Raw genomic sequence first — 222,181 nt, 5'->3', positions numbered from 1 at the left:
GCGACCACCGCACCCTCGCGAGTGTTGTCCGTTCATCCATGGGTTCGTACGTCCGATTCTGTCTCCGCGCTACGCGCGAGTCAGTTCTTTCCGTCAGCTTTGCGGTCAGCGGAGCAGCGCTCCAGAGGCGCGACCAGGCTACCCGAAATGAAGCTCCTCTCTAGCAGAAATCCGCCAAAGAAGGAGGACAAATAGACAGATCGGCAAACGTATCACTCGTACTCCGCCATTAGTGTCGATAATGGCAGACAAACGGCCTCTGCGCATTGCAAACCACACCGCGTCGTTCTTTCGAGAGGACCGAACACGGGCGTAACGAGCAGACGACAAGTGTCGCTACCAGCAGCTCCGTCACTGAATAGGAGATAACAACGTGAGTGGCTCCAGGCGTAAGGCGACAACGTACTACTGCTGAAATAAACATCAGCAACGATTGTAGCCGCAGCAACATCACCATTAGCGTCAACTTATTCAGCTGCCACTGGTCACCACCGTATTTGTTGCTACGGCCGCCGCTGTCTGTTGCCTACTCGCTCAATCAAGCGCCCAGTGACTCTGCGCATCGACCGTTTTCCAAGAGAGTATTCGTATCATAGCAGTAGAAATAGAATCACAGTCATATTGTTGAGTGTCCATCATCCTGCCGCAATAGCAGAAGCAGTTTATTTTCACTTGCGGGCGGACGGCCGACCGTCGTTGCAGCTCTTACCGTTACGTAACGATATACGCTAGTACTGCCACAGCAACCACGCAGGACACCTCACGCTGCCACCACGCCCAATATTATTACGGTTACATCGTCACTACAAAAAGCACCATTCACTGCTGCCATCGCAGCGCCAGCCATTGGCAAACAAGTGACACCTAAAGAACCTGCAGCAACTTGGCCTGTAGCTGTGGCTAGGGCCATACCGGGTCACAAAATAAAAGACAACCTACGGAGACAAAGCCCACACCAAAGGAGCATGGACGTAACGTGCACGGTATTGTCGTTTTTTTAACTACACTATGTACTCTGAATTTATGCTTTGAGTGCTTGTCTTTTTGGCCCTGCGCCCTCAATCCGATGTAACACTGGAACAGCGAAACGTGAAAATTAGTGTGGATCGACCTGTCATCGATTCGAATCTACGAAAACATCGTTCCCCGTAGAACGTGGACTTAGTTATTATTATACATGGAGTTTACATAAATTATAAGTCCGATCTCATTGGCTAGCTCAAATGACCGTATCCGTTCTAACGTGTCCTTCAGCGTCAATATCCCAGTGTTTAACCAAAGTGTCGACTAGTACGGGTCCGTTCAAAGAGCACCACGGCTAATCGGTTTACCATATTCCCGCTACCAGCAGCGACAATGGCGTCCTATTGTTGCTCGCCAGCTCCGTCTATTTCGTTGGTCCCAGAAAAAAACTATAGCTTTGCTTAGGCCGAAACGTGCTTCGTCAAGAGCAGCGACATTGGGAATCGTAAGAGCCAAAACAACAACAGTAACTACTGATCTTACGAAGTACTATTACAGGCCCAGAGACTCTCACTAACGTTCTACTGCTAATTATCTTACCGGCGGATGTTCGAACCTGCGAGGGCCGACTGCTGCATAACCCCTCAGCATGAACTAGATTCAACCAGACCTCACCAGGGGTAGACTGCAGTGCGCGCGATTGTTTTCAATGCATTATACGTGTGTTCATATCAGGCAAGGGATACGACGCGCCAATTACTGCCAGAATAACGATTGCTTCTTCTGCTGCGGCCGCCGCCGCCACCGCCACCGCAACAACAACGCTGCCTTAACATGGAGCACTTCAGGACCGAGGAATATACTATGGTATAAGTACGTTGTAAATACTGCAAACATGTAAGATCCCTTAGCGAGTCACACCCTCCGCTTCTGATCTTGCAGAACAAGTAACGTACTTGGCACTGGGTAGCGTAGATGAGATCTGCCACACTGCTTTGCGGCGCTGTGACACGTTTAGCAAAAAATGACAGAGGCCTTGTTTGGTATGCAAATCTTTGTCTGTATAATGGTGTTTAAAAGGTCCGTCCCGTAAAGTTCCGTATAGATGCTAAATCCGTCTCGAGCTAGGAAATGTTAGTTAACCATAACAGAGGACGTCATTCCGAAAACAGAACACGCAATTCAGATCATTAGAGAACGGTATACAGGTAGAAATGTTTTATACGGTGGCCATTCCCATGTGTCTAGTAACGTATTATAAGTACCGGTCAACAGTCGACTAATTGCAAAGTCAATTTATATCGATAAGCTCATTAGTTGTCTCTCTCGTGTAATCTCTTACCGTGCGTTTGTTTGTGCTGATTCGCAGGTGACAGGCAATGTATACGAGTGAGATAAGCCTATCCTAAATGACAGCCTGCAGCTTCACTGCCTGACGATAAGAACGAAGCCCTTACCTACTCAAAGAAATATGGCGACTCTTGGAAAAGGTGAGTTGGTATTAGCTAACTTTTTCTTAATCACCAGGCCGTTTTTCTGTTTGTTCACAATTTCCGTATTTGCATAGGTTGTTATACCTGATATACAAACATAAAAATGCTCAGCCTATGATGTGGTGTTTAAGTCTGTTCCAAGCTAAAACAATTCATAGAATAGAAATCGGTGCTCAAGTGACTATCTGTCACTCTGGTTGCAAAAAAAAAGCCCGATTCTCTTCCTTAAGTCCTGCCTTTGCAGTAAAGACCGATGGAACTGAAGGTATTATTATCGTGACGACATTTGCTTGAAATTCTCGCCGTTACACGCTTGCCCAATTTCCATCAAACCGATAATAGATTTTTTAATACGTGATACCGATCACACATGCTGAGAAAATACCGTCGAACCAACGTGTACTCTGCGATCAATCGTGGTCGATCGCCACTTGTGATGATCGTCAAGTGCCCCCGCGAAATTTTAGCGTAGGCTAGCCAACGGTGGCATTTCGCCTGCGTAACGAAAACAAATACACATAGACACAGAGACGCTACCAACAATCCTAGAATATTGTAGAATAGATTCAGCTTCTTCTTGCAGCGCGTCATTTCATCGCAGTGGAACCCCTCAGTGCGTCCCGCTGTAAACCGTACCGTACCCTTCGTCATGCCACTGCTGTCGCCGTTGGCGCAGCCGCGAACTAGAAGCTGGCATTGGTGGACAGGGTTGATCAGACAGCTCGTTCTCGACCTAAAATAAGACCTCTAGAATCAGTTCAGTCGTTGGATTAGTCATCGCCGTCAGCCATCGGCAATTACTGGTACAAACGCCGGGAAACGTGTAGTTGGCTGCGTCGTCGCACACCCCATCGTGAAACGTATGATGCTGGTGATGCTGATGCTGATATTTCGCACTGCCGTGTAGCTCCGTAATCGACGCTATCTGCAGCAACTGGGCTAGAAGCGATTGGTACTATCGATATTGTGGTTCTTGTTCGGTATAGCTATTTCAGATGGCGATCACGTTTCTGCTGGCAATGCTATCGGCGTTACTGACGACGATAGAAACTTAGGTCATAAATACATACACGCTAATATATTGCTGACACATACAAAGATAACCAGAATAGAAACTGCCACCGTCGGATCACCGAGCCGGCGAAGTCCCAGTCCCTCAACGCTAGTTGTAAGCTAAGACCGACCCCCTATAGATGGTGACGAAGAACGAAGCTAGCGGAGAAGGCGATACATTTCATTTCCACAAGCCAAACCAATTGTTTCTTCATTGCGAAGTATTGAGGGTATCCAGCCATCAATTTGTTCATCATAATGAGTATTTGATGAATATTAATCCGGCACCTTCTGTTGTCCGTAGTGAATAACTTTCGAAGCTGAAAGCTGGACTTCGTCCCCCTGATCCTTGAGTCTGAAGCTGTATCAGTTTTTTTTTCGCTTTAATCTAAACACTGCACAAAATTAAGTTACAGGCGTCTCATAGAGGCTGATAAAGCGGTTTGCTATAATTCAGCTACTAGGGATTCAATCTTGTACATTTTGACTCTACACACGATACCATCGCCCTTGCCACAGTTACACCTAAGTAAATTGCAAACCTAAAGTGTTGCCATAATAACTAATCACATGTACATAATTACACGCAGAAACGTCTAAGACGTTATTTTAGATAGCTTCTAACGGGATTACTGCACGCTACAATCCCACTAGGCAAATGGCTTTCGAGGAAAACTCCCGCAATGCGGAAACTAAATGATCCCTCAACAGTTCCTGCTGTTCGTTTGTTGACCTAATATTTGCATTCGTAGCTAGAAAATACTTTTCGTAAGTTCGTAGTTTCAATGCTTCATCCGAGTAAGTTAATTTCCTATGCAATTATTAGATAGATATATTTATGAGCAAATTATCTAACAACTAACATTGGTGCTGTTCGATTTCAAAATTGCGCGGTACGCCATTCTACCGGCTGATGATGCAACAATGCGACCGCACTCTTCGATGGGATGATATGGGTCCTAACTTGAAACAGACATTGACAAGAAAAACATTGAATCATACCTCACGTCGCCTCGCCGCCGTTCCGTCGTCATTGATGATGAGCGTTGCGTCGAGATTCCGATTCAGATGAATCCACAACTCGACGCTTCGAAACTGCGGTCTGTCGCAGGTCGTCCACCTACGCCTATACCGAGCGACGAAGAAAATGATGATGATGATGAACAACAACAACAACAACAACAACAAAACGGTGCTGGAAACTCTTCGTTACTTGATGCCACCACTGAGGGTAGAAAACATTTTGTTTCTACTATTGATAGAGCTGCCCTAGTGATAGTTATATGTTGTATATAGGGGAGATATTCTAGCTAATTAATCACTTGTTTTTGTGGTAACACGATGGCGCATGCCGAGAAATCCATTTGGCGGAGCAGCCATAGTTCGAGAAGACAAACTAATAGAAGAGAAATGTGCAGAAACACTTAACAAACAAATGTAATGTGATATAAATATGTGTTTTTTTAGAATTTTGTTTTTACCATACCGAAGTATGGGCTGGTTATAGCTGTATACGTGTAGATTACGGCAAGTATTGTGACAGTAAAGTGTATCTATATGACTTTTCGTAGTGAGCCGCGTCTGCAAAAGCGAGAAGGGATGCACCTAAAGAAAGTTGCCCATCGAGTCATGGGAGGGACTGACCAAAAAGGTTGACATATCCTTTTCTGTCCGACAGCCTTTCGTAGTTTTTCTTCCATAGATAAACACCTATCGTTAATCATTTACGTTTGATTTTCTCTGAGTGTATCGGTTGGTGGAGCGGCAGCCTGTTCACCACCACATTGATGCGGTCCACCTTAAGGTTCGCCCCGCAAAAGGCTGTACTCTATTTAATCAGCTTGAGAGCGCTACGTGTTGGGTCACGTAGCGCTCTCAAGCTGATTCCACAGATGTTTAGTAAACGTTTGAAATTTAATCACGAATCTTGTTTTTATCGCTAGTACGAACGACCTAATTCACTGCGAGCCTGGGGTCCACACGAATGGAAGCGCGGGCTAAAAGAACGTTCCATTTCTTATGTTTTTTTTTTGGCGGATACTCGACAACGGTACAGCTTTTTCCTTCGTTTCAGTAGCATCTTCCCTTTACTCTTTTCGTTTCATTCTACATGCACAAAACAACCTGAATCGGTCTGTATCGCAACCGTATTAATAGTTTAGGTTACGAACGTTAGGACAATTGCGCGTGACATTCGAAAGCGATCTTATCCTGCAGTCTGGTAAACCTATGTCACGGTGCAGACGCAGATAGCATGCTCTTATTCCCATTCGTAACTCGTCACACCCAAATAGAACTAGCGTGTGAAACGCATCGCGGACGCGCGCTTAACAGCAGTCAACAGACCGTTAAAAACTGTATCTCCTCCTGTCATGCCGACATTTCCATGCTTTCCAAATTCAGAAAAAAACAAAAACAATTCAGTCGTAACCCACGCGCGGCCTCTCGCCGGAGTTGCACTAATCTCAAAATTAGCTACCACTGAAGGCCAGGCCTGTTCGGTGGCGAGGAAATACAAACAATAGAAAAAGCTCAAGGGTAAGAAAAAGCCTATCGCGATATTCCGCGAGCGGTCCACGTTTGCCGTTCTGATTTCACGGATGATGACGACGACAACGGCGGCGCAGGCGGCAATGACGAATCCAGCCAGCCAGCCAGTAACGTCGTCTGCACTACCGTACAATCATTGCGCCGCTGGGTTAAAACGAATGAGTAAGCATTCTTTTCATCGACCATTTAGCCAGTGATTGGTGTGCACCCGTGTGTTTCCGCGTTTGATCGTCTCAGCTCCGTACAATAATACAAGCACAGTAGAAAATGAACTCTCTATGAACAATAGAGCTCACGGTCCGACGAGCGGCACCGGATGCAGCCACGTGTATATTTATATACCTCTTCTCGATTTTAGCCATGCCCCAATCGGCCAGCTGCTACGTTCAACAACGGTACCGTCGTACGAGTTGTCCGCTTACAGTATGATAAACAGGTAACTGTGGCGGTTGATACGTATCACGCCTAACGTTGGCCCACTGACGTGCGTAGCGCACGATACACGCAGCGATGACTCTTTCTAATTGTGCATGTATTTGTCCTGAACAAACAAATAGATGCGTCTAAATACTAGCTAGCCACTGGCCCTCTCTACCTGCCAAGCACGGGTACACCTTAAAACCTGCATGACAGGGATCGGGCCATGTAAGCTGACTCCAGGCTTTGCCAAGGGAGCTACGAGCTATTAAAACGAGGTCGCAACAAAGAGGACAAAGAGAATTTCATGCCTATGAGTCATAGACGACTTGAGTCGCATTAGCGGCCTGTTTGGGTTAGCGGAGTACGAATCTAAGGACGATCGTAGCAATCAGCCATCGTCCTGTTCGGTATGAAGCAACTTGGTTTCCTTTCACGTTACATTTGCACGTTCATTTCTTTCTGTTTCTTAGATATTCGTTTATTGATTTTTAAGAAAGCTCTTTTGCCTATTGATGTGCACCTATGAAATAAAACTATATATATATATATATATATATATAATTATTATACCGAATAATAATAATCGGGAAAAGTATATCTTGTTTTGCAAAGAGCAGTAGCAGCATGACACCTAATGGAATCAAGCGCTGCCAATATCGACCATAAACATAAGCGTGCATGTGTTCTTTGCATTGATAGTTCCCCTTCAAATAAAGAGACTTGCCTTTCTTTACGTAGAAGTTTCAAGCAACGCAAATGTACATAATCAATCTCGATAAACTAAGCTATTCCAAGATTCTGGCTGCACGCAGCTGACATAGCAACAGGTCTCATCATACATTTCGTCATTGTAGAAATGGGACGACTTCTGAGAATCCTTACTTGTGTGCCTCAAAGATGGAGGCCATCAAGAAGCACTGCTTCAAAGCAGTGGAGTTATCAATTGCTTATTCTTTACATAAATGACACACGTATAGGGCTGCTTACAGCGAGTTGATTTATCCCAATTGATTACAGGTAAACTGGGCTCGGGCGAGCACGTATCGTACGAGGACAAGCCCGAAACCAAGCACAGCGAAAAAGAACTTCAGGGAATCGGTAAAGAGACAATAGCTGCGATCGAAGCGCAAGCGCCACCAGCTAAAGGATCTCGCCACTAGATAACAGACAAATAGATTATGATTATTAGATATATGCATCGATATCGCAACCACAAAAATAATAATGGGTAGCTACGTAGCTAGGCTAACAGAAGACGCACGCGTCCAGAGTCGGGGAGAAAAGCCCATACGGATCAACATGTAAATACACCTCAACACAAATACTGTGAAGCTAAGAACATCACCGTAGAAATCTTAATGACCTGTTCCTTCTCCCACTTTGCCTCATGTTACCGTACGCGCCAACTAAAAGCTCCCATACAGGGCCTCTACAGGGGCCGACTTCTTCGGCCTTGAAAAACGTTCCAATGGTTGGAAAAATGATGGAAGAGTTGAAAGGAAGGGTTCATGTGCACCAGAATGCATCTGCCATTTAGTCTTCTCCCACTCTGGAAAACGATGCAAACGATGCGATGAGTACAGTCGCTGTCGGTATTCTATTTTGTGCAATTGATTTTTTCCACCTTTGTGGTGATATGCCCACGATTCTATTTTGGTCTGTTCGAGGATACACTATCAACGCAACAAAGATGAATGAATCAACAGATATGATAGCGATACGCAGATAAAGCACTGGGTATAGTCACGGTGAAAACGCGCCGATCTCAAGTCTTCTTGGTGCATTCGTTGTTTCGAGTAGCCATAAATATTTGTATAAATGATGATGGTGAAACGTTGCGTGAAGTTGTTGAAGAACACATAATGATAAAGACAATTATTTAACAACAGATAACTACGCGGGTGTGCGAATTGAAGAAGCGAGCGGAAGAGAAAATTATTAGGGGTCGCCCATCAATTGCCCAAGTACTGATGGTAATGATGGAAAATGGTATGATAATGTCAATGTGCTTATGATGATTCTACATACAAAAGAATAAACACAAGATAAGCTTTGTAGAAAAAACAGGTGTCGTAATTACATGCGGGTGTATTTCTAGCATCAACAAAATTACCTCAAAACATCATTAGCGTATAGGGGCAAACGTGCGAGTAATAAATCCATTAATATGAGAAAGCAGAGTTGCGGTCAGCTGGAAGCTTCGGTTACTGTATAGCAGATTTATTCAGGCCGATCTGTTGTCCCCTGCGCGAATTTCACGAACTCGGCTGTTGGGAGAAGCTGCCGTTGAAACGCGCATTCAGCAGATATAACGTTGACTGACGTTGGTCTGGTGAAAAGCACGTTTCAATATGTATTGTCCAAAATGTATTATTGATCGCAGCTAGCCCGTAGGGATACTGTGTTTTCTCGTGTTTTTTTCTGTTTCACCGTAGCATGGGATTGACGCGCTCATCTTCGAAACGCGGACTGCTTCATAAAAGTTCTAACGTATGTATAATAGATGCGTACTGTGAAGCTTTACCGTTTTGCGATTTGACAAGCTCTTCAGTTGTCACCCCGTGACAGACACCTTAACAACACGAATCGTTGTGGTTTCTGTTGTTTCCTGCCCGACATTGTGCAGCGATAAAAAAAATTATGATAACTGAATGGAAAGAGAAGCTCATTCAAGCTCATCAAGACCGAAAAGCGTATGATTGCGAAGACCTCTTCTGTAGTCAATGTTTTCCCATGCGATAGAGACTAGAAGAACTAGCATGTGAATTTAGCGCGAAATAATCTAAATTTCGAGACTTTTTTGCCGGACGCTAAACGTTGCTAGTTGTGTATATAGTATGGTATACAGATGAAAGCAGGAGGACAAAAAAAAAAGTAACAAATTCATAACAGAAGCCGGTTAAGCAATTAACAAGACAGAAAGTGCAGATAATGGAATTTATACGCCCGATAAACAACAACACTGACAATACATCTCGTAAACTATACAAGTCCAAAGTTACATCATCATCGAACGAATGCGATGTGTAGCATAAGGACACATTAATTATCCACGAAAATGCCTATGTCACGGGCACTGCAAATGCCTTAGCTCAGTTGAAAAAAAGCTCTGACGAGCTCCATGTAGAATAGGACAATTAGAACAAAAATAGATTGCATATTGCTAATTTGATTAAGCCTGCGCAAAAATCAACGAAAATTGAACGCTATGACTAAATCATCAAAAAAAAAAAGCAGCAGGAAGAATGATAATTGGCACAAATGTCATCAAGATAATCAATGACACCTTTTAGGTAAAAATAATTTTTGCCTCTTCCCACACTCGACTTCGAAGGGATCTCCACCTTACCAGCTATGCTAATGATGTCTGTACACATTTGTGTCCGATCGGGGCAGAGGCCATCCTATGGTTGCAGTGGCGAAAAATTCATTCATGAGAATCAATGTCAGCCTTACACTCCGCTACGGGTAACGTATCCGCGCATTTCAACACACACGCTGACGTGTTTATGGGTGTACGTACGACTCTCTACCGTCTGTTGTCAGAATACTCTGTTCGTGTATATCCTTCTCTCTGTTACCGGTATATACTGTGAATAAGACCCCCCATCTACGACTTTAGGGCCTCAAAGCGGCCGAGTTATATCAACATGCTGTGCTCTAAAGTTGATTGCAGCAGACAAGCTAGGACATTACTGTATTAAGCTTTTTTGATTTGTATCGTCTAGTCTGCCGCAAATGTAGTGCAGGCGAACTAGGACGTGCTCCAGTTTACCGTCGTCGATCAAAACTTCTAGTGATATTACTATATTATAGATCTGTAGTTGTTAGTAGAGTAGTCTAGTGGTATTGGACTAGTCCTTTTCGAAGAAAGCCAAACACGTACTTGTTTGCGCGTCTTATTCGTATAATAATATATATGCCTGTGCATGTTTTTACCATATACTTGCACAATATAGGCTCAGCATATACGCCTGTGGGATCTCTGCTGTCTTCCTAACTACGAAGTCGCTTAGTTCGTAGCGTTCAGAGGCGAAAGGACAGCAAAAAGACGGGCGAAAGTAGGCTGCCGGCAAGACTCAATCTTCTATCTGTTTTCACGAGGTGTTATAGGACGGAGCTGAAAGAAATGCTTTTGTCCGTAGCGCCGTTGTTTGCCGTATCAGTGCTGGTTCTGCCTTTAGGTTAGCCTAATCTGTAAAACACAATGCGCTTGCTCTCTTGTGGTTGCTCAATGTCGTCACCGAAGCATGTGTGGTAGCCGCCGCTCGCCTTACATAGTCTTTCCCTGGTGGCAGGGGGGTAAGAAGTGCGGAACGTCGCCACGACTGCAGTCGCGAGCGGCAGAACTATTACGTCTTTGGAGGAACAAGCAATAGAACAAAACGACGTCGTTCACTGTCGCAGTAGGACCAACATCGATAGCGTCAGCCGCGCCAGTGGGATCGGTGCGCCAACTCCGTTGAGTCGGTGAAGTTGAGCTTTACTGACCACTTCAACAATATCGTAGTTTTCATTGTTATTACTGTTACGACACTTGTTTACTTCAAATGACAGCTGACTGCTGCTTCACGTACCGACAATATCTCCTTTAATGGCGCCACTACCTTTTCGCAGGGGCATTATTCTATTAGTACCGTCGGATGCACCTTTTTCTCGGCAACATCTCTTTGATGGCTGCTGTTGTTATGATATTCTTCGGCAGCCAAGTGAACTACAGGTAGAGGAACCGGAAAGGGAAGAACCAGGCTGCAAAGCCATATTGCGATGCTAATTTAGTTACGTAAAATATAAACGCGTACGTGGCGTATTCCTTCTGTCGAGGTGTTCTGACGACAACGGCCGGGGTGAAAGTGACGTGCAACATGCGTCAGCAAAACAGAGGGGTAACGGATTGAAGCTGAAAGAAAGTGAATAAACTTACACGGTTGTGTTGCAAATTCAACTGGGTTTGATGTTACTCTTCGTCGCATGAACCTAAATCACTGATATTCCAGAGGATATGAAGCTATGTAGTAGATAGATAAAGTCAAGCAAGTAAGTGGTCCGTCCGTACATTCATTGTCCGCTAAACCCTTGCAATAAATTATATCTGTGTACATATGTACATGTGTCTGTACATGGCTAGGTCGTTTTTGGCTTGTTCTTATTTCTGGGGCAATGTGAGATTCTGGGGCGAAGATGAGTGCCCAAGCCGGACAATTTGTTTGACACGGCCTTCAAAGCATAACGCGTTGCGTATGACATAGAATTATGATGTTACCATCGTAATGATCATAAAAATGATAACCTTACCTCGCTAGCTACCGTAAATAATTTACATGTGTAGTATTGGTGCGTGATAAAGGATAGACTATTTTTTTAAACTAAAAAGAAAAAAATTTCAAATAATCTAATTTGAATAGAATTTCGGCTTCGTCTGTAATAAAGAAGGTTTCCTTCAAAACCAGCTTGTGTAGCTACCGCCAGATTTGGCATCGTAGCGTGATGACACGTTTCCGATCGTGACAGAATGCTGATGAGCGCGTTGCAATGTCGTTAAATAAAACGGCCCTAAATATGGTCAATGGCCACAGTAAAAATTGCTTGCACGTGTAAAAAATAGGCCAAAGTATATTTAACGCAACTAGCAGTAGCAATGGGTGTCTTTCCAGACTTTCTTTCAGCCTAGCATGTGGGGACAGATGTGAGCAGAAGCACCTCTAATTTCATTACACGTTTCTGGCGTTCGGAAAGTTATCGTTTGCAGAGGGCCGACATCATCTATATATATATATATATATATACTCTGTCATGTATATTTTTACTAACTATGTGTTCGCAGCTGCTGCAGACTCACGCAATGACCTTTCCCACCACAGTTATACATTGAGATCAATCGGCTAATTTAATAATAATGACGGTATTCTTCATGCAAGGGATTCAACAGCGATGCGATTTATCTACTTTTCTGAGATTGGCCTAGCACCAAGTTGATATAGATGTATATGACTCATCGATACTTATATATATTTTTCATTCTTTAGTAGATTTACCTATCTCACTGCAAACAGTCTCATTAGTTATAGCCTGTTTCCTTCTGTGTTAATGTATGTTGTGTCTGTTGATTGCACGACCAGCTTTTGCGATATACCTCGAATATGGGTTTGTATGTCTATATCTAATTGTGTCATATAGCTTCAAGTACAAGTGCCGTTAGCCAGCATTTGGGTCGGGACTGGGTAAATGGCTCGAGCAGAACGTTCGTATTTTTGTCTTTCTCTTTTCTGAACGTTCTTGCTCATATGTGGGTGCCCCTCGTACGCAACGTTATAGTATGCTCCCGTGGATGTATCACAGTACAAACATTTGCATGTAGGAGCTCAAAGATAAATTGCCGCCGATTTAGATGCCGCCGCAGCATGCCTGCTACGTTTTGGCTAGCATACGTGCGCTTACGCATGCAAGTCGTCAAATGAAACAGGAAGATTCTGCCAGGCAGCCATAGAAGCTGCAGCAGTAAGGGTAGCCTGACATCCTCGCTCAAAGCTTCTCGTCCATCCTTCAAAGCGGAACAAGGATCCGGTGAAAGATCAGCCAAAATCAGTTCTATTATTTAAATTGCTTACTTTATACAACCGGCGAAGATTTAGTAATGTAAAGCTACGCATGCACATTTCAGTCCGCGTCGAAATCTGTTTTCGGTCTTCTGTTTTTTTCCGAAACATAAAAACGTTGTATGTTTGTTAAGTATTGTCGAATTGGCCGACAGTTCAATATCTGAATCACTCTGCAAAACCTTCCACTGCAACAACTATAAATGTGTCTTCTGAGGTCTTCAATGATGTAGGCATTTTGTTACAATATTGAATTCTGCGTGTTTTTTTGCAATAAATTCATTTAAATAAGGAGTAATGCTAAATAACCCGAGTACGTTCTATTTTTGGCCCAATGTAACATCTAGTTTTTAGTAAAATGGCAGGAACGCAGCGATAAATATCGACGAGCATTTTCTAAAGTTCTAGTATAAATCACGCAAGTCAAATAAACTTAGCCAGTAACATAAATCAGTTCGGTAGAAATGGGTTATGGTCGTACTCGAGCGCGGAGTTAGGCTAAGGAGCGAATAATATAGAAAAAATAACTATATTTCCTTTACCTTATTTTCTCCTTTTTTTATTTATATATTTATATATTTACCTTTTCTTTAGATACCTGAGTTTCTCACTTTATCGATTAAACACAGTGCATTGTCTTATTAATTTGCGGTATTAGAGCGGACTATCTAAGGCCAGCTACTCTCCAACCTAGCTTCCTTGGCCCAAAAATTCGAATGCAGAATTATTCGAGAGACTTCTACCTAACCTTTGGTCTGAAATTTTACTGCGGCGACGTGAAGGCCATTGTCTTCATGTTTACCGTGACGAAGCATTCTTAAAATTTGCCGCTTAAATAATTAAAAAAAAAACGACTTCTTCACTTTGCATGACGCATAAAACCATTGGGATCAACGCGTTCAGAGAGCGAGTCAGGGGCCAAGCCTCAACTGATTCTTTGGCAAAGCCTGCAAAACTGGTTTCCTTACTTCATTCTGCGAATATACTGAGGTAGCGAAGTACGTCGACAGTATGTCCGGAAATATGCCGAGCCAGTAACTTCATGGGATGGCAAATGCACAAAACACAGCGAGAGAGAGAGAACAAAGTGACATATGTGTTTATAGAGACACGTATGCCGCTTCAACCTGTTGGTTGAAGAATAAACTGAAGGTACGCATTTTCGTCGTAATCGACAACGACCCTTGTGCTTATGAGCCTTTGTTTCTCCTAAAGATATTTCAAGAAAACGTTCTGGCAATAACGTTGATCAACAAAATTTAAGGTACTGGTGGAACTAGAACGAGGAAGCAAGCAGAAGACCTGCTGGGTCGAACTATCTACAACCGACGGTAGATCGGTGGTCATTTTTTCGGAATAAGTATTTCTCTTGCTCCGTAACGATACTTCTTTGGCAATACTAGCGGTAAACACGATAGCTATACGCTTAACATTGGTGCCTTCTGAAGGAGAAGCGGTCGGCCAAAAATTCTGTCCGTGTTCTGCAGGTGACTTTTGCCCCTCCTCTTTGTTTACGTCTGGTAAAGTTAGAATACGAGAGAGTCAATTTCCGCCCCTTTCGTCATCCGGCTTGCAACGTCTGTGTACTACTGCTGTCTTTATATACGCGGTGTTCAAAATGAAACAATTGATACTACAGGGCGAGCAAGACCAAAGATGTCGAAAGGTCCCAATCAATAGAGGCCTGAATTACGTATGATGAAAGTTGTGGGTGGGTCGGCGGCTGGTTATTGACATCGGAGCCCTTGAAGCCCGTCGATCGAATGTCACAAAATACGAGACATGAATATTCTCTCTTACCGACAACACCAGCGTCAATTGTGCTTTGAACAAACTTTCATCTTGCCCCTCTGTGTATGGAATCTTCAATTTCGATGACGCCACAGTGAAACGACGATAATATTGAAATCGTACAACGTTCCTCTCCAGTGCAGAGTACGGCCCTCGCCTAATGAATTTGGGGCGGAAAACTTAGGAAATAGATGGGGGATGGGTGCCTCGTCCAGACGCAATGTCAGACGAGAAGAAACGTATAAAGAGGCAGTAAGTGAACAGGAAAGAGGTGGGCTAATGCTGCATTGAAGGAATTATGTCCTCTGCTTCATACGACAGTGACACAGATGCGTATTTTTGAATTCCTTATCTCCCTCGATTGCTCTAAGTAGAACGATCGTGCCACGTAGTTTATTATAAACTATTTCATGGAATATTTTCGTACTATAGTGTTCTTAGCTTATGAATGGGTTATCTGTCTGCTTTTTTCACATGGAAAGAAATTTATTAAAGCAGCGAGAACTTGGTAGCTGTGAGGTCAGCAGAAGTCTACAAGGCTGCAAGGTAAAAGAAGCACCAAAGCCGAGATGTGCTTGTCTTCAACTAAGCAATAGAAATCGGTCGCTGTAGTACATAACCTGTATGTATCATACGAGATAAGTACTACTATAGCATACCGGAAGCTAACCGCTCAGTAACGGTGGCTAAAATGGCCGCCGTGGATTCGTGCATCACTTAGGTAGTTAATCCTTTGTAATCACTGCTTTTGTACGGTCTGCGTCAGGCACAAACCATTCATATTAGGGAAGCAGCGCGTCGGTCGATTCTGCAAGTACGCCATTGGATCAAAATACGAATCGGATTAGCGGCTCTCTGTAGTAAACTAATGGTTTCCCATGGTATATTATAAACTTTAGAGTCTACGAGTGTTCCATAAGAATAATGGCGCAGGGTGGAAACCTACGATAAGAAATAAGTTGGCTCGCTCAAGCGTCTTCTTTAATGTAGAATTATGATTAGAAACACGCGCACATATTTATGTATTATTATATATAGCATCCTCAAAAGCGGTAGTTTGAATCAAATATCTCTTATTGTGTGTGACATTATTAGGTATGATGCCTCTTCCCGGAACCTAGTCTTCTTATCGATACTGTCCGTATTTTCTCATCGTTAAGGTATTGCCCTCGTCACCGGTGCGAGCTTTCTTCCTTCCTAACAATATCGCATATTCGGTCATGACGACAGCAAAGAACGTCAGGTATTAAACAGCTCCATCCTTTGATGAGGAACTCAGTGATCTTCTCAGATTGTAATCAGTATCAATATATATATATATATATATAATGTCTATAATATAACAACCTTATATATAATGTCTTATTTATTTAAACAAAGTGTATATGAAAATAGGTATTAAATACGAAATAAATAGTACTTTAAGAGCTAGGACAGTCAAACATAAAGTAGATCCTGCAACGTTGTGCGAGTGTATTATCACTAGAAGAGATATTTGAATGCCAATCGAGGTACCGCTGCCGACATCTTCTCGAAGCATGATGGTATTGCCTGGGAACAAATAGCAAGTTCTTGCGATGTGCGATAGTCGATGTGCCCTAAACAGAAGGGATTGCATCAATTACTGTATAATTGATATCTTCATAATTGCATTTGTGCCTATAGTAAAGCTAAAAAGCAAATAGATGTGGCTAATAATGTATTGTTGGCAACGTAGTTTTCCTAAAATAAGGCAAACCTAAAATATATCTGCTTTCAGATTTGCATATAATAAGTGGTTAGGTCCAAGCATCGCCCCAGGCTTTAAGGTCTAAGCGTTTCCAACTGTGTCAGCGATAGCATTAAAGTAAAGCGTGTCCGAGTTCCATGAATCTGGTCACGGATGAAATGTTAGGAAACCAGGAACCAATAAAGCCAATACGCACCTTTTCGGTTTCTGTCTGCTATTCACCAAACGCGCTACCAATAGCGTCTATTACTTGGGCGCACTTTAAAACGAACCAGCAATGAGAAAGAGGATGACGTAAACAACAAAGACGATACGCAGAAAAATTAGTATGGGTCAAGGAGGCCCTAACAATAGTGCAATTTCTACGCTTGAAGTGTTCCACGGTTCAGTGCGAATTTGTTCGCGCTTAAAGGACTGGGCTGGGTTTAGCTTTATTTTTTTGCTGAATTTCTGTGGTTTATCTGTGTATTACAGTCTGAACGAAACAACTATACAAGCTAGTGAAGAACAGCCTACGAGAATACACCAAATTATCATAGCATACGTATCGTATGAGAGAATCAGCCCACCAAACTTTCTTACTTTCTCCCAGTTCGCTAGGCAATTACATTGTTGCAACGCTGTCGTAACCCAGTGAGAAATGTCAACTCTCCTCGCCTACTAGAATACATGGAACTTTACGGTAAATTCAGACCGAACGTATGCACACATAACGGCTGTATCTTGGACGGTCCCAGCTGGCGACTGCATGCTTGAGTACGGCACAACGCAAACGCGTGTGTCTGACTTTGAAACGTTCATATCAGTTTGAGAGAGCCAAATAATCAAAAAAACAACTCGATCCTCTTTAGTCATTAATGCTAATTGATGCATAGGTAGCGTCAGCACGATGTAGTGACTATTATAATAGAGATATTATCATTACTGACAAATCGAAGCCCTATCTTTTCCAGCTGTTTCGCGCACTTCGACTATCATGGAGCAACGGGTACACGACAAATGGCGAACGCGTTTATTCACGCGGATCACTGCTCAAAGTCACACAAGATGAGGTTTCAATGGAAAAAAAATCGATGTTACCAGCAAGCATTTAGCGACTGGTATTTGTCAAAAATTTGTTTCTTTCTGTATACTTCAATGCGACCCAAGGCAATTGCCGGGTCTTCAGGATCAGGTCGTTTCCTTAGAGGATATGAAGGAAATCTGCGTCCAGGAACCCTTAATGAGTTTGGTTGGGTTGTTAAGACCATAGCTGACGCAAACCGGTGAATTTACGACGTGATGCGTCAAGACTATCGGTACACACAAGCCATTCCTCCATAGTACGAGATCGACGATCCTGATCTGTTCACTGCCCTGATCGATTTTCACTGTTCGACAAATACAATTAAGAGACTCTGATCATCCCATCTGTAACCTTGAAGATTCACACACACGATAAAATCAATAATAGCAATGATAGTAATATTAATCCTAATTGTAGATAAGACTTGTTCTTGGTCGGAAACTTGGAGCAGTGAGCTGCTTTCGCTCTCTGATTAACAGTATTTCTTTTTTGTCAAAGGGCAATTGGTTTACGTCCGGTTTCTTCTATCCTGTTTCAATAACAATCTTTCAAGCAGAAAAAAAGCGTTAGTAATTCAGTCAACCTTAGACAACTCATATGATTAAGCTTTTAATATAGTTTGGCTTTGCGGCATCATGTGCACCTAAAACTTATCGAGTCTCAATGAGAACTCGCTTGTCAGTTCGCTGGCGGTAATCAATATATATCTCTTTGAATTCTGGGTGCACCGATACTTGAATTTAGCTAAGCAAAGAAAAAGTTTCCGAAAGGAAAGGAGCTACCAAGAAAAGTTCCTCCTTCGGTCACAGAAGCTACAGGCGGGCAGATTTTTACGCACCCAGCCAATGCGCTTCGGCAAAAACCGCCGTACAATGAAATTCGGAATAAAAGGGGTGCTGTTTCTTATAAAGGCAACTGTGAGCTTCATGGTCGAAATCCATTGTGATCATTCCTGACCCTGTCCGTTGGCCCCGACATTGCGTCCCCTCTTGAGTTTATGAATATCACAATTAATTATTTGATTCGTGTTGGGTTTTTGGGTGTTGAGATTTTCGTAAAGCACTGGCCTATATCGTTATTTGGTTATCAATACGTGCTCAGTTGTATTGTCCTGGTATCGACACGATTATCAAATGCGCACATATAAACTAAGGAAAGGACCATGCAGTTACCAGGACGCAAAAACTAGGAAGACGAAACAAACATTTTTCCAAGAACGAAAACGCTTGTAATTGAATCAACGTAGGCAACGCGCTTCAAAATACGAATCTTGCCGTTGGCGTAATCTCTGGAATGTCAGTAGATAGAGATTCTATGAGAATGCAGCTGGTCACGCAGCACGGTCGATGCTGCGTGACCAGCTGCATTTTTTTTTTTGTTTTTTTTCTAGGCACTAGTGGCTTTGAACGTAGGCCACTAGTGCCCATCAAAATGAGCGAGAAAAAGTAGATAAACGAAGAGACAAAACGGAATCTACCATTGATGGATATGTGCTCGGTAAATTCGTGTCAAAAAGTAAGCGCCTATATATATATGTGGCAACGATCGTTTTCGTAACCTCGTGTTTTTCGTGCTTACGAGGCGGGTTCGAAATCGTACCCGAATATCCACTGGTGGAAGTGTCAATACATAAGATCAATGACATTAATGAAACATTTATTTCAGAATGAAACAGCAAGGATTGTATTAGTCAGGCTTGATGGATAGCACGGATGGATAATATTACAATGGCAATCTGTTTTTTAGTAACCTATGAGTGACAATGATGACAATATACCATCATTTGACGTATTATAAAAATATCGGCCTGTTTAGCGTTAGAAACTTCGTCAGCAGTACATTTAATTTTCTACACACGATCCATATAGCGTTTGAATTCAGTTTCCTCTGTGGTTTGCCCTTGTTCGAGCCCTTTATTCCACGTACCTATAAATAACGAAGGCGAACGGACGATTGCCTGAGTCGGCGTGGTTCGACCACTGGCCATTAGACGCCATAAGACAACGGACAGATGATAAGAGCCACAATCACAGCAAACAAAAGAATTATTGCTGGAAGTTGTTGACTCTATAATCTTCTGTAGCTTTTGCCCACTTTCTCAGCCTCTCTTTTTGTTTCTCCCTAAGCATAACTTTCAGTTACCGTTCTCCATGAACCATTAATCGTTTACCGACAGAGAGGCGCGAAATAGGAGCCTGAGTTACTATACGAAGACCGCATAGCGATAATAATAGCAATTATATTACAAGCTTGCACACCACAGCTGTGAACGTTAATTCAAGCAAAGTGTGAACGCTCTTACAAGTAAAACTTTTTGCAGTATATACCCTAGTGCCGGCCAGTTTTCGATGTGTGTCTAGTGTAGCGCAACCTGCGTGCACATCTGCTTAACTCTGCACAGGCGCTGACAACTGGATCGTAACGACAAAAAGAAACATCAAACCGGTTAAATACCATAGTCAATAAAGTAATCAGCAATTTGTACTAATCTAAAGATATGTGTGCGGTCTGTTAGAAATGTCCTCTATGTAGGCAGAAATAAACACAGAGCGTGGGGTCACGATGAACTAGCTATTGACGATATCTTCTACTTCTCGACGTTCCAAAACAGATACGCCGATGTTACCTAGCTTCGGTTTAACAATATTACTGGGTTGCTACCGCAGTGTAACATGTTGAAACGGCCCAGTTGTACGTAAGTCGATTTATTGGTCCAAGTCGCGCTCGACACAGGAAAAAAAAGGTTAGGATGAACCAATCGTTGGGACACCGCAGTACTATCAAAAGCAAAAAGGGACTCCAGACGAATGAAAACTATAAGACTCAGAGTCATAGTATTTTTGAAAAAAGCAGTATCATCACCACAGCCGGCATCAGTGTGCTCTTTCCGGTGTTCCGGCGATTTTGAATGCTGCGCTCTGAATAGGTGAAGGATCGTCTCATCAGTGTTATTGTGAAAATGCCCGAGTGTTTTCCTTCTATAGCGCATTACTCCGGTATTTACCATTATGTTATTATTAGTGTTGCTTATTATTCGATATATTTTCTGTCATTATCAACAACATTACCGAGCGAGTTCATCGCTCTTGTCAGGGATCGTTGTGTTTCCTGTGCTTGTCGGTGGCAACATCGTTGTAGGAATATGCTGTTCGCGCACTCGTCCATTGTTAGTCGTTCAAGCAGCTCGATTCTTACCGTGCCGTATTGCTTGCCACCGACATTTCGTCTAGGTCCCTGAGGCCACTGACTGAATCCCTGACTGTCTGATGATACCTGCTATTCGGCCATGGACCCGCGTTTACAGCTATCCCGTTTCTAGGATGCCGTATGCATAGATTCGCATGGAATCTGGGGGGCTGGCGGGCACAAAGGAACGTGTTTGATTGGAGAAGTGGCTTGCTCTGCATTTCGCAGAAAGCTAGATACGACTTGTGGACAGTCGCACCTGATCCTCCAGACACATTTGCGTGGCCATAGCGTGCGTGTCTATGTAATAACAACAGTATATAGGCACGTGGTATATGCGTGTTTATTCGATATTAAATAGCTGTGTGTAAATTAAATGTGGTAAATATCTTTCAATTGATCGTGTCAATAACAAGATCTTCAATGCGGCAGCAGGGGTAGCGCCAGCAATAGTAATAGCAGCGCTGATTACCACACCGATGGCTACAAACCGTGTCAGCTCGACAAGGTGCGACGTGCATAAATCTTCAGCAGTAACGGTAACGCATAAATCTTCAGGCTTGCGGTACAATGTTGCTGAGATTAGACAGTAGCATTATGCGGCCAATGCCGAGGACGCTAGAAAGTCGAACTCGTTACAATCGGCAAAATTCATTTTTCAAGTAGGAAAAAGGGAACGGCCGAAACTATTATTCTACCTACCCTGATGAAAAAGAAGTTATCGAGACAAATGCATTGAATTGAGTGCGAAGGAAAGCTGGCCCGAGGCTGAGGTAGAAAGGATACCGGCTTATTCTGATTCTTCTCTTTGTTCCTATGTTAAGGGCCCTATTTGCATTGTAGCCGTCAGCTACTCACGACTCATCTAGTTTTCATCGTTGCATAGATCCATATTGTTGTGCTCATGCACTGCTTCGGCCAGCAGTACGAAAAACGTGCTTCTATACATCGTACTGCTGCTAACGTTGCCGCTCATGTTATTCTAGTGACCGCGTCAATAGACCAAAGAATACAGTTTGTATCATATCAAGCTAGAGGCTGATTGACGATCAGGCAACTGGACGCGGTCCGGTAGCGGTCAACGTTCCCTCATCTGATTGCAATCTTTGTTTGTCGCACGAGAACCATTACACTTGTTATAGACCTGTGTGGCAGTAGTTTGAAATAATTCTCTTAGATGCATCTTTATAATAAACAAGCGAAAAAACGCAAGTTTTTATGAGTATGAGTCATAGAGGAGGTACAAGCCGGCGAACATCAATTGATTCAACTCTCCGCTGGTGAACACCATATTCTGTATTATACAAAAAGCATTGTTTGGACCGTGACGACAATTTTCTATACTTTATGAAATCAAATAGATTTTTAAAATAAAATTCATTGTACTCACAGTTGGGTTTTTTTCAGCTCCCGTCATGCTTTGGTCGTTTTTGCATGACCTTAACGGCAATAGCAGAAACTCAATTCAAAGCTCTGATCGTTACGATTGAGCATGGATTCAGTGTGAATAGTTCATCATAAACAGTTAATGCCGTACTTAAAGAAACTGTGTAAATTTAAGCATGTGCTGATTTTTCTCCAGTCATGTTATAACATGAATGTTTAACATCTCCTAATCGTGTATGAGCGAAACTATTTGATAGACTTTTTTATTGTCATATAGCAGTTTATCAACTTACAATATGAAGATATCTATATAGATGTGATTATTTCTGATACAACTTGCTAAAAGCACCGTTGTCATGCGCCTCCTTCCTGGGTGCGTCCTGCGCACCTTTTGAGCTCAGCTATATGCTACAGCCTTACAGTCCGTTACCCATTGCGGGAAAATGATATCATTAATATATTATGCTTAATATAATGGTCCTTATCTAGAAACTACATCTTCAATCCTTAAAGAATGACTTCTGTTCCGCGAAAGAGATCGTTCACATGTAATTCGCCGGCCTATTTATCGTGAGATGGGGGGCAATAGCAGATAAAGGTTGCTTCTAACACGTTTTATATACTTTCGGTTTAGCACCTTTTAGGCCGATTCAGCGGCCGTACGGCTAGCGTTCTCATGACGTATTTATGCATAGTCTATACTGCGTTACATCAACAAATATTTGCAGACATTTTGTGCAGGGGACCGCAAAATCTTTGATGGCAGCTAAAATATTATTACTATTTATACTATGATTAGCGCTGCCCGAATGAGAAAATAAACATCTACAGCACCAACTAAAAGTCAATGAACATTACTGGCCTTTACTTCAAGGGTAATTGCCTTAGAAGTACATTTATAGAAGTGAACTAGAATGCTCTTTCGATTGCATTCTTTGCAGCCGCTTCTTTGTCAGAACGAATTTCTATAAAAATACTGTTTCAGTTACTCTTAATTTAGATAATAGCATAATTATATAACAACTTTCTGTATTCCTCTGTTATATATACACGGCAATAGGCCACGTTACGTTACGTTGTTAGATAAGGACATCCAGTATGTAAGCGCACAAAACTATTTCGTGGTTCCTTTGCCACATATGAATGTATCTCGTCAATATCATTTTCTGATATAATGTTGCCCACAATCACTTGAATCGAGTTATTGTAAATAACAACCTGTTTGCTATTGCTTTATCGGATTTTGAACCTCAGTTGAGTTAGTCACCTTCCCAGAACACGTCTTATCACCAGGAATAACTTCGAAATATAGGAACAATAAAATTGAGTGCATAACTCGAATGTCGTTTAATTGGTGGAAGCTTCAAAGGATGATTCAGAACGCTTACGAAATGAGAAACGGACGAGAAAAGACTGCAGACAGACATAAAATCTCTGTCGAGCTATCTTCGGCTTATTTTTCCTGCTAATACGGTCCTAGCGATTTGACTACCGACAAGTCGGTCGCGTTATACAAGCAGAGAATTATTTTAGCAAGAAATTGTCTTTCCTTAGCCTCCTGTGCATCTCAAGGGGCCTAACAACGGCCTGTATTTGCTTAGCGTTGAAACAATTAAACGACTTCAACATCCACATGTATAAACCCTTATTGCCTGCAGTGGTAGTAGTAGCGGCGATTCGACGATGCACATTTTTTTACTTCGACGACTTTGTTAAGACCAGATTCCGCTTACAAAAACCTCCGCTAATTATATACATCACTGGATATAGCGATAGCTAACATCGTCTCGATTTCTTTCAGTTGCGTCCAACGTTCATGAGATCTAAGACACTTATGTAACAGCGCATAGCTGGAAGGATAGTTATTACAAGAAGTGTGGGAAAAGAGGACCTGTGTTGCAAGAGCCATACCTTGTTCACTATAAGCGTTTCGTACTGCCTAAGTGGCCGCATTGCTTCGGTACATGGACTTATCTGGTTTGTTTTCGGCCCAATTTGTTGACACCCTTTGCTATCCTATCTTGCTGTAATTATCGTTGCCAACGATGTATGTACAGCCAGCGTTTCATTCAACGCTGTTCAACGGCTGGGAATAGATTGCAGATGCGTTGAGCGTTAGCGGCAGACCTTCCGAAGGCCAGAATATATCGTTCAGTATATGGACAACAACTTGAGTATGGTCGTAGGGGCAATGTGTATAGGGCAATTTGCAACATAAGCCGTGTTAAGTTTGATGCGATCTCGATTCATGCGAATAATTTTCGTGGTATTTCTCACGATCAAACTGGTTCTCTACAACTCTGATCGACGTCTTTCTTATTACGTTTAAAAAAGCCTTGCGATTACTTGGAGAAAAGAAATTATTATTGCATGAGCTCTGTAGGCAATCGTTAGGCAAATTAGAGACGCGGCTATTGTACTTAATACTCGTTAATCCTTCTTTCGCTTTTATGGATCATCAACGAGTGCTAACTTATAGAAGACAGTGAGGTGATCGGTTAATAAAAAGATCGCCGTTATCATCTACTGCAGGTAGCAACTGACAACTGCTACGTGGATATCCGCTGCTGATAAAAGTATTATCAACTAAACCATTCGAACCCTTTCCCGGTTGAATTGCGAGCTTTGTTCCGAATTTGAATAAAGTCGGATGGATTCAAAATTATGGTTCTCTATGTTAGTATAGCGGAGACTCGTTGCTATTTCAGGTAAATGCTTGGATCTCATTAAAACACATTCCGATTTGCAATGGGGCCACAAATAAAACGTGAAAAAAATAAGTTTACATTTACAAAAGCAGAAATGCGTTTCTAAAAAGGTATCCGTAGAACAAAGCAATCTGCGTAAAGGTTTTTACTGAAGTATAAATCTACAAAGTTCTCTTTCTCCTCTCTCCGGCACCTAATTTCCCGCTGTTCTGTCTTACCCACATACATTTACATGTATGTATCAGTGCAGCACGCCCTCGCATAAGAAATATTCGAATAGCCGGAAAAACAACAAGTACGAGCTATACGTAGCCGTAGTGCACCGCAAAGCATCAAACGACCTTAGTATCGGCGCCGCCATCCATCGAAATGTATGGAACTGTTGCCAGTGACGTGTTCTCCATCCGTGTGGCAGCCACCGCAGGCGTCGCCATCAACACTGCGGGTTAACTCATTAAAGACGACGGAATCAACGACGACAAGGGCATGACCGCGAACAAAGCTTCACCTCGCCAACCGTTAACGTGCGTTTCTCTTGATCCTCCGTTTGCCTCAAAAAAGAACTTTGAGAAGTGAGACAGGCATCTTAACACGAACCAGAAGATTGCTTCACTTACGTGTTAGATGGCACAGAGTGTAGAACGTGCCTATTCTAATGGTTGTAGCAGCAGGCATTTGTGAAGTCCTTACGAGCTACGACATTGCGCGACGGCTAGCTCGATGGGCGCTGGTAACGCTGCGACTTGCCCCGAATCATCGGGCATTTCGGGACCACCTCGTTGAATCGGCGCGGCGTCATAGGTAAAATGTATATAATGCAGCAATGCAGCAAGAAATCTCAGCTCGAGCCACGCCGGCAGGAACGACAGAAGTTGAACAAGATGGGAGCACTGACCCGCGGCTCCACTCTGGCATTATAAGCCTCTTTTATTCGTTTCACGGGATCGATTCTGTGCAGCGCACGTTTCACAGGTAGGAAATGGAAACGGCCTGGTGGTAAAAGTTAGCGCTGCGATGATGGCGGCGGCAGTGATGGCGACAGCCCTCGTGGGCATAGGGATGGTGTGGGCGGAAGAACACCGTGATAACAACAGTAGATAAACTACAAGTTGTGTTTCTCTTTTCTGATATAGGGTCGTCTATTTAAATAAGTCTAAAATAAGAGAATAGAACGGAAAATAGGGGCAGTCTTAAGCAGGATTCAAGTGTTAGTAACGGCCATCGTTGTATCGCAGTGATCCTTTCTGACTCATATAAGGGTCGACAACTCCTTACAGGTGAGATCGCACAACTGCTCACTGCGGTAAGGGATGAGGATTTTGGTGGCTCGGCATGGTTGTTTTGTTTTTTAAGTCAAGTTAAAATTTCAGAATTTGAACATAGGACGCCAGCGCAAAACAAGGAAGATGTGAATTAGTAAACTACGTTCACAGAATGAGTCTTTTCGAAAATGAACAGAGAAGCTAATTGTATGTTTGAATTTTTCGGTTTCAGTAGAACCATGTTGTTGGTCTACCATTCTATAGGGGGGTATAGAGAATACAAACAGTAAACTAGAGAAACCTTAGGTCAGTACAGCGCTTCGTATTCGTTTTCGTTCGGGGACCGTATATATAAACCAGTTTGTTTTTAACGAGCACATTATATACAGCTATTATAGTGTGTGTAGTTACTAGTGTGCAACTCACAGAGGTTGAATACATATATGATTATTATTATTATGTAAATCCATGTTCGTAACATGTGCGTCACACGGATCATATTCTTATCACATTGAAACTAACCGAAATTCAACCTCTGCACTTTTTGCCATTTTCCTTCAATTGTTTATCTACTGGAATAACTTTCCCCTATTTTCTCCGCTAGCAACAATAGTGGCAATCCTCAGCAATGTTGGCAAATCTTTTCTGTCGATTCTGAGAACATCCCGCGCTGATTGACCAAATCGGTTTCTTTAGCTGTGTAAAAGTTGCTAGATATAGATCAGCGCAGTGATCGTATTGATGGTACCTTTGGTTTTATACAAATTAATAATAAAATAAATAACAATAAAATAAATAAAATAAGTATTAATTACATACTAATACTTCTTATGGTAATATCCTTTTCGTCTTTTAAGTGAAAAAAATAAAGAATCCTGAACACTCCCCGTTTCCGTTCCACTTTGTTTATAGACTCAATTATGTGGATAATGCATATGCTACCCAGGTCCCTATATGACTAAAATAAATAGAGGACAATGCTAAGACTGCAACTGAAGCGGGGAAGAAAATTAGCCAAAAAAGTAAACTTTTTAGTTTGGCGTTAACACAGCCATCATTTACTGATATGACGTTGGTTTGGAGGTTTACTTTTTGTAAGAACGATGCGAAGCCACCATGAAATAGACCCACTTTTCTTCTCTCTTCTTCATTATTGGATTCACTGTTTCTCTATGTAGAAGAATTGAACTTCGTTATGGCCGAAAGGAAATCCACTAAGTGAACATTTTCTTTTTTGACTGGAGTGAAGGTCATGAGAACGACGCGAGAAAAAGACTATCTTAGAGTTGCAAATTCGACAGTCTGCAGCGCCTCTAGCCTGGCGTTTTTTCCTTTGCTTCTGCTGAAGGCCATCGAGGAGGCAGAATAGGATGTGCACATCCTGATAGCCCAGCCAATGGAAAAGCTTTTCTTCTCCAATGCATTTCTACGAGATGCTGCTCGTCAGTTGCTTTGCCGGCGGAGAAGTCCGGCAAAGCACTGACGAGGTTGAGGGGGTCATCCTCAGCTTCGTTTTTCGGCTGTATATTTGTCCTGCCAACGAAGGGGGCTATTTTTTTCATATGCCTATTGCGTTTTCTTCCGCCTAATTTATTTTGCTGGCACTGCAGCAAGGATCAATCAATTCGTTTATAGAAGAAGGTCGACAAAAGGATACAGGTTTAGTCACAGGAAACCCGCCGGAGTCGTTCAGTCTATTCACGATACACAGTAAATCGCCCTCGTTTCTTCAACTGTCACTATAACGATGGGGGAATGAGGGAAGCAGCCAATGAACGTAGATACATGGTGGTAGGACAGGTACGCTGTTACAACCGCCTAAGCGAGTCTTCTTATTCTTCGAAAACCCGCTGCAGAATTACCGCGTCTACGTAAATAGCTACGGTGGTGTGATTTCGTTCCGTACGCTACAGCAGACTCGTTAGAATTTGCGATTTACAATGCCAGCCTTTAGTGGTTACATCGTTTCACTATACGATTCGATCCGAGAAAGCTTTTCAGTCACCTCTGGAAGGTCAAGATTGTTGATGTGTTGAAACTAAAAAATCGTTTTGTTGATTTCCGAAATGTGGCGCTGCTGTGCATTTTCGGGCGTTATAAGGGAGAGGGAGAGAGAGGAGAGAGAGAAAACTGGTAATCGTCTGATACTTTAGCTTTTCTGTAGGTTTGACCTTTGAGCTTTTTGTCGTTACGAGAAGACAGCACTTGGCCACTTGTCATGCTATTTACACAAACTGGAGGGACAGTTTAATCCGAGCATGGACGTTGGTGAACGTCTATTGCCTTGACTGTCTGTGTGATCGCTTACCCAACGCTTTGACGTCACCGCGTCGATACCAGCATCTCTTTTTTTACCTTTGTCGACAGCTAGGGTAGTCAACGCATGCCTTTGACGTCTTTAGCTCCTTCTGACTTGCAATTAATGATAAATTTTAGAAGAAAGAGCAAGCGCCACGTAACACCCTGTCATTTCCACTTATTGAAAAGACAGATCGGTCACATCAAATTTTCAGGTCCGATAGCATGACGCAACCTAACGCTAGACTTCAACCGACGCTGCCTCACATTGTTACGTTCAAAACGAAACGGGGCAAATCGCGTACGAACTGCTATTACAGTTACCGACCTCATTTTTATTTTTATCGCCGTCATCGTACATCGAAGCCGATCTAGCGTAATGTGGGGGTCACGCTTACAAGCAGGGGCATATATACACACATATGAAAACAAGAACTTCATACCACCACCAATGCTTTCTGTATCTACATATGAATTGTAAGTTCTTGTACGGTACATGAATGATCCTTGATAGTCTATTTGTCAGCCCTGATACCATACGACGCACGACACCATCAACAGGAAACACTGGACAAAGCGTCATCCAGGGTAAGGTCGTCATCAGAGATCTTGCGCCCATATCTGTACAAACGACGCTCATAAAAAATCGCATCTTCGAAGGACATTTTCGCTCGAATAAAAGAAAGTTGCGACTCCCATTATTCCCTGCAGAAAGCGGCAGACACTATCGTTACTATAGCGTTCTGTACATTGAAAAACATGCGTACCATGAGACACAGGAGCGGCCACCTGTTATTTTGCCACCCTGGCATTTTGTCTTCTTCAGTTCGTAGACGCGGCGATGGACTTCGTCGGCATTAATTTTGTGTATTTGTGTGTGTGTCGTTAGGTTTGCGTTTCCGTCTCTGGCCAGTTCTAAAAGCGAACGGAAATAGGCCTCTCGCCCAGCGGCCGACATCAACTGCGATCTTCGTTATTCAACGAGCCAATGAAATAGCTAATACAGGACAAGCGCTCGAAACTGTGCCTCTCTATCACTGCTCTCATTAGGAGAACAAAAATCGTCGTATGTAAAACTGGTGTTTGTGTTCTATCGGGCCATTAAGTGTAACTTAATATTTCGAAAATAGCGATAGCATAGTAGTATATAATTTGTTCTAGATTTAAAGCAAGCAGAATATTGATGAATTAAATTAGGTTGATTAAAAAGATTCAATAATCGATCGATGCTGCAGTAGACATTTCCTTTTCCCAGCACCTATAGAAACAAGTATTACTTGTTATTATTTATTGTGGGTGTAACCAAATGGAATATGCCTAACCGTATTTCACTGCAACGGTAGACGATATCTTTTTTAAACAGTTGGCTTTCACTACGAAACGAGAATGAGTCTATGCTGGGTTCGAAACCTGGACAAGTTGAAATTTAATGAACCAATCATCTGCTGTACCATCATAGAAGACAGAATCCAATTCCTAGCCCTACCAGCAACGGTCATTAACTTAAGCTTACTTAAGGTAACGGTCTTAAGACTAACATAACGGGTCACAAACACTTGTAGTAGACACTAATAACACGATCCTATCTTCTGGCTCTGACATTTATGAAAAACGGGTTTGGCCATGACGAACTTAAAATCAGCGGTCCCTATGGCGAAGCGTACGTCAATTGAAAGTCATTGGTGGACGTTTCCAAACCCAGATTTACTTAAAAAATTCAGAAGAGAAAATAGAATATCGACGAAAGTAGGTTAATAGGTGCTCGTATCTTGGGATGGCGTTATAGACAATGAAAACGATCGTTTCTTGGCTATCCTTAACTGACACCTGGTCAGTTTGCCGAACTTCGAAAAAACCCTATTTATTCCTAATTTAAGGTGATTTCCTGATTTAGCTGGATTCGAATACCGGTCATAAATATATGCTCTTGAAAATCTCGAGATGTTAACACGTTGAGACTGCGTTAGAGATGATTTGGGCACAACATGAAGTGATGGTTTGCTTTACTTCGAAACTGAGCGTAGAGGTAAAAATTTTACTTTATGATTATTTTTTATTAGCGAATATGGACAGCAGTACTGTTGGGCCTCCTTAGTGAACAAAGCGTTACAGCAAAAGTAGCTGAGAGGCTTCATTTGAATGAGCAGTTCGCCCCCCAACGTCGTCTACTGGGGCATGCTTCCCTTTCCGTAACTTCAGCGAAAGCTGCCTCGCTCTCTGTTTACAAAGCAGCGGTACGAGCGACCGTCTGCCTTCACCTCTTTTTATGCTGCAACTTGTCATAGACAAACAACTGACTTCGACGCAGGCTAACGCAATTGAGAAATTCGGCTATGTTATTATATCGTGTGTGTCATTATGCTGGATCGTGTCGAGGTCGATAGGTAAGAGTAACTTGACTATGTCGATGAATTTAATTCGAATAAATATAATTGTATACAAGTTAAATATAGCTATTATGAGTATAATTTCAGGTACGTTGTTTATAGTGAGGCTTGTCTCGTAGAAGCCTTGTGGGGAGTGCCTTAGGATCGTAGCACTCACGGAACCTTAATATAACACAAAAGCAATCTTTTATGGTCAATATGGCAAATGCACGCTCATTGCGTGGAGTCAATACAAAAAACGATCGCTTGTAACACAATGCAAGAACAGACCAAGCAACGCCAACTGTAAAAAAATTATTGTGGGTATTGGCTGATATTAATCATTGCGCTAACCAAGGCTTTGGCGGCGGCTAAACCTCCCCTTTTAGCTATTTACCCGATCGGAAAGTATCTGCACGCAGTAACAATCGGTACCATGCAAACAGAACGATTTAGCATCGCATTTAAATTTGTAGATTTCGAACTTGCTAGCTCTGAATCTGATCTAAAGCAAACGGCAAGCAGAAAGCAGAAGCAGTGGCCGTCGACGGCGCTAGCGACGCTCCGCTGAAATTTTGCTTTCTTATTATTTTCTTGAATAGTTACAAAGCTAAAAACAGCCTAGCTTAGACACGGACTCACAGAATAGCTCAAGGCTCTCTGTATGTCCATGTAAATAGTATTATGATAAAAGAAAGATCCTCGGGAACCTGCGCGTGTTGCTGAAGGCCGCTGTCACTGCAAAGCTCTCCCCCTTTTTCAGCAGAATGATGAAGTCAATAATGAAGTTATAATATCAAAATCTACAAAATGGTCCCTTTTGCAGAGAACGACATTAAAAATACATGGCCTATTTTTAAATCATTGTACTTCTTCTATCAGTAAGGATCGTTGGTCCGAGCCATGCTTAAAGAGAAAATGACGCCTATCTAAACTGATATCGGCAGGAGAATCATTCCCGTACTCGATTGACGTTGCTGGTAGACGATTTCATAGATATTAGATCTGCAAACGCACCCACAGAAGGACTTCTCCTTTCAGTAGGATAGTGGTATAGCATAGTAATATTTTGATTCTAAGGCCATACGAAGAATTCTAACTTATTTTTTTTCCTCACCTAGGCCTAACTCAATAAAGAAGTTAACCCGAATGTAACTCAACATTTGACCCTTTCCACAGAAGACGTTCTGAATGCAGCTGCGGCGATTGCTGCTTTTAACAACGAGATACCACATAAATACTACCGAATAATAGCCCACTTTAAGAAAGTAATTTATTTTTTTTTTCGCCCAGATTTTCCGTCTCTCTGGAAATAGAAAGAATCCATTATTTAAGTGCAGCACCACATGCGAGCACCTTCGGCGAAATAAGTGGGGGTGCATGTACAAGAACAGCTCCGAATGCAATTTACTGCTTCTGCATAGCCCTCTTCTGCATTTTTTCGTTGTTAAGACGTTCTCTTACTCGAATGCGACAGGGCAGGAGAGCCAGACTCACGCTCATTGATGGACTGTGGTGACTATAAAGTGTATTTTGATATTCGCCTACCCAGTCACCATCTCCCTCTATAAGATTCTTCTGCCGGGAAGGAAACGCATAAAAGCATGAAAGGTAAAAAAGCAGTAACTCAGCGGTAGCTCAATAGAAACAGGAATTTCTGCTTATTCTGTTGGCAGTGCTGCCTAAAACGAACAATTTTAATAATAATCTCTGGCCATGTCTGAGCACGGCGTTAAAATCCAGGCCTTCGGAAGGCTGCATTTGAGCTACCTATGCCAGATGGTTGTCATGTTGCTTTATGCTACTGTTTTACTCCTCAGGTTTAAGGCTAAGGTGCTGTTTATGCCTTTTGGCATCTGTCTCGTTATGATCATTTTGTTTCTCATAGATGCATGATGTCCTTATGATCGTTAGGCGTCGAGTCAAGAAATTATTCAAATGACACTCTTATTATTAGTGTGCCAGTGCAATGTAAGGGACAGCTTTTTATTATTCCATATCGACTCCGACGACAGTTCCTTATCGTACTGAGACGGAAGACTGCATCTGAACGAGCACATGTCTTCAGCAGGGCTTCAGTCGTCGCAGTAAAGTTTTATAGTAAGTTTAGATTCAGACATGCTATAGATGCTTGCGTCTTTGACTAGTAAAAGTGTTTCAACTTCTACGTCTTTGGTCTTTAGTCAGTAACGACAATGAGCAGAAAGACATGCTCACCCCATTACGTTCGTATGTTTATTGCGCAACGCCGACTTTCTCCTTAAAAACAACTCAATCCGCTTCTACCTATAACATAGCAAGAGTAAATTAGCGAGCAGGCAGGCAGGCAGGCAAAATAGAAAATTAGGAAAAAGAGAGTAAAAAAGCAATTAATTGCAAAGTCAAAACTCTGTTTTCTTTGTTTACTTCTTCGCGACCTTCAAAGCCACATAGTGGGCCAAGTGATTTTCGTGAGTATGGTAATGTTTGGCGGACGAGTGGTAGCTACTATACTTAGTCTGGTCTTGCCAAATTTGTGATAATAACAATGCTATTTTGGACCAGTGTTGTTTTGCTATAATTATTATAGAACAAATGCTACACGTAAATTCTCATACAGCTACGACGCCATCTGCCATTTTTCCAATGTAAATAATGGTTAGCAGTTTGCAGAACTATCAATGCGATCGATTCCTCATATTCATAAGAAGATCGTTTGCCTAAGGTTCAGACAGGTAAATCCTTGCTGACGAAGTGAGCTGGCCATTTGTGTCCACCCTACCGACGCTTATCGAGAGCCAGGGCTGAATCTATGCAGCTTGGCACTACTTGCTGTTCATTGTTAGGTAGTCTTCATATGTTTGCCAATTTCTGTAGTCTAAATCCTTCTTCCATAGGCTCCTCCCCCTTGCCTCCTGAGTGACGGATGTCTGTCTATCCAACTGGGGTTGCTACAAGGTTAACAGTGGCACTGATTGGAATAAGATCCGCTAATAAAGCCTTCTACAGCTCGTGCACAATGATTGGTTTGTGCTTTGGGTACTTTGGAAGCAAGCTAAATTGTGTTCGTCTATGAAGATAGAGATACTCAATGTAATTGTCTCTAGAGTAGCCGAATATATGCCTAGATGGGTATAGCCTATATATACTATGCACTACGATAAGGCTAACTGGAGCTGAGAGGGTTAAAGTAAGGCTGTATTTACTGCTGGAAATAGAGACAGTCGTCTTTGTAATCGTCCACTGCTTATCTAGCTTCTCTACACAATTGAGGAAATGACAAAGGAACGTCTGCACTGCACCTATAAAAGAACCACGGCCCACTAATCTAGATGCAGTATAACCCTCTATCAGTGTACCTTTAATACCTTCTTTCGTCTATGCCATAGGAGGGGCCGACGACGGCCAGAAAGTTAGGCCTGCGGTAACCGGAGTTGCGCATTGGCCACAATATTCTCAAACAGATTTAACCTTTTTTGGCCGGATGCCAGCAGCTCAGATGATCAGCCAGTCAATTGACTAAACAGTCGAGGTTTTTCCCATTCGGCCTGCGCTTCGTCCAGTGTTAATAGTTCCTTCGTGTGTGCATTTACACAACGTATGAATTGAAACGTCAGATAAAGGCGTAACATACGTATCAACGATAATGATCTTGGAGGAATATATAATGAGGTCGGAAAGAGGCCCGGTACGTGTAAGGGCATTTTGCTCTATTCATTTCTATATAATCCTCAAACGCTTAGGTACCCTTTTACAACACTGAATCAAGTTGTTCTCGAAGACACTACCTCGTTCTAGCCAATGATCGTCTTAAAAATACAAGAGCGTAGAAATCCAACAGGAAGTTCCGTCATTCTCCGTCAAATTCTCAAGCTGCACGAGCACCTAGATATGTAGATACAGTTGGATGAGTCTGCGGCTGCGCAAGTTACCGACTGGTAAGTTGAGAAGCGACAATTGTTTGATATATGGCTGTGTATTCAGTCTGGCTTAGTTCACTTCTCTTGTAACTAGAGATCACTTACCATTAAAGAACGCATCGGGTTCGATTAAGCATTTATATTAAGAAACAGTGAGAGTAAAAAGTTATTATAAACAAAAGTAGCACTGATAGCTGCGCCGATGCAAATAATGATGCTGGTCAAACGACAATATGGACGCACTAATAGCTTCGAATTAAGTTGAAAGTCAACATACTACTACTACGGAAAGAAAGTCACAATTGACTGCCGAAAGCAGTTATAGAGTTCTCGTAAAGTCAGACGGCCAAGTAGTTCATCATATTTTCTTATTTAACCAGCAAAACGAGCTCTGTAGTTAACCTAGGCACCGCCCGATAGCGACATCAGCACGTTATATTTTATGTGATACGTATATACCAGCGTTAAGGTAGCCGGGGGAGGAGATAGAGGGCAACGGGGGTCGTTAGAGTTACTTAAATAACATTAGCTTAAATAGCAGACGATGCTATACACAACAGTTAGCCAGCGTTTTGTCGCATCAGAGTGCATCGACGTACGACTAGAGGAACCTGTTTAATCACTGTTATTGACAATATACGATCACCTTACTGCTATTGTATTCTTCGCGGTATCTTAAAAGTTGGCACCATCATATTATTTATGCCCATTGAAGAAAATGGTCTGTCCAGTGGCCTCTCTCCAGCCGCCTCTGGGTTGTTAGTAAATTTCTGAATCTGTCGAGCATTTAATACATTATCAAGGTCTCGTCTAGCCAACACGAGCTTCCCTTACATTATTGTCATTATTATTATTACAAACATTGTTGCTATTTTAATTATAACAATGATAATTATAACTCGAATTCCATATCTGGGTTATCCAAATACATTGATTTACAATAAAACCTTGTTTACATGCAATGTCTGGACTATTTGTAACCTTCTTTTACTACTCGTTATGGCGATTGTAAATTTCATTGCCGTCGTGTTACACACAAAGACGCACAAATGGAGACAACAACGATTGCCCCTTCTTCTTGTCGAGGAGAAACTTGTGTTAGTGTGATAGCGCAATGGGTTTTATTAGCCTAAGACGCCGTTCGCTTAATAATCGGTAAGGATTTGTGGTAACACAATGACGGTCGTGGCAGCGATGTCGGCGCGCTCTAGGCGGACCGCCGCGGTGATTACCGACGCAGCAGTGCACGTTACTATAACACAGCATCGCATTGGGGAACCAGAAAAATAATTATGAATACTATTATAGTATTTCAGTTTGCCACCAGGTCTTCCAAGCGTCGGTTACCGTTCGCCTGCCCGACGCAAGATAAATTTGTCTGGCAAAAATGGCAAAAGCTAAGAGTTGCATATGGCAGAAAATGCACGAATTTCTGACCAGGCGCAGCCATAACGCAGTAGTAAATCATTATGATTTCCTTTTCTGCTTCTGTTTACTGCAACTCTTTCGAGCAGCGAAACATCGGGAAAATAAAAACCCAGAACCGAGCTAAAACTAGATGGGCATCTTTCGTCTTTATTGTTCTGCAATATTTGATTCGTTCTTGTTTGGCATTAAACGGTTCAGCTACCGCTGCTGTTGATACAGATACTGCTGCCCACCCGGAGACTATCGGATACATGTCCTACTTGGTCGTTACATTATTGCCCGCTTGCTATTACTTGGCGATTGTCCTGGTAACACTGCAGCTGCTATTGCGATCCTTGCTGTTATTGTCGGCATCGGTGCTGCTGTGGCAGTGCCACTGGTTTTTTTTCTTTTCGTCGTCTTCGTCTGTACTTCAGCGATTTGCAGCCGTACAAGCGAGTGGCAGTTAGCTGGCTGATATGGCTGCGGCAGGGGATTTTAAGAGAAGTGTTTCCCCATAAATAATCGTACCTAGACCGTTTGCCAACGTCATGATGCTCGTTGCCGTTACAACACGGCTTCATTACAGTATTGCACGGAAATCTTCCCCTGCAAGAGTGCCAAATAAGACCGATGCGCTGACAGTACCAATGATTAACTTTCTAAAAAATGATGGTTTTGCATCGTAAGATATTGGTTCCCTATTGCTTGACACAAGGTACGCTGACAGTATTACAAACCAACTACGTGCTATCCGACCCTGGGTTGTTTTCTGCCTTCAAGAAACAGAAAAGAGCTAGTAAGGGCTCAACTGGAACGGATACATTTATTGCAGACCAACTCTCTCGGCTGCGGTTAAGAGTAAAGATATAAAAAAAAAGAACGTGTGATACGACAAAACGACAGCGGCACTTAATGGACGCAGTAGTAACCTAAGAGGGGCACAATTATGCGGCGAAAACGCAACTGAGTTATTCAGAAATTAGGTGTTAATATATGTAACTATGTGTCGTTAATAAGTGCTTTGAGTTTTATGTCCGATACTACCGTTAAGCATTACTTCAGACAGGGAACACGTGTTCCTGATGCTGATGAATTCGCCTGAGAAGCCTGAGCGGCGCAGCTGTTTGGACAGCGGAAAGAAATAAAACAAAAAAGAAAAAGGAAAACGAAGCATAATTTCTAGCACTCATTGCCATCCGTAAGATCCAGTTGGGTTTAGACACAATGAACGCGTTAGCGTGGAAAAATAATAACGAAAGTAAAGGTGATTGATCATGTTGGTTCTTAGAGCCTAAAAACCTTTTAATAATTGCATTAATTACTGGTCCTGGCGGAAAACGTTTGGTTCAACGTTTGAAGTGGTCAAGGGGAGAACTAGAAATGCTGCAGTCGAAGGCTGATTGGTACTCGCTCAGCCAAGCTCAAAGGCGTTACAACATAACCATTCAACGTTACGAGAACATACGGGTCTTCAGGTGTATTTAGTGGGAGATGAGCTCGTTCGTGACATCTTTTTCAGCAGAAATTCACAGCAGAGATTAAAAATGTTGTCTGTTACCAGCTGTTTCTCCATAGAAAGTCACATCCGTTCCTTGAATTCGCGTTTACGCCCTATAAGTCTCGAGCCCGATAGTTAATTCCCCTATAAAAATCCGGTTCCAGTCGACCCTGTGACAAGATATTTAGCAAGAGAAAACTAAAGATTTTTCATATTCAGTCACAAGTGCTCTCAGTTGAAGCTGTTCATGTGTTATTACAGCAATAGGAAGTAAGTTCTGCCTAAAAACAAAACAATTAATTTAAAGTCAATCGCGACGCCAGTGGCAGGAATTCATATTTTTGCCCCTAGCTATCCTCGAAGTGTCGTTTTTGTATGGGTCGAACTCAATAATCGCATTACACGCTTCGAAAATTCTTGGCGTATTAATTCATTTAATTACATTACAGACAACTTTAACTGCTACTGCTAGATAACATTACCTTCAAGTATATTGTGTGCGACCAATTCTTTTTTCAATCTGTTTTTTATCACTTTATTTTCCATGCTAATGTAAACCACTTGTGTAATCCTTACGATAGGCCCTCACTCTCCACCTCGAGCGATTCTCGAATCAGGTTTGTCATTTAGTCATACCTGAAAATCATATCAAAAGAGCCGTATTAACGATCTATGTACAGGACAAAAACAAACTATTCTATACAGCCGTATTTTATTAGTGTAAATATTTTAAGTCTGCCATAGATTTTGTCGACTTTGTCGACTGATGCCGTCATCGCTCTGATACCTTTGCCCACCTTTGAGAAAGGACCCGAACGACACTTGCTGTTCTTTTTGGACGCAACCCGGTTCTTCCTCTCTGAATGCACCCCATCGTTGCACTCCTTAGAATATACATATCTATCCAGACTGTCGATAGAGGCTCGGGAGTTTTGCTAGCAGCCTAAGTCTTAACGAGACCTTTTTTAGGCAGCACAGTTGTCCGACAGTTTTTCTGTCTCTCACTTCTGTTCTACATACCCAGATGCGTGCCGTGAGACTCTGGAGAAAAGTAACACAAAGATATGTCACGTAACAACGCAAGGGAACATCGGCGCCCCTAAGCCCATTCGTGGCGTAGGATGTTTCCGCCTACGCCTGTTGAACGCTATGTTTTACTAGACTAAACGACAAAAAAAAATCGAAACATATCATGAGGGGATAGAGAGAACATGAGGAAAGAGAGTTTTGTGTACGCGTTTATGTAACCGGAACGACTCGAACACGAAATGGCTAGGCATCTAGTTTTCGAGCCGTCTTCGCGGGAGGCATCTGCAAAAGGATTTGAAAGCACGGGAGGGCGTAGTTGGAAATGCGATCGACGACAAAGGCGGCCGAGACCGACAAAGATCCGGCACGACGACGGTGACACGAAAACAAAAAAAAAACACTTCGGAACTTAACAGTTCTCTTTCATTCTACCACAGTTTACTAGTAAGTTGACGTAATTACCTACCTTGCTGTCGCAAAAGACATTTCAACCGAGAGAAATCTGTTAAGTCGGCGCTAAAACGTGTCCAATAGATCCGTGTTCTGTAGAAGCGCGCTGTATTCCGGCGACTATTTAACAATCTCAAAGATTGAAGCAGAAAAAAAAGCGCCTAATAGTGGTCTTCCATGAGAGATATCGGTTATGTCTTTTCTTGGCATATAACGTTATTTTACGTTGGCTCTAGGATGCTCAATTGCGGCATGATGGAAAAAGAGGGAACGAACAGCCGAAACGGATGCAAACTTCCTCACTGTCCTGGTACAAATAAGCAGCCTTAAAATTTGTTACCAATTGCCTCAACATGTGGGAAGCAAATTTGTTGGAGAGCTTTGCATGTTTTATCTAGCTTGCTGCATGGATCACACATTCATAAAATGAATATATTAGTCTGCATTAACGGAATGGCGACGAAAACAAGCATTGTCTGCAGAGTAAAAATATCTAAAAATACATAACGCCATGACGAACTCGATCGGGCGTGGTCAGAATCAACTAATAATTATCTTCGGAACACTAACGTTTGTCAAGGAACAACAGCCATGATTCTTCTATCTGCATGTTTTTGCGGTTAGATCAATAAAATAACAATACACGATATCACACCGACCATTTAATATCACTAACGTAAACTACAATGTAAAGGTTATGTGCTTTACGGGTCAGCCTCCTGTCCAACCACTGATTCCTATATTTAGTACCATTACTTATAGGAAAATTTCAGCGAGCTATACTCAGAATGATACTCAAGTGCATATATAGAAGTATATGTCTATTTACAAAGGTTAAACACTAAAGCTTAAAGCAAACGTGTTTGTGCTATACACTCTTGTGTAGTATATGTGTGTGAAATATGTACAGCAGACTTTGATAGCAATCTCAATACTAAGGGGGGAGAGAGCGTAGATCAGAAAGATTCAGAAACTTTTTCGTTCGAATTTGTTAATATATCACAACGCTGTACTATTACATATTTAACACCACACTGAGACGCTACAATGCTGACGTACCCTACGGACAAAATAGGCGTAATTCAATCAGTTGTCCATAGACTCGCCGCAGTATCGTTCGCCATCTGTCCAGTCGACGCTTATCCAAAACAACGGTACGGTCGATCTAATGTCTGTTATTCTTTCGTGGATACAAGGGCAGAAGCATATGACAAATACAGGGAAGGGGAGCGTCTCCATTTACTTGCCATCCGCCGCCAATGTTGATCGAGTGGAACGAACAGATATCGAGGGAATATAAAAACTCCGAGCTAGTAACGCGAACAGGTACTGCTGATACGCGACTCTCGCTTACGTTCAAACATCGTTTCTTAGCGTTTCATAATGACCACTTGAAAAACGTCTGCCGATGATTGAAGATGAGCAATAAGCCACGCCCAAGAACATCAACAGTGACAAACATGGACAACAACAAAAATAACAACAATCTCTTGTATTGCAGATTTATGGTGCCGCAGAGTTGTTATTACGTTACGTGTTCTGATGATACTGATCGTGGTATACCAATGATTGATCGAAGCTCGCACAGCGATATTGCGCGAACTATGTACGTACTTTAGAGCTTACCCTAGATAAAACTTATATTATTTAGTAGTTCGTACGCACAAATTTCAGCATATGTAAATGTGTAGTTTGATTCTACATGTACTACATAAACTTGGTTTATAAAATTAGATACCATTTTGAATGATCTGATGCGTACCCACAGAGAAGAGCAAGAGCGAGAGGGGATCGCTGGTCTTTATCGTTATGAGCATCACCGATAGCAGAAATCAGATTGATGGAGTACGCGCCAATAAAAGCTAAATGGTTCTTCCTAGTTTAGCTAAGCGTTGCTGGTCCTCATTTATTATGTCAGACTAATGGCCCTCGTTCAATTAACCATCGTAACGGCACGTGATACGTATTTATTTACATAAACATGCATCTATGACGTTAATAACGAACTGTGAGTAGTATGTGTTCCAACAATATGGAAAAAATGGGCTTGATAGCGAAGGACAGAACACGGGCTGCCTCTACAGATCAGTACACTATGAGTTCCCTTGCTTCTCTTTTTATATATATATATATTAAATGATATAATTTATTGTACCTATTGTATATGTATATACCATTTACTTATATTTATCATTTTATTTAAAACCATTTATTTAATGTGCACACACATCTATGAGGTATGGATAGCGTAACAGTAGGTACAGCATACACCTGAAAGTTGTAGTCAGAGTTAGGTGAAAGAATAAAGAACAAACGGGCAACAATAGACCGCAATCTGCATAACTGGGAAGTTCATCACAATTGGACTGCCATCATGTTGGAATTATAATTTTTCGTTGCAGTTGGCGGGCAGCAGACACCAGATAGGCAAGCAAGCAATAAACTAGCGAAACGCGGACAATGAAAATCGATTTCAGGGGTAAAGGATAACCTATAATATTGTCGACTCAGCCGTAAACATTTTGTCCGAACCAATCGTCATTGTTGGTAAATGGGCTAGCTACAGCGAACGAGCCTAAATGCGGGTGCTGCAGTGTTAATCGTCGTTTAAGTCGTACGTTCTTTCTCTTAAGCGTACCTGCGGAGGAAGCAAGCGGTCGATTGCCCAGGCGCGGGATTTCGTGATTTCGGCGGTGGCGGGATCTGGCGAATCACTGGCATGCCAGCAGACGATGGTGGCAGCGGCGATGTTTGTTGTGTTGCATTGCAAGCGAGTGTTCCATCATGGCGTCCAAAGGCGTCTACACAATGTGCGTACACTCAGATCAGCCAATCATGGTTCGTATGCGCGCTAGGCAGACAGGCTTGTAAGAACTGTCATGTTGTCTTTTTGCTGTTCTATGCGTTTATGCGTATGACCACTCATTCGGCTGATCGTTTTCGTTTTATTAGAGCGACACTAAAAGGGCAGAAAACCATTTACTGAAGCTGCGGACATCCGCCACCAAGACCAGGGCGGTCAGAGTTGCATCAAATTGCGACCCTCGAACCGTCACAAAGAAAAAAAGAAAAATACAATGAAGAAAAGAGCCTTTTCCCGAATTTCGAGCATTGCCAAGGCGAAGCGAAACTGGACAGAGATGAGAGAATTTCTGGTAATAGAAAAAAGAGCGTTCCTGGTTATTCATTTACTAGTATAAAATATACGCTAAGGTAAGGTACTTGTAATGTCTTGTAAGCAGCTTTTCTAGAAGATTTGCAAGTAGCTCAGTGAATCCAGTGGAATGCTCACGTTCCTGCAGGAACCAGTAATTGAAAATAACGCTTTATGGTAAATTTCTGTCACCTGCAAGTCCGCGCTGCGTAAAGACAAGTGTATCTTTATTCTCTCGAACGAGCGAGTCCTGCCCGGCCTTGCTTAACGAGCCAAGGCGTTCCGGGAAGATACTGGTCCTGAAGCATAGCGAGGCCCTATGAAAGCTATTACTTGAACGCGGAATATTCGAAATGCTCGCTAGCTTCTCAGTGTTAGGTCTGCAACGAACTTGCAAAGTTCATAAATCGCCGTACAGCTTAAAACTTCGATGGACTGCGCTAGCGAGTACGTTCACAGACGTAACTTACATCCGCGCACAAAAATTAATTGTGCTACATTGTCTTCAGGCCTTCGAGGCCGTGTCGAGCGAGAGCGATACGATTCAGACACAAGTCTTTAAACATACTCTGACTTTGCGCGTTATGTATGCCTTTACATAATATTACTACTAACCGCTCGTGACTGAAGTATACCTTCAGTTTCTTGGCAGATTTCAGATATGAGAAGAATTAGCCAATTGTCTTCGACCGCCTCCCAAATTAAGGATAGCAAAATAGGACGCTTCTTGCGGCATCGCGCACCATTGATGCAACATACACAGCAATAACAATAGCATTCAGCGGTATGATTTCGAGTAGAACAGGATATAAATTACGGGGTTAAATGGAATACAATGTCTGAATATCAAATAGTTGAAGATAAAGAGCTGCGACATAAAGAAGATGCTTCACCTTTGCCATATGCCATCGTAAAACGGTGCTTATGTCCATTAGCTTGGTCTCAACAAACTTTCCAGCAGCTTGTGTAAATCTGTCCTCAATTATTTGCTCACTGTCAAGCTTTTAGTAGTATTTAGCTATTTCAGCGTAGATCTGTGCTTTGTTAAATAATCGCCTATCATGATACCACGCTCGTTTGTCCCTTGGAACAGTTTAGTGACATACACTATACAATGACATGTATTATATACACTATATATCAAGCAAGTACACATAGGAATTAGAAAGAAAAACAATCTATATACCTCTGTTGTGTGCTAACAGTGTTAGCGGCAATACAATCGATCATCACCGTTTACCTGTTATGATGATGCTGAGCACAAAATAGCATATTGCAACATTTATAGAGGCGGGAATACGGTACCTGATTAGCCGCAAGCCATACTGGATCACAATGGCAAGGGATGCTTTAGAATATAGACTGTTTCTGTGCGGACTTCTTAGCTGTTTGTAGTTATTGGCTCGACCAGGAAGGACACGATCTGCCGACTGCTATTGATTGATTGCTGAGTGTGGAACTGTGCACGGCGTCTTGATCATACCCACGCAACCTAATGTTGATCTGAACACTCGGAACTAGTCGTGAACTAAACAAGTTTCTGTTGTATTCAGGCAGAATGGTACATGTTGACAGATGCTCAGAAATCGTGTGTCGTTCATTTAGTTTAGATACCCTTTTAAACATGCTATTCGTAATTCATTGAACACCCTTAAAGGGTATCCGCATATACTGCTGTGGTAGGCTTTCGATACGTATCTGTACGCAATATTTCTAATATATTTATTGATTGTTGTTAATTTTGCCGTGGATCTGGCGTACACGGACTGCTAATCATTTACATATTATTCTCTCTGTTTGTCCTTTTCGATCTTTCTAGGTAAAACTATTTGATTACGACGTGCAACGGCAGGACAACTGACCCTTTACGTTTATCAGAGCTCGTTGATACAAAGGCATTCTCGCTACCAAGGGAGCGCCGCAGCATATGAACAATTTTGACTAATGTAGGAATAGCTGAATGTTGCGCGTCTATATTTATAACTTTTTTTTTAACGAATTCGGCTGTATCTACGACGTGAACAGCTGCTCGAAATCATTTCTTCGGTATAACATCAAGAACTTGTACCCACGATAAGGCCTGACCCGGGTGGACTTACTCAACTTGTTATTTTTGGTTCCTTCAACGGGAAACAGCATAGCCACGAAAACCTCATAAATCTGTCACGATTAAACTTTCAGCGTTGCCCACATGTCTATGACAACGATGGCAATGCGCTCAGAGAAATGCAGATTAGTCGCTCAGATCATCCTACCCCCTAACTTAATGCTGGCACCTATACCATATGCGTACTCGTTTATGCCCACGAGCCTTCAATTATTTTAGTCTCGTCGAATAGTGGCGGCATCGACGTTGAGTCTCAACTCGAAACACCGTTTAAGACTTCCTAAAGTCGCTTCCGCATGTCGTAGAATACCAGCAATCCTTTTCAAGAAGTACGCTTCCGCAGAACTCTGTCACATCAATCAAGACGTACTCGGCACACGTAGTGTAATTTTGCAGACGCGTCAGGCAGCGAGCTTGATTCTTATCAGCAATAATTTTCCATATCAATAATAGCCTCATTTTTCCCGGACGAAAGGCACGTTCCTTCGTTCAGTGTAACTGTAAAATACTACGACAGACGGTGCTTAGAAGTGAAAACAAAATAGAGTACTAATCTGCGAGCTTTTGGTTTAGCAAACAGGTAAGCATTGTCAGGCAAATGCCACATAGGGCCAGCAGTTTAAAATAACGCGAAGCAACAAACCATAGCGACGAACGAGGCGTTCAGCTTTTCAGGCACGAGAAAACCACGCAAAGCTTCCTGTAAAAGAAAATACGAAATATCGTGCCAACAGCAGCAAAACCAATAGAGTTCGTTCGCCATCCCGTCCTTCAGCTGCTTCCAGCATTGCAGGTGCAGCGTGCTGCATGGGGATATTTGAAGGCCTGGAAGTACATGCGAGCATCCATTTACTTTGCCTGCCGTGTGCCGACTGAAGTCTGTCGACGGCGGAAAACATACTTTTCGTCACGTCTTCTTCGTGGGCGAAAGGAAGCTACAAAAGCGCGAGTGCTAGTACAGCTGCTACTATTTCTAGATTCTCCTGGAAATTCAAGGGCACAGCGTAAGTTTGTAGCAGCGGTCAATGCATTCTTACAGTTTCTTCCGTTCCCCCTTGCGAGGGCTTCGCCAGAAACAGCAGGACCTCTTTCATAGTTATAAAGGACCGCGGTCATTGATGCTGGCCGTATGAAGGTCTTTTCTGCGATTTGCAAACTTTGTTCAGTTGACAGTTCAGGACTATCGGAGGTTACGGAGCACTTACATTTTGTGGCACGAAAGTCCCGGTGAATAGGTGAAAACTACTTCAATGACCTACTTTTTGGCTTGTGCCTGTTTGCCTAAGAAACGAGGAGCAAGGTATTATTTGGCAAGTCAGATATCGGTTTATATAATTAAATTGGGATTTTCAATATCCGGATTCTATACATTTTATATGGACCAGCATAAATCGATTCACGAACTAATTCTATGTTAGTTCAACGTAGCTTGATCACGATTCCAGTACCTCGTACTTTAATGATAAATCGGAACCACAACGAAAAGTGGTAGTTTTAAAAAAAAGACAGCATTTCGTATGCATTGAAAAAAACTTTATTGTGTGAGGGCAAATATCTGCGAAGGCAAAGTATCCTAAAAGCTGAATGGGTCCTGCTGCTTTCTGCCTCGCGGCTTAAACAGAGGACTATTACAGCAAAACCAAGCACGGATGTGCCCAATTACGTTCAGTATTAGACAGAATGAAACGAATCTAAGAACGCTCAAGGTTTTTGCGGGGGCAAAGTTTGTATGTTTGTATGTGCTTGCGACTGGAAACATAAATGGCACAGATATTTTTGCTGGGGTGACTTTGTACGTTTGAGATGAATCTAGATCCACTTTTGTTTGCCAAAATTACATACAACCGCTTGTGATATTAACGGAAGAATGTGGCTTAGTCGACCCCGTAATTATCTTATACATGCGGATACATCATCTCCTGCTACTGTGATTTATAGACTGTGTACTTTGAAATTAGGAACCAGCTAAAAATCTGATAAACCGATTTCTAATACAATGTTTATACTGTTTATACAGAATCGAATACAGGAGTTAAAAACAATTCTCTAGTAAAACGTCATTCTCAGCAAAATGATGGGAACAAGTACGATAATGGATGACGCGTGCATAACAGCACCTTTCATATAGAGAGGTACGCTATCCGTAAACGAACATATTTTTATAGCAAGTTCTCTTTTTGTATGCCGTGCTCTGGCTCGTGGTGACCTGTTCATAAGTGACAAACGCACTTAGTATCAATTTACGATCTTATTTTTTTTTATTATGTTATGGTAGATTTCTGGACGTATCGCGGGATGGCTGATTACATCCAAACAGGAGGTATCGTTGACCCCTTGGCAAATAAAGCAGTTTACTTTTGCCAATGTTACCACTGCCGTCATTAACATAAGACACTCTCCCCGCACGCACATATACATTCACTCACATCGAGGTACACTGCCTGAAGGAAAGCCGTCCCGTGATTATTGGACCAGCACCATCAATGGCATGTGTATAATTAATCGGACACTCGATGGCATGGACAATAAAAGTAACTGGATTATATATTTGAGTGTCTTGCCAACTTCTTCCTCGACAATATCGCTATGGATCACCGCAGCGATTGCTGTTGCAACGCTGCAAGGAGGAGGCTTAGGAAAATTTCCTAAGGTTAATGTTGACCGTTATTATAGCTGAGAGCACGCCACCAGACCTCTTGTGACGCCTGCTTAACGATCGCCCGTCGTTGCCCTTGCTAGCAGTAGCATTAACCGCAACAACAAAAACAACAGCTCGATGGACAGAAGTGAAGTACGATGCACCAAAACAGTTTCCGCTTCCGGTTTCCTCGCTGGGCATTGCCTCCGATATCGAACTCTATTTCATGCCTGCTGCCTAAATCGAACCTTAACCTTAACGCAACAATTGGCGTCACCCGCCTGGCCCTGCCCCGTTTGTGCGTCGTGTGCCTTTTGCTCGTCGACTAAGACGAAATGACCGTCCTTATACGCTGTTTCTTTCTTATATGTCGAAACACAAATGGCTTTAATTCATTCAAAGAAACGCTCTTCCTGTGCTTTACGATTTTTTCGGCTAGTTCGTTGTATCTCTACCGATGGTAATAGTATTCTTGGTCCAACGGGAAATATTAGTTGCGTAAATTTGATCGGCAGGGGGTCACCAAACCATCTCACGTAAGTACCGTTCATGTCCATCCTGTCGTTAGATATTCATGAGCTGTATAGAGGGGCACAATTTCTGCCCTGCTGTGAGCAGTTAAGCCCTGCAACCAAAGATTTTAGTATTGTGCATCTTTAGTAGCTCTACAGCGCTTTTAGGTTATCTCCAGCGTTCAGCCTTCAGCATTACTAGAGGCACGGGCGCGGTCGAAAGAAGAGTAAATGGCGTTTTCTTCGATTTCTTCATCTTAATTTCGCTTACAGTTGAGGACCGTGAAGACTCCGCAGGAGAAAATACAACCTTTTCTGAGAGAATCGATGATTATAGCCACTACAACAATCCTTCGTCTCTTGTTTTTTTATTCTACCATACTTTCTTTCAGTCGACATTAAAACACAACTGACTTGGCCCTTGGCTTCGGTGTAAACTAATAGGCAATTTATAGAAGTGAACTTTCTTTTCTGACCTAAAGGCTGAAAGTCGGGCAGCAAATCAAAGTACGATTACCGACTGCGACAACCACGACAAATCTTCTCTCAGTATGGTTAGATTTTTATCTCCAGTTATAAGGGCTATCGTGTCCTGGGTGCAGGACCTGTAGTCACGCATGTGAGCCAAGGTTCCGTTCTAACTAATCGGAAAGGCGGCTCTGATTGACACGGATCCTTAGCCTTGGCATTTATCAGTAAATTTTCAGAAAGCCGACCGACAAAGACGCGAAGAACCATTGACTGGCATCAGAATACGAACATCGATCAGCCGAAGATATAGAATACAATTGTGAATTGCAAGGAACACACAGATGTTTATCCATAATCTTCACAGTAAACTTCAATAATCGTCATCATCACTAATTTTTGCTATTCAAAATAATTTTGTTAACCGTTTGTGATTGATTCCTCTATTTTTTTTAGCTTCGCTTCGATTTTCTCTAATTACACCGTTTACGATTTCCGTTGTTTTTACAACAAGGAGAGCCGCTCCTACAACCGTCCCCTCTAAACATCGTTTTCTCCAGTCCTACGTTTTCTCTTTTTAAGCTATTTGCTTGCATTGTTGTCATTTTATATAACCGTTTCGTACCTCACATTTCCCTCCGTAGCTCAGCCTTCTTCTCGCATGTGTTTTTGCTGCTTTAATCTATGTAATCGTCCTGGAAAACTACCACAAACCCAGCCGATTAGTCGGCCCATTCGATCCATGTAAGAGCAATCGTTCAACCTCGTTGGAAGGTTAACGTTAAAGAAAACGAGACAAAACAGTGAACGTAATGGGAGCGAACGGGTCTACGGGGGTTTTTTGTTTCGCTACTTCTATCGGCGCCGCTTCTGTTTTGAGTGTTTTCGCTGCTGATATAGAAGTTCGCCGAGTTCTCCAGGGAAACAGGGACAGGCTCGAGTGGCTCGTCGCTCCTCATCTCTCGTAACACTGCCCTTCTCTTACGTTCCTTGTTCATACACAGAGAATTTTAGCCACCGCATTCTGAAGTCTATGACCTAGTCAATCTTTCGATTGAAGACTGAAAAGTTTTATGGGGAACGCATACCCAAATTTCAAAGCAGTGTATTAATCTATATAAATAGACTTAAGCTGCTTTCCTGCATCGACTGTACGACCAGCGTATTCCTGCGACAGCCGCAATGACTAGACAGATAGCCTAGGGTAGAATGTTTGTTGAGTGCTGGTTAAGTGCTTACCTTTGACAAGATAGAAAACGTAAAGACAAATAATCAAATTAGTTAGTGCTAAAATAATGCGTCCACACAAATCTCTTGATAGGGAGAGTATCAAGTGGTGCCAGGAAGCAACTTCGGTTGCAGGCCAAACGAAAAACGCCGAAATGATAACTATTACTGCTGTAGGAGACGCCACTACGTTTAACTTAACTATATGTACGCCTACATACTACTTGCACGACAACGTCAGCGGGAACAGCTGTCATTTTATTGTTCCACTCACATGTGTCATTCAGTATCTGTTGTTTTATTGTCTTTCGGTGGTTGTGGGCCTCTTGTTGTACCGGGGTTTTGTACCCGTGCCTTTGCACGCCACCAGCTTTGGATAGCTATGGCAATAATCGTCCCAGTTATAACGACCACAATGCAAATCAGTGATATTCAGACCCGACAGACCGTGGAAGCGCAGCCCAAATGATACGAGGACTTTGTGCTCAGCTTAGTTCCACATTAGACCGAGTTGAATACCGCGTTTAGGACTCTACTGAACTCGGAAAGGTCTAGCGGTCTGAGAAACTGTTTTTTCGGTCTCGACTTCTACGTCCAGTGTCGTCATTAGGCATTGCATTAGACGGTTGGCTGGCTTCCAGAACCGTGTGTCTATACCCGGATTCGAACCTAGACCACGATGTGTCCCTAGGTAAGTACGCTAACAATCAAGCTATCAGATTCCAAAACATTGCTTTCAAGTGGCTTTCGCTTGTTTTATTGGTGAATATCGTGGCTTTTTAATTTAATTTTTTATTAAATTAGATTTCAGCTTAGTTCGGCCGTTTCTTGCTATCTCATGTTTAACCTGCACGCCGAAAAAGGCCTATTGGTAATCGAATGCAGGATGCATCAAAGAATAGAATTGGGTTTAATAGTACATAGGATTATCGCCAGCCACAGCTACGCACATAGCAACTATTGCAAATCGGATTGATTATACTACTGGTAATCATTTGTTTTTCTAATTAGGAAAAACAATATTTATGTCCTTGCCCGTCATCATAACCATAGACGCTACTAATGAGATGATAATATCTGCATCATTTCCTTGACCTATCCGTATTTCCTGCTGCCGTCGCTCTCGTTCCACCTACCAACAACGCTAAGCTATAGCGGCAATCAGAAAATGGTCCGATCAGACGACTAATGCATAGTAAGATGAATGCGATCTAACTCTATAGTGTTCTTCTGGTTGAAAAAATATAATTGTTCATATGGCAGCTCTCGTGAGACTTCCGTGTTCTCGTCGACAATTCAATAGCAGACAAACGTTCGACTTGGCAGCAAAGCACTGGCGTAAACTATAACGAATCCTAAATTCTTCAACTCTAGCTGCTTGCAGGCCTATCCGTGCATTATTCGATTGGGTCTTCTCTATCCTCGTCGTTCTTCCTAGTCGCGCGGTGCTATCCACTCCCGTCATGGCACCAAGTGCTTCTTTTACGATCTTCATCTTCATTTTGTTTGACTAGCTCATTGTCTTCTTGGTCCCACGGGTTCGTCGCCTGGTTTCGTCGTGCAGTACCTTTCGAAGCGCCTTCCAGACGACGCTTTGTAGGCAGCCAGTCAGTTAGCCAGCACATTGCCCAACACTAGTATTACAGCAGCTTTAAGGATGTTGATGTCGTCCTATAGACGTGATCTTAATAGTCTGGTGGCGCCGTTTTCAATGGTCCGTTTTTTTTTTTATTTATGACACAGTCGCCAAGCAGTACCCGTAACTTTCTTGGGGTGTCCGGGCTCCTGGACTTCACATCGGCGGCAGACACTGCCGCCGATGAAATCGCAACATCTTATGCCTAGCATCTGCAGGCGCACGCGATCCCGCAAAGCGGCAGCTTTCACCGTGCACCGAATTCGAAAGCATTATTGTCAATGGATCACGCATGAAGCGGACGAAGACATAACGGCATCAAGCAGTCATAAGACATGAAAGAGAGCAAAAAAATAACCACTGTAGACAAAACGAATTAACGAGAAAGCACCAAACAACTGGTAAAATGCGCGTATCTGTCTGAATGTAAAACACCTACGTACATGGTATATACAGAGGTGTCGGTCGGGCGGGCGGCGCGCATTATTCTCGGCGTTGTTTTCAATGACAAAGTTGTCAAGCATGGTTAACCAGTGCGCTTCTCTAAGTCGCCGTTTGACAGTCCAAGATCAACGACAATAATAAAAACAACAAAAACACGTAAATTTCTATTGCAGCTAATTTAAAGGACGTGAAACAAGCATTCTTTTGAGAGGCGCGTCAAACAGTCACAGCCAAAGAAACCGTATAACACTGACAACAAATGACATAATGATTCTATAACGCTGTTGTTGTTTGCTATAGAAAGGTATATCGATCATAATTGTATGTGCTGCCGCTGTAATCGTTAAAAGCAGATGAGGGAAAGACGTTTGTTGTCCGTCTCCCATCGCAGCAGCAGCAGTACAGAAGTGTTGCCTCGGCTGCCATCAATTTCTACAGACTCCAAAGACTAGATCTGAACAAAGGAAGCGTCGTTCAGTACTATTTTTGTGCGTTTTCGATGCCATCTTTCTGCGCGCCCCTATCTAGATAATGACATCTTGGAAACATCGACAATATTTTCAACTAAAGGAGCATTGTTAAGACGGAGCCAACCGAAAGGCCGCTAAAAAAAAGCCACGCTGATCGCGCTTACTTTGAGTCCATCTATTGCACTGTGCGAAATTAAAGCTTATCTAGTAAAAGCCGTGTACATAAAAACGAGCACCATACATACATACATACATACATACATACATACACTCTTCCTCAATTCGTTTATCCTACACGAACCGATGCTGTGTGCAGACAATGTTCTGCTGAAGACAACGATCAAAATTGTCACAATGGTAACTATAAGGAACGATAGGTCTTATACCTATCTTTCACGTTCTATACAATGTATATAACGAGCGTTTACTAAATATTATATAGTTCATCTCTCTTATTCAGATCACGTAGTCAACTTAATGCCGAGTTGAGTAATTCGGCATCAAAAGCCTATAGGTCTCTCCTCGACTTAGCCTAAACTTGTTAGAGTCGCCATCACTCCCGCAGGTTTTGCTTCACCTTCACGTCATCTTGAGAACGACACAGCGTTGGCGGGTCAACTAAGACGATCACGGCAACAGCAGCAGCGGCGACGGTGGGGGGGGGGGGGGGGGGGTGTTACCAGATAAATGCAACATATTTGAAACGTCAGAACAGCATTTTGGTCACCTTGTTGTTACTTGAACTTTGACAAATGTTCAACTTTAGCTGCGAAATCAAGCACGATTCACACGTAAGGCATATAAACAGGTTAGACTTCCTGTGAATTTTTAGTGAGAATGGTACGCCCTTCTTTTTTGATGATTATTAGTTGTTAAGCTTATCATTATAACTGGCCGTCGAGTACTCTTGCGGCCAAGCAGAAACCTGCTGAAATAACCGTATATGTTGTCTGCATCGAAATGTTATCGTTATAAAGGCTTCACACTGGATAGATTGCTCAGACCTTGTCAAGGCTAGAGTCAAGCATCGAAAGACAGCTCATTCATTGCTGACCAATAGACGAATTTGGACAACACTGTTCTAATATGTACATATATAAATGTTCGAATGACAATTTAAACGTGAAATTGTTGAATGACAGAAAAATCGATTGAAAAATGCTGTTATTTTTTGCCAAATAATAAGTGTTTTTAAATCTGTTAAAGGCCTTTGCTTACGTAAATATGCTGGGGTCTTTCAAAAACAAAAATTAATTCCACACAGAGTTATAACGAATCACAAAGCTAGCAACAGCAATACAAGGTTAGGTACTATTGCAACTAAGCAGTCTCTTTCCACGGTTCTATCGAAATCAAAAACCAAAGTGAGACCTGGTCGAAGAGCCAGTCGTTTGTTTATGAGGCGAACTCGCAAACATCCGATACGCATCGAACTCAGGTACATACGTCCTACATATGAGGCAGGCTCCTCTAGTAACATCCGACGGTAGCTTGATTGAGACACCGTGATGCAGCTCTTAGAGACGACCATTAAGAAACGGACCTTCCATCCATCACAGGAAAATCTATCCTACTGCTGGCCGTCTAGACACCCGCGACCTGTATTACCTATATCGCATTCCGTTTATCCATTGTGAGGTATATTCAAGGGGTTTTACCTCTTTTGCGACAGCAATAGGCAGTATGCGTTTAGCTTTGATATTGTAATTGAATCGCGTACCGAGGCACCCAAGCACCAAAATCCATCGCGGAGGGAAGGATAATTACAAAGTTAAATCTTGCACTACGTCGGCTGTGTTTCATTATCACCGGTTTATCGGCGTATTATATAATACATAACCACTTGCTAAATGGGCTGCCCTTCGAATTTGAATTTCTAGACGACTCGAGATAGCTATTGGCATGGCAATTACCGTAATTGCCAAAACGTTCGTATATGCCCCAGCAAATCCCTTTTGCCGACTGATTTGAGGATAACCCATACCGTATTACCCAACTGCCCCAAAAGCCTTAGGCACTATCATCAGGATCATAGTACCAGCAAATGAACTTTAGCATCTTCCTGATCCCTGAACTGAATGCGCATTATCACCAGGCTCATATCAGTATTAATTTGGTCGCCCATCGTAGCCGTCATCACCGTCTTAAGCAATGGCTTTCATTTGCCTGAAACTTTATCTGGCGCTTTTTTGTCTACTATCCTGCAATTAGTTATTGGTGGCATGACACAATGCCCATCTTCATCTGGCCATAGTCTCGTCAACATCTGTTTTACGTTGTTGTCCATACGCTTCTGGCCTTCGTCATTAGACCACTCGCTATGTGTCGCGTCACTACACCTAACAATTAGTTAATAGCTTGGTTAGCGAAATTTTTCGTTTTCTCGTCGTGTCTACGTCAACTATAATACTTTCACTTCAGACCGCATCAACAAACACGACGTACGTACGTACGTCTAGCTGACAGCTCGTAAAATCTACCGTGACACATACGAACGTTAATGGCGCGGCCGATAAGCCGCTGCTACACCGCTTACACCATCACTATTACCAGGAGCAAATCTATCACCAGTTAGTTAGTCGTTTTTTGGAAGCTCCGTCGTCATCGGCAAACGACAATGACGATGACCTTGCTTCAAATCTGTCGCGTCGTCGATTCATATTTCTGTCCGTATCTGGGATTCTCGTGCTGAATAGGTGTGCGGGTGAGTCTTAGCGGATCATTTAATAACAACGGGCCTAATACGTGCTTAGCTGACTCCGTGAAAGTGTCGCTCCCTGTCTCGCAGCAGTCCCGTTAGCTGACTGACTTCGAAACACCTGACTCCGTGACCTGACCCGTTGTCATCGTAGCTCCGTTCCCGTTGGCATTGTCAAGTGACTAGTAGCTGGGGGCTGCTGGCAACCCTGTCAGCACGAGCAGAAACTGCACCGTCGCCAGTAGCAACCTAAGCGTAACGATGGCAATCGCTGCGCCAATAAACAACAACAGACCTTGTGCGCTCGTGGTGTGTCTAACAAACAGACAAACGGTCACAAATGCAGGTCACCTTAAATCATCAGAGTCGTGAAATTCCGCTGTACGAGCCCTGTATAGCAGTGAAGGCGCTGTGGCCGTGGGGATGATGGTGTTCAGGCCGATGTGACCGTAGCGTGGGTCAGCCAGCAAGAAAGCATTGACGTGGGATCCACAACGAGGATGAACGAACAGGCCTGCAAATGATCTTAGCACATGGGAAGCATCTAGCCCGCGGAAGGTAAATTGGCAGTGCGATTGTAAGCTATCCTGGTTCTAGATAATAATGACGGTGATGCTGATTATGTTGCAGAATACTAAATATATCGCCGAAAATTCTGCATTCCTAGCTTCTTCTAAACGGGTTGCTGATAGGCACTGGGTGCACCAAAAGTAAAAGCGACTCGCGCATGAGATTCCACTTTGTTTCGAGTTTTTTCATATAGATTTTTTTTCTATGTCCTCGTCTATTGATTTGAATAAATGGCCAGTCAAGCTGGAGGAAAACGGTTAAAACGGTGCATTCTTGAACCAGTCCTCTTTTAAATTGCTTCTGTATCAAATGTGAGGTACTATCCGAGCTCTATCGATGCCAGATAATGACTTGTAGGCGGGTATACGCATCTCTACACCGTCTATAGGTCTGGCCCATGTCAGGATAGCGCAATTTTCTCCAATTACTACGGTTTTTCTGAAACGGTCACCTACTATATGTACATCACAGGCATTCAATAGGAAATCTTGCTTAAACACCTAAAAATTATCCCCACAGCTCCTGATCCCATTCGTCTCCTCGGGTTGAGATCTGTACCCCTTCACTGGCTCATCCAGGTACTCACAGTTTGACTGATACCGTTCAATGTGGCCTAATTACATTCTAAGCGCCGATAGCCGTGCGTCCTTGAATAACAGTAGGCAGATTATAGAAAGAGACTCAGACAAAAGCGGGACTTGTGTAGTCACGTATATCTCCGGTGCGGTTACATAGAATCACACAATGAAGCAAATGGCGCCTACCGCTATTTAATATACTGTCTGTCATATATACGCCGTATATAATATACGCCGGTGTTCCCAGTGCATCAGAGCAAGCAATGAGACCAAAGTGACAACGAAAAAGGAAAGCAAAGCCGATAGCTTACTATTCACAGACGAGACAATATTTAGATATTTCCAGATAATTTTACGCTGGTAGTTGTTGTTCGAGTCGATTATGAAAAGCTCGGCTATTGATTACATACACTCGCCATTTTTTTCGAACACAGTCATCGTATGGCCTATAGTAAAGTAGCAGTTTTATGCTGATAAAACGCTACCAATTGGTGTTTAACAGCAGATTTTACCTGTACATGTACCGTTTCATTATAAATCTATATCTGACCACATACGAGTAGCACTTTCATTGCAAACGGGGTCATAACGATATGCTTAAATGAACAATAGGGTTTATACGTGTTTTCATTGCTTTGGCAAATATGAATCAACATATTCTTGTTCGATAGCTGCTTTTATTTAATTCGTCGTTGTATAGCTGCGCCGCACAGAATGTTTCAGTAGGTACAACTTCGCCGGAAATATAGGCCGGCATAAAGTAAAATCCCAAGCGATATCCGCGGTAAGGACAAGTGTCCAAAGACTTTCTGGGGAAGTCCGCTGGTTACCTATACATGCTTCCGCAGACGTACATACGCCCTGCTGAGAGCCACTCCACCACACGAACACCGCACAAACCATATCTTCCTAATACACACGAAGCTTGACGGCTAGATAGCTGTTTGCTGGACTAGAACTACGGCCTAAGTCGACCCATCAACCAGGCCGGCGTACGGGTCGTCCGAAAAGTGGCTCGAAAATGTAGCTGGCAAGGAAATCACGCAAGGATAGGCCACAACAACGATAGCATCACTAGCGACAATAACACTAATAGCGGTAACAGTAACTGTAGCTACACCACGTCGCATACAGATGTACAACGGGGGCAAAGATGGCGCGCATCGCTGAAACGAGTGCCACGAACGGTCAGCCGCATACATAATAGCGCGTATAAAGAATATTTAGAAGACGGACAACCAAACGCGCATAAAGACCAACATAATAATCTTGCCTCGCGAGCAGTGATCTAGAGCTGGCAGGTGGCTAGACGGCGAGGTGTCTAGTGGAACAACTTCGCTTTCGCGCTGTCTCCAAGGGCAGCAACGGCAACAGCAAGTAGCGTATCAGAAGCGCAGATATGATAGAAGTGACAAAGAAATCACTACTGTTGATATTACAGCCGCTGCCACCGGCGGCACCACAGCCTGTCACATAAAGAGGAGCCAGCGACTCCAAGTGTCACCATGCTTGTCTTCTTTCGTGTGGCTTGCACCATATGGTTAACCATACGTCTGCTTGAGCCCACGGTGCTACTTGCCGCTACGACCACAATCAGCCAATCACAATGGATCAATTGTGATAGGCGCCAGGAAAATAATCGGACGAACCGACCAACGTAAGCGCCATATATAACAGTACAAATAGAACGTACGTATGTTTTAAATTAGCCAAAAAGAAGAAAGCTAACGGCGGCAGTCCCCTGATCACTGCAAAATAGTTCGAGCTAAATACTAACAAAAGTAAACTCAGAATTGCGCACGATCATCGTAGCAGCAACTGCAGTTTTATAAGCCCCGGCCGTAGGGGGCAACTATTATGAGACGACATTGGTTTCGAGGGTGGGAAGCTGTGCTATGCGACGGTGGTTCAGACACTGTCTGCGGTAAACAATACGATATGATATGACAATTATCTTATAACGATCGTGACGGTGGTGCCGGACATTAGCGGATAACAGAAGGAGAAAGTACTTTGCCATGACATGATTACCGCAACAAAGGCAGAAAACGCTACGCTTACCCATTTTCTAATCTGTTACTCATAGCGGTATTACCGCCACGTTCTAGATAACTTTCCATAACATCTTGGCTGATGGTAGTGGTTGCAGTATTCAATAGAGTTTACCCTCACCACGACTGACATCAGCTGTATCATTCACGGACACGGTAATTATCGTAGTTGTGATTCCGTATTGAACGATCTTCAGCAGTAATGTACAGTGAACATATCCTGATAGATAGATAGATAAATAAATCCAGATAGCGAGGATCAATGTATTCAAACAAGTAAATAGCTTGGTCAACGTGGGTCAACTAGAAGGGTTTCGTTTGTAGGTACGAAAGTCTCTGCCTTTTGCCAGGCAGCAATATTATATTAAGTTTTACCTTTAAAGTGAAATAGGGCCCACATTGAGGACAACAGGCAGTGCGACACCGTGTTCAAGCCTCGTACCTCATCTTTCACTATCTGAAAAGGCAACTAGGCCTTGAAGTTTAACTCTAAATTTTTCATACCCTTCTGAGGCAATATATCCGGGTTAGTTTGCCAATAGCATCCGCCCTAATGTCGCCCGGTTTTTTCCCTGGACCTATTTGTGTACAGTATATATCCTTAGAAATGTTGGCTAGAAGGAATGGTTCGTGTGTTGAGACTACAAAGAGATCCTGGACGTAAAACTTGAAACATAGACAAAAGTCTTTTCGAAGCCTGCAACCATAGCTGATTCAAAGTGGCTTATCAGACATATGTCGACTGTAATGAAGGGAACAAAGCCGCCTAAGCTCAACTTGAAATGGTCAATATTTATACTTACCATATATGTATGTATATACATTTTTTTATAAAATTATTTCTTGTCATATCGAATAAATGTCTTTTCTAGCTCCGTCATAGACAAAACGTTCAGTTATTATGCCCGACAGATAAACTTCATCTCCTGCCTATTTGTTATTTTATCTTAGGCTTACATCAATTATATGTGATATACATACATTCGATCTTGATAAAAGAGCAGAACTCAACAGGCGGCATGTGGAAAGGAAAGAACACACTATACCTTACCATCATCTAATCATATAATAGTAACACAGTCTGCCCTCGTGAGTATTAGCAGGAGACGTGCCCGAATTCATAGCACCTACCTTGTGTCTCGTAAAGACGAAAATCCAATTTCATTTTGTCTATGCTTTTTGGTCCGACCTTGTTTCTCTCCTACTTGTTCTTCCGGGCCACCTAAAAGCACAGATCACAGGCTCATACAGCCCTTTGTGCTAGATGTGATCAAAGTAAAACACACTTCTTGATTCAACAGTGAAGCCCTCGGCCTTTCAAACATTACTTCTTATATACTCAACAACTGAGATATATATATATATAGGAGCTCAAAGGACTTGTATGTATCTAGCTGTGTACGTTGTGCTTACGATACTGGTTAAACCTCTAATGTAAGCCTCCGCAGTAAGTTAACTTTATCACTAATTAGCGGTGTTTTGGGCCCAGGATCACCTTAAAAAGGTCCACCCGTCACGTCTAGTTATTATATCCTATAGACCGCGCGTGTATGGCCCTATGAGACGGAATCTCGTTGGTCAACATTAAGTGGATGACGGCTCTCTTAATTAGGAGATCTCGAAGAAAACTGTTTTTTCATATAATGGTGAATTGCAATGTCCGTATTATTATATACTCGCTTATTTTAAATCATAATAGAAAGCGTCTCATCGGCTGTTTTTTCTTTGTTTCTCCTATGAAAAGAAGCTTTTCTCGCAAGTAATTCAATAATTAGTATTTTGGAAAAACGCCTTTCTTTTTTTGGACCTAGTAAAAGTAGACCATTAATAATAAATAGCCAATTCAGCATTGTATGTTGTAGAATTTCCCATGTGTAGGAAAAGTTCCCACGATTTGCTCAACCCATTTGTACTCGACGCACTTGGCCCATAATTTCAACTTTTACATTGCACCGATAAAGCAAGCAGTGAATATTCCTAGACTATGTATTCCTTCGAGCCGAAAAATCGGATTTCCTCCTTGAGATATCTTTACGTATAAGCCGATATAAAATGGATAGGTTTGCGCCGTAATGACCATAGACTGGCTCTGGTTTCATCAAGTTAGGATCTTCGCACAAAAGTACGCATCAGAAACAGATGCATAGTTGATGCAGTTACATTTTGTCCGTAGAGCCTCTGTGTAGATCAAGTGAGGGGCAAAATGATCTCGACAGCAGGCATCCGGTACTTTAAGCGAGTCGTCATCGACCAACCTTGAACGTTACGTTTCAAGAATACCGACGTCATTGTCGGCTTGCCTTTTTGATTTCATCAATTTGCCCTTCGCGTTTATTTAGTACATGGTAAGGTTATATACAACGGGCCATATTGGAAATAAGACGGCTCGATACACCCTATCTGCAAGGTAACGTATAGCGTGTACATGATAGAAGGATCTGCACGTTTTATGTTGCTTAGCAAAGTCGCCGATTTCTTAGCCTAACATAGATTGATAGTTGCATTGTAGCCTATTTATGACCTCCTTAAATTTTGTTTTTCATCCCGCTCATTTTCGTTGTCTCTTTGATTCTTTCCTTCTTTTGTTCCCACGGTTTGCCTAACACATTTTACAGATTAAATAGCTCCATAACCTTAAAGCCTAGGAAATTTGAACGCATTGTCGTGTGTAGTCATCGCCTAAAGAATCACACATTTATGTAACTTGAACAGAGCGACTTGGAAGACCAAAATATCTCAAATGTATGCCGGTGCCTGTTGCCCATGTATCCCGCTCTTAAGTTGAACAAAAAGTAACTCATTTCATCAGCAGGGCAAATTTATTTTCTCTTATTTTTCCTACGTGTACGTTCTCTTTTGCCACACATTCGTTTAATGCCGTTGATTAATTGGCAAGCTCAATTCAGGCGGCAAACATTTATTCTATAGACTCAGAATTATCTTGGGCGGCGATATGGTATTCTGACAAGACAAAAATCGATATAAAGACATTATCTGATATAATTGCATCAGTGTAAATAAAAAAAATATGTAATCAAAATTATTAGAACCACATAATCTTACCTATTCACTGAAAGACATTATCTTATTTCTCTTACAACTTAAACTACATTATTTCTTCTAAGTGACTAGGCCAGCTAAAAAAATTGGCCGGTTCGTTATGTTTAATGTTGCGTCGTATCCAACAGATTGTTCAGGCTCTAGCTAATCCTATTCCAATTCGAGTTACTGTATTTGTGTTCACTATTGTGGTCAGACCATAGCAGCGTCCAGGGCAGTCGTGTCAGGCTAAAATGTATCTTTACCAGTTGTCCTTATATCAACGTTGGTACTTTCTGTCCCTTCCCGACAATGGATAGGTTGCCACTAGTTATTATACTAACATGAAGAAACTACAACGAACGTTGGGAGTGGTTTTTACCCAAGGCTAAACAAGAGGATTAGCCGACGTAAGTTTTTCATAAACAACCGAGTATCGGTTAGTAAGCTCTTTGGTGTATCTATATACCACCATCCCCAGCTAACGAGCGTCACTTACTATCACAGCGCGCTGATTCTAACATTTTTAAGCAATCAATCTTTGCGATCAATCATTTATATTGATACCAGAGCGGCAGAAACCTACATGAAGAACAAGCCCCTGTATGGGGATGTTGATGTATATAGCTAGCCCTGAGATGTACACAATAGCCAATCTCGAGAACATGTGATGAGATAGAACATTGGCAGATGAGAACGAATCTTCCGAGAGTTGTTTCTCTATGGAAAGACATGTACCAGATGCGATTGTCTAATGGCGTAATCGTCTGCGATCTGCCCAAAGCTGTACCACATTTTCTTTCGTCTATGACCTCGCTTATGAACGGAAGACAGTTGTAAAACAGAAGAGATTCATTGTTTTCGTTTCTCGTCTGGTTGATGGGGCAAAGATAAGGCTATTTGTTTCCAATCGACTTTATTCGATCGAAATTACAATCGAAATTAACAGAGTGAAGCAAATCGAGGTGGTGGGCCAACCAGTGCTCAAGTGGAAGGCTTCAATGAAGACTGAACTGAATGAATGAGAGAAATGATCACCTCAAAAGGCGAAGTTCGGCGTCCCTTCCTCTTGCAGCTTACCAAGTAGAGAAGAAAATCTGAGTGCACTTTTTTCTGTATTCGATAATAGATTGATCGTTTCCTCTTTTCAGGTTCAAGTAATGCTTTATACACGTGAACTATAAACCCGCCTTAGCAGAAGTCGTCGAACATGTGGAGCCGGCATTCATCATGTGACCTAACCTAATAATCATGATAGGTAGGCGGTGTCCTACTTATTTACATTTTGATAGTGGTAGTATTTAAGCTGTACAAAACAATTAACCCACACGTGGTACCAATTCAACCCAAAAACCTGTAGAAGTCTGTCTAAGTGATTTAACCGTCACAGGTATCATCTGCGTATAACTAGACAAATACGTCCCACGTGTCCCGAGCACGCTATTTAATTAAGTTTACCTACTACTCTAGTTGAGGTACTGGGCAGCATTTTGTTATGCAATGGCACCTGATAAGCAATCGTTACTTAAAAATCTTCTAGTGACCGAAATACACTTTGGATACGCATACAGATTTGTCTTTCTTTGCCAGCATGCTGGTTCACTAGTGCCACGATTTGTTAAAGGTACGAGTGTAATTACGTGGACGCCAAACGGTATATACATATATATTTGTGCGTATATTTTACTTAAAAGCAACTACCGCTACAACAGCTGGCCACCTTTGACTGGGTCGCCACCATAAATGTCTGTTCGTCACCAGCTTAACGGTGGAGTCGGTGAAGCTTATGTCCACGGTCAAACCGCTTCCAGCAGTAGAATAGTACAACGACGATGAACAGACGTTTAACTACGAAGAACTTTTTAGCATGACAGAGACATCTTGGCAAGACGTATACCTGCCGGCGCATCGGGCGGTCCCGCGATCCGCAGCCAAATGCGAAGAAGCGACACTAAACTGTACGCGGCACCTTCAACGACTGATGTCTCTAACACCGAATCGCGTTTTGCCTATTGCTGGACAGTGCATGCGCAGGGCGACCTTGGTTCTTTCGTAATGGCAACAGCGACAACAAAGTGATGTTCTTCAAAGTGATCCCACGCATGAGACCATTGCACTGCGTCCATAATGTTGCGCCCATTAGTGACTTTCTAAGATGACAACTATTTTTTGTCTTTCATGGTGGCGCAAGAGTCGACCGTAATTTAGCGCGAATAACGAACGCTTAAATATTTTGAATTATTCGTCTGCTACCTGGGCCATTCGAGCGTCCATTAGACGGTTTGTTCCAAGCGTGAAACGAGGTGTTTCTACATTCGGATTCGAGCTCAGACCGCCACGAAGGACGAATGTTTAACGGTAGCCAAGCGGACATTTACTCCAAATATACGATAGCATGTAATTGTTGTCACGGACCACGGTGACATGATATAGCAATGTCCATAAACGATGCTGGATACACCTGCCAACTAACTGGTTTTATCTTGAAGTAGGTTTTACCCAGAATACGATAAGTGCCCAAATACCCCATGGTGCAACGTCTACTGTTAATCTATTGGCCGAAGAAAAAAATACCCGAAGGAAGAAAGTAACTAGTCGCCATGTACATTTCTTGTTGAACCAAACAATTTATTGTAATGCTCGAAACTAGCGCAAGAAAATGTCAAATTCGGACATTCTATAATAACAACCACGTAAAACAGTCTTGCTACCTTAGCAATAAAAACACCATTATAGCGACGGTAGAATGACAAATAAGCATTAACACTTATCGATGCACTTGTGACTGAAGAGTTCTCTCAAAGAAAAATTCTAGTAAAAACAAATAATTGTGTGTATGACAAACATCTATTTATCGTCACTGATTTTCATAAATATTTAATTATACCTTACCAAATAATAGGTTGCGGCTCGGAGCCACTGGGCGATTGCGTTCAACAATTTACACTGTTTTTTTTTTTTGATTGACTGATTGTTGATTTATCTGTTTTTGATACAAATTAGAAAAGTACGTTACGTGTCGAAACCTCTACAAACGAGTACAGTTTAGTAATAGCGGCCTTGTGGGCCTTCAGAGTGGAACAAGTAAAACCAGTTTATCCACTTCTGTCTTTTCAGGACCAGTCAATTAGGTCGTCCGTCGATAGCCACCGTGCCGAAATACGGTCCTGTATTGGCAAATACACAGTACCAGCTTGCCAATAACAGAATCTTCAAGAAAGTTGGTCTTTACTAAGCCATTATACAGCAATGATACAAGGGTATTTATGTATGTCTTTTCGCTAACCCAGTTGTGGGCTGGATTAGCGAAAAGATCATCATCATGTTGCAAGTCGTTAGATGATTCCAGAGCATTAACTAACACTAGAACGCTCACAATTTCCAAGCTTTGATTTAAGGCAATTGTAGGTATGTCTAGGTAATATGCTACTATATCAGTATAGTTCGTAAAATAAGCTAGAAAACCCAATTGACAAGGATAATTAGATGAAGTGCATCTACACTACGATTTTTCCTCTAAAACAGTCTCAATATAAAAATCACTATATGTTATAATTGAAAGTAAGATATTAGTTAAAGAGATAAATAGTTAGCGGATGCAAACGAATTAGGTGGTTTTTCCAGCGTAATTTTAGTAGAAGTAAGGGGCCGAATTAGAGCTGCTAGTGCTCCTTCGACAGTTAATTAATTTTTTCTCCAGTAGCAGAATTATAATGAAAACTAACGGACGAGCCAGTAAGGAAGCGGGAGCAACGATGATGGTTTGAAAGTACTGACAGGATCGATTATATTAGAGCTGACGCAAACGTTCGCATTTAGTCTTCTTTTGCAAAAAAAAAAAGAATATGTTTTTCTACTCTAGAAAAGGTAACGCTAGCTGCACAAAGGGGGCAACATCCTCGACCCAGCTAGCATTGCGCTCTATCAGAGTGTGAAAGCTGCAAGTTTATTTGTGCTATTTACGCTTTTGATCGATTGGAGCACAAGAATAGAAACAATCAATCTATCTACCTATATAATAATAATTATAATGGTTTAAGCTCGGGCAAGCTAATGCACGTAAAGATCTACAGGTTCGCAGAACTGCTCAAGTGCCCTGACTAAGCCAGACAGCGAATGCTTAACGACATGAAACGTCAAGTGTTAGGGCATTGGTAGGCCATCATATAGCGCTGTCCTATAGAGAACACAGATGTTATCAGACAGATGACAATGTTTGATAGTACGATATCAGAAACTCGTATCGATTTCAGCTATGCTTGCGTCGAGATCGAAACAATATGTTACGAAAGAGCATAAGACGAAGAACAGAGAGGAGAATTATCAACAAAACATCACTTAGCATTCAAATGTTTATCAGTCAGTCAGTCAGTCAGCCGGCACGTCATCAATTTCTACGTTCGTTCGTTCGTCTCTTGGATGGATTCATTGAAGCCGTAATCGTTGTCGTCATATTGTCGTAGTGACTCTCTTTTTTGGGGCAATGGGCTGGGCCAGCCAACGAAAAGTTATCAGTGTTTTGGCAACGTTACTCTTCTTGGCATTACAATTACTTTTACGACTACAACAACGAAATACTTCTATATAAAGTTTCCTTCGAGTTAGCGCCAATAGCTGCTACCTGTGATGTTGTAACACTACAATGATACACTGCCTGTATAAAAACGAAAAATTTTAAGCGTTATGAGTATAGTCTATCAAAGGAATAAAATTACTGCTTAATTAAGTTAACCTTTCTTACTCAAACGTGCATAGTCTTTGCGCAGAAACTTACGCTGAACTTTTACCTATGGTTCAGAAGTTTTGAAGACTGGGCAACAACGGACCATGACAGCTTTCGATTCAGCCAAATGGACAGATCTAACCCTTCTCGTTTTTCTCATTCGACACAGCGTACACTGTGAACGCTGGATCCGTGGTGCTGGAGATACGGATTGACATTTCGAAGATCTCTATTTTATCCATAGCGCTGCTTACCTTGTCTTAGCACCCAGTTTGACTTTATCTTACGCCCCTCTAACTCGAAGGCATATTGGGGCTATATAAACCGCATTGAACTTTGACGCTATTGATATTTGATAGTTCGTCAGTAGCTTATCGCTGTCCAGTCTAAACATCATCATCAAAGCCTTATGTCAACATAATAGCATAAAATGCCCGTCTGTATTTAGATATTCGACAAATCGGCCTATCCAGCCTATCGCGACTATATATATACATGTATTTACCGAAACAGTTTAGATTAGTCAAAATGCTCGGCCATTGTACTAAGATATAATTAGGAAGAAAGACCGTTTTTTTTTTTCTATTAGACAACACAAATCACAGCCGATTAACACACTTTTATAGAAAAAAAAATCAAGAGTACGAATCGGACGTTATCTTAGCTCGTCTTAGTTAATCAGCTCAAGCGTTTTACAGCCCCCTCGTACCCCAACAATGCGGTGCAATTCGATGGGTTCATTTTGCTTCGCCTATGTTGCCGCTGTGTAGATAACCGAAATAAATGGACAATATTTTTCGCGCGGCTTAACAACTTATAAGAATACAACGCTGCTTTAAAAGCATAACAAGAGATAGAAAAAGAAAATTTTGAGAAATAGATCTTAGCTACTTATTCCATAGTGCTCTAGATATCTTTCGACAAATTGTTCAATTACTAGTATATAAATACGTACGCCAAAAAAAAAAAAAATCGTCACCATTATCAGCTTCAACGTTTAATGTCGTTTTCATTGTTCCTCCACGGCCGACATTGTGAAAATCTAATGTGTGCCCGCTACGCCAGTCGTTAATGGCTATTGAGAAAATAACAAACAGTTCGACGGCGGCGGCAGTTATTGCTCTATGCTCCGTTCGAGCGAACAAATAGCCATTGTTGTTGTGAATCTGATTTCCCGCAAAGCTAGACTTCATCGAAGCTGCAATTGTCCCTTGGCTTAGAAATTCTAGCGAAAATGGATGGTGAACGTCATAAAAAATAGAAAAACCCTATGACAATAATTGAACTCAGCTTCAATAAGCCCTTGCTCGTTTGTTTACATTTAGCTCCCTATGTTGTCAGCATAGTCTTAGAGTAACATAATACAGTGGGCTAAATAATACATATGTATTATACTTTTCTAATCGAACTAGGTCTGTATATACATTCGGTCAGGATGTCTCGGAAGCGGTTTGGTGCCACGCAAAAATTCGATAAGGAACAGCTCTCGTCAAAAAATAAATTTGTACAATTTTCACGTTGAAGATTTCAAATTCAGGTCAGGGCATAAATTGTGCACTGAATAATGAAGTTACCTAGCTGTACATGATAGAAAAATGGAACCAGCATACGTTTGCAAGTTGCACGTTAGAAAAAAAAGCCTGTTCGTATTCGAAATAGTGCGACATACACGAAAATGATGCGTTGCTATAATCGTAGAAAGGTACTTAATAACAAGTGGCGGGTTAGGCATTCTCTAAACACAAACTGACTTGGTATAATTTGACAATAGTCTGCTTTAACACGATCTGTCTTTAGCTATCATAAGTGACCATTTGAACGCCTTGAGTATCACCGAATGATGGCACTGCCGATAGGTGACGTCAAATGTACCTACTGCCCTTACTGAATAACACTAGCAACATTTCCAATGTTACCTAAATGTGGTGACTTCGCATAGTCAGAAAATCGGTAACGTCAACTATTATCGCCCCTGCAACTATCAGTTGGACGACGGCTTCCAACGAAGACGACAGAAGCAGCAGCAGCAGCAGCAACTACCCCAGCGAGAACGGCAGCACAAGCAGGACAAAGGATAACACCTGGACGCTGATTTCCCCCCATCAACACTTCATCGTCTATCTGTGTGTCGTTCCTCCGGGAGCGCTGTCTGTTCGATGTTTCCCGCCATGTCGCATGCGACAAGGGTTACAGGGGTACAGCTGCTTACTATCGCACCTAGTGGCCATGCTAGGATAGCGCAAGGTCGTCCGTTCGTTCGGTAATTGGACAAGCGGCACCAGTGACAACAGCCATCTACACCACTTGCTATCAAGGCAGCGGGGACGACAGCGTCAGCACAAACAGTACAAGCTGAATTAGACGACGGCGGCGGCGGCGGCGGCGAAAAAGAAGCCACGGTGTAAAAACGCGATTCCAAATAATCGTTGTTGTTGTTGTTGTGTCATGTTACCTTGATCAGTTCTCAAATCGACATTCTGACATATTGACGGTGGCCAGCGGGCAGCAGCTAAGCTCCGTCGTAAACAAACAGAAGCGCCACCTAGCCGGTATTACGAATTTATAACGATACCAGTAGATGCTGACCAATAAAGATTATTTCCTACAAACAATGAAGAAAAGCTATACTGCTGCTGTTAACCAGAACTGTTGCAAGAATGAAAACGGTTTCTTCAACGTAAAAGGAGGTAATGCAAATGTATCTTCCAAACGGTATTATTCTATCTAATGTTCGGCTATAGCCTGATAATATTTGACAATGTTGGCAGCAGTTCTTCAGACTAAGCCGCTAATAGAGAATGAGCTGTCATATTGTTCGCCTAACTGGCCCAGGTAGACGAGTCACATGTGAGATAAACGAGGGTTGAATTTTGGAGGACAATGCTACTGGCAGAAGAACTGGCATAACTAGCCGAAGCAGTAACACTACTAGCAGTAATAGGAAATGTAGCATTAGCTAGAACAACAAAGCGGCGAAGACCAGAAAATATCGCTTAGACATCCTTTGTATCACCGTTGCCGTCCAATTTCCCCAATTTATATCTGACTGCTAACATTACTGTTTTGCGCATATCTTCCGCTCAGTCAGGACTACTTCTCGCACAAACATGTATAGATAGAATGTCTGGGATAAGTATCGACAAAATTCATCTTTTTCGGGACTCTACGAAAGCTGTAGGTAGGCTGACGAGCATTTTCGGTTAATCAAGAAGAGTTTACGTTCTTAGTGAAGGTTCCTCCCAAGAACGTCAAAATACTACAAAGGGTTGATCGTCGGCCATTTTCCAGTGTTGGATCTTTTGTTTTCCTGACATGATCAGTTTGTGGTTTTACACGAAAAACAACTGCTTTTCTCTGAGTGCCCATTCGAAGAACACATGCCCGCCAAAATTGGTCCAAGTTTAGCTTACGTACACTGTACATATATAAAACAAACGGTTCGAATCAGAAACTTCTATCACGCCACAACCCGATATAGTGGACGCACGTATACGCATAGAAAACAATATCCAGAAATGGAATGGCAGCAGATCGTCTTTTAGTGTATATCTATATATGGAGTTATGCTGCCAGCTCGATTCTTCTAATTAGCTTCCAATTATCTAAGTAGCGGCAACAAGTGGAAGAAAAAAAATGACTATTATTATTATTGCCCAGGATATCTGGATGCTTCCGAGCATTACTACCGAGTCTCCGCTACTGATAGCGGTAATTTGGAGAAGGGCAAATTTGAAGTACATGTATGCCGGTTTGAGTTTCCAGCGGCACGTACTGTTATACGTAATTTCGATTTCTTAACGGCTTTTCCAGCAGTCTGTTCTACTATCGCTGATGGCATAGGGCAAAGACGCGATACGCCGATCGACTCCATAGCTGGAGGATGCTCTGGTGTGCCACGATACGGAAACGCGTTAGAAATTAACTTTTTTATTGCAAGACAATAGCCATTAAGTCAACACCGATCGTCGACTATTCATGCCTACCTAACTGATACGTTTACGAGGTAGTAGCAGGCAAGTAGGCTTATCTGTCAACGTAGACATCCGTGTATCCGAGTGCGAGAGCGTGCGAGCGATAACAATGACGTTGCCTGACCGATCCGACTTACTGTACAGCGTTTCGGGAGCAGACTCGACACATCAGTACGATCAGCGTTTAACGTGTCTATGCACCTTCGTATACGTTTATACAGGCACATTCAGAGTACTACGCATATGCGTATTGTGTCGTGGAGTTGGTTAGCGTCCCCTTGGGTTCCTTCCTTCTCTGTCGATAGAAGCTCTGTCCCCTTTTCCCCCTCCTGTTCCATGGTAATTGTGCTGGTTAAAAGGATTAGAATTTGGTATTAATGGAAGCAGACCCACTAGATGAACGTCGGCGCCACTAGGAATATAATTATTACCGCGGCCACGACAACCAGTCATGACAGTTATTACCAGGTGCTGCCATAGCTTCTGCTGCCGCTGACAACAAATCTCGTTAGCGACCCCTTTGAAAGAGCGAGCGGCCACAGCAATAGCTACCCAAGTCTGCCTATTGAACTGGTTGGCAAGCCTCGCGTTTATCACCTTCGTCGTCGTTGTGGTCACGGCCTACTTCGTCCTGTTCGACTTCTGTGTTACTGAAGGCGCCAGAAGAGCGCCCTATTATCGTGTCCGGTTTCGACAGCTTGCTCTGCATCCGACGACCGTGATCAGCGTAGATATGAATATGATTTTTATAGTATTATTGTTGTTATTGACTTCGGCCGTAGTTCTTATGAGCTCCTCTCCTGATAAAGGGTGCGAAAGTGAAACTGCTACAGAATACGTTCCGCATAGTATCATTCGTCGCATCCGTATGATAACAATTATAACAATCATTATTATATAAATGCTATATCTGTACCTATCTAATACATGACTCACTTCGCTCTAAGTACATACTAAAAGTGTTCATTTAACAGAACATGAGGCCTGCCTTGGAGACAATTCAGCGTAGTGGATTTTGTGTCCTTAGATTTTCGTCTATTTCTGTTCGCATTAAACGAATGTCCTAAAATCTGTTATCGATAGCGTAGCTCGTTCTCGATAACACCGCTGCTTTGTACCGTACGAGAAATAAGTTATTCGCAGCCTGACAAATTAAGCTTTTCTTCTACAGTTTTTGTTCCAACTACACAAACACCTTGTACAAATAAACAAGATGTCCTGTACTACAATAATGTGCAAACAATAAAGACTGTATGTATTTTTGTAAGCATGACCGCCAATTGATTTTCCTACACAGTGCACTGTTGAGAACAGTGCGTTCTATTATCGTTATGGAGCTCTCGTCAGCGTAACGGGGACGTCCACTACCGTGAACGTTTCTATATTTGTTGCTTTTTTTTTCCGGTTGTTTCTCTCCGCTATCGGCCTGCTATGACCCACCGTTTTGCAATTTGTTATCATCGATAACTTTCAATCTATAATGAAGCGAATTTGTCATTAAAGCTTTAATCACACTGACTGCCGATTTAAGCTATATCTCTAGCCGACTCTCCTCCGCAATAAGCGTAGATCATATCTTGATAGTCACTGTTACTTTCGGCGTTAGCGGCACCAGAACCGCTTCACAGGCCATCACGACGCTAGCTAGAAATTGCCTCCGCCTTTCCGTCGGCGTCATCTTTTGCTCGTTAGCTACAGGGTATTGCATTGGTGAATCTTGAACTAACAGAATACAACTTTTACTCTGTCCAAGCGGCTTCAGTAACGTGCATTATTACCGTCAGATTTTTCTAGCAATCATCAGACGCGACTTCCTTCGGTACGCACATCGTTTCTGATTGACAAACGAAATCTGCAGCGCATTTGTGTACGATGAACAATCTTTTTTTTTCCTTTGGTTAGTTTATTTTTTACGCCGAGTCAGCGGAGCACAAGGTGCCATGGAAAGCACGAGAGAAAGACAGTCGTACAACTCGACCGATCAATTCGCATAAGTATGATCACCGGCGACGAAACACTGCTGCTGCCATTAAGAAGCAGCCACCCCCTCCTCCTGTTGAGCTGGTCGCGGCCTGGATCAGAGCCGTGTCGGCTTGCGGTGTGAGCGTCACAGGAACGCAATCACGGACGACGACCACTGCCATAGCGACAGCCTATCTGGATTACGGTAGTAATTCTAGTTAACTTTGTTTAGGCTTCTGTCGACGCCTGCAATCATGTTGCGTGCCTTACGTGCATTACGATTGACCTCGCTTTACACGTAGCATGAATACTTCAATAATGTTTTTTATACTGTTCTATAGAATAGGACAGGCCGATCTCAGTTCTAGTTTCACTGAAGTGTACAACTCACGCTGGCTCGAAATGAGATCATGTGAACTCCGTCAGCTAGAAGAGCAATGGCTATGTCTAAAAACAGCTACGTACGCTTGTAACTTGGTATTGTGTGATATAAGCGACTGATTTGTTTCTGTTCCTCTATCTAGGAGTGGTTTCTACGGCGTTTCACAGATTCTATACGATGTAGGCACCCTTCCTGCGGCCGAAGGGACCTATTCAAGTCCCTTCGGTCGCGGTTCTTCTGTCTACTCGTGTTCTTCTCACGCCTTCACGTCTCGTGACATGGCCAAGCCTGGCCTACTGCTCACCGAATAATTCAATTTAATTCACAGTCATTAGTTATGGAGAAATTGCCGCCTGGTCATAATGACCAGATAGGCCAGGCAAACATTTTGCAAAAAGAGAAGCAAAAATGCTGATCGTCCGTGTGCGTCTACAAAGTACATGAACAAATAGAACGCGGAATGCTATTTTTTCAGACGTTGTTATGACGGTCAGCTCTGTGTGAACGCCGACGTCGATGGTATATAATTATTTAAGTACTGCATAGTCGTATGCATTCGAAGGCTCCGGTGAACGTGAGGCGGGAAAAAAATCGTGGAAAGCTAAGGAGAGACGAAGAAAAATAGGGGACGTTTAAGGAGCGACGTGCCTGTCGACATGAATATCGATATACTGAGGCCTATCTGTTTGAACAATGCGAAGTGGGTGCCATAATTAATTAATTCTGTATAGAGTATGAACCGATGACCCATTGATACACGATTAAAGGAAGTCTGATTCGATTTGCTTAACTTCGTTGCAAACAGGTAAAGGGGTGACGCGCCAGCGTGCTCGTTAGTATGTATGCCTTGTTAATGGGAACCAAATGTTTCGGACGCTTTTCAGTCTCGTCAGCCAGATAATCTTTCTCAGTAATAGTAAAATTCTCGATTGGTATTAGTGTTGGGTGATTTGGTTTTCATGTTTACATATTGAACGAGATTTGGTTACATTTTTGGTGCGTTACCCAGTTGTATTTGCTTTATATATATATATATATATATATATAGATATATATATATATATATATATATATACAAATTTTTCATCAAAAGCGACATAGGTTAAAGGGTATCTTGTTTCGTAGAGTCTGCTAATTGAGAAGCTTCTCTATTCAGCTTTCGTTGAGATTCTTTTTGTAAGTACTGGGCGACGTTCCATCTGGCGAAAACCGTTGAAATCGTTAACGAAGAGACTTCTTAAGTCGACCGAACTGATTCCTCTCGGCTTGTCAGGGGTTCTTCTTTGCTATTTATATAATCGCCAATTGAACTTTAAACGAAAGCAAGAGTCTTCATGCGGCCGATGCAGGTCAAATAGTAAACTGAAGCAAGGGAGCCGCGGCTGAATATTTGGTCTCTAATGGTTTTGGAAAGATATCGAACACTGACCGTATTGGTCTACGTAATTAAATAGAAAATAAACACCGAAATGTTCTTTAGTATGCCATAATAAATTTCCATTATTGTGCGATGAAAAGAGACGATTTCCTGTTTTGATAGATCACTCTAGGGTCGAATAATACAACAGCAAAAACTGGCTAATCCTCCCTGGATCAATAGACTTAAGAAAAATTTCCTCTTCCTCATCCTCTAAATAACATTGCCGCTCTGTAGAATGAACACTTAACCATGAGTACCTGCAGGAACGTCGTCGAAGTGAAACCCGTACATCATTTCTTTTAGGATGTGCAAAACGCTATCTGATGGGAGTTCGCAGCTTGAAAAGAGACGTCGTTTGATGACAACGTTGCCGGGTTCTTTTCAGTGTAGGCTAAGCGGCCGCCGGCACCGGCCTCGGCAAGTTGGTCGGCACTCGTGACTTTAGTTCGTGCTGTGCAGTCGCCGTATAGGCTGGTAGGAAGGAGGCACATGGGCAAAGTATGCCCTCTTTCCAGATATTCTGGGTTGATTGTGAATGCTCAAAGTCGGCCTGAAGTATAATGCCTTACGGCAGTACCAAACATAAAACTCGAAAAGCTTGCTTGGATGTTGCTTAGTCGTTCTCGTAATAGTAAGTTTTCAATACGAATCTTCCTATCTAGGGTACAAATCACCCGCACGTATAAAGGGGTTTGTTATTTATCAGAACGCCAAACGTCATCAGTGTTGAGCTAGAGAGAGAGAGAGAGAGAGAAAAGAGAGAGAGAGAGAGAGATCCCTATAAATGGTAACATTAAATTTCTCTGTGTGTGTGCAATTTTAAACAATTGAGGGTCGTGGATGCACACCGACTACACCTAAACTATAACAATAAATTATTTTAATTGATTACGGAGGAGCGTCTGCTAATTTATACGATTCGATGAACGTCTGCTGGTTTAATCCGCATCCATTTTCGGATAGTTGGCTGCGTCACGACCGAAAACAAAGTGTTCTGTGTGGAAAGTAAAAATTCAACTGCCGCTGTATTTTGCAAACCAGTTACGGAGAGGAATGAATAACTAGGACGGTTCATACATTTCCGTTATCTTACGGATACTTATACTGCATGTGAAATAAAGCATAGTGTCTGAATATCTCCATATTTATCCGATACCTTAACTGATTTCCGTACAAGAATCTTTCAATCGTTAATAACGAATAAAAAATGAGCTTTATGTTGTTTGTTTTAACAATATCTCAAGTTAGGCTTGAGCCTCCGAAGCGGATTTACATACGACAATATTTTTTTGTGTTGCAAAACACTAAAAAAGGAATCGTTTGCAAGCGACTTAACAATTGACTTTATCGAGAAGAGCAGTGTTCGTTTCCACAGTTATTTTCTGCCCATGCATGTTTGTACATTGGTTATACAAACATCGTAAACCTTCGTCGCAGTTGCCCTACAGAGCCCATGACTTTAGACAAGACCCTTGCCCGTACAATACTCTTAGACCTATTCGCGTTATAGTACGAATGAAAAGACGTAAATCTCTTCGAGCGGCTGTTTGTACACTGAGCGAAGTCGAAAGCTGATACAGTACAGGGAAAAAAAGGAAGCGGGGAATAAGTCAGCAGCAGAAGCGACATCCGGGCTCTTTTTGGACCTTAGTGTCTTCAGTGAAAGTCCACTTTATTCGGATAAAAACTTGAGACGCTTCAAGCGCTATATCTAAAGTAGGATTTCTTTAGCGAATGAACGACATTTGCAAATACTGACTACCAAGCTAGCCCTTTTCTCTTATTTTCAAGGAAATATTGCGAATTTTTAATTTTAATCGAACCAGTTGTACCGAACGCTGATGCAGCTAGTGCCGATGCCATTGTAAGGTCATACGCTGCTAGTTCTTAAACTAGACTGACTTAGACTGCATTGCGCAACAGATGCCTCGACTGTTTCTGTACTATGATGAGTTTGAGGCCTAAGTCTGAGTGAAAGTAAGCATTTACGACCTTAATCTCAATTACCTTGGCCTGATCTGGTCATCGTTGAAAAATCACTTGCGAACGTATCTTTATTGCTTTTCTAATTAATCATAAAAGCTGTATAATTTAATCCTAATACTCTACCTAACGGAGTCAAAGCGTGTCTTACCTCCGACCTCTTTTACCCTTTGAAGCCAAATACACAAATGCATACGAACGATATGACGAAGAGCATCGTGTTGATGTCAACGTCGATTCATTGAACCGTCACAAATAAACCTATAGTTAAAGACACCATCAATTTTTCACCCCCGCATTTATTACCTAGTCCAGCCCGTCCTATCCCTTCGATGAGGATACCACGAATCGTGCTCTATCTACAAAGCTACCACTGCCGCATCAACACGCGCAGGCTCTAACATCCGGCCTGCCGCGGCGCCTAGCATCACCGCTTAATTTAACTAACGGTTTCTTCGAACGTGTCTTAACGTCAATTCGCTGCCGCTGCTGGCCATCTTTGGCTTGCAAAACTTGATCCGAGATCCGCCACCATGTTACCACGTTCAAGCAGCTTTAGCGTGCGTTAGTTAATCTGTTAGGTCCCTGTCGCACCTTTCAGGCCGCCCGCTAGCTCGGTCACCCTGCTCCTTAGCCGGGGCCCTTTAGAGGTTCAGGTCTGTGAGGAGTCGATAAATCTCACCCGCCCCCTTTTTTGTGGTCGCCAAAAGGCAACAACAAACGAGGTCTTATCCAGAAACCTTTTGTTATTCTTTTTGCCAAAAAATTAGCCATGGATTGGAGTGATATTCTCTTCTCTCGATCGGCGACGTCAGGTTAATCACAGCGAAAGCGTACCGAAGCGTCAACCAAAGTGGGTCCAGAAAAGAGGTTCGACTAAGCACTTCTGAAATGAGCGAGCGTTGCTATCAATTGCCATGAATGGCTATAGTTACTATATACGAAGAAAGCTAAGCGCATAATCCGTGTATTTGTAAAAACGTATTTTACCCCCAAACGAACGCATTTCATTAAACTGACGCGCTCGTATCGATTCGGTTTGCTTATTTGCTTGGCCATCAACAGACAGATAGAGATTTAGTAGCGTACTGACTAGCAGCTATGTTATGATAGCGCGCCGGTCGTTCTGCTGAAATAATTGTTCCTCGTTGTCCTTGCAATGTTATTAGGGGTGATAGGCACACATTTACGGTGTATACTTATGTTTCAACAGATGTCTCAGCTGCATTGGCTGATTTTCGTGTGCAATAACCCGCCAGATAGAGTGAGGTGGGTTTCCTACAATTAAAGCGCAAAAATAACTGTAAGCCAAATCTGTAGATTGCACTGATACGTTCTAATACGCGGTAACACAGTTATAAATAGCTAACAGGCCCTTAGTTAACAGCCTCTAAAGTCATGTGCATAGCAAGCTGTACAGTGTATTTTGGGGGTTTCAACTGTATGGCAAAAGAATTTGTAAAAGTTAACTCTCTATTTTTTACGATTTCGGTGAACCATTTAAATAAGATTACGTCTGTGAGCAGGTCGAACCTCCTCCCCCCCCCCTCCACGCATCTCCCGCCTTGTAGGCTCAACGAATCGTCACATAAACTTGCAGCATTTTCCGAAGGATGAATATGGAAAGTTCTTGAAACGCCATCACCTGACCATATAAGCAGTTAAGATGATATATTATTAGACAACGAGGCACAGTATCCCGCAACACAGTATACGAACAGAAGCTGTACAAATCCGTAATGATGATTGACTGGCGGCAAGTTCATGGCCAGGGGCGGAAGCGGATTTAGTGGAAAAAAATTGCAACAGCCAATCAGCTCGGCGTTCTGAAATGCTGGACTTGTGCTTCAAATAGTCTTCTCTCGTCGACGTCCTGGTGAAGATTATTATTACAGTCATATGCTGAAGCTGTACCTGCGCTCCTTAAAGATGGACGCACCCGCTTATTTGCTGTTGTTCGCACAAGTAACTCCACTAGAAAAAATTCGACAGCTCGTTGTCCATACGATCTACTAGTAAAAAAACAAACGGCGTCTTTCAATAGGAAAGGTGCGATTATCGAGTTGAATTGTACAACGCCATGTACGTTATATGGTAACTAAGAATCCTTGTCTATATATTTATATGTATTCGAATAAAAAGTATTGGAAGAACAAGGGACAATGAAATTTATCTTAATGATCCAAGCATCCATGCTCAAGTGCAACGGTAAACGCAATGCCATCTAATACAGTATGCGATACAGATCTACGCTAATCATCTACCGTTCCTGTATAAATACCGTTTCCTGTAAACGATCCGTCATTACATTGTTTCAGCTCAAATTGATAAACGACAACTTCTTCCTACAGCTAGTTCAACCACTGGAAACTGGCAATTTTTCTGCCATGTTTGATATTTTTGGATGGTTTTAGCGCTGTATTTTTAAGAAAAACAGAGTATATTAGAAAAAAAAATAATTATAAAGATGGTCATTTGGAGAGAAATAATCAAGCAGTCGTTGAATATCACTTACGATCGAAAGCGAAGGAGAAGCCAATTGTAGTTCGAATTTTGTGCCTTTTATTTTTAGTTCATAGAATAAATAAAGGCATAACAAATCGTCTAGTCAGAGCAAGCTGCTTTACGAAGCCAGCAGGATAGAACGTCTCGGATATTAACTAAAAAAGCATTAATTAAAATAATAGAATATTTATTTTTTACTAGTCCGCTTAAGAAACGTATTCTCTTAACTGACAAGGAAAATGATTAAGTAATATATATTATTCGTCCTTTGGATGCAGAGGCATCCGTCGTTATCGGTCAGTTTATGTAGAAAAAAAAACTTGCTATATATTCTTTTATCAAAGATAGATAATGTGTTTGTTAATCTTATTATTCGACTCGTGTTTGTCACTAGAGATATTTCAACTATTGAGGACTAGTAGTTTTTCTGCCACTTAAGAAACGTTTGATATTTCTCGACGTGGTGAGACTGACTACAATAGTTTCGCCGGCTCATACTTCAATAAACAGGTAGAGCTCGTTTTAGTCGTAAAATCTGTTCAAAGGCTCACCGGATGACGTTCACCGCTCCAGGCTCTACGTATTCGGTAGAACAAACAGCTAGGTTGGCAGAGGAGTGCTCGATTGAACCCATCATTTCCTTATGTAATTGCCTGCATTATTTACAATTGCCTCCTGAATACCCACTCGCTTTGATGCAAGCGAATATTCTTACAACGACAGCTGCTCTAATAGACTTGGCCATTGCGATAAGTCTTGCAGAGAAGTAATATAAACGGCTGTATTTTTCAACATGTCAAACAACACCGCTGAAGCACGGTACGATGCAGTGCGGCCTTTACTAACATCGGCCGATCCGTTGATGCCTGCACCGTTTACTGATGTGGACAGCAAGCTCAGAGAAGCGGCGCCGCGGCCGTGAATGAACCTAGTATGACAATGGGGATATTTTTGAAAGGATCTGACTTCGACAGCAGGACTCTATAACCAAGCCTATGCAAACTATGGAGATACACACACCAGTTTTTGTGTACGCTAGATATACACAACGACAGCATTATGCGACGATAGTCATCCTGTCGCATCTCACTTAAGCCCCTCTAGCTGAAACGGCTGCCATCATTTATTCGACATTCGTGCCACCAGCTTCTATGCCAATCCTAACATTGAATGCCTAATGGCTGGTGCCTAAAACGTGCGTGTCTCGTACACTAACATCACCTCGTTCCCTCCCTCTTCGTCCCAGGCAACTTTGGAGGCCCCGCCACTGATGCATCGACTCTTCGCTGTCTGTTGCATTCTATCTCTGCGAATTTTGTTCTGCCCCTGTTTTTTTTCCTGCTGTTGCTGCTGTAGAGGGTAGCTAAGTCGTTTGCCTCTTCAATAGCTTGCCTACCTCCGTTAGTCGATGATAGTTGGTCTCGGTCCATCGAAAATCTCTTTGCCATGGCCTCCTTTATATCCTTTCCCCACCTTCTCCTGCATTTAGATCTTCGCTTTCAGCCTCGGGACTTCAGGTTCCTACTGCCTACTGCACGCTGTTACGGTTGAAGCAACTCAGCCAGCGGCAAAGGTTTTCGAGGATGTCGAAGTCGCCAAAGATGCTTCTTTGGCCCGTCGGACCTTCTCTGGTCCTTATTTGATAATCGCTGTTCGGCACACGCAGTGAGGAGCAAATCTCTGTACCGTCACCAAGCAGAAGCCTGTGACAAAGAAACCAGCACGAACGTAGTCGAGCAGCGAGCTACAACAGAGAGAGAAAAATACAGGAACCGAATGAGTCTAGCTGAACGGAGCCAGACACCATGCCCGAAGCTCACGAAACTCAAAGAAAGGCGAGATGTGAATACAGGGAAAAACCATGGTCCGGGCATGTGCATCGTCATAGCCGGGTACTATCCGCTTGTTCTGTCAGTGAACGGCCGGCTTGGCCGCTGAACACTCTCTGCGAACAGAAACGAGATCGTCTATGAGCGAATAGCGATCACAACGCCGACTACGATCGACGGCGATCACGAGGAGAAGATCTGAAGGAAACCGAAGATCAAGTGAAAGAGACGCGAGGAGATCTGGTTGTTGCTTGTTCGATATACGCGGCAGCAAGTTACCCGCCAGAATGCATCGTGGGCGAAGCCAGGATTCGATCATTATCTACGGCTATAGGATATAGCAGACGCTGGTGCTCAAGATCACCGAGCCGAATACTGACGAACGAAGGACTAAGCGAAGTACAAGGCGATCAAGAAGAAAAACCAATTGTAGGTAATGTTCCCGCTGCCGTTGCAAAAATGTAGCATCGGAGAGTGTAGTATGACATGGACCTTTGTAGAATCGAAATCATCGCATGCTATCGAAGATACTGTGCGATGCATACTCGTTAAAAATTGCTGAATAAATCCAATGTTTGTATAAAACGGATTTATACAGACAAAAAAAAAAATACAACTCTAAATACAGACAAAAAAGAACAAAAAATAGGAGCGAAGTAGTGTGATAGAGAATAAATGTCACCTAAAGACACTTCTCCAATGGTAGTTTGTCTGTGACACACCGTCTTCGGCAAGATACCACGGAACTGCTTAACTGGGGAAAACGATCGCAGAAAAGAGGCGTTAATATAGGAGATGTAAATTAAATTTAGAAAAAGTACGTTCCTTATTAACACGTTCATTGTCTTTCAGCATTGACACATGTGATGTTAGCTATTACGTTTTTTTTCTCTGGATACTGTGATCAGATATGAAAATGCCCTAATCTATTTACAACTATTCCTGTCTTCTGTAATTTCCTCGAGTTCCTCTTCAATTGAGGGGGGTGCATGACCCAAACGAACGTCCGAACCAAGATAGAGCGTCCTGGAAAAAAGTGAAATTCCAATACGAAAATTCGCTATATGTTACAATTTAATCATCAAAAAAGCACGAATGATTTTTAGGCCCATTAAGAATTGACCTGTTTATAGTCAAGATGTGTTATTGAACAAAGAGGTCCAAACATAATTCTGTCACCTCTGTTCTGGAAATCTCAATGTGGAAGTTACTCCTCATAGTAGCCGACCGATAACGGAAAACAGTAGATGAAATTATATATTTAGTTTAACAAAATTTACACGTGAGTAGCTGTCATATCGCCAAAAAAAAATAAACATTCATATTTTTCAACCATCGGAAGAAATCCGATTACAAAAAAAAAGCACGAAGTTCCATGCCACATAAATTGACATAAAAGCTTGCGCTTGATCGTGATCGCATCTGCGAAACCCTACAAATTGGCAAAGAAATCGAAGCCTTTCGAAAGTGACTCACCATAAATAATGAAAACTGATTCATACACACCAATAATGTGCAAATAAGAAAAACTTAGAAGGTGTACTCAGCAAAGCCCAGACTTACGGCGGGACTGGATAGGAATTGTGCACTATGAGTTACTGTCATCTAGCAAAACGATTGATTCAGACCCCTATAGCCAACGACTAACAGGATTACAACAAGCTCTCTAGGAGAACGATTGAAACTAGGGAGCAGAAAAGGTGTCGTCGTCTTCCCCAGTGACAACGCTAGGTCGCATACATCTCTAGACAACCGACAAAAATTTCAAACCTTGATAAGAGGTTTCAATACACCCGCCGTATAATCCGGATCCTACATCACTAGACAATTATTTGCTTTGGTCTCTACAGAATTCGCTTAATGGTGTCAATTTAATTTCAATGGAAGGATGCAAAAATTACTTACCACATTATCACGCCAAGGAACCATGGACGTTCTACACGGGCGGCATTGTAGTGTGAATAGAAAAATAACATAAAGTCGTCATATTTAGTTTAATAATATTAGATTTAAAATCTGCTTCAATTTTCGCTTGAAAACGGTCAATATTTTTTGGATAACCTAGTAGATAATAGCCCAGAAAAGGCCAACGGTCCATTCCTGCTTTGCCGTCTACCAGATCGAGGCACAGAGAGGAATAAGCGTTCTCTATGCCTTTCTAACGACATGAACATTTGCTGCTGGACGAGAGAAGCGTCCTGGTTTGATCCCATTTGCCTAATCCAACTTCACTAGACTCTGCACCTTCTCCTGAGAAGCACGATAAAACCAGCAGGCAGGCAGGCAGGGAGGGAGGTAGAGCTGGTTGGCTGGCTGGCCGACTGGCCTACGCCGATCTTAGAGATATCCATGCGAGCACTTCATAAGCGAAGCAATATGACTAGCTGAAATTACTTGAAACATTCGGGTTTACGCGCTTACAATTCTCTCATGGCGCAATATACAGATACACACTTTTTTTTTGAGTTGACCGACGACATCTGGACAGCTGGTATTCGCCATCTCTATGCTTAACATAGCGGTTTGTTTTTGGTTGAAACGATCGGCGGTTTCGAACAGCGCGACGCGGTTCAGTACTTCGTCAATATCTCAGTCCCAAGTGAAAGAGAAAACGAAAGAGGGGCCTAATCTGGCGTCAAACAATGACTGGAAACTGTGACAGATTTGACGAGAGCAGCAAATGGTGCTGTTACAAGACTATGCGATAACAGATGGTGTTGCCTTTTGTGAATACCTAGCCACCAACGAAGTGGTTCCCTTGCTCGAATCAAAGCATACATTAATTAACATTCGATATAAGTCATATTTAGTTTGCCATAAGTTCAAGAAAGATGGGTCCATAATTTATGGCAGGGTTGCTTGCTTGTTACAACCTCGCCGTCATACTGACAATGGGCCTTACGCTGGGTACGGTATACTTCGCTGCATCTTTCGCCTATGTAGTAGCAGTCATGTCAAGCCTTTTGTGCGCCTGAACGTAATTGAGAGGTCAAAGCCAATGAATACGGCAGTATGTCCTTCATTCGTAGTTATCTTATCGCACGAATTATACAGCAACCTTCTTTGTAGTAAATTCCAGACCCGGGCGCACACCCAAACCAACATGTATGTCCATTTTGCCTTGCCTCCTGAAGTATAAGGAGGGCGCTATATGCATTGTTGTCTACGAACAAATGTATGCATATAAAACCTGCCACAAATAGAAATGTTTACGGCAACGTTAACAGCGCCCCGGATGCATGCATTGCATTACACCAGCATGGGGCGTTTTTTTATTACTGGCCTGCCTACAAAACTGACGGAATTAGCGAGAAAAAAATTGATTAGTCTCGATGCTAATGCGACACATAAATATGAAACTTAGTTACAGAGATGGATCACTCGGTTGAAAAGTCGCAACCATACATGATACCATCCCGAGACCATAACCAGGCACACTAAAGCCCATTAGGTAGCACTGGCTGCGATTGTTGTAGACTGGCAGACAGGGTCATCTGAGAAACCTCTTTGCCAATGACGCAGACAAATAGCGTCGTCCCATTGAAAGTATCGAGTTCTGCTATTTAGACTTGCCTTTAGCTATACTTATTTAGCCAAGCAATTGGTAACGATTGACAATCGTCAAAGGCACATTGTCTTCGAGTTGTCACGGCTGAATAACGGTAACATTGTTTTTCTCTACCTAAAATAAGTTGTCTCCTCATACCGAAGGGGTTTTTTTAACAGGCCGGAAAAGCCACAACAATTTTGATACACGTTCAGATGTCGCAATATCTTATGCACCGGTGCATAACTAAGGCTCTCATGAACGGTATCAGCGGATCTGTCCAGATCTGTGTGTTGCACCGTTTTGTTTACTGTCAACCAGCACTCGCCTGTGAGGGAATAACTTGACATAATAAACTGATAACAATAGATTGAGGACTTTGCTTCACATCTGCCTCGCCGTATTGCCTGTTCTCCTATTTTCCCTTTTCCGTCTATCATTATTTTCTACTTTCTCACCTCGCACTTTTGTCGTATTTTATTGCCCCGAAGTTCTTCGTGAACTGACGCGATCACAAGGACACACAAGGCACAGTCGTGCAATAGACATAAAAATAAATGTAACATTAAGCGAGGTCAGAGTTTTAGGCAGTGCAAGGCTCTTCAATGTATTAGAAGTTCTGCGGAGATTCTCATGAAAAGCAAGAACGATAGCTATCATCATTCACCCACGACACAGATAATGCTAATAGTCTAAGTTTAAACCTTAGGTATTTGTTCTAGAGGAGATCAAACGCTACATAGAATCAACCATAATTGCCTAAAATAACACGATGCTGATAGCTCGGAAAAGCGTATTGTGATGCAGTCTGAACCGTTGGTCCACTGTGGTTTTTTCAACGGTCACAAGTAGCATGATACGATACTCATAGCAAATGGCAAGGTTCAGTAAAAGGACATTGAGATTTGCAGTATTGATTTGTTGGCTGGGGACAGAAAAGCAATGATCTTCGTCATCGTTGCAACGTTGGTGGGAAGCCAAGGCGGACGCTGTCTCTATGTATAAAGAAAGAAGGCATCACACAAAAGAAGCTCCTCTAAAAAATGGATGCCTTTCATGACGCCAGTTCGTCGCTGGTCGTTTCCCTACTAGTAAAATTTCCTCGGAAGGTAACAGTGACTCCGAATGGATGAGAAAACAGAGAATGTATGGGACACACAGAGGAATATCTGTCAAACGAGCCCCCCGTATAGCTAAGCTGTGCTAGTGGTCAAGAATCACCTGAGCTAGAAATTCAATGCTTAAGCTATCGTTTCGGCATCCTGTAATAGTATCGTAGTAGGAGTAGTTAAATTGTCATCAAATAATGTAGTATTACTGGATAAGCGCAAGCCGGCCGGTAGCATCAATATATAAATTTCAATGTAGGCCATAATATCACAACGCTTAACCATGTCCCGGCAAACGATTTGTTTAATTTTTTGTTTTTCAGCTACGGAGAAAAAACGGCGAAGCTCGCTTGCAAGATACTGGCTCGACAGTTTGCTCAACTTAAGGTGAACTTCTAACTCATTTTGGCAACAATTTTCGCTGGTGTTATCGCAGTGGTTACCTGTATCGATAGTGAGAAAATTACGATGGCCGCAGCGAGATTTTATTTGACGAACGAAAAAATAGGGGAACGATGGGGTACAGAATGAAAAGGATGCGATTAAGAAAAATGTAGAGAAGGCAGCAGCAGGAGCCACAAGTGTCATGGAAGAATAAACAAAAAAAAAGATGAGTGCCGGACAGCCAGCGCTTATAGCAACACTAGTAACTAAGTAGAAATGACGGTTATTCTCGAGCTGCTGAAGCAGTGGCAGCCCTACCAGAAGCATTCAATACCACTAAGCCGCTTTCCTAGTAATTTTGCCATTCTATTTTGCTCCTCTCTCCATAGAGAATTACATCTGGTTAAATAGATACCCGGTTCCCAGTTGATTCTGTCTTTCTTTTCCATTGCTCCGTTTTTTCCGTCTCAACAACGTGAGCGAGAGAGTGAGAACGAGAAAGAAAATAAAAAGAAACAGCGAATGATGAAACGAAAATAAGAAATTTCGCCAGCAGTGGTTACAGCAATTGACCAGAGTGATGCTAACAGCAGCAGATCTTCACAGAAAACCCAGCGAACGTCAACGAACCACCGTACCAAAGAAAGACCACGGAAAACAGAAAAAACGTCACCGACGAAAAGCGTCACTTGTTCATTCTCCTAGTGCTGGTCGTCTGCCCCCCCCCCGAAACACTAACGCAGGAGACCCCATCAGCCTTGCAACCGATGACGACCAAAGTAGCTATGCCATCAGTGCGTTGATACGACGGGCGACAAAGAATCATGCCAACAACAACAAAAGATTTCGTAGGTATCCATAGTGTGCACGACGTTTATGGTCCAAATTGTGTTTATAGTCGAGAGCGAGGCAGATCGAATAGGTGAACGCATGTCATTCATTGAGCTGTTTTCGCCCACTGATAGCGCCGCTGCTCATGAGACTTACTACAACAGTTCTCAGAATGAGAGCCAAAAATTAAAATGTCCAGCACACGTTTGGGGTGATATTTTTTAAAGGCAAGCTAAAGCAATAATCAACACAAACGTGGAATCGTTCAATTACACAATAAATTTAACTACGAAGCAGTATTTCATATTACTATTTCTTTCCACCACCGACTATCAATGAACATTTAGTACGCCTATGCTTTTTTGAGACGGCGTCTACCCCCTTCGTTAGGTAGCTGATTTGATAAGGTTAACGTATAGCACTTGATTATTCGTTAGCGTTTTCACTTAACATGTCTTTAATACTACTACTTCAAATGATATCTCATGATCTCTAACTGATTACGAGCATTTAAGTTTTCGTAACTTCTATAAGGGGACGTTAGGACACCAAAATACATCCTGTGCAGACTAAAGGCGAGGTTATATCTTGTGTAATTACAACAAAATGTGTTCTCGTATTGTCTAACCTTTGTTTTTGTCGCGTGATGTGTGTTATACACAATTTCAAACGATTCGAGACTCTCTATAACTAAGCTTGTATCGTTCCGCCGAGTTTCTCTTGGTAAATTTATTTTTTCTCGAACGTACTGTTGATTTTCCGGTGACGGAACGTCAAGTACTCGACGGTGAACGCGCCATGGAATCAGCAACGGGGTCATCGTTATATATACACATATGTGTACAAGAGGGGTAAAACCATTTGACAAGAACGTTTTCTTCTGGACGCCTTCAAACCTACCTGCAGCCTTTTCGCGAGGTTTACCCCCCACAGTCGTCGGTGTTTGCTGACGGTAAGTAATAATTCTAAGTTGTTACTTTTCCGAGAAAATGCATTGTTATCAACAGATGTCGTGTTGTATCGCTGGGGTTGCCATCGCTTCGTTTGACCAGTTCGCCAACGAAGTAATCGACAGGATAATGACTACGCGCCAAAATTAGCATATGGTCAAAATACACACGTATGTCTTTGTCATCATTTTTTATCTTGCCTCATGCCACCATTGTATTAGGTAAAAATACTGATTAATGTTATACATAACAATTAGCATATCCTATACATATACCAGACCATGGCTATCGTTGGATAACGTATAGATAACCTTATCCATTGTTTTACAATGTAACTTAATAAAGCCTTATGCAATATGATTCAAAAAGTGCCCACTGGTTTGATAATAAAAAAAATTATCTATATATATAATGTACGTCGTACAGGAGCACAGAGACAAGGAGCATTTGTCTTCGAATTGGAAAATCATCCAAGGACTAAAATAATTTGAAGGTTTTAGTGATTTTGGCCACAGCAGCGACGAAGGTGTAATACCCACCAAAAAAATTAGTATAATAGAAAGTGAAAAGATTGAAGTTAGCAACCGATGCGATGAAGGTTTGATAGTCACGCAGGTATATTTCTGGCTAATATAGTAAATCGATTCAAACGTCCGGTACGCCAAGATATCTGTTTTCGCTTGTCAGCATTGACAATATAGCGAATTGGCAGTTACCGTTAATTTTTATCGTCGCTTGTTACAAACGACGCGTTCGCCGTTACTTTGATTGAGTAATTACGGAATTATGATTGCGGCTAGCTGGCTCCCACGCGGCAGAGTTAGCTTGCAACGTAGTTATCTATTATCGGTATTTCACTTCCAAGTCTAACCAAAACCATAAATTCCCTTGGCGTTTCGTCGATGTCCACAGTCTCGCCACCCAGATGTTCGTAAGCGCTTTCTATTACCATTTTTTTCATCACTAGCATAATCGTTATCAAATAGGAACGCCTCCGTAAAACCACGTAAGCTTATGCTATTGAAGCGTGCCGTGGAACAGTCTTATGTTATCTTTCAATATAGCTGCTCAAGGAGAGAAGCTTCCGAGTCCTGCGAAACAACTCGCAGTGGCACGGTGCCTAAATATCCTCGATTTCGAAACTCCAGTCGTATCAGTCAACAAGATTTCAAATACCAATCGCTAAAATAGCGTTGATTTAGAGTCAGCAAATGATCATTGGCATGACGCTATGTAGCTATAGTGACGATGCGTCAGTAATGATAATGAGGTCGTTGCTTCGCTCAAGAGACGTTGCAAATTCTTTTCTGGGCAAAAAATGATCCTTCTCGAGGCCAACGTTTATAAACTACCACAATAACCATTATAGTAGTGTGTCTTTATGTTAGTCGCACTTTGTTAGTCACGATGGTGTCTTCGGTTGCGTACGAGGACAAGATGGCGGTGATCGTTGCAATTTTAGTCTACATAGTGAGGCTGTGAAGGTCGTTCGAAGCCTTGCTCTTTTGTCCCGGCTCGATCCCAGCTGAGCATGGAGTTTCTTGCTCTTCTTGTCATACAGAGACAATAGAGGTGAGCACAAAAACAGAAACACGTAGCCGGCACAACGGGCTGCTCCATACAACCGCCAAATGCCTCACACCAAATACCTCGGGGAGACAGACGTAGCAGAAACAGTCCCAAGTGATAACAACAGAGCACCCGACCAAATGCCGTTCAGGCGACGTATATCCCCCTCACTTCGTTGAACGATTCAACGTACTCCTGTAACCGCATCGGCAGTTCTCTGCAAATCGACAGGCTGTCACATTAAGGGCACACGGACGCTCCTCGCATACAAAGGGACGCGTGCAAGATGAGAGAACAGAGCAGAACAGATCCCGGATTTAATCATTTTCATTGGCGTTCATCTGAGAAGAATGCACGTCCAGTATTGCTACAATGCAAACCACTGTCATCGGCAGTTTCTAATGAGATATTAGATCGACGATAATTTATTTTCTTTATTGTCAATGGAAATAAGTGGGTAGGGTCATTTCGCGCTTCTATGGTTCATGGCAGATAATGGTAGGTTACAATATGATATTTGCTGTGGGTTAGGGCGCCTTTAATCTTGAAAAATGTAAAAGTATCATACCATTTGTACGAATTCTACATTGATACAACGAATTATATACATTCGGCTTTTAGATGCTAGATCATACTAACCCTGTATATTAGGTTTGAACGGAAGCTCTTTCGCTTTTTCAAAAAAAAAAGGCCTACTTTTCTCACATTTCCTTACTTGATGTTGGCTTTCAACGTACCCTTGAAAAGAACTATTTTTACTTGATCAGCATGTTTTAACGGCATTGTGCTATGAAGCTAATTTCAGCTCGAATGAATTCTTCAGAGGTGGACGTTCAAAATGGGAAGAAGCCCATTTTCGACACCGTACTAAGTATTTCGGTCGAACGAAAACAAGCCAGAACATTTTACTCGTATACGGTAACCATGCTATCACTAAAAAGGCTGTTCAAGAGCTGTTTGTCAAGTTCGGAAATAGTATCCGGGACATAGACGTTTTGGCCGACCGTATGAGTTCATCGATGACCATCGGAAGACACTTGTGACACCGCCTCAAGTTCCCTGGATTTACATAAAGACTTGGCGCTTAGGTAGCTCAAGAATTCTCTGAATCCACCAAGGAACTATGGTTTGACGTGATATCACAACATCTCGTCCTGTATCAAGTGTGGCTCGGCTACAATAACCAATTTTTGCACAGTTATTATGAGCAGCAAATAGAAGTGGCATTCGTTAAAATTGGTAATTCCGGGAAAAAGCAAAGGCTTAGGGTCTTGTGGTTTTCGAGGGCTTGGTTCACTGAAAACGCTTTCTACGAACCAAAGAGTTGATCAACGCGTTTATTGTATCAAATCAACCAGGCTGTTCGCGAGTTAAATACTCGATAAGCGAGTTTAGATCATACTACTTCATGACAACGTGAAGCCACACACGGTAAACATTATCAAAGCTGCCTTCTTAAATTTCGCGTGAAAGGTATTATTATATCACGCTCCAACTTCTCTCAGCATTGTGCCGGCGGATTTTCACATTATATAATATGGATGATACATAATATAATGAAAATATCGTGCTTTCTATTCAATTTTCTCTACAACTTTATATATATATATAATCTTTTTTATTTCTGTATGTGCGTACGAATAGTAACTGTAGGCGTATCATCAAAAGAAATCAGCTCTTTATATAATACTGTGTTGTTCTACTCCTTCAGCTGCAAAAGAGGCAAAGAAGCTTACCAGTCGAACTACCGGCTGACGAACTATACATTATAGTCAGGATATAATGTGAGTTCCTAGTATTAATATAAATTTTCACTTGTGAAATTATTATCTGTCTTTATATTCCTACCTCGCCTTAGCACCAGCAGCATTATTTCCCTCGGAGGCATCGGTACAATTTCTTAGCATTCGGATAAAGTTAGCCATTTTCGAACACTATATGTATAGTGTACCATAGGCATCAAACACTCCAGCACCATCGTCATTTAGCAGATCTTGCCGTTTGTCTACCTACATATCCTCCTGTCTTTTATCCACAGCCTTATAGAAAAAGGATGACTACCAATACGTGAACGCAATAGTAGCGATGATCCTTTCTACTTCACAAAAGCCAAACGAGAAGGTCTTTAGTTGAGCAAGGCGAGCAGCACCTACCTTTTTGAGAATCCTAAAAATAACCCAATAACAGACGCTACCCATAAAACTAGTTTCTGCGAAAGAACGAGATGTTCGTCTTCGAAATTATGCGCTTCAGGTAATACAAGCACGCCACATAGAGGATTTAAGGGAGGTAGAGGTGGGTGTAGCGGGACTGAAGGAAATAACTGGCCTCTTGTTTTCAAGGATTATCTAATCCAACAACGAAAACACGAGAGAGAGGGCTGAGTCTCTTTCGCTGAAGCAACGCCCGTTCGTAATTTACTACGTTAGGACTAATAAATTCCCAACTAAGATCCCGGACACGGGTTACTGCACCGGTTGCTCTTCTGACCGTCAGATTTCATGGCAGCTTAATGCACTGCCGCTTACAGGCAGAAGCTCATGGGGATCTGCTACATCGAAATCCAGGCGAAAATGTTGGTAGTTCAAAACAAGCACGCGCTTATGCAAGTGTGTGTCCAGACGGTTTCGCGAAGGGAGCCTATATTAAACAAGGTTGATCAGAACGGTCTTAAATTTACACTTTTGAAATGTTTTATACATTAATTCTCTGTGAATCGGTATAATTACACATAAGTGTTATTTCTTGAATTTACAGGGCGTTTAGTTACATGAAGTCACTCCGACGTTGGCTGGTCGCGCCCGAGGAAAAGGTCAGTTCAGCCGCTGTACTAGATTTAACTGTGACAAAACATTCACACATGGTAATTATATTGTGAAAATTAGTTTTGAGGTGTTTATCTGCTAAACCTGTATTGAATCTATATACGGAGGAACGATACCCTTAACCATTGGGTAGAGCATGTAAAGGAAACCTATAATGTATTGATTTTGTGGATCATCTTAACGTAAGATATTAATCTAACTCAAAGATGAAAAGCGAGGCCGAAATATTACTTATGGGGCACTTTTCGTTTATTTCGCGCGAGTTGTTACTAGCCGAGCAGACATCAGATCTGCCTATTATAACCTATTCGACAAAAGAGGCGTATTTCATTTACTAAACATATCCACGGGTCTTCTACAAATCTTAATCAAATAAAGAAAAAAACGTCAAGTTTCTTTCAGATTACTATAGCCTAACGGTACGGCAAAAATCACTGACTTGCTAATCTACCTGTGGATTACAGAAGCGACCTAGCATGCTTATTAAATTACTGAAGGCAGAAAATAGCGCGCCTGTGCCAATCTGCCCTGTTCATATGAAAGGCTTACCACATTTAGATATATATATTATGATATTATAGAAATTATCTTTCGTAGAATGCTTTTTCACTTACTAAACGCCCCCTTATCCGCTGTTTGGTATCCTGATCAATATGGCACATCAGCATATCCCTATTTCCATACTTCCTATAGCTTCTCGTGTTTATTCACAGACTGCTAAAGCTTTGAAGAGCACGAATGTAGAATATTTGTCAAATGTCAAAAAGTATCAAATTTGCCGACCGAATCAGCTCTTTTAGGTTGTGTGATTGCTTTATACCGCGTTATGTGCTCGCAGTTCTTGTACAGGTGAGCGTCTCAGACCCAACCCGTAAAAACAATAATGGCATCGTCAGCAGGATCCGAATCACTGATTCTAGCTGTGCGACTAACTCTGTACTTAGGCTGCACCGTAGTAATTGCCCTCTGGGCCTAATCAGCCAAAGCAGTCCTGTCTATTTACCTCACTACCAAATCCCTTGAAACCACCTCTTCTGCCTTTAGGACCAAAGTTATCCGAGGTTAATTCTATGTGTATCAGAGGGTTTAATGTAAACACGACAGGCTCATTTCCCCAGCGCGTTACACCATTACGCACGCTCTTTTGTAAAGTTATGAGACAAGATGAAAGCCTTCAGGTTTAGCAAAATCTGTTTTGTTGCTTTTAAATAACCGGGAAGATCAGGCATGTCGAAATGACGTTCTGCGTACTACAAACGGTACAAACGTGTAACTCTTTGGCAAATTACGACCCTGAAAAGATGCGATATCGCAGGCACACTAGTCCTAATTAACTTTGTCCTTGATTTATTTATTTATCGTTGCTATTTGTCAACCGTGTATTTTTGCCACCCTCAAGTAATAACATACTGGATCAAAGGTAACACTTGAGTGTTGATTTGTTAATACTGATTGTTATGTCTCATGCTTTTGTTTAAGTGCGGGGTAAAGGGAAATGCTCTCAGGTTTTATTTCTTACTTCTCATTATAACATGAAATTTACTACTTCTAACATTTCTGCAGACTAAATTGGGGCGATAATATAAATTCTGTGTTTAGAAGCAAGAACGCGCCAAATTTTAATAGTAGCAGTGCTAACAACATGTACTTCTACTCGGAGGTTTATGCGCCAATATTTACTTCCTTTTATTTTATTTATTTCTTGCCTTTGTTTGCGCCCGCAGTGCTAGACTCACTCTGTGCAGCAGTGCGATTATACTACATTTCTGCTATGCTATTGAATTTCTATTTGGGTTACCGAATGGATCCAAGTAACACCTCGAAATGCTATTATGTAACACCCATACAATCACTGACAGAATATAAAAACAGGCAAGCAGAATAAACTGTGATAAAAGTTGACAGTGTTTTGTTCCGGCAATACTCTCTAGATTTGTCAAAACAAGATTCGCCGGGCAGTCCCCTTTTGCGCCAGATGCGATGTCAGCGGAACCTAGTTTCCTATTTTGCTATCACTCAACCTCTATATCTGGCTGCCTACAACAATCAACTATCCACGCCGTTCGTGGTCACTATTCGTCAGGTATTGCTGTCGGGTTGTGACGCTTACCCATGATGATCGTAGTGGTGATGAGGAACCGCAGCCGTAGTTGAAATACGGTATAATAAGCCAGTGGCTAGCCTTCGATGCCACCGAAATGACAGATGGAGCGGCAGTTGCTCTCGCAGCAACTGTGCAATGGAAGTGTATGATAAAAAAAAAATGCTTCGGCATTTCCATTACCGCTGTTCAGAAGCTCTAACTTTGGGGAAATTCTACCACCTTCCCGTGTCTCGTTGTCGTCGTTATTTTCGTCAGCTACCGTCCGCTCGTTCATACGTTCACTGTCGACCGTCGATCGGCAAGCAATTGGGCAAATATTCTAAAGGATAAACGTAGAATTCTGCCGGTGCTAGTGGAAGTTGGTTGAGGGGGGTTGCGATGGTGGGAACTGGCGGCTGAAGAGGTTGTGCTGCTTTCGCTGCTTCTCCTCCTTGTGGCAGTGGAGTATCGATGAGGTTTAGTGGAAATGAAAGAAACCTAAAGCGTTACCGAAATTCGTGAGATGGGAATAACATTGAAGAGTGAATGTCAGAATGGTCAGTTGATTTACTAGTTAGTTTCGACTTGATCTGTCGAGCTAATTTTCACATATGTGTCCGAAAGTCAGGCATCATCCCACCTATTGTCCATTGCTCGTTACGAATTCGACGTTAGACCACTATGGCGAAAGTTGTGGGATTGCCGTTCAACTTCTAAACATAATGCCAAATATTATAATTATTACTGTAACACAATGTTAAACAAAGCCCGAATTCGATCTCAGCAAACTAATGTCGCCTATAAAGTAATATATTACTCCTCCAAACGATAACTGTCTGATAACTTCTTATTCATTATTAGTAACGGCCTTGGTTTTATCGTACACCGAACGAATAAGCCTGTTATCGCACAAAAATTGAGCTTTTACTCTCTTTTTTTTCTAAACCCGCAATATCAGGGCGCTTTGCAATGCGTCTTCTGCATTAAACGATTCCGACGCTCGTTACTTGTATCTACTCTTAATAATTTTGCCCTCCTGACCGGCATACTGGGAACCATTCGTGACCGCCAGAAACGATTAGCGGTTTGTTATCATTATTCGACGTCACTTACGAGCGACGATCTTTGCGTGAACGCAAGCACGCCATAGAATGAATATGGGAAGTTACTGAGCTTAGTAAAGGAAATGCCATTGGTAACAGGGAGAGACGAGAAGGGTAACGTAGCACTCTAGTAAAAATAGATATTTCACTATTTTAATTAACTAATTCTATCATCGTTGTTCAAGAACGTCGCGCTATAAACGGCGAGGTCGCTAACTCCCGTCCGCGTACTACTGTCGAGGTTCGATCGATGGCGAATAATCGCCAGTGTTCAGTATGCCAAATAAGCAGGCCTGTATATCGATGGGTGCCGGGACGATGAAGAGAGTCGACTAGAGGAACGTCCGAACAAAAGACGTCGCCACAATGCGACCGTAGCGGCAGCAATAACAGCCGTCCGGTCACAGATAATAAGGATACTATGCAAATGCACTGACATCTCATATGATAACAATCCCGGTCGGCAACCCCTTCATTCCCACTGATATACGGACATTCGGAGCAGCATCCTCTGTGGCCCTCTCGTACGCTTAAACACCCATCCGTCTTATCAGTGCCCTGGCTGCAAGCGCTAAGAATAGAGATTTATCCGTAAATCCCATACTAAACGCAGATCGGCGCGATATATTTTTCTCTGATTCGCTGCATCAGCCGGACACGATCTACATAATGTCGCTCTGTCATCTCTGTTCACCACAATTCGCCACTATCCAAGCACAGAGTACAAGTGAATTTGTTACAAAATTTATTATAGAGTCGTTATAAATCAATAGCGTAATGAGCGGTGACGTCAAGTTCAGCAGTGTTATGTATTCAATGCGGTGGCGATAGTGACGAGCATTTGATGTACAAGCGTATCATACGAGTCCTCTTAACATGATGAACTAGCCGTAAAAAACGGGATCGTTTTTAATTCAAAATGCAGGGGTGAGAGATCCATTGTGCAGGTCAACACATCGATACTATGAGAATATCACTATACGCTCACCATTCCGAATATGGCCTAATGATAAGATGGCGGCAAACTTATTTTCTGGAAAATGCTCGTAACCAACCATTCGAGCTCGTGAAAATCAGTAAAGGGTCGAAATTAGAGTTATTAATAGATTTCTAGCATATAGATCCTAGATTTGCTCAAATGATCCTTCTTTATCGGCACTAAATGCGGTAAAAATGAGGTAGAAGTAGATTTCATTATAAAATACTCTGGCATGAGCTGTCTTGCATAAAACAAAATCGAATAGGTCTAGTTGCATTTGAGTTTCAGTTTTACTTACACAGCCTTCAACATGTGGGCATGTGTCTGTATCAGCGCTGATCAGGTTTTAGAATTAATGATTTTTGACGCTAGAAAAAAATAAAAATTAAAGGAGCTTGCTATTTTACACCAATCATGAATATACCTCATACTCGATGGATAATTTCATCGTACAGGCTTTTTCCTAACCAAGATGTTCAAAACTCATAATTCAGTCGCCGATTGGTTCTTCATAAAGGTCTATAAAAAGACGTCAAAATTCAAGCTCAATATCTGGTCGTTCGCCGAGTCTTCTACACCGCCAACTCTGTCTCATACTTCCACATAGTCAACCGCAATCTACTACCAAAAACGTTCGCTTCGTTTAAAAGCGAACTTCAATAGAAAACTCTAGACTAATTGCTAAAACATCCTGGTCGACTAAGATAAAATCTGAGTCGGCCGACAAAAAACTGAAAATAGCTAAACTAAAAATAATTTGCAGATACTCTGAGTTGAAATGAATTTGCTGTTTCGCTAAAATAGGATAAATGCTCATTTACATTTATAGTAATTCTGCTGGTTTGCATTGTATCCAGATTTTTTTTTTTTTTCCATTTTTCACAGTCTGATATCGAACCAATTATGTTGCCAATGGAGGCAATATTACAGTTGTTATTTAACACGACGCTTTTATATTGTCAATCTTCTTAACCGAGATGTTGTAAGCGTCGAAGGGCTTACATACGAAATCGGCCGTCATGAGAAATGTCCTCTGATTACCCAGAATGTTAGGTTGCGTCCGGGATCGTTTTAGATGGTCTGATAAAACTGGAATAGGAAAAAAGCTCCCGTCAATGAGCCATTTTTCAGAAGGATTTTTTTCTTCGATTACAGCGCTTCTTAGAAAGATCTGTCAGGGCGCTTCTTTCTACGGAGATTTATTTCCAGCCGCGCAATCACATACGAACCTGTGTAATGGCGTAGAAATTGTATGCAGTAATGCGCCTGTATCAAACCAAATTCGTGATTTTCTGCCGCGATGAAGTGCACATAACCATCATTTGTGTCGATTACTGGTGTCGTCGCAGCTTCTGCTATCGTTTCTTCTGCTCTTACTGCTAGCTCTGTGGATTGCTGATGCTTCGAATGCTCTCTTGAGATGCAGCCGTCTGTGACACTGATGTGACATGGTGGTGCCTCACGTGTCAAGCCCGGTAGAAAAAAAGCCTGGAGATCTTCTGTTATCTTTGGTGATCCGTGACACGAATTGTTTCGATGGCTCAAACATAAGCTGCCTGAGCACCGAAAGTAGCAGCAGCAAACCTCGTGACGGCGCCATTTTCTTTGAGCTTCTTCACGACCCGATGCATACGGCAAGCAACTTACTGTCAAAGCAGAAAAACAGGGCATCATTCAAATCTACCATAGATGGTGTGGAGGAGATGATGGAGCTCAGCTAGGTAGCTTACTCAGTTCGCTCTGAGTCTTTTGACGTATCGTAGACAGTCAATCGTCACTGACAGGAAGGAGTTGTCTAGAAAAAGACAAATGTATTGTCGAAGGCATGACTCATATTCGGGAAAACCGAGCAAAAATATAATATACGCAAAAGCTCTATCTATCTATCGCTTTTGCTTGAAACACATTCTACATATACGACTATAAAGTGTTCGACTTTTGTTATTGCAATTACGAGGCTTTCATAGCGTCTCGGTGGCTGGCATCTGTACCGCTGCGCTGAATCAATTCGAATGTTCTGTGTTTACTGGTGCTTCTTTGCAGTGTTGGCGTTCGTTAGGAAACTAACGTTAAGATCTAGAAAAGTTTCGAAATATCACTAAACGCCAATAGGAGACCTTTGCCACAGAGCATCATAAACAGTGAGCTCTACTCGACTGCAACCTTCCACTTCCTACGATAAGATACCGCTCCAATCAACACGATATCGATCAGCTTCAAGCTATAATATTATTTCATAATAAACACAAGTTAGTTTCAGCTGAGCGACTCCATTGAAAAAACACAACAGATATATGTTCCTAGTATTACTTATAGCCAACCCAAGAGCAATGGCTTCCTACATATATAGGATGCTGATAATAATGTTTATCCTACCCTACCTGCAGTCAATTCGAGTTATGTATGGGTAACAAACTAGCGTACGCGTTTGTTGCTTATACGAAAAACGACAGGTACGTCCGAACCATATAGAAATCTCCAAACGGAACCAATCAGATCTGAGGCAGACAACGGCTAGACTTGCGAGTTTCTGGCTTTCGCAAAAATTGCCGGTTACATATTCGAAAGGCGACGACAGAAGAAGGCCAAGCCATTCATCGAATACCCTACTTGTCTCTTCGCCTTACGTTGCATCGTGCTGGCGACAATCACCTCCCACATAACGACACGGTGACGACGAACGATATACGAGTAACATTTTAATTTATGTAATGTCACCGACCGATCCGATGCAGCTCGTTTGAGCTATGCCATAGCTGGTGGTTAGCGAAGTAACGCAGAAAGATGGAAATAGCCACATCGTCAATTGCATCTTGTGGTCTATTATGTATTATATAGATGCTCTGAACTGATCGGTACACAACCTTCTATCGTTCTTATATATCATTACACATCATAACTGAGGGAAGTTACGTCAAGCGACGTTTTTACAGGTGACCGCGGTCGCTATGACGGCACCGGGCTGTGCTACTGTCACCATCGAAAAGAATACGCCGTGAGACAACGCTAAAAACCTTTCACAGTGACAGCTATGTCAGCAGAAGTGATGTTCCTCTTTTATATTTCAAGGCATTGAATCGTGCTCTTTGCGCTTCGTTGAAACTTTATAGTTCGATCGAAAACTAAATAAATCAAAAGATCCGCAAAGGAAACATAAAAAAAATAAGCAGCAGCGATAGAAAATCAAGTAACTTCTACCAGCCACCCAACGTATAGTAACATATACGTATACTTAGTTTGCTCAGTCGACAGAGTCACACGAGGTACCATGTCGCGATATTGGACATAATAGGCCCCCGAATTGAGCCTGTATTCAAGAAAGTATTATTTGGATTATGTTTAAACAAAAAAAGAGGAGTGACGAACGAAACACGCTGGCCATATAGCACGCAAAACTGCTCAGGTATTATTATATAATCAGTATATTAGGTATGCAAATATTACGTTGCATAAACGTATTTCGCATGTGGATGGCTTGTGCTGTCAAAAATAGTCTCTATGCGATGAGGTAATTTTATGATGGTTGGCGGCTTAAAAATTGACAATGATTTCTGACTAACAGATATCAGTTGGTCATGCACCGAGGTACACATATGCACTCACAAGGTGCACAAAAGGTTATCAAGGTAATACGAATCAGCTTCATCTAGGTCACGATAATGCCTGTAGGATGAAATACATTCGTCTATTTATCTTCTATTCTTATATGAATGGCGTGTTCATTGAGAGATGTCCCGAGGTGTCATACACGTATCACTGATGTTACCAGAAGAACTGGCAATGAATCCCGTACGAGTACAATAAGTTACAACAACACCCTATAGCACTAGGCTAGTTACCTGAGGGGCGCGACAAATGAAATCGATTTAGTTGTTTCGGCTACTTTATCTGCTGTATAGTGATTATTTAAAATTGCCGCCAATATCACGGATCAACACATGCTGATGACATACCCTTTATTTAATTCTGAATTGTCCATAATTGTTAGCTACTTAGCACTTTTGGATTTGAACAATACATTACGCAATGACAGGTTGGCGACTGTCAGTTTTTCCAATTGTTTTTCTGCCTTCTTAATTACTTCTCTTACTTAGTTATCCAAAACTATGTCAATTATCATATTCATCGTAGAACAGCTAGTGTGCCCTTGATGTAAAATCAGACGTAGATTTAGTCTAGTACGAGTTATCTAACCGTTTCCCGATTCACCCATGTCCATCTGTAAATTCCACCTTTAATATCGCAGACGCGCATCTTTCTCTCAGTTGCGATTTTTACGTATAAGAACCTATGTACAATCTTCATTTGTCTCTGTTCGTCATTCTGGTTCGCCCTCGTTTGTTTTACTAAGCTGGGTTTGTCTACCCGGCCCATAAAAAAGCGCGGTCATCGGTGAAAGTCTTTACGATTTTACTTATTCATTCATCCATCTCAAGACATTACTTTTCTTTTGGTCTCATATAGCTAAGCTGTTGATTCAGCTGAATCCGTTTGAAATACCTATTTAACCGTGCTTGCCTTCGAAGAATGGCCGCTCTTGCCTATGACGGTTATAATTAGCTTTTGAGCTCGTATCTGTGGCCATAGACATAAATGCAGCTGTAAATTAGAATTATATTCTGCTAATGGCGTATTTTTTATTTTAGCTAATTATGGTTCGTGTTAAGCGTTCCGTTAATAGGCGATAGGGTACGTATAATCGGTAGCCGCTGCCACTGCACTGTACCGCCAACGACGCCAACTATTTCATCGGATCCGTAGGCTCTGTCTGAGATTAAGCCAAGTATCCATACACGTTAATATGGCATTGTACTGTTGTATATGTGTGGCTGTTCATCCGCCTGCGACACCAAGCGGCGACATAGAACGTCATCATTGGCGCCGTGTACCGCTGCCGCCGTCAAAAATAATATATGAGATTAGAGTTGGTGCTAAAAGGGAGTACTGGCGTCTGCATTGTAGTTGTTATCGTCATCGTTGACACTACCCGCATTGATAGGCAAACAGAGACAGGCAGAACGTCGAAAATCGCACGATGATAACAGCTAGAAGTCGACCCAAAGCGGGAACCTAGTAAACCTGGACTTGACCTCTAGAGGAAACAAAAGGACCGTTGTGTACTCGGTTGTTACTATGACAATTAGTATTGATGTCACACTTGAAGGTGAGGTACGATGAGTCATAGTCATCATTGTATGCACTTAACAGTATCAGTGTACCGGATATATTTGGATTTAGAAGACACACAGCTAATATGATCGCAGAATAAACTGGTCCGTACATCACAACTTAGTAGGCTGCAAGCGTTCGATTCGCAAAGACCGGCGATCTGAAGTTCCACTACGAGTACGTCTCCATAGTACATGCCCACATAAATTATCACAGTTGATTCGAAATTTTATTTTGACGTAAAACTAGGCTATATATAACATCAAGCGGAGGAGTGAGAGACAGTAAAACAGGTTAGAAATAGCAAACAGTCTTCTTCAGCCGTTCACTGTTCAATAATTAAACTTAATTCAGCCGTTCGATAATTAAGACTGTTTCTGTTTGTCGATGAAATGTCTAGCTTTAAATTATTGCCGAACTTCTACCGCTACTGTAGACCTAGTTTATATTGCGTAATGAGAAACGACAGCATATTCGAAACGAAAGGCCCCGGGACGCATAGGAAATACTGTGGGACGTATTTAGAAAAGCAGATTTTCATAGATGAGGGTTCCAGCTGAGACAGACATTACCATATACTTTCGTGCTTAGTCAAATATAAAGCTAGTTCTTAGAACAGGCACCGAGAACAAGTAGATTCTACGTGAACGTCGTGGCCTGAGGCTCCTAGCTACAGAAGAAGCGGTTTCCAATCGCTACATTAGATCCCGCTTCAGAAAAAGCGCCAACGCTTTTGTTTATAGAAAGCTACTCTGCTGTACACTTGTAAACGACTACGATAGATTAAAGCTAGGTATTTCTCTGTCCAGAGTCGGCGATGGAAATCTTCGCAAGCATCCTGTTTCAGCTCTATTGTTAGAAAGCAAATAAGGCACACTTCATTCCTATGTAAATACAAGCCACTACTTGCAATACAATGCCGTGCCTAAAAAACTGTGACAACTTTTCCATACACGAAAGTGAACGTGTGGAGTACTATGAGCCTACAGTTACCAGAGCTTCCTTTACGGAAACTGCGGATCTAGACGGCGCTCACGAAACAAGCATATGGCTTTCATTCAGCTGAGGTCATTTATGAGTTTCTGAAGGAGTTAATCGAGCGTAGATGTAACCTGTATGGCCCAGTTACACAAACAGCCCACAAACTACAGCACCTGGCCGCGATATTAAATTCTTATATTGACTAAACGCTTAGTTCAAGCGAACTCTGCTGTGAGAACAAATACAATTGAAGTCGGCAGTAACATCGGCATAACCACTATCACCAGCAGCAGTATATATATATATATATATATATATATATATATATATATATATATTAGCATATATAGCACTCGAACGCGCTATATATGAAACGGTGAAGCTTGTAGTTCGCCGCTTCATCATTGGTGACTGCCGTTCCGAATACGCGAACCGCAAAACTAACAATCGTCGCCACGAACCCGCCCCCGCCCCAAACGGTGCGAACTGGCGCGCGTCATTTCTGTTCATCACAAGTCTTTACCCGCCCTGACAGCCTAAGTAGACGATCGTTGTCCTGTATTCGCCTCTGCTCCTAGTAAAAATTGAGTGGCGTCGTATCTGCGAGCTATATTTGAATCTTCTGATTCGCTTATTTCATACTATTCTCTCAACCACGGTCGCAGTAGCGACAATTGCGGCAGACGCATTTCCTGTCCCGTGGATTTTTAGGCGGTAGCAGCGGAATAGTGGCTTTTTTCACCTTTCGCCAGATATTCCACTAAACAAAATGTGAGGGAAAGATGGCAAGATGCACTTGGCAGTAGAGCGATCAGCAGAGCGGCCCGTTATTCCATGCAGGAGCTCAACCGAGAGCTGCAAATGCGCGCAGACGCACACACACATACACACACACACACACACACGTTCGCGAGCATGTTTTCTCGCACCAGACATGAGCGTGCTTGAAAGGATGAAAAGGAAATGAGGCCATGAGGGAGGCAACGGAGCAAAAGCAGACGCAACATCAACTGGCTGTAGACGATACACAAATGACAATTCCTTACCTACGCGGCCACAGCATCAAAACCTTCAGCACCGCGCTACGGCGGCACCTATCACCCCTAACAGCATGAGGACCGAGCTAGCCAAATAACATCAGTTATGGCCATAACAGTCGCCACAACGAATGGCTGCTTAGCATCACTCACTGCTGCAGCTCGCCATCGAGTAGCGGGACCAACTCCGAACTGGTCCGATGGCAATGAATGCACACAAGCAGAGAGCTGAAAACTGGCCATCGGTTAGCCAGAAGAGACGGATGACCGCTGTCGACGGTCGAACGGCAGTAGCAGTTACAACAACAATAAAGGGAGTTACGGTGGCGACTATAAAAGTCAATGAGTGAGTGCTATATGCCGACCATGTAGCAACAATAGCAATCCCTTGCGGAACGTAGCGGCGGTGCTGTGATAGTGATTGTGCTGCTAACACAAAAGTCAATGACGATCATCCAGACGGCGACAGCCCAGACAGTGGCATTTAACAGCAAAATGGTAGATAACAGCGGGATGAACAGAGAGCCAACAGGGAAAACAGATAGCTATGTAACACATAAACATTGAATATCTGCCAAAAGATGAAAAAGACGAATTCCTTAATAGCAAAGAATACGCCAATAGAGACGATGATGGAAGATGTAGCGATGGATGCATCAACGGACCGTTCGTCACGCTCTATGGTTCTTTCTCGTCCCATCTTGTTTAGCTTGCTGGGTCTAACAGACAGACTGCTCATTCTCTCGCATCTGCTGAAGTGTCAGCCGCAACGGCATCTCTATGACAATATGTAACTAATGTGCAGCATGTAGCCGCTATCATCTTTGCCGATAATGCTCGACGTCAGCTAGAATCCTGTGGATATTCGTGCTGTGCCTACTTATCTGAGAATTGCTGGAGACAACCTGACAATAGACAGTTGCGTAGGCAGCTACGGAAACAACTGATCTGAATCATCACCATCAGAAAAAGAGACAAGTGTCTACCTTCGCCTCGATCGCAGTGGCCAAGTAATATAGTTTCGCTAGTTAAAGCGTTGTGACGGAGAGTAGCAACAGAGAAAGGTCGATGCGAAGGTGGCATCGAAGTGAAATTGTCTCAACATATAGTGAATCAGAGCTGCTGGATTGCCTAGTATCCGCGTGTCAACGCAAGTCAGCGACGATTGGCAGTGTTGGATAATCTATGCCGTAAGCACACGTTCTATTGCACTCACATAGCTGTACGTACTGTGTAGGGGGTCACAAGGGCACGGACGTCTATCGAGATATGCACGCGACTTGATGGTCCGCTTCGAGTAGGGTAAAACTCACAGTTGCGTTTCGACTATATAGTACTAACCTTTGCTGCTCTCCACGGATACGGGGTCGATTTTGCTCAAGAGGTTGCTGATGACACTCTTCGTTGAAGCAGAAGGCAGTATCCTTTGTTGTAAGGGCTGTACACGAAAAACGAGCGTCGTCTTTGTTTACAATGAAGCGATATTCCGTAATGAGAATGATTTGGCAAAAACACTCTTATCCGAATAGAAGTTGATATCGGTAGCTATTAATACGTATTTGCACAACATCCAGCAGAAAATCAGATATTTCCTGTTATTGCTGCTGCCGTCCTTCGTGCTGTCATCGTTCCCGCTGTTGCGATCTCGCTAACAAATACACGCCATATACAACTGTATATAAAGTCGTATTAAACCTCCACCTCAAGTCGAAATTCGTTCGTAATCGTTGACAATCATTTCCTCGTTACTCTAACACAATGATACAACAACAGAGTGTTTACCATAAAGACACACGCATACACACCCCAACAAAATATAGACAATGTAATATCTATGACAATGATAGCAGCTTAGCAGAGCAAGCATTTCAACGTTTCGTTTTCTGGTTGTCGAGCGACGTTCTGTCAGCTGACAGAATCGGCGTTATCCCCGTCGGTCCTATAGGACAGGCGCAAAATCGAATAAAACTTTTGTTGTGATATTTCTGTAAAATAACACGACGTCCAGCATAGACCTGGTCTCCTAGTGCCGGTCGCTGGGTCTGGCCAACGCGGGAGCCCGCCGAAGCCATCGCGTCATCGTGCCGCGGCTCGCCGGGAGAGGGCGTCGCAGTCGGAAAGGGTGAGCGTTCGCTGCATTCTCTGCCAGATGATTTGGGGCGAGTGGCGCGAGAGAAGAACAGCAAAGACTCAGAAAAAGAGGAAGACAGTTGAACTAAAAAACAAATAGCATCTGCATAATAGATTGCACCGATATTATTATGGGTCTTTAGAAAATGAAATTCAGCCGGAACTTCAACGACGATGGCAACAATAGCGAGAAAGAGGGGAGTGAACCTGATCTCCAAAAGAGAAATTATCAAATTATGGAGCATATATATTCTAACCGATCAATGCCATTGGTCTGATTTGTATTCCCTTTGTATCGTTTTGCGTTTGTTCATTATTAAGTCTTCGTTTCATTAAGCAACAATTGAAAATTAGGCGGTCAGTTTCGCAGTTGGTAACACGGAACTAGTCGTAACTTCATAATTAAAGCTTGTCATATCAAAGGAAATTTTCACCTGTTCTAGGTTTGTCCCCTTTAGACAAGTCATAAATCTAGAAATCTACAAGATTTGAAAAAGTTAGCTCAGCAAAATAGAGAACGACTGCGCATTTCCGAAAATTTTACATAAAAATTGTAGAAAGAAAAGCTGGTTTAGTAGGATCTCGTTCAAAGAAGCAAGAAAAGGGATGAATTATACTACAGTACATTCCAATCGCCTTTTATTTAAATACCGGGTCGCAGATTGATTAATCAGTTGACTTCAGCAAGGCATGTTATTCCTTTAGGCAGGTTCTCATTTAAAAACCTTTACTAAACACACTTTATGAGGATCGTATGTAGATTAATTATGCTATTACACACGTAACGCATGATACTCTACTTCACATAAAAGTTAAGGCATTTGGTTTTATATTTATGACAAGATAGCAGAGGAAAATCTAAAATTAAACTATCACTCTAAAGTAGCATTTCATAATCCTGTTTCCTGAAACAATAAGACAAGATCTATATTGATCCATATCAATTATTTACCTTTAATAGGTAAATGTCAACAGTTTCAATAGACATGCATTTACACGTACATATGTGAATACTGATCTGCCCTTTGGCGTAGAAATATAGCAACGGTAAGGTATAAAAAAGCCTACTTGTTTAAGATCACAAAATCACAATTTGCACAAGTAAAATTATTTATATCAGGTTGATGATGATATGTAATGTCATTACCTGATGTCACCGTCACTGAGTGATTTAAGTATGTAGTGCTCATTGTTTGTGGGCTAGGCCATCTGGCGGAGGCACATCAAGATTACGCGGTACTACATGAGAGGCGCTCCGCATCTCACACCAGAGCAGCGATCGTTCACTTTATGGAAACCTCAAGTCAGGTATTGTTTGCGATGAAACAATGTAAGGCAAAACAAGTGATGACATAGCGGTTCATCCTGTCACGCATTTTTTTCATGTAGTATGTTTATTGCTGTGATATTGTAGAGTTTTGAGTCGATTGCCGCGAATTTTTACTACCATGCTTAAATCGCTTCTTTTTAGGTAATCGTTCTTGGCAGTTCAAATTGAAGGTTGACTTGTATTTTCCGTTTCTTGGGCTATTTACAAGGATGTACTAGATACAGGTAGCGATGAAGCGCCATCACTTACTTTAGGTAACATGCTTTTCCCTGATTTAACTGTTCTAAATTCTCCATATTAGGGCTCACATGACCGTCACTCGCAAATTGCCACAATGGCTGCATTCCTGACAGTTGCCATAGTGGACAAAGCTTTGCTGCATTTCTTCGTGTTGTGTGAAAAGGATTTTTCGCCACTGGAAGAGCTGAGCAGCCAAAGTAAAGAAAGCTGCTAGCCTAATTTAGGGGTCTAGTAACTAGATAGAGGGTGTTACTTCCCGCCTTCTCCTCGTCCGAACGGCACCGTCTCTACCTTTGACAATAATCGATGTTAGCTTTCGATCAATCACAGCTTTATGGAGCCTGGCTATAGGTAGATGCAACTTACCGCATAAATCATCTGTGCATCGAAAAATTAAAGAAGGCAACTGGAATAGTGAACGTTGCAAGAGTCCAGTGATTTGAAAGTGACTTCTAAGAAACTCATGTGGCCCCGAAATTGCTTTGAAATTCCTTGCACAAGGCTAAGAAGAAGACCGAGCTTTGATTACCCTTTGTACGAACACTGTAGGTTATAAAGGCATGCTGCTTTTCTGCAAAGTTCCATTCCGCCACTCTGTCGTCAAACGCTATACTGTTCTTTTCCATAGCTGTCACTGCTCGACTATTACCAATTTCTGCTAGGATAGGCAATAAGATGCTTCTTTGCTTGGAGTAGAAGACAGATCTCGAACCAGCAAATACGGTGTCTGGCTACTGCTCCCCTGTCTAATTATTAGATAGGTTAGCAGCCTGCACTAAACAGCTTTCTTTGTAATTGCTCGCCACGAGGCCGGTTATGCTGGGTAATTCTTGTTTTGAGTTAACTTGGAGCGCGGCATCCCTTCACTGACCAAGAAGCCCTTCAAAAAAGGCATGTTGATTCAACCATTCATGCCATTCAGCCCGGTGCTAACACGAGAACCTTCTTGACATGTTGGTATTGAACACCATTCGGTTCAAGTGCTCTGTTGGAGTGTGATCTTTCGAGAGCCAACAAAAACTCCCGAACCCTGAAATACCACTTCATAAATCGGTTCACTCGGGACTCACGACGGTGACAGCGTCATCTGGGAAATCGCGTCATCCGCCTCTTCAGACGTTATCTCCGCAGATTGTCGCCTGACTCTCTGTGAACCGCAGAGACCTTTTAACTGTTTGAGCACATCAAGTGAATCCCGTCGTCTCCCAAAACGTTATGGGTAGGAAAATGAACTATTAAAAAAAGATGACTGAAGTGAACAATTTCCCATGAGTCCATCGTTTTGAGAATGATTGATGCTAACAGGAAGCCTTAGTCAGGCAAACATGGATGGCTATCTGTTTCATAAGTGTTCAACAACTGGAATTAGCAAAATGTATTTGAGCTCAGTTATATGCATAAGGGTTGCTCATAAATGAGAAAAACTTCTTCAAGAAAGTTAAGAAACTTTCGCTTGCCTGGTTATATAGTTATTATGCGAAAATTTGAAGAAATACGGATAAGTTCGAGATAACTACGTAGCGAGTCCTGTAGTACCCAAAGCTGTTGGCTGCTGCCGAGAAAAATCTGGAGGAACTTCCAGCTGACATGAATTGCACCATAGCACCACTGAACCATATCAGCCATTTCTTGTTGTTAATTTGTAGGTAAACTGTTTAAATAGTAAAATTAAAATTGAGCGCAATTTTAAATAGTATTTTTTATTACATTCTTTTCGCGCTGTGCCGCACAATGGAGTTGTTTTATGTCTCCTTAGAGTATCTAATTTACATTCGCTGGAAAACCGAATAGCGCTATCATCAGGAAAAACAACAAAAAAACACAAGAAAAATAAGCTCTAATCAAAGCTATCAATATGGGCATTTGAGTATGGAAGAGAACTCAGTTTCGATGTCTACAACGCTTACTTGATTTGTGCTCTTTGACAAAATTTATCACTACCTAGAAGTGTATCTGCTTAAACGCGATGAAACCTATCGTTTGGTCCAACATATATATCCCGAGTGAAAGTTGTTTTTATGTGATGATGTAATTTTCATTCTACGAATTCTTTCTTAAACGGTGCTCGAGGGGAGACTCGTAAAGCGGGTACATTTATTACTAGGGCTGTATCATACACCCTGCTACATCATTGATCTTTTATATTGATTAATTTTACAACAACACATGTTTGCGAAGCTGCTAAAGAAAACTGGAAATCCTCGAACGCTTGCCAATTTTCGGGATGCTAGAGCTGAACGAAAGGCTATCTTTCTGATCTGAGGTATACACATATATCCATATATACACAGGTGATGGTAATAATAAACGAAGCTCTGAGGATCAGGTTTCACCTTAAAAAATCTATCTAATCAAGGTCTATGTATTTTTTTTAATAAATCAATACATGTTTATATGATTATCGATTATTTACTTTATGATGTCGAACCGACCCGCTACTTAAGTAGGTTTAACCTGTGCACGATAATAAGCCACATGTAGAAGATTATGTGAGATTATTGCCATAGATTATCAAACTGGATAGCACCTCATCTTCGGCTGTTTTCACTTAAAATTGTCTGGACCTCAGTCCTTACAGTGAAAGACATTTTATCAACTCCTTCATAAATAAATAAAAACCTACAAAAGTTGTTCGTTTATTAATAATGCGTTGGCTCGTTTTCAGCTATTGTTTCACGTTCGTGGACGCCATCATACACATAAAGCTATATGAACCGGTTTATATACTCTGCGGATTCTACAGGGATACTATGAGGCCCGTTTTTGCGCCGGAGAGCAGAGAGTTTGCTGTAAATACCGTCAACGGCACATAAATAGTATACCTTTTGTATTAATAAAGATTAGGTTATCGTTTCTATAGGGTTGGAACCTCTCAACAGCACCACGTTTCTAAAAGCCCGATGTCTTTGGCGCTGTAGGACTAATCTTAAATATGTTACGCGCAGTAACATTCAGAGTAATTAAACATTAATATGTATCGTGGTCAGATCAATAGACATAATAATCAACGAGTCCCAGCTAGAAATCAAATTTTAGGCCTCCTGGTTACACCATCACAATGCACCTGAAGTGGCTAATTAATAGGCGTTCCTTACGAGCAGTACATACCTGTCTGTATATGACATTGTGGCTGTAATATTCGCCGGCAAACATAACATTTAGTAGGCATTTAGTAGTTTAGGCAAACAAGTAGATTCTTCGTTGGCAAACACCAGCTAAAAGGGCAGAGCTTTATACTGGCCTTAGAACACCAGGCTTTGCCTATATTAGTAAGCAAGACAGACTCTTTAATGTTTATTTTTTAACGCATTTATTGAATGTGGTGTATTTATCGATAATAATTCTATGATGGTATATTTCGCTTCGTAAAACATAAATATATCGTCGAGGCAAGGAACAATATCGTAAAAACTATATGGTATTGGAGAATAATGTCAATCATTCTTGGTGGTGGAACCTGAAACTTTGAATGAAAACGATTCCTCTAAGGCAGCCTATTCCATAAAATAATTCTCAGTAGACTAATAACGGCATGTTTTTTTTCTAACGAATATAGTACAGGCTTGAACTAAACTCCAAACACTTCTTTGAAGTATGCTTACTTAAAGCTACTGAGCTGTTACGAATGGATCCGACGATCTGTGGAATTGTATAACGTTTGAACTAGAATATATGTTGGACATACCTCGCTTTATTTTTTGCCCACTTGTTCCAGCATTCTGGTAGCTTATAAACAGCCACACACCTACCATTCGCGTTTCCATATGTAATTTCTCCATTTATAGCTTCTCGAAATGAATCGATAGTGGGCTATGCTTACTCACTTATTGCCTTTTTAGGGCATGGAATGCCCCGTGATTATGCGGACTTGAATCGGGAGAACAAGCAGGCAGAAGTCAACGTAACAACTCAAAGGAAGTAACTAAGGCAGAACGGTGAAATCATCGTTCGTCATCTGACGTTGCCACTAAGTCCTCTTCCATTCAACTATCGTGTTAACAGTCTATAAGTCTTTTGAGGAACCGGACCTGACTTCTGTCCACGGTTATACCATTCTCTTGCCTAGTCCCTCTCTGGCTGACGGTAGAGATGGAATCGTGCCTCATCCACGACGAACCTATGCCTCAGATGGGTTTTTTGTTGATTAAAATTCTGCAAATTGTACATGAAATATATCAGACGTATTTTCAACTGGCCAGAAGTCAATTCATGGAAATTCAATTTTTCTCAGTATTTAGGGTATAACTATGTAACACGTCGCATGTCAAATGATAAAGCCCTTAGACTCGAAGCGCTGCTTTCGTGAAACCATCAATCTAGAAGAATACTTAACCCATTCAAAAGGGATGATTCAGTACATGGGAATGAGGTTTCATTAAGATTTAAATGAAACTCCCATTAATGATTTCTATATCAGACGCAACACAAGTGGGCGCTACAGTGGCTACACGCACATTAAAGCGGTATACGCTTTTTGAAGAGGAAGAAGCAGAACTTGAGGGAAACTAGGGCACCCATTTAGGACTAACACCATGGTGAATTCTATTGCTCAAGATAAAAAGAGCTGGATTTTGAACACGACGTATGAGACAAGAGGTATGGAACTCAAAAAGCAAAAGAAGCGAAGAAGATACTGATGGAAAGCAGAATTTTCCCGGGGCACTGTATTGAACAAAAAGAAAGTTGAATAACCATATTTAAAATTTAAAAAAAAAATAAAAAGACCATTCGCACATTAGGAAATACTTTTAAACCGCTATATCTGGTGCGATTCAAATATCGCAACCCGTGTACTTGATTTGGTGAAGCTATGTTGGAGAGTTGACCAGGCGGCAACAAAAAGCTTTCTGACGTCTTAAATATTTATGTGTTAAATGAGATCGGTTAAAACAAACTTGTGGTGGTTATTCATCTTATGTCCACATTTCGTATATTACCTTACGAAATAGGTATAGCAATATTGTAACCATTACAAGCTGGTCGCTAGATAAAATGTAAGCCACAAGGTATTTTACTTCTACGCGGCTTCATTCTCCGTAAACAGCTGCTTGATCTTAACAGTGATCAACTCAAGATGTCATAATGGCTCAAACTGCGCAGTATTGAAAAACATCTTGGTTCAATTATACTATTGTGAACTAAACAGTAACTCTAATAAAAAAAAGTATATAAAGGAACATATTGAACATGTACCAGAAATACCAAACAATGAGGCTTACTTACCGCTTACTTTTACTTCATAATTATTAGAAGTTCTTAGCCTATAAAATATTGGAAGACGAAATGTGACTCAGAATAGCAAAAATTGTTTCCCAAAACTTATAAATTTCAACTACAACTGCATTTATATAGCTTACGTCCTTTTAACCTACAATATGTTTTACAATTTTTGTTGTCTAGATCTTTTCGGAAGTACCAACAAAAAAACTAATGAACTTGCATACAGACATATGAGTTGCATTTGTTTTGTCCGCAGGCAAATATAAGATTAATTAATCAGGCCTTCCTATATCGGCACAGACGTTATTTACTTAATGACGACAAATGGAATACACAGTGGCCACTGTTAAGTTATATTTAATGGTTTGATTTACAATTGTATTCAAACGAATACTGCATCACTCGGCAGTCTACTTAAGTTGGCGTATGTATCTGCGTGTGTTTGTGTGTGTTTGTATGTAAGTGTGTCTATGAAAATTCAAGAACACACGCGGGTGGGTATCTATATCTGCGCCTATGGTCTGCTGTGCTTTTACTCGCACAATGATCTTCCTTCCAAGAGCACACACATGCGAAGACGAATGAATATTGTTTGACTTGTCGTCATCAATTAGCTAATCGTACAATTAATGTTTGCGTATAATAAATATATACAGCAGTGGTCTTCGCAGGCGAGAGCGGTACGGCCAAATGGCCAGCTATTGATGCATGGGTTAGTGCCACCTCGACCTTTTCTTCTGAGATTCGCCCCCGCCTGACGGGGGCGAAGCTGTAGGTGGCCTCTGAGGTGTCACAGGGGTCCTCTGCGGGGGTATGTGGCCATACCGAGCCTGTTGGGTATACGGCTGTGATAGTGTTTGATCCGACGCTGCGCGGAACTGAGTACGATATTGGGCCTACATAGAAAAAAAAATCAGGCAATTTACATAAGATTTTGAGTGTAGCGATAGACTACTGTGCAGTGATTCCGTGTGTTGCTTATTTCAGTAAAGCAAGTAGAAATATATTTCAGAAGAAACTGTGTTCAAGGAAGACTGGTAAACTTAATTTTTCCACGAGCCACATAGCCGCCTCAATAGGCTACAGTGCTCCTTAATAAGGTTTAGTGCTGGCTAAATGCTAAAAAGGATTTTGTCAGCTATTTCTAAAGTTACAAGGATTTCTCTTGAGTTCAGTTGTAAAGAATAAGCTTTAAAACACCGTGTGCACATGTTCCACACAGTTGTCCTTAGAGAAGTTAGCTTACCCCGTAAGCAGCTTTCATCACTGAAAACCTATTGACCGGTTTGTCTCCAGATGTATGGGCGGAGAACGTTTCACTTAAACTCATGGTTCCTGCCGACACCTGTGCCCTTGCTTGGTCCATTGCTGATGCATCGCCTCCTGAAGATGCGGTACTTCCCAATCCTGGTCTTTCTCGGCTTTTCATTTCTAACTGCTTCCCACGTCCGCCGCCGTGTTTGAAACGCGACTTCCGGAACCATTGCGACTGCATAGCTAGGTCCATGAGCTGCTGAGGCACGTGTTGATTGGCACCTTCAAGGTTACGAACCAGATGGCCAGCGAATTCTTTATCTTTTTCACAAACTAGTGTATAGGCTGTGCCCTTATTACCGGCACGACCAGTTCGACCCACCCTGGAACAAGATATAAACGGCATAAATAATTGTCCTTATACTGCACCGTTTTTCTTAACAACATCCTCATTTATACACTCATAATCTCAAATATATTAAAGGTTTGTCCAATGCAGTAAAAAGACATATTAACTCGCTCCGGCGGACTATTAAATTCGCTGACCTCCTAAAACTAATTTCCACTAAGTGACAGTTCAAACTAGTCTTACGCTAATTTTACTGGATTTTCTCTGTAGTGGCAAAATTTCGCACTCAGATTGTTCTCTCGTTCGCTATAACGCAACTCTGTTTAAAAACTAAATCTATTCGAAATTAATTCTCTGCAACCGCCGCATATGAGTGAAGAATATCTGCCCTTAATTCGTTTGTAAATAGCTTAATTTTCGCTCAAGCTCCTACCTGTGAGTATGTGTATCAATATCTCTGGCAGTATCAAAGTTAACAACTGTACGAATGTGGCTAATATCTAAACCACGTGCGCAAACGTCGGATGCCACGAGAACCGGGAACTCTTGACGTTTAAACGCCGCAATAATTTTTGTACGTTCTGTCTGATCGATGTCTCCATGCAGCATTCCCACTGAAAGTAAAGTCAATGACGAAAAAGCAAATCGAAGAGTCCTTTAGTAAATATAATATTCAGTTGACGCAAAAACCATGATATGAAAGGATTAGATAAGCTAATTTATAATGATTTTTGAGGTAAACAAAAGGCGCTAAACAATCCTATTTGTGCGATGAGACAGATACGGCAAAGCTAAAGAAGAACTTGAAAGCTGAAATAAAAAACTATACGCATGAACCTTTTAAAAATTCTTTTTCCCCCCGCTCCACAGCAGCGTGTGACTTACACTTATGATCTCGTTGCCGTAATTTTTCGGCTACAATTTCGCAACTCGCCTTCTTCGTTACAAACACAAGTACACTTCCACGACTGCATAATTCAACGATGTGTTCCCCTAGCCACAAGAATTTTTCTTTGTCGATGTCCTTTTGCTCCTTCGATTTCATAAATATCATAACTTGAGTAACGTCCTCAGTTGCCTCGCCGATATCGCCTTGAATGATCTTGACAGGATCAGTGAGTACATCTCTGGCTAGTCGCTCGATTTTCTTCTTGAATGTGGCGCTGAACATTAGGCATTGTCGGTCTGGGCGTACGCAATTGCATATAGAACGAACCTATAATAATCAAATAACTGTATCAGGATAATCATTCCAACTGCTCTGACATGGACACTCGCATTTGCCTGTAAAGACATGTAGATCTATCCCAATATTTGGTTTCTTCGCACTTATAAAGGAAGAGATACGTTTATATTTTATCGTAACTGTTATTTTATGAATAAACTTCGCACTTAGATCTCAAAGTTAATGAAATACGTTGCTAAGTATAGGGCACTGCGTCATTAAATGACGCCACTTTTTGCAGGTGAAGAAAGTTGCAAGAAGCAAAACGACCCGTTATCACATTACAATATTCCAGAACTCGTTTATGAACATACCTGCGGTTCAAACCCCATGTCGAACATTCTATCAGCTTCATCCAGAACAAGAAAGGTCACCCGTTGAAGATTTGTACCTTTTTTCTCAATCATATCAATCATTCGTCCGGGTGTCCCAACGACAATCTCGGCACCCTCTGACAAAGCTTTACTTTGTTCCCATTTCGAAACTCCACCAAAGCAGCACGCCACACTCACGTTGTACACCTGCAATAGGATATATGGCATATTTTCATCAAGATAAAACGAAACATATAGCTTGAATCTAGCTCTATTTGAAGGCACATTCAGTGTTCTTATACGATGCTAGCTACAGCCATTGCCTTCATGACTCGATGATAACATATTATGTATTCAAATACACAATATACTGCTAATGTATATCTTTTTTCTCATACTGTAGTTATTGCCGTTTGCAATTATTCTTTTTTAAATTTATATTTCCAAAAAAAAAGTATGAGTAACCGAAAGGCATTACGACTTCCACTGCACTATACCAAAAAATCGCATCCTTACCTTAGCAAACTTTTTGGCTTCCGTGTATATCTGCATAGCGAGTTCTCGTGTAGGTGCCAGTATAAGACCGATCGGACCGTCCCCCTCTTTAAGTTCATCTTGGTCCATCAAGTGCACCAGCAAAGGTAGAAGAAAGGCAAGAGTTTTTCCTGAACCTGTCTTGGCAATCCCTATAAAAATAAAGTTGCGATATTGTTGACTACGTATGTAATCCGATATAGCATCGTCTCGAGTATTATTAAAGAAAACGTTTGGCAATCATGTAATGACAATATGGGTGAGATGAATATAGAAACACTGCCAGTTTGCTTGAAGAATGTGGCACATTCAGCACAACACAGTTGAACTTATTAGACACATTTCGCCTAGCTTAACTCACTATAGAGATACACACCTATAATATCCCTTCCACTTAGCGCCAGTGGGATTGCCTGTGCTTGTATAGGGGTAGGCTGCTCATACTGGGCTTTCCGGATCGCCTTCATTAAACCACCATCGAGGTTCATGTGAGCAAACGCAGCGACGGGATTACAGGGCATCACTCCAAGTACCCTAATGCCCAGCTTTTGGCGAAGCTTGTTTGCTTCGTCTGGACTTAACGACGATATATCAGGATGTTCTGAAATATTGAAACAAATAATATAATAGGGCCCCTTGTTAACTACGTCCAGCAATCTTCCAGAATTAATTTATATGTTGTTACAAGAACACATACAGTTCCACATCAGAAAATAGTAACTGTGTTAGATTTTAAGAAATATTTAAATATTGTGTTGACGACACACTACCAAATGGGATTTATTCAAGCGAGATCTCACCTGTTTAACGATGGCCTACAGAATATTTGTAGCTTACCATATATTATAAATATGCGCAGTGACACATATACATTGCCGTATGGAAATATGTAAAGATAACAAGTATACTTTTTTTTATATAGTATAAAAGAACCTGCAACTAAATAAGCAATAGTTAGTTTAGCTTATTTACGGTCAATCATTAGCTTTGTTTTCCTCGTTAAAAAATACTAAATTCCAAAAGTATTCAAGAGTCTTTCTTATGACTGATAATACCACGTTAACGAAACGAACTAACCGTTATAGAAATTCTTCTCGAACGATTTATACTCCACAATGCTGTGATCGACGCTTGGTAATGGTTTGATGTACTTGCTCTTCTGAGGAACGATGGGATTACCATCCTCGTCGTACTCAATCTCGATCTCATCATCATCAGCTGTCGTTCCTGTCAACTGATTTTCCTTCACGCAGCGGTAGTAACTCTCCTACAAAAAGCGTGTTACATATGAGTAATTTACTCGAAACTTCACCACAAAGAATAGGTACAAATAAATTGCCAAACATTTCAGTCTCTATCAGAAACCGCTAATACTTTAAAACAAACACTATTTAATAACGTTTTTTTATTTGCCTAAATAGAATAATTATTTACCATAATAACGACGATATTAAATGAACCCCTACAATTTTGAGATTTGCGAAAAATGCTTGCACTACGTATGCATAGTTTTTTGCACGATTCTTCTTTAGCACTCTAATGAAGAGCATATTACTTAGTTAATATAGCGAAATAAAGTTAAGCTTTATTTAAAGGCACATGTGGTGTAATTGTATACATAATATGCTCAATGTTATAACATGTCTGAGTACAACAAACCTCATCATCTTCAATTTCAATATCATCGCGAATACCCTTGTTTGCTTTGTCTTTATCGCTCCGATCCCCCTTTTTCTTTGCTTTGCTTTGCCGGTCACTCTCTTTCATTTCTTCGCTAAGTCCCGCCATAAACGCATCCAAAGGATCCTCTTCCGAGTCGGAACCTTCACCATCTCCTGGAGCCTTCGGCTCACTGCTTACTTTCGACGTCGTGGTTGGCTCGTCGTCATCCTCGTTCCAGTAGCTGAAAAGTGGTCACATCGTATAGCGATTCATGCTTTGATCAGTATCACCATTCTTTCCTCATTAAAGAACTGTGCAAGTCCATTACAAACGGTATCAGACCTACTTCTATATACTTTGTAGCTCATGTTGATGACACAAGACAATTACATTAGAGCGCAAAAACGCCAATTTATCCTACATAACCTACATAATAGGAAACACATATTTTAATACATAAAAACCTGCTAGTCGGAGGCATACATAGCGAAGCAACGATATACTTCTACCGTACCGTAACGAAATGTTTGTAAACTAAACGTTTTCATAGATCTTCAAGAAACTTCAAAGCGAAAAGAAATTAGTGGAATAATAACAGTCTAAAATCATTTATGGCGTTTTGACATTTTTCTCTCCCATTCGTATATCATAACTTCTTCTCTCGACTTTTCGATCCTATAAATGACACATACTCCTCTTCAGTACGCGGTTTCTTGATTAGCTGGTCATAAGTGGGCATCAGTGCAGCGGCGGTGGTGATTTGCGTTTGTCTGGCGTAGCCTCTATTTGATGCCTGAGCTGCTGGGGGTGCCACAGCTCTGAAGTCTCTCGACCCTCCACCGCTATTTCCTCGGGAAGAGGTTCCATATGATGAATACTCACCCCCATCGTATCTGCTATTGTATTTTCCACCGCCTCCACTTCGCTGGGACATTGCTAGCTGAAACAGCGCATGATGGATCGTACATAAACGCACAGGAAACATTCAGAGAACACTGCTTCGGATCGGGTCACAGATTTGCTTGCGAACGATTAATTGCACCTGTAGCAATCTCATCCGCGCTTTGTGTAGATCAAGCAGCTTACTTCGCTTGTAAGCTTGAAAGCCGTTTTATAAAGAGCGATGATAGAGCATATTGAAGTTAACCCATGATACGAAACGTAAAACGGAATAACTGGTACATTTAATTTACGTTTCCTTCTAACGATGTGGCTATCGTAGACCCTTCTTTTTTCCATTAAATCAATGCACTAACAAACAGCGTGTTTTTGAAAATAGAGACAGTTTCCACACTGATCTGGTTAGTCAGTTAAAGTAATTATTTCTACCTTGTGAGCTAGATCATTGATATTCGAAAGAGACTGTAATACCAGTAAGTATATTATACACTGTAATATCGTAACAAAAATATTTTGAATGAGTTGTAAATGTCAGTCTATTTCATTGCGCATACAAACTATAAGGAACACTATTATCAGTTTATATCTGCCTTGAAAACAAAAAATTTCTTTTTTGTGAGAATATCTAAAAATTTATCTTTATTAATCAATAGAATCCGAAAACAAGCAAGGGATTAAATTTTATTTATGACCATTACAAAAACTCTAGTTGTAGTTAACGTGTTTTAGCACATACCGAAGTCAAAAATAATAGGCGGCTTGATAACTAGCATATCAAGTATTCTCCGTAACGGACTGAATCGAGTATATTGAAATTTTGTTTATACAATCTTATCACATTTGAAACACTATTTTCTCATGCTCTGTTGATTTTCGAGGAGTGATCACTTGATTCAGAGCATGCTTCTGAACTATAAAATAATAGGAGATCAGTTAGGAGACCGAACTGTCTAACTCCTCATGTACACATCATTATAAACGCGTACCAGTCCTACAACCTCTCACTGCATTATTAACTCGAATTTCGATACATACCGGTGACCCGTGTGAAATATGTGAGACAATGGGAAATGTCACTATAGCACAATCTTTCCAAAGAAAGCCGTTCACAGACAAATGTGACTGGAGGCCGCCATTTGTATGGTTCTTTTGTTTATGTTTTGTTTTGGGCCCCCTGTCAGCGAACGCCGAAACGATGGCGAACACACGGGTTAGGTAACGATACCTGGATACGCTCACCGGATCAGTCGATTCTGGGTTTTTTGGGGTCTCCCGGTCTGTTACAGTCCTGTAACAACAGCAATTGCAGTTTATTCACCCGATCGATCCGAGGAAAATGTCGGGGGTGGCTGGCAGCGTGCTTAAGGTTTGTATCGATTAGAAATGCAGAAATACACTTTAGATCAGAGGTAAGGCAAGGGCCAGCGCCAGTGGACGGTAACCGTCGAACAGCTGATTTGCAAAAACTGGCTCATAGTGAACGTTCGAATCGTGACTGAAGGTCGCCGTGTCCGCAAAACACGTATATAGCCTGGTTGCATACTAAAATCCCGCTTCTAGAATTTTCTACCCTAGTGTAGCGTCTATAGGGAACTTGTATCTATTTAGCAAACACTGGAGTCGATCAATCTAGTTTATGAGAAATAGTATTTTCCTGGCACGTTTCGTAGTCTGTCAAGCGTTAGTGATGAGAGACGTATTCTAGAGCCTGTGTAGTGGCAGATGGTCTAATTTGTGTAATACTAGTAAGCATTTTCTCGCGCTAGCCATATTTCTATAATTTTTGTATTATTCAATGTCAATTATCGTTTTTTTGTTTAATGAAATAACTGAAACGATTGTCGCCACAGATATATTGTGTTACCATTTCTTGCCAACAATGCCATTGGCTTCATCTATATACATTTAATGTTTTTGTACGGAGCCTCTCGGCCCACCAGCCGACGAATATTATTAACTTATCGTAATAGCTGCTATTATAATAATGAACCCACAACTTTCTTCTAATAGATGCGGTAGTTAGTTTGTGTCCCATCATATAATCGTTATGTGGCCCTTAGTTAAACTAAGTGTTTGTTTGTGTTGCAGGCCCTTAAGCCTCACGTTCCATTGATTAAGTTTAGAAAAGGGGGCCGTCCTCTTGCTGGTAAGTGTTACCTCTTGAGGCAATTCAAACATGCTTAGTATCGTGTAGATAGTTGGCCTAAAATCAAATGTTGAGAAGAGCAAACGCGTTCATGAATATTGGCTGTGATCTTTCGTTATACCAGAACTTATTATATACAAGTTTCATTACGAGTTCATTAAGCATTTGTTTATTTATCACATATCTTTTCGTTAATTTTACATTTAAGCCTTTGTTGCAGTACTCTTGAAATTGCTTTCATGAATTGCAAACACTTTTGGCCACCATTTATCGGCTCGTTATTTGTATGATTTTATTTTGTTCCTCGGTTTATGTTGATTCCCCGTGTATGTTGTGCACGAATTTTTATATGGCGGTTTGCTTATCATTAGGAGGAGTCTTATCGACGCCGGGAATGTCAGCCCCTGTAGGCTCGTCGCCCCGTGGCACCGGTATCGAAGAAGATGTCATGCCAAAGAAATACGCTCGGCTCCAGATTAACGAGCATGAAGCCGAACTCATTATGGTAAGTGGGCCAATTTTCAGCTTCTTTGTACCCATGTATGCCTAATTCGAGCCCTAACGCACAATAAAGCTATATCTAAGCTTTAGGTAACCTCAAATGCTATTTGATTGGCCTCTAGAGCCAATTTTGCCTGTTGGAATGTAATAAGCTAACATTTTTTTTTTAGCTAGCGAATGAAAGAAGTTTACTGAATGGTTCTGTAACATACTAAGCTTAGCTGACAAAAGCCATTTTTCATTTCAGAGCGGCGGTGCTTATTAAAATGGATCTGACGTGTAGACAAAATATTAACTCTTTGCGAATCTTTTTAAAGCTACATTACGTAAATAAATAGATTAACTAAATACACAATTTAAATTTTTATTTGTAGTACATGAGTAACTCACTTAAATAAAATGGCATGTGCACCTTAAATATTACTGTTTGCGGTTGCGCTACTTTACTGCGGGACTAGAGAACTTAGTATAGATCAAGAGATCTAGATTTGTGGTAGAAAGAGACGTCGCCACAAAAAGAGATTATTTGGTTAATTTAACCAATACAAAAAGAAACCTTAATATTTAACACATATATATGTATTAATGTTAGATATCGGGTCATATATATATATATATATATAATCCGATATCTAATTTCTTTATAGAATCCGAAACTTTTAGCAGCATTGTACCGTAATGGACAATCTTGCCGGTGACATGCTGGCACACATATTCTCTAGGGCTATTGTCCTTACGTCGATTTGTAACAAATGCGATTCCTCTCATCTTAGTACAGGTTCTGCACCGGCGATGAACTACATAACTTCGACTGATGTTTTAATTTTCCCGTTCTTACTGTGAACAAAGTGTACTCACCCTGTGATCTTGATTATGCCTAATCTTAAGATATTCTTATGAATTGGGCATGTACTAATATACATTTTTAATCTTCTATGTAGTTTTAAGTATTTTCATTAATCCAGGTCTCCAAAATCATCTCGGTCTGTTTCCTTTTTGTGTGAACTGGTAAAACTTCATACAAAAGTCTGCCTTTCTTTAAATACTTTTCCGAAGAGGTTGAACATTTTTGTGACTATTTTTACCTGCAGGTTAATAATGCAATTTGAGTAAAAGCGAAGTTTCTTGCAAATATCACACCGATAATTACTGAGAATTTCTGAAGCGCCCTAGTCTAAAGGATGTTTGGTTTTTTTAATATAGCACTTAACGCAAAAGGTTTCTGGAAAAATTAATTTGGAAGATGTTCATAATTTAGCGAAAGATCGACGTAAGGAGAACCGCTTGCACACGATAGTAGTAGAGGTTAAAGAGCCAGCAGTAAATAGTTCTGATGTACCTCTAATGTAAAAGACGGATTTCATGGGTACGAGTCGATATTCAGCCAGACCAAAAAAAACGAGCTTTATTTATCTTAAATGTATTGCTTTTCTATGGGAAATAAGATTTTTTGCTACTTGCTTGTATATTGAATTGATAGATCCGTTAAAGGTTTTACATCTATTTCTCGAGCCCCAGCATAGCTCTAGCCGTATCATAAAAATCAATAAAAAAAAAAAGGTTGATAATAGAATTTTATGTTGTCAGTAAAAAGCGAAGTGACAAAACTGCGCAGTGACCTAGGCTCTTGTTTTAATTAATTTAAACCCATATTCCAGTTCACCACTAACAAATTTCTAAAACTACTTTACATAAATAAGCAATATATCACCTTGTATGCCCCTGCGCAAGAAAAATCTTTTAAATTTAATCAATTAGAATTTAATAATATACTTCAACACGTTCAGGTAGGTCAGGTTTGCGGGTCATTTTGGGTTGCGTGATGCAAAAATATATGTTATTTAACAATGTGTTTTCTTAGTTTGATAAGTAAAGACGGGGTTTGATTTATTGCTGTCATGATTTATTGTTGTATTGAGGTGTTATGAATGTTATTAATTAAATAAAGGATAGAAAAAAGAAAGACGTAATTCCCACTTATCGCCGAAATAATCGATGCCAAAGACTGGCTTGTTTTCAGAGTTTTATTAAGTCAGTTATCCTGTATTAATGGTAACAAATAGCATAACTATTGTTTAAAAACTAGACCTTGACATTATACGCACAGTCTCTCAACGAAGCCAACTTCTCTGGAGATCATTTTTTCTTTATTGGAACCATCACCTATAACAGCTCCAAACCTTTATTATGATTGAAAGAATAGAGTTCAGCAGAGTTTTGCATTTAAGGATCGTTTAACTATCCGCTTTGAAAAATTGTTGAGGAAGGAAGTAACTTTTTTGACTTTTGACTAACAATATTTTTATTATGTGTAAGACTTCTGACGTCGATTTTGAATGGTATATTGATGACAGTATTGCTTGTTGAACTAAGGGCAGTGGCTGGAAGTAAAATGAGTTGGCACCAAATTTCGTATAGAGTCTTCAATCATGTTTCACTTGCATTTGTCATTTCAAGTAAGATCTGATTTGGTCAGTGATATATTTTCCGTATGTCATTCTATCTCGTGTTCATAGAATGCTTTCGAAATCAGAGATCAAACTTATGAGAGAAAAATGGTTCGGTGCTCGCTGGCGCTGTCATGACAGTAACTAAGCAGCGCTTCCCACAAGGTAAAAAAGAACGTAGTAATTACCCTGTCATTTCCTACGGCTTGAATGTGTTGCAGTAAGTAGGTCGACTAGAAAATAACAAAAGGACACGGTTGACAGCAAATTTAGAAAAAAAAAACTGGCTACAAAGTCACGTCCCAACCTGTGGCTAGGTTTGTCGCGTGCTTATGTAATTAAGTACGCGCATATGCAGTAATATAAAACTTCTTGAGCTGTAGATTAAAGAGCAATTATTCATTTGCTCTGATAATAGCGAAAATGCGCTTCAAATGTGATTCTCGGCATCGTTACCGAGTCGACTTAAATCTTGAAACGGCGTAAATCCACTTTGGCTTAGATCAGGGATTTTTTTTTATAGGAACAACGAATATATGGTAATAGGTTTTTTCTGTTTTTTATTGGTTGTTAAAACTACCAATGAACTAAACGATATCTTAGGCTGAGTTTTGTTTGAAGTTTTTGTGGTAGCATTAGATACTTACATGTATATAGGTAATTGAAAATCTGCAAAAATGTTTTAACACCTGTTTAACGAAAATGCCTTATGTGTCTGTGGTTTTTTATATTTTTACAAAATGAGTGAATTTAACAGCAAGTACATATGCAATTGATTGTTTGATGACGTTGCCTGCATTAGGCGGTGTGCGCACATGATGTGGGCCCACTTGATCCTACAGCGTTTTGCTTTGTATTACGCAAGCTTGGTCTTGCTTGTACTTCGTCGAATCTCTTCGATGTCCTAGCATCAGGTACAGACTAAAAATGAACACCAGCTGTCATCGTATCCGGTCGTCTAACCGACAATTAAATTAAAAGCGATTTTTTCGACGTGCCTTGAGATTTACTAGGTTTGTATACGGTTCGTTGTTATCGTTGATGTTGACCAATGTCGAAACGGTAGCCAGACTTGCACTGCAACGTGCAGATCACTCGAGGTAACCTATATTTGAGGGAAGTAATAACGACGACGGAGACGGCTGGTTCAGCAGATAAATGTTTATAGTTGCATATTGTTGCTGTTGCGCCTGATCCAACATGTTGTTAAGCAACGAGAAGAGCACGTACAGAAGTGGCTGCTTGAGCTCGAACGAACGGATTGTGCCCCTCCCCTTATTTCATGAGCATAGTAAGTATGTGAATTATTTTAAATTACTAATAAATCTCTATGAGGTAATAAAATTAATATTTACTCCCATACTAAACATAATTGACGAACATTAAGGCCAGAAGAGTTTAAAGCCTATTTTGAGTGTAGGCTCAGCTGTAAGACGCAAAACTCTTCAAATACAAACAGAATTAATTAATCGCCTGAGTGGAAACTTAAGGGATGTGGTTCTTATAAGTGTATGCAAATAAAAATAGCTGTATCAGCGCTGCAAGCCATCATTTGAGGGCTATACAATTCTAAAGTGAAGTAATTTGGTGCTTTTACTTGTTCTGTTGCGACGCGTCTGGTACTAGCCACAGCCGTTGGAGTTCTATTCCTTTTCAAGGGCTCTATATCGAATCGATCATAGATTTTTGTTTTGTGCGCTTTTTTGTGGCTGGTGAAGATTCATCTCATTTTAACTATTATAGTGGATTGGCTCAGCAACCTGTAGAATTGAGTTCTGATCGACATCTGATGAATGCTACGTTTTAGGCAAGACCAGCCGTACATTCAACATGGTGTTAGATGTTTCAGTATCAGATTCTTATGGAAATTCAGATTACGACGAGCTAGAGGCAACATTGCGATTGAGTGCATCGCTTGTTCGAGAGCTGGTTGTTGGCAGAAGAGTTCCTGATCCTCGGAAGAACTATAATCGGAAGTTCTCTGAGATTGTTGCTGTGTTCAATAGCCTTACGAGTACAGGAGCTTCTGCCAAAGCGGCGAACAACGCTTGTGCAAATTGTGGAACCCGACACGCTGATGAAGTTTGCACTTCAGATGGAAATGCGCCCGTTGCGGAAGGCATTCGGATAGTTTCTGCTTTGAAGTCTTTGTTTAGGAGGCGCAGGTTATGCGTTGACTTCGCTACAAAATGAGCAAAGTACTAGAAAAAAAGAAGTGGGTGGGCTTAAGTTCTAGGTAGGTTCAAAGTAGGGAACTTTGTTAGGCCATTTGTAGAAAATAACTGCCTGTTTTGCAGAGTTTCACCTCTACACGGATGAGTAATACGATAACAAATAATTAAATTACCTGGTGATGACAGCAGATCAGAATCCGTTAATAAGCTATATATCCATGGTTTGTTTTAGGTATGTTTTATTTCTAAGGGCAACCTTACACGCCTAATTTTTGTGCAGATTGTCAGGACGATATTAACGTAATATGAATAAATATTAATTCAAATAGTGTAAACTCACTGCATATTGCATGCAAATTTGGAATAGAAATAATCTTATGTCGTGGACTCATTTAACAACAATTTGTTTTTATTATTTATGAGTTTACTTTTATTTTACAAGACTTCTTTTTATCTACTTTTGTGTGTATCTCAATTAGAGGTCTCTGAGGATAGAAAAATTTGCCGACACAAAAGGTTGAAATCGTTCATGTTCAAAAAAAGCATTTTTCCCATGCCATTGTTGTCGTTATGATTCTATCGAGTAGCCATCATGTGACACTCAGGCAAATTAAACTTGATTTCAACTTAAACAAGTTTACACATATGGTATTCTAGATAGGTAATAATATGACAAGCGTCACCGTTCGCAGCATTCAAGTTAAGACAGAGAATGTTGAGACAAGAGGCAATTATTCTACGCTTGTAAAGCATTGTCGTTTCGAGTTTAGTCTGCGCTGTTCAGACTTTTGTTTTTTTAGTCTTCGTGACGCGCCTTGTCGCTGTTTCGGTGAAAATCCGCTGCTGACAGCCTGATAGTTAAGTTAGAGAAAATTAATAGGGCAGAGTCCAGACAAGTAAACGTTATGCTCAAACGTTCGATTATCACTGAATTGTAACGTATGTAACTATTTGCAGTTAGCCACAATCCATCCAATGTAAGAATGGGAAGCTTTTATCTTTAACAAAATTTCTTAATGACTAGCGTGAAAAGAGATGTCGATAAGGAGACTTGACACTTATTCATTCTTATAATTAATACTATAGTTCAACTACAAAATTACCGGTTGTTCTCGCATACATAACGATGTTAGCAATAGAAATATGTTAGAAGACTCAGTTACGAAGATTACAAACGATACCCCTAGGTTCAAGACATACGCAATCATTATCAGAAAACCGTTTTTCAAATCGTCAAAACCTAGTAGAGCGTACAAAAATAATTATCCACTCTAGGACAAATGATATACATTCATATAGCTCAGTTTGTCATTTCGGGATAACCATAACGTTTCCAGGAAGCAACAAGTTAATTTGTCCTGAAAATGGGTGAGTTTTAGCACCGTTATTTCCGTAGAACACGTTTGTTTATTCGGTTTAATCTCGTCAGTGAACCGAGCGCAATATTCTAACCGACCAGTCAAAGATGCTAGTAGACCTTCCGTTACCGTTACCGTGTGGGAAACTTAGACATATTTCTCGTAAGTATGGCTGGATTTAATTGGATATTTTGGACATCAAACGCTAGATGACCAGCATTTATATGAATCTATGTTTATACACAATAGACAAACTCCAAAACGGCTTCATTCTCATGCAAGCCCTACGAATGCGTTGCTTTTAAATAGCTATTGCACGTTAGAGTAATACACCAAAACAACGTATCCTCTACTTCTACAATAAACTCCTATATTACTCGCACATATACCCATTTAGATTTAAATTTTAGCACACGCTTTGTCGTTAGATTTGATAATGCAGAGCAGGTTGGCTCATCATTAGTTACGTAGACATCCGTCATATAACAATACCAACTTATCCACCGCAGTAATCCAACACTCTCGCAAAACTTCATCTTAAAGTGCAGTGTACCTATCATATGATGCTATCGTTATAATCTATACGCAAAGCGATGCCAAGTTATGTCTAGGGCGGCTTGTTCGAGAAACCTTCATAGTGGCGACTCGACATGTCGTTTCATCATTAGGAAAGGCCCAAGCCCTTTGCAGAGATACGACAATTCAGTTTAGGACAGAGGAACACGTGCTATCCGGTCATTTTCTTGATAACATCGATCAATCACAACTACGGTGTGCTAGACATTGGCGGCTGACGGATATAAGACGATAAAAGCGCGGCAGTAAATTATAACAGCAGTATCAAAGTATTTATATTTTTACACACATAGCCAAAAACAGGTATGATTATTGTAAGCTATTGAATTATAGCTATAATATAGCGCATAAAAGGCGTTCTCCAAAGTCGCCTTAGGTTAACACTTCTGTAAAAAGTAGGACTCTGTCTGGCTAAAATGCATACATACGATGTTAGTTAAAAATTTCAGGCCAATTTTTGTCGAGAGGATATAGAACATGCGGCCATGTGGTGACGACATTAATGTTACCTTTAAAACTTATGAAAAAAATTAGTACGTTAGATATCGCTTTGCAAAATTGTGAGTGTCTGTTGATTAAAAGTAACTAAATTAATTGTAATTCGTCTATTACTAATGAGGTTATCCGCTGATATCGCAACAAGTACTCAGAGTAACGACCGTTAGTCACTATAAACTCGTGATATTGACGAAGAATCTGTGTGATACACGGTATCGAAGATATTGGCTACTTTTAGGTGATTGAAACCCCTTAGTAGAACGAATTGTAACTAGTAAAAATTAAGAAACAACCGAAAGGAGTGGCGCTATTGCGGCCTTTTATTTGCCCTTGGACAAAACTTGGCAAGCAGAGCTACTGCAGAACACAAGCAACGACTCCCATCCCTGCCACTGAGTTAATTTAATTAGTGATCCCCAACTCCCCATCTCATAGAGGCACATAGTACAACGCTGAAATGTACCAGGCAAGTCGCAAGCCTATGATCTGATTATCGAGCACTCGTATTGGCATCAACAGCTATTCTGGCTGACACTCCTTGAATTCTGCCGAAATACTCGACCATATCAGAAAAGTGCCACGCACTCTATTAAAAAATTGTCAGCATTTCCTTATACCGGTTGACACCTGAGTGCCACCAAACGAAAAAGCCATCTTAACTTTATGCAGATACAGGCCACCGGCTGTAATGTATTTTTTAACATTTTTTTTTTTAAAATGTCGAATCAAGCATTATTAGAGAAAATTCTGCGTTTCATTTATTAGTACCATGTGTTATCAAGTAAGTGACTTACAATGTTCTTACAAGTGACTTACAATACCTTTTTCTAAATTTGAAGGCAATACCTTTATCGGAATCACATATTCCCCCAAAAGGTAGTTGCCAAGTTACTTTTTCTCACAGATTTCGATTTAGGCTATGTAAAGTCGAAATATCGGCAACTCCATTGTCCTGTCTAGAAAGAGCCTTAGTCATTGACTTCGACTTCTTCTTCCATGACTGACTTGTGAGTTTTGAAATATCCTTCATAGAGGTTCATGTGCATATTAAGCGCCTTAATGTATACGTAATGAATAAAAGTGTATCTAAGCAGAGTCTTCGGCATGCTAAAGTATGCTAGAAAGTAAATCATTGGCGGAATTGTTTCTAGGTGTGAGTAATTTAGCATTCGAAAACGTTTTCGGGCAAACGGGCAGTGTTTGATTAAGCCGGTCCACCATCTTCAAGTACGCGAAAAATTTAGCTGAAGGTTAAATATCGGGATGCCTGTTTGGCATTCCGAATTTTAGTACATGGTAGCAGCTATCCATCTGGTCAGCATACTATCTATTATGTATACTCCGATCAAATTGACTTTGCAATCCAGTCGTACTAACTACTTCGAAATAGATGTCCAAGCTCAATATATTAGCAAGAGCTTCAGCTACGCAACTCACACCAAGAAAGATATTGGCAAAAAAAAAAGTCTGAACAAGTATTTGATACGCTTTTAAGCTAAGCCCGGCATTTATCATTTGTCGTCATAAGTCATTTTTTTCGCGAATTTCAATTGCGTAGTTTGTGAGCACATTGTTAATCTCTCTATCCCATAATAACAGGTTATTTGTTATTGAGGTTCCTGCATTTGTGCTATGTGGGAGCCGCCCGTGATTGCTTTCTCTTGAACACTTCCGTCAACTTCCTCATTCGTCGCTCTACGCTATGAGTAGTGTTTTTATAGACACGTGCAATATATGCGTCCATGAGCCTCAAAATGGCAGAGAAATTCGGTTCCTCTGAACTATGAGACAGGGGGATGTCGTTGGCCTATCTTCCAGATCTCGTGGAAAATCGACTGCACCCAGCATTCGAATGTTCCCATTGTTTGTACTGTGCTGAGTTGCATCGGTGCAAACAATGGGAACATCTGTGCATCATTACGACGTGTCATCCAATGTGACGAAGCGCCGTTATTGTCGTTGACCAAGTGTAAGTGTGCACAAGAGATACGATTGTCAGCTCGGCAGATACATTTTCGTTGACAAATCGTCAGCGTACTGAGAAAAAGGCCACCAAGCGGAAACGCAGACGGGTTTGTTACTAGAGCTGTACTTGTAATCGTTATTAAACCGCTATGCACAACGTTTGGCCTAAATTTAGCAGATGTGCCTATTTTCTTCTTTGCAATTAAAACCATCGCCATTAACTATTACAGGTAAATAACGTAGCGTCACGCAAAGGACTGTCAAACGTTGCAACATTCGATACAGACGATGAGTTTTTTGTAAACCAGGCATAAGTGAACCTAAAGTTCCTGCCTTAATCTATTGGGGAAAGCCATGACCTAGCCTTTAGACATTGACACTTTTTTGATAAGGGTTAGAGAGAATCACATAAAGGCCAGGTGCTCTCAACCGATCAACAAAGAGAAAATCAGGTAAAGGTCCTGCTGCTTGCATTACTGGATATTCATGAACGATTTTTTGCACCCCCCTTCCATATCTGTGATGTTTCGTAACAACAAATAAACCTATATAGTTAAATTGCTCCCCACCGTGCTTATTAGGTTATTTTATAGGTTATTTATAGCTGAATTAAATACAATGATATTTTCGATGGAAGTCTTTTTAGCTATTTGGGTAGCCCGGATATTTCACATGCTGACGACAAGGACAGACGAGTCGTGTACCACAACTGGAAGTTAAAACAAAAGCAGTTTCCATGGTGACGGGGTGAGTTAGACCGGCATCCTCTGAGGATCATAAAATGTACCACGAAAGTACCACAACATGTGGATTTTATTATGCACTCGAAAACACAGTTCCACTGTTCATTCACTGGCCGAGGCATTCTTAAATACGAGCTACTAATAGCCAGAGTTTTGTCGTCTACCTACGGCTTAGCACATCAATGTCGTATGTTTATCAGTGCCCACTCGCTTAATGGCGCCGATTTGTTCAGTCGGTTAATCATTCAGCATACATACGATAGCCCTATGCTTTTCGCAAGTAAAACATCCTATTTGCTGCGAAATATAATCCAATTGTAATTATATTTTAAGTAGTATGTAAACATTGATTTCAGAAGTACGAACTGACCACGTACCGAAAAAAACGTATTTATTCGTTCTCCTCCTCTTATTGAGCTTACAGTTTCGAGGTGACTAACGCATACACTCTTCGCCCTTGCAAGTAAGTCGTAAGGCAAAGCTTGAGCGAAGTTAGTTTTGCTGCTTTGTCAAACATTCCGTCGAATTGTTATTGGGACCCTAGCAGTAGCATTTCGACATCTATTATCGGTAGTCTCTCGTGTTTTTTTATAGAACGATTGCCTCCACTCGCTGCTGCAAATGTTAGCATCACCGCTGCGGAGTGACCCATATAACCGCGATTGTGTGTTTGGACGTAACGAAACCCCGCCTAGTTATCGTTTGTTAAGCGTGTGTTCGTGAAATACGAGACCCAGCGACTCCGAAATAGGTGTTTATCGAATTCGCCGTCGAACCCGTTGAGAATAAGACCGGCAAAAGCAAAAGTAACGCCGTTGACCGCCACCCCTCCATTATGGGTCCAGCGCCCTTTCCGTAAGCAGTGGCGGCAGGGGCAAATACCAAAGGCAGGTCGACTCGCACGCCAACTCCCTCTTTTGTGTTTTAGAATCTACGTTTGTGCAGTTAGTACTAATGTGCGTACCTATGCCTCTGTGTGTTACCGCAATAGAATAGAACTAGCCTATAAAACAACAGCCACTTTAGACAACCGATCAAAAAGGACGATAGCGTGGCGTTCATAACGCGATAACCTTCAGATATCACCAGCAGAACGTAGTCAGTCACCAGCTGAGTGTGTGAGTGTACGTGTCGAGCCGCTGCAGGCGGGCGTTGCTGGCAGCATTGCCGGAGCCGATGATAATACCGACGCTTCGTGATATTACATAGGGCTGCTTACCATTGCGACTGCTGCTAATGCTGTTACTGGAGCTCTGCTCAACAAGTGTTAAGACAAACGATGTTGACAACGAATGGAAGCGTTGGACTCGTTGCGGTCAAGAGATCGCGGCGACTAAACCCGAAACGAGATGTCCAGCGGCGGCAATTGGGTCGCTGGCCGAGCAATATACAATTGCAGTAAAATACTCTTTGTGAGGAAAAGAGAGCCTAAATCAAAGTCACGTTGAGCACGAACGTCTGCTGGAAAATCTAGCAAGAACGCGCCTCACCATGGCGACAGGAAGGCTGTGGCAAACAGAGCGATGTTTGTCGTTACGACAGCAGCTGCCGCCTCTGCTGTTGTCGTTAAGCTTGCTATCAATGAAACATGGAACACTCCAGGAGAATATATGAGGCGACATGTGTTACTGAGTGGAGAGGTCTCTGAGAAGAACTTACCGCATAATCATGTCGATGTGTAGTGGTACGCAATATTAATGATGCTAGCAGATGGTTGAGCAGAAGATCTCTTTGATGATTACGACATCTAGGATGGAACCTGGTGGTTATTCGTTGAGACATTAGATCTTATATAAAGGTAAAATAATAATAAAGAGAGGAGTGTAATTTGTGCGTATCTGGTCAGAATTGCGAAATTATTATTAATTCATTTCATTTGTACGTAAATGGTTTCCAAACATGCTTTGGTATCGTTTGTCTTGAAAATGATACGCGATTTGAGATTTCTGTGTACAGCGTATCTGATATTTATGTTATAATATGAAGAGCGGAGTTGTTTGTAACTGTAATTCAAAACGTCATAATTAGCACAAAATTACAATTTTCTGAAAATTCGAAAAGTAGAACAACTGACGAAATAAACCCTTCAAATGACATAAAACAGATCGTTAACGAATAACACGGATGTGCGTTACATTTAGCATGCCTGCTTAATATCACTGAAAATTTTCGGGCATAGGAGGAAGATCACTTGGGAATTTTCCCCATCTGTTCAAACCCAGTGCACAGAAAATTGGGATCCTAACAATAGCAATATTTGCAATGTGTAAAAATACCTAATACCGAAATAACACTCTGCCAGTGTATTTGCTTGCCGAAACGAGGTGAAATCGAACTAACAATATAGCTAAGAGCTTCTCTTGAATGTTAAAGTAGCCTGTTGCGCTATGCCGAGACATGAATTGTTACAGTTTTACTAAATAGAAGAGAAACGAATAAGCCAAGGTATTTCCGGCCATATAAGCAACTACTAAATAAGTATATCGGTCATAGCGCACGGACAGATAGAAGACTTACGGGTGTGAGGCGCCCAGTGCTTGGTATCAAGGTTAGTTGCTCTACCAGGCATATATACTCCTTCCGAATATTTCTTATGCCTCCGCCGTTCTAGCATACATTGCACTAAGTGCACAACGGAAAATGAAGATACGAGGTATTTTGCTCGATTTTGCGCGTATTATATTCTACCATTGACAAAGTGTGACCAATGTCAATGCTATATATATGCACATTGATTGTCGAATCACAATCTTTCAACACAAAGATTCATGTTGTAATCCACTGAGTCAAAAACAAAAAAACTAGTTTCTGGGTAAAAATGGGCCAAATATTTTCAAAAATGCTCACTGTAGAGTAAGTATATGCGTCAAAGCTTGTTTGCCGATTCATTAAAGCAAACGTTGCGGACTGAATAAAAGCCTAGATTAGAACGTATTGTGTGCAAAGTGCAGTACATCGTGCTTCGACAAGTCTTATAATGACAACGATTTGATTCGCTGGTTTGACCGAATCTTAGCCCTTAAGGCAATCTGTCCAAGCCAATTTTGTACCTTTTCCCGAACGTGGCTTGGTCCTTCATGCAACCTGCTTACGGTATTTTTTTTCGGATAACAATGGAACACCATTTTAGCTGGCTCATTCCAGTCAACAGTTCCATCGAGCTCGAAATTGATGAAGGCACAAAAGTAAGCCTAACTTTTGGATTTTCAGAAGTAAAATGTCGTGCGGATCGTGTAGTTTTTTTTTTTTGATTCGTTTAGAAGAACAGCAGAGCCTATCTGTAATCTGTAGGTTGAAATTCTGTGTTTTTTAGTATTACTTCTCTCGACGTTAGATTGTGATTTCGATCTGTGATATTTTATCATACATCTATGCCATTTTATGACTTATTCTGCGCTATCTTATGTGAAAGCTTACAAAGGAGCGGTATATTTCTAGCTAGCTATTACCCAATATGAAGATTTTCGTTTAGAATAAAAGTATGGCGTAATGCTTTAACCGTGACTCTGTAATCGGTACTTATCGTTTCCGTAGAATTTCGACCCCCACTCCTCGAGCGTGCTCGCGCTAATTTTTTGCTCTCCTAGTGTGTTTCAAGCAATACATGCACGCTATGTATGATATTAATTTATTAAATCGACAATATTTTTTTTTCTTAGGAAACTAGGACTGATTTATTAAGTGTATACAAAGAAAATTTAATTTTTATTAACATGTCAAAAAAAAGGATATAGAATACAGGCGGTTTACCACCCAGCTGCCAGCTAGACCTACCATGTATCCGAGATTTTGTCCAGCAAGGTTCTGGGTTCTGGGATGAACGGCTATGCGTGGTTCTCCTTTGGATATTTCTTTTAGTGCCCGTTTCCGTTTAGAGCCACCTTAGAGTCCTTGCCCTGAATCTGGGCCCGCTTATTTAATAGCTCTTAAGATACCTTAGAATATGCTTTTTTTTCGTACCATTTGTCGTAGCTTTCTGACGTCCCCTGAGGTAAGTCCATTCAGCAATTAGGGTTTTTCCCTTTGACATGAGCCAGGCATGTCACAGCAGCGAAAAGTCTCACCCACACTTCACGATGATAATGAAATTTAATGCATGCACCTCATAGCTTTTATTTTCCCTTATGGATTCCACACAATCGAAGTTGTTTTTTTGCTTCTGCCAAATTCATTCCGCTCCGAATTAGTGTTTTCGCATCCGAAGCGACCATTTTTCAACGACCTGTGAACCACCCGGTACGATCGGCACCGCCATTTTTCGTGGAACTGATTTCAGCTTCGGTGTACAAAACTCACATGCAAACAATGTCTTGTAGAAGTAGAAATGACTCTCCATTCGTTGTGCTTATATTTTGCTTTCCCTTCACCTAGGCAACTAGTTGTTCGCAGATTTTTCTGTGTGATTTTCATGTTGGAGATGTATGGTCTGTCGAATAGTGATTAGTTTGAAGGAAAGTATTTATTGTCTGTCGTACTTCCTGGTCGACACAATGTCGGAGACGGCAGCTTCGACAAGCAGGCGGTTTCCGTCAATCCAACGGGTGATCGTGACCTCCTTGAGCTTCTTGGCTTCATCGGCAAATTGTTTCTGAATCATCTTGTTACCATCCATGGTCATCACCGAACGGACCTCGTTACCATCGAGGCGTTTTTCAAGGAACTCCTCGCCCATCTAAAATTTGTAGAAAGATATTCATGATTATATGTTATACGCTGTTTTACTGATTTGGCGACATTACCACAGACAACTAACGGAGGTTTTGAGTTACGGAATCATGCAGTTCAGTATCGTTCGCAAATCGTTTATCATTTAAGAAAAGCTTAGGGAAACCTGTAATATAGAAACTAATAGATAATAACTAATAAAAAAGAAATTTTTCATCTACGATTGGCGTCTGTATTGATTGTTGCGACTCTCAAACAGAGCATGTTTTTATAATGCTATAATAAATTAAGCATTTGACTGTGCTTCTTTAGCTGACTGTGATCGGGTAAAAGCTTTATCAAATTCCGACAAATTCCGGTATTTCGAGTGATTCCAGCTCTGGCGTTATTCGAGAGGAGAAGGCCAGCTCGCGCTTGCTGCTTACTCAACATTTGTTAGGCCTGACTCGAGGTGACTAAAAATGGGTCACGCAATTGATTTACTTCAGCCAAGTGATGAAAAAGGATCTCTTAGCCGTCAAGTAATTCTGCCCATGTAACAAACTCGGGGATGTTAAACGTTTGATGTCATATAGTGAATCATCGTAAAACCTTCCATCCTTGATTTTCATTAGAGTTGCCGAATGATCGTTCGTTTGACCTTGACCTTTTCAGGAATCTTTTGGAGAAATAATATCGCAAAAATGAGTGCCGTATACTAATTAGAATCTAAAAAGCCAATATAGGCTCGCAAAAGGACTTGTCAGAATTTTTTTTGGCTCCAAATAATATTTTCAACCAGAAACTGTGTCCTAATTGGGTGTCTCCGCAACTCCGGGCGGTGTGCATGTAAGAAAAATAGCTACGTGTGCACGACTTACATTTATCATAGTCTGTGGGAGATGCATCTGAGCTTAATTTGTGCAAAATTCAATCTCCAGTTCTCAAAGTTGTGGTTCTAATAGTCAAATCAAAATGATAGCCTCGTCCATACGTAAACTATGTTAATAGCAGACGAGGGAGGAAAGGGGTCAAATAAGCTGCCCGGCCATTTTTTGTTGTTCTGGCGAAAAGCCAATAAGGTCCATTGGCGTGTATGTTGTCCAACATACACGCCAATGGAATAGAACAGATGGCATTTGGTCTCCAAGATTAGTATCAGTCAGATAGTGTGAATGAAGGACCCACCCAGTCAAGTAGACAAGACGGTTGCTCCCGACTGGGTAACCATCCAACAATAAACGAATGAACCTTTCGAATAGGAGCGCGCGTTTGACGCTCTCCGCCACCGCCGAAAGCTGTCATAACGTATGTAAAATATTGAAATGCTGTGAATCAATTTCTGCTGCTAGCGGTCCTGCCAGAGACATCTGATTGTGACAACTGTCTGGTTAACAGGCGAACAGTACAATCATATTAATTTCCAACGGCAAGCAATGTAGCCAACTTCCTACTGAGTGACTCCTTCTTATATATACATAATATAATGGCGATATGCTTCACACGTTTATACAAATGTTTCACACACATGCAAGTCGCCATAGCACACGATGCTACATTGAAATTTTGTTCATTGTTGTTTGTTGTGATATTTTATAGAGTAGACGGGCAGATAACAAGAGACCTCCACCCAATCGTATCCATTTCGGGGGACTGCCTATAAATGTACATGTGGGCGAATATGAACTTGTCTGTGATGCACACTGTGGAATAGTTGCAGAGGTTATGGTGGACAGAGAAATGAGAAAGAGCCAAATATCTCAATACCAAGTTTACCTTAAATTCGATCAATGACGTTTTCATAGTTGTGATGGTTTCAATCTTCCATTTATCGCCTTCGTTACTGATATTAACAGTTGGAGTTGCGGCTTGTGCAAATTTGCGGAGGACCATATCTGCGATCAGAGAATGTTAGACACAAAAGAACAACACGGTTTACGTACACAGTTTTTCATCAGTTAAAGAGCAAACAGTACTTCGAAGATATAACCACAGTTTTATTTTGATTAACTGAAACCAGTGTGTGATGATTCGCGTAAGAAATTCGGGTGGGTCAACTGGCCACTGATTTTGCAGGTGGTGAGCAAAGGACTGCTTTGAAACTCTAAGGTATCTATATTTCATTAGCTAGATATCACGTTTACAGAAAAAAAAAAGCAAGCTTTGTGATCTAATGCAAGCATCAAGCTATACCCATTGATCGAGGCTGTTAGCCTAATTTTGAACCGTTATGTTGTTACCAACCTTCGTACCAAGTTCTCCTCGTAAGCTCCCTCGGACGGACTTTACTGACCAATGTTACTTTGGATTGACCTTCCGTATTTGTTGCGAATGAGCTAGATATTATTATATTAATACATTGCATTCGGCGTTCCGTGAAAGGGAAGCGACGACGGCCAGGTTATAGCATAAATGTAAACTTACGGTTAAACCTTAAAGGAGCACTAATGTGCATAATTTCAAGTATGCAACATCCTCTTTCGTGTTTTACATCCACCACAATACAAGTTCGAGCTTACCTACTTAATTGGGCATATTGACACGTTGCTCATCACCCGTGTGTATCGCGTATTGAAATAGTTGTTCCAACACTCGTGGACAAGCAGCAAGATGAAGCGGATCAATGCTGACCAGAGACAATAGGATTTTGTTATCTTTCCAAAAACAGGCTCAAATGTGTCATGCCACAGTGTCTTTCATTGGGTCTCGGCCAGCGTTAAGCAATGCTTTCACATATCAACTACATTCTGGAACGAGTAACCGGAAAGTAGTGCGCGTTACAGGAAAAGGGCCGTTCTTTAATGGTCTTAACAAACATCAAACGTAACTACCGTGTCGTCAGATAAAAACAAGGATAACTACACCGACAGTTGGAAGTATAATGATCTTTGCCACAACAGAATCTTGTACTCTATTGCAGTTCACAAGTGGAAATCAAAGTTAACCTGTTCGTGTACTTTTGCTTATTGAGTAACGTGTTGTAAATTGTGGTTATGGCGAAAAGCCGTACTAGCCGGAACTTAAAGATAAAACCAGGTATTTTCCACGTTTCCTTGCTTAAAGATAGCTGTGATTACTAGATTTAATTATAGTATATAGTTGGAAAATGAAACCTCTGGATGGCCTAACGCAGGACTTCGGCTATGAACAAAAACTTTTCACCGTAAACGTTTCCACAAACAATCGGAATGGGACCTATGTATGCGTACATAACGTTCGGTCTGCTGAGGATGACAGAAATAACTATTGAGTGAATTACGACATAACGCACGTTTAAAAGCTAATCTATCTACTGACAGTAAATCGTTAAAATGACATCCGCTGCAGTCGATGGCGGCGGTATCTGGCCAAGATGGCGGTCGTCGTTTCAAATGCAAACCATGATTAGAAGCTTTGATTCTGGTAGTTTCTGTTCCAGCAGAGCTCTGCCAAACGTAGCGGGTGGCAACAAAAAGTTTCTTTGCGTTACGCTCCCATCTAGTTTGATATGGATTGCCATAGTTGTATCATTGCTTCGATAATGGACTAATCATAAAAATTGCCTGTTGAAAAAATCTATGAGACACTATATCTGCACAGACTTTTCTCCAATTACCACCTCAGCCAGCAATAAGCGCGTCCATCAAAGCGTAGCATTAGGTAGTGGATTTCCTTCTCTTTTTCTGAACTATCTGCTTATTTATTACATAGTAAAAGTGGACTACTTCTACTTCCTGTAAAAAGACAGAAATCCATGTCATTCGAGAACAGGTGAGATCATGATGGTTGTTCTTCGAATACAAACAGCATAGACACCATTGCGTCATAGACATTCATTCCGAGATTCATTCCTGACAGGAAGCGGCGCAACTATTTCCTGGCAAAGTCGCTTCTTCTGCGACTTCTCATATAGCAATTGATCTGCGTTCAGCTCTGCAACCAGGTGCCTCGTTCTTGCCGATCGTTGCCTATCCGATCCTGTGATGAGAACGGAAAGCCACATGCTCTACCATATTCATCGCGTCATCTCTCGTTTACTAGTTACTGTTACCTGACAATGGTCGTTCGCCGCTATCATCTTTGCACCGAGCGGCCACAGGTCCATGCGCGTCAACAGCCACAGCGACATAACCTTGAATCTTCGTTTTGTCCCATCGTTCGAATTCAAATTTATTAGATTTATTTGAACGTTTAGAATCATGTTGCATCCGGTGGGTTGCTTCCATCGGACAGCTACAGCAGTTACGAATATGTGCTCTTCTACAAGTTATAGCAAATGATAAAGTAGCAAAGTTTATCAAGTTATCTCGGCGTATCTAACATAATTCTACCAGCCGATTTAGAACGAAACGTAGAGTTGAATCCTTTCGGCAAGTCTTGCCTAAACAAATGTGCTTATTTTTTTCATGTATAAATATTAAACACATGAGCTCAGGACTCTGCTGGAACATATGTCCTAGCACAGAGCTGGCCCAAACTGCTGTTAGGTTGTTGAAAACAACGAAAGCTTCCAAAGCGGTATCTGCGGCTCGCAATGATAGACGCAATGAAATCGCCTTGCCGGCATCGGAGATACCGGCCGCAAGCTGAGGTGGGGTCACATAGTCGGCGCTCGCCACGAGGCGCCACTGTCAGCGCGCCCAGGACAGCAGGACCAAGAGAAACAGTGGATTGCGAAGCCGGCACCGGCCATGCCTCTTCACACGGAAACCGACAACAAAACGGCGGTCATCCAGCGGCAAGCATCAGCGCCACCACACCGGCACACCACTAACCACGGGCTGCTGTACAAACTACTGGTAAATATGTGAATATCAGACTCAATGGAAGCAAGGGCCAATAGTTTGAGAGTGACACGGTGGCTATATGTGCCATTCACACGGATGTCGCGTGAGTAGGAAGACTGAAATTGGCACCCGCTAATCGTCAACTACCCTTCCTCAGCCCCCCGGTCCGTTGAAGTGAGGCCTGGCGACGTTACGAGAGATACAAAAGGGTCGCTAATTTAGGATTGAGTAAAATTACTATTCAGCAGCTTTGTCTTTGGAGAACGAAATACAGTAATCATCCGAAGGAAGGTCTATCACCAGAAAGTAAACCATAGATGATTTATTTTCCAACGATAAGCGCACGATATATACAAATATATGTGGCACAGCAGTGACATCCCGAAATGAACCGTCACGTTGCAAGAAGATAGCGCGGCACATACAGACTTTTTGTATGACGTCCACATTCTGATGAACACGATCGTAATGAAACGATTAGCTATTGGTTTGCTAAGGGAGAAGGTATAGGGAGAGCATTCATTCACCAACATTTAACTATGTGTGTTTGATACTCACTGACGCCGAGTTCCTTTAGGAAGTCATCAAACTTCTCGCTTTCGGTGAGCTTCCACGATCCAACGAATGCAGCGGCCATGGCGAATGGTTTTTGGTATTTGTGTTAATGTCGTTCGTAAGAAAAACTCTTGCCAGTCACTATTGTAGAACTGCCGACGACAACTCGAATGACTGGAGAAACATAGTCCGCGCGTGTTGTCCTACAGTTTTTGCTGCTGATGCCGACAGAAACAGCGTGGGAAAGGGTCCAGCGAGTGCGCACGCAGCTCGAATGATCACTAGAGGGACAGATTTGTCATGCTGTTTAGCGCCTGTAAACTCAGCACTAGCTTAGTAACGCCACCAGATGGCGCTAAATCATGCACTGATAGGGTATTTTACTGGTTGTTTGATCGTGCCGAAAGGGTCGTGGTAGGGCCCCTTTGCTAATTTGCCGCCATGTGCCGTATATCGTTAACAAGTATACACGCACACACAAGCAAGCCATCGCAGCCGCCGACATCATTATAATCGACTTGTTTTACTCGTTGTAAGAAGCGACTATCTAGCGCGTCCAGCGTTGGTCACCCGTTCGAATGCGAACGTTCGACGCTATAACGCATGTCGTTCTGGTAGATGGCGCCTTGCTTATTATGATAGAGTTACATTGTGTATCGGTGTATTCTTAATCTAAATAACATTACAACAGTAGTTTAGTTACTAATTTTCTAGAGGAACAATTGTCCTGCAATTCATAATGGAACTCCTTAGACCTTTTGCAAGTATCATACTCAGGTCAAATTACGACCAAGCTTTCAATAAAGGCGATAAGCTGACGCGATAATAGTACTGGTAAAACTGAAAAATTTCCAGATTTTTCTTCCGCTTGTTACGTTTTGCTTACGCGAAAAAAAATTTTTTGTTTATTAAGGAAAAATAATTCGCTTGTAGGTAGCTACCTCCTATATTACTTGTACACATGGGCAGCTTCGTTACTCTGTCGCGCGGGATAATTATATTGTCCGTAAAGACAGGAGCACAGACAGGAGCACTCTGACAGTGTATTGGTAATTTCATGGAAAATCCAGGTCGTCATGACGCATTCCTTGAAACCCCTTACCGCATATGAATAGTTGCATCGGACTCTATACGACCGATAGCTACATCTGTCGAATCAGCTGAAAAAACGAAATTCTCTAAACACCTGACCAACCTGGGGAAGAGTTAATGCAGCTTATTTAAATGCCGAGTGTATTGAAACTTGTAGTGCGCTGTATAATTTTTGTTGGGCCGCGAATCGAGTTTATGTTAATAAAACCAGCTATTTCCGAATAATTTTAGGTTCTCCGATCACTTGTTACATTCAAATTAAAGTCGTTCACATGAAAAACACTTAAACTATGGAGAAAAAAACTTTACAGGGCAAACGCTATGAAAGCCAACACCAGCATTTTCTGTTCCCCATCTGTTTTGTACTTACGTCTGTATCGCTTTGTTGTTCGTTAAATACTTCTTACCAGATCGGAACACGTGTGAAGGTCTTACGTGTTTACTTACTTGCTTTACAATTATAAGCTAAATAAAGCCATACCATCGTGTTTGTTTCGCGGGCGGAGGATACAAAAATTTGGCCAGATACAATTTCTCTTTTCAATCATTCCATCTAAAATCATACGAAATAGACCCTGTTTACCTTGCTGTGTATTGTACTTGTAATACATCAATGGGCTGCAGCCAGAACCCCTTCGATTATTTTCCTTCAGTTCCTCAATCCGTTCCATAAAGCCGATCCGCTCTGTGCTTAAGTGCTCCATCGGCGGCTTCTATTAAGGCTTCGCATTTGCTCAAAATTAAAACAACAAACGGGCTAAATGAATCACGGCGGATGGGCGGACGAATCGATAAACGCCTTCTGGCTCCTGCGATGCGTTCAAACTTGGTCGCCTTTTTCTGTTGCTCTTGAGGGAATTGGCAGGTAACGGAAATGATGACGACGCTAGCGATCGTATGATGATGCTCTTCACGGCCACACTTCAGTGTGATTCACAGTTACCTTAGCTCAATTACGTTAGCTTCCTGCATTTCAATAGTGAAATATCTTTTACTGATGGTTGGCTGCATACGCTGATCGGACCAATCACCTCACGGTAAACGTGCAGGCCTGGTGGCGGCGGCGGCGGCGGCTTACCTTTCTCTGACCTCATCAGCCGCTTCTGTCGTCTGCTCTGGGATTGGGGAGGATTTTTCAGCGTTCGCTGTACACAAAGAAAAAATCTGTTGCATAGAAACGGATATCGAGACCATTAGAGACCTTGGAAATAGTTGCATACACATGAAGGCTAGTCAACTGTGAAAAAGTGGCAGTACCTTTAGAGGTGAGGTTCAAATAAGTTACCGTGAAAATCAGAAAAATTCAATATACACATTTACCGCTTTGTCGTTTCCTTGAATGAGTCATATAATTGTAACACGTTCGTATATAAGTGAAATTTCTAATTAACAGAAAATTCAATAAAACGTTTACATTATTCTTGTTGGATTTGTTAATTTATGTAGAATTTTTTTTTATTATTGTCTATCAAAGCTACGAAGTTATGATCAAGTTTTAGATACGAGATTTCGCAAAGCTATGCCTTTAACATGTCTTCATTACAATCTTTGCTATTAAATGAGTATGTGTTTAATTAGGACTGAATTGTATTCAGCTGTAGTAGGTCCAAGAAGTAACGGCCTTTTAAGCGTGTTCTATTCGTTGTTTAAAGTTTATTTGAATTATTGGTATTTGGTATACTATTTCCTAGGTTTGACGTCTACAAAAGCATTCTGCAACATGAAATTATATTCGCTAGAACTTTTACAATACGAATAAATGATGTTCTTCAGGCTACAGTGACCCTACCGCACAGTAAGTGTGCCGCGACCTTTTTTTAAAAATGCAGACTTAGATTATAATGAATACATATGGGTCTTAATAGAAGGTTAGTCGGTATAATGTGTATTGGTTTCTCATGCCTTTCTATCTACGGGCCTATTTATCGTTTCGCACTTAAGCCTTCCCGACACAGTTGTTTTTCCACTCGAAACTGTGACCGAATGATACAAAGTCGTGTAATGCATGCCGTTGATTTATATGCCTTAAACGATGTAAAAAAAAATATGCCTAGTTACTAATTCTATTCTTCGCATGGACGACCAAGCTGCGGGGCGTGCAGTACGTACGCACGATACAGGTCGAGACCAGTCGAATTTGAAACAGATTACCTGAATAACTTCTACCGATGCTCAACCGTTCACCTGACGTTCGTTTGAAAGAACGAGACAGGCGTGATTCTCCAAGAACTCGAGAAGACCTTAGTAATATAAACTTGAAGCTGCCAAAACCATTGACGTAGGACATTAATAATGGCTTCATTTAGAAACAGTCGGCTGTGTCCGCTAACAAACACGGCTCGCCTAGACGCTCAAGACAAATTCCTATAAATGACATCCTATTTCACACGATTATTGACATAACAATCGGTATTTGTTTTAGATCTATGTTACTTACCTATTTCCTACTGATATATCTACAAGCTACGTTCTCCAGACGGTGTACCGGCATGGAGCTGCTTGCCTGGTACGACGGAGCCACAGATCAGTTAGCGTAAATATAATGTATTCCAATTTAACTATAAATGGATTTAAAAAGTGCCATTCCTCTTGTACCTTTATGTATTTTGTTGTGAGGAGCGTCTAGAAAGAAATGCCCAACCCGTCTCAATGTACCAGTGAGTTTTCGTTCTGTTGGTTCGTTTTGATAACAATACCTGCTGTCAATGTTTTTCTTTGTGTTTCAATATATCTGTGCGCTGCATAATTTGGCTGTACAACTGGTTGTTATGCGTTCGACGATTTTTTTAGACGACCATTTAGTCCTATTGATATACTGCTGCTTGTCTAGAGCCGAAGGCGGACAGGAAGACGGTGCCTGGACTCGATGCTACGAAAAATGGAGATGATGCTTTTCCTTATCATGTTGTCGTTGTTGCTGCTGCTGTTGCTGTTGCCGCCGCCAATGATGACGGAAACGGTGGTTACTTGTATAAACTCAATACGGTCAATTTCTTTTGCACAGGTCGTTCTTCTCGACGCGCTGATTGTCGGCCAGTACAACAACCGCCACAGCTAGTCCGACGGTCCATTCATAAATAATTGTTATTATTATTGCCTACGGCCATCGCAGCTTTCGTTTAATATCGTAGCTGCTGGTGAGACCGCTGTTGGCTAGAATCGAGCTTCCTTTGAGAAAGGCACTGCAATCTGCGCGAAGCAAAGACATAGGCAGATGCTGTCGCGTGCGTTGGCGACCGCAGATGAGGCCGCTACTTGTCGTTTTTGCTATTAAAGCTGCCGCGATTAGTCTGGCGGTATACGTCGCGCTGATTAACTGGGTGAAGTGCGTTAGAGCTTTGTATGCCTCTATGTACATGTGTGCTCCTGTATGTGCGTGTGGTGATCTCGATTTATTTAGCTTAATCTTATGCCGGACTCATCCTGAAATCTGCACAGAGTTTCGGAAGAGCCTCAACAGCAGTGAATGCCAGATGCGTATACCAAGAAACGACTGCTTCTGCTGATGGTGCGGTGGCGTCGCCTCGATGGGACCCTAACGGCCGACGTTTGGTCTCATGTAGACTAAGGGAACGATGTTAAGATGCCCGCGCTCATCTTGGTACACGTGCGACCACCTCCAATTCCGCACTGTTAGCCATATTATCGAAGCGACTACTACAAAATAGTCAGTCGCTGCTTTAGAAGTTAGTTAGCTAGCTACAAACGTGCAAATGGCCAAACCCACAAGAGCCAAAGGGATACAGGCGGTAATAGTTTAGCTGAATAGAGTAAGATAAACAAAAACAGCCGAGCGTGATTCGCCGAACGAACCGATCACTGCAATATTGGCAGAGCTTTGAAAATCTACGTGGGACGGGGGAGAAGGGGGTTCCGTGTGTGGACTATTGCTCACAGCAGTATCTAGGTGCACATTGATTGATATTTAAACTTGTTACTTTATATATTTAGTTTAGTATTCTAATTTAACGAAAATTGAAAAGTAACATTATCGAGAATGTTCCGTATACACACCCTTTGTTGTTACGGTTAGAACATCAGCTTTCAAGCCTACCGTTTTCATGTTTCCTAGACTTATCGAATTCAAAATGGCTAGACACTGGTACCTGATAAGGTGTTCGCCATTAACATGTCTCATTATAATACTGGAATGATATGGAATAGTTTCGATGAAACCGCGGGTCAGTCTAACTCAATTTAGTCAACCATTGTACCAGCGAGTGCAATCAACACCTCATTATTTAGCCAGCGGTATAAAGTCACTAGCTATTTTTTACGACCCTGACTAATTTTCGATCATATGGAGATTATAGGAAGAGGATTATATATAACAATCATGTCGTTCTGATATTTTACAGGTGATCTACTATTCAAGTTTGTGCTTATTTATTCAATTCAAAACTTGCTTGTTTACGAGATGAGCTAGTGTTTTTTGTAATGATTTTTTACCCTAGCTTAATTTTTTAAATGAATTCCAGCTAGGTGATCCTAGGTTGCGTAACAATATTAATTATTCGTTACTGACAAATAAATGCAACGAAACAAGTTAGGAAAACCTGTAATAGGAATGCTCGATCAGACTACCTTCGCATCGTACCAACCTGTCGTACAATTTAATATGATACATGATAACTGTTCGCCTGTAAAATATTCAGCCAATATTTTTTCAGAACATGAAAAATTTGCATAAACCATAGCTAACACCTTTTCAAATTTAGCGATTCTGTCATGATCTTCTCGGACGTATACGTGGCGAGCATTGTTGCCTGTAAGCTTCTCAGAAGTCAATGGGAATTAGCAGTCCTTCAGTTTATTTTAACTAATTAAGACGCTCAAAGCTTATCTTCTAATCATCAACTTATTTCAAGTTACTTTAACTCTGGCTGCACTAAAATTTATCTAGATATATATTAACGGTGCCTTAATTTCAGCACTGAAGCAGCACGGAATTAATCTAACCGCAATTTTTCGTACGTATTGGGGTATATTTTTTCCAAGAGATAAAGCTGTCTCGGCGATTGATAAATCTACCACTTATCTAGCCGACTAAACATATACTCCGACTAACAGTGGTCTATTTATACTTATTTTTTGTCTATTTAATACTGGCCAAAGGCTGGCTTGATCCAGGTAGTTGTCCTGAGTGTTGTTCATGGCCGGCTGATCTAGCTTCAATGCCGGAGCAATGTTGACACGTGAATCGTCGAGTCGCTATCAGGATAAGCGAACGTTGCTAAGACGGCGTTTGAAGGCCGAAGGCAAAAACCGGCATCCGGGTTGTGGAACAAGTGGCCACTGGTGGTCACGACCAAAGCTCAGATGCGCAGCTCGATTTTGGCGAGCAGATATTAGGATGGAGCAAATAATAGGAGGATAGTATTAGCAATCTGTCGATACAGGTCTATCGCAGATTGCTGCTTAGGTTCAAGTAGACATCTTTAGCTGACCTACGGTTATTGTCTGAAAAAAAGTGTTCCTGTTTAAACTAACATCTAGTACGTGTGCATAGATATTATGGAACTATATGTTTAGCGCATTTCTAACGCGCCGATGCTGTCTATCGATCCCTACGATGGTGCAATAATATTGTATCCCACGAAAATTAAAGATAAGTAAGCTGGCCTAGCTTCGAAACCGGACCTAGACATAAACCGTTTCGTATCAAGAGCCAGTCATCTGCAGCAATGCTTAATGGTAGTACAGTTGAACGTATTAATTTGACATTTATTTAGGTACGTTAATTGGGATCTTATGTCTGGGAGCGTTTTTCATGAAACATAGGCGGGCGCGCTGTGGAATGGCCTGTTTCTTGAACTTGAAACTGCGACGGGTCCTCGTATGCTACAGTCTAGATACTGCAAAAGTGCATGCCGTAAGGCAACTTTCTTAGACTGCCATAATTTGTGCTTGTTCCAGCGGTCGAACAGCGATGCATTTTTGTCCTTGCGACCAATATGAAATTACAAGCGATAAATAAAATAGATATTGAACTTCAGGACGAGTCGTAATCTCTAGGACGCTATTTGGCTTCATTACGAGTTCACTTAAATTATACGCGGCAACATGAGATATAATTTAAAAAAATATTACTCTTATAACTATTATAGGTAGAAACAGTAGCTTTGCAGAAATGTGCCAACACTGGCGTTACAAACGTCACAGACAAGTTGTGCTCATTTGGCGGATCTAGTTTACGACACTGCCATAAAGGCGTTAGTCTGTGTCCAAGCTGGATGGAAATAGTTACGGAAGGTTAGCCAGCTCGATCGATATATTCTATCTGACTATATGTAGCCATACGTGCTTCGGCTCCTGGACCAGTATTACGCTTAGAACTAGAAATACGGTAAGAAAGAAACGGCTCGTTTTATTTTATGATACATTTGTAGGTCCGAAGACTTTCGTAGGATCAGATTGCAGTAAGATAAATTGGATCAATTAAATAAGGTGGCGCCCCTTCAGATTACTAAACGGTCTATCTGGTGCATCTATTGGGAGGTAATTGTAGAAGTAAACACGCGTGAAACCAAACTGGGCCAACGTTTCCTCGTTTTTCCGGTGTCATATCTTCTACTATAGCACGGCATCGGTAGACAGAACGTAACTATGAGATGCGAAGTATGCTAAACTAAGCAAATATTGGCTTTAGAGAATTTCAGCAAATGATCTTTGCGCGAGCAAGAAGGCTTTCGCATTTATATAATAGTCAGTAATTGAGTCAACGCTATTTATGTCTAACGACAAGTCTGCTGTACGCATCGTCTGGCCGAAAAACCTTCGAACGAAACAGTGTAAAAAATAACGTCGCTAACTGGCTATCTACATTAGCGCTGGTCTAAAGTTCACGGGTTTAAATTTACTTGAACAATCTATAGAAAAAAAAAACACCCTGAGCCCATTTTCTTTGTTGTTCCCTTTCTTGGAAAAACCTGTCCATTCCCCTTCGTTGATCGATTTGACCTTCGTGGATTCTGCTCAAGTGAATCTGAGAGGGTCAGTAACTCGTATCGATCAATTCCTTATCAATCGCCAGACTCAGGCACAACTCAAGACGTACGCCGCCAATAGAGTAAATGGCCGGAACGCTGCGACAATCTTTGATACAGCTCTATGCTCAACATTTTGGTAGGCTGTGTTTTTTCAAACTGAACTATCTGCTGAAAATGCAGATCAAAACGTTGCTGGTATCTGATACAATTACAGACGTGTTCCTTATTGTTAAAGCCGCATTCATGATTGAAGCAAGCGGATGTATACCCACATAACTGTTCCTAACAATGACTGCGGTACGAGCTTTATACGGCGTCGATATATGGCATGATGCGAAAATATAATGCTCCTTCTTTCTAAAATAAACCAACGAATGTGTATTGAGAATTATCTGCAATGTTCGTTCAATGCGGGAAACCGATTCAGGGAAAATTCGACCTATTGCCGTTGAAAGAATAGCAGGTTTCTTAGCCTTTACCCCGCTTTTTTTTGGATTCCGATTTTAGATAGAGAATGTTATTCTAACAGCTTACCTGATTTTCTGCATTGAATATGCCATATGGCCACGGACGTAGAATAGGACATTCAAACACCATCACACGCGTAGTCGCTATGTTAGAATTGTGCTGTCTTAAAGTGAAAGTAACTATGGAGTTATAGTGTTGCTTTTTGAAGTAAAAATCAGCTACAATCAAACTATCAGGCCTAACCAGTAGGTTGTTGGTCCGATGATTAGGTTAAGGTTATTGAACAGAGCGTCTTAGCACAAGTGAGTCTCTACATTTAGCTGCGGTTTCTATAACTTTTGCCTGTATCGTAGCTTCCCTCAGTGTAGAGGTAATTCACCGCTGAAATCTAGAGTTCGTATTCGACATTATCCTATTATGGCGCTGCAGTAAGAGATCATAATATGATGACAGGAACTGCTTGGCAAACAGATGAGCCAGTTATTTAAACTGCGACTCTAACACCTGCATATGGCCCCCCTCTGGGGCATGCCGCTAATGAGTGTAAAATTGACTTACTAATTTTGTTGACTTCTTTTAATCTATCGCTGTCTTCTCTCTGTGCTGAATACGCTGGTCAGCAAATGGTCGCGGGTATCTGCCATGCTGACGAAACGCACATTGGCACGAGCTGAGAAAATCAATCTAACGGCTATCAACTTGGTTAACAAATCAAAAATGCATCTCATCTATCTCTAGCCTCTTGTAGACATCTCGGCATACCCACCTATGAATACAATTAGTGACATTTTTTATTAAAGATCTTAAACTATTCTAAGCAAAAAAAAAAAAAAAAAAAACGACCCAGGTTATTCCTTATTTGTGTAATTTTCAAATGTGTGCAAATTTTTAATAGCTGATTTTCACGTAGACAACTAAACGTCTTACATGGTACCCACGATATTGCAACAGCCAAAATTTTTGTTCTAAGCTTCCTATAGTCTTGGTCCTATCCTACACCGCTTCACATACTGAACTATGAAACCGCGATGGAAAACTAGCGATGGGGTAATGCGTAAGCCTCGAATAATCGATCGGATGATATTGCTCTTCGAACATATTCGAGATACTTCACAATGTCGACCCTCTGCTTATTAAACAATATCTTTTAATAATAAATGGCACTGATAACCTGCACGAGTATAAGCGTCAGCTTGCGCTCAAATCTGTGTAGCACAGTCGTCGAAAGGGCTTTCTCTCTATGTTGATGCCATTCGCTCAACTGATCCTTTTCGGAAGTCCAGCAGAAGTTTTTCGGTTGATATGAAGGTTTTGTCTTGGGTTCGTTAAAGAAAAAAAAAGTCTATTTTTTGCTTTTCTTCTTCATTTTCTTTACAATTTTCATAATACTTACTTCGAGGAGGTGAACCACCGACAAAAAGGACATTGTCCATGATTTCCGTTCCTTAAAAGGTCCCGTGATCGCAGCAATTTGTTTTTTCACTTAAAGCCTGAGAGGTGTAGTCACTCGCTCTGTAGTCTTTGGCCCCCGTTTTTGATACGATTGCGTCCGTAACGATTTGTTGTTTCGTTATTGTTATGTTGTTTCCTAAATAGTTAAAGGAGTTTAACTTAGAAGAGGATAATTCATTGCGAGGCGGATATATTTCAGACGATTCACCTGCTGGCGGGACTTAAGATACTTCATATTTAAAAGAAATAGGCAAAATATTGCTATAAATGATGTACATATTAGTCAGCAAAACTCAGATTCAAAGTAGGACTTTTGAAAATTTTGCGTTACCCTTATCGACCACAGATATGTCGAGCTAGATGGTAGTGCTAAACGTATTTACGTTTTTGGTCCTTGGCCAACACTTGTTCTGAGGTGCTACATCGCCAACGGGCCTGAAGTTTTTCCTATATTACTATAGAAGCCATGAAATACGTCTACATCGTTGCCTCCATTTTTATGTCTCTGGCATTGTCGGCATATGATAGCATTTGTCTTTTCATGGGAGGCATCCCTTTCTTTCAAACAATGCTTCTTAATGATCTATTGTCCCTGGCCATGGCCGTCATGCCGGCTGTGTAAACAGGTTCTTTTTTAAGAGAAAGGTATCCGAGATGCCGGACTCTCGAGGTTCAAACACGCGACTAATGACAAATTGATTTATAATACCACCCTCTCTATTGCCCTAGCCATCATTAAAACGAAAAAAATATGTATGCTACAGCGATCAAGTAAGAATGGTGCATAATAACATCTACTAATATCTTACGTTTTGGCTTCATTAACAGGAATATAAAGAACTGCATTTTTTTTTCTCCCCTACCATCTGTCAAGGATAAGCCGTGAGATAATTATTTCTGAAGGGGTATAGGTTGCTATACCCCTTCAGAAATAATTAAATAAGTTAACGTACCATCATGAGTAATGTCCCAGACATACGCCGATCTGTGTCATAACGTAGAAAATATCAAATCAAGTTTTCTCTTTAACTCCTGGACAAAACTGTCCTATTTTTCAAATCGTTTGCTCCTCTAAGGGCTGGGAAATAAATTGACTTTGTCCCGCCGTTGCCGCCTGCTCTACGCGCTACAGTGGCAATTGGTAACAGAGGCGCCCGCAACGGATCCATTTCCGAGGATAAACGTCTTCCTAGAAAATTCGGGGAGGGCCATATGGGAGGAAAAGTCATGTTCTGTGAATGAAGGATCTGCTACCAGTCCTCTAACGAACTTCGCTCTCGTAAATATTACGCCGTGCACATTTTTTCCCGATCCGATCGCGTTATAGATTGTGATCCTTTTGCGGTGAGCGGTAAGAAAGTTTTGCTGAACTGTGAAACAGCGAGCCTTCAACCGCAAAAACTGACACATTTAAGGATTCCAGTTTGTCTGAGTAGTGTGCAGGGCCAATATGTTATGGGTGCCGCTTTTTGAAGCCAAACAAACACAGGTCTAGGCACGATTTTGTAGATGTAAAATCTGAGAGACTTAGTTGATGCTCTACTCATTGCGCAAACAGAATTTTACTGTCTTCGATCATTTTTCGAATCAAACCTGTCATGGGGACGCAAAGGTCAATCAAAGCTAAAACTCCCGATTCACTCTGTAGTAGTGATATAAAGTAGTATGAAAACGTACAAATGTAGCTCCGCATCGTTCGGAGTGGAGAAATTATTTCAAGTTTATCCAGGCGGCCCGTGAAGCGCGAGTCGTAACATCGTATCTTGTTTGTGAATTTTTCCCAAATTCGAAGTCACGATTTTCGAAAATAAGAGAAAATCTTCAAAGCCAGTGGCAGTAATAACATATGCGACAATTATTTTCCAGCCATGATAGAGAAATCTGGAAATTCGTTCGGATATAGTTTTCTATATATCAATTACCTTACTTCTGCCAGATTATCTTCAGTGTTGCAGGCTAGCTTAATACTCGAACGGTACATTTCTACTCAATTCGATCACTAAAGTTATTGAAACGTAAAAACTTACTCGTCGTACTTTTTCATTAGCCGCGTTGTTAGAGTTCGAGAGGCCATATCGTTCTTCGATTGATTCTTTCAGTTACATTTGGTGGTATAGTTTTACTTTCCATCCATAGGATTTGTGCGTATCGGACGACTGTATTCATAAAGGATAAACACGAAACAGCTTCCTTCAAAGACACCGTCGTCCATAAAATTTATCTAACTGCTATAATTAATTATTTATTCACTAGCTAGCAAAAAAAAAAAATGGGAACCGCAAGTGAGCTGCTTAAGTAACTGTACATTTATTTACCATATTGCATTTTATATAGTTTGTGTTTAATAGAACAATATCACGAAAACTTTTTGTGTTCGAGAAAAGCAAAGCCCTTCACGACAATTGAATGTAACACGAAAAGAAATCATAATGCTCATTACTTACAGATACGCGTCTACATATGATTACACTATTAGGAGCTTTTTTTGCCAAAACGAAGTCTATAGACTCAGCTTGCGCTTCACTGTTAAGTGCATGTCGTGATGTCCCGCGTCTGCGTCGCTAATCAGTTTCTTTGGTAAGCTAAAATACAAATATGGCTGCAGAGAATATGAAAATGGGACTTTTATCTGATGTTTTTTCCAAAATTGATCCGGAAGGCGTCCAGCTGTTTAGAAATGACTATTGCAAATAGTGTGTTTTTATTGTAGTTTACCTGTTTCTTTTTGGGCACAGTCAAAAAAATAGGAAACCAATGGACTCACAAGCTTATCTATCTATAAGTTCTATCGGCAATTTCTCTTCATGTATGTTATGGAAGTAAGCATGCCGATATCTATTTGGGCGACGCATGTTATTACCTTTTTTATCGGGTGTGTTTTTTTCATTGTAGGCTTGACCTTATTTGTTATAGCTTCAAGTTGACCGTCTAACATCTGTTGTTTTGTCTTGGATACGCGTTCAGGTCATTGTCACGTTGCAGTTGTTTACTGATATCATCTCGATAGTCATCAATCTCGCTGGTTCAACTTCAATTCGGACTAGAGCATATGGGGCTACACGACCTTTTTGCCGATGCCACCAGACATAGGGCCCGCTAGCTCCCTCCACAGTTTGGAATCTGTTTTCTATTGTAGGCACACAAGCGAAGCAACAGAAGAGGCAAGACTTGCACAGTATATACAATGATTACGTGTTACATGTTATATTCAAATACATGCCAATAGGATCTCTTACTTCGACGACGGTGGCAAGCTTCGTATGAACGTAAAATGGTCCAGCCTTGTCTACCACCAGGGAACGGTTTGCCAATAGACTGCTGAGCATTAATACACTATGCTATTATATGTTTTGCATATGTAGATGATTCGCAAGTTTCTAAACGCGACCACGACCACCATTCTGGGCTATCATACAACGACGACGTTGTCTATATAGTGCAGTGGGATTTGTTCGGCAAACATTTGCGCTAAATCTCCAAAGCATGGCCTTGCGTCTTTCTCAATGCTCCAGCAACGTAGCATGATCTCATAGCACCAATCAGGACATGCTATCGGTTGATCTAATCGAGAACCTGTTTCGACGAAGTTCAACACCTGAAAAGAGTCTCGAACTGTTTCTATTCTATAATGCATTAGCCGCTATCGGTGCATCTGCAAGCACTTCAAATGCCCTTTGTCGATTTAGCACCTAAGTCGAAATCTGTACCGGAACACTACTGGTGTACTGTAAAAATACTGAGTACTTACACTTGCGACAGGCTTATTCGGTCGTTTCTGATCTTCGCTTAGCGGCGTTTTCTTCAGAAACGTTTTGAGGGATTTCCCCAGTCTTTGATATCTCGTTGTATGAAAGAATAAACGCGTACAGATCAGAGTGACGCCTGATGCCTGCTTGACCCGTCCATGTAGTTCGATATGAACATGTGTCGCGATGTAACACGGATCAGTTCATTACAATTAAGTGCTGATAACGAACAGGTGGAGAGCCAACGCTCATGGGAGCAACTGTACACTATCGGTAACACTCAACAACAACAATATCGTCCTAACGACAGGCCTCGCTTTCTTCTTATCAAAGATTCGGGGCAGAGCTGCTAACTATTTTTGTTTTTTGGAGATGTTTTGTATTCATGCATAGATATTCGTAGAATATTATCATGTAATCGATAAGAAGATGAACTATCTAGTCAATTATTGACAGTAGAGACAGTGATCTGGTTGGTGTCTGCGTGTGGACTAAGAAAGAGGTGTGATTCAGCAATGGACGAGTGATAGGATCATTTGTACGTTTTCTCGTTTATTAGAATCTAAACTAGTCGACCCTTTATCGATTAGATTAAACTGTCACAACAGAATGTGTCCGAGTACCTGTATTCCGGTCATGGACCCGTAAGGTTGCTCTGCTCCGAAAGAGTACATCTCCCATAGGGTTACCCCGAAGCTCCAAACGTCACTAGCAGTACTAAAACTACCAAAGTTGACTGCCTCTGGGGCATACCATTTCAAGGGCCATTTTCCGCCTGTGGACGCGTGGTAGTTGTTGTCGTTGATCTGAAATACATAAAGCTCAAAATGTTGTTATTCAAAATTGCGTCTATTATTTAATCGTGCTTATTGTTGTTATTTTCTCTTGTTGTTTGAACAGCAGCATTTTAACGACTTAAATAAAGTTTTTCCGTAAACTAGAATATGTTGTTAGTTTCGCATTTCTGTCATTTTTGCTAAGATGCGCCACCCTCACATTGGACCGTTACCCATTACAATGGCCTGTATTAAACTGCCTAGTCAACAGCTGACTCACAAAACAATGGGCGCTTACGAGCTCGTCAATAGCTCAGTGTATGGCGACAATTCTTGTGACAGATTTCTTTTACATTGGCAATACCGCAACAACAGTACGGTAGCGTTTTACTTAACATTCGTATGTAATTTGAATTGCTAAATTCAAATTACATACGTTGCAATATGGAGATTTTTTATTATTATGCGGGTCATATACCCACCTGTACGGCTCGCGACAATCCGAAGTCAGAAATCTTGGCCTGCATTCGCGATGCAAGAAGGATGTTTCGGGCAGCAAGATCTCGATGCACCAGCTGACGGGACTCAAGATAGCTCATTCCACTTGCAATCTGGGTCAAACAAAACAAAAAGAAACACTATATTTGTCATAAATACTCATTGAATACGCGTGCTACATTCGACTCGGATATCGTTCCTATACAGTATTACTTTGTTTTCAGAGCAGATACATACGTATGCACGCACACACTTACGTAAGTGTGATGTTCACATGAGTAGAAAAATATAAAAAGAGACAATATTCATTCATTTCAACGTTGAAAAATCTTGAAAGAATAGTTAGGTTTATTTTTAGAAAGTGTACTTAGTGCCTGATGTATACAAGCTCAACAGGAAGATAACCCCCGAACATTTGAGCTACTACATCAAACCTTACTGTAGTCATACGATCACTTTGTATATGATGATATAGGTGTATTTAGTTAATACTTCATTGACTTAATTTTATATCTTTGTGGGTATTCAAGCGGAATAAAGCTTCATTGAGTTATGTGCCGGTGATGGACGAGGCTGATCTTAAAATCTTTGTATTATCATTTTAAATGTACGGTAACAAAGTAAGTAACGTTTGATGCCTAAAACAGCTTATCTATGCATTATAGAGCTTTCCTTTCCAACGCACGCATCGTATAGAAAGGGCCAACTTGTTTGAATGGATCTTGAAAGGTACTTGTTCCTAGGCTCAGAGTTGTCTCAACAATAGTTCCAATACATTACCGACCTGCTGGGACCACCTTGGGAAATCAACTTGAACCTCGATCGTATCTGCTTGTTCTTGAAGATACCGAATAAGACTCCCAAGCTCCACCAGTTCTTGAACCTAAACACGATCAAGAAACATAGATATGTCATCGTATCAAAAAATGATCAGTTACACGACGTTAGTTATGATGTTTAACATCGTAAAAGCAAACAAGTTGTAACTTGCCAGAACTCAGGAAAGGCGCCTTTATTAATTCACGGTTAAAAGCCTAACAATGTAGGCCACAGTTAGGTTTTACTCGTGAAAAAATTTCATATAAATTGGTATTTTATACTATGATCAGTTGGTGTTAGGTTGTAAGCGAAATCATTGTTTCCATAGGCCAAGTTTAGACCTACCATCATGAGGGGAGGTCCTAAGCAAACGCCGATGAGTTTGACAATACAAGGATGTGCCAAACCAAGCATCATGTTTACTTCGTGCACAAAACCTTTCCATTTTTCAGGAGTTGAATGTTCTTCACGAAGTGTTTTTACAGCAACCTGAGTGCTTCCGCTGCGCGAATCCCATACACCTGGCATCGTAATTACATTTAATATGGCAGTCTTTTTGACTAAATATCTATGAAATTAACGCTGTAGTGTTTAGGCTGTTTTACTTTACAGTTCGCCAGAACAATTCTTCCTCTGAAGCACTATGTCCTATTGCCGTCTTGCCGGTAAATTTAAAAATGTACATATCCTTTTCAATACGTTCCACATTTGTAGGGTTCTTGGAAGGAGTCATTGTAGTCCTGCATTAGTCGCTTGACATTATCTCAATAATTTCACCTAAGAAGATTCGAAATCGTTTGAATTTTGACAGTCAAGCCGAAGCCCACTTCACTGAAAGCTTTAGCTACTCCTTTTGACCTCCTCTTGTTAGAGCGAACAATTTACCTTTTGTATTTGGTGCATTCTACACCATTTTAATTGGCTTAATTAAGGGGTAGATTTGCTATGTTGGATTTCATGCACGAGCAACGGGGTCTAGTTAAAAGATCTCTGTCTCGCAGTCGGGTCGGTCGTTATAGGATATACTAGCGTAATTTGTGTACAATTTATTCGTTAATCTACTGTTGATGAGTTATGCAAATTAAGTGAAACTCTTATACTGACCACTATATACAGATCCAAATTCTCCCCCTCCGATATTTTCCTTGAGTTTGAGTTTTTCCCTAGCTATGATAGAAGCATTTTCGAATTGGCGTGTCGGCTCATTCGGTGATGCCCCTGCTGTCGGCGTCAAAGGCGCATGCAGCGAGGTCCGCCATCCGGGAAGGCTAGAACTGACTACTGGACCTACCACTGTAAAATCGGTCAAGATTCAGAGAGTTTCTCTAAGGAGAGTCTTGTCTTCGTCGGAGTTGTAACGTTTTCCCTGATTATACAAATAAGCTATTGGTGATCGATTTGGCTTGATTGTTGTTACTGAATAGTTTATTAAAGTTCATCAAGTATATGGATAAGAGCCGCCCTTACCTGGTCTGACGGGTGCTCTAAGAGTGCAGGGCAGACCATCGTTGTGTCGAGAGTAATGCTCAATGAGAGCCTCGAGACTATCAAAAAATGGGCCGTCATCTATAAAATGAAATCGATTCCTTCGAGAAACCGCGAAATGTTTTCCCTCCCCATTATAGGCCATTGAGAGCACGGTTGTGTTTTCTGGGACACCTGTACAATATGAAGGTTTTGTAAACAGTTGCCTCAAAAGTGACGGTGTTCAATTGCGCCATATCGATAATGCCATCTGTCATACGGCAAGCGACAGGTAATTGAAAGCTTCAAATTCTATTTGTGATATGTTACTGGGTTGAGTCTTGCAGATCAAACGCCGGCGACCAGTAAAAATGAAGACTATATAAAATACTAGTGATGATATTTTACTTATATTTGCTACTGTATGTAACGAACTCGATGTCATCAGTGCCACGGCTGGCGCTATTACATGTATTACCAGTCTGAATGATAGCAAATGAAAGACTCATCGAGATGATGAATTGCTCACCTGGTCTTCTGCTGGTTCTAATAAGGAACGCTCCGTCGGACGAACCTTCGAGCAAAGCATTTGCCTCTTCCCTTAAGAGGCTTCCATGAAACCATTCCTCTCGGTGGTAACCCTGATACACGGGATCCATCCTCTCAGTTAACAATTTCGTCAAACTGGGTCGCAATTCTGGCTGTCCCCGGTATACTAAGTCTTTGGGTAGTTCCTCGCCCTTTGTTCGCGGCCGCACTGGAGCACCTTCATCCAGAAGCAAACGGACGATATCTTCATCTCCACGATATGCAGCAAAATGCAGAGGAGCCTAAATCCAGGTTCCATACAAACCAGGATTGTGCAATTAGACGCCACCTAACTATTGCCTTAAAATTTATCGACAACGAATAGGCGTAAGCTCACTGATTGCAAGTATTATATTTTTATTCTTCATATAGTGTTATCGGTTTACACTAGTCAATAAACAAGTGGTAACGTACCCATCTTGAGCCCAATGAATAAATGGTCATCGAGGCTCCGTGATCGAGTAGATGTTGTACACAATGGAAATAACCCTCGCGACACGCGTAATGTAAGGGAGTATGTCCTTTACCATCAAGGCAGTTAGGAGACGCTCCGCGGTCGAGAAGTTCCAATGCTATTTTAGGCTCACCTTCTAAACATGCAAGGTGCAGAGCTGTCTGCCCGTCTTGATTTTTAGCATCAATGTTATAATCACTTTGAAGCAATTCTCTCACGACTGATAAATTACCTGGAAATCAAAGATAAAACATTAATAATTTGTACCACGCACAAATCAAAGAAACAACACTCTGAAATATACAAGCATGCCTATCTGGGATGTGTATTATTAAAGGGAGGAAGCGGAACAGTTCAATGATGAACCAAGTAAATTATGATATCTACCTATAGCAGAGTATATTCAGATAAACCGGTCAGGTAATAGGGAATAACATTTGTGTGTTGCAAATGGTAAAAACATAGTAGGGGAAACTGTAATAAAGAAAAGTCATATGAACGTATCTTTATAAATAAGTTATACCACTGGGATTTATCAAAGCTTAATTTTCATCATGGAGACAAGTGCTATGTATTTCAACAATTACTACTTAAATAAATTAATAAAGGTTCAATTAAAACCAGGTAAATTTAAAGTAATCTTTATTCACTTGAAACCACCTTTAGCTTTATTGAGAGAAAGGCCGCAACTTCGGATCAGATTGCTACCTCGCAATACTCTATAAATCTTATACGGTAGGTTTTACTTGTACCGCTTGTGCTCTTTTGTTTGCTACTAAATAAGCCCGCAGGCAGCTTACTCACGCATTATACCTAGTGATGTCAAAAAGAGTAGCTAGACGCCATTTTTATTCTTTTTGGTCTTTTTACTAAACTATTACATCTGTGGAAATACCCAATGCGGTCTTTCGTATGATCGTACGAAGGGTCATGACAGAGTCTACACTTTCCTAGGGTAAACTCTTCTTCAATAGTTACGTTACAGTAAACAATGCACATTTATCTAGAGCCACTGAACGCGTAGTAGTAGTAGTAGTAAGCTGAGCTCATCAAAAAGCGCTTCATTATGCCATCTCTACTTCGGAACTTTATTTTGCTATTCTCGTTGCCCAGTCATTTGGGTTCGACATCCACCATTCCAACATTTGTTTTGTCGCACTGTTATTCTAGCTCTTCTATACTCGTCCATGTTTTTGGGAAGTCAAAATTAGAACATGACGTAAATACCTCTCGCTATAAGATACCATTTTTTATTTTGGGGCCTCCCGATAATCGCTAGCCAACTCCGCCGGGAGCCAACCGCTGAGTAGAAAATTTAATGTTCATTCAGGAAATTTCTGTTGAAAAGCATTCTTCTGTTGCTCGCGAGCTTCTCGGCGGTGGTATCTTCGCGAGCACGAGTAAGCCGCCTCTATGTGACGAGTAGTAGCTATGTTGCATATATACAATATATCTCATTTCCGCAATCGAATCAGTGTGCTTCCACATGTTCTTGCTTCAAATGCAGCAATAGCAGCAGTTGTTATCTGTGGCTTTATTCGCTTTGACCCAGCTCGATGATGAGAGTGGGTTTTTCCCGAACGTATGCGTTCAAGCGGAGAAACTCATGGAATGTCCACTTCTGTTTGCCTCCTGGTGTGCGGCGGGATGGGCGGAGCGAGGTAACACAATGATGGTTGATTACGTGAAGACGAGAGCTCAATACGCAGGCTGTTTACTAACTGCGTCTAAATCGTCATTTTGCCGAACCTTCTGGCTATGTTGGCTTATTAACCCAAGCGCTTGTCTTGAGCGGCCAGTGTTATTAGACTAGTTCATGGTAATCACACACTGCGTAACAGAGGAATGGTATGATTGGATGCAATGCTCTGCTGGCAACCCATGACCACATCAGGAACCAACTAGGCGGATGGTAACAGCATTCTCTAAAACAAAGAAGGACCGCGAGAGAGAAACTCTGTCCTATTTTAGAGTTTGCGGCCAGAGTGAAAATCGCTGCAACGAATCGAAAAAGCGTTTTGCTACGGCTAGCAAAAGTTACGGTTCCACAGAAAGGAGTTTTGCGACGCAGCGTATAGATGGTACTGAGGGTTCTTACTGTGTGTATCATTTGGTCTTTTTTATTACGTGAAAAGCGGCGCAGTTTATTAAAATCGAGAGAAACTAAGTAAGCGATAGCTGAAAATGCGGTGGATTCGTTTTAGAACGTGTAGTTATTAGCTCTATTCTTGACGGTAGATATTGCCTAACAGTCATATTGCAGACGGCGCTTATCGAACACATTCGTCGAATGAGTGTCGTTACGAGTGGTATATGGAAGGTTATTTTTTTTTACACTCCTATTATCCTCGTGTTCTCCCGAGTCCTTGAAATCACGCTTCTGTATAAACTTGAAATATGTGAGCGAAGTTGGCAAGAACTTGGCTAGCTTTGTGATTACATGGATTTCGTTAATCTGTCCATAACGCTAAGTACAAAAAATGTGAAATCAAGCTTTAATAAATGGGGCAACTTTACAGCCAACTAGTCAGAAAGAGTCAAAGTATAACGCCAATAATGGATCAGCTCGGTATCAGCCAGCCTATTGATACGGCTCCCAAATGTGACTTAATTGGGTTTTTATTGTACACCTCTGAGATCGTCTTCAACTTTAAGCAAAGTACTTTATTTATTTCAATTGGAGTTGTGAGAATCAGACTTGGCTGAGCAATAAGTATTCTTGACTTACTAAGTAAAACTGATAGGTAATCTTGCGTTACAAAATTATACTAAACTAAAGCTTTTTAAAAAGTAGCTAGAATCTTTCATTTGTGTAATGCCCTCAATGATCGACGTTTTATTAGTACAGAGCCACAATTAGCGATTTAACACCATAAATAGTACAGAAAGACCTCGGACTCACAAAGATGTGGTACAGAGCTTCGTTGATCAATCAACTCTCAATAATAGTTTCAAGTACATATACGTTTTACGTTTAGTGTTTAGACATCGAGAAGACCGGCTTCAAATACACGGAACGGAGTGTATTTACGTCTAGCTTTAAACTATTCAAATGATCTGAACCATTAAGATCAACGCTCCCGGTGGCTAGGTATGAACATCGTTGCAAGTGTTACAAGTACTGGTCCTTAGACAAGACAAATGCTAATTGAATGGTTGGCCATGCTAGGCCATACAGGTCCTGAATGTGAACATAAAAACTATGTACAATTTGTTACTTACACGATTTGGTCGCTCTGTGCAGAAGGTTCGTCCTTCCATGCCGTCGCGTATCATGCGGAGGCGCTTGACCCTTGCACATCTCCTGAAGCGAACATACCAAGCCGGCCTGACCGGGTTGTTCATAGTAACGTATAAGCTCCTCCAGGCCATGAATAATCGGTCCAGCTTCGCCCGCTGAAAAAAATGCGTCACCACCATGTCGTCTTACCTGCATATAAAACCGCCATTTAATTGTCAGGATAGGCATTCATTTTGATTACTACGTTGAGGTGTAGCGAAGAAAAAGAGATGCCCATCGAAAAACGTATCGAATATATTACAATTTTGCTTCAGTAATTATCTATATAACTTGGCTGATAAAAAGCAAAAAAAAAGTTCTCAGAAGACAATCAACGTTTGTATCCGCTGTACAAATCATAGTTCAACTTTTATGTTTATTAACGCCTACCTGATAGTGTACGACGGAGCCATTATGGACGACCGAAATAGCGAAATCACCGTGTGAACTTCCGGATTCTCGCACAAGAAACTGCCCATTGCGACCGCCGTCTGAATTTAACCAAAGAGAATACTCGTATGCAAAACGTGCAGTTGTATGGTATTATTCAATTATGTCTGAAAGGTAACATGAATTTACTGGGACAAACAAGTAGAGCCTCGAAAAGGCTCGGGCTGGAAAAAATTCCGGACGACTCCTATAACAAATATAATAATTTGACGAACTTCATGCAACCAAAGATAATCGCCAGGCTAAATCGTATTTGATATAAAATATAAGCTAAACAATACATTTCACCAACGTCGACCGACCTAGGGACCCATCTTTTCATGATGAATAGCCTTCCTCAATGTGACCTTGTAAAAGCAGATAGCTTTCATCGGCTGAAAGTGCCAAGGGGTGCTGATTTGATCCCCATCATTGACATGCTTGATAAAATCAACAAATAAGCACTAAATTTGGTCCCCTTGTGCGTGGCTTGTATTAACCGAAAAAAGCAAATAAATGGAGGTAGAACTGTGTTGGTGTCAAACGTAATATGTGGTCGCAGGGTTGGCTCTAGTTATAGTTGTGAGACATTAGACATTTTACCTTTAACTAATCGATGACATGATTGTATTACCAAATTGTTGCCTCCAGACCCTCTGCCTGGACACGTTGTTTACCGTCTAACAGGCGCTTGTCCTTTACATAGGCACCATAAGTGCACATAGTTAATAGGTGTGCAGTTGATGAAGATATTGCTGGTGATCAACGATACACCGTAACATTTGTAAGCTTATAGATCATATCATTGATTCCGTCACTTATTGCACCTTGTGCCGAGTGTGCCGAAAGGTGGGTGCTCCAGTTCGCACAACTTGAACTTTGCGTAAGATACTTGTCATGGATAACCTTGTAACATAAACAACTATGCATACACGCACAACTACCCAAACTTCGTTCAATCAAAGACGACAGACGACATATAAAACCTTGAACAAAACATTTAACTTCTAGTTCATAACAGCTATTTAAAGTTCATTGAACTACTTGTCTTTGTCCGTCTATCGATAAGACATCAAACTGTGCCCTGGGCAATGTATTGCGTGATTATAGATTACTAAAAACCAATTGTCAATATTTTTCTCTAATTTTGTTCGAATATAATCAATGGCTCTAATTCTGTATGTTTTTTTTACCAATAGATTTGAAAAAAAATTTGAGGACTTTATTTTCTCTTTTCGGTTGCTTTTTTATTTCATATAATTATGACTATCATAAGAATAGCTATTTAAGGACGCTATTTCGTACGCTAATAAACATAGTCCAACATTCACGATCCAGGAAGACTATACGCGGCTCGATAAGAACAGTACAAATGACATTCAGCAGTCAGTTAGAGAATAAAATCGCCCCGTCGGGGCGATTTTTTCAAGGCCTTAATCGAGTCTTGATTAAAATAACGCATTTGTCTTTTAACTCAAAAAAAAAAAGGCACGATGCCTAACTTCGGTTATACAAGCGTTTTCTCCAGGGCGACCTACTGCTCAAAGACTACTATTAATTACTAAGCAGATAATAAACCGAATAACATAAATTAGGTGACTCCGCAATTAACAACTGGAAAGATTCGAACGATGCCCTTGGACTAGGCTTGATTCGAATACAAGTACGGCCTGCCATCCACGACTCGATTAATGAACATTAGGTTAGGCTGATAACATCAAGGAGATTCGATTTTCCTTTGGAACCTAACACTTTCCGACTGAAGGACCAAAACAAAGTGAACAATAGATACGATTTATGTTTAATCTGCGTCATTCCTCGCTGAAACAGTGCTACACTCTATGCGCCGCTCTCCAGGATTATACAAAACAAGACCTGGGAGCCAATTGCCAACGTCACGGCTTCTATATAGACGCATCAGATAGGTAAGCATGGTGGACGCATAACAGGGGCAAACATCCGAAATAAGGGCTTCGTTTCGCGGAAAGGTTTCTTCCTACGATAATTTGACGATGCAAGTAAAACCCATAGTTAATTTCGATGTAGTTGCTTACAAGCTATACTAACCTAATATTAAATGCTATTTCCGCAGTTTAAATTACCTTCATCAGCCAGCAGAACAGAAACCGCAAAAGCGTTTTGTTACAACAGGCGAACGAGATAGTTGAAACAGCAAAAGCAGACACCAGCGCTAGGCTACAAAATGCGTAGATCACAGTAGTGGAAAAGGTTAAAGGCTAGCGTATTATGCAGACCAGACTTTAATGATAATATGCTGTTTGTTTGTTACCTTCGCGCTCTCGAACCCCACACCCTTGGACCCTATTCAGGTACTGGGTCTAATATTACTTCAAACCAAAGCTTTTTCGGGAAATATCCGAATCAGGACAATGTGATCAGATTAGTAAAAGGAGATAAACGGATTGGTTTAAATAACGCATCGGCTTTCCTAACACAAAATGATGGAAGAGCTAGATAACGATGCCTGTACTAGCGCAACGGAGGTAAACGTCAAAGTAATGAAAAAAACTGCGACGAATTCGGTTCGAGTCTGCGGTTTCGGATCCAGCGAGTCTGCATTCAGGTTAGGTTAGGTCAGATCAGATCAGCAAAAAGGGTGGTTTTGAGTACCGTATGTAGGCTCATAGTCGATCACGCGAGAAATGGATGAATAGGTCAGCTGAATAATCGAGCTTTTCATGGGTAAAAGCTGGCCAAGGCTGTACCTATTTGGTAATGTTTGTTACCACAGAAAGCAAGAGTCAATGATCATTCGCTTTCTACATACATACATACATACATACATACATCATAGATACAGATCGCATGATTCGACGAATCTAGAACCTTTGTCGGACCCAATCTGGTGTGTGGAAATACCGAGTTCGAAGGATAAACCTGCCTGTTGTAAAGGCGCAATTTTTGAATGTGAGCACAAGCTCTTTTGCCTCGATTGAATCGACTTACCTCGATTAAAGGGCACGCCAATCACCAAGTGTTACATATGAAATATTACGTAATACTGTGCTGCCTCGCTGTCTATATTTTATGCGACTCTACCCAATATTACGCATCCCCTCGCCGAGCCATTCTGGCAAGTTTTGCCCCCAATCGGCATACAGGTTCCAAACTGGATATTGCAGACCGGATAAAGCACGCACTCTTATTTAGACGATCCTTTATTCCTAGAACCTTGTTGAATAAACACCGCAATTAAGATACGCATATTTACAACGATACGGCTATCCGTGTAAACACGTGGCTTGTTGTTTCAATATGTAGAGTCTTAAGCCTTTGACTGATTTACGATCTGAATCCAAGAAATTCTTCTGGCCAAACTCTCGCCAGCTTCTTGGTACGAACCAGTGAACCATGACGAACCGACTTCAATGAAACTGTAGTGATACAGTCTTCAAATAACAGGTAAGCCTAATTCACGTTAGTGATATAATAGCGGGATGATTTGAAATTGTTAGATTCGGAAGAGGAAGCACTCACTTTGTCGGAGAACTTCCTCGGCTTGGGAACGGGTCATTTTTCCGTGGAACCATTGGCACGATTCGACGAGCGATCGCGCACCCGGTGAAATGATCCTCGTCGGGGCAGTGCGCTCCGACTGTGGAGTGAGCGGCGGAGATACGATTGGTGGACTTCCATTCGAGTCGCCCATCCTCTGTAACAATGGCCGAAACAATATAGGTAAAATATTTTTTAATCATCTTCGTCGTCATCATCACGCATATTTTCTCTGAACGTCGAAGGCGTGGGTCGCCATCAAACACAACTGTAGACGAAACAAGCATTGGTGTTACCCATGGCCGAGACAATTAATGTCGTTTTGATTAAAAAAAAAGAAGAATAATGCTTCATTCCACTGCTAGATCCGAGACTATAGTACGATAGACGAGATATATTATGACCTGCCAAGAGAATACCGACGCTGGCCTGAGTGCCTTATCAGTGTGGACTGGCAAAACGTTAATCCAATGTAACATCGAGACTTAAGCAGTAAATCATGGTAACACGAAACAATTAAATTCGTTGCCTGATTACGTGTTTGTCTTTCGACCATGACCGGATCTTGAATCGGATCAGTCGTCAGCTGTCTGAGACGGGGACGCCTTTAAGTTATTATTAATTTAATTTAAATTGAGCCTTTAAAATTTAAATTGATTTTAATTAAATGAGCCAAGATCAACAGCTTTTTTTTTAACCCACGGGGTTGTTTAAGTAAGCCGGTTCGGCAACGGTATTGGACAGACAGCACGCATCCCGGTAATAATCCTTTGTTCTTAATAATCGAATATAATGAATGTATATCATTGAAATAATTGTGAGCATATTGCTAAAGTTAATGTTATTTCGTTTTTAATATTGATTCGTATCTGATTTGATACCAGAACCGGATGACAAAAACTGTCGCTTTATTTGCCACTCTCGGTGGGTTTGTTTAGCGCTTAGCAAGTTCGAGGAAATCTTGAAGATTGATTCAGTCGTATAGGATAAACTGATTGTAAATACAAGCGAGCCTTTAGCGGTACACATGAACCACGATGGATTTACCGGTTAAACAAAAAAATCCTAAACAACGATTCATGCTACTGCCAACCACCAGGGTGGATGTCGACGTTCTTTCCGGCCATATATCTTAGACACTTCCATTAACGATTATTGCAGGCCAAGTGGTCGTAACCTAGGTATTCTCTACTATGGGTTGCGGTCGATCGCATACTGTTAAATGATACGCACCGTGTCGAAGGTGTTTCTACATTCATAGTTACGAAAGCGACGTCTAGGCATTAAATTTAGCAGAAATTGAAGAAATAGAAGTACTATAGATACAAAAAGTATTCTAGACAAGTACGGCGCTATACGTTTTTGAGCGAGTCAACTGATACAGAAATGCTCATTTAATGAATGAATGTATACAGCCTTTAGGATTGTAAAGGTAGAAAAAACATCACTAGAAATTCATTAATGTGAAGGTTAGTCCCAACACAGGAAAACATTTTCACGCCAAACTGCGCGTTTACTCAACAAACGAAACCGTCACTCATTCGTGCTGTCTCGTAGCAGATGATGAAAAAGCTTTATCAATGCTATCATTTGTTTCCAGTGCACAAGCGAACGAATCATAAGAGTAATAGCTCGGAACGGCACTACAGTGCCGTTATATCTCAGTCGGCAGAGCTTATGATAACTGCGCCTCCGCGAGATCCGCTTTAAAGGTCCTCTTCGATATTTAGTAACTCCATATGCTAAAGGTTCGTGTAGTGGCGCGCGGACCCTAGCCCAAAGATCGGAACCCCATCCTCATAAACCGGTGCAGCACGCTTTTCTATACCTCCCCCTACATGCCTCAGATGCAATAGTCTCACATTCATACAAAGTTACAGAGAACAATTACCAAAGGCCAATAAACCCTTGTTAGCCACGTAAATCACGGCAATAAATTTAACGTGGAAGTTGCTATTAAGTTGCTAATTGAAGGACACTTATCCTGCAAGCCAATATTTACAGAATCGAGCTTAGCTCGGTCTCAGATATCAAACACGCTGGTCAACACAGTGCACTACCGTCTAGGCCGCAGTAACGCTATATCAAGCACGAACGCGGCAGTATCTTGATATCTATCAGCTGTACTCACAACTGAAATAAATGCAAATTGAAATTCAATGGAAACGTCAACGATTTATTTATTATTCGATAGCAAATTTACCCCTATAGAAGTCTAATGCCAGCTAGACAGACTTGACTCAAAGGATGAATCCGCATGTAACAGAGGTCGATTCACTCGCGGCCGCATGACGATGTTGAGCCTTTTACTGCCCTCTGTGACATGACGTCAGTCGACCTCGTCAGCGTATAGACTCGAAAGGGCATCGTTGACGGCGGCACAAATGACAACGCAACAGATGTTGCTGCAGCTGATCGAAGTAACAGTGCTTAAATCTCGCACGATTACCTCTGTGTAGTATTAAAATTGTCGTATTACCTATGCTCAGCTAAAAATACGTTTGTTTATGGGAATTATCTATAAATGTTTGCGTTTATAAAAAGTAAAAGCTTCCGATGCTCGATGCGATTTAAAGGCAAATTCAGATATGGGAATATCAAATTGATGTTAGACGAAGAGAGCTATGTATCTTTATTTATTTGGCTAAAGAAAATTTTAGTTGGGCAAAAATATTTGGAAAATCTAAGAAAAATTTTATAAAAGATCCCCTCGAATTGTTATTCAGTGGGCGAATGCCACTAAAATAATAATAATAATAATAATCGTGCTGACAGAAACTTAATGAAAAAGATGATCGAGGGTGAAGTGTGTCCTATTCTTTGCTTCTTACGAAATCGTAGCATTTATCAGTCCAATCACAATTCACCGGCTACTTTCCTCAAAAACCCCGGCCAAAAATCATATCCTACCGTTAGACTAAGCAGGCACATAGTTCATATGGAAATTATTTTTTCGGATCACTAATACTGAGATATTTTTATAAATAATCAACCATCTAAGCCACTGATGCAAAAAATGCATGGCTTCCATCTAAGGATGGCCGTACATGTCTTGTGTACAAAACAAATGTAAAACAGCGAGTAGTTTAAGTATCTGCGGCTGGCCACGATGGTACGGAAAAGTTACAAGATGATGGACCTATTTGAGGATGTCAAGGACATTTGTGTCAGAGAATCTGAATTATACGCTAATTATAGTCAAGCTGACGTTTATCAAGTAGCTACCTAAATGTGTTTTCGTCGTTTTCAGCAACCGCTAAACGTACAATTGTAGGTTGATAAGGTGGCAGGGGATTACGTTTGTCTTAGACAACGCAAAAGCTAAAGTTGTTTTCCAGTTAGTTATCCTTCTATATCGTAACCTTTGTCTAACGAAGTTGACCAGTGGGAACATATTTGAGTGGACACTAACAGCCGGAGCGAGGATAATGTATCTGAAATTCCTCAAAATTACATCTATAGATTCCTCAGGTTTGACTTCGAGGTTACATAAAACTTCGAAAGAGATACTATAAGATATCTGAGGACGATAGTTAAAATCGATTCTTTCATTTTTACAGGAATCTTTGCCTATCCAGGAGAAGGATCAGATGTTTGGTGCGAAGTTATCAATAGATGGTGTTGAGGCAACATTGATAAATAACCCTGCAATTCACTAATCGATCTTATAGACTTCAATTTTGCACTGTGACTATAAATGTACAAACAAAAGACAGTTAAAAAGTGATCTGTTATATTGATAGCTAGAAGCTGTTGAAGTACGTCTTTGTACAGATTCAACTCTGGGCCCCTGTAGGAGCCAATGTCTCCCAGAAAAGGAACATTTAAATCAACAGACGGAAACACGTTTCGAGAAAAAAAATATTGATTCCGTTCTTAAACGGAGTCCGCAACTTCTAGTCTTGTTCATCAGAGTAGCGGTGCCTAACAAATAAATTGTTTGCACGACGAAACGAGCTTCAGATAGCGAACCTCTTCTATAATCATTAGTAAAAAAAAGCAAAAAAAAAAAAAAAAAAATAGCCAACTAGTGAATCGGCTTCTTAGTTTCCGTAACGATAGCATATATAGTTTTTACTCGTAAATTAGAAAGCAGTCCGTCTTGCAGTACATCCCGGATTAGCAGGTAGTATATCATATAATCATAACAAATAAGCATTTGCCCTATATAGATCAAAGATAAGCAATGCATGCTGGCTGCGTAAAGAAGAATTACGACACAAAGGGATCAGGTTATGCGCGATTTAGGCAAGATATATATATATATATATATATTGACGCCCGTTTCTACAGCATGTAATACATAGAAATTGTTCAAGTTGTTGTAGCAACAATAATGCGTATACGTTGACGTATTATAGATCTATTTAATGGTTCGGGCTTCGCAATCGACGAACAGTAAAATTCTCTAAGCTGGGTTACGCAGTTGTTAAAGCCTTTGCCTCGAATTTCCTATGGCGATGTTCGTATATTTATGTGTATCGTGTATGTTCGATAATTAGTGTAGAGGCATTTTAATAAACATTCTGTCTGCGTATGATATATCTAGACGGAAACCTTTGTGAACAGAATTTTTTCGAGTTTCAACGAATACTGCCGAATCCCACAGTAACGTCTCGCAGATGCCTTCTTTGCCCGATCCCACTAGCCTTATATAAACATTTTGCACAAAACCAAATTTAAAGTTAGACACAAACATGTATTTATAGCACATCTTCAATAAACACCTTCCATAGCCTTCAATAATTAAGTTTATTTTTATGTTGATCTGACTGAAAAAATAACCAGGTGGTAAAAATAGCGCTCTTCTATCTTTCTCTCTCTCTCTTGTTGAAATACTGACTGTGTTTTTCACTCGAACGGAATAGTTCTAGGTAAAGAAATCTGACTGAATTATCTTCCGGTCAGGCCGTAGTCTTAAGAGTGGCAACCGTATCCGAGTATTAGTCCCAAAGTCGTTAAGGTGTCGCTACGTCATCTGGAATAGCCACACTGAACCTGCCGCTGTTGATATCCGTTCCGGTACCAATATACTATTAAACATGGCTTCATGTTACGTAACTAATGCGGGCAGCGCGTAATTTGGAAAAAAAAAATGAGTCTTAAAATGTCTGCAGTGTGTTTAACACTTTTAGAGGAGTTAGTATTTATTCTGTGTGCCTTATGAAAAATTGACATCATATTCAGTTATCTTACACAGTTTCGAAAAGTTGATGTTTGTAAGTTGGCGTATTGAGGGGGTGCACCTTTTCAGCTTAATGAAAATTTTCTTGCTTTAAACCAGTGTGTATATTGTTGATGGTCTTTTTTTTTTTTGGCCATATAGCCATTGTTAATCGTTCATTACTCACTAATATAATAATGCCACTAATTGTTTCGATTCCACCGAAGTGAATTTCTGCTTAGGGCAACGGTGCCGATTTCCGCCATTTTGAGAACAAGCCAAATTTTGAATCTCAAAAAAAGTCAAGTTACACGGTACCACAGTAGGTAAAGTACCTGTTGAATATCGGGCTGCCCGTGGTAAGTACAAGAGAAGTTGTTTGTAACATTATTTCTCATTCACTCTACTAATCGATGAAAGCCTGGGCATTATAATTTTACAGTAATATTCATTTACTTTCAAATCAATCGCCTGCTATCATACGCTATAATATTTTTCTAATGTCACCGAGGCGAACGTATCATTACTAATGGTATATGTAAATCCAGTACAAAGACGTGGCACTGCCATTTTCTTCCAGCAACCATTTGCGAATCAACTTAGAATATACGTTGCGTACGCTCACATACATTTTCTATCGGGGTCAACTGACGCCTCTCACTAAGAAGTTTTCAAGTTCCTTTTTTTTTGTTTTACCTTAGTCCATACACGACTCTAGTACTTGCCGCAAGCCCCACGCGAATAGCGGTCAGAGTCGCTTCTTACGGCGATGTCGATAATGACGGCGTAGCTGACGCCGTTCACGACCTTAAATTTCACAAAATTGCCAGAATAATATACTACGCAAGACAATTCTCTCGTTGCCTCTATCTACTGAGGCTACGAATGCCACTTCTTATCGGGCTACAGATAACTTGGAGTTCCATAACATTCGTGATCTCCAATCAACCTAGTCGTTGTTGTTGTTGTTTGCCGTCGATAGAAAAAGATTTCTTTAAGCACGGTGACTAAAAGGCAGGATATATACACATTTTTTCGTTATAATATGCGTACATGGGCTTCAAAAACTAAAATCACAGATACGATTTTACTACTACCACTACTCTTATTGATGGTTCCTATTTCCTTTTTGCTGCGAGAAACGTCACACGAACGCAAAATGGATCCTGATTAACCTGCACAAATGTCTTCATTTTCATTATGCTGTATAAATCAAATGGTCTGCACCTTTTTGCATTACACACAAATAAATAAAGTGTTCAAACCAAGCATTTTATTAAAAATGAATCGCTTATCTAGTTCTGAAGTTAATTATTCGTCATGCAAACGGACTATGAAGTTTTGGCGCAACAAAAGTTGACTTAGATGATCGTAGAACATGAAGGACGGTTGCTGACCTGCAGATTAAACATTAGGTTGACCACACCGGTTCATTAGGACTACGGTACAACTAATGAACATTAGGACTATGATTTAAAAAATCGATGGATATAAAACGATGCTGGTTATGTGGTAACCATGCCGCTTTATAAGTCAGTTGCAGGAGCCTTAGATACGTACAGCAAGATCTATCTCGGTCAAGCTCCTAGTGAGGGCGGGTCCCTGATGTTATGTTTGAGAGAAGACTTATAGGACTTGTTAAGGTAGAGGATCGTTGACGGTAAAGAGAAAAACGGTGCATGTGCGGTACTGAGCTTCACTATATTACCTATAAACACCAGTTAGCGTATGTAAGCGACACTTCGTTTCCAGGGCATTACTGATGTGTGGAATGCTCTAGCCAATAAAGCCATACATTTAATACTACGTGGATCGACCGTGTTCTGTGTCCTACACGAAATTAAGCCGGGACCAAACAGCCTTCCGGGAGGCCTAAAAGCAGTTACTGGGTATCTTGGCAACCGATCACCGATCTTGTACCTTCTATTGGACCAGGTGTATACTAAAACTAGTCCAAGGCCTTGAAGCCAATGATCCAAAGTAAGATAAGGTTGTAGTTTGTACAATCCTTTGTTATATATATATATATATATATATATATATATATATATATATATAAAATTCGTTTTATTAGATTTTTAATGTGGATCTGTGTTATCTGTGCCATTACTGTCGTTGAAAGGTCATAGAGATCTAGGTATCTCGACGGTAAAAAAGGCTTCCCATTTAATATAATGTGGTACAAAAAGAGGTTTCGGTACACAAAGAACTAATAATAATAGCATGCATAATAAGCGTGAGAAAGTTTTTCTAGCTCTCTAGTGTCGTCATGGTAGCTTTCTTTAAACAGTGAAAATACTCTTAGATCTAAAAACTAGATTTGGTATGATGAGCCTAATATATCTACCACTATATTGACCTCAATTTTGATAGACATCATAAATAGTGTTTTAGAAGCGGCGTTGTATTTACATAAATTAGCTGTCGTTTAAAAGCAATGTCATGAAGCTTGTTGAGAACCAATAAAATTGGGAATCATTAAAAAGTAGTTCAAAGGTGAACGGGCATGCGCGCGGGTCCGCTGTTGCAGGACCGAACGCAAGGCTCTCCTATCATTACCCCCATCTTTCAATTCGGCCCGCTATTTTGCTGCCTTCTGCTAGCAGAGACTGTAAACTTTCGCCCAATTCGCATCTGTAAAGGTATCTGTAGCAGCAACGGTAGCAGGTGTGGTAACAATATTTGTTGAGGTCCAATCTTCTACTGACTGAACATAAAATTGCTACCTTCAACTGATTAAGATCGTGTGCTTCATCGCATCCGAATTCAAACATTTTATAGGTTATTTCGCCTGCCGGACGATTCATCCGATTGTGCATTGTTATTTGTCATTGTTCTATAGAGTTGGTTTAGTAAAATGAAAGATGATTAGATGTACAGTGGACTGTACATTTGTTCATAGCTAAATGAATAACAGCAATCTTTTCGTCACGCCTATCAATATCGCACGAACCTTGTCGAGTTTACGTGGCTTTCATTAAAATGCAGCGGGCGTCTATATGCAATCCGCCAGGTTATCACTGTAGCTTCGTCTCTTTATCGTGTACACCAACATACGGAAGTACAGAGAAATTAAACGATAGTGCAGCCATACATAGACACATACGGAAACACATCTTACTAAGTAATCCAACGTTAGAGCGGCATCTTGGCTTCTTACAGAACCGCAGAAACACCGACACTAGCGCCAGCGGAAGAAGCTCCAACAAGTCGATACGAGCAGCAAGCACCGTCTTCTTAGCTACCACCCATCGAACTAATTATCTGTTATTTCAATTTGCATTTAGCAGCACCCAGTTAGGCAAACGTAGACACATATCTGCACGAACTGTATACACTGCAGCTGGCTAAATTCGTTCGAGTAACTTATTCCAGCTTTGTCTATGGTAGAACAACAAAAGCGCACCCCTCTAATGGTGTGGAGGAGCGTCTGAAACCAGTCGAGCAGTAGAAGCAAACTGCTGGACGCAGGTCCAGCAAAGCAGTCGCAGAAGCTCCATACGATAGGGGCTGACGATTGCGCTGGTAACGGTGGCAATGGCGGTAGCGACGAACCACAGCAGCAGCAGCAGCAGCAGCAGCAGCAGCAGCAGCAGCTATGGTGGCAGCAACGGCCACTAGTGCTGGGAGCCGGTGGCGGCACTAGGAGCGAGTGCCACCAGCGCACAGCGCCATCACCGTAGTCAGTCAACCAAAGACAGCAACGACTGCGGCGGAGTGTCGATACGAATAGCGCGGCGCACAAGAAAGAGGCGCAGCAGCGCCCAGCGGACAGGCGAAAGGCGAACCAGCCATGAGAAGTGTCGCAGTTCGAGCTGAAACGATGGTAGCGGTGGAGCATTAGCAAATGGAACTTGCTGCTGAGTGGCTACGTGGTGCTGGCAAAAGATCGCCATGAGTAGAGCCCGAACATTTGAGCGAGAGGCGATCGATGAATGCTTCCTCTTAACAGCAAAACTCGCTTTAGTCGCACAGGGACTGTCATAAATAAACTGTTCCTATATTATATGCGCATTGACTGTATAGACTGGCGTCGTTACGGGGGTGGCTGTAGGAAATCCTGTTGTTTGTTTAAAATTTTACACAGAGAGGATAGCCCATGCAGAAATATGCCTTTTTTTGATGTCATTTCATCACAACGTGTCAGGTTTGTGTGTGATAAATGCGCAATGATCGGGCGCAGACGGAGCAGAGGGATCAACAACAATGATAACAGATCAAGGTATCGCTAGTGACTTCGGCACAGGGAGCAATAGCAGACGTTTCAATAACAATGACAGTAGCGATAATCATTAGAATAATAATCCCCCACCTCTCGGGTTATAGTAAGCGAGAGGACAGGTTGGTTTTTGTAAGCTGCTCTCAGTCATGAACATCCGAGAGCAAGTGAATGACCCCCTTCTTCCGCATCGACCTCGTATCGTCGTCGATTTCTCGGGGTGGATTTATAGAAGCAACAGATAATGCCCGCCGAAAGCTGGACACCACATCAGATAAAATACGGACAGGGTCTGCAGGAAACAGACTATAACGTCACGTTACTCCTCACCAACATGGCTCGCCCGTTGCTGTCGCTTTATGATTGATCGCCAGTAGTACGACGCTTCTGATTCCTCCCTGTTTAGGAGGTCAAGCAAATATCCTCATTCGGAAAGATAAAGCGATTACTTTAAAAATGATTTTTCTCTATCTATCTATCTATCTATCTCCGCATTGAGCTGACTTCTAGCCCCTTCATGCCCAACACTGAGCCAGCATTTAGCATTGTCTTTCATAACGACAAAAAACGATCATCCCATGCAGAATCTAGTTTAATATAGACGTTGTTTGAAACTTGTTGCACTGCAAGCAATACGAGTTGGAAGTGTTGAATTTTTCAATTTGTACCTGCTCCGCTGATGTGTTTCTTGTAGCTTGGCGTAAAAATAATTCTAATTAAATCATATGTTCAATAATATGCAATAATAATAATAATTTGATTGTTGTATCGCCGACTCCAAAAAGCGTCTGCTTTAAGCTATCAGTCAATTCGTATGTTTCGAAATCGAAACTTACGATAACTTGTCTAGTAATGTACTATATGGAAATAAGTAACTTTACGGAAATGTTCTCTATCATATAATGTATGCTAAGAAACGATTTAGTTCAGAGCAAATTGTCAACAGTGTTAAGTCTGTCAGTGTTTCATAGTTATTTAACTGAAAGTAGTCGATAACTTTGCTTTCTATAAAGGGTCTGTCTTAAAAATAATCTATACTGTTATTCCTTAAATTGTCTCCAATCCATCCAGTAAATTGCCAATCCATATCCTGAAATTGATATTTGGTTCATTGCGAAAAGCTTAGCATCTTTTTGCTGAATGGGAAGGAAGGTAGTACGCAAACTCCGCCATAGCCTACACGCCTCTCATCGCATTTTAAATACGTATTAATATTTTGGGTTTAAGTAAAAGTTTGTTAGAAGATAATTTTGAAGGTCGATAACATCCACCATTCAATTGGTAAACCGTGACCATATCATAGGGTTTCGAGGCGTATATGCTCAAAAAGTCTCGTAACTTTACAAGTGAATAATAGATACCGTTACCGATAGAAGACACTCTTCTCTCAAAAAGACTACTACCTACCTATTCTGTAATGGTAACTTGTTTGCTTTTCTACTAAACATATGGACAAGTAAGTGATGGTCTAGTTTCAAAGCGGACGAAGACATGTAGAGCAATGCTTAAATAACGCAGTACCGGACCTAAAATCCCAAACGTCACGCGCCCATCGATGCCCAGAGACATCTGTCGCTTGTGCCAATATTTACTCCTACCAAAAGCAGAAAATTAAAAAAAAATCGGATCAGCAAAACCGTGACTGCAACAAAGACGCACTATACGATGAAACTAACTTTTAGATCGATATCTAACGGCTCTCTTTAGAGGACTTCGACGGGGTTTTGACAGGTCTGAGAATGGCCATGATGAAACATTAGATCCGTAGCAGTGCAATGTTTATATACATTTAGCTGTTCTACGCACTGGTGTGTGTGATTGGCACAGGTTATATTCGTTGAAGCAGATTTTTGAGAAACACTAACAAGCAACAGGTATACGCAATTTCGGCATACGTAGCAGTTAATTCATAAGCAGAACGGATGCCCTCTAGAAAACATCGTAACAAGGCATATCCATCAGGGCGAGTATATGGTAAGTGCTTTTCAAGGGTTCATAGGCAATGTGCAAAGAGCCCGGATCAGAACCGTTCAACTCTATGGAATTGATGGTGCTGAAATTGTCGGTATAAATCAGTATCAACTATCTTAGTTTTTCCAACTCACTAAAATGGCTTGTATGACCCAGTCGTTGTTTCCCGCTAGAGGAACAAAGCCCTATTGACCACTTGATAGAGTAAAGGTTCATTAGGGTTACGAAGCTTCATCAATCAATACGTTCGGACGAGTTGGACCTGCCTGTGAAAAGGTGTTAGGCGCCTGTTAACGGTACATTGCCATGCACACCAGGACAGGACAATATCCAAGGATCATTTCTTCTTTGGGGGCACAATTTTTCTGCTATTTCAGCACTCCTTTTTTGCTGTCGCACCGTGTAAACGAAGTCAGGAACTCTGAGCGGGTGGGGGCTACCAGGTCAATGCAACTGTGAGAAACTAGAACGACTACGAGCGGTGCCGCGCTGGTTGACGGAGGGGAGATTTCGATAAAAAATGGAACTGACGTAACTAGCGCGACAGGCCTGTGGCCATGACCAGTCACTACTCTGATGAGTACAAACACCTGTTCTAGTTTACTGCTTCTTACGCCAACCTTCATCTTGACATTGGATACGAGCGGAACAAGATAAATCGTGCCAAGCGCCGCGAACGTCAGTCCGAAGGCAAGAGAAATTGCCGTAGCAGCACATAGGCAAATAATTGATTTCTTATAATGGCTTCGTTAATACATACACACTCATTTGTGTGCCTCTGTAACGGTACACATACCCAAAGAAAACGGCCAGATGTTGCATTTCGTCGCTGTTTGTCATCGTTTCATCATTCTAATCGTCTGATCGGATTCGACCATACTTGAAATATCGCTTTTGGCTAACAAAACGATTCTCTATTAGAGACGTTCTAAAATAAAGTCGAGGCGACAAAACACACAATGGAATAGGCTGACCATGACTTAACAATAAGCATGTGATGGGTGGCTTTCATGCGATCATTGAATGTCTGTTAGCCGAAAACAGTGAGTAGATCAGCTGCATTCAAAAGAACTTTCCCCGATTCTAGTACCAGTTCAGGAACGGGAAAGTCAAGTGAGGGACGAACAGCGTCGCAGAGATGATCTGCCGCTGCGATTTTCAACAACAGCTGTGTTTCCCTATGCAGCGTTTTTTTTCCTAGAAGTTTTTCCAGGTCTGTCGTCCATAAAGAACAGGCTCGTAATCAGGTACGAATGCGAATAGCTAATATGGTTTCTTATGTCTCGCCGGTACTTACGTCAGTAGTAGCAGTAGTAGTGATGGTAATTTGTATAAAATAATTTTAGACGATTTAGTCAAGAAAAAAAAGGAAAAACTATTCTATTTTCGGATTTGTTCAACTCTGAAGCATACGGAAATTGACGGATTGGAAACGGTGCATACTGCAGCCACTAATACAGGTAATTGTTGTAATAACATTACTACTTGGTTCTACTGACAAATTTTCTCTTAGTTTGTAGCGTAAGAACGACCCACGAACGGGGTCCAACCTACGAATGCTAGGTAAACTCTCAAGCATACTGCCTAGCTTTGTGGGGTGTTAATCTGTTTAATTTAAAGGTAATTCGCAATGAGAAAACTATTTATTTGTTGTTCGTTCAGTTCCGGTGGCCTTCTAGACGTGGCGTACGTGCTCTGAAGGTTAGACACACGCATGCATGCACAAATAGTATGTTGCCGGTGCCAAGAACAACTGTGCCATTGCTCTTCAGTTGCACAGTAGACGGATACATCTGTTGTTTCTTTTTTTGTAAAACTGAAAAATCAATCTCAACTAGTCTAGTTAATTCCTTTGTTGAAATGGCGATCTCCGTGCATTTGAATAACTGTTTGAAATTTTTTGGACTCATAATATATTCCAAAGCAACATCTCAAGTCTTCGTTGACAGGACTATTCTGATCCCCAACACAACGAGGCCCATCTGTCGATCGATAATTCACATGCGACCTATACCTATAGGGGGTAAGGACACTACACACTTCAAATTGGCTAACTGGCTTTCACAGTGACTACCCTTTCTTGTCAACCTGTGATAGTACGATTTGTCAGCTAAATACTTATCTCTAAGCTGCTCAAGGTCGACAGTTGGTCGTTTAGTCTACTTGGCCTAATTTAAAAATAGCCCTAGCATTCTCATGGATGGACAGACTTACTAGCCCCGAGCAATGTGCACCTCGCAACCTGCACTCGATACAAGTTCGCGCGGTGCAGACCTTTTTTTCTCGGTGCTGACAATTACCGTACCGAACAGTTTAATCGAGGGCAACTGATGCGTGAGGGCAATCAAAGAACTCCGTAGAGGTGACTTGAAATTCGATTTACTTTGTTCTTTACCTTATTCGTTATAATTTATTTTATGTATTGGTAGATCTATGCTAGGCTATGACTTTTCAAGACTATAATCGGAATGCCAATGGGTGTACGCCTAAACGAATTTTCAGTTCATATGTGATCGCTGACGCTACTCTCAAGGCGTCAAAGTAAAGGGTTATCTAGGCTTTATTAATTAATCACTAATTCTCTATCCAATTTTTGCCACCTACGAATAATGGGGAACACGCAGTCTGACATAATGAAAACAGCTGATTTCGTTTTTATTTAAAAGACAGTAACACTGCCGAGTCTTTATTATTTATTTTCTCACGTTTTTGTTTATAGGGCTGCTTGCTTTTGGTGTTGTTAATGAATGAAGGTGAATGCTTTTGTTGTTGTTGTTGTTGTTTATGTGTTTTTGTTATTGTTGTCATCTTTGCTGTTGTGGCTGTCGCAGTTACTGCCATGCCGTTGTCGTTACCGTTTGCCAGATTAGCTATACTCCCATATCGAGGCATTTCTTTGTCTATGTGACAAATCGTTCATGCGCTATATCGTGTTGAAATACTGAACTATTTAGCTTTTGAATACTGCTTGCAGTCTATTCATTTTTGCCCGTTTGCTATTTCAATATATCGACGAAATTTATACTAAATATGTGCCTTATTGGCATCCGAACTTAGTTGGACTAATAACGCACGGTTATTTGGTACCATCAATAAAACGACATAGAAATGCTGCCGGTTTAGTCGACTAGTGTTTATTAGTGAAATTCAGAAAGATTTATTTCGTATACAATAGCTAGATAAAGTATTATATCAAGTCAATATATTCCAATGCGAAATCAGTGGGAAACAACTGCGTTTCGTTTATTTGTGGACATGCCTGATCATTACGTCTAGTCATTATAGAGAATTTTCAAGACGAAAACATCCCTAAGCGCTAATTTCGGCCGGCCAGAGATCCTAATTTCTGGGGAAGTTTGAATCAGATTGCCAGCAGGTGAGTAACTGTGGTAGTCATCATAGTCCTTGGGTTTAGCGTGTGGTTCGCCCGGCTGTGCCACTCGAACCGAAAGAACTTAATGATCCTTGTTTACTTTTGAGAGCGAGCAACGCTCTTCATTACAGCAGTACGATCTTCAAATGGGCGTTCGCAGGTGAGATCGTGCCATAATAATAATGATAATAATAGTAATAGATACTTGATAGTAATGCCGGAGCGACAACGTTTGTCGACAAAGCGGTACCACCTTCGGGCTGTGGGAGAGCAACGTTTTGTCTCGGAGTCCGAGTAGCTGTCCTTTGCACGGTTAGCTTTTCCTGAGTCTGCCACGACACTGATAACGAAGCTCATTCCGAACACAAATATGCACTCAGTCACCACTACAGATCCGGTCTATCTCATCATTCCCGCGTGTTTCATCATACTTGAGTTACTTCTGCTCTAGCATCTCAAATACTCAGTCTTTTACTCTTCCTCATTTTCTCATCCAGTCTGATATTAAACTACGTCACACGCTTGAAACTTCATCTATTAATGTACACATTCACTCTTTCTACCTGTCTCTAGCCTTCATCAAACCAACCATTGTCGTCCGACGCCGCGGATTGGAAAATGCCACTGATTATCAACAACATTCATAACCTAATAAAATTTCTCCTGTATCACTTCCTCTTCGTTTTTTCTCGAGCCTCTCCTCACAAACACACGTCCTCTTTATTCATCGAGTTCAAGATTCGTTCACTTGATTACATATGCAATGCGTGCTATGGTGCATCTTTGCAATGTCTTCTCTACGCTCGCCAGCTTCAAGAAAGCCTAATCATTTGTCTTCACTTGCCAGTTATTGAAAACGGGCGCGGTGTCTAATACTCTTGCATTAGCACGGGGTTTGCGGGCTTTTGCACTCAAGTTGGTAGTTGGTTAATAGTAGTACTGTTGATTAATTTTTCGATGAGATATAGGATTCTTCAGTAAAATGTTCCAATTAGGTAAAAAATTAAATCAAAAACTGGTCTAGTTGGTCACTGTCTGAGGTGCCATTTTAACTTTACATTTTTAATTTGCTGTAAAATAGTAGATTCGATTATATCCACCTCCATATACAAGCGATTTCGTTTGTGCAATAAATAAAAGCTCAGAAGTTATCTAAACTCCTAGTGAAAATAACTTCACACAAGATTGGTCGGAAGGGGAATCGAAACTTTTACGTAGGTAGTACTAAGACACTGCTTGTTTAAGCCTGCCTGGGTGAAGGGCATACCACGTGATAACTCAACGGATAATAGTCTTAGTTATCTTTTCACCGCATGAATGAAGTACGCTAGCATTCGATCGAAGTAATAGAAAAAGTACCTTTGTTCTATTGTAAAATTAAATTTCTTTCACAAAACGGTTATGCTTTATATTTTTACTTCTAACCTGGCAGAAACCAACAGCTAATTTAAAATCCAATGCTGCTCGCACCTATTCTCGATCGCTAAAAGTACTTTTATGAGTTACTTTTACCCCCATGGATGTCTTTAGGGGGTTGCGGATTTTCCCATTCAGTGTGGCCCTGAAAAGTGTCTAGTATTAGTGTAACAAGCAATTATAGCCTCATATGTTTTTTTTTTTTACAAGAATTGGTTGACGCAGGTTTTTTTTTTTAAATGCCTTTTTTCTGTTCGTCGAACTCGTATTGAATTGCTGTAGCGTTTGTGTTCCTCTGTATGAATGATTTAAGCCTAGGTAGTGTATTTGAAGAATGTGTAACAACGCCCGTTCATTATTTTCGACATATTTGACAGTTTCAATTTTAGTTCAATAGATGTATAATATAATATTCAATCAGATTTAGTAAAGTGCGTACATTGTTTTTGATTTTTCCCTGATGGTGAGCTCTTAGTCCTTTACTAGTTTTTTTTTTTTTTTATCTATAGAACCATAAGCGAGAATTGACGCATATACAGGCCATGTAATATAGTGTGTCAGTTTGGTGACGACGCACCGAACTCAACCGGAGGCACGGTGCTCCAGCTAAGCTGCTGCCCAATCTGCAACCTTTTTTCGAAATGTCATGCCCCCCGTCGAGCGTCATTGAGTTTCGAAGAAGTGCTGGAGGTGCGCGTTACGCTATACGTTTGTAGAGTTTCACTTCTTTTTTTTTTCGTTATCAGGTCGACGAGATAGTGAAATTACACGTCGTTGCAGCGTTAGTGATCGTTTATGGGACGAGGATTGATAACGTGTGCGAAGGTTATTCCTATCAAAAGGGCAGCTCCCTTACGTATCACCATTCATGTGTCTTGCTATGCATGGGTATCTCGATGCTGTCATTGGGGTGCCGTGGCAGTGTCCTGAGTGCGACACGAGTGTGTCTCCCGAAGTACTACTATATACGTTGAACCGTTATGATATTGTGTTGTTGATTTTGATAACTGGTAGTTGATTGATGGTGGTTTGTGCTTGGTGACACTGGTGGTCATAATGTTTGGTGAGTAGGCTACGGTTAGTGTTTGGTTTCTGTGTCGTGTGTTGTTTTCTTGAGTCTTATCCGTGCGCCCGCTTGGCTCGCGCTAGTTGTCAAACAGGGATCATCTGCTGTCAATCTTGCTTCAGCATGTTTATAAAAACTATACATTCGCATACTAAAGCAGCATTTTTCATATTTCGTATGGTTTTGTCTCGCATTTAATAGCATCATCATCATCATCATCATCATCATTCTTACCACCGCCGTCGTCGTCGTCGTCGTCGTCGTCGTCGTCGTCGTCGTCGTCGTCGTCGTCGTCGCCGTCGCCGTCGTCATCGTCGTCGCCGTCGTCGTCGTCGTCGTCGTCGTCGTCGTCGTCGTCGTCGCCGTCGCCGTTGTCGTCGTATAGAGCAGCATTCGCTTGCCATCGATAGTTGCATTCGCGGTTAACTTGCACTTACAGTTATACTTGTTTATGTATATATAATTCGTCAAGTTTATTTTATTTGACTGGTGATAATATAAATTTAATTCAAGAAGCGCTTCAGGAGGATGCAAAGAAATCGTAACGACACGAAAATCGTGCACTCTCTCAGAATAGACATATTATATTTCGTCATAGAAATTGGCCTCTTCTTTGAAGAGAGAGAGGTACATTTTGGAAGAGCTCTGACAGCTCTCGAAAGTCAGTACGTCGCACACAGTATGTTCATGAGCGTGCCATACCTTTTCCAGGAATCTCCTTCACATCGCACACACCCTCCAAAGCCTTCGTGACATCAGCGCATATTCGTTCAACGTGTCCAGTCAGCTTTGCAGCTATATTCCTGAAAAGCGTTGGCGCTCTTCTAATGAATCTGTCATGACGCAGTTAAACTCGCAATGTTGCTTTTTGTCAAGTTCCCGAACAAGGTCCTTGCAGTGGATCGACTGGCACGTGTTGCAATTGCAAAACTTTCCATAGATCTACACTGTTCTCGATTTGTTTGTATCTAATTTTCCATTTCGCCTTCATGTTAGATTCGTTCAATCTTCCTTGACATTTCGATAGCGTATCATCGTAATTATTATATCATATAATATTTCTCTCTTTATTCATTAGTCTTTTGCCTTCTTCCGCTTGTTTTAGCTTCTTTTTTACTTTCGCTCCTTTCTCTCTCTCTCTCTCTCTCTCTCTCTCTCCTCTCGCTCTCTCTCTCCCTCCGCCCATTTCTCCCTCTCGCGTTCTATCTCTTCTAGACACATTTTATGTACATCAAAATCACAGTTCACGTTGTCAATGTCACCCTACACACTCGTCCTAATTTTCTCCTTCTCTCCCTTGTAGATGGCCAGGGTCAGGTGCGGTGCTTAGTGGGAGGGAGGAGCATTAAGTAATACCAGATTGCCGCTTCGCCGGAGGCTTACAACTACGGATAGAAAGGGCTACATCTGCCCAGACGAGCGGTGACTGTCGTTCAAAACTGTTGTTCGAACGTAATTTCTTTTTGTATTTTATTATGACCAGCACTGCTTTTCTCAGAATGCTCTGCCTGCGCGCTATTCCTCCCGGCCGCACCTGAATCCTCAACGGTCTTCCACGCCAGCGCGTGTTGTTGTTGTTGGTGTTGTTTTTGTTGTTCGTGTTGTTGTTGTTGTTGTTGGTATCGTAAAAATGTGTAGTCCTTCGTACCAGCTATTGTTGTTGTTGTTATTATCAATAACCTCGTCAGTATTATTAGGTGATCTTCTGATCCTTGTTACCATCTTCTAATCATCGTTAACATCATCTGCAGGATTTTCGCTATAATTGTTGATTGCTTGCTAGTATAATGTACTAATTGTGTACTTGCTGTTGTTATTGATGAGAAGCGAGCGAAGCTTTCTTATTGTTGTTATTATGTCGAGATGCAACTATAAAGTGCTCACGACGAGACCGATGTAAGTCGATAGACGATGTGATAGTCTGCCTACATACTAGTAATATCAATAGTGTTTTATGTATACCACCCTTAATGGTCTATGAGAATTTCGTCGTCGACAAAATTCCCCGACAGACACTAGTACACCACAGTCAATCAGTAATAATAAACATCTTGTATCTACTATGTATGCTGCCCATTTTAACTCCAAACCGTTGTTGTCAGTCCTGCTGCTTCTGCTATTGAAATGATCATATTGGAAGGTTACTTTTTTTGCCGGCGTGACAAGGCCACGCGAAGTTATGGTCGTCGTCGTCGTCACGAGCAATTACCACGTTGCCTTCGTTCTTTGCCTATATCCAATGTCTTCCTGTATCGATGTCTGTCCGTTTGGGGGTGTTCCTGTGTGTGTGTATGTTTCCCCGTAAACGTATAGCAATGCAGTTACGAATGAATAGTCGTATGTTCATTGTTCGAGCATCTGCCCAAGCTGGTGCACATGTACGTTTTTTTTTTGTTTTTAGAGTAATTTTTACTGTTGCTTCGAACATATGATAACGTTGTGCTGGCATGCTGCTTATTTTGACCGGTGTTGGCCTGGTTCAGCGTGGTATAGTCGTACGCGTGTGTGTATGCGTGTGCGCTGTCTTCGTGTCAGACCTGGTGTCGGTAAGTTAATGTAAATAGGAAGCAATGATTTTGCTTGTAGCCAATTGATGCTGATCATCTCGTGTTGAGTGCGGTCACGATAGTCGCGCGCCATGATCGCTACCCATCAGATCACCTTGTGCAAAAGATACTTGACTGATACGCGAGTAAAGATTATAGGCGTTTAGGTTATTCTCGTTTTTTTACCTATCTGCAATGCAATGTAGTCAGTAACCTGTCCAAATTGGTTGCATAATAGCAATGATGATAGTACTAATTGGTAGCTTCCGATATATGAAGAACAGTAAGACGAGACATGTTTGGTCGAAGAAGCTATAGTATTTAGATGGTAATCAAATATAATGGGCTCGAACGTTTTGCCTAGCGAACAGTAAAGGGGGAATAGTGTTTCTCGTAATTCAATTGAAAAAGACAACATATTTTTTTGTGTTTGCTCGGCTGTGTTAAACTGGCGTGTGACCGGTATGTCGATATATACGTCATTGTAATATTGTGATTAACACCTTGCACCGTGCAATTTGACCTTATGTCCTGTCGACATTTCTTTTGTCCGCTCCTCCGTTCGACTGCTATTGCCATGTTGGTGTTGTTGACGTTGTTGTTATCGTTGGTGTTGTTGTTGTTATTATCCTTATACTGAAAAGTTTGAGTGAATGAATGAACGTATTTTGATGGGCGGTGAGTGGCGAATTTACGGAAGCACATGACTGGTGAAAGCTGAACGACGAATTCTGGTATCCCTATTTTTTTTCCTATATATAAGTCTTTCTTTCTCTTAAACGTTTCTCTATTATTTCTTCCTCCCTCCCCCCCCCTCTCTCTCTCGCTCTCTCTCGCTCGCTGGCTCGCTCTCGCTCTCTTTCGTCTATTTGTTTTCTTCCTTTTTTCACTGTGTTCACTCATCCTCGTTGCCTTATTCCTAGCCATATAGACGTGTTTCTTGCATGATCAGTGTTTTTATTCTTATTAACGTGATTTTTTGCAGTTTGTACATGAACAATATTCATGAGAGACTAGAAACGTAACTAATGAATTCTGATGAAATTAGATGGAAGGGAGACCAACCATGAGGTTTACAGATGAGTAGATGGCCAGAGGCTGCAGCGAACTCGCCAAACAAAAAGATTCAACATCTATGACAATAAGTCTATTTCAATTCATTCTTTCTCTTGCCTACGGGAAATTTTCGTTTTTCCCTTTTTTTTTCACTCATCATTACCCCCTATATTCTCGTAGTACAGAAAAACTCATTCTATATATATCATGCTTATATAATTATAATAATTAATAATAATAATGGTCATAGTACACTGCTGTCGTAGCACGTGGCCGCAAAAATTTAGCCGTAATATCATCGATTCTTTTCTTTATATTCATATTATCATTATTATTATTATATTTATTATCATCAGTGTTATTATAATTATCATTTTTATGCGCATTATATGAAAATAGTAAATTTGCCACCGTTTTTAGGAGCCGAACAGATCTAAGTAAAATACAATTAGTTATCAAAGTGGGTTTTGACTTAGTTCGACTCCACTGAGAACTTTGCTGTTTTTAAACTCCGTTCATCTCTCTCTCTCTCTCTCTCTCTCTCTCTCTCTCTCTCTATTTCGTTTTGCTTTCATCTGTCTATTTGCCCATATGCATTTGTAAAACCCTCCGCATGTTTCTTCTCACTTTGGCTCGTCTCTACTCCGCCGTCCATCACTTTCGGTGCTTTTTGTTTTTCATAACTGTCTGTTATACATACGTATGTATGTGTATATATGTATATATGTATATATATACATATATATATGCATATATATATATATACATACATATATATATGTGTATATGTATATATAAACACCAAGGGTTGTTACTACTGCATTCCGTGTAGTACACATGTCACTATTATATTACGTTATAGTCGTCCGTCAGTCCGTACAATACCAATCTCTTATACCGTTATGAGGTACCTATTAATATATTTATATAATTTGTATATACCAAGTAGCAAATGAGTCAGTCCGCTTCGTCGTCGCCTGTAGAGAGCTCGCATCGGCAATCAACCGACGGCGGGGTACCGACGACGTCATAGCGGGCATTTTCGCCATGAGTGCTCCGTGGACGTCCGACACGAACATCTCTTGTTTGCCGTCGTCGCTTAGGGACCATCTTCTGTGGAGAGTTTTTGTTTCCATAGTGAAAACATCGCTGTCGAATAGCTGTTGTCCTCTAACTTAGGCAGTGTAGATTTCGGCGTTGTTTTTTTACCTTTCTACTACTTAATGTTTTGCGTTCCGTTTCTGTCCTTTTCCTCTTGGGTCGCAAGATGGCGCCCTGCCTCACCGGGAGCCGTGATCATTTTATGATCGGGTCGTCGCATCCGCAGTCGCTGCACTCGTCCCCACTCCTGTGCGCGTAGTCCTACAATCCTCGGACAATAACTTGTCTGGCGTCAGTTTAGTTGTCTATTTTTGAATGCTGTAATCGTTGGGAAATTTGAGTATCTCATGCTCTGTGAAGGGTTACTGGCGTATTGATCTTTATGTCCTTAGGCCTTTCTCAGGCCCCTGGTCCCAGTGCCCTTAGACTTTCAACCAGTCGATAGTCGTTGTCGTTCCTCGAGTTTTCAAGTCTTTCGTTCTTAAGCTCACACTTCGGCGGGTATGACACTATCAGCCGTTGGATCACCGTTCTTTCTATCTTCAGCTAATCATCATTCTACAGTACAAAAGTAGCGAGCAGCAAGAGCTCTGCGAATTCGGCAACACGATCGCGTCCCAGAAATGAATACACAGTATACACTAAATATTGCACAATATTTATGACTTATTTTTCGCTGGACTCGCCGTAATCGTTGTCGTCCTCTTCTGTGCTCGCTGGGCTCGTCCAGCTGCTGTGTTCGTGGCTGTTCGCCATTGACAAGATGACATAGAGATCGAAATTTCGAGGCTCTCCGGCGGGCTTACATCTATAGCCATTTTTAGTTCTACCGTAATTTCTTTCTGTTACCAGCATCACTAATCTTACCGCTGGTACTACAGGAACCTATATGATGGTTATTAGTACTGTTTCCTCTAGCGCTTCTAATGCAATTACGACATACTGCAATACATACCACAACTGTGATACGGCCATTTTCAGTTACCTTTTCGCCGTCTATGCGGAAAGCAAAGAGATTTCGCTCGAATTTTCTATTCAACTTGAATTTCTTTGTTTTTCATTACATTCAATGGACGATATCGTTCGCTCATGAAGGTGAAGACGTTTTTCCATTACAGTCGCGTTCTGTCGATATCCGTCAACGTATTGGTGTATGTGTTTATATGTGCGCTATTAGAATAATGAGTTTTGCTTTGCCTTGTCTTCCATTTCGTGTCATTACGATCTAGTAAGTATGTATGTATATATATATATTGTAAATACCATTATATATGTATATATATTGAGAGAGAGAGATTTCTATGCATCCATAATTAGTCTGTTCATTCAATTCAGTTAGCGCGTTCACCATCTTGTGGTTATCGTTGCAGATCTACTTGTTACAGCTTGTAGCTAGCTATCTGTACGCCTTCCCTTCGCAGGTCTTATCAATAGCTACTTCTACAGATTATCATCATTACAAATGACGTTTCAGTGTAATTTCACTCAGAGAGCGCGCGATGTCCCAGTTTTACATTATTCTTCACAATCAGATCATTATGCTAGTGCGTCGAGGCGAGTGGTCCTAAATCCGTTACAAGCAGGGTCACTCGGGCCTGACGTACTAGCACGAACGCTTCATATATATATGAGTGCTACCAGTATTAGATAGATGGCAGCCCAGTTGGTCATGAGGGTTAGCTAGCTGGCTAATAAGCTTCGTAAACTTCTCGAAGTCTCCGAAAACGAGCACTCATTTAGAATTTTCCCAGTTTATATTTAGTGATCATCAGACGAAACCATGCGGACCGTCCCTATTTTGTCACGTTAATTCAACAATCCCAGTGATGTTTACCTGTATATATGTATGTGTATATGTATGTGTAATCAGCGTTGTCAGTAGTATATCTATTCAATTACTTTAACATAGAAAATATGCCAATCCCGCTGTGCACTAACAGGTGGGCTTCCATACGTGTTACACCATCAGCATATTTTATCGTCAGCAAGGAAACTATTTTACCACAATGAATTCGTTATTTCACATCGACCGTAAATCCATTATTAACCAATCAATGATCAATCAAGTGAGTCTACGTCGCCGTGTACCGGAATCGGCCATTGTCGATATCCGCTCGTTGCTGTTGTGTCGTGAGTTCCATATCAACAAACTGACGCCATTTTTAAACTACTGCTTAACTTATCGAGGTTCGTTTGAGGTCAATCGTGCCTGATTGTCATTTTGTCGCTGCTGAATTTTTCATTCTGAGTTAAGGGATTTTCGTTAGATGGCTATCTCTCATCGACGTCCGTGTTCTCTGTCCATATCTTCCCGCTGAAATCCATACTTTGCATGAACGTAAACACCGGCTGGAGTTGTGACAATAGCTCAGCGGGGGAGATAGCGTGTTGTCATGACGGCGTAGCAAACATTGTAACGACGTTCTCAGGGCTGATGGCGTTTGTTGTGTAGGGCTAGGTGGTCCGACCGCGAGAAACAGCGATCGCAGTGGCTGCATTTAAACGGCTTCGAACCCGTATGTTTCCGGTAATGGCGCGTTAGTTCGTCGGATCGGGCGAACCGCCACTCGCAACCCTCCCACGAGCACTTGTATGGCTTCTCTCCTGTGAAAGGAATAGCATAACACAGAAGACGACACGGCCATGCCAAAGACAGGCAAATCGGTTAGCGAATAGATCTGAGAGGATTACTTTTCGGAGGCTAGAGTACGAGAGTAGGGACAGTAGGATCTGAAGGGCAATGGCAATAGACCAGTAAAACTACATGACACATGAGACCTGGAATAACCGTCAAAATAAGCATCATAACAAATGTTCGAGGTATCTTATATAAGGCTAGATACGTCGAACGGATGAGAAGGTATCGGTGTGTACGTTCGAAATCAATAAGCCGACGTCCTGTCGTTAAGTACATCGAGGACTTCGGTTGATGAGTCATACGAGGACGAGGCGGCAACAGTAAGGAACGCAGTAGTGCCTCACAGCACAAAAAGGACAGACCGAATTCGGCAATAAATAGAGCTGTACGGCACTGTTCAGCTACCAGTATTGGATAGCATCGAGGACGGCGCGGAAAGTCGTAACCTTATAGAGAGAACGAAAATGGTTCACGTATTAGCTAGCAGGATGGCTTGACTGACGCTAGAACCAAATGGGTAATCCCCAAGACGATCATGACGATACAACGTATTCACGTCAATAACGGTGCTGCTTGTTATTCGATTAACTGGGATTTTTTTTTGATGCGGAAATTGAGTATTTAATAATAAAATGTAAACGAATAAATTGTTGTTTAGTATGAAGTATTCTCTAAAAATGAGCGATAAAATTACTATAACCGCTATAGACTTATATTAAAAGTTAGCAATTCTATATTATACAATTGATATCTGTCTACCTTATATACCTATCTCATATCTGCATTAAATTCCCGTTTCAGTGGGTCGGTTGAAGTCGCCATTTAAACTTATAGCCCTCTAGCGGTCCAAATGGGCTGAGCCATGTTTCATCCCAACTATATTGTAATAGACAATTTGGTGGAACATCTGGTGTTTTTTTTTTTCTATTTGTCTTTGTTTTTTGATTTTGCAACCTAACAATCGGTCTCGTACACGTGTACCGATCTCATAATCCAATAATTTTTTGCTCTATTAGCTGAATTTACAATCAGCACTTCCTTGGTAATTAGTGTATTACAGAGAGATCCGATAAATTCCAAATGTAGCCAACAGACATTCGCGGCTTGGCTTGCGGCTCGACACTTGGCTCAATCACAAAGCTCTTGCGCCTCCTTCGTCCATTTCTGATCCCAATGATTTCGCCAAATATCGATAAACTTTAGACGCGGCTTAATTGAAACTATTCCGGAAACAATAAAATGTATTAATGTAAAAAGTCTTCCTACTTTTTTTTTGGTTGGTTGTTGTAGTATCCACATGATCGACAAAAACATCACAGGCTTCTAACGAGAATTTGTACCGCTTGAGAGCAAAATTCGCTAGTATTATAAAATATCAGACGGTGTAAATTCAAATAGTGGCCTTTCTTCGGACAGCCGAGCAGACCAAGCGGCGAGGACAGTGACAGGCCAATGGACTGGTCCAATACTCCATAGCTATAGACCCATGCTTGTACATGTAGGCGTCTCAATGACATATAGCACAGACTCAAATAGGCCACGGTGGGTACAAAAGTGCGGAACGCTTGTGGCAGTAGCAACGAACAATAACTATCTAAGCATGGCGGCATCTGGCCACTGTTATTGACCAACACGCATCTCAATTACGTTCAACAGAAAAAAAAAAAAACAGGATTAAGAAAGGGTCCACAGGCGGCATTGGTGGTCCGTTCACTTTCCTTGTGCTAGTGCTTATACTATGATCTTCCTGGGTGCTCCTTCATGTTCGAGCCAAACATATTGATTTTGCGAATATAGACACGATATCGTTAGGGAGCGATACAAGCTGCCAACCAAGTCGTTGCACCAGTTTTTTATTGATGGTTGAAGGTTAGCTACGTCTTTTTCCCATGGTCTTTGCAGAGGACTCTTGCCGGCAACAGCAGCAGCTGCCGCCGTCCCTGAAGTCCAGCGCCAAGCAAGCGACTACTCAAAATAATGATATTCCATGCTATTTCTAAGAGACGTTGGTGAAACTCGCCGCGTTCGCGCATCGCCTTGAAGGAATTTCCTCGTTTGGTCGGTCATGCCGCTATCGACTATCTACAAAGATGAAGACCACAACGACTAGCCACGTGGCTTCTTCACCAGTGTGCGGTCCAGTCTCTACGGCCATGGTGCGTCGTCCTTCTTTGTCCTCCATTGCGCTCTCAATTTCGCTCCTATGGCCCAGCTACCAGCCATGATCGTTGTCATCGTTATTATTTCTATTACATAAAGAAACTGAAATGAATAGTGCAGCCAGCGGTCATTCTAGAATGGCTTTGACAACAGAGCAAGCACGGAACTCTGTGCGATTTGCCTTTGTTCCAACAGAAGCTTACTGCTGCTTTGTCGACTGCGTACATAGGAACGCGGTATGACCAACAGCTAAGCAATTCTGGTTTGCGAGAGGATAACTCGAAAAAAAATGCCACTTTTTTGGAAAGTCTCCTTTGAACGTAGAGTGGATTCCCATTACGAAATCCTCGCGCGTATTTGAAGTGTATTTTTACCCACCTAAGCCTGACGGTTGCTACGAACTTCCAACTCAGCTTTCGTCTGGGTCTGTTTGTAAAATTGTTTACCCGTCAATACAAACCGGAACGTATACTTATTTATAAGTGAAATCTGCTTTGGGAGCAATGAATTAATTCGAATTTTCCAACAGTTGATTAAGAACACGCGAGAATATATGTATATATATATATATATATATATATATATACATATGTATATATATATATATATATATATGTATATATATATATATACATAGAATACAGAGGAAAGGCGAGACAACTCGCTACCCACGGCATGGGTTTGCCAACTTCGGTGTGCCGGCGAGGTTGACAACAAGGGGGGAATGCGGTGAATCAAGGACTCCTCTTTTCCGTATAAAAGCTGAAGTCTCGCATCGCACTCGTTCACCCATGCCTGCTTTGCAGATCCTTGTGTTCCCTTTTGTGGACGCAGCCGACATACTGGCGCCGGCCGGACAGCGGCTGACTCATGTAATAAAAGTACATGTTCCCTTCACTACTAGCCTCTCCACATTGCCCTCAGGGTCACACGGTTCCACAGGGCAGGCATAGCGCCGAGCGAAAATATGGAAGAATGGAGCAGGTAGTGCACAAAACCAAAAGAAAAAAGGATTTAAAGGAGATCGTGTAAAAAGTGTGCGGTCCGAGAACATATTTGTTGGATATGGCCGGAGCCAAACGGTTGGTCACCCGCCTCCTCTGGCCGGGTGAAGGCGGCCAGGTCGGTTCGGGATTCTGGCGAGCGCGGAAAATACGGCGGCCTGCAGGAACGCACTCGCCAACCTCAAGAATGCCGTCGCCGGCAAACGCGTTCACCGCTGGAGCTAACTGAGAGGCAAGAGAAAAAATATATCAACATACAGAGGTCGGCGACAGGCTGCGCCTTTCAAAGACGCGCTTTTAAGAAAAATAGCCTTTACCGCAGCGTCTTCGCATATTAAGCTACCCCTGCATCCCTACACGAAAAATGGCCTTAGACTGCCTCGCCCCTTCACCTGCCCACATTTGCCCTTGACATGAAGCGCCGTCGGGAGCAAAAAGGAGATCACAAGGTAAGCAGAGGCACCTAAACATGAACGTGTCAAAAAAAAAAGAAGGTTTAACGAAAGTACACATAAGGGCTATTTTCTTAAAAGGAAAAACCCTGCATCGAAACATTTACCAGTATGCGTTCGCTGATGCGCCTTAAGATGCGATGATTTGGTGTAGACCTTCTTGCATCCGTTGAACTGGCAGCGATGTACGCGTCGCTTTCCGCCAGACTCAGCCTCGAAGCGGCGATTTCGACTTGACGATACTCTGAACGAAACAGTCGACGAAACGGCCTGTTTACGAGAGACATCTGGCGATGATGGGGGAGACAACGGATGTCCTGAACCGACCGGCAGAATTTTCATCGTTGCCATCATGCCTTCCGGAATAAGGGCCTTCCGCCGTTTGGCTGTCGACGGCGAAGCAACTGGAGCCGTATCGCTATCCCAGGACACGCTACTCGATGATGAAACACTAACTGCATCGATTTCTTCCGCATTGCCATTGAACTCATCTATGTCTTCTGTTTCTTCGGAGCTGCCAATTCCGCTGTCCAGGTGTGATGAGATGGAACTGCATAATAGACGTTCTTTGGCCCCTTGCGAGATGTCCTCCCACGACCGCATGAAAACGTCTTCTACCAATCCTTCGTCAAGGGCGTCGGTTCGCGGCTCATTCTTTAGGTATCGTTCCATCTCGAGGATTGTCTGAAATCATTCAAAGAAAGAGTAAAAAAAATGATAGCAAATTCGTTTAGACAAACAAATGGCATCATCGGGAGCTTTCACCCGTGGGTAATTTTGCTCAAGGAGAGAAAGGAACAACCAGAAATCAATGAGTGTGGTGAGACAACGTGTATTGCGATAGAAGTAAAGTGAAGAAAAATTAAATAATAAAGAGGTCAAGGACGAAAGGATACGATAAAACGCGGATCGGCGTCACGCGAGAATTTAATCTCGACACCCGTCAAAGGTTGCGGCCACGAGGAAATTAGGTAAAACGGGAGAAGTCAGGCTGGGTTAAAGGCAATATCGACTGTATAAATTGAAATGGAGGCCACTTTGTTTTCTTGCCTTCACCATGCATTGTCACCTGATTCGTTTGTGCGACCACTGTGTTACATAATTTGCGTATAACAGTTACACTCTTATTAGCAGCGGATATTTTAGCAAAAGTTACTTCATATATATGTAGTCAATTTAAGGCACATTCAGCGTTTCTATACGATGCTAGTTATAGCGGTCGCCTTTATGACACTATGGTGATATATCTTATGTGTTTCAAAAAAATGTTAGAGAAACTTTCTGTTTGTTCGTTATTATAGCATAGTGTGATCATAACAAACTTCCATACTAACGCGCATTTGGTTTTAAAGAGGCTATGTGATCATTTCAGCACCAATGTGATAACATACAGGTACAATGCAGAATTAGATCATATTGATTTCTATCGATACTACACGTTTTCTGCGTCCCGTTGTCACGGCGGGTGGCCGCCGTTGTAGTCTGTTGGTTGCAGTTTTCTACAGAGGACTCTATGGCCTTAGTTCAGAGGGTAATGGTGTTCGAATGCAAATTTTAGCTGGTGATCAAAGCTCACCGACCGCAGAAGCAGATCGGTTGGCAACGGCCGATCTGCCGCCTATCGGGGCTGTTTCAGCCGTCCTGTCTGCCGACTGTAGACAGCAATCTGGTAAAATTTGCCGCGCCGTTATGATAATCTGCTTGGCAGATTTTCTCTAGCCCAACGCGGCTTTCCACTTTGTGGAGTGCAAAACCGGTGCTTCCCACTTCTGAATCGGTGGGCGCGTGTCGCAGCAGAAAGAACGCGCGACAGGCCTGCAAATCTCGGTCGCGTCATTAGAATATTAGCTCCTAAATATATCCTTACATATTGCAAACTGTGGCGGACCCCAGCGTTGGAGGAGGCGATGAACCCCACAGAACACGATGGAGTGGTGGCTCTTGCTTTTCCGCAGCTCCTTTCCCTCTCGCTCTCGCACTTTATTATCAGGTCTGGCACCGCCGGAGCAAACAGCAACGGCTGCTATGGGTCTTGTGCAGAGCGCTACTGCCGGCAGGACCAGTAGCGGCAAAAATAACGAGATGCATCGCAAATTTTTCGCCGGCTAGCGTTCGTGGCGTACAAATGTGCGCATACATATAGTATGAAACAGCGGGTAAAAAGCGATCACATCCCGATTAAAGACAAACCGACCGACGTGGCCAGCGAACCGCGATCTTGTCGCCGACGCTGGCGCGATGCCGCCATACATATAGCGTAGCATATAGCGCATAGTATATGCCCGCCTATCTAAAGGCCTGTCGGCTTCTTTGCTTGCATGCAGGCACTTGCCGCCCGTTTCGAAACGATGCGGCAGCACTTGCGGCTATCGCCATTATCCTGCTTCTCTTCCTTTTCCACTATGCGGCCACTATCGCCGCCCCCCGCCATCACCAACTTTTAGGAAATTTTCAGTTCATTCAGTTTTGCTGCTCTTTTGTGTGCTTGCCGGTACTGCCGCAGCTATAACTGCAATCGCTGACGGTTCCGTTCCGTGATCGTCTCGTTCTCTCGCTGCAGTAGGTGTCGCTGCTGGCGTCGTCCCGGTGTTGTTGTAACTGCCGTCATACTCAAAAATGTCGTTTGAATCAAATCGAAAAATACACACAGTTGCCGTTGCCTTCCAACCACAAGCGGTTTAGATCGACAAGTGAAGATCCCGCTGAGTGCTCAGAAGTTGTAGAGAGATGCCAGCACATATATATAAGAGATCGAGAAGGATATATATATATATATAGAACGAATAGGAATGAGGAGAGTATAAAGCGCCCATAAACATGAGGCTGCTTGTAGCCATTGTAGCTTCATAAGACGCTATTAGGCCACGTGATCATTCATATCTCTGGATTTGTGCATCTAGGCTGGTGAATATCAGAGAGTTTTCAAAATAAAGGACCGTCTTGTTGACCCGATGTATGTACCATATACGTCAGACGGACGAACGGAAGGGTAAAAAGAGAACTCTATGTTTAAGTGGCTGCACAAACGCGACTAAGGGGCACCCTAACAAACGAGCACGGTACATTGACATCACAGACCGCGCTTCCGCAATGCACTATGAGGAAAGAGAGGACAAGCTCAAAATACAAAAGAACAATAGTGTGACGGCCATTATGATTATGACGGCGGCAGCAGGGGCGTACTGGAAGCAAAACGATATGTCTCCAAAAGATAGCCAATATAATGCTGATGCGTGTGCGTCTTAGACTCTTAGTCGACCTCTTAACGATCCAATGTATGGGCATGCTTAAGCCGGTGCCTGTGTATGTTCACGGCCGTTCTGTGAGAATACACTAGGCAAAACTGTAGATATTTTTCTATTAGAGTTAGGGCATATTGATTAGCAGCTAAGTAGCTGATTAGAGCAATTAGCGGCAAAAAGCAGGGGAAAAATATTAATGTAGGAAAGCGTGAAGAAGTCATGAATCGAGCAGGGGCAAAACACTGCGGCCGTTACAGAGGCAACGACAGCGGTGGCAGGCGACCGAGCATAATCCAAGCCGTGCGGTGAGCGTCCTGGACTAGACCCATTCTAAGTTATGATAGCCAAGTCTTACAACGTCCTTCATCCACATTTACGACAATCATAAAATAGCAACGCAGCGGTGACGCGACCGCAGAAGGGCCGTAAGACCTGACCTAATCCAAGCCATCGACTAAAATAGAAAGACAGAGGGAAGCCAGAAAAAAAACCCACCGATTTGGCCTGCAACCACCTAGTCAAGTAAGCGAGGTACAAATCTAGACCTTGTATGTTATTCAGTGTCTCACTAGACTGCCGATTAGCGGGGAACAAATGATTAGTTTATAGAGAAGACAATGCAATAGGCATTGTGCGGGGTGGGTGACACGGTGGATGGACCTCTTTTGGTTGAAGGCGGGAAGAGAAAGCTGCGCCAATGTTGCCTGGATGAGTCACTTGAAACTGGTTTGAGCACTTGGAGGCTGTGATTTTCTCTGGGCCGTTGTCGGCTGACGAGCAAACCGCCCATACGCATACATACATACATACATACACATACACACACACACACACGTTGAAATACATCCACAGAGGTTGGACGTCGTGCCTATACTCCCACTTCATTTATGACATAATAAACACTGAGACTACCGACAAAAATAATTTTGCGGTACGCTACAGGGCTGGCTGAGTAGAATTCTGAATTAGAGAGGTCACATGCTTCATAGCAGTTATAGTTTAAAGCAAGTGGCAGAAAATAGAGAACGATCAATGAAGTAAAAATAGGGACAAACCATCTGCGAAGGGCCGATACAGAAATTTTCGTCTTCATCTTGATCGCAATACAAATAGAGTCTGTTCTCCTGAGGCTATGCCAACGTGAAGAAGACTAATCCCTAAGACTGGAAATACTATGGCGTTCGGCTATGTAGCGTTTTAACTTGTGGAAAGGAACGGGCGCTCAGGTAACTGTACTTTGGCGTGGCCCCAGTGGTTTATGATAATGACCCATAATCGGGAAAAGAGCATCCACTGACCGTTTAGAAATGCAGCAGTACGTATACGTAAAATTCTTTTTAGTTGATAGCATGTCAAGAGTCCTAAAAGTACAAAGGCTCAAAACGGCTAAAAACATCGGCGGGGTTTGTCTAGCGCATAAAGGCTGAAAACTTTAAAAACAGCACACTGTTGTTCGCCATAACGAGTTTGTTACTTTGTTTTAAAAGGAACTGGTTTTTGTCTAATGACAGAATTTACGGGTGAACGCATACTGATTACGACGAACAGACTGTCAATTTTTCCCCCGTATTGAGCATACCACCCCGTGGCCTTTTCTATTGTACATTATTCAACAGTCACTTAAGGGCCCGTATCATGTGGGCACAAAGCTAAACCTTTTTAGGACGAAAGATAAGTGTCTTTAGAGAAACATTGCGCTGAAATGATGATCATATAATTTTGTGAATGAGCATATTTTATTGTTTCTATTTTTCGGTTTAGTACATTATTCTGTATTATTAAGTGAAGAGGCAAAATAACCATCTAGAGGAAAGAAGTTGATGTTTAGTTTCTGAATCTGAATTTTAAAGTCGTAAAAATATAAAAAATAACTTTGGTATGATGCAAAATGGGGCAAGATAGGTTACATCGCAGAGTAGAATATTCACCGGTACAGACACTTTTCTGTACAAATTGTTTGGCAATAGACAACGCGCGTAATTTAAAATTGGACCTACGTCATGGCAGTACGTTTCGCTCATACGTTGATTAAAAGATGTAGTATTGTCTTGTATAGTATTCGGACGTGCCTTTAGGCCAGTCATACACGTTTAGGTTAATCATACAGGACCTCAAGGGGTAATAGCTCTTTGAGCTATCTGTTCGATCATAACATTTCAAGACTGCTACTCATATCGTGACTACCTTTTCACTTCTTTATTGACGCGTCGGTAGCGTATCAGTTTGATCGCCCTGTACACAAGACCCACTCGAACAGAAACAACGGCTGGCTTTGTTCAGAACATAGACATTCACGCGGCTACGGCGGCTATATCGCGCTGGTAACCAGTGAGCCTGACAAGCTACAGATGCTTTGCTAAGAGTCGGCTATCGTACTCGATCGTACACATACGTTTGCCCCTACATATTTTGTTGAGGTAAGCGTGGTAACTGGCTTATGGGCGATGCTAACACAGGTGTGAGGTCGCTCGTGTGATATACTGGGATTGCACCGCATGGATGACTTTGCTCCTTGCCCTTACTCCTGCTCTTGCTCCTTCTACCGCCACTATGGATTCCACTAGCTTTGTAGCGCATCGTATCATATAGCACCGCTGGCACTTCTAATGTTATTATTGATATAATATTAGCGCTGCTCAATGAGGCGCAATGTTTCACCCGCATTCGTTTTCTCTTAAGTCCGCTCACCGCGTCATAGACCCTTTTATAGATGCGGATTCGTTGCGAAATGGCTGGTTATCGGTTGGCTAGCAGACGGCACAACAACACCTAATAAGAACAAAAAAACCATTTCTTCATACTGTTCTGGCTGGTTCCCACTCCAAGAGCCACTCATGTCCTACGTTACTTTAAGCACAACAGCACCCTTGCCAACAGTGTAATGGCCGATTACTGCCTAGATTGTAATAGGCTTTGTCGTACCTCGAACAAAGAAGGGTGGAGATCAAAATTTAAAAAATCCAATTTTAACTTCCTCTCAGACACAAACCGAAAAATCAGCACTAACTTCACCTTACTACAGCTGCTTCGAAGAGAGGCTAGAGATAGAACAATGGTCGAATTGGGCAAAGAAGCTTCTTTCTTGAAGGTTACTTATTTTTAAAATTAACAAATGCGATACAATTTAACGCATTTAGCTGCGACTAAAGCTTCATAAAATACGCTGCTAATGCTTGTAATTTAAATGCAGATTCAAGTTAATATGAAGTTACTTAATCTACAGTTAAAACTTTTAGAGACTGACCAGGGTGGAGCTAAAAATCACCAATAGAAGGTTAGCTACAGGAGTAGGAGATACTATGTTTGTATGCGCATCGCATGCGGATAATGTGTTAATGTAATGTTGACACAACACTTGAAAAATCCTTAGTTGGTACCTTCTGGCTGAAGTGTCTTCAATCTCAGAGTAATAGAGACCATAGAAATTTTTTGAAGCTTCTGAGATGGCAATGACATCGATATTGCGGCGAGACAGAAACACTCTATGGTACAATGATCCACTGTTGGTAAAGTGCATGAGGGAACAAAACGCTTTTCATACGTTTGGTAACAGCATAGGGTTGCGTAGAATATTACCACTGCGTATCCCCTTCTTTTTCTTAATATAGAATGATATTAAAAATAACCGCGCGATGTATGTGAGCCATATTAGTTGGCTGACGAACGCTCAGGACTGACGGGGCACTCATTGCTCTTGACGCGTTAATTGTTCGCTATTTTTTTTTTTAAATATATTCTTTTCGTAACATGTCAACCCGGGCCCATATATACACAATACATAAATATGCGCCCATACATAGAAGAATACTTGACGCTTAACATCTGGATAGCTTGACTACAACCAGTGAATAGCTCGAGGTGTTACGCGCTAGTCGGGAATTTCACTTACCATATGCTACCTTTCCACGCCGTATAGCGTGCTCTGTATTGTGTACGATTCCTCCCGAGAAAACGTTCCCGGTGCCGTTGTCTTGGCAGAGGTGATATCTCAAGTAAATATTTATCTACTGTTTCCATAGGCAACCAGGACCACAGGCTTATCCAGCAGCCATCTGGGGCTATCGCCCCTGCCGGGAGAAGCGAACCGCGTCAGGTTGTAAAACGCCTGTTTATAGACGCTGTCTGCTACCACTGACGCCCCCACGACAGGCATTGCTGCGACTGCTGCGGGCCAACCGTTGCCCCCGTTGGATGCGGCGGATTGCATCGTAGCATATAGTCAGAGCGACAGGACACGCGAGCCTTCATTCGAGCAGTGTATCTGGTGAATGCTGCTCGTAAATTCATGGCAAATTCTTTGACGTCGGAATCGCACTGCAAAGATGCTGGCGTCTGCTAGTATGTTATCTTCAATTCGCATCGTCATTCCATTGGCGCCAGTGGGTGTATCTGGGTGATGGAACTTGAGGCGATGGCGGTGGCGGTGGCGTCGGTGACTGGCAGTGAATCTGTTACGCACAGCAACCAATGCAGTCAGTGTTATATATGGTTGTACTGCTAACGTTAGCTAAAATAGCAAGTATAAGGGTAGCATTCATAGTAGCAGAAATAGTCGTCGTTGTCGTAACAGCACCTGCGGACTGTACATAAACCCTTCTTCTCCGCCTTTTCCGCCATCACCATTTCTTATTCGCTGCTCTGCTCCCGTTCTCTTTTGTTTAAACCTGCACCAGTATCTAGCTTTTGCCTCGAGTATTCGGCGTCCAGCTACTGAGCACGGATTAAGAACCTCAGTAGCGCCTCAATATTTCATTGTGTACTCTGCATAACACTCGCTGACGGTGTCCCCTTGATCTCTTTCTCGTTTTCAGTCTTCCTTGTTAAAAATCATCTTCACTAGTGTCACTACTTCCTTCTGGAATATCGTATATGTCGATTGCTGTCTGATCACCTATGAACCGCTGCAGCAACTAGTGAAGCTCTAGCCGTTCAACAACGCAAGCCCCCTGGCGACGATGCTAAATATAACAGGTGAATGAGTTATCTGGTTGAAGGGAATTGAGGCCTGTATGTTCTGCCGTTGTGTCCGCGCACCTCCTGCCGGAATGGCTGTGCGTATCTCACTACTCGGTGCATGAACACATTTGTGCAATGTATAGGCTGTTGTATCCAAGAGTTTCGTTGCACTCAAAGGATCCCACCTGCTTCGAACAGCTTTCTCCCCTCCAGCCCCGCATCTTTGCCGTTAGATGCACAGCTTGCCGTCGCTCAGCGCCATCAGCCGAAGCCCGCAACCTGGAAGGCCTGTCGGAACAACACACAGACGGCAGGCTTCGATAGGCCGCTTACAATCACGCAAACAATACCATGCGAACAGCACGTCAGCCTCTTACTTGCGGTGGTACTATAACTGCTGGTTCTGCTGGTGCCGGAGTTACACCGCGGCCTTCTGCGTCTAAGGGTGCCGCTCGCAAAGGCAGAAATAGAACTGTATTGTATCGTTGTTCAGCTTTGTTGTTGTCGTTTCGGTTCGCTGTATAGGAGTTAGTTTAGCGGCGGCCAGAGCGGCGCTTCTATAAATGCATGCACGTATATATGTGTGTTGGCTGGCTGCTGGTTGAACGAGGCATTAGAAGAGTCCCATTAGAATTGGTAGAAAATTTGCCACTTTACCATTCGTTATTCCTGTCTGTCATGTCCAACAGATCGAAAAAGGGACGGAAAACTGCTGCTTTAGGTCCCTTGCTGCCTTTTCCTTCTCCCACCCGGAAGAAGTTTCGTTGCCGAGTTAGTAGCGACGCCCGTGCAAAAATACCGAATATTTGTACAGAGCCGGCGTGGGCAAACAGTCAAACCGGCCCAGCTTAGGTTCATTGCGAACACTTCCTCCCTAGACGATTTCGCAGCCTAACGGGCTGTTTTCTAGGATGTTCGAAAGCAGGTAGTCTGTTTTGACTTGCAAGATGGTGTTTAGAAATCAGTCCACGCGCCACTTAGAACGCAAAAGATAGAGTCCCTCCCATGATCGAAGACTTCCTGTTCATAACGACAGCAGGACGGCCTGACTATCGAAAATGGGCATCATCGTAAATCTCCAGTTGCCACTGCTGTTATCATCATTGTTTCTACAGTGTCGGCAGCTACCCCCCACGGTCAATTATTAGCTATGTTTCCAATATAGAAGTCAATGGAGGACGACAAACTACGCAAAATAAAATAGTATTTTCATTTTTAAATGTATAACATAGTAATCGTTAAGAGGCTGAAAGTTGTCAAACATGATGAGAGTAAAAAGCAGCGCTAACGGCTGACTCTCAATAATTTTATTTCTTACGCCGCATTTGACCACCTAATTGTCATCTCCCGGAATCGCCTTCCTTACGTCACGTAAAATGACTCAACGGACGTAACGCTGCTCGAAAAACTGTGCGATTACACAATAAAAAATGACTATCTTCTTCACCTATATATCGAGTTCAGTTCATTAAACGTCGTTATAGATAATAAAGTAGTAGTGTAGCAGAGTTGTAACAAAACAAAATCAACAAGTCGTTTACCTTTAACAGAGGCTGCTGGGATCCAATAATCCAGCAACATTTCAACGCCTTCAGTGAGGACAACCACTTGAACACTGATTCGAGCTAAGTTACTCTGAATGCGTTTGTACTTTTTCCTCAATATCCATGATTAAGCGAGGAGTAAAAGTTCTAGTTGCTGTCCAAGGGATCATGCAGTAAAGGGTGTCATCAGATGTAACGGCCAGAGAATAGTACTCAGAGACGAGACAAAAGCAAGCCAGTTTGAAAGGGTTAAATCCAATTTAAGATCACATGGAGGTAGTCGTAGTGGATATCGTCTTCGACGAAATGTCTTAAATTACAGCGAGACTGCCCCGGAAGGCCGAAGCAGGCCTAGACAATGTCTGTACACCGAACAGAATCGCGTAAAGAAAGTTGGTAGGAAAAGCGGGTGGGGCGAATACTGCCGATCCTCCTCGCCAGAGTTATTGCACCGTAGGGATCATCCCGAGCAGCTGGTTTTCAGAAGATTGGAATTGATTGAGATATTATTGTATGAGCTATCTATGCGTTATGATGTAGCCACTTCGATAAGATTTGTCGCAAAAATAAAATAACAACATTTTTAAAATGTAGTCTATTTCATTGGATATAAACTACATCCACTCTCTGCTCTTCTCGTACGTAGGTGTTACTTTCGTGCGAAATGGTTTTACAACTAGCGCGTGTTCAGTAAAAGATATCCACATGTTCTAGTTTAGATGTCCGCTCAAAGCGTCCTATCTTTGATGCTTTTCGCCATCAATGGCTCACAACCAAGTTGAATGATGATAGATGATTTCTACTAAAGAAGGTCGAATTAATTTTGCTCCTCCGCTAGCTAAACCCGAGAGCAGAAGGTGGGTGAACCACTAAGGCGACACGAATGCCCAGTCCTGGGTGCGCGCTGTGTTTTCCATTAAGGCTAAGCAAGCTTTGTATAGAACCGTTGAAAGATGATGAAACAAGCTAATCCGCAATTTCCGACAATCCGAGCAATAATAAATGAGCGGATAATTGGGTGTGCGCTCTCGTAGGCGAGACGAGCCTAACTCGGAGTTGTGCTCGATATTGAACTACTGCGAGCTTGATTCATAACAACCAGAGTCAAATCCATTTCTCTCGTTATCGTTGTAGTGTACCACAGTGAACTGTTACCGCAATCGCCCATTAGAACAACCCCGTACGTTTAGGTCTTCTAGAACACCCAAAACAAACCGCTAGAGCGGACGTTAGGTCTCGTGCACATGCTTTGGCTCGAGGCCCGCGTCGAGTCGATCGACCCATTTCTACAACCTGGCCAGGAACGACCAACTTAGCCATGAACAGGATTGTCTTGGGCTCGCCCACTATTTTGTTTCGTACGACTAAAATTTTTCTTATTCTGATCGCACGTCGCGGTCAACCTTCCCATCTAGAGGAGACTTCACCTAGGTCCACATACATAGGCTCTCCTACCGTAGCTTTACTGCCGTTATCCCGTCATCAGAAAATCATACGACGGCCTGCGTTGCTAAGTTTATGGCTTTTATGTCCCCGTAGGGGATCGCCTAGTGCTGTAGTCGACCCCTATCACCCATCTGTGTCATATTTCTGCCCTCATTCCGACACTGGTTCGGTTAGATGGTATAGCTGTAATTTGGCATCTAGGCCAGGACCATTATAGCCATCTCACATTGTACCGAAGTGTACGTCGTTGTAGTCGTAACTCAAAGTACAAAAGTTAATAGTGGTATGTAGCGTTTGCAAGTGCCAGTTAGAGTCCAACCAGTCTAAGGGCTCGAGCACAATGAAAGCTCAGACCAGGACAACCGCTCAAACCTAAACATTGGACACTAAAGTTTGGCTTATGGAAAGCTTTGGCCACAGCCTAGCAGGAGTCTGGTACGCCGCATGCTCTCCTGAATCCTTTCGCAAACGAACGACTCCACCCGGACGAAATCGTGGGTGACCCCTAACTCTATGTGTATGGGCTGGTTCATACAACCAGCCTTACTGTAAGCACCCAAGTGGCCATCAAGAAAGATAAGCTTTCGCCTTGTCCGACTGGGTCCTCTATGGTGAGCACGGAGAGCGAGCGGGTATGCTTTTTCCTGTCAGAGGCGCGCTGGAGTGCCCATTGCTGCCTGGTTGGCTGGCTCTAAGGTTCGCGGGGCTCGCTGGGCCGGTAAGGTGGCTGATCTTGAATTCAATCATGTCCATCATCAAATATCTTGAGACCATTCCCCTGCAGGGGAGAGTCCCAATTCACAGACCCCCGTTATTACGGCTAGGGACTAGAAACAACGGAAGTTGCCGCTGTAGCCTGCAAGGCCGAAATAGTTATTTCGGCCTTGCAGGTGAGCTATCTAGACGGTTAGGCAGCTGGATAGTTGGGTGGATTGAATCTCGTTAAAGAACAAGAGACAATCAGACTAGAAGGACTGGAGACAACGGATCGTAGAACGCCGTTGTATACATTCCACTATGCTGCAAGTTGGTATCCAACTCACGGATGATGCAATGTCGAAAAGACACTCGATATAAAATAGACCAATTCTATGACAGGATCGAACCTTCGGGAAAGCTTCGAGTCGAGTATTTTTTTAACATACCACATCTGCTGTAAATAAACGGCTCAACACGTAGCATGTAATTGAAATTATCCAGCGAAATGCAAAGCTTTGATGGCGGAAGAAGCACCAAGATGCATCCCGGCTTTCTTGTATATAGCGCTACTTATTCGGCTCCTCATTAGCTTCATAATTCAATGGAATTCGGTTGATGCAATTTCCATAAATGACGTCTTGAAACATCTGATAATCGACAATTATAAAGCGATACGAGATGGTGAACATGTTTTTTACTCGAGTTAATTTTGTTTACTGCCTTAGAAAAACAGGATATGAACGGGTACCCAAATTTCTGACAACCAAGTGACCCTACAACTAAAAAATGAATTCACTAAAAACTTAACGATAATAAATCTGATTGAAGGAAAATGTCAATATTTCCCCCTCTTCTTGACTGCATCGCCATCGGAGCTCGAAGTAAAAATATAAGTGAGCAAGATGACGAGTGGTAGTTCTACACTTTGGTCAGCAGCTATACTTAAGCTATGTAGAGCAAAGTTGGGCTAATCCTATTCTCGTATTGATAACGTGCACAACTTCAAAAATATCATCGAAGCCTTTTTTTTTTTTTAACCTGTATCAATAGTCCGCCTACATGGTCGAACGAATCACAGCGTTGGCGTTAACTGTTAGTCGAAGACCATACCTACCAGCCTAGGTTAATATAAATAGCCGATTCCGTCACCAACACCTATCACATAGCGACAGAAAGACAGCTAAGTATGAAACGTGCGTAGAAATGATGGAACACAAAATCGGCCGATTAAATTCCGGAACTGCACAAATGTACCCCTATTATAGCCTCCTGGAGCAGTAACGGTAGCTTTACCAAGCAAGGAAGCCACTCTTTGTCTCCGAGAGAGCCACATGGCATGTTCAAAGCAGCTGGTCAAACGACGCGTGACCCGTTCATCTTTCTGGTGTTGTCGCTCCTTTTCAAGTCCCATACTAAGCGATCGCATGAATCGTTGCAGCTGATCCGCGAGCGCCGATGCTACCATAATGCTTCCACTACTGCCATCAGTGCTGACTCCAGGTTAACACACCCCAACAGTTACACACGCCCAAATAGTCACTGAAGTAACTGCGTCAAGGGCGGAATGATAAATTCCCTATCTTGGGAGTGAGTCCCGTCAAGTAACGAGTTATAGGCGTACCGTGGTCCTCGTTTTTCGTTCCAGTATCCGCTAGCATATGTAGGTAAGGAGTGAATTAGCGAATATTGCACATCTCCATCCGTAGGGAGCGAGTGACTCGTCCGTGGCCGCTTGCATGGCTGCTATCTGTCGTCACTTCTGCTAGCATCGCCTCCGCCGCAAGTCGTTCGTAACTCGCCATACGCTGTCGAGTTTCTTTCTCTTCTCTTTCCTGCTTGTTTTTGCACCACGTATGCAACCCACCTAGATCCCGCTCAGCGCCCTTTGCTTTCCTGTGTTTCGATTGGAAGTGAGACGGAAAAAGTTTGCTCCGACATACAATCTTCTTAGTATTCGCCTGTTTGATCCTGCTGCACACATTTTCGTAGAGGTACACCCCGTACACCATGTTCACCCGACGTATGCTTGGACCTCCCTCTGCGCTGTCTCTTATTATGAGGCTAAGCGAGGTCTCGGACCACAGGGATGTATGTCGTCAGTCGTGGCCGTGCTGCTCACAGCGATGACGTCATGTCCGATTATATAAGTTAGCGGAGTCAGGCGAATAGCAAGAAGCAAACAGAGGGAAAACAGTAGGGATCAAACAATGGGTCGACAGTCGACACAGAACAGGAATAAAAAGGACAGAATTTGCCCCAGCCCATTTGATTCTGTTAACGTCGTTTGAAGAAACGCGTGGTACCGAGGGTAGCAGTTGGCATCGATGGACTTTGAGGTTCTCGTTGTTTTGTCAGGTTCCTTTAGTGGCTCTCATTCCATAGCTACCTCCTTTGCTTTTAGGAAAAGAGCTTTGAAGGCCTTCTTCTTTCTGTCTTTTCTCTCAAAAGCTCCAGTAAAGATATACGATAGACGAAACAATGTTCCCCTGCTGTCGCCGTCGCCTCCAACAAAATAGGGCTGCACGTGTACAGCGCAATAAAGTTGACATCTAGATTCTTTTTTAAAGAAGCATCTTTGGGTCACTCTCAGTAGAACGATGAACTTTCAAAATCGAACTGATGCTGAACTCTTCATGCATGTCAAACGTTGGAGACTTGCACATCAGTTGCTATGGAAAGTGTGCTAGAATGCCAAAAAGCTGGTAAGGTCAATGGGAAGAATCGCGCATCCAAACACTTACGTTGGGTGTATCTACGGTCCGTACGACGTACGATAATATGGGTTTCTCTAGCATGTCGCATCGTAGCAAGCTGCTTATAAATAGCAACGGCAGTAGCAAAACTGAATCCGTAGGGACTCGCAATTTATTGACCCATTCAGCAGATTCATTACGTTATGGCGGTGAACAGGCATGACCTGTTGATAGAAGCGTGATGGCGATCATAGTTCTGACGTTTTTGCTATTTCCAAATCGGTCTCTTTCCACTTGAATTAGCAGAAGATGGCAAGAAGCAGAGACCAGATGGTTTGTCTCTATTCTCAGGTCAATATTGTCTGTTGTCGCTGTTCATTGCGTTATGTCCCACTGTACTAACAAATGGCGCTGATATATACTACGATAGCATGCTGCGATACTACGCTTCACCGTACCACTTGTATCATTTGATGCCGCCATTCGTGGATTTTTTCGAATCTAGCGTAGCTTGCATATAGTTCCGGATGTTTTTTTCTTGGATAAGCGAGATGGCGGCTGTCGTCGCGGTAAAGATGAAACCTAAGCGTGGTTGTTGGTAGCGCTTGGGGCCGGGGCCAAACATCTCGCAAAACTTTTTCCCACCTGTGGCTATGCTCCGCTGATTTCGTTCGGTGATTAAGGCAGGCACAAAAGGCCTCGAGAGTGAGCTCTGAGTGGCGAGCGTGCGCGGTGTGAGCGTGCGTGGTAATTGATAGGGGAGGACTTAACTCCACGGTTAAAAATTCAGCCACGAATTCGTTTTTCTCTATTCGACTCGAGTTTTCCATACAACACTCGAGGTACGCTTGCGGCTAATTCTCCGTCCCTACTCTGTCTCTATGGATATGTACACGTATACGGCGGAACTAAGCTATGGCGGTGATGGTTTAGATACCACTGGTTTCATTTGGTTGAAGCCCACCTGAGCCTCTGTCAGTTCTTCCGATGATGCGCCCGCTCCCAACGTCCATCTGTCCGGTGCTTCTAGCACGAGCAACTTAGAAACTGCCGTAGGCCTGCGGAGGTCCGTCTTCTGTAGGGTCCTGCATGCGAGCATTAATGACCTGCCTCGTTGCCTTCACTTTTTTCGTCTTTCTATATTTCCCCCTTGCTGGGTATGAATACTCTTGTGTATGAAAACGTCTAAATTAGCTGAAGTTGATAGCTTCAGCTTCATACTGTTGTGCTAGTAAATTGAAAGATTTCCTGTCCGCTTTACGTGCCATTTTTTGCATACTGTTACCGCCTCAGCACACCTAGGTACAATGTGCATATAAACCGCTATATGCATAGGACTACCAGCGCCTGCACCGAAAGCTGGCTGGTCTAACACAAATGCTAAGTTGGCCTGGCACTTGCACTCCACAGCGCGATCACTCGCCATTGGCTGTCCTTGCGATTGTGGTGTGCTATATATGCGGCAACAGCCGCGATCCGACTTTCCTGCTGATCAATGGTGCACAAATGGAGAACAAATGGCCAAAAGACGAACGGATGAAAAGAGAGACAACCAACTATAGAGACAATGACAACCACTGGTTGTGAACACGACAATAACAACTATGATTACGTTAGTGACGTTACTGATAAGGCAAGTGACTATGGAATTCTGCTTGTGTATAGGTGCCTATGTATGTTTGTTTGAATCAGAGTGTGTATGAAAACACCCACTGCTGATGCCGTCGTAGATGCTCTCGAAACATTTATGAATCGTCGCCTTCGTCATCCTCTGATCTCTCTCTCAGAGACCCTGTTGCCGTACGGATGACGTTGACTTGATTGCATTGGCGGCAGCGATGGCAATGACGGGAGTGGCGATCACGCTAGAGGCTGCTCCAGACGGCTGTCGTTGCTGGCCGGCTCCTTGACGCCATCTACTTTAACGGATGGTCCATCTCGATCTCCCATCCCTCGACCGCTACATCCCACTGCCTAGGATCATCCCCTTTACGGCCCTTTGCATTACCCCCCCCCCCCCCGATGGCGCTCTGAGCGGAGAGCGCCGTATGTCAGAACGGGATTAAGGGAACGCTCGACTACCATATCGTCTGTTTGTCGGTAGGTCGCCATCGTGTCGGAGATATTCGTTGTTAGCCTTAGTTTTCTGACGCGCGGTCGACAGAACGGCGCCCACTTGTAAGTCGATATTGAGTTTATAGTCAATGACCATGCTCAATCTACTCGATCTAATCACCGCAACTTGATTCGTAGCTCGGCGATAAGACTCACGTGGCATATGCCGCTATAGCAAAACATCTAGTCGAGATAAGCGGACGGCTAGCTCTGTTAAGATTATCATTGGTGACGCAGACGAAAAACAACTGACCATGAACAATAGAGTATTCTAAGAAGGAGCTAGCTGATCTCCCGGTATAATTTAAGGTGCAAAAAGGTAACGAAGCTTATTTACACATTTTGGTTTTATCCCTAAAACAATCAACTCATCCGGTATTCAAATGAATGGCGCCATATCCAAAAATGGCACGTTCTCGCAAAATAGTTTTTGATTTATAACCTAAAGTCAACGTGTTCACATTTTCCTTTTACTTTAGCGAAAATGTACGGGTGACAACTATAAATAACGAATAAGTGTGTGTTAAGTTTCAACTTATTTCGGATACTAAATGATTGACTATTATTAATTTCGGCACGAAATGCTTCTAAAGGTTACGAAAAAAGCCTGCCACAATGAGGACGAAATCTGAACGTTATCTTATTCACTGCTGCGTAATCGGCATCGGGATTCAGAAAAGTTCCAACGAAGGACATTTGTTAAGGCTGGGCAGCATTTCGCGTAGTAGGCCATGCTAGCTTTTGCAAACCTTTTGCAAAAACGGCCAGAACTACGATATAGAAGTGGTAGCCCTAGTTAAGTAGTGTACTATGAATCTATCCTAATGAGAAGGGAAGCTAACTTGAAGACCTTACCGATCACCGGAGAAAAGGCCAAATGAAAACCTAGCTTAAGCTACATTAAAAAAAAAACATTGCTAAAAACAGCGATGACAACGATAGATTTGTTGGCGATTTATCGTCGGAGGACTACTTTTATCGAGTTCCGAGGTACACGAAGCAGTGCTTTGTAAACTCCAAATCTAAAGAACTTTTTGTATGATATTAGCGATCTCAGAACAGATACATGCTATTACAGTAACGTTTACCTTCGTTTTTACTATTCGGGTTATGTATGGATTTTTTTCTTTTCACTTTTACCGATAGGTGCAAGAAGTGGATAGCTATTGATTTCATTTGATTCTTTGACACTGTCCTAGAAATAATTAAATAATTTTTTAAATACGTTTTCATTTCCACATATTTTTTTCAGCGTGGCTATGGTCTGGAGAGGCCATCCATTGTCAATAGCGACCTGAGCTTTTGGCTCGAAATCCAGAACCAGATGTGAATTGGCCTTCACACTGCTGCTCTCTACCGTTACCCGGCAGTGAAGTCGCTCAAAAAGGATTTATATTATATATATATAAACAATTGTTAAAGTACTGTCTCTACTGGATACGAGGCCCAATGCCGATGTTGTTTCTTTCCGTAAACTGGTAGCAGCGGCAGCGTTTGTGCGAAGCAGCGGGGACAGTGGGCGCCTGGTACGCATGGCATCGGGGCAGCAGCAGCAACGTTGAACCGGCATAGAAATTTGTCGAACTTAAGAAACCGCGCAAAATGCTACGTAAAATGCGGAGGAACCGCTGCTGTTGATGGGTCTGCCACTTCTGGATTTGCAACTACCCTTGGATCGATTGGGTCATCTATCATACTTGACAACGCAAGCGCATGCGTATGCAAGCACATAATCATTTAAATCTCGTTCGCCCAAATCCCTATCTCCTGGGTCCCTCTTTCACGTTGAGGCGACGCGCTCAGTCCGCCTTCTAAATTCTATTATCTTCTACTTCAGCGGAACAGGGCGGAGACAAGGAGAATTCAGTGCAATAAAAAGGGGACGGTGAGTCGCAGTGTTGGCTCGTTGCCGTCGCTGTCCTTATCGTCATCAGTCCAAGTTTTCTCGTGCGCATCCTCTGCTCCGACCAATCTTTCCTTTTTTTGTACCCATAATCGGGCTGGTCTAACCGCACTGAAATAGACTCTCGTGACACATCCCAGTGGTATAACGTTCATCTCATTTCATACATTGCCTCCTTCGAAACACATTCGCATTGTCAGAAACTTGTTCACAATACTTCCATCGGTCCGGAATCGCCTCCATTGCTCGCGTGCCCGCGAGCACTCGTTCCTTTCTTTGCGACTGCAGCTTATATCCTTTTCCGACCAATTGCCACTTTCATCCCCTACCTCCACCCTTCTCGTTGTCTGCTAATGATACAACTCACAACAGGACACAACGATGACGACTATCAAGCGCGCTAGAAACTACCGCATTATTGAGTCTGCGAGAGATTAGTACATAGACGCCCTTGGCAGTCTCTCTCTTTATTTATTTCTTTCTATATCTCTTTTCCGTGCAATGTGTATTCATTAGGATTTCGACGGGGGACCAGGGGGAAAAAATATGCCCTAGAAAAAGTAAAGGCTGGCGTATGAACAACGAATGGCATTGATCGTGGCCATGTGACGAAGACCTTTTTATGCTGAAGGCTTTTTATTTGTACTGAAATTATTAAAACAGCAGTGGGCATTACAACAAAGAATAGCAAATACCAGCAGGCAATAGATCTCGTGACGAACAGTTAGATGACAAACTGCGATGGCGGCAAAGTTACCTTTCCAATAGAATGTTTGTTTTCTAGTTTAACGGAAGTGATATTCAAGCCATATTTATGTATTTGCGTCGTGTTCGGAGGGCATTATCTTTTCTTTGTGACCCCTTCCATGCAGGGAGCCAAACGGAGCACAGAAAGGAAATGGAAGGTTTCGGATAAGATATATGAGAAATTCTTTCTTCAGGTATTGACTTTGAATGTATGGATTTGTCTGCCCGTTTGAACAGTAGTTCTGCTACTGGCAGTATCTGGTCGGGCCCTGCTCCATTGTGTTTTAATATTTTACTGCTTCAGTTTGGCGAACTCTGGTAGAGTTATTTAAAACTGGCCGTAAGGCTATAAGCTGTGAGTCACCTCACCTCATGTCGTGGGTCGAGGGTGATGATACCCTTTGGAAAATTCCCGACTGGCTTTGTCCCACGTTGGTTCGTGGCCATCTTCTGGCTATCCCAGAAGTCGTACTCTCGTCTCTTCGAGTTTCGTTCCTGTATTGACTATAGGCTAGGGCAGAACTACGGCCAGATAGTGACATTGCTTTCGCCAGCCACACAGACCAAACGCATTGCACACCGAGGGCGCGCATTCTCTCCCGATTTACAAATTTGACGACTCAGCTTGACCGATCCAATTCGACGGGAAATTGGTTTCTACCGCTGTAGTGGGCTAAGGACAACAAAGCCGGAAACGGATCTCGGAGTTTTGGATTGTGTCAGGCGCCACAACAAAATACAGAACAAACTCACATTCACCCTTACGTGCCGAGAAATCGAAGCAATATTTAAGAAGCACACTACTGCTGGAGCGCACCGGAGGAAGAACTATTGCGGTGGGCTGTTTCTGCTATGGATCATTGCTAGCCGTGATCGCTTGTGGGGGTCGCTCCCCTGTTAGGGCGCCCCACGAAAACGGACGGCATTACGTTGTAGCGCTGTGAAAAAGCATACCCACGCAGCAAGTTCGATGTGACCCCTCGAGCCACGCAGAGAACTTGGGACAGGAAAGCAATTGAGCTTCGAAGCTGAGCAGAACACACACATCTTAGGGCAAAGCGCTTCTACCACACTCCCCGCATCACTGCCATAGCAGCAATCGACATCTGGTCCTTAGTTAAGGTTACATAAAAACAACACTTACTGGATACCGCATCGCACAGTTATTGAGCTGGCAGGGAATCGCTTACCAGCAGTGGACGCTAAGTCGAAGCCGGGGATGACGAGATCGATTGTAATTACATGGAAATCAGAGAAAATAGCTTGTGCTACCAAACTACAACCCTCGTGTATCCGCAAACACTCTCACACATAGAGACATCGATACTCACACTAAGTACCTGTACAAAAAAAGCGCAGCCAGCCACGACAGAACGGAAATTCCCGCTTGTATTTTTCATAGCATTTGATAATGGACTGCTATCATCATGACTAGCAGTTTTAGCGCCATTTTGCTTCAATATCATAAACATATCACACTATATATCTAGTGACATTTGATAAATATCAAAATAAGATCTGTTATCAAGCTCAATATAGTTTGATTCAAAATGATTATATATTAGTCCGCATACATGCTAATATCAACAATCGTTTCTGCTTAGGGAACTGAGCAAAGCAGGCTCTCAAGTGTCAGCAACCGTATTTTTTTAGACTGCGTACGTCGCTAAAAGGTACTCGTCTGCTCTTTTACTTATTTACGTTTCAGTCTCTCCCTTTGAATCGTATGCATGCGTCGGGCATTTTTAGCGTGTTTAGTCAGTATTCGTAAGAACTATAAAATTCAATGCAAAATATCTAGATAGGGTATCAAGTTATTAAGTGTCGTTGTTACTTTTGTTTAGTTCAGTCTTTTTTCAGTCCTGCTCCACAGTACTTGGCATGACTTAATGATATAGGAAAGACTGAAATGTGCTGACTAATTTAAGTGCCTTTGCTTTTCTACATTCAGTTCTCCAGATGTTCCCCTACCGAAATTTATTACCGAGCTATGCACGTTCGTTCTTTTTGGTTATTTTTTTTAAGCCAATATTAAGATAGCTTTTACACATAGCGGGCCTTTCACTACCGCGTATTGGGCACTGTGATGAGGGGCTTTCGTTGCATACGTTCTTGTGATGCTACCAAATCCACACGCTTCACTAACCGTTGTTACTGTCGGCTTGATACTTGTCTCGGTAATAGTTTGATTTTACACGTTTGCCTAAAATATGGTTATACCTGGATTTTAGCTTCGTTGACAGATATTCTGTGCCACTGCTTGTCCGCCTGGATTAGTAGTAAGCAGCTGTAGGGTAAATTTTTTTTCGCATTCTCCTTTTTTATTTCCTCATAAAAAGTAATTCTGCCATTATACCCTTTTCACACAAACAGGCTAACCTAAAATACGCCTGGTTTTATAAACCCTATCTTTTCACTGTTTTCAGAAATCTGTTGGAAGCCGTCTTGCTCATACCCCGATTTAAAGTAGAGAAAGCATTGATTAAAAAGAAAAATTCTCTCTGCGACATTGGCTCAGCTCTACCCAAGCCTACGTTGGACCTCATGGCTCGGGCCATATAACCTTTACGTTTTTCCTGTTCCACACTACTAGCGGATGTGCCGGACAAGGACCTAGTGTGGATTAGTTCTGCAACCTGCAATCCTCTTGTCCCTCTTAAAGAAGCTACATCTACATACACAGAGAGTGAAGTGGCCCCGCGGAGTTCTTCAACTTTATCCCATTCGGGTTTTGGTCTTCATGGCTGTCGTCGTCGTCGTCGTCGTTGTCGTTGCTGCTGCTGTCAGTGCTGTCGGTAGTGCCGCTGCCGTTGTTGTTGTTCCATAATCATAAATAAAACGCTTCATTTATCCTTACTGTCAGCTTACGCTCGCAACGAGCCATGGCCAGCTACACTAGCAGTATAGCACCCAATTCCAGGCAGCAACGCAATTTTCTCGCGTCACCCGTTAAAGCCGCGGTTTGTATGTGTGCGTGTGTAAGCGTAGGACCCGAGCAAGAATGGCAAGACTAGTAGCAAGAGAAGAACCATGGCGGCAGTAACGCGCCTGGCGGTGGTTGAAGCTAGTAGTGGGGTGAGAATGGCGCCTGGAGATGTGTAGCACACCTCTCGCTAAACCTTACTGGATCTTGCTTTCAAGCCAGAAATGGCCGACGAAGAAAAGGTGAAGGAGATAGGAAAAGCAGGAACACGGAGCCCCTAAGAGCGACAAATTGCGCCACTGCGAATATTGCGCATACTAGCGCAATACCTACCAGGTCCGTGGGGGACCGTGGGCGATACGCTGGCTCTGCAACTGTGCAACAATGGCTCGACTTCCAGTATCTTCTGTCCTATTCTATTCTTTCCGATATCTTCGTCACCTCCCATCGCTGTTCTGTCTACATCCATCTCTTGCTCACTCGGTTCCCCAACGTGTTGTTTCTGCCTCTCTCGGTTTTGCTGCGTCTTTAATTCCGTTGACTTTCTATTACTGTTGCCGCTGCTGTCATTTCGAAGCCTATCGAAAACAATGCGTAATTAGTTAGAAGGCGGGCAACGGGGCTGACTGGTTGGTTCTAATGCGTGGGAGACTTTGCTGGTGCTGCGGGCAGGATGTCCTCAGAAAAGGGTCCGCTATCGCGGCAGCTAGCGTAGTTCCTTCACAAACTCCATGGGATGAGCACTGTCGAGCAGAAGTCGAATAAACAGTAAAGTCTTTTCTAAATCTTTCTGCCTTTTCCTCTCTGAGTTTCGTTTGGTGTGCACTGCTTCCACGGGAGCAGTGCACGCCCTCACTTACGCCGCTACAGCTATGCCTTTTCAACTAAGGAGTTAACTCGGTATTCTTCACAAAAACGCCGAGTTCTCCTTGGACAGAGGAAGACACGAAAAAGAGACGATGGAACGAACAAAAAAAGAGGGGGACACGCCGGTCCTGTGCTTGCTACTATTGCAACTGCACCTAGCATCACTACTGCATAAAAAGCTGAGGAGTTTTCAATATCCTCTCGACTCCGCGTCGTCTCGTTACCTCGTTCTCCAAAAGTTGTCCTCCTTGGTAATAAACAGGGAATGTCGTAAACGATTTTAGAGTGAGCACGCGCATACATGAGAGAGAGAGAGAGAGAGAGAGGGAGAGCGGTGGGTCAAAATGATGGGAATAGAACGAAAGAACGAAGAAAAAGAGACCTTTCGGCTATGGAAAAGCCCCATCGGTTTCATGTGAGTTATCGTCATGGCCAGCGACCAGCGGTAGAAACGACAAACGTACAGAAAAGGGCGAACTCAGAGCAGATTTAGGATCAAATGGTATTAGGAATGTGCGTAACGCCCAATACGAAGACTGTTGGATGTCTTTTTCTTCCTGCGATTATTCGTGGGTCCGCGTAGTACGTATATCGTAGTGCACAATACTGTACGTGAAAGCGATATCTACCTATTTAATTCGATGCTATGAATTAACCTTTACGCTTGGCGAGGGCTCTGGTAAAGGCGCTCATTCGGAGAGCGAAAGCAAAGCGTGCAGAGTAACCGAGTTGCGCTAAAAAAACGATAAAACGGTAAAAGTCTTCTCATAGTAGTATCGGTGTCTGTGAGTTCATGGGTAGAATTAACTTCAAAACCAGGTGGAAGTAGCTAAAAATTATCAATAATATACTGATGTGTTTCTTGTTAATTCAATCACCGCCAAAAAAAAGCCAACTGTTTTCACTGTCATTAGTATTAATTATAGGCAATAAGATCCATGGTATAGTTCTTCGTAATAAAAGTGTACTTTTGTTTTTTTAAATATAGTTCGATTTTTTGTATGTTGCAGATGTTTGGGTAAAGTAGACAACTATTGGCCGCAAAAAAAACTAAACCTAATTTTTTTTTTGCATACATAGTGTATTTAAAAAATTATTTAACATCCGGTCTGTAAATTTGCCAATATATTACGATGCGACGAGCACAATGTAATTGCGCATATCAAATTAGAGCATCACGGCATTAGACTCCAGTCTCCTTTCATCTCATCCTGATTAGGATTTCGAAATTGTTTTTGAATCCCGGAACGGTTAGAACATTGAGAAGTTGTATGCATTGAACCCAACCATAAAGACGGATTCGCTTGAGGGTCGAGTTTGTCAGTTGGAGTGATGTTGGTGTACGCTATTCTTACACGAAGAACATCTGTAAGCGTTCTAGCCTTTAGTCGTTCCGGCCCTTTACCTGGAATGACACATCGAGAGGGACGATTACCTGTTAATTAGAAATATAACGGTTATATATTAGCTGAACTTCGATTAGGCCTAGTATAAGGAGATGTTTAGAAAGGATCTAGCACAATCAAACGCTATTATGGTGTGACGGTTCCTCACAAATTACTACTGCTGACGATGCAGGACGCAGCATATAATCAGAGGTGTCTAACGGTCCTTGAACCGATCGAATGCAACGAAATAAAACTCTGTTTTTTTTACGTGACAATGGCTGAATGAATGATAGTGATCGCACGAATCGCGAAACCACACAGATTTGGTCGATGAATCGGATTGAAGCACCATTTCTCGTGCGACTGCTCGATTACTTGCCCTGCCAAGTTGGCACTCGCGGTTTGTTCAAGTTTCTTTCGCGTGGCAGGCACAAAAGTGCGAATGGAAGTCACATTATGAGGCAAATTAGCTTCTTTTTGCAAATTAGCCGGCCATGCTCATAAACCGGTTGTTAGAAGCGAGGTGATGACAGACGCTTCCTATTCGATTAAGCGACCAAAACCATCTCTTCTGCCTTCGTCCTACATAGACGATCAACGCTCACAGAAGATGGTATTGTAGAACGAAGACACAACTGATGATGGCGGTGTGCTATTAGAAGCGTTCACCTCAGCCACCGCAGAAAAATCAAACACAACCAGGTACAAGCTGACAAGCACTACAAGCGTACTTCACGCTGATCGTGACGACGATTCGGTCTGTGCCTGTCGAAAGAGACACGTGCTATTTCGTGAGCAGCGAAATTACCCAAACGACGACGACGACGACAACGACGCTTCACAGGATTGATCGAAGTGAACACTACCTTCTCCACAGCACGGAATCCAGTGTTGTTGTTCGATCGGTATGAGTCATTTTTAGTGTTTGTTTGCGAGCGGCGTAGAGTCACTATAACTTTAAACATCTTTTACGACCTCACTGCGAAAAAAAAAGCTTCTTGGTGACCTTTCATGTTCATTTCATGCTGGTGTGTATTGTTAATGCATTGGGATGCGTCACTACTGAGTATATCCGCTCCACAAAAGAATCGATGGGAGAACTGTTAGGGACACGATAGGCACAGTTATTCCCGTATTGTGCGTCCAAGCCGTCATCTAATCCGGCAGGATCATAAAGTTATTATTTTGGTTGTCTTATCATATTGAAGGTTTCGATATATGATGGCAGGAAGCCCAACACAAACAAACCTAATCTACCAATCTGAGCTGTGCGACGGTTCTATGAATGTATTATCGAATAACTGTGAAGGCTGGATTGTCGGAAAAGCATCGATCGCTTTTAAGCCATCGAGTTGAAGTAAATATTTTTTTATGTTTTAGCGCGTAACTAAATACGCGTTATTTCCGCAGATAATTCTCTTCTTTTTTTCTGGTAACATTGTTCCATTGCTGTAGAACTTCTACGGTTCCGGAAAAAAAAAATTGTGTTAAGTGATTTTCACTTTTCCACACAACTGAGCGAGTTCCGCAAAAACCGAAATGGGTAATGGTAGTCTGGTGGTGCAAAAGTTGGAGTGAGGGTACCTAAGTTCCTTCAGTTTTCGTCGAGCAGCTGAAGACGTGTGTAGTCTGCCATTATCACAGAGGATGACGACGACACCGCCGTTTCTATTCACTAGCTTTGGTCGATTTTTCCAGGGGCTCGTTGTAACCCTTTTAGATGTTGACAGCAGAGGTCCGAATCAATCGTTTCACCAAGCGGGTACAATTTATACCGGGAGATTCCTTTGCAATTCCACTAAACACATAGCATTAACTTCCTCGGCATCAGGTCTGGGTTTTACCACAGATTGTTAAGCATATTTTTTTTTATTTGCACATTATTTTCGCATATAATCCACTTTTTCTTTGTCATTATCCGTGATCATCCGCTTCCGAGATGCCTCGATTTCGTCACTCGTCCACAGGGTTTCGCCGGTGGAAATTCGAACGGGTATATTCTTTTGCGCCAATCGTACTGCACACAATGTCAAGGCTTTTTTTTTTTCCAGTGAACTTCCTTCAAGTTTAAAATTATTTCGTGATAGGTAGTTAGTTCTGTGGTAATCTCATTGGCTACTTGCTAAACTTTCACAATAATTTTATTATCCCCTTTCGATCACTAACAGGAAAATCTAGCACACTGGGGGTTTCTAGAACAAAAACGAGAAAATAATTTTTGAACTGTTTCTTCCGAGGACCCACTTTGATAATAAACAGAAAAATTTTTCAATGGAGCATTTTTGCCGAAGTTTCACCGTTCCCCAAGGCGCTTTGTCTCAAGTATGAATAAAGGTCCTCCAACAATTTTAGCATATCTAACTAATGCCAAATCTCTGATGACAGCAACGTCGATTCAGCCCGGCTCTTAGCACCTAAGATATATGACTGGAATGAAAAGCCCGCCAGCTTCTAGCCCGATCTAGCTAAAAATCAGTCAACGCTTTTTCGACAAGCTATCTGTTATTGCAGAAATAAACAGGCTCCACATTTTCTATGCGGTGCCACTATAGTAACATAAATATAAGTATAGATACGGCAAATAGCATTTTGTTTTACGATTGAAAAGTGACCGTTTCCATAAAGCTCGAGTTGAACGTCTAATTAACTTGGGGCCATTACCTTAATTGTGCTCGTATGATCGTGAACACCGTCGCTTGAATTCAGATGCTAGATGATGCTGAAACCTCTTCGGTATCGCTATTCGCTATAGAGTATCACGAATCGGTAACGATTTACTTGCTTTTCGTTTGTTGTTACTTTCAAGCCATTCATTCATTGTACCACAAGACCTTCTTATTCTGCTTAATCGTTCCAGCGTCTTTTCCTTTTGCTTGACATTTTCCTTCTTCGGCAAAAATGACTATGTATAGGTCAAGCACGTTCGTACCAAAATGTATTTCAGTTGCTCTGAAATTGATTTACTGTCGTTTGTTCCTCCATTGAGTTACGTAGTTGACTTTTGGCCCGAGCTGTCGTTGCTGTTTGCCTACTTTGGCGCCCCTATGTTACCATAGCGGCGTCAGCAAACGTCGATGGAGCTAACCGTTTGTCAGTCAATCGTCACAGACGCCAGCAAGCAACTACCGCGATATCATCACCGGCTTCGCCAGCCGCTTAGTGGTAGAGCGTCGTAGTTAACTAGAAACGGCCGAAGCAGCAAATGCTTGTCCGCGAGCCCGTCTAAAAAATGTCCATGTTGCGCTGTGGCTTTTCCTCAGCCATCCCTTAAATGTATATTAGCCAAGCGTTTTTCACCGTCGGTTTGCTACAGTAATTTTAAATAAAACCTGTAATTATTACACGTCTTGGTGACTCTTATTCGCCGGATCGATATCCGCGGCCTTTTTTTTTATCTCCGTTTCACCAACAGTTCACCTTACTTATTTTTTTCTGCCTTCTTTTGCCGATCAATCATCGGCCAGACTCGAAGGCCTACGATCTAGCTGTTCACGAACAACAGATTAGCACTGAACTGCGAATTATCATTATACAGTAGATTTCGCTAGTATCAGCCACATGCATAGCATCGCTACGGCGTCGAATGCGATCGTTGCTTGTCGCAGACGTCTATGCGATCATGGTTTGGCAAAATTGTTTTTTAAAGAAATCACATATTCCATTTATCGTCCACATGTTCACCAATGTATTGCTCTAAAGTTAAGTGTATTTGGCTTCCTAAGCAGTATGCCGTTACAAAGTTTACGCCAGTTCTCTTGTAGAATAACTTGAGAATAGGCAAACTTGTTGTTATAGTAAAATAGTCCTGGAATACGGCTGGTTTCAATGTTAAACACGTCTACCGCACCGAGCAGCCCAGGCGCCTTCGGTCTGAAGTTGGCAAAATTACGCTAATTAACATTATGCAAGGCTAGTTATGGAAGACACGCAAGGGTTAGCAAAGCAGGCTTTGCTGCATAACTACCCAGACTCTTGTGCACTTCGTCCCACTAAGAGGTGGCCGATCGTTTCTTGTCGTCCGAGAAAATCGTTTTCAAATGCGCACCACGCACGCTTATCTCTACAATCTTCCTTCTACTTGCGACGATTTGGTATTTTTGCTCGCGTTAGCTCTACATAAACGTAATTATCAAATGAAAAATAAAAATTTAAAAAAGCTCGGTCGACAGGCCACCCTTTCTGTCCTTTTAAAGACAGGAGATGTGAGTAGGATACAAGCGGGACGGCGGTTTGAATCTGAAGCATGAGGAGAAGAGATTTGAAAGGAAGGGCTCAGTAGCGCGCCAGAGAGAAACAGAAAAGG

The 222,181-nt window shown here is 41.8% G+C and overlaps 6 protein-coding genes and 5 long non-coding RNA genes across 19 annotated transcripts in view; 6 read left to right on the top strand and 5 right to left on the bottom strand.

Moving 5' to 3' along the window:
- The window catches only part of LOC111261611 (uncharacterized), a gene marked incomplete in the record, with an annotated part of 9,144 nt that extends 601 nt beyond the window's left edge, over positions 1 to 8,543 (top strand). Inside the window, 5 exon segments of the mRNA XM_086968775.1 lie at positions 1 to 983; positions 1,511 to 1,836; positions 2,333 to 2,453; positions 4,483 to 4,740; positions 7,497 to 8,543. Of these exon segments, the coding sequence (XP_086824901.1) occupies positions 2,435 to 2,453; positions 4,483 to 4,740; positions 7,497 to 7,639 (420 nt within the window).
- A 27,778-nt stretch (positions 8,544 to 36,321) lies between these two features.
- On the bottom strand, positions 36,322 to 44,098 carry LOC147753303 (uncharacterized). Of its 4 annotated transcripts, none has more exons than XR_015311611.1 (4): positions 41,792 to 44,098; positions 38,472 to 38,715; positions 38,157 to 38,310; positions 36,322 to 36,782 (listed from the first exon to the last, which is right to left on the bottom strand). It is a non-coding gene; the product is annotated as an uncharacterized LOC147753303 (long non-coding RNA). The 4 variants fall into 4 exon arrangements; XR_015311610.1 differs by lacking the exon at positions 41,792 to 44,098 and adding an exon at positions 40,213 to 40,303; XR_015311613.1 differs by lacking the exon at positions 38,472 to 38,715 and having other exon boundaries at positions 41,792 to 44,080.
- LOC111261618 (uncharacterized) lies at positions 40,668 to 41,043 on the top strand. Its single transcript, XR_002681111.2, has 2 exons — positions 40,668 to 40,759; positions 40,922 to 41,043. It is a non-coding gene; the product is annotated as an uncharacterized LOC111261618 (long non-coding RNA).
- Positions 44,099 to 53,293: 9,195 nt separating the features above from the next.
- On the top strand, positions 53,294 to 110,509 carry LOC111261616 (uncharacterized). Of its 2 annotated transcripts, XR_002681109.2 has the most exons (7): positions 53,294 to 55,065; positions 63,863 to 64,005; positions 84,500 to 84,563; positions 85,167 to 85,408; positions 86,170 to 86,343; positions 90,668 to 90,722; positions 108,453 to 110,509. It is a non-coding gene; the product is annotated as an uncharacterized LOC111261616 (long non-coding RNA). The 2 variants fall into 2 exon arrangements; XR_002681110.2 differs by lacking the exons at positions 53,294 to 55,065; positions 63,863 to 64,005; positions 84,500 to 84,563; positions 85,167 to 85,408; positions 86,170 to 86,343 and adding an exon at positions 89,563 to 90,564.
- An 828-nt stretch (positions 110,510 to 111,337) lies between these two features.
- LOC111261607 (ATP-dependent RNA helicase DDX42) lies at positions 111,338 to 118,396 on the bottom strand. Of its 2 annotated transcripts, XM_022835215.2 has the most exons (11): positions 118,281 to 118,396; positions 117,038 to 117,285; positions 116,343 to 116,586; positions 115,761 to 115,950; positions 115,060 to 115,284; positions 114,666 to 114,835; positions 114,150 to 114,356; positions 113,496 to 113,826; positions 113,044 to 113,224; positions 112,254 to 112,644; positions 111,338 to 111,903 (listed from the first exon to the last, which is right to left on the bottom strand). In XM_022835215.2, exons 2-11 carry the CDS (start codon positions 117,277 to 117,279, stop codon positions 111,721 to 111,723), a joined length of 2,364 nt encoding a protein of 787 aa, XP_022690950.1. In that variant the 5' UTR covers positions 117,280 to 117,285; positions 118,281 to 118,396; the 3' UTR covers positions 111,338 to 111,720. The 2 variants fall into 2 exon arrangements, with proteins under 2 accessions (XP_022690950.1, XP_022690951.1); XM_022835216.2 differs by lacking the exon at positions 117,038 to 117,285 and having other exon boundaries at positions 118,281 to 118,378.
- A 62-nt stretch (positions 118,397 to 118,458) lies between these two features.
- LOC111261613 (uncharacterized) lies at positions 118,459 to 120,315 on the top strand. Its single transcript, XM_022835225.2, has 4 exons — positions 118,459 to 118,611; positions 119,334 to 119,391; positions 119,763 to 119,896; positions 120,140 to 120,315. Exons 1-4 carry the CDS (start codon positions 118,582 to 118,584, stop codon positions 120,155 to 120,157), a joined length of 240 nt encoding a protein of 79 aa, XP_022690960.1. The 5' UTR covers positions 118,459 to 118,581; the 3' UTR covers positions 120,158 to 120,315.
- Positions 120,316 to 127,328: 7,013 nt separating this feature from the next.
- On the top strand, positions 127,329 to 132,025 carry LOC111261614 (uncharacterized). The gene is made up of 4 exons (XR_002681105.2): positions 127,329 to 128,914; positions 129,141 to 129,362; positions 129,548 to 129,657; positions 130,010 to 132,025. It is a non-coding gene; the product is annotated as an uncharacterized LOC111261614 (long non-coding RNA).
- A 1,273-nt stretch (positions 132,026 to 133,298) lies between these two features.
- LOC111261612 (fatty acid-binding protein) lies at positions 133,299 to 139,822 on the bottom strand. Of its 2 annotated transcripts, none has more exons than XM_022835223.2 (3): positions 139,622 to 139,822; positions 136,074 to 136,192; positions 133,299 to 134,325 (listed from the first exon to the last, which is right to left on the bottom strand). In XM_022835223.2, the coding sequence occupies exons 1-3, from the start codon at positions 139,698 to 139,700 to the stop codon at positions 134,113 to 134,115; spliced, it is 411 nt and encodes a 136-aa protein (XP_022690958.1). In that variant the 5' UTR covers positions 139,701 to 139,822; the 3' UTR covers positions 133,299 to 134,112. The 2 variants fall into 2 exon arrangements, with proteins under 2 accessions (XP_022690958.1, XP_022690959.1); XM_022835224.2 differs by lacking the exon at positions 139,622 to 139,822 and adding an exon at positions 136,817 to 136,926.
- Positions 139,823 to 139,952: 130 nt separating this feature from the next.
- On the top strand, positions 139,953 to 143,479 carry LOC111261619 (uncharacterized). Its single transcript, XR_002681112.2, has 3 exons — positions 139,953 to 141,975; positions 142,402 to 142,505; positions 142,798 to 143,479. It is a non-coding gene; the product is annotated as an uncharacterized LOC111261619 (long non-coding RNA).
- Positions 143,480 to 151,902: 8,423 nt separating this feature from the next.
- On the bottom strand, positions 151,903 to 174,010 carry Shark (SH2 ankyrin repeat kinase). 3 transcript variants are annotated; one of them, XM_022835217.2, is made up of 14 exons: positions 173,307 to 174,010; positions 165,172 to 165,346; positions 161,635 to 161,735; positions 161,187 to 161,394; positions 157,925 to 158,196; positions 157,452 to 157,752; positions 156,926 to 157,117; positions 156,563 to 156,751; positions 155,804 to 155,979; positions 155,424 to 155,522; positions 154,624 to 154,752; positions 153,989 to 154,171; positions 153,368 to 153,508; positions 151,903 to 153,214 (listed from the first exon to the last, which is right to left on the bottom strand). In XM_022835217.2, exons 2-14 carry the CDS (start codon positions 165,341 to 165,343, stop codon positions 153,029 to 153,031), a joined length of 2,349 nt encoding a protein of 782 aa, XP_022690952.1. In that variant the 5' UTR covers positions 165,344 to 165,346; positions 173,307 to 174,010; the 3' UTR covers positions 151,903 to 153,028. The 3 variants fall into 3 exon arrangements, with proteins under 3 accessions (XP_022690952.1, XP_022690953.1, XP_022690954.1); XM_022835218.2 differs by having other exon boundaries at positions 173,475 to 174,010; XM_022835219.2 differs by lacking the exon at positions 153,368 to 153,508 and having other exon boundaries at positions 173,307 to 173,998.
- A 5,180-nt stretch (positions 174,011 to 179,190) lies between these two features.
- Positions 179,191 to 194,039, bottom strand: LOC111261605 (Krueppel-like factor 6). The gene is made up of 2 exons (XM_022835211.2): positions 193,463 to 194,039; positions 179,191 to 189,705 (listed from the first exon to the last, which is right to left on the bottom strand). The coding sequence occupies exons 1-2, from the start codon at positions 194,025 to 194,027 to the stop codon at positions 189,527 to 189,529; spliced, it is 744 nt and encodes a 247-aa protein (XP_022690946.1). The 5' UTR covers positions 194,028 to 194,039; the 3' UTR covers positions 179,191 to 189,526.
- Positions 194,040 to 222,181: the final 28,142 nt, after the last annotated feature.

This window comes from Varroa jacobsoni, unplaced genomic scaffold (genome assembly GCF_002532875.2).
Source record: "Varroa jacobsoni isolate VJ856 unplaced genomic scaffold, vjacob_1.0 scaffold_573, whole genome shotgun sequence".
In the NCBI taxonomy this organism is placed as follows: Eukaryota; Metazoa; Arthropoda; class Arachnida; order Mesostigmata; family Varroidae; genus Varroa; species Varroa jacobsoni.
Note: the sequence above shows the minus strand (reverse complement) of the source record. Positions and strands in the feature narration are given on the sequence as shown.

Coding starts and splice junctions, on each gene's coding strand:
- LOC111261607 (XM_022835215.2), bottom strand. CDS start 117,279: ATGTCCCAGCGAAGTGGAGGCGGTGGAAAATACAATAGCAGATACGAT. Junction 116,587..117,037: donor AAACCGCGTACTGAAGAGGA/GTATGTGTCATT, acceptor ACCACTTTTCAG/CTACTGGAACGAGGATGACG. Junction 114,357..114,665: donor AAGCCAAAAAGTTTGCTAAG/GTAAGGATGCGA, acceptor ATCCTATTGCAG/GTGTACAACGTGAGTGTGGC.
- LOC111261613 (XM_022835225.2), top strand. CDS start 118,582: ATGTCGGGGGTGGCTGGCAGCGTGCTTAAG. Junction 118,612..119,333: donor TGGCTGGCAGCGTGCTTAAG/GTTTGTATCGAT, acceptor TTTGTGTTGCAG/GCCCTTAAGCCTCACGTTCC. Junction 119,392..119,762: donor AGGGGGCCGTCCTCTTGCTG/GTAAGTGTTACC, acceptor GCTTATCATTAG/GAGGAGTCTTATCGACGCCG.
- LOC111261612 (XM_022835223.2), bottom strand. CDS start 139,700: ATGGCCGCTGCATTCGTTGGATCGTGGAAGCTCACCGAAAGCGAGAAG. Junction 136,193..139,621: donor CCTAAAGGAACTCGGCGTCA/GTGAGTATCAAA, acceptor CTCTGATCGCAG/ATATGGTCCTCCGCAAATTT. Junction 134,326..136,073: donor CGTCATTGATCGAATTTAAG/GTAAACTTGGTA, acceptor TACAAATTTTAG/ATGGGCGAGGAGTTCCTTGA.
- Shark (XM_022835217.2), bottom strand. CDS start 165,343: ATGGGCGACTCGAATGGAAGTCCACCAATCGTATCTCCGCCGCTCACT. Junction 158,197..161,186: donor GCACAGAGCGACCAAATCGT/GTAAGTAACAAA, acceptor TTTGATTTCCAG/GTAATTTATCAGTCGTGAGA. Junction 156,752..156,925: donor TAGAGCACCCGTCAGACCAG/GTAAGGGCGGCT, acceptor CCGATTTTACAG/TGGTAGGTCCAGTAGTCAGT.
- LOC111261605 (XM_022835211.2), bottom strand. CDS start 194,027: ATGGAACGATACCTAAAGAATGAGCCGCGAACCGACGCCCTTGACGAA. Junction 189,706..193,462: donor GCATCAGCGAACGCATACTG/GTAAATGTTTCG, acceptor TTCCTTTCACAG/GAGAGAAGCCATACAAGTGC.